Source organism: Thunnus thynnus, chromosome 8 (assembly GCF_963924715.1).
Source record: "Thunnus thynnus chromosome 8, fThuThy2.1, whole genome shotgun sequence".
Lineage (NCBI taxonomy): Eukaryota > Metazoa > Chordata > Actinopteri > Scombriformes > Scombridae > Thunnus > Thunnus thynnus.
Window position 1 is genome coordinate 7,435,554 of NC_089524.1, and position 288,358 is coordinate 7,723,911.

Below are 288,358 nucleotides of genomic sequence, written 5' to 3' on the forward strand. Positions count from 1 at the left end.
TTTAGTGTTTTATTTAACATAGTATTATTATGTCCATCTTGGCAATGTGTGGACAATAACTAGACAAATAAGGATAAGGAGGAAAACCAGGGTGTGAGTGGTGAGGATAAATACTGTTTGAAAGAGGGAATGAATGATGAAATGGGGAAAGGAGCAAAAATTGGTGAGTAGGAGGAGTTGGGGGGGGGGGGGGGGGACAGATGGGAGTGTGTTAAATAAGTTAAATAACTGATGTCATGAAGAAGTGAGTCAGAGGGCTGCTAGACCTCATCAGCTCTCTGTTCAGATCTGTAGTCACTTCCTCTGACGATGGTAGAGACACTGAAACAAGCAGAACTCTGCACCCTTCCCCTCAACACCTCCTGCATGTCAACGCCTGTTTCTACCAAAGCCACGCTCATCGAAACGCTGCTGTACTGCATCGCTCTGCTCACTGTGATACTCAACCTCTTAGTTGTAATCTCCATCTCTCATTTCAGGCACAGATACATTCCTTGAATTATTACAGCTGGTAGTGTGTAATAACAGGTAGCAGTGTTGGGGTAGTTTAACTGTTAGGTAAAAGAATTGAACATCAGTTTTCATAAAATTATGCTTTTTTAAATTCTATGCTATAAGACCAACTTTGGCCCTTAGTCCATCCTTGCATACAAGCTTTTTGAATGTGTTTCTAAAAAGCTAAAACAGGCTAAAAGTCTTAATACATTAACTTGTAAATGAAAATATCATTCTTAATGGGCTTCTCTGTATAAAGGTGTCACAATAGCAGTAGTCATGATAATCTCCATTTCTGCTAAACAGAAACTGTGAAGATTTATTTTGCATGTTGAGTTTGGTTTTCATATTGTGTCTATGAAAGTAAAATATTCTGTTTTCTCACAATATTTGCTTTGATCTCGTGTCATGGACTGAATATGATGAATATGAGGATACTACCACTAATCAGCATAATCATAATCTCTCACTCCAGGCAGCTTCACACCTCCACCAATGTCTTCCTCCTCTCCCTGGCTGTGTCTGACTTGTTTGTGGGCCTTGCAATGATGCCAGCTGCAATTGCCCTGCACTCCTGCTGGTTTCTGGATGAAATCACATGTGCTCTCTCATTCATGTTGACCTTTATCCTCACCTCCTCCTCTGTCGGAAGCATGGTGCTCATATCAGTTGACCGTTACGTGGCCATTTGTGCCCCTCTGCACTATTCTTCCATGATAACGCAAAGAAGAGCTAAAATCTGTGTGTCTTTGTGTTGGATCTGTTCTTTTATCTACAACTTCATAATACTAAAAGATCACTTTTCCCAAATAGATATGTTAAATCCCTGCCCCCAAGAATGTACACTTATCATAAGCTACATTTCAGGGTCAGTAGACTTTATTCTGACCTTTTTCAGCCCTGTTACTGTTATCATAGTTCTCTATATGAGAGTGTTTGTGGTGGCTGTGTCACAGGCACGTGTCATGCGGTCTCAAATTGTAGCTGTCAAATCAAGAACTCTGACTGTAGTTGCAAAGAAATCTGAGATGAGGGCTGCTAGAACTCTTGGCATTATCCTACTTGTGTTCATACTTTGTTTATGTCCGTTCTACTGTCCTTTTCTAGCAGGACAAGACACCACAGATAATGGTTCATCCGCTCAACTTTGGCTATTTTATTGTAACTCCACTTTAAATCCTCTGATCTATGCCTTTTTCTACCCCTGGTTTAGAAAATCAATTAAACTCATTGCCAGCCTTCAAATACTGCAGCCAGGTTCCTGTGAGGCCAAGATAATGTAGAAAATAGCCAAATACTGCATATAAACTGACTCATTTTATCAAGGTGAATTGAGTTTGATTGAAGTTGAAGTAAATTTGTTTTGTTTTGTCAACTGTACACATCAGTTCAGAATACTTTTTAAAGAACACAGTGAAACGATGGTGTTGTGACATCCAGTAAATATATTAACTTGGGAAAGACAGTAAAAAGATCATGTGTTGTGTCCAGAGTGTCGAGAATCCCTGATAAATGCAATGATCATGTAGAAAAGAATAAAACTGATAAGTATCCACATCTACATGAAAGCTTTTTCCATTCTTGTTTGCACAAACTAAAATACATTGTTGTGATATTGGTGTTGTGATATAAAAGGCCAAATTGATATTTTTATCAGGACACTGAACAGTAGAATACATATTCAAATACTAAATAATGAAGACAGTAAAAACTGACTAATTGCAAAACAAAACAAAAAATATAGTTTTTTGTGATGTATTCATAATTCTTAGTGTTTAGGAATTTTATTGTTTTTACAGTTAAGTAATATATTTGAATTTTGAATAATACAAGACACTACGGTGCATGATACAACCACAACTAGTGAAGTGAAATTGTCCAGACTGTTGAAAGCTCCTTATAGACCTTTTTTCACAGAAAACATTTGGACATGTTACAGTAAGAAGATGTAAATAATAAAATGAATGATGGCTGAATCCCATTTAGTTGCTTTGAGTTCAGGGTTGTCTGAACCTTTAAATACAATAGACTCTGTGTAATCATTATTATATAATCTGGCCTTTTATTACTCAAGAAAACGCAGAAATACGCAGAAATGATAGTTAATCTTTTTAGACACAGGAAGAGTCAGAATATTTTAGTGTTTCACAGAAGCTTTGTTGTTACTGAACACCGGCTGCTGTAGGTTGTAGTGCAGGTTTCCTATTAGAAAAGGGAAATCAGTAATAGACTTTCAGTCTCCATGGTCCTGTCCGTTTAATGGTCTGACTAAAAATCAAACTGCATGGAATAAAGTTGACATGTCCATAAAAATTAAACAATTTTTGTGCGGCATATTTAGTTTTGATGGACTGATGATATTATTGACACCCACAATGTTCTACACCTTGTAGAATGGACATTCTCAAAATAAGAAAATTAAAAGTTAACATGCCATGATTTCTTCAGTTACCAGTTTAACACTACTAAACATATAAACACACACTTAAGTTTTCAAGAAAAAGAAAATTGTCAACAATGATGTTTATACAGAGGGGTTTTTAATGTTTCACAGATTTTCTTCAGTTTCTGAGACTGTTAAAAAAGATCTGGCAAATGGTTCACAAAATGAGAAGTCATATAGTACATCAAAAAGAAAATATACTGCATGGTTTTAAAAAATATTGCTTGATAAATTATCACTTTATTTGTTTACACTACTTTCAGTTTAATAATCAACCAGATAATCTAATAACCTTCCTCAAAAATAGAACCATTTTTGATAAATATAATTTCATCAATACTTAGACAGATAAAATGCCACATGCTGCTATGATACCAGCCACAATTATGATAATGTATATAACTAATATTGCTATCAAAGATTTATAAGTATTCCAATCTAAAGTTCTCCTCATGTTTGATCTTAATTTATTTGTGACATGTAAGACGTACCCCAAACAGAAGACCTTTCTTAAAACTTTGTAGTTGTATTTACTTTCTTTTTACAATTTTCCCCCTAAAGGTTTAAAGATTGAACCGATAACAATTCTGTTAAGGATGCTACTGAGTGGAGACAATAAACATATAAGCCATATAATGGTATTTCTGCTTAGTCCAGTCCTTTCATTAGGAGGCACCAGTGGTTCTGCACTTTGGCCTGGAGTAGTTGCTTTGGCTGATGGCGTTTTTGGCTGCAAGCCTGACACAGTAGGTGGTCCGGGGCCTGAGGTCAGTCTCTATGTAAAAATCACCTTCCACGGTTCTCACTCTCGGCGGCTGATTGGCCCGCTGCTCTCTCTGTTCCTCCTCAATGACGAGCATATACTGAGACGCGTCCTTCACTGTCGTCCACTTCACATACAAGGAAACTCCACCTACTGTTACGGTCAACACCTCTGGAGTTTCAAGATCTGAGAGACAGACAGAGAGATGAGTGAGGCATTAGAAGTTGTTTTGTAATACAAGACCTTTGATGAATTTATATTCATGTTTGATCAACATGTATAACACTGTTTCTAAAGCCCAAAGTGCAACTTCAAATATTTTGTTTTGTCACAGAATACTAAAGACACCAGAAAATATTCACATTTTAAGAAGCTGGAACAAGAGAGTTTTTGCATTTTTTCTTAAAATATGACTCAAAACAATTAATCAATTGTCATCTCAGATCAATTCTCTGACGATTGACTAATCTTTGCAGCTTTAAGCGTTACACTCACCTCTGTCTAAATTGGCATAGACCTGAGTAGCCCGTAAATCTCTTCTTCTCCGAGTTCCTACTGGACCTGAGGAAGATGAAAATAACTCATTATATAGATTTCAGATTTCCAAAATGTCAATAAAGACAAATAAGTAATTAAATGACAAGTTGCATTTTTCAACAGGTGCAATATTGTTGTTTCAGTGTTCTTGCACTGTGCAAGCTGCAGTGTTACTCTGGCTTGCAATTGATGGTCTGTCATTGTTTACTTTTAGTTCTTGTTCAGTTCATGTTCACATATCGGTATCAGCATATATGTCAGCTGACACACAACAAAAAAATGTTCAGAAATGCCAAAGATATGTTTTGGCACAGTGTCACCATTTCATAGTTTGTCCGATAGAGAGTAGTGAATAAGTTATTTTTCAGCATCCTGCCGACCCCACATTTCCTAGTCACAAGTTACAAAAAAACTAATCTATGGGGACCTAATCAAAAATGTTTATTCATGTCATGGGCTGTGTAAAGAAAATAAATATCAGTCCTATATATCAGATTTTTCAAACTCAGTCTCGGTCCGGTTGTTTAGTCCACAGCAGAGTTTGATTGACAGCTTTCAAACAAACTCAAATGAACTGATCCATACACAGATCGTTTGAACTGAACCAAACAGATGTGAAAGCATCCTTATGAACTCGTACAATATTAGACATTGAGGAATTTTGCTAAGCAGAGCTATACAAAGTTAGATTTAATAAATAATTAGATGAAACAAAAAGCAATGTGGAATACAATCTTGCTGCTACAGCTCCAGTTGAATGACGTGGAGAGATTATTTTAGTGAGTCCTGTGTAGTGCTGGTGATTTTCTCGCCCTGCATCTAACCTGTAATATTGCTGGTAGGGTTGCTCTGTCCTACGGCGTTGCTGGCCGTCACTTCGATGGTGTGAGGATCAAAGTTGGTCAGCGAGCAGGAGAGCCCTGTGGTGTTGCAAACCTTGACACGGCCTGCACTCGACACATTGTAGACAATGTACCGTGTGGCAAACACCGACGCCTCCCAGGAAAGCACAGCAGACTGTCTGCTACCAGAGTATTTCACATTCTGTGGAGCACAGGGCACTGGGAAAGAAACAATGAAAATGCTGTTAACAGAAGGACTGGAATGTCTTATTATATATAAACCCATGCTATGTGAGGTGAAGATAACAAGACATATTCTGCTTAAACAAATTAAAATACAAAATATATGAACCTAAATGCAAAAAGGAACAGCTTTTGCTTCAAACAAAAGACATGATGTATGGGCTACATAATCCAACGTGAATTTACCTGTGACTCCAGTAAGGGCGTTGGAAGGATTGCTGATCCCGGCTGAGTTTCTGGAGCGTACAGTGATGTTATAAACTGTGCTGCAAGGCAATGGGAACTCAAAATATTTCCTGGGCGACCAATAAGAAGAGATCTCCATCAGGGCCTGTGGGTTGTTTTGGATTCGACCGGTTATCTCCACCAAGTACTCGACTTCGGAACAGTTGACGCTGTCCCATGATGTCATGGCCCAGTAAGTTTGGCTACTCTTCTGCATCCGGACATTCAGACCAGTGGGAGCACATGGAGCTGAGGAAGAAGGAGATAGCAATTCACCAGTGAAATGAGCCAAGTTTAAAAAGTTCTGCTCTCGTTTTTGTAACAATTTCAAAGGGTAAAAGATCATCCTCACTAGCCTTTTTGGTGGGATAATTAGATTTTTCTTGACTTACTATACTACATTGTCGGTATTAAACCAGTACAACCAACTGATTGAGTATGTGATAAATAAAACATTTATCACATCTTCTGAAGCCCTAAAAGTTTTCCAGTAAAAGAAATGTTATTCTATAACTAGTATCTAAAAATATTTATTTATATCTGCATATTCTATTCTATTCTTACATTTTTGCTAAATTACCTAAAGTAATCGCAGCATTGTAATAATTGCACTCTGCTGTAATTCACTTTTGAGCTCTGATATTTACCTGCTCCAGCCTGCAGAGGTGCACTGAACGAGCTGTTGCAAACGCCATTCGAGGCTTCAACGGAGAAATTGTACATGCCGCCACATTCCAGGCCTTCGATGGTGCAGGAGGTGTCGGTGCTATCACAGTAAAACGCGTCTCCACCCATATGTTGGGCACAGCCAAAATACTTCACAGCACCCTCACTGGCATTCCAAGAAAGGATGGCAGAGTTGGTCTTGCATTCGATATCCACTGCTAGACCGGAGGGCTCACAAGGCACTGAGAGGGAAGAGAGAAAAGAACAGAAAAAAATGAATGAATAAATAAAAAGGCCATATATAGTATTTATTAAGTCCAATAAATAGAGGTGACTACTAAGAAAAAATCCAACTTCAACTTGATGGTATTAGTACATTAACAGAACAACATGAACAGGAAGAAAAGCTACTCATTAAAAATCACAGAGAACTAATTTTGATTGTTAACAAAAAAAGTAATTTTAAAAAGTAATTTTTGCAGTATTTTGCATGATGATAGAAGATGTGACATTCTGAAAATGTGGCTTTACCGGTGCTGCAACTAAAAAGTATTTTCATGATCAATTTATCTGCTTAATACTTTGTCGATTAATCAGTTTTTTTGTCTTTAAAATGTCAGACGACAGCGGAAAATGCCTGTCTTCAAATTACTTGTTTTATGGGAACGACAGTCCAAAACACAATAGTTTTCTATCATATAAGCAGAAATCTTGATGTCTGAGAGGCTGCAATTTTTCCTAATCTATCAAGTCCTTTCCTTGACTTGACAGATTAGCCAATTAACAGAATTTTTACCAATGAATTTTCTATCAATTATTTGACTAACCATTTCAGCTCTAGACTTTATCATCTATATCATTTACAGACTACCATCCACTCTCTACCAATCGAAAGTGTTGCTTTAGTTAAATGATACATTTCAAACCTCAGAAAAGAAAAGAAAAGTCCGATCATCTCTCTACCTGTTCTGAAGGATGTGGTCCTGGGCGGGCTGGTGCAGTTGTCTCCACTGGCAGTGATGCTTAAGTTGTACGGCTGTCCACAGTGCAGATTAGCAAGGGTGCAGTTGTTCACTAAGGAGTTGCATTTCGTGACGTGTCCGTCCCTTCCTGTTGCTGTCAGCAGGTAGGATGTGGCCACAGGGGAGTCGGCCCACGTCACTGTGGCTCCATTCTCCTCACATGATGGTGCAACTGTCACGTTGTCCGGGACACAGGGCGCTAGAGAAGACAGAATAACCTTATATATTTCCTCAGGTGTTTGCGCTGTGGATCTACTGTACTTTACCCTTTCAAAACTTTAAGTGAGTTTTGATAACAGAAGTGAGTTTTTTCATCTGTCAGTTTCTGTAAAGCGATAAAGTGAATCAGCCTACATGGTGAGCAGAAAAAAATACCTGTTTTAATCTTCTTTGGTGGACTTCTGAGGCTGCTGCACTTATCAGAAGAAGCTGATACAATGATGCTGTAGTGCATGCCGCAGCGAATATCCTGGAGTACACATGAATTGGAGGTGCTGTTACATGAAATGAGGGTCTGGTCGTGGCCCTCGGCGGTCACCAGGTAGATGGGTGTGTCCTGATTCAGCTCCCATTCAACCAGGATTGTGTCACTGTTGCATCCTGTCACTGCACTGATGGACGTTAGAGCACAAGGACCTAGAGGACAGGACAGATACGATTATAAATGCTCCAGAAAACCGTTAACAGTTTGATATCAGCAGCAGAGATTCATGTTAAATACCTGTCTCGAGCTCAAAGGTGGTGCTGTTATCACTGCGGCAGTGTTCGTTGACAGCAGTGACATGGAAGGTGTAAAGCGTCCCACATTTCAGATCTGGCACATTACAGGGAGAGGAGGCGGAAGTACAGGTAGAGTTGTGACCTCCGACCCCCTGGGCCAGGACAGTATAGCTGAGGGCTCCTTCTGAGTCGTCCCAAGTCACCCAGGCAGAATTAGATACGCAGTCCAGGCGGCCTTTGGTGTTGCTGGGCACACATGGAGCTAAAGAGGGTAAAATGCAAAAGAATGACATTCAGACTATGTAGGAATTGTTTCAACAATTTTTGAGAGATTTACTGCGTCGAATGATTATGCAATTTAAATTTTGTGGGAGTGAAAGGGGGTTGTGTATTTGAAGATGCTCCCCTAATGAACCCAAGTGTCATGTGATCCTTCTTAGAGTCTAAACACCCTCTTAATATTAAGGAAATATATAATTTCATAAGGGGAAGGGCATACAGTGATTCATAAATAGCTTGTGCAGCTTTCTGTACACAAAAGGAAGAAGAAGGGGACATTAGGAAGGTTTTCAGCAACCTAGTTTAACAGCACCAGTGCTAAGACTTGTTTAAATGTTTCTGACATCAGTGCTCTCGGTACACTTATTCACTTTCTTTGCGGTTTGCATTGAGTTAGATGAGAAGATAATGTGTCACTCTATGACCACAAATTGTCATTTGTACATTTCTGTTTGTGTATGAGTTAAACAAACAAGATACATTATATTAATTAGAGAGGTTTAGAGGTGCTGGTAGACATATTTTTAAACGTTGGACAGAGCAAGGTTACCTGTCTCCCCCTGCTTCCAGTTACCATGCTGAGCTAGGCTAAATGCCTCCCGACTCAGCGTGGTATTGATCTTCTCATCTTACTCTCAGAAAGAAAGTGAATAATTATATTTCCCAAAATGTTGAACTATAATTTAAAATCTAAAACTCAAAACCTAGGATACACATGCAAATGCAAAGTCAAACTGCATCCCTAAAGAGGAAAACTGCACTGTAACACCGCCTGCATATGGTACTTTCCTCTCCTATAGGTGGTGCAGGTTGGCATGTTTAGACCTGATATGATGTGGAGAATCTGGAGACTGCTAAACGTGCCTTTCAGTGAATGAATTTCTGAGTTACAAAGCCAGTTCCAGTGCATCATGCCGCTGATACACTGAGATGTGGCTCACTGTTTGAAGTTTACCTGAAGAAGTCACTACAGTAGGGCTCGGCTTGCTCTCGCAGTCATCTCTTACAGACAACACAGTAACGTTGTAGCTCTGTCCGCATGGTAGATTTTCTATGGTGCAGACTGTGTCACTCGAGTTACAGTAGAGTCTCGCCCCTCTGTTGCTCACTGCTGCCACGTGGAAGTACTGTGCATCAGGGTTGGGTGACCAGGACACGGCCATAGCACCTTCATCACACTGGGCATCGACAGTCACATTCTGTGGTGCACAGGGGGCTGCGGGGGAGAGAGAGCAGAGAAAAAAAGGCAGGTTAATGAAGTATCGTTTAACAAAGAAGGGAATTTCTATGTTGCTGTTTTAGGGAACAAAACTTTACCACTTTACCATAACAAAAATAAGACTGTCATCACAATTTATAGAAAGTCACAACAAGCCTTTTACAATGAGTAGATAATTGGTCCTCCATGTTTACAGAGTACCTGTTCGCACGTAAGCCTTGTCGCTCTCCACGCTGGAGCAGGACTCATCCCGGCCGAACACGCTCACGTTGTAGGTCTGTCCACACTGCAGGCCGCTCAGGTCACAGTGGGTCATGGTGTTGTTGCACTCAATCCGGTGGCCTCCATCCTCTGTGACACCCACAGCGAGATAGGAGACCGCTCCACTGGCTGGCTCCCATGTCACTGCAGCTGAATTTGAGCGGCACAGTAGAGACGCCTTGACATTGGTGGGCCTGCAAGGCACTGGGAGAGAGAAGAGGAAAGATGGACAGTGAGATGATAGAGTTCTTCTGTCTTAATGATGTATGTAAGAGCTGGGGGAATTAATGGGTTATATGGGTTAGTTTAATGCCAGTTTATAGAGAGAAAAAGTTCATTCATAGCATACTAAATGAATACTGAACAGACTAAATGGAGAGCAACGTCCTGAGAAGAAACTTATGTACAAAGATGGAGAAATTCATCTCAAAGTTCTTAAAATTCATTATTGATTTGTCGTTGTTGTTCCAAGCTGCATACTATCTCAAGATGGAAGTGTCATACTGTTTGAATCATGCTGTCAGTGACCACCGGGCACAGCACAAATATGTTCCTCACCAATTTGGGACTAGTTTTGTTTCGAGATAAGTAGGGTTGAGTCTGAAGAATGTCCTACTTGTAACAGCAATGATATCCAGGTAACTTATTAGTCCATCAACTGTTCATGAATAGCGAAAAAGATGAAAAAATAAACCTGCTATAAACTGGCCCCTCACTGTTGACACAATGTCTACACAGCTTGCATCATGAAAGCAGCACGTTAGCAGAGCAGCTGTAGCAGCTTCAGTCCTGAGTCAGTTACTCAGGATGCACCGAGGCACAGTATTGAATGTAGGTTTTCACGTGTAAAACGGACATTGAGTCACTCATCAGGCCGTATGTCCCCTCTCATCTGCTCCAGTCTGCAAATGAACAAACGTCTGGTACAATAATACCATCACTGCCTGGTATGAAATCACAATAAAGACTCTTCTCATTTGTGGTTTCATGATGGTGGGATGAGCTACCCAGGTCTATACAGTCTGCTGTCTCCTTTGGTACATTCAAGAAATGCCTGAAAACTTGTTGCGGTGCTTCTTGTTGTTTATGGTATTCCTTATGCACATGTCTCCTTACAGTTGTTTCTTACTTCAATAATTATTACCCCAAAAACCCCAAAAAACATGTTGTCACTGTCCTTTAACACTTGATTGTTTTGCCTCACTTGTAAGTCACTTTGGATAAAAGCTTCTACCAAATGACAGAATGTAAATGTAAAATATGAGCCATTATTTGGCCTATTTAGACTTCTATATTGATTAAAATAGAAGCGTATCTGTTCCGTCAGATGCACGTGAGATGAACATGTGAAAAACACCTCCTGTGTTGACGGGCCTGTCCACACCAATACCATAGAATTTAACTTGTGGCAAAGACTTTATGGTTCCTATTTACCTGACTGCAAGTTGAGGTAAGCATGACTGTTGTCACACTGTCCATCCTGAGCTGTCAGTGTCAAGTTGTAGAGTTGGCCACATTGCATGTTGGGTAGTTCGCAAATGGTTTCAGCAGTGTTACACTGGATCCTGTGACCATTGGGTCCCGAAGCTCGCACCATGTAGGAGGACACACCCTCTCCTTCTTCCCATGACACCACACCTGTGTCATTGCCGCACACCATCTCTGCTGTTACCTTCTGTGGTACGCACGGCCCTACAGACAGACAGGTATAAGATCAGTATCAGTAAAATATTATATATAACATGCAATATGCCTTATAGCTACACTGAATGCTGCTGTTTGGGATAAATGTCTAATGAAGGTGCCACATGATAAATTTAATCTTGATTCTACCTTTGCTGATGACAACAGCAGAGCTTTCAGCACTGTCACAAGTCTCATCTAAGGCCTTAACAATGATGGAGTAGTTGAGGCCACACAGCAAGTCGTTGAACAGGCATGTTGTGTCGTTGCTGTTGCATGTTGACTCGTAGCCACCGTTGCCCTGGGCGACTGTGGTGTAGGATAATGCCCCTCTGCTGGGCTCCCATGAGACCGCCACGGCACCAGACTCACAAGCCACCCGAGCCTCCACCTGCTGCGGTGCACAAGGCACTGCACAGACAGAGAGAGAGAAATATTAATCTTCCATTATGTGAAGGTCGACGCCTTTGAATTATCAGGTTCTATCTGCAGTCCGAGTGGTTTTGAGTTGTTAAAGTTCAAATGATTTACGATATATACATGTTTTAAATTTAGACATAACTACACATTTGGTTTTCATTGACTGATTTTAACTAATAATACAGTTCATAAAGTTTTTCCAAGAACAAAATTCAAGACAATTAGAGAGAACCTTTGAAAATGTTTCTCCGTTCATTAGCTGACCTTTCCTTCTCCTCTCCTTCTTCTGCTTTGTTTTACTGTTTTTTGATGCTCTCTGTCTATTGCTCTATTGCTTTTTTTTTCTTTTTTTGACAGACTGGGGTCTCTGTCAGTGTCTGAGCTCTGAGTGTTTCACTGTCTGCTGCAGGACTCAAGTTATAACATTAAATACACACAAACCCAGTTAGCAGCAGGTAGAGTCAACATCAGCAGCGAGCAGCCTGAATGTATCTCATGTTCTTACATATTAACATTTTGCCTTTCATTGCTGTCATTTATTAAGTAGTCAGAGTAACTAAAAATAATAGTAATTATTGCTAGCAATTCTGCTTCCTATGTAATTAAATTCGGCAAGCTAGCTGACTGGCATGGTGGATAAAAGTCAAAAATCTGTTTCGTCACTGAGTTCAAACAAGATAAAAAACTGACTTTTAACTCAGTTGGTGTTTGTTTCTGTCTCATACATAATTATTTTGATAAAATAATTAATTTGGAGGCTTCAAAATTTAAGATTTAGCAACATTTCATGATTTTTTCTGCTCTTTTAACCACAGTCACAAAGCAGTGAGGTCACATGGTAAAGAGGATGGAACCTGATTGGTCCTTTTGTCTTCGTTCTGAGCACTGATTGATGAGTCTGAGATTGAATTTTGAGATGGAACCTTTTCTTTTCTCAAATTTTAGCCAATAATGCAGAAATTAAAAAAAATAAACCTACAAAAAATGTTAATAACTTGTCAAAGAATATTTTCATGTGAATAAATCAATTTTGACAAAAATGTCAGATAAAACCTTATAATTCTGAGGTCTCGAAGTGGGGAACCACATATTAATAACTGCAGGAGAAAACAGAATTATTTAGTTTAAATCTGTTTCATGAAAATACTTTCAAGTATGTGATGCAAAATCAAAAATTTACCAACCTCCAACCAAAAAAGCCATATTTTTTTCACTTTTTAAATTTCTTTTTCATGATAAGTATATATACACTTAATTTATGAATAATCCTCCCCCACCCTGACACAACAACAGAAATACCCAGATATTTCCAAACTACCACTAAAAAGAACAATCTATAACAAAGCTGTTATCATGCTGCCAGGCCCCAACATGTTCCTTATCTTTACCTGCTTGTAGCTGTTTCATGTCACTCTGCGACACATTGCACACGCTGTTGACGGCGATCACAGTGATGTTGTAGGTGAAGCCACACAAGAGATCAGAGAGGACGCAGGAATCTGAGTCTGTCTCGCAGCCAGATTCATGTTCCTCCACGCCGAAGGCTTGGACGATGTAGGAATCAGCTCCCTTGCTGGCCTGCCACTCCACGAGGGCCGTGTTAGTAGAGCAGTTCAGTGCAACCACAACATCCTCAGGAGGACAAGGCACTGGTGGAGGGAAGGGAAAAGGAGGAAGTTGACTTTTTGGAGTAAACACAAAATCCTCATAACACACTTGTATTGTTTGGCAAATTTTTATCAAGCCAGATGCTGACATTTCTGCCTGTCAAAACTTTAAAACATTTGAGCGGTCCAAAAAAAGGTCAATAGAGGTCATAGATTACTTTAAGTCCCTTGTAAACCTTCTGTTAAGACTTTAAATAGAAACTAATCACCAAACTGAAAATTATTTAAACTCTGACCACATCCAGCAAGTGTAAATCTGGGAATGTTTTGTATTTATTGATATTCATTAAATAAATACCAAGATTTTTTAAGTAGACGTGTTTAAACTGACTTTTACCTTGATTTTGTGTCCCCACACATCCACAAATTATTTTGTTTCAAAAATATATATTATACACTGTTGTTTGCAGTAAAAGATGTCTTCCTGCTAGTGTAAAATTTTTGAGAAAAAGTGTTGAAATGATATGAAATGAGCTGCTGATCATATGCCATTGTTCATAAATTGATAAAATAATTTTTCTCTCAGAATTAGAGAAGAAAAGATATTTGTTTTATTGTTGTTTTTTTTTTAATCCAATTTTCCTGAATTTAGGGAGTGGAATATATTAACATCTGTAATCACACCTAACACCTGATTGTGTGATTAAAGGTGCATCACTGCAGCCACTTCAGGACTTCAGCCACTAGAGGTCAGCAAAACAGGATTCTCAGTTAGTGTTAAAGGATGACTTTATTTTTTCTTACTCTCAGCAAATCCCATGAAGACTAAAACCAACGATAAGTTACTCCTACCAAAAAAAACACTATTTACTCCTATTTGAGTAACATTTGCTTAAAACATTAGTGCCTGGCTGCTTTAGGAAATTATTTAGCCTTTCTTATTAAACTTTGTATTCATGGGTTACCTGTTTTTTTAAAATTTAAAATGGGAGGAATGAGAGCCACAGAGAGGGTAGGGAAGTCAGAAAGTATTGAGAGATGGACTAACACATCGTTTTGGAACTTTGACCATGTTTAGCACAGATATCGTACATCACAACAGTATAAAAATAACAGAAAATCACCTTTAAGTTACTCTAAAATTGCCAAAATAAGCAGTTTATAAAATCCTTGACCCACATCTTTGACTTGGTTTTACTGCTTACCCGATTCCACCTGCAAACTGGAGCTGGGGGGGCTGTCACACTTCTCGTTTGAGGCCACAGTGATCACATTATAGGTCTGGCCGCACTGCAGGTTCTCCAGCTCACAGTTGGTGAAGTTGGAGTTGCAAGTGGAAACATGTCCACTGGAGGACCGGGCTGTTCCGGGCTGTTGCGGTGTAGTACAAGGCCCCCAAAGCAAAGTCCCAGTCCAACAGGGCCGAGTTCGTGAAGCAGTCCACAACCACTGAGCCAACTTTGGGTGTGCAGGGAACTGAGAGAGGGAGGGGAGACAAAAAGTCATACACCAAGCCTACCAAGTAAACATTCTGACATCCAAATTTCCATCTATATGTCCTACCTGATTTGAACTCGGCAGCTGGGCTGGGCAAACTGGAGCAGATGTCGTCCTGCGCCACCACCTGGACAGCATAAGACTGTCCGCAGGTCAAGTTGGTCAAGATGCACATCGGGTCTGTACTCTCACAGGAGGACACGGCTCCTTGTGTGCTCTGAGCTGTCACTTTGTAAGACAACGCCCCCCTGCTGGCACTCCAGGAAACGTGAGCCTGATTTTTTGAACAGTTCATCTTCACATTCACATCAGTAGGAACACAAGGAACTGGAAAGAAGCACAGGAAAAGATTTAATAAAAATGTAGTTACAGGAAGTTTTAGAGCATTTTTAAAAAAGTCACAGAAATATCAAGCCGTCATTTGAAGGGTGTCAGATTCAATATATTCAATGCATAGCAAACAATCAGTTTGCAGACAGTTAAATACATTTTCTTCCCCTAAAGATTCAAATTTTTATATGCATCTCTTTTCACCCATTTGTCATGTTCCTGTTAGACACGTTGCCTGTCACCAATACCAATAGAGTTTTACAGTATATGCACAAAAAACAACAAAAATATACAGTAACATGTAATATAGAGAGCAGAAGGAAAATAAGCCCCAAAAGTGCTTATTTGTCACCTCTGCTTAAAGAATATAACATAAAATGACTTATATCAAATAAATCTGTAGGATGGGCAAGAAAGAAACAAAATTTTAACCTGTTCTATAAGTTACGACTATTTTATTGAAAATTGACCTCTACTTGTAAGATTAGATATTTGTTTGCAGGATTTTAAAAAAATATGAAAGAAGGAAATTAATTAGGAAGTTGTGAGAATAAAATAATAATCAACTCTGACCTGACTGCAGTGTGTCGGCCTCACTGGGGTAAGAGTTGCACTTCTCGTTGGAGGCGACGACTGTCACCGTGTAGTTCTGTCCGCAGTGGACATTGGGCATGCCGCAGTGCTCGCTGTCAGACCAGCAGCTTTGTGATTGGCCGTCTTCCTGCGTCACTGTGGCGGTGTAAAACTGCGCGCCAGCCGAGCCGGTCCACGATATAACAGCAATGTTGGAGAGGCAGTTCATGAAGCTGGAGACGCCGGTGGGAGGGCAAGGCTCTGAGGGAAGGATGGAGAAAAGACTTGATCATGAAAGATGTTGAACTGATCCTGAAGTTTCATTAATACAAATAGTTAGAGGAATAGTTCAGCATTCTGTGGAATATGCTTATCTGCTGTCAAGAGTTACACACGGAGATCAATACCACTCTCATATCTATGCACTATTATGAAGCCACAGCTAGCAGCTGGTTAGCTTAGCTTAGCATAAAGACTGGAAATAGTGGAACAGCTAGTCTCTGCTGTTTTGAGTCTTTATGCTAAGCTAAGCTAACCATACCATACCATATTTACCTACAGATGTGAGAGTGGTATCCATCTTCTCATCTCTAACTCTCGGCATGAAAGCGAATGTTTATTTCCCCAAATGTTGAACTACTCTCTTAACCAATTGCTCTTAACTACAGTGCTTTTAAAGAAATCAATCAATGAATAAACTAGATTATTATCATTAATAAAATTATTGTTATAATTTATTATTATCAATGAAATAGTAAATAGTAACTGAATACAAACATAAAAACTGTCCTTGATTTTACAATTAATTTGTAAAATCAAGGAGTGTATTTCACATGTAAGTTTTCTTATTAGGTTAAAGCATTCAGAAAAAAAGGGTCACTTCAGAAACAGCTTCAAAACAGTGTTTTAGGGTATATGGAATAGGAATCTACCTGACTCCAGCTTTGACGGCACACTGGGACGACTTGTGCACACAGAGTCTACGGCCTGAACAGACAGGAAGTACTCCTGGCCGCACTGGAACTCAGAAATGTACGTCCAGGTGTCGTTGGTGCTGAGCTGCATTTTGTGGCCACTGTTTGTCTCTGCCGTCACAATGTAGAACGATGCGGTTTCACTTGCACTCCAGCTCAGCGAACCCACCTTAGAATAATAACAACAATATCATAATAATTTCAATTTCGATAAAAATAATTAGCCTAGAACCTTTCAAAACAACAGTTACAAAGTGCGTCACAGAGCGTAATTACAATAGATTGTTTATATTTCTTGAGGAAGATCCTTTAGAGAAAGAGCTTTCACAAAATGGTAAAATACAAACCTTCGTAGTGCAGTTAAGAGATGATTCTAGATTCTGCGGTATGCAGGGTGCTACAAAAAGAAGACAAATGATCAGTGGTGATGCTGGTGTTTTTCATGTGGTATCATTTAAGAGAATCACTGAGATTTATTTGTTTAATTCTTGGCAGATGTCATTTTCTATGGCATTCTGCAGTTTGTTCACATGAAACTGGCCTTAAATATTCTAGGGTAGTTTGATTTCTACAGTAGAAAATCTTCAGCTGTGTACCCATCCGTATTGAAGTCCTGTTGCTCGGCATGCTGCTGCACAGGTAGTCGTTGGCGATGACATGAACTGTGTACTGCTCGCCGCAGTGCAGGTCATCCCAGGTGCAACTGGTGGTGTTTGTGCTGCACATGTGGGTGTGGCCGTCCTGTCCCACTGCGATGGCCAGGTAGGAGTCCGCCCCGTCGCTCTCAGCCCAGCTGACTGAGCCCAGACTGTCCTCGCAGTGTGTGAAGCTCTGTACATGCTGGGGTACACAGGGTCCTGGAGAGACGGTGAACTGTTGCATTATCAGGATAATGATCGTCTTATACGTTACATTAGACAAAACTATAAGAAACTCATACCTGTCTTAAACTCTTTAGGCTGGCTCTCAGCACTGTCACATTGATCATCCTGAGCCTTCACAGTGAAAGTAAACAGCTGTCCACATGGCAGCTCAGCCTCTATTGTTGTGTCATTGGTTTGGAAAGACGTGACGTATCCCAGGTCTCCCGTGGCTGTCACCTCGTAGACTAATGCACCTTTAGCTGCCGACCAATCCAGTACCACCGTCTCATTGTAACACGACCCGTCGATTGTCAGGTCAGCTGGCTGGCAGGGTTCTGGAGGAGAAAAACACAAATGTCACACTCACAATAAGTGAAATTTTATTCAAGTTTATTCAAGTACCACAATCGATTGATCTGAAGATTGATTCATCAATTTATAGTTTGTACAATAAAATGTCAGAAAATCAGCATGTCATCACAATTTCCTAAAGCCCATGTTAACATTTTCGGACTGCCTATTTCGACCAATAAACAGTTTAAAACCCAAATTAACTCTAATTTTTAAGCATTTTTGATTTAAAAAATGAAAAATGATTAATCAATTATTAAAATGTTTGCAGATTAATTTTCTGTCAATCAACTAATCGATTAATTGACTCATTGTTTCAGCTCTACTGAAGTGATTATTCACTCCAACTCCAAATACTAATGCAGGACAAATGCATTATGTGGTAATTGCAGAGAGCAACTTCATAGACAAAATGACAAATATTTTAAAAAGATAAACAAATAATTATATATGATAAATACTATAATAAAAATATAATATCAATAACTAAAATATAGAAGTATGAAATTCTTTAATCTGTTTTTTCATAACTACTATAAGATTTGAAGATGAGAGAAACTTAATACAATACAGGTTATTGAATACAAAGTTTGAGAAATAAAACTTGCAAATTAGACAAACCATTTTAAAAAATCAATACAATTAAATTAAGAAATAATAATGCCAAAAGATGAAAGATTTTAAGACTATCACCTGTCCAAATTGTGAATAATGAGGGTGAATTCTATTTATATCTTTATATACAGTTAGCTAATGTAAAGTACAACTGTAGGTAAGAAAAGAAACCACTCGTTTAATAAATTTATAATGTTCAGATTTGATCTGTGAGTAATTTTTTTATCTGTCTATCTTGGCTGAGACACTCTTGAAAGAGAGTACAACAAAAAAACACACGAATAATCAGCCAACCAGTAAATAAATGAAATCAGTTAAATCAGTTACCTAACCAGTTAATCAGTTGATAATAATGCCCCCTACCTGTCTGAACCTCCGCAGTGCCGCTGATTTCGCTGTAGCACATGTTGCTGTACGCAGTTACAGAGAATTCATAGGTTTCTCCGCAGTCCAAGTTGGAGAACTGGCAGGTGGAGTTGGTGGAGTTGCATTTCAGAGTCATCCCCGTGCTGGAGGTGGCAGTAGCCATATAAAGCTCCACTCCCTCTGTTTCCTCCCAGTACATGTTGGCTGTGCTCGTCCCACACTGCAGGTCCGCTCCAACGCGCAAAGGTTTACATGGCCCTGGACAAGAAGTTTAGGCAGACTGAGTCTTTAGTTTCAAAAAGAAAACAATAGGTCCAAAGAGAATTTCATGATCCTAGTTTCGAAGTGTTTTGTTTTTTTGATAAACAAGATACACTATAGAATAAATTCAGGATCAGCAGTTCTCCAGCCACTCCAGCTGATCTGGGAGGACGCTGTTGGACTCACCTGTGTTAAAAGTGACATTACTGTTTGTCTCAGTCTGGCAGTGGTCGCTGATTGCCACAAGGCTGACGTTATACGTCTGACCACACTGTAGCTCTGTCAGATCACACTGGCCCTCGGCAGTCTCACATGAAGCCCAGGAGCCATCAGCTGATACAGCGGTCACCAGGTAAGAGCTGGCTCCGCTGGCCGAGCTCCAGGAGACCTCGGCTGTGTTGTTGTAGCAGTCCATGTTAACTGTCACGTTTCCTGCTGAACAGGGAGCTGGAGACCGAAGGGAAGACGGGCAGGGTGAGACATACAGGACATGGATACAACATCATTAGTGGTACTTTACTTTTACACTGTTTTAGAGTATTGAAGTAGCTAAAACCTGCTAGAGAGGCCACTAAATGCCACTAAATCACATGCATTAATGTGCATGTGCATAGTATCACTGCAGAATAACGTCCATATAAAATTTGTGTTGGAGGTAATAAGTCAGGTTGCAAACTTAAAATCATAGTAAATAGGGACACTTGTAAACATGAGTAATTCACACAATCAATCCAGCAAGAATGAGTACACATTCACTTAGCAGTACTGGCGATTCACCTCAAAGGAGAGTGGCTAATCTCTACCCAAAAAGTTGCTAGATTCATCAATAGACTCTATAGATCTATATAGATCTTAAAAAATTGACAAATCTAGGTCTATGCTGACAACACTGATCTCTTCTCTGTGAATTGCTTAATAATAAATACAATCAAAACGGACTGAAAAGGCAATTGACAACCTTTGTGGCTTCAGCTTTCTTAGTTTAGACGGACTTAGTTTGCAGCTGTTAAATAGATTGTGTTTTACTCTTAAGGATTTATTCTTAATTTTTGGGGGGGCGTAGACATACATCCATACCCATGAGTATCAGAATGAATAAAGTAATGGATTAATCTTTCATATTTATTTTATGCATACGACTATGCTGAGCCTGACTGGGCTTAAAAAAACACTGTAAATTCATATAACAGAACCAGAGAGCTGTGAATACATTTTAGAATTTAATTTTTAGAAAACAGGATTCAGTTGGTGAGGAATTTGGTACTTTAAAGCTTCAGTTTACCCAAATGACAAAAAACAATAGCTTCTCAGTTATTTCTAGTGTTAACGTCATGCAGATAATTTTGCTGTAATTTGCCAACATTTTGACCTGTACATCTTAGACATTTCTCCTACAGCCCAGTTCAATGGGAATGAATGGAACTTCATTTGTTGTGCTCACAGCAATGAAAAAATACTTTTTAAACAGCAGAATCACTTTACACAAATATTTTTATGGTTAATCCAACAAGCTTTCACTTTTCTCAGGTACTATTTCTTTGATAGAAAGTAGTTCCGGTAAAAATCATTTACAGTGAAATCTGTTTATTTTTAAATGGCATTTTCAATGCTACTGTACAGCAGCATCACAAATAAAATTATCTTCACCTCAATTGTGTTGGGGTTTGGGCAGAAATCTCACAGACACATTTCAAAACTTGGACCATTTGGACAAGTAAAACCAAGACTATTTGTATGGCTGAATACCGAAAAGGGTTTTTTTCTTTTTTGTTGTTGTAATTTTTAGATTTAAGCTAACAAAGCAGTTGTATTTTAACAGTTGTGAAAAAAGACATATTTTTCTCAAAGAACTCAACACAGAAGAGATGAAGGTATTGAGTCGAGCATCCTTTTTACCAACTTGATGTATTTTCATATAATCTAATACTTTCACTTTAATTACATCTTAAGTAGATTCACAGTGAAATTCTGAAGGTAAAACTTCAGGTGAAAAGTGTAAGAAAGGTAAATCAGTTTAGCGTTTGAGAGCATCATACCTGAGACCAGCAGGACGGTGGTGGAGATGCTGCTGTTGAGCGTCTCTCCGATGGCGATGACGTTGGTGTAGTAGACCACTCCACAGTGGAGGCCTTCTACGTTACAGAAAGTGTCCTCGGTGCGGCAGGACAGGGAGTGGCCGTCACGCCCTGCGAGACGGGCCTCGTAGCCCACGGCACCAAAACTGGCCTCCCATGTCATGACCCCTGTGTTGTTCTCACACCGCACGTCGGTCTGAACGTTGTTGGGCGGGCAAGGCTCTGAGGTTAAAATAAGAGGCGAGACGGGTTGAATGATGCACAGTGGATGCATGTAGTATCTTTCATCTATGCTGCACAATAATGAACACACACATACACAAACAAATTAAAGAAAAGATGAAAAGTTACAACACAGTGTTTTCTCACCGGTCTTAATCATAAGTGAATCTGTTGAGATGGACACATCTTGGCACACATGATTGTGTGCCGAGACGCTGATGTTGTACATCTGACCACACTTCATGTTGTACAAGGCGCAGTAGGTGTCGTTGGTGGTACAGGAGACCATGAGGCCCTGCTCTGTCACCCCTTCCACTGTGTAGTAATCAGCACCAGCGGTCCTGTCCCACAGCACTTGGCCGATCGTCAGGCTGTACTGGGTGCTGATGAGTTTAGGGATGCACGGCTCTGAGAGAGAGGAGAGAGGTAGTGATGGAGATTAAATAAGACAGAATACATGATGTGTGAGTTAATGGGAAGATAATGGAGAGTTGTGTTAATGAAATGGGGGGCCTTAAAGAGACAGGAGCTAAAATGGCCTGACCAGTATAAGATAAATAAAGCGGAGCCCCAGAATATAAATACAGACCTCGAAATGAATCAAGTGTCAAGTTAAGTTTTCTAAAATATACATTAAAGTTTGCAGATTGGTTCATCCTGTGTCACGTTGCTCACCGGTGACCAGCTTTCCTGTCATGTGAGCGATGCTGCCGCAGGTCGTTCCTACAGCTTCAACAGAGATGGAGTAGCTCTGTCCACAGGGCAGCTCTTCCAGATCACAGTGGGTGGTGTTTGTCTCACAGGTGACATTAAGGCCTGACGCGGTGGTGGCCAAGACCACGTACGAAGAAGCTCCATCACTCGGGTACCAGGTCACCATAGCCTTCTGTGTGTAGCAGTCCATGACTGCCTCGATGTGTCTCGGTTTACAGGGGACTGAGAAAGGGACAAACATATTAAAACAAATGAAGACAATGTAGTTTATGCTGTGTTGTCCATGGGATTAACATGGAAACATGGAAATAGTGCTTTAATATGTTTCACAGGTGACATAAGAAAAAATAATTAATGCACCAAGTAGGTATTTATCACCTTTTTTAACAGTTAACAGTAAAACATACACTATAAAAGATACTTTAAGCAAGATCATGTTCACAATACATTTTCACATAATGCAGTGGCTTTTTGAAAGAGTTTAATAATCATCATCAAGCATCAAAGAATCTCCTTGACCCCTAAAGAAACTACGGGATCCTTTATTTTAAGTATAAAATGAGAAAACAAAGATAAAACTAAGTTTCCTCATGTCAGCAGAGCATTTACAGTTTATACCCGTTGGATTAGTGCATCAGTGTCTTCATCTTTCTAGAAATGTGTTGTAGTCTGATTTTAGCCTTTGTCCTTAAGATACACGTCCGTCACTCGACTCTCGTTCTTACCTGAAGGTGTGTCAATCACATTGGTGGGCGGGCTGTCACAGTATCCATCAGAGGAGACTACAGACACGTGGTAGATCTGACCGCAGCCGAGTCCCGTCACGTTGCAGGAGCCCTCGGTCATGCCCTGGCAGGTTGTGGTCTGACCGTTGCTGTCCTGCACTGTGGCGAGGTACGAGTCGGCCCCCGAGCTCTCGGACCAGGACACAATCAGAGCACTGGTCTTACAGTCCACCACGGAGGAGACGTTTGCAGGAGTGCACGGCACTGGTGAGAAGAGGTTGAGAGAAGGTGTGGTGTAGGGCTTAATGGGTTTTTTTGTCACCTTAAAGAGTTTTTGATTACTGATTACTGGATTTATTATGAAATTGAAGTGATTTTCTGGAGATTATAGCTGTTGTTGAGAACTTTTTTACTAAGAGTTAAATGAGAAGATTGATGCTACTTGCATATTTTTAGGGTTAGGGGTTAGGTGGTTAGTTGTGGTCTTACAGGCATTAATGTCCTGGACTATTTCTCAACTGGGCACAGTGATTTCCTGGAGTCTCTGCTGGTTGCCTGCTAACCTCAGGGGGACAAAAGGACTCCAGGAAGTCACTGCATCTGGCCAAGAAATAGTCCTGTACATAAACCTCCATGAAACTACAACTTGTGGTTGTCACGCTATATAATTTTTGGGACAGATTAGATGAACAAGATATATGATGTTTTAGGGAGATTTAGAGGTACTGGTAAGTGGATTTTGATACCTTTGGAGAGAGACAGGGTAATTATTTCCTTCTGTTCCCAGTCTTTATGCTAAGCTATGATAAGAGGCTGTTAGCTGTAGCTTTATATTCAACCTACAGAGTGGTATCCATCTATTCATCTAACAACTCTCTGCAAGAAAGTGAACAACCGTGTTACCAAAAATGTCGAACTATTCCTTTAAAGCAAAAACTCATTTGATGTCACAAAATTTGTGCTAACTTTCACTGTATATTTGCCGGTTTTTTTTAGTCATTTCCTGAAAAAATTCTGCTTGTGCACAGAAAAAAAACAGCAACAACAGCAGTTTTGTTTAGACCTAGATAGTTAGCATGAGCTGTAACAGCAGCTGTAGATGAAGAGAAACAGAAATGAGAGCCACCTGTGGAAACCCCAAGCTTCATGAACAAAATAAGTTTCTAGTTTTTGATTTCTAGGGAAACTTTAAGACCATTAACATAGAAGTTTGGGAATAATTTGCAGCTCTGAATAACTTATGTTTCTTGTGAAAACTTTTAGTATTTTATAATTCTTGAACACACACATAAATCAACAGTGAAAATCTGTGCATACCAGTCTTGATTTGCACACTGTCGCTCGGTTTGCTCCTGCAGTCTCTGTCCTCTGCCATCACACTAGCTGTGTAGTACTGGCCGCAGCGCAGGCCTGTCAGATCACAGTGGTTCTCATGAGAGGTGCACTCATCCACGTGGCCATCGGTACTCACGGCCCTCACATGGTAAAGCTGTCCTCCTTTGCTGTAGTTCCATGACATGGAGGCCACGTTGTTGCTGCAGCTCAGTTTGGCTTCAAGGTTATCAGGAACACACGGCACTGATGGAGAGAGATCAATAGAGACACAAATATTATTTTCTCATCTCCATTGTGTTTATCTCACAAAACCCGCATGAGAAATCCTAACATGTGGCTTTAAGACTGTACCTGAAAATATTAGAAATGTTATACTTGTGTATGTGTAATATTCTCCACCTGTCTTGACTATGTCCCCTGAACTCTGGGAGCTGTTGCAGGTTCGTCCCTCAGCCGTGACGAGCAGGACGTAGAATTCTCCACACGGCAGGTCGGTGATGTCACAGCCGGTGTCCGACGTGGTGCAGCAGGTGCTGCCTCCGTTTGTGTTCTCCAGCGTGGCTGTGTATGTTACAGCACCAGGAATGGATTCCCAGGAGATGCTGACTGTGCGGTTGTCGCAACCCACCGACTTCTTCACGTCCTCGGGAGGACAGGGACCTGAGGAAGGAGAAGCACTGTGAGATATGATTTAAAACACAGCTTTCTGACCATCATCTGCCAGAAATAGGTACAAAAGTGAAAGAGGTTATCAGAGGATAGCTCTAAAAAGAGTGTAAAAAAAAAGACCACATTTAACTTGAAAACCCTCATGAGGGTTCAATGAAAATGGCTTCAGTGGTTTTTTTCAGAACAGAATAGCTGATATATTCTCCATTTCTACCACTAAGGCCACGATGTATATCTAGCATCTCTCAATTTATTCTAATGGCATTAGATTTTATAGTAGAAAAAATTGACAATGCTGATTAAAATTGGTGCAGTCAATCAGTACATTCAGTGTTCAGTGTCGCTAGGTCAGATATGGGGGAAGACTTTGTGAAATTCTACACACAGTGACTAACTTATATTTTACACAATATCTTGACAATATTTTGACAATATCAACACCTACAGCACAATATGTCTGTGGGATAATTGTTTAAAGTGACTTCCTGTTTTCTTGTTACTATGTATTTACGTTCACAGACCTGTCTCAGTCATGACAGCATTGCTGGGTGGACTGAGGCACTGCTGGTTTTGGGCTTTGAGGGTGAAGGTGAGGTTCTGGCTGCAAGTCAGAGGCGGCAGAGAACACGTCCCGTCTGAGGTGGAGTTACACTCGAATGTCTGGATGTCACCGTCACTGTTTGTTGTTAAGACGACATAGTCTTTAACGCCGTCAGCCTCCTCCCACATCACCCAGGCTGAGTTTGTCAGGCAGTCAATCTCCACATCAGACAGGTGAGGTGTGCAGGGAACTGAAAGTAACCAGGGAGAAATCAGTACTCAAAAAGATCACTCAAAAATCTGACAGTTTATCAAGTTTATTTATCTTGACTATTTTAAAATGGTCACCGCATCAAATAATAACTTGTATAAGTGCATTACTGCTCCAGAAATTCTTTGAACTTCAAATTTCTTTTTATTTTCAGACATTAAATTACTCAAGAAATAATTTAGCATATGTGTGTTTGGCTAATTTGCTGCATATTACAGTAATGACTATATACTATATACAAAAGGTGGTCCAGTAAATGCAGGGTGCAAGAACAGTTACTTCTACAGTCACTACTACACTTACTGTAATTTAAAAACATTTACTGTATCAAGTTTTAATCTCAGTCTAAAATAAAAAAAAATATTGATGCTTGCCTGTCATGATCGTTTTTGTGGGGCTGTCTCTGCCCACACATCCGTTCCTGGATGGCGTGATGGTAACGTTGTACTGCATCCCACACTCCAGAGTGCTGAGATCACAGTAGTTGGTTTCACTGCTACAGTTGTGTCGCCGACCTGTGGCGTCAATCGCCGACACCGTGTACACGACCCCCGCGACGCTGTCGGTCCAGGTTACAGATACAACGCCGGTGTCACAGTCCAGAGTGGGAATGTAGGACGTGACAGGACAGGGAGCTGAGAGGGAGATTGTGGAAGAAGAAGAGGATGGCTTGAAGTTAGAAGAAAAGAAAGTAAAACTAATGTCTTCCTGCACCAAGAGCTTTTTAATATAAGACATGGACAGAATAAAACATTTTAAAAAGTTTATAAAAGACAGACACATCCTGCGTACCTGTAATGACCTGCTTTGTGGGACTGTTGGAGCTATTGCAGGCCTTATCTTGGGCGACAACTGTAACGTCATAGGTCAGTCCGCACTCCATGTTGTGCACTACGCAGTGATGCTTATCCGTCTCGCAGATGCTGACATGACCGTTGCTGCTCATCACAGAGGCACGGAACTGAGGAGCGTAACCTGTAGACTGCCAGGTAACGTTGAGGACACCAGACAGACAGTCGAGGTTGTTCTGTATGTTCTGCGGCACGCATGGAGCTGGAAAGAGCAAAGAGAACGGTAAGAGAAATTGTCCTGTTTGGTCCCTCCGCCGGCACATGAGTCCTAGAGAGAGATACAGAACTGCCATTTGCTCACTTTTTGTAAGCTGCTTGGAAAAGAAAATAGCCTAACATGGATTTAAATACCCACCTGTATGAATCATTTCAATGTTGCTCTTGGCTCCAATACAGTTTTCATCAAGACCAGCGACGTAGACCTGATACTGCTGCCCACATGGCAGACTAGATATCTGGCAGGTGGTGGTGCTGGTGTTACAGGACCACTGGCGGCCCTGTGCATTCTCTGCTACGGCCATGTAGGTTACTGAGCCCTGCGAGGCCTGCCACGACACCGAGATGTTGTTTGATTCACAGGATGAGTCGACCCTCAGCTGGGTGGGAGGGCAGGGAGCTGCAGGAGAGACACAGGAGAGGGTCAGGCAGATTTATACAGGTATCAAATTTTACTTGTCAGTGCCCTCCGGTGGACAAACTATGTAATTGCGACACTGTTTCTATATTACTTCCAATATTTTTTCAATATATTTGCACAGCAATTTCTTGTTTCTTATGGACTGACATATCTCATCTTTTATTTCTATTGTCATCATTTCTTATCAGCATCAACTTAAACTAAAAAAAAAATATTCTCATTAAGTTATTCTAGATACCAGCCGAACTCTTTATATAGCTACTTTCAGTTACCTGTGTTGATTCGGTGCCAGTCTTGGGCAGGACTGGGGCAGTTCTGTCCTTGTCCACTGACGCTAATCTTGTAGCTCTCCCCGCAGCGCAGAGAACTGATGTTACAGGCGGAGCCGTTGGTGGAGCAAGTCATCTGGTGTGTGATGGCAAAGGCATCGGCCGAGGCGTTGTAGTACAGAATACCACTGCCGGGCGTCCAAGACACCACAGCTGTGTTGGTGTTACAGTCCAGTGTAGTCTTCAGACCACTGTGGGGGCAAGGTCCTGGACAGGGAGGGATGTAGAGAGAGAGAAAGTTAAATATATAGACAGAGGGGACATGCAGGTATGCATAGTGAAATTTAATATCTGTAAAATACAAAATAGATGTATTTTTTTTAGTTTGCTTAGAACATGTTATTATTATTATAATATTATTATTTAAAGTATTGTCACTTGAGTTTAGTTGCTTCTGGTGGTACCTGACACTGTTTAAAGTGTCTACCAGTAAAAAAAAAAGGCTCTTTAGTAACACCAAGTTGCAGCAATAAGAAACAACAAGCACAAATTTCACCACAACTTCAACACAAATTTCAGTTTTACTGTTGCCTACTATAGATTAGAACTTAAGAGATGGGACAGAGGCAGCATATATTTTTGTATTTTATTCCTGATAAATGGCTAGTAAGACATTATACCATACCAATTTACTGAGGTGAGCTGACATTTGCTATGTTGCATTACATATTACCTATATGGCTAATGTTAGCTACATCACTGACTGCTTCCCTGTCCACGAGATACTGTTTAATACCAACTAATACCAGTTTTTTAAGTCTGAGTCTCCTTCCACAGTTTTATAGAAACTACACCAACTGCTTAGCTTATGGTGAGTAGTTCAGGGTGGCTGGGAGTTTGCATCATTTCCACCAAAAACACAGAGCAGGTAAGGCAGAGCCTCTTCATAAAGCTTGAGTATGTACTGGGATGACAAAGTCATATTTGGAACTGATCAGCAACACTTCACCTCATATATTTCAGTTATTTTGTGCAAAGCACCTGTGAAATATTACTGACTGCATTGTTAAGATTAAGTAAAGCCTTTCAGTTTTGTATGGTGGCAATGTCTTTTAGCAGTGAAAGCTACATCACTGTTAATCAGCTGATCTAGTTGTGTTTTATTACCTGTGGTGGCGTTGATGGGCTCGCTGACCAAACTGACGCAGGAGTCATGGCGAGCCACCACGGTAATCGAGTAATCTTGCCCACACGCCAGGTTGGGGAAATGACAGTTGGTGTCAGTGCTGTTACATTCGGCGTTGTAGCCGAGACTGCCCCGAGCATAGACGGTGTAAGATCTGGCGCCACGTGCTGCGTCCCACGTCACCACGGTGATGCCGGTGTGACAGTCCACTCGTGCTGTGAGGTGAGTAGGAACACACGGAGCTGGTGGGGAGAGAGAGAGAGAGAAGCAAATACGTGTTCATTCATCTGTAACTGAACACAATTATTTCTTGCATCATTCAGGCTTATTGGGTACTAGTGGTGGAAAATAAATACTATAGTTGTGCACAATTTTGAGCTACTTGTACTTTACTTGAGTATCTACATTTATGCTACTTCATAGGCTACTTGTTCTCTACTACATTTCAGAGGCAAATACAGTCATTTATTGCTATAGTTACTAGTGCAGCTTAATATTAAAATCATGTAATTACAATATACAACATGAAAAAGTATGCGAACCACCTACAACATTACAAGAATGCTCATACATATCATATTATATATAATAGAATAACACTATGGACTCATTTGTATGACTTTTGATACTTAAATACATTGTGCTGATAACACTTAAATATTTTTACTACTACTTCTTGCACTTAAGTAAAGATTCTGAATTATTACTCCACTGGAAAGAAAAAACCCCAATAAAACACAGGTTAAAAATGTGTTTCTACAGTTGCAAACCAAAATTATTCTTTGATTTTAGAAAATCAAAATACGATCAAAAGGTTTTTGGTGAGTAACTGCGTAATTCTACTTTGTGATGCTGCACATCAAGCTGTACATTGTCTTGTTTTAATTATTAGTACCAGTGTTGAGCCTTTCTGCGAGAGCCGGTTCACTGCTGCATGTATCTGTGTGTCCGACCACACTGATAGCGTAGCTCTCTCCGCAATTCAGCTGGTCGAAGGTGCAGTTGGAGCTGCTGGAGTTACAGGTGGTGATCAATCCTCTGCTGTCCACCGCTGACACCATCTGGGTCTGATTTGGACCTGAGTTTCCCCAGGTCACTGACGCCACATTAGTGCTGCACTGCAGATTCACCAGCACACTGTTTGGTTTACAGGGGGCTGATTATGAAGACGTGGATAAAGAAGAAAGGTGGAGTGTAAGATTAATTTATAAGAAAGGATAAGGAAATGTGAGTTTTATGTAGATCAATAGTTTTAGAGAAAACTGACAAAAACAAAAGTTACAATGACAAATGTTTGCATTGTAGAACTCATCTTAAGTAATTTTGGTCTCTATCTGAGTCCTAGAAGTCCCTTAAACATGATGAAAAAAACCAACAACAACAAAAATCTGCAAATGCAGTAAGAATTTCAACCTGTTTTCAATTCATATCCGCTTTACAGAATCTTAAAGCCTATTTACACATCACAGCAGACACGCTGCAACAGTAGCATTCATTTGAAGTCGTGATTTATGTCAAATCTTCACTCTTTTTTTTAGCTCCGTTGTATGTATATCCAGCTCATTAGCTGCTAAATGCTCCACTATGTTCACCAGGTAGTCATTAAATTTGTCTGTCAGCTGTTTGGTGCTGGGGAACTATTGAATATATGGTTTATCAAAGCTTCTTTATTGAAAACAGGAGCCAGCTTTGCCTGGAAACAATGCTGATGAGACTGAACCAAAGCATTAAAGTCACGGACTGTAAAAACCAGAAAGGTCTTTAGTGCTGAGGGACTGCAGAGGATAATTTTCTGCAGCTTCACTACGAGCCTCACATTTCACAATACACATCGTAATTTAACCCATTGTTAATATAAACATATTGATTAATGCAGCTTTAAATCAATGGCTGCACTGTATAAATGCAATTGGCAGCACTACACATTTGTATTATACCACAGGGCCTGTACAACAATCCCACTAGTGGCCATATGCATGTGAAGCAGTAATTTCATGTCCCCTCAGTAACTTTTAAATGTAATATATCATAATTCAAGTAAAAAAGGCCCCATCTTGTCTTGAACTTTCAATACCTGACTGCATCATGTAGTCGGAGCCCGTGATGGTGCCACAGTCGACTGACGATGTAGTAACGACGAGACTGTAGGTGAGGCCACATTTTAGGTTCTTGATGGTGCAGTTTGTGTCAGTGGTGTAACAGGTTGCACGGGTGTTGTCACTGCCGATTGCCATGGCAGTGTAAGAGCCGACATCGCCAATGCTCCCCCTCCACTGCACCGCGAAGGAGTTCACCTGGCAGTCGAGCTCCGCTACCACCCTGTCAGGTAAGCAGGGAGCTGTGGCAGGGATGATAAATAGATTTATTTAGTCATGAATTTGAGGTTTAAAACCAAATGAAACAGTCGGTTCAGTTACTTAAAACAATAAATCACATTCATACCTGAGGCAAAAGTTAAGGTGTCTCCCTTGCTGCTGTTGCACGTCGCACTGGAAGCCACCACAAATGCTGAGTACTGATGTCCACAGTCCAGCTTTACTGAGCAGGTTGTTGAGTTGGAGGAACAGTAAACTACGTGTCCGTGGGTACCAGTCACTTTAGCTGTGTAGTAGATAGCGTGAGTACTCGGCGCCCAGGTCAGCGTTCCCAAGTTGGTGCCACATTCGGCCATGGCAGTCAGGTTGGTCGGAGGGCATGGAGCTGACAGGGAAGAGATTCAGGAGGAAATCATTCTGTGTTCCTTGGAGAAATACACTTAAGTATCTTTATACACAGCTGGGAGCCTGAAAACCTTTTTGTCAATGTAGATAAGAAGTTTATTTTCTTACTATTTAACTGGAAAAAGTATTCTAATGCATAATGCGATATGCATGCAATAATTCTGATTACACAGTTTACTTAATGCATTACTCATACTGTGAGGGGAGAAAATATTGGAGAAACAGTGTTCACATAGATCTACTACAAAAATATATCAGTATATCAGTAGATTTAACCACTTTCTATACACTATTTAATGATGAAGTTGGTGTTGAGTACAGCAACGTAGCACTGCAATCATTAGAGAAAATAATTCCAACCTTTTTATCATTATAACTATCTATCAAAATAAAGCATCTTTTTAAAATAAGAAAAAAATATGTCAATAAAATGCAAAAAAACATGAAAAACATAGAATTGGATGACCACTCATTGCTCACACTGTAAAAATTACTTTTCTCTCTGTGGAAGCTTCGCTTTATTGTAATTGAGCGACTGATTGTATAGATATTAACCTGTTTCAGTATATATAGGCTTGCTGGGAACGCTGGTGCACTGATTGTCCTTGGCTGCCACTGTCAGCGTATACAAATCGCCACATTGCAGCCCGGTGATCACATGTGACGTCTGGTCTGTAGAGTAGTTGACACTGGCACCACCGTCTTTCTGAGAGTGGACTAAGTAGGTAGCGCCACTCTCTGGACTCTGGTCCCAGCTTACTGTGATGTCATTGTTCTCGCAATTTGTCACTCCAGTCACAACGGGTGGTGGACAGATGACTGAAAACAAGAGAGGGACGAAGAGAGAGACATTTGAAAATGCTGTTAATAAGCAACTTAAAGCCAATATGATGAGAGTTAATATGACTGTAACACTTTTTTTATTACATTTGCAAAGAAAATATGATTCTTCAATATTAATCATTATTCTGATTCTCAATATATATGACAAATGAATTACATTAACAAATTAATAGGTTCTATATTGCATTTTTATTGATTGAAATCAGTGTATTTCTATTACCTGGTTAATATTTGGACAGATTGAACTCTTTCACAACAGTTTTACGCTCTTGTATATGTGGACAAGTGTTTAGTAAAACACAAATTAACATTATTTTGGCCATTTATCATTTGAAAAACATCATATAACACTTCTTAACACTTTAAGCAACACTTTGAGATTTGAGGAAAATACACTCCTTAATGACGGTTGGATGAAAACATTGATGTCACTCATGTCTCATGTCTCTCATATTGTTGCATTAAGTATGGAGCTGGAGCCAGGGGGCAATTAGTCTAGCTTAGCATAAAGAGTGGAGACAGATACCCTTTCTAAAGTTCAAAAATACACCTACCAGCCCCTCTAAAGCTCACTAATTAACACTTTTTATCTTGTTTTTTTTTAATCTGTTCACAAACCAAAACTTTAAAAATAAAAAGGACAGTTTGTGGTGATGGGGAGATGTGCTGTAACTACTTCTTGTTGAGTAACTGCCAGATTCTGGGTGGACAGATTCATTTATAAATAGTTACAGCACTTAACTCCTTCTAAAACTACAAAATGTATTGTTTTTATTCCTCTTTGTATACACATTAAACAAACGAGATACAATGTGTTAATAGGTGAGCTTTGGAGATGATGGTAGGCTGTTTTCCTGTGTTTCCAGTCTTGACGCTAAGCTAAGACTAACTGCCTCCTGGCTGCAGCTCCAAAGTTAAGGCACAGACATGACTTGACTCTCGGCAAGTAAGCAAATCAGAGTATTTCCCAGTTCTACAGTTCTTTTCTCTGACCTGAATGGAAAGTGAAAGGCAGGCTGGGTTTGCTCCGGCAGCCCCTCTCTACGGTGACCACCGTGACCACAGCTGTCTCGCCACAGTGGAGGTCCGTGAGAGAGCAGCTTGTTCCATTGGAGGTGCAGTTGTGGGCATGGTCGTCCAAATCAGAGGGTATCGCTGTGGCCACATAGAGATCTGCTTGCAGGGCGGCGTCCCACGTCACAAGGCCCATGTTACCGGCACACTGCAGGGACACGTGAACGTTGGTGGGCGGGCAGGGACCTGCGAGGAAGAGGAGGAAGGGAGAGCGATCAGAGGGAGCGTGATATAATTACTTCATACTTCAAGTCAAAATCACAACCAAGAGACAAGTTAGAAAAAATGAAATTACTGAGATCCAATAATCTAGAGTTTTCTTGAAGCATCTAGTGGCCGCTGGAGGAACTGCATCAACATTTGATGATTGTCCCAGCAACAGAAATGGCAACGATTAGTTAATAATCATAAGCCAATCGAAGCAAAATCAATCTATTTTGATAATTGATTAATCTTTTTCACTTCAAGCTAAAATGCCAAACATTCCCAAGTTTCAGCTACTCATTTGTGAGGATTTACTGCTTTTATCCATTTTCTGTGATGGTAAACTGAATATATTTGGATTTTGGACTGTAAGTCAGACAAAACTAGCAACGTGAAGATATTGCTTTGGGCTGCAGGAAATTGTTTTCCTATTTTCTGACATTTTATAGACCAAACAAATAATCCATTAATCATTCAATTGAAAGTTTGAATTAAAAAATCGACAGAATAATCGATAATGAAAATAAACATTAGTTGTCACCTTACCTTTTATTCTAGTATTAGGGTGCTTTGATACACAATGTGTTTCGTGCAGCTTTTAAGTGGCTGGAAAGTCTTTTTTTACTCTAATAGAATGACAATATTAAAAAATATATACACGGTCTTCCTTACCTGCGATGTAGGTGAGTGGGTCGCTGTCGGAGCCCTTGCAGTGATTGGAGAAAGGGGTGACAGTGATCACGTAAGTCTGGGCGCAGTGCATGTTGGGTAGCTGACAGTGTGTGCTGTTTGAGGTGCACTGTTTGATATCGCCGTCTTGGCCTCGTGCTGTCACTGTGTACGACACCGCACCGGGACTGTGTAGCCAGCTCACCGCCGCCGTGTTGTTGTCACAAACCAGAGAGGCACTGACATTCATGGGAGCACAGGGGGCTGATGGGAAAACAAAGAGAGAAACAAATTGAGCCTTGATTTGAAAGCTTTCATTTTCAAAAAAATTCCACATTTGCGGATTTTGCCTTACAACATTTTGTCCCAAGAGTATGTACACATGTAATAGACTCATTTCTATGGTCAGTTTATCTAATTTATCAAAACCCAGTCTTATCAACCTGCTGATGTTTCTTAATATATGAAATCCTGTGCATGTATACAGTTGCAAAACTGATGGTCCCATGATTATATTACATACCCTTCCTTGTCTAGCTTCAATCACACTATGCGTCTGTGACTTATTAATCATGTTTAGTGTCAGTTTTGCTGCTGTTGTCATTTATCATTAAGAGTGACAGAAGTAGTCCTTCTTTTTTATATAACTCCAAAACCAGAAAATTTGATAAAGTCTAGTTTTAGCCAATAGCTAATAAAGCAATGTTTTGCCACAGTACATATATGAGGAAAAGTGTTTGTCAGCATTAGTTAACAAGAAGCTTTATGGTACATTTAGCTGCAGCAACACACTAAAAAATGGCTTTTACCCTGTTAACAATTACAAGTATAAACCGTTGTAATGGATTTTTTTTGGACAATTAATCTGTATGCATATGCAATCACCATACTAGCCCATTACATTACACAGAATTACAGCTTTATGCAAACAATGCTGCAGTCGATTAGAAATTGAATCATTTACTGTTACAGACATCCATTGGCCATTCATGGAATATAGAAATGTGCTTAAATTGTGTAATCTATCACAGTGAACATCAAGTCTGAAGCTATTTTGCAAAGTAAGATTGTCATTATTAGGTAACACAGTTCAGACTTCGGACAAAATAATCTGCTATTTAACTGCATTACCATGCAATTCTATTGTAACACTGACAACTGTATGAAAAAATGCATTAAAAAATCAAAAATATTGCTTGCATTCAAATAATGTCAGCAAAACTGTAAAGCAAACATGATTTGCAGTTAAGAAGCTAAAACTTGCAAACATAATGGTTAACCTGTGATGTACCCCTCAGTACCCCATCCTCTCTCTCTTACCTGTCTGTATCTGCGTCACACCCGGCACGCTGCTGTTGCAGTGGTCAGCCACAGTGATCACTTTCACATCGTACATGCGGCCACAGAGCAGGGGGGGGAGGGAGCAGTCAGTCTGGGTGGTGCTGCAGGAGGCCATGTGGTCTTCAGAATAGACATGGGCATAGAAACTCTTCCTGCCCAAAGTCTCGTTCCAGCTCAGGGAGGCCATGCCCGTCTCGCAGGAGTATGTGTAGTCCACGTTTGCAGGGGTACAGGGGGCTGGGGGAGAGAGAAAGAGTACAGTCAGGTGCTGAATACCTAACCTATAATCCATTTATCCTGATCTCTATAGTAGCTGTTAAAGGAGGTGAGGAAAATGATCTCACTTCCTAAGATTATCCTCATTTCCTATAATTTTGAGGACATTTGGCCCTCATTAGAAAGACAATCAAAGCAAAAATATTCACCCTTTAGTAATGTAGCCCACATTTTTCACAACTTTAGCAATTAAGAGGCTGTAAAATTGTCAATTTTAGTCCAGCTTCAGAGATGTTTGGAGAGTTTTTACTGCTCTCAAATGTAAAAATGGGTCAAATTTGACACAGCACATCACTCCTAAAGAACTCCTACAATCCCGGCCACAGTGTGTGTACCTGACCCAAGACTGAGAAATGATAGTGTATTATAAGTTAAGAAAAGATTGTACCTTTATTGATCCCAGGAGGGAAATTTAGCATTACGGTAGTAAAAGAAGAAACCTGAGAGGTTATCATAACATGAGTACCTACCACATCCTCACCATCTTATATACAAACACAAAAGAAAACACTAACATCAAGTCCCAGATATAACAAAATCATTATGCTTCAGTAAAAAGAATACATCATTATTTTTGCAAAACATTCTGTCTTTTACAAGCAACAGCCTTAAAACAAAGTATTGATCATTTTAATGTACCTGTGACAATCTGAAAAGTAGAGCTGGGTTTGCTCAGACACTGAACTCCTCGTGCAACAGCTTGGACGGTGTAAGTGTCTCCACACCGCAAGTCATCCAGGACACAGCTGCTGTTGCTGGTGGAGCTGCAGGAAGTAGAGTGTCCCAGGTTGGAGGTCGCGTCGACCGTGACGCTCATGGCATCCTCATCGTCAACCCAGGAGACCAATGCGTGGTTGGAGACACAGTCCAGGGAGTGGTCCTGGATCACTGGAGCGCAGGGAGCTGGGCAGGAGATAGTCACACATATTTTATTTGTCATTTAGAGGAACCTTTTGGGTTGGTAATGGTGCACAAAAACCCTTCTCCTAAAGGCTCCCCAACACAATAGGTACATTCTTCAGCTGTCTCTGAATTTTATAGTTAAACACTAGATTGACTTTTTATTTTACTTGCAGGAGCATTTTATTTATTTCAGCTAATGTCCCAAATAATTAAACAAACATTTAGTTTAAGTCATCTTCTTTTGCTGTGAACTTATTGAATTCAATCACATGTGTGCTTGAAAGGGGGGATTCCAAGTAGAAAACGAGATTTCTGCACATTTACATTCAAGACAGTCATGGAAATCAGTGCATCAAAGTGTTTTATTCCTGTAAGCACTTTGTGAAAATGACAAAAATTCAAGTATTACACTATATATCTAATTCTTGGGACCCTGAGCTCATGTGCAGATTTGTCATACATGATGGGTGTTTTAAAAGCTGATTTCAGTATTTTTAGACTTAGTATGCTTAAATTGAACTACTTTTGGGCCAACATTTTAGCATTTTCCCCCCAGAATTTTATTCCTGGAAGTAAGAAGTGGACTTTGGAAAACAATTTGGACCTCTATTGTGGGAAACTACACTGAATATATAATTGTAATGAACATTTAAGTGAATAAATAAAACATGAAAAGCCAAAGTAATTAAAAACAACATTTTTGGTCAAATGTTGAGGCGAGATTTGTGAGTATTTCTGAAGTCCTGGTTATTTCCTCGCACATAAACATATCATTTGCACAGATGAATTCACTGATAGCTGTCATACTGAGAAGTCGTAAATGCTATTCATGATCTGAATGCAAACAGGATAAAAACTCTTATATCCAACAACGAAACAACATTCAATCATTATAATCTTAAAAATCAGCTAATCATTATATAAAAAAGCAATCTGTAGAAAATTCAAAATACACTTTCTTTCTTACCTGTTGTTATATTGGTCTTGGCGAGTACGGTGCTGTTGCAGGTCCCGTCCCCTGCCAGTACAATCACAGTGAACTCCTCCCCGCACTGCAACTGTGTCAGCTTACAGGAAGTGCCGGTGGAATTACAGGAGTCGACGTGTCCGTTGGCCTCAGCCAGAACTGTGTAGTAATGTGCTCCAGCGCTGGCACCCCAAGTCACCGTCGCCACACCGGAGAGGCAGTTCAGGGTAGCAGCCACGTTTGTAGGATCACATGGTGCTGAAGGAAGGACAGGAAGATGTCAGGATGCAAGATGAGTATTATGAATAGATTTACAGTTTGTTTTTACATATGCCCACAAATAAAAGGCTCAGATTTACTAAACATTTACCTGTTATCACTGGGATCTTGGCACTCTCTGAGCTGTTACACCTGTTGTTGAGGGCCACCACACTGAGCATGTACGTATGAGCACACTGCAGGCCAGGGAAGAGGCAACTTTGGTTAGCTGTAGGACAGGAAGCAGAGAAACCTCCCGCTCCCGTCAGTGTGGAGATGTAGGACACTGCGCCGGCAGCTGCATACCAGGACGCCTGCAACGTGTTAGAGGGACACTCCACAACGCCTTGGACGTTAATAGGAACACAAGGAACTGAGAGAGAAAGCAGAAAAGGGAAAAAGCAGAAGTGAGTTTATGTTCTGTAAGAGCAAAAAAAGTTTGTAGTTTTTTCTGTGTAATACTGAATCTTACCAGAATCAACAATCTCCGGGACACTGCTGGGACCTTCACATGTGCTGCTGACTGCTCTGACCGCCACGGTGTATCGCTGACCACACTGTAAATTAGTCATCGTGCAACTGGAAGCCTCTGTGATGCATTCGAGTGTCGTGCCATTTCCAGCCAGGGCGGTGGCACTGTAGTTTACTAGCATTGATCCGGGCACCCAGCTGATGGTCAGTGTGTTGGTGCTACAGTTCAGAGTGTTGACCACATCCTGAACAACACATGGGGCTGACAAAGGAGACAAAGAGTTAGACTCAACAGTAGTGTGATTACAAATGTAAGGAAAGAAAGGGTCTAAGGACAGATTGTGAAGTGACCTGAGGCAAATTTGTGATTTGTGGTATTGAGCTATACAAATAACTGTAGCAATGGCTGAATTATTAATTGATACATTAATTGATTTTGGGTTTTGGCCACTTGGTGACAGAAGAGCTCCACAACACACTTATAGATACGCATCCCTGATATATGATTTATTGAAAATTGGAAACTTGGGTGGATAAACAGAGTTTTTTGTACATCAACAGTTTAATAAATCATAACTAACGGGACCTTGTGGTGATACTGATTCCAATATTGAGAATGAACTCGAATGAATCTCAATCTTTAAGTCAAAATGGATGAGACATCCTTGAAATGTTCAAACAATGGACATTTTCACATCCTCAATTCCATAAAAACTGAGCAAAGATTCTGGTCAAAAGCTCCAGAGCATCTACTAAATGGATGATGATATTGCTTTGTCAAGTGATGTTTTTTGGATTTGGGTTTTTTTTTTATAGAAAGGAGGGAATAGAGGAGGAAAGGAGGCTTTTTTAGTCAAAGGACACATCTATGAAGAGGTGAAATGAGAAGAAAACAGAATAAGCGAGGAAGTTAGAGTTAGAGAAAAAATTACAGACACGTTGACGTGGTTTTGGAGGACAGTATTTTAGGAAGGGAGAAAGAGAAAATAGTCTCCCTCTCACCAGTTGTACGGATGACCGGCTCGCTGTCAATAGTTTGACAGTTGCCATCTGAGGCTGACACAGTGAAGGTGTACTTCTTGCCACACTGCAGACCCTTTAACTGGCAACCGAGGTTCGTTCCTGCATCACAGGTCACATTGTGTCCGTCTGTGCTCACTGCCTTGCCGGTGTAGGACACTGCGTTAGGGCTGCTGTTCCAGGTTAACATGGCAGAGTTATTGGCACAGTTCACTGAGGCATTCAGCTGAGAGGGAGGGCAGGGCCCTGCAGGGGGAAGAAACAGCACAGTTGAATGATATGAGGAGGACTGTGAAAACATATTTCAGAGTTATAAAACACCGATTGATTACCGCTCATCTTTACCTGTCCGTACTGTCACGGCAGAGCTCTCATTGCTGGTGCAGTTGTTGTCCGAGGCAGACACGCCAACACTGTAAACCTGGCTGCACATGAGGCCCTCCAGCCTGCATGATGTCTCATTGGAAGAGCACAGCAACTGACCGCCGACTTTATCTAATGCAGATACTTGGTAGTATAGGGCGCCACGGCTTGCGTTCCACGTTACATCCATAAAGCTCTGGCCACAGTTTCTGGTTGCCACCACATTAGATGGCACGCATGGCGCTGAGGGAGGGAAAACCTCAGATCAGATCAGCACAAATCCTATAATGCACCATAACTGTCTACACATCTCGGAATGGCAGTTTGTTCTCATTTTACAAATAAAGCAAATAATGAAAAGGGACAAACACATTACTATAGGTGATTATTAAAAAAGCAAAAAGTATAAAAACACAATTTCCATTATAGCCTTGCTTACATTTACTCTGTATTAACTCTCTAAACTAAGACACTTCCTGTATCATGTCAGACTGACCTGATACATCATTTAGATTTTATTGTGATTTATTTCATAGAGGACAAACACCTCATGTTTGTTAAAGAACTCCTTTGCTCTCTTACTTTGCCGGACAGGTATCACTGTGGGATGACTGACGCAGGTGTCGTTGACGGACATCACTTTCACTGTGTAATCCCGTCCACACTCCAGTGTTTTAACAGTCAACGAAGGCTTTGTGGTGTTGTAAGACATCTGCTTGGTGCCATCTGAGATCACAGTCATGTAGCCTTCCGCTTTACGTGACGCGTTCCAACCAATGGTCAGTACCTGTGACTGGCAGTCTAAGCGGGAGTCCACATGGGGCCCACATGGAACTGGATACAGAGAAATGAGAAAGGTGAGTGAGTTGGTTATTGTGGTTATATAAGAAAACACTCAATAAGTCTAGATGTTAATGTACAAGCTGTTAAGATGAGACCAAGATTCATCAGCCCGTAAGTCAAGATGATACTTGGTCTCATATTCTCTTTACCACATTTTGGGGTTTTGGGGAGCCCCCTCCATTTTTCAAAGGTTGACATGAATATAAATGCAAGTAATGAGCAGAATGTACTCTTACCAGACTCCATGTAGATGGCCTCAGAGGGCATGCTGGGGCAGATGCCATCGTGGTGGCAGACAGTTACAGTGTAGAGCTGCCCACATTTCAGGTTGGGTATCCTGCAGCTGGTTGTAGTGGAGCTGCAGCTGAGAAGCCCTTGATTTTCATCCACAATGGTGGCGGTGTAGGAGTTCAAGTTGGTTTGGCCACGCCAGGAAATCATCGCCTCATTGGCTGCGCAGTCCAGGGAGGCCGAGACGTGATCGGGAGGGCAAGCAGCTGGAATGAGACAAATGTTTGGAATGTGGTTAATTTATTCAAGTATATTGCAGAACATAGATATGAGTGTTTGATAGATATGACAGCTTCACAATAAAATAAGTCGGAAGTAGAAAAGCAGCGAGCAGCGTCACCGTACCTGTCTCTATGGTGACCGCCTCGCTCTCAGTGCTGTTGCACATGAAGTTGGAGGCGATGACGTACGCTGTGTAGTTGGTGCTGCACTTCAAGCCCTCGATCTTACAGGTCGAATCCATGGAGTTACAGCTGTGAATGACGCCGTTACTGTCCTTCGCCATGGCGACGTAGAAAAGCGCACTGCCGGACATGTTCCAGGTCATCGTGATGGCGTCGGCTCCACATTCCTTAACTGCTGCTGGGCTCTGAGGAGTACATGGGACTAGAGGAGAGAGAGCGAATCATAATAAGAATCACTTCCTACTTTCTGCCCATTTAAATCTGACTACTTTTTCTAATAAATGGGCAGTAACGTCATGGCTTTGCCTCACCTGTCTCAGCTACAGGCCCCAGTGTCTTTGGACTTGCACACTCATCATCAAAAGCTGTGATGTAGATTGTCAAGTAATCCCCGCACTGGATGCCCTCTATAGCGCAGCTGTTAGACAGTGAGGTGCAGTTGTAGCGGCTGTTATTTCCTCTGTTGCCAAAGGCCTCCACAGTGTAGCGCAGTGCCCCCTCAGCGAGGTCCCACTTGCTGAGCAGAACATTAGAGTTGCAGTTGGCTGAAGTTTGCACATTCTGGGGGATACAGGGTGCTGGAGGCAGGCAGATGAATGCAAGGATTAATTTATTTTACTTTATTTTATTTGCAATTTAGAGAATGCAAGCAAAACAGATCTGAACTAATATTGCAGTAAAAATATAGTTTCCATGGGCCCATATTTATCAATTACACTTATGTTCTAAAGAGCCAATTTAGGACTAAAAATGCTCTTAGCTGAAATTGAAGAATAAAACCTTTTAGAGCAAAGTTTTGGAGTAGTTACCACATGTAATCAGAGCAGGAACAGCTAATCATTTACCCTACATCTGCCATTGTTCAATCTTTTAAAAAATCCTTACATTTTACTTATTAATATATTTTTCTGCAAAAACATATACTTAAATGTTTAAGTATTAAATCCTTAATATCTTCACAACAATCTAATCTATTTATAAAATATAAATAGGGATTATTAATAGGGATTAACATAGAGATTAAAACTGGGGCAGGAAAGAAATTCTGCTGCTGGTAAAGGAGGCACGTCAGAGAAATCATGTAATAAGTGATTCCAAACAAAATGCTCTATTCTTGTTTAAACCCACAACAAATGATTTGAAAAAGGAAAAATGTTGAAATGAAGTGCAAATAATATTGTAAAACTACCCTATTCTTACCTATACATTTTGCTCCAGCTAATGTATTATATTCTATATTATATTATACTCTGTTTCTGCACTGCAACAATCTGAGATCTACTCTCAAATAATTTAAGAGACCTCTGGAGCATTTTTAAATTGTAGGAAATTTGATTTGACTCTTGCATTTGAGAATAAGAGTAAAAGTGAAGGATTTTTTTCTTTTATCTTTCACTTCAGTTTGGAATTTCATTTGTTGCAGTTTGATAAATATGGGCCTTGACATAAATAAAACAGTCTGATGAGATTTTACAAGAGAATCCACCAGAGGGCGCTCACATTTGAGTAGACAACTGTCCCAAAGTTAAACTCAGCTCCTCACAGAGCTATCAATAGTGTTTAAAATCGTTTTGCACATTCAAATTATTGAAATGGGATGATTAGATTAACCAAAGACATACATCTTCATACTGGACAACATGTGGTCATACCTGTGCGAATGTCAACAGTAGAGCTAATCTGGCTTCTGCACTGTCCTGTGATGGAGTAGACTGTGAAGTAATAGTGTCGTCCACACACTGTGTGTGTAAAATAACAGGAGTTGTCTTCAGTCAGACACTCCTGAACAACTCCCTGGGTACAGACAAAACACAAAATATTTACAGTCATATGCACACAAGAAATCTTACGTTCTTAACAGTTACATTTATTTTTAATAGCAAACTGATGATGCAAACATTTTTGAATCTAGAATATATAAATACCTGAGAGTCCACGGCCTTGGCCATGTAGTGATCTGTGTTGTTTGTGTGCTCCCAGGAAAAGATGATGACTTCGCTGGAACAGTCTCGCAACAACTCCAGCTTCTTGGGAGGACAGGGGACTTGAAGGGAAGAGACATTAATCAATTCATTTAGGCTGCGTAAGTCAGTTTTCTAAATTTCTTGTTCATCATCAATCAATCATTAGAAGATAGTCGAAGATAGATAGATAGATAGCATTCTAGAGAAAAAGATTGGTTGAAAAAAAAAAGAAGTAAATGAGATTAAATAGCAACATCAAAGGCGAACGTCTCAAATCCCTTTTCAGGCTAAAACGCCCTGATACTGAAGATTACGCTCCAGTGTTGCTTTTCACTGTATGAGGTTTCAGGTTTACACAAACACAGGCTCATTCTCAGCAGGCTGAACACAACACAATATGATATAGACAGCGGAGCTCAATAGGAGACCCAGTTTTTAAAGGAGACACTCAAACAAACGTGTGAACTTAAGATGCAAGAAAAAAAAACTAAAAAAAGAAAAGTTGTAAACAGCTTTTCCCAAATGACTTGTCTGATATGACCTCAGAAATCCTTATTCTGGGGTAAAAAAACCAAATATATTGAAGCTGTATTGTCTTAAAATGAAAATGTAATATTAGTGAAAGAGTTGTGATGTCTTAAACCTGACAAAAACATCTTTATCTTTAAATCCTTAACTTTGATATCCAGTCTCCAGTGTAATCTTGTATGTTTTTGTCAAATGTGTGTGATTCCAGTGTCATAGCTGAAACGTGGATCATGGTGGCAGGTTTTGTCAGTTAAATTGGTGTAAAATATCTTGTGCTATATTTCAAAATGTAACTGCAAAACCATCTAAAAATGACATTATTTCCTCTTGATGTTTTACAGAAAGTTTTATTTCACTGTGTTGACTTATTTAATGTGTATTTCCTCCTCAGGTATTGAATAACTGTTTACTTGACATGTAACAATTACTGGACATAAAATCGTATTCAGCGTCGTCCAATTCATGACAGCTTAGCACTTCACAATGTGGCCTCGGGGGTGGGGTTGCACAGAGAATCTCAACCAGGCCGTCTTCACAGAAAGGAGTGACATGTGAGATGAAAAGATTAACTGCTTGTACAAAATAGATCACAGGGTGGAGCGGTAAAAATGATTGACATCCAGATCTTTTTTTACAGGCACAGCGCCATTCAGTTGACTAGCGTTGATGGATCGGTTATCGGTCAGATTCTCCTCCGCTAAATCAGTGTAGAGTCCGGTTTTGTCGTCATATTGGCTTTTTGTGCATTTTATGGTGCTTTTTCTACCTTTTTTTTCTTTTACCTTTAAAGTTTGTTGGTGTAGCGGGAATCTGCTAATCTCTAATTTCTCTAGTATTTATTATACGTACCGTATTATCATCAATTTTGGAACATTAAAATTATAGTTTTGGATTGGTAGGCTGATAATCAAACTCAAGACATGTGAGCATCTACAGGATTCAGAGGTCTGAGGCAATCCTGAACAGTTAAAGCAATTTGGTGTACGTATTACACTTGATTAATCAGTTATGATAAGTAAGTTCTTCCTATTGAGAGACATTCTGTTTCAATTTGTACTCTACATTGCTCTGCAACTTGGTGAACAGAAATGTTTTCAAAACCTTCCACAATAGGTTGGATCGGTATCTTTCTCACACTTACTCCAAAGCAAGACTCTAAATTAAAATAGACAACGTTTGGATCCAAGTTGGATCTTCATCTGGTCACAATGTTTACTCTTTTTCCATCGGTGCTGTTTTTTAATAACCCTGCATCTACGTGATGAGCTTGATAACTGCATGTAGTGATAGCATGTATCTTCACCATCATTACTCAGGACAACTATCAGAGGTTGAAGCTTTGTAGATTACGAACCTCTAATTTAAGGCCTTAAATTTGTGACCTGTGTTACTGTTTTGTTTTTTCTTTCCTTGTCTTCCTTCTCTGCTACTCAGTTTTTTTCTTAGGTAAAATTCTTTAAGGGCTTTGACTCAATTCACCTTTAATTCAAAGAGGAAAAAGAAATACCTTAACTGCCTAAAACTAAAAAGAAACAGCAGTTAAAATGTTTATGATGGTGTTTTATTACAGTGATAACTATTGCAGCATCCTGTGGGTTCAAACTTTTCGATGTTTTACCTGTGAAGAATAGCCAGTTCCTGACTTGATTCAGGAAACGTTGAACAGGAATGGTGCCTCTATCGTGCATATACTTTTGACATGTCCAAAAGGTAAATATTAGTGAAATAATATCCTACAGGTTATGTTTTAAGTCCTAAACAAGCAGCTTCACTGTCTATCTTGGCCTCAATCTCTGAACTTCAGGACTCTGACTCCTCTTCCTTTGAAAGGAGATGGATCATTTTGGCTTTTACTACATTTAAACAGACACTACTAAGAAACTGGAAGAAATAAAGCATTGATCTTCTTATGAAGAATGGGCTACAACAGCTTAGCCGACTGGTTCACATACATGAAGAGGTCAATTTAGGGATCTTGGGTAACCAAGGGGCTGCTGTGCTAAGATGTCAGTCTCCTATTAAGTTAAGTGATTCTAGTTTCTCTCTTTGTCCCCTTGTTTAAACCTTTAATAAAATGTTTAGTATCTCACCGGTCTGAAACGTGGCCCAGGTGGTGTTCACCATGTTCTTGCACCCCTCTGATATGGGCGTCACATGCACCACGTAGTTTTGGCCACAGCTCAGGTTGGGGATCTGACAGCTGGTGCTCTGGCTGCTACACATCAGCCGTGTGCCGTTTTCAGTGATCGCCGTGGCCTTGTAAGAGTCGGCACCGAACACAGCCGACCAATACACCATGACAGAGTGAGTGGTGCAGGTGTAGACCACCGATACTGACGAAACTGGTGTCAACTCTGCAAATAACACAGCGCAATACAGTATTACTTTTACAGGTAATAGCAGACAAACACTTTATAAACTCAATCAGAAAATATCTAGTTGGGAAAGATGTCTTTTAGGCATTTTTCACGGGATAATTGTTAACTGTATCCCATCATTCATGCCCTGATTGTTGAGTCAAAGATTTTATTTGTTCTCTTGGAAAATATAACACCAAAATCCTGTATATCCCATATACGGTAAAAACAGCTATATAATCACCTTTGATTTCTGTTTTTCTCAGGTTTATGTTTACGTGACAGCCTCAACACCAAGTAGGTTGTCAGGGCATCCTTTCCCCTGAGGATCATATTCTGCACGTCTGAAAGGAACGCCTCAGAGAGAATAGCTGACCTAGATCCTAATCACCAAGTTATTGATATTGGTTTGGCTCTGCCGACTCACTGTTGGTGGTGTATGTGTAGTCTGCTGGCTCGCTCGGCACCAGGAACTTGCTGTATGAGGACACTGATATCAGGTAGGTGGAACATGGGAGGATGCCTTGAACGTCCAGCATGGTGTCTGTCACGTTGTAGGCGGACGGTCTGCTGTTGGGGTCCTCAGTGTCCCGAATGGTTACATAGTACATCAGGACGTCTGTCACCGGCTGCCATGTCACCCTCGCTGTGCCCCGGCCCGTCTGTGTTGCTGTGACGCCCGCCGGAGGTTGAACCACTACAGGCAGATATAGAGACTTATTTAGAGAGGAATGTTTTTTTGCTACACTAGTTTGAAACAAATTATTGTGGCCTCTTTGATCTCAGGTAGCCATTCGACTTATGAATTCAAGTCAAGCAGTATCACAAAAATACCGTGCATATAATCTAATTCACCCGTCGTCTCTTTATAGCCGTGCTGATAGTTTTCCTTTTATGTACAGAGGTTTTGAGCTGAATGGAGATAAAAGAATTGAAAAATGTAATATGGAAAAAGTCAATAATAACATATCTTTACAGAATCTTAGTTTCTGAAAATTCACACACCTCACTGTCAACAGTTTTTGTAGGAACTATTTCTTCAGTAGAAAGTAGTTCTGATAAAAAAAAACTGTCCGCATTGAGGTCTGGATTCCTGAGAGTAACCATAAATTTCTGTCTGGAAAAGTTGGAAACCTTAGATGCATCAGACATTGAGTTTTTTATATATTATTTTTCAGAGCTTTGATAATCACAAATAAAATTCCATTCAGCTCAGTAAACCTAAAACCATCTGCATTGTATGACTACATACTATGGTGCTCCAGATAAAATAGTAAATGCTGGTGATTTTCATTGAACTGCCCCTTTAATAACCACTCTTTTAGAAAAAGGAGAGTCAAGACATTTGTAATATATACTAATACATAATACATAATTGTAATACATAACATACTGTAATGTTTGACATCGTATTTAGGCTGATCCTGAAAATCAAGAGTGCGTTCACATGCGCACTAGTATCCCGGTTTTGAGTCTTATCCTGGTTTTGAGTATATTCGGGATATGGTGTTTACATGGGACATGAGAAACCTGATTATTCATATCTATATATACATGATTCCAACAGTATCCAGGTTTCTGATCATCTGCGTGCAGTTGTGTCATGATTTCTCACCATCTCAGCCTCAGGATGTTCAAACCTGGACAAGGTGTTTACATGCATCAGGTTTCTATTTGAGTATTCCAGCTAGTATATCCAGGTTTCTTATCTTATCGAGTAAGTCTTAGCCAGATTCCTGAAACCAGTTTACCTGTTTACATGTGGAACACATTACCAGAATACTAAAAAATACAGGATACTTGTGCCCATTAAACACACTCATTATTGTGGCACTTTAGGTGGTTCCTACCTGGTTTGTACTGTAGGTATTTAATACTTATTGTCATATGGATATGTGTTATTTAACAGTAGTTTCTGATAATAAAATGCACTAAATCATAAAACGTATAAACTTTCCTCATCTTGATCAAGTTACTTGACTACGTGTAGGTTTTTCAGTCAAAAGTGATTCAAGAAAGAACAAACTTATCAATCAACTCAATTATCTGAGAACTTTTTCTTTAAAAGTTTAGACCAACAACATCTCCTTAGTCGTCATTTATCCAAATACATTTTTTGTGTACAATTTTTTGAGATCCCGTTGTCACCTGCGTTTACACATACAGAGACTTCAGATCAATACACTACTTTTTTTAACATCCCCGCATCCTTTAAAGTTTTCTAAGCTCCAAAGAAAGTGAAACTGGTGACTCACAGGTCGTGATGGTCCTCACTTTGCTTTTGCCTCCCAGGCCGGCCTCGTTAACCGTGTAGACGTAAAAGTCGTAGTTGGTGGAGGGCTTCAATTTTCCCACCACGGCGGTAGAGTTGGTCATGGTCAGGTTGAACATTTCTCCGGTGTCTTGAGAGTGCACCTGTAGGTTGTAGTGATCAGCGGAGGGAACCTCAGTCCACTGAACCATGATTGAAGAACTCGTCAGCGCCCGGCCAGCTACTATCTGCGAAGTGTCGGGGACTGAGAGGAAAGAGCAGGGGAGAAAGCATCGTTTAGGATGCTACATAGCTGCGTTGTGTGCGTGCGTAATGGCGCGTAAAGGCGCGTAAAGGCACAGTTTTCAGCTCAGGTCATGAATAGTTTGTTATTCAGTTAACTCATATGGCAGCTCGTATTGTAAATGTCATTTTAAAGTTTGGTGTATATATTGGTATTTCGCTTTATGTGTATTTATAAATGCATGTGGCAATTTGATCTCTGTCCTTGTCATGGTGATGCCCCCAAACACAAATAACCCAAATAATCCAAATCATTACCACCTTTTTTTAACAGGTGTTACAGCGTTTTTAAGTAACTGTTGTGTTTACTGTCTTCTTCTTTACCTGTGGACGCCACAGCCGTATCCACACAATCCACAAAATAGAACTGGAAGACCTTGAGAGTCACACTATACTCGGTTCCTGGTCTCAGACCCTGGACATCCTTCTCTGTCACGGCTGCTGGCAGGGTCACCACAACCGGTGCAAAATCTGTGTTGTTTTTCACCCGAAGGTCTAAAAAATAGTTTGTCGCTCCAGGATGTTTTAGCCATTTTACCAGAATCGATGAAGGGCCTGAAGGCGTTACTGACAAGATTTTGCACCCTGAAAAGTGAACAAATAAACTTTGATACTGAAGGTTACTGAGCAGTAAACATTACAGATACACAGAAACAACATAAATATTTGTTATATAAACATCCATTCACTTTAAGTTACAGCAACACATATGAGGTCTGAAATATTTTAAACCAAATGTCCTCGTTTACTTACCTTCTGCACTATGAGGTATCTGTAAATAACAAAAGTAATTTAATCAATAACATGCTGCAAATATTTTAACAATAAATTAGACCCATATTGTTAATTGTTGCAGGTTTAACCATAAAAAACGACATTTACCTGAGTTAGAGATACCAATGCTAAAGAAAAGCCTATGGCTCCCAACAATCCCATCTTTGACAGTGAGTGCGGGATTACAATTAGTTTAGTATACAAGGGAGTCAAATACAAAAGGTGATCTGGATTCTTTTGAGCTATAGTCCAGCATGCGTGAGAACCAATCAGTATTCCCCAAATGGGGACAGGCTGTCCCACCAACAGCCTCAGGCAGTCACAGCTGCCCTGAGAACACAGCAGGAGGGAGGGATGGAGGGCGGGATGGAGGGATGAGAGTTTGGTGAATTTACCTGAAGTCACAGATGACAAGATGGTCTCTCTCTCTCTCTCTCTCTCTCTCTCTCTCTCACACACACACACACACACACACACACACAGGCTCTTATGCATCTACCAGTTTGTAGGCTATAACCTCAATCAAGGTAATTTCTTCTCATCATTGATCGGTCTGCCTGCTTATAGAGTTTCAGTGTGAAAAGCAGCTCCAAAGTTTCAATGTGTTCTGAAATCTGTAAACTTGAACAAGTCTTGTCTTTTCTTTTCCCCCCCAAAATATTAGTCTTAGACTGATTACTGATTCTTGTCTTGTCTTGAAACAAATTTTCAATATTAAATTTAAATCTAAATTTAAAAATCTAATGTCCAGAGGTCCTGGAGGGATCCTCTTTAACAGCTCAAAAACATGCTTATCATTTTTTCTTATCAGTTGTATGATTTTTCCTAATTCTATGACAACTGCTTATAAACTGTAGTCAATCGTCTATTTAATCAATATATCCATATTTAGTTTATATAACTGTGTGTGAAATATTTCCTTACTCACTCACTTTATGGTAATTTACATATTTGTCACCTTCATCAAATGTGCAAACCCAGTTTGTGGTGAAGGAAAGGGTTAATATTTCAATACATTTTCTATATATTGGATTTCAATATAGTCAGAAGAAAAGTGAATATATTTGATCCTGCAATTATTATCATTATTTTTACATCATTATTGTGGTTGGACACTCTGTAAACAGCCAGTACTGTAAGTGGACTGTGACTTTGTCAAATTTCCATTTATAAAATCAAGAAGGAACTTTTATACTAAACAAAAGTTTCCATTGTGGCAGCCAATGCTCTGCAAACATTTTGCTTCTAAAATGAGCACAACAAAATATGGATACAGTGTGAAACAATACCAGTAAATTTCCAAGGTTTTAACTGTAAATATTGTGACATTTTGGTTCAGATTTCAATAACAAAGGTCATGTTTTTTTTTGTTATTCTGTTTACTACTAATTGGACTGTGAGAAAGAATACGAACATGATAACTCAACATAACTTTAGATCTTCACTGAGAAAATGGAGAAAGCTCCTGTGGAAAAATGTTCAATATACAATATGACATATTTGTCCACATTCCAGTGCAGGCTTTACTGATCAATCAATGTAACACTAGTGGCAATAATGTCTTGGACACATGAACTCAAGGGAAAAGGTATCTGATGATCCACTTTAAACATCAGGGATTCAGTTCAAACTGATCACAGGTGCCTGACCAACATTGATCTTATCACAGGAATGTCATAATGTCTTTATTCAGAGGACACAGACTTTCCTGACCTACTAACACAACTCACCCCCCTTAAACATCAGTCATTGTGTCGACCCAAGCCTGACATGTGGTACAAAAACTGTCAAAACATTATATACGTCATCCATTTCTCTCTTTTCATGTCACTGTTGTAGTCAGAAGTCCTCACTTTGTTTTTCTCTCTCCATCCTTCCCCCCCCGTCCTTTTTAATGTAAATATCACAAATCTGAAGGCATGCTGCGACTTCGCACATGGCCATGTTTCTGCATTTGCTGTTTTTTTTTGTTTTTTTTTTCATTCCAGTAACAATGCATGAGAACACAGAGAATGACCTGAACCAAAGAGATAAAGGCTTGGGAGGGGCCACTCAAGCAAAGGAGACAAGTGCCACTGAAACCGAAGTCAAGAACGCAAACTTGGGAATTGGGACTCCATCTAAATGGGATGTATTGTACTTATAAAACACATCCTGCTTTGAACTGTTGCTAAGTTGAGTCTTTCTCAGAGTCTTAGCTTATGAAAGTTTGAATGTGTTTAGTAATCGATTTCGATGAAAACTGAATTTTATTTCCTCTTAGACTGACTAATCCCTGAGCTGACAGTATATAGGCTACATGCTGGGCTGAAAGGGATCTTTTATCACAGGAGAATAAAGGGCTATCACCTCCTTGGTCCTCATCGTGTATTAGAAAAAAGGAAGTCAGCATGAAAGTGGATATGGGATATGGGAACCTGCCAGGAAACTTAAGCCACCCCGCTTAAACAATAGAGCAATTTTGAAGTGCAGTGAATAAGGACAAGTGATGTGAACACCTTTATATTTCATTGTATTTTCACGCAGCTGCGATATTGTCCTGCCATAGACACTGTTACAGGTCACAGGTATTGAGCATCTTATGATGCAACAATGCACACATTTCTCGAGTCACTTAAGTCACATAGCTGTCTGCACCTGTTCTTAAAAGTGATATTACAAGACAACAGGGTTAAGTGGATTTTTTCTGCTGACCTTTCTGAGACGTCATTAGAAAACAAGTGGAACATTGTCTTCCAAACACTTGAAGATGTGCAGAAACCATGTTCCCAGTCAGTGTAAAAACCGTTGCTGCTGTCTGTAGCTGAATAATAGTAAGGTCGAAGTCAACACTGTAGAAGAAGGTACTCAGTAAGTTATTTAGGGATTCGCAGGTCAAAAGACTTTGGACGATTTTTAGATACCTAAGTCAATCATTGTTGACTTGCCTTGTTAGACCCTCATTTATTACAGTTTTCAGCTGTGAAATAACCGTGTTACAATGTGAAGTAGGTTGTAACTGCACATTGAAATACAGAGAGTCATTTAAATTCTGTTGAAACAACAGTAATAGTTATCCTAGATGGCTAAAATATTTCATTTTTAGCCTGCTTTTTTGTTTACCCTTGTGTTAAGTACATTTAGAGATATTTATGTACTGTATGTGCTTTATATTTACTTGTTGTTTGGCAGGAGATCGAGATGAACATCACTATCATTATACATCTCACTATATATCATCATATTGGTTTGTCAATGTTTTTACAACGGGAAAAACAGATTAATTAAAGATATTATAGGATAAGTCCAAATACTGTTAAATTTGAAAAATTATTCAATGCAAAAAATAAATTTGTTAAAATAACACTTATTACTTTTATGTGGCTATCGAATCTTTATTGTAGTGGAGTTGTTTGCTCATTTGTATATTTATTTACTTATCATTTTCTTTTTTATTAAAGTGTTTAAGAGAGTTTTAATGCAATCACTGGACAATAAGTGTCGCTGTCCACTTGCCATAAACAATCCTGTTTCTTTTGTATTCTCTCACTGTTTTCAGTACTGTTTGTTAATTAGCAGGATCTCTAAAAACATGTGAACAATAAAATATTAATAAAAAATGGTAGAAAGTTAGTTCCTCGATTGCTTTCTTGTTTAGAAGGACAAAAGCATGTAAAGTGTGGGGAGTTGACTTACCAGAATTTACTCCTGAGACTATGACGCTAAACTGAACAAATCAATGCAATGGGAGGTACCAGCTGACAAACCCATTATCATCCACCCTCCTTCATTCCTGCCTTAAGCAATCAAAATAATGAAATAATGAAATGTGAGATCAAAATATTTGAAATAAAGCTAAAAAAAAAAAAATGCAGTTCTCTCTAAAGTAATTTAGATTATATTTACAAGAAATACACCAGCGTTTTTTCAGCACTTGCACTTTAATGAGAAAACAAAAGTTAACATGTGAGAGGCATTGGCTTGGATTACTTATTATACTGTGACAAAGCATTTTTCACAGCTCACCATGATGGCATCAGATCAGGTCAGATACACTTGATAGACCCTCAAGAGACAGTCACTTGTCAAAAGCAGGTTAAAAAGAAGAAGAAGAAGAAATGGGGCACCAGGACGACTAAAAGAGGTTTTGGCCATTTGCTCTGAACTTTAGTTTGGTGTTAGTTGTATCGTTCCACTGTTTCCTGTCATTGTGTCATTGATGTGTTTTCTAGGAAATAAAAGATGGTACACAATAAAAAGATTTAAGTGAATACAGTTTGTCTGTTTCATAATGATATTATACAAACTTCAGTTGTTGCAAAACGTCTGCACTTTGTCATTATATAAACATTCTCACAATGGTAGTATTTCCAATGGCGGGACATTACGTAAACTGGTAAAAAAAAAAAAAAAAACCTCCAGATTTGGGTGAAGAGAACTCTCCAAGCTGTGCCTCTCAAATAAATGCCACCTCTTTGGTTGAGTCATGTTCCACATTTTTGCTGTGAATGGCCACTATTCCCCACAGAGATTCATCATAGTATCATAATTGACAACCTACACTGTTTACAGTACACGGGAGATAATACCGGGTCCATCCCTTTTGTGTTCAGAGGGATTTAAGCCAACTGAAACCTGTGTTGCGAAAAAGAGGCAGGGCAGCATGTTTCTGATCTGGGTACCCTGTGAAGCTGGTGGCTGGGTGTTTTATAAGGGTAAATATACTGAAACATTCAGAAATATCTTCGTCATTGAGTGTAATTGGCTCATTGTAAAGGGAAGTGAGGGTCATTCAAGTAGTTGACCTCCAGAGTAAAAAAAAAAAGAAAATGAATTATTCATTAATCTACCTGTTGTTAATTTTTCTGGTTCCTGTGATGAAGAAATACCGTGACATCAATAACCAGGAGCATTAAAATGTTAAACTGAGAGCTCCAATGTTGGAAACAGCAATCTGAACACCAAATTAGAGTTTTGTGAACTCATTGTTTCTGAGTCACTACTGGAAGGAGTATATTTCTCTTAATATCCAAAGAATATTGTGTGGAGTGAAATGTTTTAAACACTTTGACACAGTTTGGCTCAACATCAGAGATTGGAGATGTGCATATAAAGTTATATATTGAATCTTAACATCAAACAGAAGCTACAGCTACACAGAAAATGCATCTGGTATCTTTCTTTAAATTAAAAAAGGTGATATTTCAGTTACTTATCGCAAACATCCACCACAATGAGTTTTATTTTAAAATATTTCGATAAGGTCCTGATACCAAGAGATTCCTATTGACGTAACCTCCATATTTACAGCCAAACTATACTTGTACTACTACTTCTTTTAATAGTACATTTGACACAATGTTCACATATTCTGCTCAGAAAACTCCAATAGAAGGCTGATTTAAGTTTAACTGACTGACCTTTATGTTGTAAAGGTAATTTTCTCCTCTGGTTGTTTTAACATTAAACATGGTGTCCCACAAGGCTCTATACTTAGTCCTCTGATAATCAACATGTATAGTAATATACTAACTATAGGGTGAATTCAACAGGGGGCACAATATTAACTACCACCAATATGCTGATGAAATTCAACTGTACATCATCAGTTATTGTCACCAGATGAGTCAAATCCCATAACTTTCATTTGTGTTTTGACAATATAATAACAGTTCCATAACTTTCTGCTAGAGACAAAGGACAAAACTCGATCCTTGGTAATTGGACCTGAATTAAACATGAGGAAACTCTTTACCAACCTTCTTTCAGTGTTACTGTATGAAGAGGAGGCAGCAAGTAAAAAGTATTGGTGTTGAAGTCAGATTCATCATGCTTTCTATTATTACAGGAACATAAACAAACACAAGGCTTAAAGTCAATGGTACATTTTTGTTCCCCTATAGTAGTGGTAGCCTAAAACCTAAAACATCAGTCCATGTAAACGTCACCTCATGTGGTGAAACGATATTAAAAATGTACTCACTGCCACAGACTTAGTGTTAATGTGATGAAACTCTACAGTGTTTCTGTCCTCCAGATTACTATTTACACATGTATTATTATTATTTTTCAATTTTAGATTCATCACATCATTTGCTTTTGACTTATATCGAATAGAGAAAATCATTGATATTCTTCCTGTATGATACTATTTAATGTATGCTTTGCAGTATGTGTAATATGCTGTTTAGGGTTTGTTCATATTGTTTGGTCTTGCTGTGTTCTCTTGTTGATTCCAGTGTTGGTTATTTAGAAATGTATCTTTGTTAATCCAAACCATTGATTGGTAGAGTGTTTCCTCAAGGTATTTAGGGGTACACCAGGTATTATGGGGACGAGGACATGCCTCTCCACCCGAGCGTGCAAGCAGACAGACAAGTTATGAAAGATTAAAGCATACAGGCTGGTCTGTCTTTCCATCATAAGTGGGAGCTGTACTGTAAGTAAGTCTGGACAGGCCAAGATTGTGCACAATTATGTTTTAGTGAAAGAAAGAAAGAAAGAAAGAAAGAAAGAAAGAAAGAAAGAAAGAAAGAAAGAAAGAAAGAGACAAAACAAAGATGTGTAACCTGCCTCATCGATAGCAGGTTTATCAGAGAACCTTACAACAACCAAGACCTTAAACTTTTTATTTACTGATGCCATGATAACAATTTATTCAATAACATCTACTCATACAATAGATATTCCTTTAAGAATCTGTATCATAGTGGAATATTGTATATACTGCAATGTAAACAATGACCAGTTTCTCTTCTATTATTTAGTAAAGTTCATGTATATGTGCAGAAAAAAAAACACAAAACACAAATATGATGCTGGGAATTCTTTATTAACAGAAATCAGAATAATGCATCAGGTTTACACAACCAGACATATTCCAAACTGTTAAATTCATCCTGAGAATAAACAACAGCTCACTCTGTATATTGTAGACAACAGAATGACACATCATGAGCAGCACTCATCATTTATCCTCAGGAGGCTTCCTACTTGGGGCTGGAGCTACAAAATTTGTTTTAATTTAGTCTCAAAATTCAGGGGCAAAGTATTTTATAAATTGTTTAAATTGACCGCTGGGATACTGTTACTGTTACTGAATTTATTTCGCTAACTGAGGTTTTTGTCAGTTACAGTTAGATATATATTTGTAGTTTGTCTTTTACCCAATAGCTCAGTTATATGCTCTTTTGAAAATTCATTTTCAATTGCCCAAATTAGTCAGTACAACATAGAAATTTAGCTCTACTTGTTCGTGGATAAAAACTTTTTTTATATTTACCAAATCTATACCATGTTTTTGCCTCATGAGACATGTTTTGATTAGTACACACAGCATTTTCTCATGCTTGTCCTTTATTTTATCGTATTTAAGTACTTGATCATGATTGTTGAGAGATGTTTTGCTTTGACATCGTACACAAGCAACATTTAAAGGGAAGTTAACAAGACTAAACAATTTCTCAATCATGTTTTTATCATTGATCGCCATGTTATCATACTGTGTGTCGTTTGATAGACTATCATCTATGCATCATGGCCAAAAGACTGGCATGTTTATGTCAGGTTGTTCTTTTATTTACGGTATCTATCAGACTGACTTCATTCTGGAGGAGCAGGGGTGATTCAGGAGGAAGAGGATGATGAAGAACTTGTATTACTTGACAGAAGGCTGTGAAAACAAAACATCAAAGATTTAGTCAGATTCAGTCAAAATTTTTACATTTAGTGTGTTTTAATTTAAATTAATTTTTATTAATGTAATATCTGCAAACCCATGAATCAATTTTAGATTTTAATTCTTACGCGGAACATTTTTAAAAGAAATCTTTCTTTTTGGCCAGCAGAGGGAGACGCTGTGATGCAGTTAAGAAAACCAGACGCATGAGGGAGGATGTAGTCTGAGTTTCTGCCATAATTTAAACATCTTTAATCGAACAAACTAATGAAGGGCCAAGAAAAACTTTTTTGGGGGGACAAAGTTGTTACTGGCTTCCTCTTCTCAATCAACCACTGTGATTATAAATCATCAGTTGATTAATGTATTAATATATTTACTTACCATCTGCTAGTCCAGACTTCTCTTCCCTCTGTAAATCACTGGAGGAGAGAAGGTTGAAATGATATTAGAAAAATCATCCAACATCATGTATATATAACATCTATAAAGATAATACACAGGGCCTACATTACACCCTGCACATTGAAGAAAATTGATACATTATCCAAATTGTGTTGGCATGGTTGTAAAGTAGAAGGTACGCTGATGCACTTGTTGTGTTACTGTCCTCTTTTCAAGTAGTTTTGGTCGTACGTTACTGAAAAGTTGTCATGTTTTCTTAATATAGATATCAAACCTTGTCCAGTAACTTGTATACTAAGTGTGAAAATGGCCATTGTGCAACCAGAAATTGTACATAGTATTATAACACTGACCTTCCTATCAGCCAAGCGGATCATTTTAATGAACTGGAAATGTAAATCGAACTGGTTCAATATGGAGAACTGGCGTAAGGACTTTATGGACTTGCTATCAATGGAAGAGGCTGCTCTAATTCTCCAAGACGATGACAGGCCTGATGGACTTCATGGTCCCTGGAATTTTATTAGATCTTGTCTTGTGAAAGTTTAAACAGATTCTGTATTATTGAATCTCTGTTTTTATATTCTGTATCCACCCCCCTTTCATTTTTTAGAGGGTTTTGTATTTTTCTTTTTTTTTGTATTATTGTCACTGTCACTGTCACTTTTTGTTATTAAAAATTATTAATTAAAAAAGAATATTTTGCTAAAGCATTTGCCATTAGGTATTAGAGACAGTTGGGTGACTTTTTTAAACTTTAAATAGCTTTACAAACATTTATGCAGAAATTGAAAGTTGAGGATTTTAACATACTCACCTGTGCCAACGTTGCTTCCTGAACAAGTGACTGAAAAAGCAGAAACAAAGGACATTTAACCAAATTTCAAAATATTTCATCCATAGTCAGAATTCAAATAATTCATAAATCAAACAGTTCGGAAATTTCCTTATTGCTTTGCAACAATACTATGCTTTATTCCCAATCAAGGTGAATTCAAATCCTTCATAGAGGCAGATAAAATGACTCACACAGCTGCTTCATGTGTCTCCAACTATGTTAAAACTGAACACAAGTATCATAAAACATTATGAAAATATGTTGGAGCAGTATGATCTGAGGGTTAGCTATTGTAAATACACACATATACTCCACTGTCATACCTGAGTACAGTCTCTGAGGGCAGAACAGGACTTTGCTGCCCTCTGATGTCAGCGGGGCCACCACTACATGATACACATCCCCACACTGGACGCTGCCAATATCACAGCTGCTCTCCCCGGGAGATGCATCGCACGTGTAGTTGTTGCTGCTTCCCACCATCTCTGCAATGTAGCTGTGGCTGCTGCCGGCGCTGCGCCAGTACACCCGCAGAGAGTTACTGGCCGTCCTGTACAGCCTGACACCTGACGGACAGCAGGCACCTGTGAGAGAGACAGAGACTCTGATGAAGTTATGTGTGTCTTTCTTATCTGAATTCATATTTGCTTTGTGCAACAGAGACATGATTGATGAGTTTGTGTGTGACAACTTTGAAGACAGTGGTTTTCTTTTGGCTTTTTGGCCTTACAACCATCTCTAATGTCATGAGACATCACTGCTGCATGCATACTCAAATAGCACAGGTTGTGCTGAAAAGAAGGATGCTAATTTATTGCCTGTGCCTTACAGTTATTCATTTATACATATATATACATACATAACATTTAGAGATCCATATTACCAGCATTAGGGAAAACATGGCTAAAAACTTCAGAGCGTTTTAAGGGCATGTTGGTGGATATTTAATTTATAAAACTTAACTCAATAAACAAAAAATGATGTCTATTCCAATGAAGGTAAGTCTGAATCCTTGAATAAAATATCATTTTGATATATATTACATTTGTGGTACATATTTCAGGGATCTGTTCATTATGAGTGACAATAGATGAGAAAGGCAATTTTATTTTATAAAGAGGTATGCCTTTTATTTCTATACTGCAAGTATCATACCAATTTTAATGCATAAAAGTGGCCACTTAGTAGATTTTTATAATTCTCAAGAGTCATGTTAGTTTTTGAAGTCTCACTTATAAGAGAAGCTCTTAAACTGCTTCCATATTTCAAGGAGCATACTTGAAATGAAAGACAGAATAGTGCTGAAATATTAGAGTAATGTAAATCCTTTGATTGTGTGTACAGGGGCCTCTGAAACTGCATTTATACCCTGCAACATTAATTACACTCTCCATTCAAACCAATGTAGCTCTTGAAGGATGTTAAAGATTTATAACAAAAAAACCTGCCGTCTTCTCATTGGTGGAAACCATCATTACTCACTGGACGAGAAACCCTGATAGGTGCAGTTGGAACTGCGCCCGCTGTGGCTGAACGCCTCCATTGTGATGGTGTAGTTTGTGCCACAGGTGATGCATCCCATGAGGCAGTGGGAGTCCTGGGTGTGGCAGCGGGCGTGACCGCGCGGTGATGTCAGAGAGGTGATGAACGTATGTGCACCTTTGGCGTGAGACCACGAGACGTTGGTCATTGCCTGAGTGACCTGAGCCACTGTTAGGCTCACCGGACAACAGGGTTCTGTAAAAGAAGATGATATATTGTGTGGTTTAGTGTTCAGATTATAATTAATATAGCTGCTGTAAAGTTGGAATGGAAATAAACATGGGGGAAGTATTAAAGGGTTTAATTAAAGGGGCACTCCACAGATTTTACGTGAAGTTCAGTTTACTCGTCATGAGGAAAGCAAAACAGTTGTGTCTTCTGTGGCCTGGAGGCCAAGCTGGAGGCATATGTTGTCATAGTGGTCATTTAGGATGCAGGAAGGGTCTAATGGAACATACACTATCCAGTTGCATTATGGGATATGTAGGATTCAGTGTTTTTTCACAACAGCCATATCTATACACCCATACAAGGGGCTAAAAATCCAGTTGTCTTGGTCTCTTCTGCTTTGGTTGTTGTTCCTCACCTTTATGAAAGTGCAATACTAAATTGCTGTAGTACTTTGTAGATTTTTTTTGATTAATTGCAATTAATTATTTGTCATTTACAAATTAATTGCTATGCCAAGAATGCATTTTATATATATATATATATATATATATATATATATATATATATATATATATATATATATAGTGAAATCATCATTTTTGAAATAAGTACTCTGTGTTCAAAATCATTAACGTGTTAAACTAGATTTCAGCAGTCACATAATGTTAATTTTTAGAATTTAAATTTATTTAACTCTGATTATTTTAATATTTTTGCCACTTAGTAAAATATTGCATTTTTCTGAGTTACTCATGTTGTTCGAGTTCAATATCAGATTTTATGGCAGCCAATAAATTGCTGTCAAATTCTGTCCTTCCTGTAGATAATTACATGCAGACAGGTGACAAATACATACAGGGTACAAGGAGTATGACTGAATGGTTTGAGGAGTATGACAGTGATGAGAATCATTTACTATGTCCTTCACAGTTACCAGATCTTGATGTATTTGAATATCTATGGGATAGTAGATGTAGTGCACCTCAGACTTGCAACTGTTGCACAACATCACTAAGACACTTCATGTCAACATGTTAATTGAATGGGTCAACCCAAACCTTTGACAGCTCACCTGTTTCCAGAGAGTCAGAGTAGCTGGGTAAGCTCTGGCCAGCGGCGCTGGTTGCTATGACGCTGACTTCATAGGTGGAGCCACAGGGAAGCTCAGTGATGTCACAGCTGCTTCCACCGGTGGTACAGGTGTGTGTGCCGTCATCTCCCGACGCGCTCACAGTGTAAGTGGCGGCGCGGTTGTTTGCTGTCCAGCTGACACTGACGCAGGAGGAGTTTTTCGGATTCAGTGACAGCATCGTGGGCATGCAGGGAGCTGGCAGCGAGGAGGGAAGAGAGGAAATACCTTATAGAGTGTCCTTACATGGTTGTTTACCTACTGTTTAAATGTTTGAAGAATTACTGGTGAAATGATGATGAAATGATTGGGCTATAAAGGTAAAGATGGAAATCATTCTCATATACCTATTGTAGTTTCATTAAATATACAAAACAATCACCCAAAACCATAACGGATAGTTAATTAAATTAATTAATTAAATTGAATCAATAAAACTACTAATTGCTACATCAAAAAGCTCATCAAAACCTTTGTAGTTATTTATCGAAATGAAGAAAAATCAAAGGCAACTTTGTGCTTTAGTAGTGAAATTTGAATAATTCTCTGTATATACAGTATGGATATACAATAAGAATCTGTATTTTCATCATGTAATGTTTCATTTCAATAGGATTCAAGTTTTTTTTTCCTATTCACTGCTGGGGTTTTTTAAGATTATGAACATTTTGAAATAGGAGGTCGGTTGGGTGTATTTGTTGCATACATACACATGTGCATTGAACTATTTGTCTAAAGGACACTGCCCAACTTGAATATTATTTTTTTTAATCTGCAACCTGTCTGGAAAATCGTCTTTGTGTGTGTTTTCTACCTGTTTCTTTGGTGTGAGCTTTGCATGCACGGTTGCATCCACTGATATCATTACAGGGTGTCACCACCACGCTGTAGGGACTGTCACAGCTGAGGTCAGAGAGGGCGCACACAGGTGCCGTGTCGTTACACAGGATGACCTCTGAACCGTCTGCCGCCCGAGTCTCATAGAGCTCTGCCCCCCGCGAGGCTGTCCACATGATCTCCAGAGTGTCAGTGCTCACCAGGGAGACGGACACACCCTCTGGACAACAGGGCACTGAGGGATACAGAGGATAAACAGGTAAACACACATAACCACAAAGAGAAATCTTAAAACATGTCACCTCTGCTGCTACTTACAGGTGGTATAGTTGAGAATCTCTCCTTGAGGACTGCTGCCGGCCTGGTTGAAGGCGAACACAGACATCAGGTATGTGTAGCCACACTGGCAGTGGTAGGTGCAGCTGTTGCTGGTGGTGTTGCATGTCTCCTCACCGCCGTCACCTCTCTTGATGTAGGCCACGTAGGAGTCAGCATAAGGCACCGTGTTCCACGTCAGTGTGCAGTTTCCTTCTGCCGGCTCCTCGAGAGCCAAAGACTCTGGTGGGCAGGGGACTGACAGTACAGGACAGCAGGGAGATTACTCACAATCACAAACTGACAGTGTTCTCAGTGTTGCCCAGTGTTGTCACAGAACTACCACTGCTGTTCTAGTGCAGTATCGGGTTGTTTTTGTCTTTTTAACACAAAAAAACAATACAACCAAAGATATCAAAGTAATACTCACCTTGGTAGAAACATAGAAAAATCTTTACTGGTTAACAAATTTCTATCATGTCATGGTATATACTCTATCTCTATGTTGCACAAGCATATTTGGTACCACCTACTGTACATCTGTGTAGTGTTACATCAATGCCAGGAAAAAAATAAAACATTAGTTGATAAAACTGTTCTCCTACTCACAGGTGATGAACACCTCGGGGCTGGACGGGTAGCTGCACCCAGCCTCGTTTGAAGCAGTCACCTGGATAGTGTGTATCTGCCCACAGCCCACTGGAGACAAGGTGCAGGATTTGGAAGTGGAGTTGCATGTGAGGTTCTGGTCACTCATCACATGGTACTGAATGGATCCATAAACATCCTGCTCCAGTTCCCAGGACACAGACAGTCCAGCCAGGCTATTATTCATCACCACAGAGACATTGACAGAAGCTGGTGTTGGAGGTCCTGTTAACAGACAGAGACAAAACATAGTGGCACATCGCATAATGCAATCAGTTTACATATATTCTTTGAGACAGTACGTTTCTGCACTGCATTTCAGTGGAGCATATTGTGCTCTTTATTCCATGTATTTATTAGATGACTGTAGTTAATAATTGTTCTTTTAGATTAAAAAGTTACAGACATTAACCTATAAAAATATGACATATAGCTAGAGATTAAACTACCCAAAACAGAAACCCACTATAGCAGCATTAAAATACTGCTTACATGTCGAAGAATAATTTATGTAATTGTGTGAAAGGGAACATTATTCTCTATGAGCATGTAGCATCAATACTGATGTGATTATCTTTGAAATGATTTTGACGGCATTTGTGTTTGTAGAAAAACCTTTAAACTGCAGCGTGAAACTTTACATATAAGTGAACATCTGTTACATTCAAGCCCTTTGCCAAACGAGTTCACACAATCATGATTAAGCCTATCACTGCTAGATAAATCTCTCTGTATTTCACAATTTACAGAGTTTTAAAATCTGGTGTTGGTGGCGACATTCCTGCACTGGCCGGATGAATGCATACTGCGCATGCTCTATTGGCAGAACATGCATGAGAGACTTCCACCGGCCAAGCGGCTAACTTCCGGTTAGCCCTCTGCTAACTTGAATAGGGATCAAGTGCGACTCTTCTAGACCTTCCAAATGTTATTGGACCGGGTGGATCAAATTCTAATAGTAAAATTAGTCATTTTGCAGGGATTGAATGATGCTCAAAACAATTTATCCACTGTTTTATAAAATGCAACAGTAGCGATGCAGTTGGCTACAGCGAAGCCTATGATGTAAGCACGTGTGGACAGTGTTTTTGTAATTACTCTCACTGCCGGAAGGGGGAGACAAACTCCAGCTTTAAAGGATAGTGACGTAAGCACAACACATACACATTACTGCACCTCACAGGGTATAAAAACTGTCTCAGTGCTTTCTTACGTGTTGTCTGGTTGATGTACAAACTGCCCTCTCCCTGTCGGCCCTCGGGATCCCAGGCAAAACCCCTGATCATGTAGAGTGAGCCGGCATCCAGGCCAGAGATGGTCAAATTGGTGTTGGAGGTGTTCTGCTTCATGTTGGTGCTTGAGCCAAACTTGTATATGGACAGGGTGTACTGGACGGCGTTGGCAACAGGGGCCCAGGATACAACAATGCTGTCGTTGCTGGGAGAGGAGGTGGAGAGCTGAGGAGGAGGCAAAACTGTGGAGGAGAGCAAAGTTTGACAAGTTTTACATGAATGAGGTACTTTGAGAGATCAAGACTGTACTAGCCCACTTTTTACAGGCAAGGAAGAAGTACTCCATGGTCACAAAGGAGGCTCTGTGCAATAGATAAATGTTATAGTAATTTCATGATACGTGGATAACAAATAACTGGGTTGTAATTAAAATCCCCAAATGTTTCATCTAAGATTATCTACATGTCTGGAAATTTTCCCAGTGAGGTACAAATGAACACAGATAAAGTCACTTTAGGGGTTAGAGTTCATGCATTAAGTCTTTTGGTTTTTGGCAAGTCCAAGTCAAGCCTCCAGGTTGAAATTGTCACTATATTATTTGTTGCAGCCTTCAAGCACTCATATGATGGAATAATACTACCTTTCCCTGTGGGTAAAACTAAAAGGTATAAACTAAGCTAAAAGAATTTAAGTCTTGAAACTAGATTTCGACACAGGGTGAGGGACCTGACCTATCTCAAGTGTGGGAATGTAAATTAAAAAGTGAAAAACTTCTTTCTCCTTATACCTTTTTTATGTTTTTGGTTTCCAACATGTGACTGAAAAGCATGTCTTTATATTTTGAACATGTAAAGATACAAATAAATGCATGTATGATTCTAAAATACAATCTAACATACAGTATATAGCCTATGTTCCTGAAATAAGATGAAATCCTGAATATAGCAAATAATAAACAAAAAATGGTGAAACTGATTACTGTTTGTTTTTTTGGCTCATGTGGATCAGATTTGCCCCCCCGGGGTGGGGGTGGGGGTAAGAGGTGAGGGCTATGTACTCATGTTGAGGTCAACTCTTTGTGTTTTACATAGAAGGGTCAGGTATAGTTACCACTGACACAGGAGAGGCCCTGAGGGGTGCTGATGCATTTCTTGTATAAGAAAAACCCTGGATTTGCACAAATACTGAACCTGGGTTTGACTGGAGACATATATAGTGTATAACTGTGTATAGTTCCTCTGCTGTGAGACAATGAGGCAGATCAAGTGACCTCTGCAGGGCATGGGAAGTGATGAGAAAAGTACTCAATGTTTCTTTATGAATGTGTGACTCATTTCTACACAGAAGCAGGCTATTGGGTGTTATTTTTGAATTTTTGGACTGAATTAATCATGAGGTTTTGTTTCGTAGCTGTGAAAGTGGACTTTTTTTAATATAAAATCTAACATTCTGCACACAAACATACTGTGACAAACAACAGTACCTGTCTTTTCAGTCACAGGAAGTGACGGCTGGCTGCGACCTCCACTGTTCACAGCTATGACGCTGAGCGAGTACTCAGTGTACGGTGTGAGGAACCCGATCTCAGCGGGGGAGGAGTACACTGTGTCTTCTCTGTAGAAGCCATTGGCACTCTGGACTCGTATGATGTAATGAGTCGCCCCGGTCTTCAAGCTGAACCCCACCATCAAGGTCTGGCTATCCTTCGGCTTCACTGTCTGGATGGGATCCATCATCTCGGGAGCTGAAATAGTCACAGTCAGTTCAGATCAGAGATGGTATCTAAGAAGACGACACGCACTGTAAAATTTTACCTCAAATAAGAACATTTGATTGATGATAGATGACTGTGGGTCCCAATGTTACCTACAAACCATGATTGTAACCATGACTGTAACTACAAAAAATTCTCCTTTTAAGATATTTTCATTTCATTTAAGGGGTCAAATATTTATTTTATCTTGTAAACCAAATTTAAGTCAAAGACAGTGACTCCTATGTGGTCCTCTGCTCAGTGTACATTGGCAAATTATCCATCATCAGCCTCCAATTTTATGATATTTATCTGTTTAAGTTATTCCAATAATAGTTTTTATACTGGATCCACTATAGCTTTTTCCAGTGAAATGGTGTGTCTGAATATACCAGTTTAAACTGTACAATACCGGACAAATTTTAAAAAGTCAAAAAGGCAAAATCAGTAATACTGAAAACAAGAATTTATAGCAGCAAACACTGGTTTGTTTTTTGAAATATGAAAATAAAACGACAATTAATCACTAAATAGAATATTCTGCCTTTCAGTTCTTAACAGTACAGGTTTAGACTGAAGTGTATCTCACCTGTTGATGACTCAATATGTGCACTGCTCAGTACTCCTTGAGAATTATCCAAAGCTTCGACTGTGAAGGCATACACGATGTTCGGGGACAGAGAGTTGACAGAGCCCATCACTGTGTTGGGACCAAACTGGGCAAAAGCAATGGGGGTGTTCTGTGAGCTTTTGGGGGCGACGGTGATCTTGTATGAGCTGGCTCCAGAGTACCTGGTCCATCTGAGAATCGCAGTCTTGGATGTTACCGAGAATACGGATACTGTGATAGCTGATGAGGGAGATGAAAGAAGTTGAGGTTATTATAGCATTGTGGATTTGATTACACATAAATGTAGGATAACTATCAAGGTTTGTACCCCTTCACCCTCATATACTGCAGTGATACAAACAACTACAGTGAATATATATGGTAAAAGTAAACATACACTACCTGATTGAGCTGCAGCCTGCAAATTTGAGAAAATGAGAAAAAATGATCAACAACAATTTAATGTAGTTTTATAAAAATACAAATGTTATACTGTGTTTATTCCAGACTGTTAATGCTATGTTAACAACATATTATGTACATTTTGCTCTTCTCTTTTATCAGCAAAATTCTTGTGCCTGAATTTGAAATAATCTATATCTTATTACAATTTTTCCATTACTTTACCTGTGAACATATGCCCAGCAAGCTAAAAATCACCAGCCACTGCATTGCGCCCATTCTTCACGTCTGTCTCTTGAAACACTCCTCTCACAATTACTCACACTTGACAGTTAATATTTGATGTTTTAAAATGCTTCACTCTTTACCGTTTTACCTTTTCTTTAACATATCTGGCGTCTGTGTTGGTTGAAATACCTGTATCTGGACCCTCCCAGTGGAGGCAAATGTCCAATCATGCCGAAGCAGAGACATGCACCTTGGGGCAGGTGCAGGGTAGCATGAGAGGGAAAAAGACACCCTTTCTAGCTATGGGCTAGATATTCTATATTCAAGGCACCACAAAATGTGGAATGTATAGGGGTCTGGCAAAGGAACTGGACTTCCCCTAGAAGCCTTAAATTACACCTGAATGTGAAAGTAGTCTAAATTTATGATTATTTTTCATAATTATAGATGCTTATTTCCACCAGGAAATGGAAAAAAATGTTAGAAATAAAAGTGTAAGTCAAAATTGAAATAGCAAGTCAAAAATGTTTGACATAGTCTTCAAAGTAAAATTATGAGTTAAATTATAACTACATTATGAGATAGTAGGTCAAACTTAAAATAATATAAATGAGATATCATAATTCATAATTATGACTTCATATTTCATAATCCTGGCTTTTAAAGTGAATATTTTGATTACCTCATAATTATGACTTATATCTCATAATTTTGGCATATTTCAAGATTATGATTTAGAAAGTAAACATTTTTACTCAGTATCTCATCCTTTTATTTATTTATTTATTTTCAATTTCACTAACCTTTCATTTGTTTTGCCTCTCTTCCTGGGGAAAATTGGCTCCCATGTTCATTCATATTCATATTCCATCTAAATTATAAACAAAAATGCCAGAAAAACTAGATAGATAGAGATGTTTTCAGTTTTGGGACTTTTTCTGTAATCCTTGATTTTTGGTGAAATATTGGATCATTTGAACATTTATTGAAATGAAACCATGTGAGAAGTTTAGAGGGAAAAATCACTATTTGGTGGAGCTGTTAACAACTCATAGACATCTGAAATATGACCCTGATTACACGCTGCTTTTTGTAAGACGTCAAAAGCCTTTAACATCTTTAATAATCATCTTTAACAATGTGTTGTATTTTAAAATCTTGTTATATTATCCATTGTGTTAAATCTTCAGCTGAAAAGTAACTAAAGCTGTCAAATAAATGTAGTGGAATGGAAAATACAATATTTCCCTCTGAAATGTAGTGGAGTGGAAGGATAAAGTAGAATAAAATGGAAAAATTCAAGTAAAGTACAAGTACCTCGAAATTGTACTTTAGTTAACTTGAGTTAATGTATTTACTTACTTTCCTCAACTGAGGACAGGAAGTACAGACACACCACATAAACCACACTACATTACACACCCACACACACACAAACCGCAAACACACACACACACACACACACACACACACACAAACACACACACACACACACACACACACCAAACCAAAAGCAGAAAAGTGGATGGGGATTTAGGAAATTTGGGTTCGTGGATAAAAAAAAAAACAACAAAAAACTACAGCGCCCGGTCGCACACTTGTTGACGTTGATGACGTCAGAGAGCGAGGACACACGGGACAGGAAGAGGCGCAGAGGAAAAAAAAGAAACAAGATGGCAACTGGCTCGGATCACGGGCTGAAAAGAATAGTTTGGAAAAGTAAGTGAATTCCACCGGAGGAATGTTTTTGTCGTACGTGTAAAACAGCGTAACAAGTCGCAGTCATAACGTAGAGACTTTTAACTCCACGTTTTATGTTTTAAAAGAACTGTTGCTTCCTTTGTGACTTTGCATCTGAGAATGACAGTTAACGTTAGCAACTTTCATTCTAATATTTTCTGCAACGGAAGTTTACAAAACTTGAACTGAGGGGCTCGACAGGGGAAAGATAGCAGACTAAACATACACTTGGACTACATCTTGACGCTGTTGTGTATCGTAGCTTTACTGACATCCACTTTTGGGAAAAGTAGTCCCGAGTGTGAGGTCACTTTCTTTCGCCTGGAGCCCCACCTCATATCTGCTGGCTAACAGTCACCACAACACTGTCTTTTTTGAATTAGGTCGTCTTAACTGACACAAACCTAATGTCAACAAACCGACACATTTTAAACATGCTTTGTGTCGAAGTCTGTTTCTCCTTCGACTAACATCAGTGTTAGGTGGTGTTTTGGTTGTTTAGCCGTTGTAGAGATGACCGGCTGGGGTTAAAGGAAAGGTTTATTTTTCAAGCGTGTCTTAAAACAACACTCAGGTGCTCATAGGAACACTGAAAGAGGGTTTTCCTCGCTGTAATCATTTCTCTTGTTCATACTGGCTATTTAAAGATTCCCTTCATAAGTGCTTTCAGTGTAAGTGATGGGGGCCAAAATCCACAGTGTGCCTACACAGTCATTTTGTGCAAAAATGCTTTTAAAAGTTTATCTGACGCTTATATGAGGCTTCAGCAGTCTGTGAGTTAGTAATGAAAAGGGGATGTCTGGCACGTTAACAGTCTGTTTAGCATAAATTCCCTCTTTGTGTTTCCTCAGACAGCGTTTCCCTGTTGAGCTGTGGTGGAAGTATAGTAACAAAAAGAGGGACTTTGGCACTAGAAACACTGTAACGTTGAAAGATGTCTACTTGATTTGACTAATTTGGACGGCTGTAGCTTCATATAATTTTCAGATAAACCTTAAAATACATTTTTTCACAGGAGGACTGTGGATTTTAGCCCCCATCACTCAGATTGTAAGTGCATTATGAAGGGATCCTCTAGTGGCCGGTATGAACAGGAGAAATTATTATGGCTTGAAAAACCTGTTTCAATGTTCATTTGTGCTCCTGACTATTGTTTTAAGACAGACTTGGAAAAATTGTGAACCTGTCCTTTAAGGGCTTTGAATAGTTTAAATAGGAGGACACTCAGTTTCTATTTTATTAGGTACTTAAAACTAATGTCATCTTAGAGCTACAACAACCTTCATGAAGGTTATAATATTCAGTTTCAGCCTCCAAAAAATGACCATAAAGTTGATTCAACACCTCTCTACTAAAAGTGAGCATTATAACCTTCATGAAGGTAGGATCTATTAGAGAGCTGTTGTATTAGACTGCTTTAGTCTTAGCTAGGTACGTAATAAACTGGCAACTGAGTGTAAATAGATGAAGAAACAGCCAGCTTGATTTATACACTCTTATCATACCTATACTGAACCAAAGTGGAAAAGTATCTTGTCAAACAACACAGACACACATATCTGTTTATGTGGTTGGGCATATATAATGTTACTACAGATATAGGGATGCAAAATTAACTTTTTTGTCCACTGGCCAAATGTCTGGTGAATGTTCAAATTTAACAGCCACTCCATAGATTATCATTGATTTTTTGACTGGTGAGTGAAGCAAATCTATCAACCATGTGCATATTTTACCAGCATTTAGCTGGTGCTAGTTTTGTGCTGTAACTGATTCATCATTCTTTCCAGTCACTATTAGGTCTGCAATTTCACAATGTTGTCCAGACTTTGCTGAAATACACTAACCACTGTCCAGTATTTGAGCAACAACTAGCCTGTAACCTATAAATATGTTGTGTTTTTACTTGATCATCACATTGTTTTCTGACTGTCACAAGCTTTTTAGCACTAAAATGAAGCTTCAGCTCAAAAAATGTAGCCCAGCTTGATTCACGTTGTTTGTGATATGTTCTATGTCTCTTACAGGAATAAGAGATACAATTATTGCAGACTGCAGAAAATCAGAAGTATGGAAGGTAGGACAACGCTACGTGTACTCAATAAAGAGTCCTAAGACTATATATACTACTATATATATGGACAGCCTCCACATCCCAGCTCTGCTTTTTATGGGATTTATGGGAAATATATAGTGCTACTACTTTTCATGTGGGGCTACGTAACCTGAAAACATATCACACTGTGGTACATCATCGGACTGACAACTACCCTGTTATCTTCTTTACAGATATTAATTCTGGACCCTTTCACCACCAAGATCCTCTCATCATGCTGCAAAATGTCCGATCTGATGTCAGAGAAAATAACAAGTAGGCTTTGTTTTGCATCACAGAAAAAAAACATAATTTTGGTCATAGAAATCCATATACTCAGGTATGTGGATTTCTGTAGCTACTCTCTTAAACTTTATATCTTGTTTCTTTAGTTGTGGAGGATCTGTACAAAAGCAGAGAACCTGTTCCAGAAATGAAGGCCATCTACTTCATTACACCCACAGCTAAGGTTTGTCATGACAGCTCTGTGATGACCCTATTGTATTTGCATTGCATTGCATTGGTAAGTCAAACTCAGCTGCGATTTCTCAACTTTTTTTTTCTTTAGTGTGTGGATGCCTTTATTGCTGACTTCAAGTCCAAACCCAAGTATAAAGCAGCATATGTTTATTTCACTGACTGTAAGTAACTTATAAATCATTGCAATAGCAAAATAACTGACAAAAACATTTTTAACTAGCATATTCAAGATGTTTTTTTGATGATTTTTACACAATCTAAAAGTGTTTTTTGTCCGTCAGACTGCCCTGATGATCTGTTCAACAATATGAAGCTGTACTGTGCAAAGTACATACGAGTCTGTAAGGAAATAAACATATCCTTCATGCCACAAGAGGCACAAGTAAGTGTTTGCAGAGTGTGATCTTTTCTGTTCTTTTGTAATGTTCCATTTCCTCTTTTTATCCGCGCCGTGTGGTTACTTGCTTACTGAAGAAAAATTCCCTTGTTTTAGTGTTATGTTTTAAGTTATGTTTCTACTCTGAGGAAGAGATCTGCAGTGTTCTGACATAATCACCATTGGGCGTTAGTCACTTGCTTTCTGTATTTTGAAAAAACAAAAAGGTCTTAGGATTCTCTATTATTTTGAAATTTTATAAAGGAAATTAGAGTATTTTTTATTTCTGTTGCTTTGATATTGAGCTCTAGAGTGGGAAAAATTATTAAAAACACATGCTGCTTTATTATATAATTACGCACAGCCTCATCCATAAGTTAAATATCAAAATGAAACACAAAATTTCACTGAAATTTCACATTTTTTTGACTTTTGATGCTTTTCAGGTGTTCACATGTGATAATCCCGGAGCCTTCCAGAGCATCTACAGCCCCAACAGTCAGGACAAAAAGAAGACACTGGAGACGCTCGCAGACCAGCTCGTCACACTCTGTGCCACGTTGGACGAGTACCCAGGAGTCAGATACAAGAAGTAAGTCAGAGAAGATTTGGTTACTCAGCTTATAACACATCTCAGCCCCCAAGCAGAGTGAGACCTTTTTATGAGAAACGTTTGAGCTGAAACCATAGGATATGTTACCTAACCGTGGCAGAAAGTGAGACTTCAGTGCTTCACTTTGCTCACGCTTACAGTAGCTTAAAAGATGGCAGATTAAATTTAAAGCAAAGCTTAAAATGGCTTTAAAGTAAAGCCAAGAAAAAGCATTGTGTCGTGTTTATGAATCTACATAAAACATGATTTTGTTGATTTTCTTACCAAATAACTGGTGAAAGATTTGTCAGTCTGACGTTTAATCTGTTACAACTGCTGGATTAACTAATATTAGTATCAGTGTATTCTTGATATGTTTTAACTTGACTGTGATAACTCACTGTTAACAATTTATATCATAACTAGAGACAGCAACATGGAGAACGCCAAGAGCCTTGCAGAGCTGGTGGACAACAAGCTGGCCAGACACTATGAGCTGGATGACAGTGGCAAGAAAAAGGTGAGACACAAAGAAGATGTCAACAAAGAATGTTTAAAGAATAAACAAGGGCTTAGCACTGGGAGTAAAGGGGAACCTGAAAATACTGAATGGCTTAACACAGGTTACACACTATATTATGTAAAAGAAGAAAAAAAAATCCCACTGTCCTGTGGACTTTTTTATATAATACAGTTTCATATTTTGTATTCCCCTCTCCCAACAGGGTAAGACCCAGGCCCAGCTGCTGATAGTGGAAAGAGGCTTTGACCCCGTCAGCCCCATCCTGCATGAGCTGACCTACCAGGCCATGTCCTACGACCTCATCGATATCCAAAATGACACATACAAGTAATGGAAGCTTTTCATACTGTATCTCGTTGTATTTAGTCTTTCACATAACAAGCTATTTTACGAATTCAATGTTTTCATGGCCAGGTACAAGTCTAAAGACGGCTCGGAGAAGCAGGCCCTGCTGAATGAGGACGACATGCTCTGGATTAAGCTGAGGCACAAGCACATCGCTGAGGTGTCAGAGTAAGTGCGAGAGATCGGAGGGAGAGCGTTGGGATAGACTGAAGGTCGTTAGACGCTTCCTGTTTCCTCACCGTTTGTTTTACCTAAATTTTTCTCGCACTAGACTAATCCCCAAGATGGTGAAGGAAATATCTGCTAGCAAGAAACAACCAGATGGAAAGGTACAGTGCTGCGGTTTCTTCTTATATGCTCTCCTGAGCTTTTGAACTGTGCATTTCATACCTGTGTAAACATTACAATCATTTTTTTCCAGATCTCAATCAGCAATTTGGCCCAACTAATGAAGAAGATGCCATCATTCCGTAAACAGCTCACTGAGGTATGCAGTACCAATTAAATTGGTCTCGGTTTGGTATCTCAACCAAGACGGGATTTGCAACTTTGCACTAAGCTCTAATAATAGAGCTAAGTGATCATTTTGTCATGGTTGGGTGTGGCCTCCAAAGCCTGTTATTATGTGAATTGGACTTTGTCACGTCTTTAGAAGCAAGGCAGAATAGATAGTCATTCTTTCTGGCCACTATAACAATTAACTTTATGCTTCCTACAATGCTAGCATAGCAACTATAACAACACAATGTTGTCATCATTGTTAAATGCTCTCTCTATCTTAATTCTAGAAAGCTGTTCATCTGCAGTTGGCTGAGGACTGCATGAAGCAATTCTCAAACCATGTGGAGAAACTCTGCAAAGCTGAACAGGTCTGTCTGAGCTTTGTCATCTGTTTTTATGGAACAAGTGCCAAATTTTTTTATTATCACTTTTCTTTGTTTGAAAAGTGGGTGGGCGGCTGTTTAGGAAGTTAGAAGGCCTTATGACCACACCTGCCCTGATGAAGTGTCACTGACTGCTACCAGCTCCAGAGTACTATTTCTGTAGCCGAGCCTGACCTCTGATATCCTCCAGAGGAGACACTCAGTAGATGTTAATTAGACTGGTCAGGTAATAGATGTGAAATATGTGGAGTTTTATGAATTATTATTGTAAAGTGCAAACATTCTCAGTATTCACAATATATACTCAAAGGCTAAAAATGGTTCGTTGATGTGTAGGACCTTGCAATGGGGTCGGACGTGGAAGGGGTGAAGGTGAAGGATCCCATGAGGACCCTGCTGCCTGTGCTGCTCCACCCGTACAGCACCCATGACAAGATCAGAGCTGTGCTGCTCTACATCTTCAGCCTCAATGGTACGACAGTGATCTTTTTTAGCAGACTCGTCTTTTACTGTCTGTTCCTTGGCACTCTGTAAAGAAGACTCTTTCCTTTTCCCATTTATTTTTTAAGACAGTAAGAGCTACCAAGAGAATTTTTATGAACACCGAGGTGACCTATTAATCTACTTTTTTGTTCCCCAAGTTGACTGAGCCCCTCAACCCCAACCAATTTACTAAGAGGGGGCAGCCCAAACAAGTCATACTCAGATTTTCTCTCTCCGGTTGTGTGTTTGGTGTGTGTGTAAACAGGAACAACAGATGAGAATTTAAACAAACTCATCCAACATGTAAAGATCGAGGACGAACGAGAGTTTATCCTGAACTGGAAAGAATTGGGAGTCCCCATCATCACATCGGTATGTGGCGAAGCATAAAGGTTGATCGATTTTAATGATTGCAGAAAAGAACGCACCTTTAGATTAAAACTACTAACGATTGAAGCTAATGGCTTGAATTTCGACAGGGTTATTTTTTTTAGTTCTCTGTGTTCTCGACTTGTTTATTCTATTCAGTTCTGTGATCAGTCCCCACTGAGTCCTGGTCATTGTACTTTTGTTTCCAGCCCAGTTTCTTCTCACGCAAACCATCCAGACGGGATCGTTCCCAGGAACAGACGTACAACCTCTCCAGGTGGACTCCTGGCATAAAAGATGTGATGGAGGTCAGTAAAACGAGATTAATATCAAAAATACACACTGGCTGGATTTGCATTTTTTTTGCTGTCCTTAACAGGAAGCTCTGGGAACTATGTGTATTTTAATAGGTTAAGTAGCGTAACTCAGAAGAAAGGACTTGGGTGCAGTTAGGAAGCAGCAGTTTAAAGTGAGAGGGATATAGATCGGATGTAGGATAGGAAATGAAAAAGAAAAGAAGTTCTGGCATTAACATCTGTCTAATCTAAACATGTAGCTTGATGTAGGTCACTGTGCTACCCAAGACCCCCTCTGAATGGCATTCGTGAGAAAAATGATGAACAAAACTGTGAAAGTACCACAAAAGGAGGTTATCAGATTCAGGTCATCTGATAGGCAGTGTCATATATATGTTTGTGTTGTTCTGTAGCGCTTTATCCATGTGAAAAACATCACAACATCTTAGCATCTATAAGACACAATAATGCAGCACTTATGTGTTGATCCCTGGGGCTGATCCTTTAACTTTGTTATGAGGCTTTGGATGTGCTGTTTCACCAGCATCTCTCTGTACTGACCCTCAAATGCTTTCTTTGTATGTTAAATGCATTCAATATAAAAGGTTATTATAGAAGGGTGAGATTATATTTTGTGATAAAACACAGATGGGATGTCATAGTCACCTGCTTTCTTGTTTTTTTGAACTGTAAAAAGTAAACTCTCATTTACATTTTTCATTCTGTCTTGTGATTAAGTTTGCTTGTGGCTGTTTCTTTTGAGGCCGGTAAGTTATATGAACCATAAAACAGAGGAAATAAAATATCAGTTCTGAGGTTGTTTCATTTAAAACTCTGCTGTTGAGTCCAATTCTCAGAAGTTGATGGGGAACTGACAGACAGAGGTACACCAGTGTCCTTTAGTCATAAGATCTAAACTCATCAATTTACCTAATCTCAGTTCTGTAATTCAACAGAATTGAAATTCCCCAAGTTGGTAATATTCTGGAGAGTATCGGATGAAGCTTGATAAACAGGAAAGAGGCCCTTGAGCACAAAGAAAGAAAGTTGAGATTGTTTTTTTACAAGGAAGGATCTTAAGGTTGAAATAATTATTTCAGTTGGTAGGGTTTATTGTTGTAATTTGTAGCAAATTGAATATTTATGTAATTTTAATGGTAAAATACATAAATCACAAGTCATAATAAGATAAATGTTAGTTTCAGAAAGAAGGAAATAACTGGCTGAACTGTAACGTTATCACGAGTTTTTTTTATGTCTCCTTACTGTTACTTTCTTTTCCGTTTTTACGTGAAACATTTTCTGAGCTTTCATCACCACCCTAGCACCTGATCCGCTGTAGAGTTGCGGCGAACAGTTTCCTGCAGCAGGAAACAGATACGTTTTTGAGATGTGGGAGCATAACATCAGATTGAAATCCGTTTAAACCAATTTGTTCCTTTTTTAAAAAAAAAAAAAATCTGTGTACTTTTCAGTACCAAAAAGGATGAACCTTATCTGTTGAGAAACCATTCTCAAATTTAAAGTCTGAGACAGAAACCGACAACTTGACAGCAGATTTTTTTCCCTGTCTTAAACTATTTTTGACATCCCCTTATGCATTTTGTAGTTAGCAGAAATTGTTGTGTAGTTATTTGCTTTCTCCATAGTTAAAAGATTGCACCTACAGTTCTTGTACCTGCTGAGAAGAGTGGCACCAAAATCATATTTGTTTCTCTTCTAAATTTTTCACTGTAAACACCACAGATTATACTTGAAGTCTGGTGGTTGGAGGGGTCCTCTACTATTTTAAGTATTTCTACAGAATGTGCATCAGACAAAACTGTCTGAACTTTGAGATCATTTTGGTGCCGATCCTCTCAAAACATTGGGTGATGTGATCTTAACCTCTAGAAATGAACCTCTAAATGACAAATCTATTACTTTCAGGATGCTGTGGAGAACAAACTGGACACCAAAGAATGGCCGCACCAGTCTGAATGTCCGGCAGCCTGGAATGGCTCTGGAGCTGTGAGGTGGGTTTTTTGAATAATCATTAGAACACGGTCAATAGTGTAATAGTGAAATAAATATTGATGTTCTGCAAGAAATGCTCTCATCAGACTTGTGTTTGCCTGATCCCAGTTAAGAGTGTTATGTCTGTCGTTTTCAAAATCTAATGGATGGTGGTTTAGGCTGAGTGCATGTGAGAGAGACCCGTAGATGAGGCAGGAATCAAAAATGCAGAGCTGTTTTATTTTATTTTCATTTCTTTGTAGGCTTTGTGGTTTAAACTCTGCAAAGAGAACAGAAAGTATTATTACATAAAACAGGCAAGCACTGATAACAGAACCAAAAACATTAATGAGAATTATGTGAGAAACGGATTAAATCAAATAATGAATAAATCTCACTCACGTGACACACACAACACATGGCTGTCGTCACAAAGGACAAACAAAGGGACAAAGGCAAACATAGGTGCGTTTTCTCCTCCGCCTGGGAAGTGGTCAGGTGACTCCTTGGTGGGGACAATGTCATTAGAATGAGTTGACCTGATATGGATCATTTTTCTGTACATTTCCTTGTACTAGTACAGACACTATGACAAGTTGTCTCCCTCTAGTGATGACTTTGAACTGCTACATTCAGTTGAGTGTTAGCTCTGAGTGACTAACACAAGGAGAGTCCCACAGCCCCTCCTTTTTTCCACCCTTTTCATGTTTTGCTTCCACTTTTTCCAATAAATTTTGTTTATTTCCGTTGTCTATCCTCTGCCTCACAGTGCCCGTCAGAAGCACAAAGCCAGTGCTCAGGACGAACGCCGGTCCGGCTCACGCCTCATCATCTTTGTCATAGGAGGAATCAGTTACTCTGAGATGCGCAGCGCCTACGAGGTCACGCAGGCAGTCAAATCCTGTCAGGTCATCATAGGTGGGCATTTATACAAGATTACAGTTCGACTTCCCTCAGTATCTCCTAACGAGCTTCTACTCAGTCACTGAACATTTCTGTTCTTATTAAATCTAGTTGACAAAAAAGATGATTTAGTGACTCAGTGAGTTGTTGCTATTCAAATTAACTAAAGGAAACTCTGAGACAGTATTGTAAGCTTGCATTAAATTGGTGTTTTTACCCAGAAAAGAGCCTCTGAATTGTCAACAGACAGCAACTGCTTGTTCTGATTTCCTGCTGCTTTACACCCCCTGCTGGAGCCAATAAGAACAGTGAAAGGTTTTTATTTTATAATTTGGGATCTAATTATTTTTTACTTTGATTTCAGGGTCTTCCCACATTTTGACCCCCACCAGTCTCCTGGATGACATCAAGGCCCTGAGCAAACGCCCCATGGAGACCTTTACAATAGAGGAGAAAGGCAACGCCTATGAAGCCTAACTAACAATGTCCCCAAACCCCCCGACCCCCCGCCTCTTTACATCTCACATCAGTCAGCACAACTTCCTCAATGGAAAACTGAAGGGAATTTACCGTATACTCATCTTTATGTTTTCATACTATTTTCAGATCTGTTGCACATTTACATTTAGGTTTGAGGACACATTCACTTTTAACCTCTGATGTTCTTCTTGGAGAGAGTTTGTCACAAGAAGTAAGCCTCCTCATGGCTTTTGTAGTTTGATATTGACATATTAAAAGTGAATTAGCCTCACCCTACTAGGATCATTTTAGTAAAAAAAAAAAGTCTAACCTGCCTTTCTGTGTTTGCCTTTGTCTTAAAGATAGTACAGTTACATGTTGAAAAACCTCTGAAGCTCTCAGAGGCAGAATGGAGGGGGAAAGTAGCGCTAAGCTAATGTATATACTGTATGTAAGCACTGAATCCCTGCTCTGCCATTCTGACTTATTTTGTCACTACTGTTTATAAACACTTAATGTAATTTGAAGAGTGTTTTTAACATAGAGTATTTACTTTTTTCTTTAATTGAACAACTGACTAATAAATGGATGAAGTGGTTCAAATGATGTTTATGTTAATGTTTGTTACTTACAATTCATTAATGGTCATGTTGCATTGTTTCTGGATGGAGTTAAAAATATCAAGTTTTTGTTTGACAGATACAAAATCGCTTCTGTTCCTTCACTTGTTTTTATGCTGTTGTGTAAATGCAGTAAACAAAACAACGTTGGGACATTATTTCATTACCTGAAATAGCTGGTTGAAGTACCATAATTAAAACCTAATTCCATTTGTTCAGCTTGCTCCGACTCTGATCTGATATACATTTAAGAATTTGGGTGCAATGTGTGTGTTTGCAGAGGGTGAACAACATTTTGTGGAAAGAATCGTGGTTAAAGCACTTAATCACCCTGGCCCATTGGAACAGCAGTAACGTAATATCCATCACCTGAAAAAAACTCATCTGGGCCCTTCATAAACAGACGGCCATGTGCTCAATAGAAAAGTCAGCAGGAACCGCTGGTGTCCAATGAACATGCTGCACTCAAACCTGCTGAACAGACAATAGGGGAACCAAAGATACGAAGCTCCTGTGATGTCATAGATCAAATCTGACCTCCTTCTCCTACATGCATTATGCTTTAGTTACATGACATTTAGATTGAAACTACATATTCATGTACACAATACAGAAATGTATACATATTTCCTGTGTGTTTTTTCAAAAGGGCAAACATGAGAGGGGTGTTGTATCCTGTATGTATGTAGGCTTTGTACTGTAAGTAACTGGGACACACCATACAGTGTATTGAATCAATAGGAAATGAACGGTTGGATGGATTTACTCCAAATTGTAGCTTAACCGGATAGTAATAACAGAAAGGTGAGGAGTGAAGGAAAGGCTTTGTTTCACTAGGCTTCAAAAGGCTTAAATTGCTATCTAGTTGGGTAAAATTTAAATATATGTGAATACAAGGTGTTATATTTTACTCTTTTCCAGCTTTTGCTTTTCCCACACTGGCAGCATTTTCACTCCATCTCAAATCTTTCATCTTCATGAAGGCATACAACTAAGATTTGCTTGAATATTCTAATGGGGCATTTCATGAGAAGCCAAAAGAAAAAAAAAATATGCATGATAAAATCATCTGTTTATAACTGGGTTCATAGAACAGATGTATTGAATAATTAAAAATGGTGCGATTGTGTCTACAGTTAGACACATTTGGAATTTAGTGGCACTTAAATCAGCAAAACAAAACCGATTTGTTGTTTTGTGGGCATTTATGATAGAGACAGACAACAGGACACTGATTATGATCTGATTTCCTGTGATTCTTCAAAACACATCCCTCATACCCTCATGTGTGGGAGTTGGAGCAGACAGGCTGGCTCTTTTACAGTCAGCTTAAACTCAGAATCACATTAAATTCATTTTTGTTAGTAAGTAAATAGAAATATAAAATATTTTGAAGCAATAAGAGTGTGTTTCAGGATTAAGTTGTTCAGTTTTTGGATGCTATTGAAACATATACTATACATAACGTTATATTACAACACTACACAAAACTGATTATCTATTGATTTATTAATACTTGTGGAAAACCTGACACTTTCAGCTTCTCCCTGGCCTTATCATTAGGACTCTTGAAACATGTAGGCCTAATAGAAATAATTTTCTACACAGCTCTGATGACACTGCGATGATAACTGTGTCATCCACCACCACATAACATCCAATACTTCCACTGCAGCAGTGTCAGTCACAGCTAAAGTGTCAGGTGTCATATGAACACACACATACTCACAGGGTGGTCCTGCTTCATTAAGCCTACATAGAGGGGCACTTAAACCCTACAAGGATGATCCTGCTCTGTGACAATGACCTACTCTCATTTTCCACTCTTATTTATATTTCATTAGGCCACAGCCTGCAGGGAGGTTCTTATGGACCCTTACGGACATTCAAAACTCCTAATTTCACAGGGGGGAAAAAGACTGAAAATAAATGAACTTTTCTTTCATAAGTATACTCTATATTTTATATTCAATGCCTCCATGAATAAACCCATGAATAAATTCCTAATAATTCCGTTATATCCTATGTGTCTCTATGGCATTTCTGATAAATGATGAGTCTTAATTAAATTGATAAATTAGTTCAATACAAGAGATAAAATTGAGTGGTCTTATTTGAAGTGAATACTGCCGAGCTGTTGTTACTTTGTCGGTCAATAAAAGTAACTTTAACCTGGGAGATCATCTTTGAAAAATCGGAATAAAACTCTTCTTAAACTTTGTCTGCGCATGCGCTCCTCACGGATTCTACTGTCGTCATGACAACCAGCGCTTACAGGAAAGTCAAAACTCAAATCTGACCTCTGACAAGTTTTCTCCTCCAGGGTAAATACATTAGTCGTTTTTATAACTAACCTAGTTATAAGAAGTCGTACTCAAATGGATTCAGGTGGGTTATTTTGAGGAAGGCTACGGCCCCGGTTGAAATGCTGTCGACCTGCAAAGGTGTTGCGGCAGCTCCGGGGCGAGGTGCGGAGCCAGGGGCCGGGAGTCAAAGCAACGGCCACAGAGGAGCTCGACTCGGGGAAGAGAGACGAGAAGGACTCGGCGTTCAGGAGTGGCCCGACGGATCCAAATATGAGGGAGAGTTTGTTAACGGCTACAAACACGGCAAAGGAAGGTACAGCTGGAGAAATGGAGAGGTAACGTGAACTTAAAATGATAAAGACTCAGAGAAAACGTGATGTGCGAGTCTTCTTTTTCCATTTGAGGGTTAGCTAGCTGAGTTCACTTTAATTTATATTTCTCCAAACAGAGACTATAGCTACTAGTAGTAGGTTGTTCAACTATGGTGTGTAGCCGGTGTATGACAGGCAAAAAGCTTCTTCAACATAAAAATAATTACTATGTTGTTGTTAGTCCGTGAATGATGTCACTATCTGTCTCTCCTCTCTGTTTATCCTTTGTGTAGTACTATGAGGGCTCTTTCTACAAAGACTACAGACATGGTGATGGAGTGTACTGTTGGCCCACAGGCCACAAGTTCATTGGCAAGTTCTACCTCAACAGAAAGGAAGGATATGGACAACAGCTGTTCCCTGATGGAGCCACATTTCAGGTAAACTGGAGGGACAGATTGTTTGTTTTAGTTTATAGATAATAGAGAATATCAACAAGCCTCTCCTCTCCTCTCCAGGGTTTGTACCATGCTGACCAGAGGTTTGGTCCAGGTGTAGTTAGTTATCTGGACCAGCGTCAGGATGTGGGTCTGTGGCTTGGGAAGCGACTGCTAAAGCTCTGTACCTCTATAGAGGAAGGTTTCAGCCTGAAGAACTTTCCTGAATATGCTGCCTATATGGACCCAGTCGTCAACACAGATTCTCTAAGTCAGGTAAAATAATGATCCTACAACAGGCTAAAACAAGTTCATTTTCATACTTGTATTTGGTTTTTAAAAAAAACATGTTTTATTATAGTTAAAACACTGTTGAGATCTCCTTGTCACACTATCCAAAACCATGTTTAAAACAACTTTGAGACACAGGATTGTTGTATTTTGAGTGTGTTTTAATCACCACTCATTTATTTTTATCACTGGTAAATCTTCCAATCCTCCTTACTGGACAGTATAAACATGTGTAAACATGTGGTGCTTACACAAAAAATGTGTTAAATATATCTATATGTTTACATTTCCTCTTTTCTGTCTCCTCTTATCAGCCTCCCATTCTTTCTAGCGGTCTGCAGACAAAAGCCAGGACAGACTCTGAGGTAACATATTTTTATAATGAACTACTATATTGGTTTTTGACTTTACTCAAAACAAAGCAAAGCAATCTATTAAAACTAATTTAATTTTTCCCCATTCCTTTGTGGAAAAGACGTATTTTGTTGGAGCACAAATAACCACTTTCACTTGATTAGATTCACATTTAGTATGGAGGACAAAAGTTGTTACTTTTCATGAGTCTTCTGTAGTCACTACACTTCCACACTCTCCATCCTCCTCAGGTAGACACAGACAGACGTCTGCTGTCAGATGAGAATTTTATTCTTCCCCCTGGCCTGGAGAGTTACTCGACGGATGGTGACCACCTGCCGCTGCCCCCTGGCCGTAGAAGAGAGCTGGATCAACACTTCTATGGCGAGCTGTGGGAGCCAGACACTCACCCGTACCAAGGCTATGAGCGAGACCCGCTCTCCACTCTGCCCTTACAAGCCCGCATGCTGGCTCACATACACAAACACAGGTCAGATATACCTTAAAAAGTACTGTTTGAGTATAGCAAAACTGTGTGTATTGAGAAAAAGAAAAATACCTACACATCATTTCAAGGTATGACTGCATACTGTATTAAAAGTGAGATTAAATTATAAGTTTGCTAATGTATTTGTGTGTGTTTCTCTCAGACTACAGGCAGAAAATGTGGACTGGGATGTTGCAGCAGTTCTCTCTCTAAACAGGGACAGTTTTGGCCCAAAAGGCCCTTTGGAAGTCAGTTCAGAGATGTTGATTCAGCAGGCGTCCAGAGGGGAACTACAGGAGGTTTCACAAATTCTTCAGACGGGCTTTGTCCACCCCGATGTAGCAGATTCACAGGGACACACTGCACTGATCGCTGCCACAGTAACACATTCAATTTATTTCATTTTCATTTGTTTGTTAATTTCATTTGTTCACTGATTTGATCTTTGATTATTATCCTTTAACAAGAAAATCCTTTGGAAACCCACACTGGAGTCAACAATTCAATTATTACTGTTAACAATTATGTGAAAATTCAAAAAAAAAAATTTTAAATTTATTTTTGTCTTAATCTTTGATTTTAGTCTCATTCCTTTGATGAGTATTTATTGTCTCTATTGTGTCTTTCTGAAACAAGTTTGTCTCTCTGTTTCTTTCTTTTGTTTTGTCTTATTATCTGTCAGGTAAACTGCCATAATGATGTGATCCAGCTGTTGTTGGATATGGGTGCTGATATCGACAAGTTGAATTGTGAGGGCATGTCTGCCCTGGCTGTATGTCATGTCCTCTACTACCCTTTTCAGTCTCTGCAGACCACGTCATCTGAACCAGCAGACAAAACACAAGTAAAATTCTATTTTATGTGGCTCGTCTCTGTGTTGCCTCATCACTTCTAGTAGTGTAATTCATATGCATTTAAATGAAGCGAGCTCACATATACTGTATGTTTATACTGACATTTTTGCACTGTGATGTGTCATCAGGTTTTAAGGTCTCAGTCACCATGTGGGAACAGTCCTCAGATCAGCCCACTGGACTTCACTACAGACACACCCAGCCCTAATAGCAGACCTCAGACCACTAACACAACTCTGAGCAACCAGACCAATCAGAGTCACATCTCTGACCAGTAAGGATACAACTAGAGTAATATCACCTCTGTTACATGCTATTAGTGTTCTGCAGAAAATGTATATTCTATCTTGGGACGGATGTCTCATGTGTAAGAATCAATATAATTAAAAAATATAATAACATAATCAATGATACTTTTAATCTGGTAAAATATTGTCATTTTTAATATATATTAAAATCTGGCACTTGCCGCAATTACCACCTGTTTGACCACTTATGGAGTGTGTATATAAAACCTGTGCATTCTTTCTTTTTTCAGGGTAACAGAAGATCTAACTGAGCACATCTCACATCACAGCCGTAAAGTGTCCAATGACAGTGAACTTACCGCTTACCGCTGCACTAGCCCGAATGAACCTGAGACCCCTGCAGACACTGAACACCTTCAGGACAAGGAAAGAGGAGAGATAGTGGGAGAAGGAGGGGAGAGAGACAGCAGTGAGGCAGAAAGGGAGGAAAATGTTAGAGAGAAAGAAGTAAGGAGGGGAAGGGAGGATGAGGAAGAGAGCAAAGGGGAGGGAAGAGAGAAAGAGGGAGAATGTGATCAAATGTGGGAAAGTGAGGAGGTTGAGGTTGAGGAAGGTTTAGAGAAGTTAACGAGGGATTTTAATGAAGACGATGAAGAGGAGAGAGAAGAGAGAGGAAGCCAAGGGGTGCCTGGTGTGGAGCGCTCCATTCAGGTGATGGATGGTCACATTGCACTGGGCAGCGTGCAGTGGAGGGAACGTCAAGCTAAAGCAGGAGGAAGACTTCAGGTAAAGAGCACAGACGTCCCGTCCTGTAACTGATTTGACAACTTTGTAGCTCTTCTAACTCACTGTTGTCTACTCGTCTGTCTGCAGCAGGGCAAAGACAAAGGACTGACCTCGAAAGAAACCTTTGACTCCGCCCGCTCCATCCACAGCTACGACATCCACGTCACAGAGGAAGTGATGCAGCGCTCAGCAGAAGCTCTGAGTCACGCAGGGATTCCTCAGCACTCACAGGACACACAGGAGACTGTACGCAGAATGGCTGCCATGAAAACTGAGTTAGTTAATCCCGCTCCTCCCTGTCGTCTCTTTTCCTGTGCTGTTTGTCTTGTTCTGATGTTCTGTTGTTTGTATATACTGCGTACGTCCACTTATATGTGCGCAAATTCTATTTGTGCGCTCGTCTCATCAGGCACCGTGTTCGTTTGAGCACGCTGAAGCTGTTATTGGAACGGGGAGCTGACCCCAACGTATCCAGGGTCCCCATGCCTGTCCTCTTTTTGGCCATTATGGCGGCTGACACTGAGGCTGTCAGGAGACTTCTGCTGTGTGGAGCTCGCACTGACATTTCCCTTCCACCTGAGGTAGCAGCTCACTTTTTACTTCCTTTTCTTTATATCAAATGTCATCAAAGGTCAGTTAATTGAAAACTGGGGCCAGCAGTTCTTTTTCTGTACTGAATAGGTTTTAAGTATACTCAAGTTTTATAGTTCACAGTTTTTACACTCTAATGCACAATGCTGAATTATCCAACTAAACATTTGAACGTTTTTTGACAGAGGAAAGGCCTGTATCCCCTGCATGTAGCTGCATCACTGCAAGGTCCAGCAGGTCCCAGAATCACAGAGCTGCTGCTTCACACTGCTATTGACCCAGACGCACAGGCATGTGACCAGTATGAGATCTATGAACAGGATAAGGTGTGTATGTTCTTTAACCTTTATCAGAGTCCTTAGTGGTAATTGTTATGAGGATAGTTGAACTGGTAAGAAAAAGAGTTGCAGTCTGAGTCTTTTACATATTTCCATGAAGGCCCAGAAACCACAGAGCAACAATGAGAGCCCATGTCCCAGAGAGGGAGGACGAACGGCTCTGCACGTGGCTTGCCAGAGAGACAGCGATTACCGGGTGAGTACATTACCGTATATGCACACGACGGTCAGATTATTCAAAAGGGCGCCTGTGGCTCAGGAGGTAGACCAGGTCATCCACTAATAATAGAGGTTGGTTGTTCGATCTCCGGCTGCTCCTGTCCACGTCATCTCGGGCAAGACTCGAAACCCCAGATTGCTCCTGATGGTTCCGCCAGCACTTTGCATCAGTGTGTGAGTGTGTGTGTGTGTGTGAATGGGTGAATGTGGATGGCAAAATGAAAAGAGCTTTGGAAAAAATGCAATATGAAGTCCATTTATACACATCATCGCTCGTGAAACACAATGCAAAATGTTCAAATCAGTAGTTGCACATATGATAACTGCTATCATGTTACACACCCACAAATCCATGCAGAGCCCATTCATTTTGTCGGAATTGTTATTTTGAGTTTACTGTACTTTGGACAGCGTCTCTGTCATTTATTTGATTCTGAAGAAAATGCAAAGTTATCATCTGGCTAAGACTATATTTCATATTTAATATCCTTGCTACTAAATCAAAACTTAACGTGGCTATTACTTCTCCAAAAAGTTACTAAGAATTGCAGGAGGTTTAGTGAAAGTGAATCACAAAAGTAGTGATTTTCTCTATTTGAACAACTTGTGTGCTTGTTTTTTTTGTTTGTTTGTTTTTTTTTGCAGAATGCCAGCAAGGTGGTAGCCCTCCTGCTCTCCCACAGAGCGAGCACAAACCTCCTCTGGAGTGGACACTCACCTCTCTCCCTGGCAATAGCAAGTGGCAATGACCTGGTAGCCCCCCCCACCCCCCCACACACACACACAGACACTCCACAGACTCACACTTATATACATGCCCACTAAAACTCACTCTGTCCTGGACCTGTTCCTTTTTTCTTGCTCAGGCAGTGGAGGAGCTTTTGAAAGGTGGTGCAGATCCCAACATCCCCTTGGGCTGCAGAGTGGGCAGCGCCCTCTGTGTCCTCGCCAACATCAACTACCACTTGGGTGGCAACAGAGCTAAGCTGGTACACACCAATACACACATTTACACAGACTATTAATCATATATGAGAAATGTTTGTTACATGTGTTTGTCTAACATCCCAAAGAATAATCCCAAACACTGTTTAGAAGAACTAGTTTCCATTAAACACACTTTCAGAAGTGAAATACAAAAAAAAAAGCTCCTGCATGCTTGCCATACAAAATCTATTATTATGCAGCTAACATTTTTGCACAGTATTTGTGAGGCATTTTGAAATATATGTGTCTCTAAATAGTAAGCAAAAATGTATTATCTGGGTCTTCGGTGTGTGTCTTTGATGTAGTTGGACATGTTAGCAAAAGCTGGTGCAGACATCTTGATGCCAGTTAGGGTGGGCGATGTTGTGGGAACTGCAGTCGACTACGCATACCATTCCTTCAACCAGGTAACACTCCTGTACTGTACTGCATTTCAACTGAATTCAAAAAACTTAATTTTATTCTTAACAGGCAATAAAAATGTACGCTTAGCAGAGCATAGACATGTCCACATGCAAATATAATGCAATAAACCCTGACTTTGTGAGAATTATGACCTTTAGTTTTTGTTGAGACCTATCGAGTGTCAATTTTGTGGTACTTTTTGAAGCCATAGTTACATGTAGTGGTGTTGTTGTATTTGATTGGATTACATAGTGAGGCGTTTCAAATATTTTGTCCCCCTCATATATTTAAATGGTGGTAGACACAGGCATTTCTGAAACATTATAAACAAAAGTGTAAACAAAAAGTATGAACAGAAAATGAATATATTGTATAGATGTATTCATACACAGTCAGAGGAACGCTTTGGATTTGATTTATTGTTTTTAACTTAATGTGTCAGTATAGTTGTCTGTAATGTTTTATGTTACTGTGTAGGACTCGCGTATTGCCAACACTCCCTTCCATGCTCTGAACATGCGAGAGAGGGAAATATTCAAAGAACGGCGCCAGCTGCTGAGCTTGATGGGAGATCTGCTGAGACAGACTGTTGGCCAGAGGGAGAGAGAGCAGCTAGAGAGAGAACACACACACACGTTCATGTACTGCACCTGCACACTGTCTATTTCTTGTGACCTTGTGCTTAATCCAACATGGAGTTAAATTTAAGACCAAAATTTAAAAAGCAAACTAAGAAAGCAAAACATTTTTCAAAAGCCCATTTCCAACTCTGTGCATTTGAATCTTTTCCCAGGAAGCCGTCGTTTAAGTTCTGCTACCACTGCGGTCGCTCAGTGACCGTTAAGCTGACCGCTTGTAGCCGCTGCCACAAGGTCTTTTACTGCTCCAGGACCTGTAAACTGAAAGCATGGGATGAGAGACACAAGGATGAATGTATCCGGGCGTCAGGTGGGAATTAGGACCTCTCCTTCCAACAGTAACAAACAACACCTGCCCCCAACCCCTACCCCAGGACACAGAAGTTCAATCCATAAATATCACTTAATAAGCTTATAATAAAATTATAATGTGTAACTTTGTCATAGTGTTTTGAATCTGTGATATCTAAAGGATAAAGTTGTGCTTTGGATGAACATTCTGATGTACAGTATCTGTAAAATACTAATTTGGTTTTATCTTTTGGAGCATGTCAACACTTTGTCTATCTGTCTCTCTCAATCCAGCATCAGCTGATGGCCTCCAGAAGAGTGTTGTGTTAAAAACCCAAAGAGGCCCCAGGCCCTTGAGTGTCATGTTGAAATCAAAAACAGTCCCCAGGCCCTTGAGTGTCAAGTTGAAATCCCAAAGAGTCCCCAAACCCTTGAGCATGGCTGAGAAGGTCTTGGAGAGCCAAGTCAACCTGAAGGAAAACTACAGCTTCAACTGACGGATACGAACATTTAACATGCTTATTACTGCTAAATGAGATTATCTACCTAATATAGTAATGCACTTCTGTTACATAATTTCTTTCTCTTGCTCTTGAGTTTTGACTTTATATATTTGGCTTAATGGTGACAATATTACAACAATATTTAGTGCCATAATCACCTCTCTTTGGCATGTATTGTTGCTGTAGTATTAGCGTATTAATAGTGGAATAATGTCTTTTCTTCTCTGTGCTATTGTCAGGGAAATGCCTATTTAAAAAATGATTCTAGTAGGAACCAGTGCTGGATTTTGGCATATGACTTCTTTTATACAGGAAATGTATCTAAACTTTATCACTTATGCTATTATTGTTGTTGATCTAATATATTGTCCTAGCTGATTTGTTGATGACTAAGTTCAAAGTTTCAAAAGATGTGCTTTTGTAAAAAAAAAAATGTAAGAAATGTGATACACACATTAAGCTAGTTTTTATTGTGATAAAATGTGACTTGTTGCTTTTTTTTTTTGCACTGCCAGCAGTGAGACTGGTTTCAGCTGATTGGTCACTCAGCCAGTCTGTCCAGAGCAAGATTCCTTTGACAACTTTCAACCAGATTATAATGACATTTGTTTAGAATATTTACAGTATGCAAAGGTTGATGGGAAAGTAATGTTTTTATTGACCCTGTGACCTGTCCATTACCACTATTAGGCCAAGTTTTGCACTTGGACACACAAATATCAAAATCCAGTCTACTGACTTCATTCATTCCCCATAGAATTAATAATTTTAATTTTTGTCACTCTATTAGCTCTCCCCTAGCGCCACACTCAGGCAAATAAATGTCAACTTTGCACACTCACAGAATGACATGGTAACACTTTATGTTAAAATGAAATGTAATGTAATGAAAAATGTGGCTGTGTTTGGGGGGGGGGGGGGATTAGACTTCTGGTTATGTTTTCTTCAAGTTGTGGCCCACCAACTGAATAATACGCAAATGAGTTTATGTTTGAAGAGGTCAAAACTGCAGCAACACTTGAATTATTTCTCAATTATTATGAGACCAATGCATTTGTCTTATAATGAGGTTGTTCCTTGTATCTAGGCTACTACAAGTGTCTGAGCTTTGACCACCTCAGACTCCGTGGACCTTGGAAGTAGGTCAAGTTGTGCAAGAGATCCTTAATGAGCTTCTGTTTGCCTGAATTAAGATGTGGGTTTAGATTTATTTTATAGCACTCACTGATTTTGTACTAATGGCCAGCGGTCAATGAAGTATTCAGATCTTTTATGTAAGTAAAAGTACCAATGCAGCTCCAAAGAGTCACCAGATGAATCAGAGGGGTCATTAAATGATTAATAGGAGAGAAAAGATGCGTTCTGAATCACAGATCTGTTTTCAGTTTTTGAAATTCTTCTCTAATCCTTGATTTTTGGTGAAATATTGGATAATTTGAACATTTATTGAAATTAAACCATGTGACAAGTTTAAAGGGAAAAATCACTATTTGGTGGAGTTGTAAACAACTCATACACATCTGAAATGTGACCCCGACTACACACTGCTTTTTGTAAGACGTCAAAAGCCCAAAAGTTTAGAAACCACTGGTTTCATCTTTAACAGTGTGTTGTATTTTAAAACCTTGTTATATTATCCATTGTGTCAAATCTTCACTTGAAAAGTAACTAAAGCTGTCAAATAAATGTAGTGGAGTAGAAAGTACAATATTTCGCTCTGAAATGTAGTGGAGTGGAAGGATAAAGCGGCAGAAAATAGAAATACTCAGGTAAAGTGCAAATATTAACTCGAATGTCTCATTTTTGTTTGACTGTTTCACCCACCTCTTGTGTCCTTCAGCCTCACAGGCCTGTTGGTGGTGCACAGGTAAACTGTACCTGAATGCACCGGTCAAACAACTTAATGTTGTTTGTGACCTGTTGCCATGACAGCAGTACTGTAGGCTGTGGTTGCTGCTGTAAATTGTGTCTTGCATCACACACAGATGAGTCAACAGTGGGACGGGCAGTTCTGGTATAATAACCGCAGTCACGCTGAACAGCGAGGCACTGGTTTTACAGTATACCATCGTTTAAAGGCACAAAAGCAACTTAAGCAACTGCACTGCACACTAAAGGAGGCATTTTATTTAGAAATTAGAAAGTAAAGTTTGTTTGCAATTTATTTAAGAATTGAGGTATGAATGCGGACTTGGAGGAGCAGGAAGATGAACTGCTGGCTCTGTGTAGCATCTTGGGTTCGGAGGAGTTCGTTCGGGATGAGCCCAAGTCTGGCGGAGAAATCCGAGTGTCTGTCGAGCTGCCAGCGGCTTTCATGGTGGCTCTGAGGGAGGGTAAATATGTCAGTTTGACAAAGAAAAAAAAAAAAAATGCATGTGTTATTGACATGTTCCAGGCTATATAAATGTGTTGGGTGGATGTTTTGATATAAAGTTAGCTGTTGCTTTGCTTTGGAAACTAAATCAATCTCCATAGATTTTGGAGTAATCCCATCAATAAAATCTGGAATAGGAAAATAAGTTATTCGCTACAAGAATCATTAGAAATCAAGACTTTTCTAGAAGATTTTGCTAATTGGAAAAGCCAAATAGGCCTATATAACATTTCAAAACCAGCAGTATTTTATATAAATGTTTATTTTAAAGAAGCTTTTTATAATTAAAATCCATTTTTCTGCTGTTACATACACCCAAATTATTGGGTATAAAAAGACAAATAAATGAAAAGACTTTCAAGCCACAATTCACAATCTTGATAACTAATGTTTATTTATGTGTGAGGTGATGTACTTTGGTCATGTTGTACCTATAGGCCTACTTGGGTTTTTTCTTTTCTTTACCTAAGGTGAAACGCTGAGGCAGTATGAGATATCATTCCTCCCACCTCTGCTTCTGACCTTTGAACTCCCCGAGAACTATCCTTCCTCCTCCCCTCCCTCCTTCACTCTCACCTGCAGCTGGCTGACACACACGCAGGTAACCTGCAGAAGCCATTTGAGTCATTTAAAAACTGTGGATGTGAAAGAGCGTAACGGACTATATAACAACCGATTGCAGATGTTCTTGTCTCCCTCCAGCTCTCTGCTCTGTCTGCTCTTCTCATTGATCTCTACCAGACGTCTGGAAACGCTGTGGTGCTCTTCTCCTGGGTACAGTTTCTAAGAGAGGATGCTCTCAGATTCCTGGGTATTGATTATCTACTGGAGCTCCCCTCTGATGAACACAACACCCTGCACTGTAGCCAGGACACGCAAAATGCTACACTCTTAGAGGCAAAAAGCAATCAAGACACACTAACATCAGGATCCAGAGATGACCAAAGTTGTAATGTTTCAGAAACACAAAAAACTGAACTCTCCGCCCCATCATCCGAAGCAGACATTGCTGACTCTCAGGTAGCTGTGGCGTTAAACTCCTGCATGGATGGCCAAAATAATTTCACCTCTAGCCACAGCAAAGTCAGCCAGAATGACGTAAACTCAGGGCCAAACAGGGATTATCAAAAGGCTCTTCCTTTACAGACCAAAGTCCAAAACACTTCTAATGATTTTAACCAAACTGCACAAACCTCAGATGTTTGCAAGCCTGAACGTATCTTCCAAACCTCTGAGTTTAAGGCTGACCACCACAATGACCTGTCCTCAGAGGCAGACAAATCTGAGTTTCTTCCATTTGCTCAGTCCAATCAAACTGGCCAGAAATATTATGAGATGGACTCTTCAGCTTCCTCTTGGCTTCCCTCAAGCTCCTCAGTCCCACTTGGTGGAGAAGCTCACCCCAAAAAATCCCCTCCAAACGAAGACCAATCCCTCTCTGGTCTCTCCCTAACCCCAGCACAAGCTCTCCTGTCTCAGCTCTTGACCTACGATGCGGCCCAGAAGCAGAAAGTGTTTGCCAACACAGTTTTTGACTGTGGCGTGTGTTTTACGGGCTGGCTCGGTTCACAGTGTGTGCAGATACTGGAGTGCGGTCACGTCTTCTGCCAGGCTTGTCTTGCCAATTTCTGTAAGCTCCAGATAACAGAGGGGAACGTCCGGGGTGTCACCTGTCCTCAAGCAGACTGCACAGCCACCCCCACACCTGCACAGGTACAGCACACAACCGTCTGTCACCTCTTGCTGCTACAGATTACAGTTTAACTACAGATTCTTTCTAGATGTCTGTGTTTTTGATGCTTTGGGACACTGGGCTGAATTATCCAGGAACATTTTGATTTTCTATATAAAAAAAACGACTATTTATTGCCAAAACAAACATCTGCATCTGGATTTAGTGATTAACTTCTCTAACACATTTGCTGTCTATTTCTGTCCTTTTCTATTCTCTAATTTTTCCCTGTTTGGCAGGTGAAAAGTCTCGTAGGAGAGGAGCTGTTCAGCCGCTATGACCGTCTCCTGCTCCAGTCCACTCTGGACTGTATGCCTGGTGTGTTTCCCTAATATTCTTTCAAACCATTTGCACCTCAAAATGACCAGAGATATGGTAATGCTAGAGAGTGAAGTTATTTCCCTCAGGAAGTCAATTACTTTAATGCAATTTTATACTTGTCACTTCATAATAGTGTATTAAAATTAGTTTCTTGTTTCATTTCATGCATTTCCTTTTGGTTTTCCGCTGCTATCTTTGAGCCAACTGTGAAAATAAGGCAAAATGAGCAAACTAGAAACAAAAAGAAAACATCTTTAGCTCTTCCTTATAAACAGAAAGACTTTTTTTCTCCCCTCCTCTCAGATGTGGTGTACTGTCCACGGCGCTCCTGTGGATCTGCCGTCATTCAGGAGAAGGCCAGCAATGCGGCGATGTGCTCTGTATGTGGCTTCGCCTTCTGTGTTACCTGCAAAAAGACCTACCATGGAACAGATGACTGTCAGGCAAAGAAGCTGCCGAAAAAACAGGCAGAAAAAGATTCACAGCAAACTTTTGCAGACCTCCCGCAGTCACAAGGTACACAAGGATGCATGTGTGTGTGTGTGTGTGTGTGTGTGTGTGTGGTGTGTGTGTGTGTGTGTGGATAAATCTCTGCATGATGGAAATGACAGAGTAGGAAAATCAGCATGTATAATATTGAAATGATTCACTTAATCACTGTCCAATTTCTGGATTGATTGTTTAGTTTGTGTGTCTCCATGAAACAGTGTTGTGTTGCTGTGTGTGTGTCTCAGGGGGTTTGAGGGCTCTGTGGGACGATTACACCAGTGGCAGTAAGCAGAGGCAGCGCCTACTGGAGAGCAGGTACGGCCGTAACAGCCTGCAGGTCACTGTGGAGGGATGTCTGAGTGAAGACTGGATTGCTTTCAACAGCAAGAACTGTCCCTACTGCTTCTGCAAGATACAGGTATATATTTACATTTATTACAGTATATTTATTTACAATTTCACAAACACATTTGTGTGTTTACAGACAAATTTGTATTACTTATGAAAGTGTCAAAGTCAATTCAAGAGGTCTTTCAAATGTTGCATGCTTGTTTTTCTGACTGTTGTAGTTTAAATGTGCCTGATTTGCTAATACATACGGTATGTTGCTGTTTTGTGTTGCAGAAAAACGGAGGATGTAACGAGATGACGTGCTCTCAGTGTAGAGGGATATTCTGCTGGTCCTGCCTGGCCAGACTGCGATCATTTCATTGCAGCCAACACTTTCAGGACGGTCCCTGCTCTGCCTACGAATACTCCCCGAACTAGTCCCTCAGCGACTTTTATTACCAGCCACTGGCCACCAGCCATAGAGGAAATACAGTCAACGAATTTTAGACAGCCACTTGGTGCATTTGATGAGAGCATCCACATTTGAAGCTGCCAAGATTATATTTTCAATTCATCCTCACATGTAGGTTTAAGATGTGGATAATGTGGTCACAAGTTTTAAAAAAACAACAACAACAATATACCTCAAATGCTGCATTAGTTTCACTTGAAAATTCATCTAGAAACCCCTATTTTAAAACTATTAACTTCCACTGAAGCCTTAGTCATTCACAAAATCAACCTGTCAAACTGTGTAATGACCACTAGATGGAGCTAAATAATAATAATGCTGAGACAGCCTGAGCTCTGGCTCCATCAACTTCACTAAAGATCAATTTTGTCTACATCAAGAAACACATTAATCTGTGTTAAACAATCAATCAAAATACCTTACTCAAAACAGTTATGTGGTATGGTATAGATATTTACAGCTCTGAATGCAAAGATAAATGATCTGTAAAAGAAAATGTCCCTGTGTGCATGTTTGAACCAAATCAAAGCGTTCATACCACAGTCACGCGTACTTCCACCCCACGTACGATTAGGATATCCAGGGAATTGCTTTTTAAATTGTTTCAAATTTGTTTTTTTGAAGTGTTAGAAATGTTTCAAAGCTTCAAGTAAAATTGTAAAAGCGAAACATTTTCATTAAACTCCAAAGTGGGACAGTAACCACAGTGGTTCTGTTCCTATTTCTATTGGCTGCTCGTATTCTTGGTCATTTTTCAGCCCCTATTCTTCACAAATGCACAGTACTGCAGTATATATATGTATATTTACATTTACATTCCCTTCAAATGGCACCCTGCAGGTAGTTTTTTTCCATTTTGCATTTACTCACTGATTGACTTCCTGTTTTTGAAACGTCTCCCTCCCTTCCTGCACTCGTCTGTCATAACAGTGGAACAAAGACCACTGTTGCACGTCCCCAGGCTGTCCGAGACATGATCGGAAATCTACAGCTGTCTCTCATATGAAGCCAAGAAATACTGGCCCTCTCTCTCTTTGCCGTCTGTGTGTGTTTGTGTGTGTGTATCTTCCAGGAAAAATCCAGTTTCCACACAGGGGTCATCACTTCCTCGTAAATGTCTAAACAACTGTTTTCCGTGACCCTCAATCCTCTTTCAGGGCCTGGAGGACTGGATCTGAGGGACGGGGCATGTGTTTGTGGTTGTCAAGCTTCTTCTGGAGCTGCATGTGAGATATGAAATACAAATGAAAGATTAATATTAAGGAATAACACAGTAGTTATAAAATGCCTACAAAATACAACGGTCCATAAAGCCAAATTTTTAAAAATGCCAAAGTTCAAATGGGGTTAAGAACAGATGTATGATAAGTACATACTACAGAGATCCTTCTGCTTTCCATGAATGTCTCATTAATGGCCAGTAAGTTTTAAATTCACATTGTATTGGGGAGCTTTAGTATAATTGTCACTGAATGTACCAAAAGCTTTTAACGTTGCACCAAAGACAGACTGGCAATAATACTCAGTGCCATGTAAGGACTGCCAAAACTATCCGGCTTGAACTTGAAAAGTCTTTTATGTTAAACCACAATGAACCACATGGGGCAGTCCAATCTATTATCTGTCAAAGACAAAACACCTGCAGTGAGATCACTGATTGGAGCGTGGCCAAAGGTGCAACATGAATGGACCCACAGAAGGCAGTGTGGCGGTAGTGGTTGTGTTTATATGTGGCGTGATCGTGAAAACATTAATCAGCCTCACAGATCTAGACGACATCTTGCAAGTGTCATTGCAAGATTTGACTCTGGTTAACACCGACAGAGCATCAACTGAGCCTGACCACGTAGGTGACCGACCAACAGCTCGTTTTTTGGCATTGTAGGAAACATACAAGTGTAGCTAATAACAGTAATAACTGCTTTTAATTTAGGTGAGTTGGGTTCATGGTTGTGGAACACCTTTTCACGGAAGATATTTTGTCACATTAGGAAAAGCACAGGTGAAAATATTCCAATCAACGATGGCTGAAATGCAATTATCTGCTTTCAGGGTCCAGGTATTGTGCATGTTGTTACAAGGCCTATCAGTAAGCGTCTCAATGGTGATGTCACTCAATGTCTCTTCAAAACAATTACATAAACTAGATGTTATAAAAAAAATTAAGCATGTTTGACAAACTGCATAACAGATTTCTGGCCTCAAATGTGCTGAGATACTGATTTTATTTGAAAATATTATTGGAAACATTTGTGTCCAGAGCAACTGTTCAACAAAAAGCTGAGCCAAAGACCAATGATAGCCCAAGGCGATGTGTTTTCAGTCAGCTCTATAGGAAGGGATTGTGTTGATGTCTCAATGAAGGAGAGAACTGTCAATCATCTACTTGAATTGTCTGTTTGAAGCAAATGCTTTCTGAGTCTTGCTGGATCACAATGATGAGAACATTTTGAGCTGGTGTTATAAACACGGTACAGTGAATTGTGATGGAGTCTCTAACTTGAGGGCACAAAATACTTATTTGTAATATGAAATACTGATCATGTGCGTGAATTATCGAGTGATTTACCCTTGATAACAGACAAGTAAGGACAGAGGATCTTAGGGAGCAGAAATCTAAGCTCTCATCTAGCAGTATTTCAACTGAGCTAAACCACATGCTGTACCTTACACAACAGCTGCACATTTTTGCCTCCTCTGGTTGTTTGTTTCAATAGATGACTAACAATAATTGCAAAATTAGTGCCTACATTTATTAGAAAGTGGCAGTGAATAATAAGTAACAGTACTGAAGAAACTGAATGTGCCAGGACCCCATACCAGTGAGTATTGGCCCAATTCAAGCAGCTGGTTTCATTGTAGTGGATAAAAAAAAATAAAAAAAACCATTTAATGGTGGAAATCCAAGTAAAATTTAATAAGTTAGACCTGAGGCCATTACGCCACATTTCAGGCAATCTGTTCATAAGGTTTGTGAGATATCCTGCTGACAGACAAGCAAACAAACTACCAGGGGCGAAAATAGCAGCACTCTTGGCAGAAGTAATATCAGGAATAATGAGTAAAGCCTGGGTATCAGTGCAGTGGAAACTAGGCTATGGAGAGTGTCTTCTCCCTGTGAGCCAATTACAGCATCAGCTAACAGAATGGTTATTTCCCCCGGAGCGGTGAGAGCTGAATTGTGGAAGAGAACACATGAGACACACATTCGTTGTAATAATCATCAACTCGGCTCGGTTATTAATATCATCTGCACGTTTATTCATCTGTCAGAAAACACACACACGGCCTCAGAAATCAGTATATCAGTCATCCATTCAGTCAGTCAGTCAGTGGTACATTGGCAACATTGTTCAGAGGCACTGAAAGTGTGCTGAGGTCTTCACAGAGTGTACAGGAGTACATACTGTCCTGCAGGGGCGCTGCTAGGAGGTTTGGGGCCCCTGGCAGTCGATGAAGGTGGGGGGGGGGGGTCCTGAATTTTGTCAGCATACAAGACTGACTCTGTCTGTAGACCAGGATACATGGGCTTTTATGTGAGGCAAGCAGAACCTATTGTATATATTGTTATTGAGTAAGAACATTAGAAACCAACATAGCCACAGCTGATGGGTACGTACAGTATGTTTGACATTTTGAGGCTTATTTGCTTTCTTGTAAAGAGTTAGATAAGACGATCAATACTACTCTGATGTTTGTGCAATAAATATGGAGTTAGAGCCAGGAGGTGATAATCTTAGCGTAAGGGAAACAGCTAGCCTGGTTCTTCCTGAAGTTCAAAAATACACTTCCCAGCAAAAGAAAATAAAAATGACAATTGATGGTTTTACAAGGAGTCTCCACAAACAAACGTACAAGATGTGCTAGTGGGTGTAGTCTTGAACTTTTGTACAAAGCTACAATAGGTTAACTGTTTCCCTCCGGATGCCTTCTTGCCAAATGTTAGAGCATTTGGCAAGAAGGCATCCATCCATCCATCCATCCATCCATCCATTTTCCGCTGCTTATACCGGGACAGGGTTGCGGTGACAGCAGACTGAGTAATGTCTGCAAGAAAGCATAATTCTCCAAATGTCAGACTAGCGTATTTACCAAAATTCCTTTATGCTACTCTGCAAATCCTGCCATAAAACAAAAACATTTTGTCCCTGATAATGGACTGGACCTGATTGAAGACATTTCACCTCTCATCCAAAAGCCTTCTTCAGTTCTAAGTGTTGAGATCATGACTGAGATCAAGGACTCCTTGTCTTATTTTGGGTGGTCCTGCCCTACTGGTGGGCACGGTCGCCTCACAGGGATAAATAAATACAGGCCAAACTGTCACATAGATACTCCTTTCCCTACAGTTAGTGTTTCCCCTAACATTGCCTTCCACTATTGGGGTTAGGACTTAGGTAAGGTTAGTCATTGTAGAAAAACTAGTTGGAGTAAGGGTAAGATTGGGTGGAGGTTTTAAGCCTCGCAGAAGATGTTTGCCTCAGGTTAATGTAACAGGAAACACAACAGTCAGGCTTAAGACATCTCTTGCCCTCAACCAGAACTTCGAATGGTTTGGATTCAACTTCTTCCAGACATCTGAAGGTTGATGTTGGCACCCAACTTCTAGTTACTATTAGTCCATTCGCTTTATGTGAAAGAACTCTGTGTTTTCGATGCAAAGTTTGTACCAATCACATATTTAGTAGAAATTAATTGAGTCCTTTGACAATCATCTTAGCAGCAGCTGAAAATCTTGTGACTGACCTCTAGTGGTTGAACTACTCACCCTGCTGCAGTGATGTACAAGTGTACTCAGGGGTTGAGTCAGTGTAGCGTGACATCACTGTAGCTGTAGGTGTGGTTACAGGTGCAACAAAACACACTTCTGACTACACTAATCAGAGGTGAAAAGCTTTCAACCACAGAGGGTAGTGAAACTTTACAGCCTGGTGTAAGGTTAGAGCCCTATCACTGCAATGATTTTTAAAAACATGAGTTCCTTTTAGTTCAGCCAAAATGAGACCAGTAGTGTCTGATTTCATTGCAGTGATTCTGTGTCAAACCTATTTGCACAAGTTCTACAGTTTTTTCTTTTTTCCTACTTGACCTCACATTGTTGCCCATCTACCCTGGTCTGATTAGTCCAACAGTGCAACACATGGACAAACACAGTTACAAATATGATACACATCCATAACAGCTTCAGCTTCTCACCTTGTAAACATTAGGATAAACATTATTATTATCGAGGCAAATAATGACAATGGTAGCAAAGTCTTCACTTAAACTAAACATCGTATGGTAGCATAATTGTCATTATAAACACCAGTGTCTTTTTTTATACTCAGTGCAAAATAATGATTCTTTCCAATGCCCCTTTGTAGATACAGCACGGCAAATTATAGTCATTTCCAACCTAATAAAAAACATTCTTGAACAGCATCCTCACTGTCATATTTTCTCTCTATAGTAGAAACATTTCAACAGTTATTAAGTATGACATGCACAAAATAAACCAGGTACAATTTATACGGTGCAATATGCAAAACATCTCTGTCATTTACAACAAAGCACTGAAGCAAGTTCAACTTATAACTTATGGTGCTGAAACACATCAGCATTCAGTTAACAGCGTTGGTTAAAAACAGTGAAAGCAATAATTATCAGTATCCTATAGCTATCAACTGTTATAGTCTCTAACAAATAAACACAGTTAGAACAAAAACAGAAACAATAGCCCAGGTATTTGAACATGTTACCAGACTAAACAACAACTAAACAACCCTTTTATCAGCGATCAAATCCATTTTAGTGAACACAAAGAAAAAGTGCCCATTGATGGAGCATTAAGCCTGTTAATGACTATAAGGTCATGATGAAGATGCCTTTATTTACCACAGTGTCTCATGATTTTGTTGGCTTTCAGCTGCTTTAAACATTAGTGTAACCACTGAAGATCCTCAGATGCAGAGTTGTGTTCCACTGCAACAAAGTCGATCCAAAAATAGACAACTACTTAACAAGCATTTTACCAGAGGTTTGGTATGTTTTAGTTCATTAACTACAAATTGTGTTACATCATTACAGACAATCCTATTTAATTCAAATTAGGAAAAACTGCAATAGAAACAATTAAATAAAAACTCGTCTCCACTTGGCAAGAGTAACATTTCTTGCAGTGTTCCCTTTCAAGCTCATTCAAAGGAGAAAAGAGTCTTTGGTTCAACTTTACAATACATGTTTAAAATCCATGTATATTTCATCTTGTTTAAGTCATCTTGTGGCCTCCTGCAGTGTTCAGACTCACATGGTGACAACCAGTGTTCCCAAAAACAAAACCGATCTACAACCACGGCTGTCATAGTCGTGATATCGTCACAAAAAAGAAAAAAGAAAGATCCTTTTTTTTTTAGATGCTGCTACATTGGGTTAGAGCAGTGCTTTCCAACCTAGAGATCAGAACAACATTATTTAAGGGCGAAGAAAAAAAAATGTTTGTTTCACAGAATAATGTTTATTTTTTGGCAGTTTTTCTCTAATTTTTTGCTTTTTTTTCTTCTGAAATCCTGGATACTTTCACCTTTTCTGAGCCTCTAATTAACCTATTAGGCTTCCTATTAAGTATTATTAAGTCCATCAGACAACATCAGACTATACATGGCAGCTCAATATTTGCCCAAAGTCAACCAGTAGTGTATTATGTAGGAATATGCAACATTTGAGTGCAATATAAACTACAAAAATGAAGGTCTTACAACTAGGTTTTGCCATAGGGTACCTTTACGAGACAGGGCCACAAGTTGAGCTAATAATGCAAAACTTGCCTTTGATGTTTGACTTTTGTTGTACAATTTTTCAATTAATCAGATTTCTAAATCCAATTGGCATGTAGTGAACCTGGGACTTTGGGGGTTCCTGGGCAGTCTTGCTCAAATTAAACAATCTGACAAGGAAAAAATAATCTTTTGTTGAACTGCTCATGACTAATGTCCATAAAAAGGCCTGTGATGAGGGGTCTCAAATTGATATTGCCTCATTTTAAGGGATCACAAGCCAGAAAAGTTGGTAACCACTAGTTTAGAGGGTCCAAATATGACTGAACAGTAACAAAAAGGTTTCCAGACTTTTTAGATGATGCCTGTTAGTTTCCTCGAATCTACTCATTTCCTCAGTTTCTTTGCTGTTTATAATTTCATTTGATGAAGGTGTTTATGCAGTAGCTGCATCTGAGCGTGACTCTAATTTTGAATCCAGGAGCCTGTAAACAAAATAAAAGGTTATGCTACCTATGCTTTCATGTAAGACAAAGCATGTTAATTCAAGGAGGGGGAGGAGTGCTGATAACAGACTGCAGTGCCATTTAAAGTGAATAATTCGTAAACTAGCTGTGTCGCACCCACAGCTCTACTTTCATCAGCTTTTCTTTGTCCTTTTTTTTTGATTAAACTGTACAACACAGTGGGCTAATAAAGCACACTCACATTTTATTTACTCTCTGTTTGTCTCTCTCTCTCCCTTGTGTTCAAATCTCTAAACGCCACACAGTACTTTGTCTTCACAGTGCTATTCTCCTGAGTGTCCTCATGTGTGCGATCAGGTGAGTGTTTGTGCTCTAGAGACAAGTGTAAGACGTGAACAGCTGCCTCTCCCCACAGCTAGCCAAACTAGAGAGAAGGCCAGGATATTGCTTTCATTTCACTTTACAACACATCCAATTACGTGACCTGATCAGGCCTTTGACTGATTGAATTATGTGGGAGAGTGTGTGCATCTGTGTGTACACTGATGTTAGGCTGGCAAAGCTGGAGAAGGAAATTTAAAGTGGAATAGAAATGGACACTGGCCAGTAAACAAAAGAAGAACCATTCATACTATAACAAATAAGTGCAAATTAGTGTATTGAGATAGTATGTAGCAAAGTAAAAGTAAATCCTCTTTCAACTACAGATCAACTAAACTCTTGTAAATTGTAGGTGGAAAATGTTAGGATCTCTAAATCTATCTGCAAAACCATTTTTACTGCTACATGTGGAAAAGAACCAAAGAAGTGTCAATCTGTAAATGTGTAAAAGTGTTTGAGAAACAAGATTTTTGAGTTTCAAACAATAAATATGTTGATTTTTTTTTACCCTCTTAACGTCTTCTCTCCCGCAACAGTGATCACAGCCAACATTAAAGGCACGATACACTCTTTTGGTCATTTAAAGTCTAACTGTAGAGCTCCAAATGCCTTGTGATTGCACTGTGTTCAGCTCAGCACCAAGACACCCGGGCACAGGAACAGAAAATCACATAAACAGAAAATCTAATTTGATGCCAATTACATAACTGATCTTTTCAGGATGGGCTAAACACTGAAAAACAGCTGGACCTGGGTCATCTGGGGTAAAAACAAAAGAAAAAAAAAAAAAAAAAATCTAATCTGTCTGCAAATCCAGACAAGTCACTCCTCTGCAGCCGTTTCACGCTGCAGTAAAACCTGGTTACGTCCGCTTTGGGAATCAAGATTGATTGGGAGAATTGAATGATATGTCTTATAACCAGAAACATCCACAAGCTCTGCGCACTTTCATTTGCAATTTGTTATCTAATTAGAAGTTTGGAGTTAAATGCTTCCTGCTGCACACATCACAATGAATTTCTGACGTGTTTGCACATTTCTTCCTCACAATGCCTTCTTGGCTGGCTGTCAGGACAGAGATTTCAGTCTGCCTCAAAAAAGAAGTTTACTTCAGAGACAGCCAGCCCTGGCATGTGGTCCTTCTGAACAGTCAAAATGATGAGACTAGCAGCTTTTAACTACACACTGTTACTTTACCAATGAACAAACAAACCACCCACAGTGGTATGGAGGGCCTATACAGTAAAATCCACACACAAACATACAGTGCTGATAGACATTCAGTCAGTGCACACTTTGTACAAGATTCCTGATGATTATTAAATAGATTATGAGTATTTACACTATATGGTAGCCTAACATTAACCAAAGAATCAATAGTATTTGTGTATATTATTCTATATTTACATTTATAATGTAATTAGAGGATATTTACATAACATTTGTGTGGATTTAATACAGGAAGAGAGATGACACAGAATATAGAAAACCCCAATCATTAGATTGGTTTCCACTACGTTGCCAAAATGGCTAGCCAAAGCTTACTCTTTAGCCTAATTCCCACTAAAGGCACAAACAAGGCTAGCCAGGGTGTAGCCTTTAGCCTGATACAACAGATTCATGTAACACTGTTTCTACCAGATGGTGGTGGTTGTGCTTTGTCTTCAAATCAGCAAATAGTGCTTTTGATTTTATTATCTGTATTAAGTTATAAAGATGTTGAATTCACTGTTTTGTGTCCTGCGTGGCTCTGTAAATGGCCCTGAAGTCCCTAATGCAGGACCTGAAAAAATACATGTATGGCTGTTTCACAGACAAGAATCGAAAAAGTCCTAAACTAAAACTTTGTCCTCAGTGACGAATATTTTTGCCAAGGATGAGACTTGTACTGACCTAAAAGTATTTGGCTCTACGTCTCTGTTCCTTTCACTTCAACCACCAATTTTTCTCAACTTTGTGTTCAAACCTTCCGCATGTTGTTCTACTTTTGTGTTCTTGTGCCTCCTCTCTTGTCCTGTTGGCTCTCTGTACACCAGTCTAATGCTCTCTCTTTAGCCTGAAGAAGATTTTCTTGCAATTCATTTGTATTTACCTGTATCCTGAGTCAGAATGTGATCCACTAAAAGACTTGGAGGATAGTTGATCAAAAACAGTATTACAAAAAGGCGGTGGGTCAAAAAATCGTATTCAATACCTTTAAAAACAGACTTAAAGGTTTTATTTTTGCTGTTTGCTGCTTTGGACTTTGGAAAAATTAAAAGTTGCATGTCAATATCCACCATTCACTCAACAGCACAGGTCCTGTTCTTTGCACACGTTACATCCTGCTTTGCTTTTACAGACTGAATTTCAAAAAAACGGGTAATACCCAGATCAAATAAATTCATCAAATATAGCTTCATATGATAGAGCGTTATGTCAAATATGAGGATTTAAGTGTTTGATCCATATATCAAATGGATTGCAACAAGATCTTGAGGCTATTTTTACTAATCTCCTCACTAAAAATGCCCCTAAAAAGTATTTGCTTTCCTGCACTTTGGTCTTGTGCTGTCTCTCCACCCCTTCTCTGTCCCACTTCCTAGTCTGCTAGTCTTCATCTCCTCTCTTCCAGCCCCTCCCCTCTGGTGTCTCTTAGCTGTATCCCAGGTTCTCCATCTCGTTGCGGTATCTTAACTCTGATACTTTAGCTTTGTGCTGCTTGCTCTCCAGATGCTGTCTGAAGTCCGTTTCTTGTTCGGCTCCGCAGTTGCACATGGAGCAGTAGAACTGTCCGCTGGGGGTCACGCACATGGCTAAGTCCCTGGGGATGCGCTGCCTCGGTCTGGGGTTGTAGTAGGGCCCTGAGGGGAGAAAGAGAGGGGAGATGAGGACATGAGAAAAGAAGTTAGGAGAGGCTACACATAAAAAGGCTGATACCAGACTTATCAATCATAACAGCTGGTAGAATACTATAATATAGTTCTAAGCAGATGTAAAATGACATTTTTAGGTGTTTTATAATGTAAATTATTTGTCAACAATTATAACTTTTCCCATGAAGACATATTTTATATTATTACAACTGTGTTTTACTATATTGTTATTCATTATCTGTTTATATACCACCTACGGGTGCCCACAGGAGGAGTTATAGTTGTTGACAAATGAATTAATAAACACTTATATCTGCTTAAAACTACATTATAGTGTATTATAAACCTTTTATTAACTATTTATATATGGCTTATAAATGCTAAATAGGGGGACTTACAATAAAGTGTTACCAAAGGCTGTAACAAATAGTTTTTTTTATTATCAATTATTTAAGATATTCTGATTACAATCATATAAAACCAGCAAATGTAGTATTTTTTTATTTTTTCTATTTAATGATTTTAATGCTTTGCACATCAAATCTCTGGCATACGCAAAATCACATTTGAAAACTGATTTAAATATAGACCAGTATCACACGCTTGATTATATACCTGATGTATCACTGACAGGTACACACAGACAGAAAACCACTCAGTCGTCTGGGGTTACATTTAGGTGGATCATTGGGGAAAAAAGAGTATTGCTTGTTTGTGCGAGTGTGTGTTAACACAGCAGAAAAATGAGAAGCAGATAAGGGAGAGAGATAAAAAGACAGTGAGAAGGCAACTGCATAAGAGAGTGCAGCTATTTTGGGGTTTGTCCATCAAGAAAACTGATTAAATCAGCAGAATGTTGTGGTGTGTGTGTGTGTGTGAGAAAGAGAAAGAGAGTATGTGAGGGATAAAAGAAGGGAATTGGCTCTACTGTATGATTTATGTCTTTATCTTAAGCTGAGATGCCAGTGTTTCTGTCTGTTGAGTGAAAGACGACAAGAAAGAGATGGTTCTTTGACGTCAGCAGGATGTCTGACGTTACTCTTCTGTGTATCTGTTTTCACAAGCCCACAAAGCCGAGTGCAGACAGTCACACCAGCACAGTTGATAAGTCTGCGTTTAGAGATAGAAACTACATCAAACGGCTGCATTTTGGGTGCAAAATTTGAATACAATACAGTATGCTCGAACGAACTAATAAAATGACAGATTAAAATGTTATTATACTAATTTTCCATATTTCATAGTTTAGTTTTAGGGAATAAAATGTTCAGTGTAGTGTGTTCACTGCATCTTTTTTTGCCAGCTGCATCAGTTTATTTGTACTAATGTATTCTGACATCAGTGGATGGAAGAACCGCTTTTGATTTTTTTTTTTTTCCTCTATTTGCCCCCAGGGAGTCCACTGCAGCTCAGTCAGCTATCAGAGTTGAGAACTGCATTCTGGACAGCCAAGTTAACTTCCCAGTATATATAGGACATTATGGATTATATCACACAGTATGAGACATACTAGATGTGCACTCGGTTGTTCACCATCCTGCACTGAGTTTCACAGATGCAAAGGAAGCACTGGAGCGTGTGATAATAGAAGATTTACATTTTTTGTATATGGCTGAATATGTAATATTTGCTGTGGTTGTGATTTCTAAAAGTGTCTAGTGTAGCTGCTAACTGTCACAAATGTAGCTACTGTTGGGCTACTGTGCTGTACTGAAACATAAGAATCCTATTTGTACATTTGCAGCAGTTCAAAACCTTGTAGAAATTTGCAGTAAGGTCCATGTCAGTGAGTTTTTCCAGGAGGTTTGTCTCTAAAGATGATGGGATGTTCAAAGAGGAGACAGAGTACAGGTCGTTGCTTATCTGATATCAACGTTTCCGCTATTGTAACATCACAGAACACAATACAGCAACACACAGCTCCTAATATCCTGAGTATATCCAGTTATAAGGTTGAAAGGAACACAAACGTCTCCACAATTTGTTATACTTTTGTTTGACAAATTATATCTGTTGGTTATGTCTTTGTGTTTTTATTAGCAAGAACAGCTGAAACATATTACTGTGTGATGACTGAATGCTACAAGCAGCTGTTGTGATTTATAACTCAAAATCATACTGGTATTGCCTTTTAATTTAATAATTTTTTAATGTTTTACCTGGCATGGAGGCAGGTAGCTGTGGGCTACGACGATTTTTCACCAGTCTGTACTCGCTGCCATCTTTCCTATTTCTTCTTGGGGTTGCTTCACTACTGCCTTCCCTGAAACATAAAATCAAAATGCATGTCAGTTTGGTCCAAAAAGTGGTCAAAACACAAAAAAGTATTTTACTTGTGTCTCCAACACTAAACTGAAAAAGTGTTTTGCTGTCCTCTCAGGATGAAAGTTTCAAATCTGTTTTACTTCCACACCATCATTACTGGGTGTGGTTAGAAATGTGCTTTATTGCACCTACAAACAGTGATGCCATGGGGTCCTAGAGTACACCTGTACACCATTGCAGCAAGGTGTGAGGTTAAACCACTAAAGCCCTACATGTTGTTGGTGTTCTGCTGAGCCTCAGCGAGCCGTAGTTTCTTGGCGTGGTTCTTGCCCTGGTAGTGGGCCTGTGCAACTGCTGGTGAGCTGAAGGAGGCATCACACAGCTTACAATAGTCGTTCTCTGTGGCCAAAATGACCCGTGTAGCCCCCTTATACAGCGCCTGCAGACACAGGACAAAGCAGTACAGTGTTTGTTGTGAGACGAGTTAGGGAGTAAACAGTGAGAACGGGAAGAAAGAAATGTTTAGGTCTGGTGGGAGGAGGAAAGGAATGCCGAGCACAACTAAACTAGAGAATATACACAAATTATCTGTTTAACAAAGGCTGTAAAAACATGTGACACTTGAGCACAGCACTGCAGGTCATGTTCAAATTATTTTACTCTTGGGGCTTATTAGGTAAGGTCATGTAGAGAAAGGGAAATTGCATTGTGGACAACTCTGTGGTAAACACTTTACATATATACATTTTGCAATATTCTTATTTGTTAATATGTTTACTTGATGCTTTTCTTAAAAATGAATAACAATGAGAAGAACATTAGCATTGTAATAACGCTTCAACGACAAATCTAGCAGTAATAATTCGACATCCTATCTCTCAATATTCATCTCGTCCATTTTTAATATTTCTTCTGGACTTTCATAGATAGCACTGGCAAAAGTACACGGACAAAAGAAATTGCAAGTCAGTGCGGAGAGGTTTTTTTTTCTCTTTTTTAAGTGGTATTCTGGTAGTAAGGACAGAAAATTGTTCAAAAGAGTGAAAATAAGCAGTTCCCTACCACCTGCTCAGAGGGATATAACCTCTACCAGCAGATTCTCCACTTCAGCAGTACTACCACCCCCTCAGCTAACACTGTATTTCTCAGTTATTTGGTGCTGAGATGTTGGAGTTTGTGCCTGACCTGCTTCCCGGTGTCGCTGTCGGTGGATCCTGAGCTGAGGGCCGTCTGGCCGTCCGCCTCGAGGACTTCTGGGATCCTGATTGCAGGCGGCTGTTGACTGCCGGCGTAGAAATTTCTCAGCTTTTTACTGTGGTTCTTCCCCTAGAGGGAGAGATAGGAATATTTGTGTATGTATGCATGTATCTTAATGTTTTACATGCATGTGTGTATGCTTAATGCAACTAACCTGGTAGTGAGCCTGCGCCTGCTGAGCAGAGTTGAGGGTAACGTTGCAGAGTTTACAGTACAGCGGTTTACACAGTTCTTCCAGTCCCATAGAGTCCTCCTGCTCCTCCATGCCCAGCGGAGAGCCCTCGTCCTGGGGCTGCTCGCTGGCTGGGGCTGCCTGACCTGGGAGAGGACCGGGTATGAGACCGGACACCGGGGCTGGGATGAGAACCGGTCCTGGGGGCCTTGGGTGTAGCTGTGAGTGATCTGGGCCTGGAGCAAGAGGGCAGGACAGGGGGCTGGGAGGGAGTGGGAATCTGCCAGCTCCGGGCGCTACTACAGGTGGGGGCATCAGTGCATGTGCAGGATTCAGAGGTGGAGGCCCCAAGGGTTGTGTGAGGTCCATGGCTGAAGGCACCATTGCTTGTGAGTGGTCTACCGGTGGGGGCCCCAAGGTGTGTGCCATTGGTGGAGGCCCCAGTGGCTGCGGGGGAGCCATTGGAGGAGGGCCTAAGCTGTGTGCAGGGGTAATGGGAGGAGGCCTTAAGGTGTGAGTAGCAGTGATTGGAGGGGGCCCAAGGGTCTGGGTGGGAGCCATAGTTGGGGGTCCAATTGCTTGAGCAGGGGCGATTGGCGGCGGGCCAAGAGGCTGCGTAGGCGCCATTGGTGGAGGTCCCAGCTGGTGCAGAGAGTCCATATGTTGGAAGGGCTGCTGGGGATGGCTGAAGAGACTGAGAGGAGGCTTCAACATGGTCTCTGGGCCTGGAGAGAGAAGACACAATACAGTACACATTACTTCTCAACATTTTTCTTTAAGAAAATTTAGTAACCTTGATGGCAGTGAAGTCAGTGAACAATATATTAAATTGTCATTCATAGCATTTACACATTTTTTTGTGTAGCATGACATTTTTTTTTTTTTTTGCTTTAAGGCTTGATGGCCATAATAGCTTGTAACACTGGTATGAGCATTAGTATTACTATATTTAAGGAAACTAGAAAGCAGTCATGAGGTTCATACAAAAATAGAACCTATTTACTATTGAACCATCAATTGAACCTATTTTTTTTTATTGTGCATCTGGATCTAGGTCTGCATCAAAGTACACACAATGACAGATAATCACAACAGAAATCTTGAGAATATAAGGGCTTAGTACACAGATGAATTCTGCAGGTTTTTAAGTATGTCATTTTTTCAGACTCAGTATTATTGTCTATAAACAGATTTTGACATTCAGAAGGAACTTCAATGAACAATATCGAGTAACACTAAGAGAAAGCATGTACTTCTCGGAGCCTTGAGGCAAGAGACGTGTAAAGCGATGGGCGAATGGAAACACATTCACGGACAGAGGAGCTTCACACTCCAGTGGGCATCAGAAAGATTAAGCTGAGCCTGCAGCGCCTGCAGTCATGCATACGGGACGTTACATACACATGCACAAGCACACACACAAACAGACAATAAATCCTCAAGCTTCTCTGATCAGAGCAGATCGGAGCCTGAAGTGTGACTGCTCAAATAGGCTGATATAGTGTGTTTGTGTGTCTGTGTGTGTGTGTGTCTGTGTGCATGGTAAGAAAAACAGAAAGATATGAAGAATGGCACTGCGCTGATTAGCATTTGTGTTTATTTGTGCTGCTTTAATGCTCTATTTCAATGACAAACAGTGTGTGTCACTGTGTGAGTGTGAGTGTGTTTAAGCACATACATTGCTGGGTCAGTAATAGGCCAACAGCTGTGTCAAAACTCACTGTGCTGGAAGCTTTCATCTGGAATTCAATCGGACGCCCAATGACTGTGATTCATGGACCCAAAATAACACACCGGGGTGTTTGTGTTTCCGATTGCTGCTTGATGACAGCGTGTCTGTCCACTCTGTGTAGCTGCCTGTCTGTCACCTGGCCTGGCTGACCTCAGGAGAAAGGTATGCTGGGTGAGGCACTGACCTTACTATAGTCCTCTCAACTGCAAGATGAGACTGTGACAGATTGTGTTGCCTATATGCATTTTCATTCCACTTATCTGCATTAAACATCCTGCTCATTTGCTGCTGTTGGGAGATCTTTCTTAGAAAATATTCTCTGGCGTCCTTAGGGGGAAGCGGCATTGATTTAATTATAATAAACAGAGAGACTGGATTAGCATTAAGTGGACAAACTAAGAAAGGCAGCTCTAACAGGACTTCAAGCTACATCAACAGCGAATTCAAAACAGTTCAGGACACAACTTGATTGACAAGAGATCGCTGGGAAAAGCAGTGCAGAAACACCACAACAATGACCACTTATAGGATCAAAAATGAAGACAAAATATTAAAAAACATGGGTTTAATGTTTCAATAAGCAAAATGTGTAACAAAATGCAATTTTTTCAGAAGTTCATGTTTCATAAGATTATCTTTTTCTCAAACCAACCAGGCATGTCAAGGTGTTAGACACCTACTCAGCTCTAAACAAACAACACTTAGACCATCTGGTAGCAGATTCACTACATTACTTTACACATGTATCATCAATCTCATGAGCCGCAGCCTCATGGGAACCTTCAGACCCCTGAGACAGCCTGCACAGCAGTTCAGAAATCTTACTGTAAAATCACTTGTAGGCAGAAAGAACAGCTGACCCCTTCAGCTTCAAATGGTCCATTAAGCAGTTCAGAGGACACGATGTGCCTCCACACAGCTGATATGAGTATGTACCAGCATAAGGTAAGCTGGAGGTTGTTGCTGTCAAATGTTTTCCTGACACAATCATGGTAAATGGTAAATGGACTGTATTTATATAGCGCCTTTCTAGTCTTATCGAGCACTCAAAGCGCTTTGCAACACAAGCCAACATTCACACATACATTCATACGCTGATGGCAGAGGCTGCCGTGTAAGGTGCCAATCTGCTCATCAGGAGCCATACAGCGCTTCCTATCCAAAGCGCCCCACAATGTTTCTAACAATCATATTGTTATAGCTGAAATACCTCCTTAAGGGTCCATTTACATCCACTTATTAATGTCAAACTTGTTGTTTCTTTAGACATGTTAAGCATAACCTCAGGTCTTACTTTCTCTACATTTCAGATCATCTGTTAGTCAGAAGGACCTCCAAGACCTCTTTCCCTGTAGCGCTGGCTCCATCGCTAATTTAAACTTTTAACTTATAGTCATATAGATACAATACATACAATAATTTTGTTTTTATGTTTTTTTTGCCAGTGACTCCTTGAGCCTGCTGGTATTTTCAGTAGAGATAATCAGTCCCTCTGTGGAAACACTACAGAGATGACAGAGCAAATGAGCAACAATTGCTGCATTGTATTCACTAACACTACACTGCCTATCCTTACTTAATCATGATAATATTTTAAAAATGTGTACATAGCAGTGATGACTGTTGGTATGTTTTTATTTGTATTTTTTATTATGTATTATATGTATTAAGCAGAGACCGATCTGCTTTTATTTGCATTATGAGCAATACCTCTTCAAGAGATTTGCTCAGAGGGAGATTAGGCTTAATTATGATGCTCTTTTGGTCAAATTCGTCGCTTTTTCCAGCAGGAGTGAAAATCATGCAGTGATGGCCCATAATTGCCAAAGAGCTGCGTGACAGAGCAAAACATGCCTTTCATATCCAAGAGAAAGCCAAGACGCTGCCACCATTTCTAAGACCATTCATGTCTAAGACTTTGTGTATTACAATTAGTTACAAATAGCTCTATGTACACAGTGTGGTAGGGGAAACTATCAATAAATATTCCCCCCTATGATACATCGCAGCTGAGCAAACACTGTAGCTTTAATTATACCACTGCACATGTAATAAAGGAATGATTGGTGCTTGACAGAATCCGTTCCTTTGGCACTACTAAGGCAGAGGTGTAGGGCTGCAACCAACAATTATTTTCATTACTGATTAATCTGTCAGTCATCTTCTCGATTAATCGATTAATTGTTTGGTCTATAAACTGTCAGAAAATGTTTTGTCCCCGACCAACAGTCCACAACCCAAACACTTTCAGTTTATTATCATAGACTACTAACCAGAAAATATACAAATTTAAGAAGTTGGAACTAAAGAAATGAAATTTTCTGTCTGTCGATCGACTAAATCGTTGCAGCTCTACGGAGGTGTCGAAAACCAAAATGACTTCACCTTTTTTTTCTGGCTGTGACTCTGCTCTAGTTTTAATCTACTGAAAGCGTGCACGGAATGTAGATAGGCCAAGGTCAGTTTTGTCCTCGTCTTCCTCAGATACCCAGATCCAGGCTTATAAGGTCCTGGCTACAGAGATGAAGCACATGTACATGCACCGTGCTGCAAAGTCAGAAAACCTTTGTTGTTTTTTTTGCATTCTAGGTTTTTGGAGAGGACACAATCGGCTTTGCAAGTCAAAATCAAGCTCATGTAACGTTGCTCTGAAGCAGAAGGCAGCTAGTGATCAGTAAATTTACAACACAGTCCTGTTCATCACATAATCTCAGAAATATTTTTCTAACACGTCTCTAAAGAATAGAAATGAGTGCCTGCACTTCTTTTTTTTTTTTAACTTGAAACTACCTCAGAAGTTACTTCATCACTTGTCAGATTTTCCAGCATCGACTCAAGAGTTCTTGGTTTGCTGTTCTAAAAATCAAGACACACACACACACACGTAAAAAAAAAAAAAAGTCCTGTCCTGCAGCCTGATAATCTCATGGCGTCCACTGAGAATCTCTAAATAGGCCAAGTGTTCGTTTTCTCCAGAGCTTCCCTTGCTGTACTGTGTTGTGTCACATCAATTATGGAGCGATGAGAAGCGCATGTCTCCTGCACTTATTCCATCAGCTTTACTGGGCGGCGGATGAGCGCAGAAATATGTTAAACTGTACTTTGCACTTCACTTACTGTATTATCACAGTTAAATCTAGGATCTACATTTATATCTCAATGTCACCAAAGGTTTGAATTGTGTTCATCCAGCTGCTCTGCTGCAGATCTTATTAACGGGACTGTCCTTCATCATGGGATTACCTTGACTTATTAACATACAATGAGCGGTACTCCACTTCAAGGACTGAGCGCTAGTGGTCTATACATTAAGCTGCTATTACTCCATTGATTAGTGACTATTCATTCCTCCTGATGATCCCAGCAGGTCCCATCTCATGTTCATCATTCTGAGCAAATAGATGTCTCACAAGGAAAGCACAGGTTTTTTCCCCCCATTGTTGCTTGAATTATTGATTTTTAAAGAATAAATTTAATCAATAATTTACTTCATAAGAAGTCATAAATACTAGTAGCCGATCATGAGTTACCAGTCCAAACTGTGTCTTAAAATTGTTGATTTTAGCTGACATATTAGCAGCTTAATTCAACAAATGTTTGCTATTTTTTACAACTACTTGAACAATTAATCGATATATTTTCTATTGATTCACTAACTGATTAATTGACTTTTCCAGCACTACATGCATTTACATTTTTTTTACAGTAACTTTCATCCAATTTTAAATGAAGACTTCATTCAGTCTACACTATTTTATCATGACAGAGGCTGAAATCTGAGGGAAGATGACAGAGATATTATGAGGTGATCAGGCTCATGCTGTAAATCTGGATCATCTTGCCACATAACATACTGGCCTCAAGACCCCTAAAACCAGCAGAAGAAGACAGTTTTTTGGCAGCGACTTTGCAGGTGCAATCAAGAAACACTTGCTGTAGATTTGCCACATGTCACTATCAGCTGTGCAGATTGACCAGAGAGCAAAAAAAAAAAAAAAAGGCAAAGCAAAGAGAACAAAATGAACAGACCACTTGATTGACTGCCATACTCAAGAGATGAAAGAGAACATTGCATTGAGACTGCACACTGCTTCAAATTACAGTCAGACATCAGCTCAACCCTGAAGTCTCCCTGGAACATGAGCTATATAGAGCTCCTCTACAGCACAAGATACCATTAGGGGTATCTCGACAACCTCAGCTTTTTGCATCGCAGCATCCTTGCTTTATAAACGGTACAGAATGGTGGCTGGTGCAGCCCTCTACATGACATTATGATGAGGATGAGGATGATAATGGGGATGATGATGATGATGATGACAGCAGCACCAGGGCAACCGGTTTCAACATCCACCTTCCTCTGTTCTATCTGTATATATCTCTGGTTAGATTTTCATCCATCCCTGCACATTAGCGCACAAAACTGCAGACAGTCACTTAGAGGGGGGGAGATCCTGTATGGAAAGCCTCTCCTTACCTGGCAAACGGGGGAGATAATGGCTGCTGTCACCGTAGCTGACAGGCGGCGAAGTGTAATTTCTGCAGTATTCTGCACTCTGGTAGTACGCTGCATCCCCGTGCTTCAGCTGTAGCGCCATCATTGCAGTCACATCCCTTTGCCAACTTCTTCTCCCTAATAAACCGGGCGGCCAGGCAGGATGACAGTCCCAAGCACACGCTCAGGCACCGCGGCGTTCACAGGAGGGGGCGGGGGGGGGGGATCTCCAGAGGACGGAGAAAATTAGAGAGTAATAAACAGCGACTAAACACACTCTTCCTCGACTATTAAATACACTGTCTTCCTGTTTGGACATTTAATATCGACAAAATTCTTATCAGCGGAGATTTTAGATTTTTTTTTAAAAGATAGAAACGCTGCTGAGGTTTCTCCGGCGTCCCTGCCCTCCTAGTTGGTACAGTCCATTTCCGATGCCACCGCTGCTGATTTGCATGGGTGGCAATCATGACACATTGTATAAATATGTTACACCTCACTCTAGTGCTGGCTATTTATGAGTCTCAAATCTGTTGGGAAAACAGCCGGTCTGGCGCTGTGGTGCAAATGTTGATAAATATATGAACAAACAAGATAACAAGCTACGTAATTTAAGATTAGGCATGGGGAGTGATTACATTTACAAAATGTTATATCATTTATTTAGGTATAATAATCATAATCATCATTATTATTATTATTATTATTATTATTATTATTATTATTATTATTATTAGTTTTAGTATTACTAGTAGTGGTAGTAGTAGTAATAGAAGTAGGCTAGTAGTTGTAGCTTAGTACTAGTACTTGTAACATATTTCATAACATATTTTATTGGATTACATTTACTGTATTTTATTTTACATAGTCTCCTACATCACAATATTGGTTTTAATTCTATTTTATAGGCTACATGTATGTATAGCATGTGAATGTATACATACATACATACATACAACCATTATAGCTCCCTGTTTCTGCTGTTCATCAGTGACTTTTAACAAGTTACTGTTCAACCCTCAATAAGGATTTAAGAGTTGCAGTGACTGCACTCATTTTTGCACATATGTCTTGCCTATATTAGCACAAATACACATTTTCACAAATCATTTATATTCTTTGATGAAGTATAATGTATTGTGATGTATTATACATCTTTTTTTAATATCCCCTCCAGACATGTAAACTCTGCTTGGAGCAATAACGTGTCCTTAAGATGACATCAGCTCTTTCTCCCTCATTAAAAATCACAGAATCTATTAATATGCAAATATTTTTCATTTCAGAAGTTTAACTGCTGGACACAGGATGTGTCCTACTTTCCCCCACTGGATGGGGAAATAAAATCAATAAATCAATAAATACAAACAAAAAGTGTTGTGCTCTCAACTGTGGGTCATCCAGATTCTGATGATCCCACCATCACCCCCTGTCAGTCTCTGAAAAGATCCTTGACAGGGCCATTTTAGAGATGGAAAACACATTTTCAAAGAAGAATGACGGTCTAATGCGAGCCACATCCAGTCTTGTGCCCAAATCTAATGCATTTCTAGATTCCACCTTGTTGCGCCCTCTGCATGTGCTTGCTGGCACTGCAGCAGACAATGTAGATATGAAAAATGAAATTCTTGTTGCAAAACCAATGCTGGTCAAGAAATATTCAAATAACACAGACTTGACCACTGTGTGTAAACACCTGCAGGAGTATAAGGAAGTTTTTTTTGTATAAATTGTATGTAACAACCCTGGTAATTGGTGGGTCTTCAGCATGATGTGAGAGTTCCTTCTCCATACTGTAATGATTTATTCTTCTGTTTTTGTATATATTGGCGAGAGAAGTCTCATTGTAATGGTGAGAAATCTCACTGGATTAGGTTTTAATTTTATTTGAGAACTAAACTCATCCAGTGAAAAGAAATGTTATGGAGTTGATTATGTTAAAATATGGATTAAGGATTTTTTATTATTATTTTAGGGTAAATCAATCTGCCCTGCACTGACTCAAAACACAGGGCAGCAGAAAACCGCTGCTTCACTACCTCCCAATTTCTAAGCTTCAAATTGTTCTTTATAAATTTGAATAGAATAAAGCAGAATACCACTTTATTAATCCCCATGGAGAAATTAATCTTAACCCATCCAAACACACAGCCACACCACACCAGCCCGCCCTAATATAGCAGGCTAAAACCAGCCCTGAGAGGCACACACATCCTATCAGACATAAGAGGAGCTTAATTCAACAAATGTTTGATATTTTTTACTTTACTTTCTCAGCACTGCATGCATTTACAACTGATTACAGTGACTTTTTCATTTATTCATCTGAAATCTGAAGCTGAAATCTGAGGGAAGATGACAATGGCAGGGTTATTATGAGGTAAATCTAGATAATCTTGCTCAGTTACATACTGGCCTACATATACACGTCTGTATCTGTTTCCTGTTTCCTTATCTTGACTTTTTGGTGGCTAACGTGAAAATTTTGAACTCTGTGGGGACCAATTGGCTTTATCAAATCGTGGGCTACTTTACAAAAACAAGTAGGCGTCACACCCACAAACATTGAAAGATTTTTTTTAATATCTCTGGATGAATTATTTGTAGGCTGTACTGTGGTCATAGTTTATTACATGTGGTCACATTTCAATATGACAAAATGTGGTTTGGTGCATAATTGAGTCATGTTACCAATATATCACACCATTAAAACACACACCCAACCGCCCATTTTCACTCTCTCTGATGTGTGTGTGTGTGTGTGTGTGTGTGTGTGTGTGTGTGTGTGTGTGTGTGTGCGTGTGTGTGTGTGTGTGTGTGTGTGTGCGTGCGTGTGTTTTGAGGAAGGAGGGAGGGCCCCAGCCAGACAGACAGCGTGGCTGCATTGTCGCAGCAGCAAGACAACTTGTCCAGTCGACCAGTAGCTCAGCTGCTCATAACATCCTCAGTTTGAGCCCTTTGCCGACTGGACATGCGGGTCTGTCTTCATTTTCAGCAGCAGTACAACTCAAAACTCAAAGAACAAGAGGGATTTATCACCGATGTGGAATAACGGCTGCTGTCACGGATAGCTGGCACACAGACTGACAGGCGACGGATACCAGCCTGCTCTCGCCCGGCGTCGGGAGCCACCAACCGGCCGCAGGGACCTGGAGGGGTCGGCTGCCTGGAAGGCTAGCTTACTGGCATAAGCCGGGGAGAGCTTTTTCATAACATTTTTCTGTGTTGACACCAACTCAAAAAGGTCAGCTATTAGCTAAATTAGCCACCTTTTTAAGTAGATAAATGGCTCGTCTTGAGTGTTTGGAATATATTTTCCACCAAGGGGATGACAGGCTCAGAATTAGCCGCTAGCTAACATTAATACAAGAAAGCTATCTATTGTTAACTGTTAAACACCCCCAAACTGAAAGGTGTTTGTGATAAGACTGAACAGAAGTGGTTGTTAATTATAGTGGTCATACCAGTGTTATGTAGCATTAGCAGTGTTTTTTAGTCATCATCTCTGAGCTGTCATCCTACAACCACCTCACGTTAGCTAGCTAACGTAGCTTGCTGCTAGCAAGTGTGAGTCAGTCCAACTGCTAACTGTTACAGATGCAAACTCTGTGCGATGTTGTTTGTGTTTTTGTTTTTTTTTTAAAAAAAAATTCCTCTCCTCCCAACACATATTTCAGTGACACCGTGAAGATGGATTGAAACATGAAGGGTGGAACTGTCCCATCATCAAAATAGGAGGGCTGCTCTCTTGAGGTATGCTTCATAAATTCCTCTCCCTCCATCCGAATCACGCATCCTCTTGTTTATTTCACATCCTCTTTGTTGTAACTTGAAGCTCATTTCATGGACGGAATGAAATTTGAAAAAAAATCTATAGTGGTTTCACTTGTGTTTTTCTTGAGACCACATTGTTGTGTAATGTGATGCAACTGGCCAAACCTTCTGTTAACCACAAATATATTAATAGAGGCTGAGCATATGTTTGATCTTGTCATCCTGCCATTGCTGGCCCACACAACTAGCTGTTAGTTGTGTAGTTTTGCTTCAGTATTCAAAGCAAGCTTGTGTGTAGGCCAGTGTTTCCCCACTCCCCACATCCTGTGTTGTGAGGAAGCTTCCTTTTTTGTCCTAAAGTGCTTAGCTGCATCCTGATCAGGGTCACAGATCGCAGAACTGCTCAGTAGGTGTTATGTGTTGTAAGTTACCTTGTTTTGTTTTGTTTTTTTGTATATATTCAATACTGCCATTCACTATAAGGAAAGGTTGTTTTCTCTTTCTCTATTAACTTTTCAGTTCCTTGCATTTTTGTCTAGTCACATCTTTAAACTATAACTGGGTTTTTGAAGTGAGAATTTCAGAGGGGTTGCAATACTCTCTTCATTTAGCTTGATTTAGCCATTCATTAATTAACCCACTGGGTGTTTATCCTAGTCAGGGTTGTGGTGGCAACAAGCATAGTAGCTCAGATGTTGTCCTTTTCCATATCAGCATCCTCCACCTAGAGGACTCCTTCTGCAGCTGCTCTGAACCTGATGATGAGATTGATATTCCAGTTCATTCTGGGGCAGTTGTCCTCAAAGAAATAGGACAATTTAAGAGTTGTCATATCTTTTAAAATTGACTTCCTACAACCTGGATGACTTTGTCAGTCTCGTTCGTGCTTGTTGTTTTATTTGTGGCCATTTTTCTGTCGCCTTTTCTCTGGCTCTGACACAGGAAGGTTCTTATTCCCGCCTGCAAAGCTCAATTGGCTCGTTGGTTTTTTCCAACTGGGGAAACAGCCATCACTGAGCACAACACTAGACCCATTTGAATTGCTGAAAAAGTCTGAAATGTGGGCAGCAATTCAGACGTGTGGAACCTGGCTGAAGTGCTCCAAAGCCAGCAAGGAGATTTAAACCCACCAGTCAAACCCTCTAACAGGATGTAAAATTAACTTTTTTGTCCACCGGCCAGATGGCTAGTGAATGTTCAAATTTTACCGACCACTCAATAGACTAACATTGTTTTTTTGGCTGGTGAGTGAAGCAAATTTACCAGCCATTTGCATATTTTACCAGCATTTTGGCTGGTAGCTGGTGCTAATTTTGTGCCCTGCCTTCAAAGCATGTGTAAAACATGTCTGGTGCAGGGAGGGCATCTTGCTTGGTGCCTTAACCACCCAAAGTGACCTGGAACTTTGGCAGCAATGTTGTTGGGAGTCTGGGTGGCTGGTAGCTAAAGCCCGGAGATATGAAAGTAATGTTGACATTGTAATATGAGACGATATATCATGTGGGATTTCTATTACTGTGTTGATAAATCCTAAGTGGTGTTCTTTCTTCATCTGAAAGGGTGCATTACAGTTAAGCAACACAATGATGTGAACTTCCTTGAGTGTTGTAGCTAAGTGAAATGAACCGTGAATGACTTCCTTAACTTTTAACCTTTCTCTTTCACCAGAGACATAATCCGCCGCCTCTAGTTAAACAGATTAGATTAATTTTATTGTTATACTGCACTTTAGACGTTTATCTAATAGATTCTAGACCTCATTATAATCTGGGCAAAGACACTGTAGTGCACACAATTGCAAGCATTACAGTAAAGTAGATGAAGTGTAACCGAACATTCCTTGTAATGAATGGAAGATTGATAAGGATAATAATCATTCTCGATTTTCTTCTCATCCTGACTGCATTTCTGAGAATTGTTTACGGCCATGTGTTTATGGACGTTTAAATTAAGCTGTAATGTTGTAAGTTTCCAGCAACCCACACGAACAGATACTTTCCCATCACAGTGTCACAATCTGCAGTTGAGTCACTGTTTTGTTTTTGTGCGTATGTGTTTGACCTGAGCAATCTGTCTAAAATAGTTGTGTCACTGAAGTCCCTCAAGACGCCATTATTTCTCTGTACTCCATGACAGAAGGTTGAATGAGCTAATGTTGGCTGGCAAAAATACAGCTCACTTTTCTTGGCTAATTTTCCTTCGTGGGAAAAAAGTACTGTATCGTTAAAAAAATCACTGGAGGTTTAGTCAGTGAAGTACTGACAGTATTTGGACAATTTTATAATTTTGACAATTCCAAAACCCATTTTTTGTGGTGCGTCCAATGGGAATAGTGGTTAGGATGAATACCGCGTTAACTGCAACGTTCATGGTTTGATTCCAACTTCGGATTATTGTTGTATGTCATAATCTTCTCTCTCTCTCTCTCCATGTTTCCCTGAAGCTTTACTACTGTAAACTATCTAGTGGAAGGCGAAATGAAAAGAGAGGTTCTTAAAAATATATTTTTTTGTTTTGTTAAGAGTGTTTCACTTAATATAAATATCAAATTATTGTTAGAATAAAAGTTTCTTATTTCAATGAACATAATTGCTATAAGGTAGACGTATCATATTTGAACCTGATTTGGACCTGATTTGTACAAAAACTCTTTAGAATCAATGTTCAGGTCACCAGATTTGTCGGTTGTTAAATCCGCAAAACAAAGATTGTTTCAAGTGTTCCCAAATGTTTCATTAGATTTTTTTGTTGCCTAATGGAGTTAGAAAGATCACAAGGCACATAGACAGTTGTTCAGTTGCAAACACCAAAGTCATTTGTCACATATGTGCCTTTGAATAATGTGTGTCAGTTGGTCAGTAGAGGACATTTGCTCTCCTCGGCTGCACCACATCCATAATCTGGCAAAGTACTAAATCCCTCTTTTGACTAAAGTACCACACAAACTACATTCATAGTCAGATGAGAAGCACAATCTGCGCCTGAGGTTTTTTTTTTTGAACATTTTCATGGAGTTACACAGAGAGGTTAGCTTGTGCTTTACACTGTGAGGGTCAGAACTTGCTTGAAAGTGTTGTTTTCTTTCAGGTTGTGCTCTGCAGCTAATCTGTGTGACTGAGCTGGGGGACAGAGAGGAAGATGCCTCCCAGGCCGTCCTCAGGGGAGCTATGGGGCATCCACTTGATGCCTCCCAGGTATGACACGCTAAATTCAAGATATGAATACATTTTGTATTAATGTGTGTACACATGCGCTTGATTAGGGCAGTTAATAAGCCTAAAAACTATGTATGTATTTATTATATTATTTAATCATTATTTTTCTTCTTTATTTCATATATTTCTTATTTAATGTAAACAAATTCTCGACAGTGAAAAATGCTCAGAGAAGCCTCAGTAAATGAAAAATAAACAATCAAGTTTGTCATCAACATTGTATAAGTATACTGAGTGTATCTGCAGGATCCTGGTGGACTGCCTGCTGCCCAACGGGATGATTCTGACCCTGGAGTGTCTCCGTGAGGCCACGCTCATCACCATCAAACACGAACTGTTCAAGGAGGCCAGAAAATATCCTCTCCATCACCTCCTACAGGAGGAGACTTCCTACATCTTCGTCAGTGTTACGCAGGTAGGAGCGCTCAAATCTGCATTTGAATATCTGGTACGCAGGTGAGTAAACATAACTGTTATCGAAAGATTCGTGGAGTGATCCCAGACCAGCTGTTTATGTAAGGAGAACAAAAATTTATCTGGAACTGTCATGGTTACCGTAGCTGCTAATAAAAAGAAATAAGATTGGAGGGGTCACAAAGATAAGCAATCCGTATCTTGCTTGTCCTTTACAAAGCTTAACACGCCTCAGCTTTAGAGAGTGCACACTTTTTCCAAAAACATCCATTCTACACCTGCGTGAAGATTATCAGCTCTCACAACCATTCACCGATGGCTTTCATGGAAAAAACAAAAGTGTTGTAGTATTAACACAGACTATGTTTTTTCCTGCCTGCAGGAAGCAGAGCGGGAGGAGTTCTATGATGAGACCCGGAGGCTGTGTGACCTCAGACTTTTCCAGCCTTTCCTCAAGGTCATTGAACCAGTTGGCAACAGAGAGGAAAAGATCCTTAACAGAGAGATTGGTGAGAGATCGGTTCTGTTGTGGACACTCCTGGTTACTCCGTCCTTCCTCGTTTTGACATTATCTCATTTGTTCATTCATAAAGAACGTCAGTTTGCTTACAGTTTGGAACATGTGATAAATTCAAAAGAGATTTTCCTGCTCAGTTAAAAAGTAATGATTTGGCGTCAGAATAGCAAATGAGTCAGTAATTTGGTAAGAAGTGGAGAATTGTCTAAGTTTCTAAATACTTACATATTTATAGTTATAGTAAATAGTGTCTGTTTTTCATAAAATGGAAAAGATAAATGAAAAGTTACTATAGTAGAGGGTTAAACTTAATAACACTGCATCTCTTAACTGACTAATCCACCTAAAATTGCCTTTAATAACAAAAAAAATCCCCCATTAACTTTGCTTTCTATTGTGTCAGGTTTTGCCATTGGTATGCCAGTGTGTGAGTTTGACCTGGTGAAGGACCCGGAGGTTCAGGATTTCAGGAGAAACATCCTGAATGTTTGTAAAGACTCTGTGGAGCTGAGAGACGCCAGCGGGCCCCACAGCAGAGCCCTGTATGTTTACCCACCCAATGTTGAATCCACACAGGAACTACCCAAACACATCTACAGCAAACTGGACAAAGGTAGGCAACGGCTTTTGTCGAATCCTTTTTCAGTGTTGCATCTAACCAGTATCACAATGTGTTTCTTGGGACCTCTTTAGAAAAAAAACAACTGTTTTTTAAATAAAAATGCATCTTTTTGTTTTTTGGTTGTCTGACCAAGCCTGTGATTACTATTTTTGAAAGAATAAAACACAAATAAAGCACTTAAAGACAACAGTAGGACAACAGGGAGAAAGCAGTGAACATTTTAGCCTTTCATCAATACCAACCTTTGCAATGGATAAATAACACACTAATGAATCCGGTAATCAATGAATTGATTGATGTGCTAATAAAACAATACATGAAAAAAGAAGCAGAATACTCAATAACCTCAGAAGAATTAAAGGTGGACTATTGTTTCTGGGTTGCTGCTTTAATAAAATTTGATTTATTGACTCTTTTTTTTTCTTCCGTGTCAATCTCTTTGTCTGTCTTTCTATTTTTACAGGCCAGATTATCGTTGTGATTTGGGTGATTGTCTCTCCGAACAACGACAAGCAAAAGTACACACTGAAGATCAACCACGACTGTGTGCCTGAACAGGTGGGGGAATATCTACCAAAATAAAAAAACACAATGAATCATTCAGGAGAGCCTCCCTGTACACTACCTCAATGCGTTCATTCAAGCTGAGGAAATTGAAGGGATCCCTTAAGTTCTATAAACTAAAAGCATATCCACTGAGTGAACAAAAAATAGAAGCTCCTGTAGTGCAGTCCAGTAATAAACACTGCCTTGCCAACCTCTAATGTAGACGTTGGTAAGGCGGTATTTAATGTCTGTCCTCTAATGTCTGCTTGTATCTTTGTCCTAAAGGTGATCGCAGAGGCCATTCGTAAGAAGACACGCAGCATGCTGCTGTCCCCCGAGCAGCTAAAGATGTGTGTTCAGGAATACCAGGGTAAATACATCCTCAAAGTTTGTGGCTGTGATGAGTACCTGCTGGAAAAGTACCCCATCAGCCAGTATAAGGTAAGCAACATACAGACATACATCTATATAGGGCATCTCCAGTTCATGGAAACAATATAAGAAAAATTTAGAGATTAAGTGGCATACCATACATTTTAGCAATGTTGCTGAATAGATATGTTTTGAACTTTTTAATAAATTCCTAACAGTCTATAGCTGAAGCCTGATCCCTTTCAGATCCTTTATTTATTGTAACCTTTGTGGATACGGAAAAGAGTAATGTCCTCTCTTTTCCATTGTTGCTGTCTCCTAATAGCCCTGCACCTAACTGATGTGCGTGTAATTACACCCTTTTCCTATGTGAACCTTTGTGGATACGTCAGAACAACATTGCTTTTCATTAAAAACACTGGAGCCATTTGCTCATCCACAGCGTTTAGGGTTTGGAGAAATTCCCTCCGAACCAGATCAAAGCAGGAGATGCACGGTGTCACTCTTTCCTCTGCAATGACTCGTCGGCTGCTGGAAAATAACCAATTGACATCATTGGTTACACTTACGCACAGTGTAATTCTATCATTCCTGTGTAGACTTTCGTTCTAACTGTTCTCTGTCTCTGTGTCTCTCTCCCTCTAGTATATCCGTAGTTGCATCATGCTGGGCAGGATGCCTAACCTGATGCTAATGGCTAAGGACAGCCTGTACACCCAGTTGCCTACAGATAACTTTGTCATGCCGTCATACTCCCGCCGCATCTCCACGGCAGCGTCCTATATGAACGGCGAGGCAGCTGCCAAGTCGCTGTGGACCATCAATGGAACTCTGCGAATACGAATCCTCTGTGCCACCTATGTTAACGTCAATATACGAGACATAGACAAGGTGGGGGATGCTGAGTCTAATATACCAACAGATCCTTGACTCCAATACAGTATGCTCACACTTAGGTCAACACTATGCTGAATGGTAGGAAAAGACTAGTAAAAGAACCTTTTTTTAGTAAAACACCATGAATGGTATTTATTGTATTCTCTGGAGATTCATGAATACAGAAACACTTATTAAATCAATATACCAGAAGTAATTATGATTATTTTTGGAGCTGTTTCCGATGACTGTGTTTTTTTTTTTAGTCGTGCACAGAGTCCCATCAACTAACTCCCTCACTTCCTCTGGAAACAAACAGTCATTGTCTATGTCTCATGTGAATAGAGACCTTTACCAAGGGAAAGTAGTTCTGGTAGCTCGTTTAGTTTTGCAGTCTTGAATCTTTTGTGTGAATACAACTAATGTTTTAGAAAACTGCCAGACGACATGAGACATTGACCATTTAACATGACAGCTGTTGCATTTCTTAGTAAAGTTGTCCAAAAAGCCATTTTTTCTAAAAAATGTATAATTTTGTTTTATTATTGGTGTTATTGTTTTATTGCTTGTTACATGTTTCCTCTCTTGTATGTATGTAGATTTATGTGAGAACAGGTATTTACCATGGAGGAGAACAGATGTGTGACAATGTCAACACACAGAGAGTACCCTGCTCCAACCCCAGGTAACTGACCACCCTTCAGTACAGTTCATTAAATACAGAACATTTTAATTAGTTATGATACCTGATAATAAAAAAATAACTACTACCTTTACCCACTTTCATTTTATTTCCTTTAAATAGTGCGGTAGACAGTCTGAGCCTCTAATTTACTTTAATCAGTCTAAGGCAGGCGGCTAAGTTAACAGTTTAGCGCTGTCTAGTAACACTAAACTGCTGTATTACGTTACTGTTTAAAGTCTCGGTCCACTCTTATACCTCTGGAGAGGTTAAAGAAATACTGTCTATCAAAAGGATTTCAGCATTGAGGTTTCTTTTTTTCTAAATGTCCCTCTGAAAATGTAGTTTCTGAAAGTACAGGCTCAATTGTGTAATAGCAGTGTAAGGTTTCTGAGCACTCCGTTGTCTATCAAGAGGCATTGGAAGCACTTCGGTGTGCCTCAGAGAATTCATCTTTTTAGATCCTCTTTTTGGTGACAGTAGCTCGACCTGTAGGCTTATACTTCATATGAGATTGTCTCCATGTTTTTTTGTTAAGGCTCCTATCTCGTAAATCACCTCTCCTACGTTCTTAACGTTCAGGTGGAACGAGTGGCTGACCTATGACATGTACATCCCAGACATCCCCCGAGCCGCCAGACTTTGCCTCTCCATCTGCTCAGTGAAGGGCAGGAAGGGAGCAAAGGAGGTAAGATAGAAAACAGCGTAGGACTCCTCAGATCAACTTAAGTTCATAACTACATTTTCAAACAGGTTATAGTTTGACAGGAACTGGGTATGCAAAAACAGGAAGTGTCTCGCTGAGCTATTTTGAAGCCATTGTTCCATTTTTTTAAAGTTTGGAGAAAAAAAATGAAAAACTAAAATAACTTCACTTATAGTTTCAATGTTTACTAATGAAAATGTAATAACATATATGTATGAATATGGCATTTTGTGATTTTAAAAAGAAAATCTATTCACAGAAAAGTCTGTAAGAGCACAACAAACCAAATATGAATATATATGGTAGCCAAGGGACACTAATGATTGATTATATAAATAACAATGCAGGTATTTAGATGTGCTGTACCACAGATAGGCAGACAATACTACAGTTGTCACAGTCTAAAGATAGCTGACAGCAGATGACCTTCATGAGTCTAAATGCTAGCATGCTAACCCATCCTGGAGAAATGAATGTGTATAGGTGCTGTGTGTGTGTGTGTGTGTGTTTGTATGTGCCGGTGTTGGTACATGAGCCCTTCTCTATGTGTCTGAGTTTATGTGTCCAAGGTGAATGGGAGCTGTGGTATCATCTGTGGTTCTGTTTAATTACTAATCAGTCTTGGGCACCGTGGTGGCAGAAAACATCAACAGAAACACAATCAGCAGAGGAGACTTTTCCATTAATGCAAGACAGGACCGAGTATGTCTCTCATTGATAACATGCTGTGGAAAAGGGTTCATTGTTCTTTCTCAAACTCATATGAAAATATATGAACTTAAGAATTTCACAAAAGAATAATTTAATGCTCTGATCATGTGAAATCATTCGGGCTGTTTTATTAATTGTTAACACATCAAAACATACAATTTAATATAAAAAGTAACACTTTTTAAAAACCATATCTTTTGTACAGTATACCAAGCAATACTAACACAAATTCAAGTTTCTTACATCAGATTTATAGTTAAAAGAATGGCTTATTCTATATTTAGAAACCTTGTTGTGTAAAACCGATGGAGTGTGTCTGTGTTTGTGTGTACCGGGTCTGATACTCGTCAAAGATACCCTTGCTGATTGATTTCTCTTCCATTTCTCACTGATGGAAAAGCTGGAAGGGTAAGAGGTGTGTGTGTGTGTGTGTGTGAGTGAGAGCAGAGTATGTGTGTGTGTGTAGTGTATCAATGAATGTCAGACATGGATATTGTAACAGACACCTGGGGTGAGTCCTGTCCCCCCCGCCGCGCCATGCCAGGTTGAGGTTAGGTTAGCGGATGCTCTTTCATGCCCCACCTGAATTAAAGATAAACACTTCTCTACAGCAGCCTTTTGTTCCAGCACTTAACTATAAATAGTTGTATTTTGACTGGCTGTCTGCATGTAACTCTGTCCGCCTCACCATGTGGCCCTTTGTCACCTGGTTCCATCACTTGCCCCTTAGTGAAGACTCACCCTGAGGATCAAGATGTTATCTTAAACATTTTTGTAGCCATTGTGAAGGCTTACTCGGTAGCTTTTTTGCATTTGAAAGGCTGTTTGATAAGCTTTATATCTAAAGATGAGACTGTAGTACATATTCACAAGGCAAATGTATTCAAAATTAGGAATAGGAAAACAGGAACATCAAACAGTACACAATATATATAATTTTACTAATGATGTAAGGCAAACACTCAAAAGTCTAAAGAAAGTCAAATGATATGGCATTCAAATGAGAACAACAGCAAACATCATGTTGCGATATCATACATATCTACATCACCATAAGATAGGCAGTCACATTCAGACTGCCTGAACAGGATGAGTGAGTTTGGGGATGACATTGTAGTTATAAAGTGCACAACCTTAAACTTTGTTAAAGGCCTTTAAAACCAATTTAAATTAAATAGAACTTGTTAAAAGTAATTGAAACTATTACAACCCAATAAAACATTTTAATATCCTTTTAAAATCTTCTAAATCCCAGTGAAACTCATTTCTCATTTCATTAGGATTTTAACATTTTGCAAACCAACCACTGAAGGAAAATTTAACAACATCCATCAAGGAGGTCTGAGCTGGTACTTTTAATGGTAAAAGCGTCCTTGATTCACAGTAATTAACCATATCTGTGTGTGTTCCTGTTTTGTTTTCCATGAGATTTTTACATTATGTTAAAACTAGTGACAGTTGCAATCGCAGGGTGTCTCTGTCTCTCTGTCTCACTCTTTTCCTGCCCCTCTCTCCGTTTAGGAGCATTGTCCCTTGGCCTGGGGTAATGTCAACTTGTTTGACTACACCCACACTCTGGTGGCTAACAAGATGGCTCTGAACCTCTGGCCTGTTCCTCATGGCCTTGAAGACCTCCTCAACCCCATAGGAGTCACAGGCTCCAACCCCAATAAGGTATTCAAATCCAGAATCATGCTTTCAAAGGTTTCAAACTCCTTTTTTTCCTAAATTGTATCACGTACTGAGCTGTTTCACATCAGGATGTATCTCAAACGGGCACAGGAAACATACACAGGTTTCCATATTTGACTCTTGACAGATAATGCTGATGTACACATTGTGACTGGATCCTGTGAATGTCTGTTGTACAGGAAACGCCATGTCTGGAGCTGGAATTTGACCACTTCAGTAGTCCAGTCAAATACCCAGATATGAATGCTGTAGAGGATCACGCAAACTGGACCATCTCAAGAGAACTGGGGTTCAACTACAACCTCTCTGGACAGGTAACTGCTACTAACCAGTGGGCTGATCAGGTGCAACAACACAGTGGGGTCATGATTTATATATGTTAATTTGTGTGAGAGGGAAAGCCACCTGTTTACATGAGTCATGCAGAGGACGAGGAAGAGCACACAGGTGTGGGAGGGGTGTGCGATTTTGGAGGTTCATATTAAAATAAGAATATTTTATTGTCCTGGTGACATAGATTTGAGTTTGACCTGATGCTATGAAGGCAGATATATATCAGGAAACACTCAATGAGGAAAAAAAAGATCAATCAAGCAAGTAACACTGAGAGAGAAGATGAGGTAAGTTATTAATGAGGGTGTTTGACATTTATTTATGAGGCCCCAATGTGAGGTGTGGTCACCATTACATGTAATGAGACTATCTGCTTTATTAGTTTGGTATTTGTAAGTAATGTCAACAGATCTCTGGGTGTAATATAAGACACTATGTTTAATTACAGTTAGTTACATGTTATTTGATCTTTTGGGGATATATTACATGACAGTGTTCAAAGTATGTCCATGTAAAAACATAGTTACCTTTAATTTAAGAATGGTTGTGGTGTTAAAACAGGATTTGACATTTGACAGTTGACACAGCAGTGGTATATGGGATCGACTGACTTTCCTTACTTATTTCAGATCAGTAAAGTTTTCAGCTCACTATATCCTTTTTAAGATCCTGAAGCCTCCAACAAAACAAATTACATTTACCTGAAAATACAGCTTCTGGACAGAAATCCAACATCAACCTCAAAAATGAGGAAATATAATATCTCATGCAACTTGAGATAGGTTAATTTACAAAATGTTATTTTAAAGGTGGCTGATTTAACAAATTCTGTTTGCAATAGCAGAGGAGATAATCAAGCATGAAATTTGCCACCATTAATAACTTGTAGACTTAATAGCTGTCTTGCCGTTATTTGATAATATTCCCTATCTATCATGTATCTGCTTTATTACGGTGTGACCAGTTAAAGATAGTGGATTTTGGACTTGACTGTGGGCTCGTTGGTTGGCTAAATATGCGGGTAGATGTAAATTTTGTAGCCATTCTCAGTTTTTATTCCAAGGATTGTGATGTCACTAAATTTAGGTCAGTAAGTGATTTAATTAACGCGGTTATTTGGTCTACTTTTCATGTCATCCGGTAGTGTCAATATAAGTTACTGTGTTCAGTTATTAATGACGGTGATGCTGTTATCAGATCTCTAGAAGATGTGAGGCATGAGAACCACGACTTCTGATGTGATAATGTGACATGTGGTCGGAGTCACTGCGCCATGTGAGAGGATGCGAACGGTGTGAGCCGATGTGTTAAGTTATTCATGATGAGCGCCTCGAATGTGACAAGTGCCCAACTCATTATGTAGTGTGATGATAATTTCATCTGGCTTAAGCCCGATGAGAAAAAAGGCCGCCCTTAAGTACGCTAAATATCTAAATTAACATTACAGGCATATAGTTACATTACAGTATGTTTTGTTAAGGAGGATGATTGCGCTACGGACAAAGTACATTTTCTACATATTATGGTGGCTTAGCAAGTGATAGCTTGTGAGGAAAAGCTCAGATTAAAGATAGAGGGTTGTTAAAAGCCATGTCAACATTTCTGGTGAGTTTGATTATTACCATGGTTTCTGGGCCATGCAGATAAAAACATTAATGAGCTCTACTTGGATTATATAAATTCTCTCTTGACCAGCTTGATTGAATCTAATAGTTTTCTACTTCCTGTTTGTCCTGTTAATATACTGTACATGTCACAAACACTATTTTTACAGGTTGGATATGGAAATAATGGAGGTGTAAGGATGTCTTGACATATCTGTTATAATGTGTCACAGAAAATACTTTTGTCTTATTAATTTAATATATTATATTTGAATAAATATAATCCTGTATATCACATTATAACATAATGTGACATAGACATAGATGTGTTTTAATGTGGTATGTTTTTACAGGTCCATTACAAGTGCTAGACCGCACAGTATTGATTTATTTATGAAGGTTAGCGTAATGTGGTGTACTAAGTAATTCCTTTATCTGTAACTGAAGTTGTTTGAGAAGCCTCCCTAACAGTAATGAGTCTTAAAGGTAAAGTCAGCGGTTCTAATCCAATATACTTTTTTGTCAAATTCAGTGAATATCTCCTCATAGTTCATTAGCTGTCTGTTCCGTGTGTGTGTGCTGAAAAAAAATCCGGTGTTCATACACATCACTGGCTCTGTAAACGGGCACGTAAACACAGTGGCTCCAAGCCGCACAACACTGAGCCGGCCAATCAGCAGCAGGAGGCGTTCATGCTCGTGCACAGGATGGGAGAAGTCATCAGTGCAGCTGTCAGTGTGAGGACATGACAGTCTCTCGTCTCCAGCACCCGTTGAATGGTGGGGGAGGGCCGGCGAACTGGAGAGAAAGAGGCTGAAGTGTTTTCTCACAGACAAGATACGCTTCCATTTTATTAAATGTATCAATTCACACTGAATCTGAGACAGTCTCACCGAGACCTTCTGCGTTTTTTTTAAACTCTGAGTCTGTTTCTGTCGCGTTTAATGAAGTGAAACCTGAGCAGATAGCTGTTTAAAGCACACAAATATCCTGCTGTATATGCTTTAAAAATATAAACCGTATTAGTGAATTAATGAATACAAACACTCTTGATTTCTTCCCACGGAGCCGACATGTAAACTGTTTTGGTTCAGTAAATTTCTGTGGATGACCTGTTCACATGAGACAATTTTTTTTTCCCACTCATGATAAAGTGTGAGAGGAACCGAAGTGACTTTACAGGATTCCACCATATTTCTTTTTTTTGGTCTTTGCCTTTGCAATGCGCATCCATCAATTTGGGGGGGGCGGAGCTTCTGAAGGAGCACAGAGGGAGGGGGTGTATTTGTTTGGATGTTTAGTTCAAGTATCAAAAAAATCTTTCTCCAGAATGACTGACTCTACCTTTAATGGATCACTACTATTGTGAATGTTCCAAGCTACATTTGTTGTTCAAAATGGCTTCATGGCTGAATGACCATGTAGACTTCCAGTATAACGACACTGTAATGCAGAAGTGTTACTCTTAACAGCGACGAACCTAAATTGTTTGCAAATCTATATTTGTGTATCCTTACATGCCCCTACAAGATGGGAATACTTGGAACAGTTAATTCACTTGTCACAGCAGTTGAAAAACAGTGGAAATAAACTGCTTCTCTTTCACTGTGCAGATTTATTAAAACTTCTAAATGATGGACATCACATCTAGGCTAAAACATATGGTGATATTTCAGAAGTTTCTTGTTGCACACCCATCAAGTAACATACTGTTTAATCAAAGAGTAAATTACTATAGAAGTTATATTTAGTATGACTTTAGGCTTGTTAATGCTTCAATTTATTTTCTGTTTTATTAACCATAAATTGTAACACAGTGAGTAAATAGAAGTGCATAATGTCAGTAACATTGTGTGTATTTCACCCCAGTAAATGTTGGTCCCGGCATAGTAATTTGAGATAATGTGATGCTGACTGAGATGTTTAGTTATGTAATCATGCAGAGTTTTAAAGTATTTTCTTTCCGTTGTGTTCCAGAGCAATCGTGTGGCCAGAGATCACGCCCTGACAGAGAGCGACATCGAGCAGCTGAGACAGCTCAGTAACAGAGACCCTCTTTCAGAAATCACTGAGCAGGAGAAAGACTTCCTCTGGAGACACAGGTAACCTCAATTACTACTTTATGTAGAGGTTTAACAGGTCAGACTTGACTGCAGATGTAAGTATGTATGACTGTATGATTAGCCTCCATCCAGATTTGATACGAGCTTATTCTAATTGGTGAATGGTGGAGAAAAACCTTGTGTGAACCCACATTCATAGCCGTAACAAAATTTAGCATGCTTAATACATTACATGAAAATGCAGTAATGTGGCTTTGTTTCAGCCTTGTATGCAGGAATATGTATAAAAACACAGTAGTCATCCTCTCTCTCTTCTTCTACCAGGCACTACTGCATGAACATCCCTGAGATCCTTCCCAAGATCCTTCTCGCTGTCAAATGGAACTCCAGAGATGAAGTAGCACAGGTAACCAGCTGCAAAAATAAGATGTAGTGTAAGATGTAACACATTTTTTTTGTTTTTCTGGCTTATAAGAACCGAATGCTGAGTCTGCTGAAGGTCTACCTGTCATCTTCTATTCACAAATATTTATTTCATGTATTCTATCTTGATCACTCATGTTGAGGAAAGGCCTCCTTTTTGTGTTTTTAGATTTGGATGTATACTTTTTTTTTCTGAAACTCCGTACCTGTTGTACATACACTGCATTTTGAAATGATTTAGCTACTTGAAACAAGACTGTACAGACTAGGAATTTGTTTATTTTGGGTTTTCTTTTTGCATATTTGTCATACTGTTAATGACAGTACACATTATTGTGTTAACTCACATTTCTTGGTTTGTGTGTTTCCCAGATGTATTGCCTTTTAAAGGAATGGCCGTCCATTCGTCCTGAGCAGGCCATGGAACTGTTGGATTGTAATTATCCAGACCCCATGGTCAGACACTTTGCTGTACGATGCCTTGACAAATACCTGACAGATGACAAACTGTCACAGTACCTCATCCAGCTTGTACAGGTGGGTCTAACTGTAGTTCAGGACTATTGAGTCCAAGGAAACATCGGCAAAAGAAAAGAATAAAAGGAGAGAAATTCAAGAACTACAAGTACAACTCTTAGTAAAATAGACTGCGGAGTATCTTTCTCAAGCCTGAGTGTTCTTGGGATTCAGACTTATTTCTGATGGAAAGAAGCTCTTGATAAATTGGTTCCTGTGTATCGAAGATTTAGGTTGTCTGTGGTGTTCTGTGTACACAGACTCTTTGGTGGATAGACCTCGAAACCGCTAACCTGAACCTCTTCTCTGCAATTCCTCTTAATCTTTCCTTCTTGTTTTTAATCTTCTCTTCCCATCTCTCCTCCTGTTTTAGGTGTTAAAATACGAGCAGTACCTTGATAGTCCCCTGGCCCGTTTCCTCCTTAAAAAGGCCCTGACCAATCAAAAGATAGGACATTTCTTCTTCTGGCATCTCAAGTGAGTCACTGTTCATATGTGCCTTCAAGTAAATCCTCCATATGCTGCTGTGATTGTTAAAAAAAAAACCTTTCTACTTCCTATTTTCTCTCTAACACCTCTCTCTTGTCTCTCTTGTCTTCCTCACAGGTCAGAAATGCACAACAAAACAGTGAGCCAGAGGTTTGGGTTGCTGTTAGAGGCTTACTGCAGGGCTTGTGGCATGTACCTCAAACACTTGAGCAGGCAGGTAGAGGCCATGGAGAAGCTCATTAACCTCACTGACATCCTCAAACAGGAGAAGAAGGATGAGACGCAGAAGGTAAGGAAGTCTTTTAGATCTTAACACCACTGTATATAATGTGTGGGACAAATTGTGTGGATGTTGACATGTATCTTGATCGTACAAAGAAGTGGCGTAATATCACGACATCATCGTCATTGAAAATGTAGTACGTAAATGATTAGCATCTAAAATCACAATCTGTGTACTATCAGTGGTTGTGACAGATAAGACAAAGCTCCATCACATTTATATTTTTTTGTTCAAATAGGTTGGGAATTCCTTTAGATTTTATAGCTGCTCAACTAGCTGTGTTACTGTTGCTTATAGTATTGATTTGATGTACAATACAAAATAAAAAGTAAGTGATCGAGCACAAAATATGCATCCAAACAAAATAGGTTGATTTTCTTTGTTTGGTTTTTATTTTCATGAAATACATGTCCTTTATTTGGTGTTAATTAATCACTACTGTGGCTTCTCCACTAAATCGACTCTGTCACAAAGGTCAATTTATCCCCAACTGACGCTAAACACACACAATTTAATTATCAGGTATTATTATTATCCTAAAACTGGCCTGTTAAACATCCAAATTTTATGTGGGACCAGTGATGCAATACTAAAAAACATGCCTGTCCATTTTGATTAATACTCATTCATGTGCTAGTGGCTTTGTTTAAAGCATAATTTACCCTTATAGTATGTTAAAATCACAAAAATTCAGTCGGTTTTAGAAGATTTCTTTGTGGGTGTGTCGTGTCTGTGGAGGTCCAGATGCGGTTTCTCGTGGACCAGATGAAAAGACCGGACTACATGGATGCTCTGCAGAACTTCACCTCTCCTCTCAACCCTGCACACCAACTGGGAAACCTGAGGTTAGGAGCATGTGTGTGTGTGTGTGAAGTGGTGTGTGTGTGTGTGAGTGTGTAAGTGAGGTGTGAGGGGGAAAAAAAAGAGATTCATTTGAAATAATTTGTGCACAGGTTAGATGAATGTAGGATCATGTCATCAGCGAAGAGGCCGCTGTGGCTGAACTGGGAGAATCCTGACATCATGTCTGAGCTGCTCTTTCAGAACAATGAGATCATCTTCAAAAATGGAGACGGTAAAATACACACACACACACACACACACACACAAAATACACACAGCCAGCCACTCCTGCACTCACTGCACACTGCTCTGAAACCTGAACAGACCCGCTAGAAACTTGTCTTTAATGTCAAGTCTGAAACAATATGTGTTAAAATTGATGTGGAATAGCATTTAACATGACTTGTCAAATAAATTATGATAATTTTGTCCTGAACACTAAAGAACTAAGAACAGCACGCTCATTCTGACTCGTGTTATTAAGCAATACAACACATTTCCCAACAATGTTAAATGGTGAAACAAAATATAATTATTATTTACTGCAATCATACTAACTCTTCCTCATGTTGTTTCTGTGTATAATCTTTGAATACTGAAGGATGCTATTAGCTGTGAATGTCTTCTTTGTTTGTTTCTGTGTTGTAGACTTGCGGCAGGATATGCTGACTCTGCAGATTATTAAAATCATGGAGAACATTTGGCAGAATCAGGGACTGGACCTACGGTACTAAACTCTCCTTCTGTCCCGTTGCCTCTATCTATATTTCTCTCTCTCACTCTTCCTACGACAGTGTGCGGTGGCTAAGTTTTGTGTGTGTGTGTGTGTGTGTCTCTCTCTCCAGGATGCTGCCCTATGGCTGTCTGTCATTAGGAGACTGCGTGGGTCTCATCGAGGTGGTTCGCAGCTCTCACACCATCATGCAGATTCAGTGTAAAGGCGGCTTGAAGGGAGCCCTGCAGTTCAACTCCAACGCTCTGCATCAGTGGCTCAAGGACAAGAATAAGGGCGAGATGTAAGTTCTTTTTTTCCCCTGACGTTATTTTTTTACAGCTTCTCCGCATCATTAGATTGTATAGAGCACTGTCCATTAGAGGACTGTATCTGCAGGGCTCAAAAAGAAATGTTTCAAAGGAGAATGTGGTCATTTAAGAGTTCTAGCCCATTTAGTTCAGCCTGTAATTAGTTTATACTTTTCATATGTGTGGATTATGTAATCTGGAACATTTACTTGTTTTTCAATTTTTTTGTGTGTTGTGTGTTTGTGCAGGTATGATCTGGCTGTGGATCTGTTTACGAGGTCGTGCGCTGGCTACTGTGTAGCTACATTTATTCTTGGGATAGGAGACAGGCACAACAGCAACATTATGGTCAAAGATGATGGACAGGTAACCACACAGTATACATACAAATACATACACAGCACGCAACATCACGGTTAAGGATGGACAGGTGGAAAATCACACACATACACATATCATTTCTGGATATAATGAACATTTAACAACATACGTGCTTTCACTCATCCACACCTTTTGTGTTATTAAGCTGTTCCATGTGAATGTTTTTTTGAATTTTAAGTAATTTGACAAACATGCATTCTCTCCTTGTTTTCCTCGTATTATCTGTTTCTTTGTTAGCACTTATTTTTATTAGTGCAGCACGCTACTCACACCGCAAATGCTGATCCAGCTCTCGATACTTAACTGCTGGGAGGAGAAATGTTGATGGTGTTGCAGTTCACAGTGTCAGCTGTGATATGTGTTTATGAGTGTAGAGGAGAAGCAGAGCAGCACGAAACAAAAAATAAAAACCAGAATTCATGTAAAATGTAAAATCACCAAGTATAAAACGTATTCTCTTAAGACTTTTGGGGGAAAAAAACATCCACTTAAACCTTTATACTTTTTCATTTGATAATTTGTAATGTAAAACGTTATTAGGGATTTGTTATTGGCAAGTGCATAATTTGATAAAGTAGAAGTTTTAGCCAATACTATGCACTCATCTCTGTAATAAGATTGGTGTTGATGCTTTGTACTTTCATGAGGGGAAACAGTATATAGATTTGACTTGAAAGGATATTTACTCATAAGAGAGAGAGTTACTGAACTTTGTTCTCTCTCCTCCAGTTGTTTCATATAGATTTTGGCCATTTCCTGGATCATAAGAAGAAGAAATTTGGCTACAAGAGAGAGCGAGTGCCCTTTGTTCTGACGCAAGACTTCCTCATCGTCATCAGCAAAGGTTCCCAGGAGTGTGCAAAGACCAAAGAGTTTGAAAGGTACTGTAGCATCTTACCTCTCCTTTACTCTCATCTGCTGACTGAGATACTGCCACGACAAAGGTTTGTCATAGGGATGCTTGTCTTTAACTAGGTTTTAAAGTATGACACATTGAACTGGAGAGCACACACTGAAGGCACAATTGCTACACTGGCACTGAACCTTGATGAGCTCTGTGCGCACTGCTACCTTATTACATTAAAAAACACAATTGACCAACATCCTTCCTGTCTAGCAAGTAGGTCTGGGAGGTGTTTTAGCAAATTTGCATCATGCAAACTGCATTTTGCAATACATGAGCCTGTGAGAACCCTGTAGGACTCATCGGTAAAACAGGTCACTGTACCATCACAGCCCTTCAACTGTCTTCAGATGGCGTCAGAAACAAGTGAAACAGAGACGCTCATCTGGCTGTGGGAGGGTGTTGTTGCCGTTTCTGTGACTTCCTGTGTTGCAGCCACTAAAGGAAATGGTACAAAAAACACTCCCTTTTTTGTTTGTCTTTCTCACATTTTCTTTTCCATCTCCCTCCAGGTTTCAGGAGATGTGTTATAAAGCCTACCTGGCCATCCGGCAGCATGCTAACCTGTTCATCAACCTGTTCTCCATGATGCTGGGCTCCGGCATGCCTGAGCTGCAGTCATTTGATGACATCGCCTACATTAGGAAGACGCTGGCCCTGGAGAAAACTGAACAGGTATATAAGATTTCCTCTGTGCTCACATCTGTTTCTTTTCAATCTTACTTTGTGGTCTTTAAATAGTCATGTTATTGCATCTACTCTCTACTCTGAATCTGCCGTGCGGTACCGTATGAATCTCTTTTATGTCGTTCTGCCTCACACAGGAGGCGCTGGACTACTTTATGAAACAGATGAACGATGCTCACCATGGAGGATGGACCACCAAGATGGACTGGATTTTCCACACAATCAGACAGCATGCACTAAACTGATCTGCACACGAACAAAAAAAAACCCACCAGTCCCGCCATGGAGTATTTACTTCTGTCAGCCAGCATTAGTCCATCACAGAATTTTCAGTTTTCCATAGCAGACGCCAGGAACTGCTCACTGATGATGGAAGTTTGGAGCTTGATATTTTTTTAATCACACCAGTACAATTTCTTTTTTTCTTTTTTTTTTTTTTTTTTTTTTAATAACGAGGTTCCTGTTTCACCTTCCTTTTCGTGTGGTCTTGACGGCGCCCCCGCACTACCCTCTGCTTGTTCTGGGGTCTACAAGAGAGTGTCCTCCTCATGTCCTTGAAGATGTGCGCTACTTGGCTGATGTTTGTAGTACTGACTACTACGCTTCCTCTGTTATGTTATGTTCTTTTCATACGTTAAAAAAAAAAAAAAAGGAAATTTTACCCCTATATACTCCACAAATTGGACAAACGGTGTCAAGAAAATTTATCTGCCAAGCTATAAATGTAGCCACTGAGTCCGACTTGCTGCTGTATTAGTGCTGCACTGTGGCTCCGTCCCAGAAAGGAGGTGCTTGGGAAACTTTTATTTATTTATTTTTTTTAAAAATCTTATCTCATGAGAAAACAGAGGGCACAAAAGAACTGTCTAAATGATCTTGTTGTACAGTGCAGGATGGGGGCAGTTACCACGGCTACCACCGCACAGTCTTCCGCCATCTTTGTGGTGAAGTCGTCCCTTGTGACCTGATTTGGTTGTCAGCCCTCCCACCTTTTAATCCTTTGTGAGGAAATGTCAAACTTAAAAAAAAAACAAACTTCAGAAGAGTATCTGGGTTATTTTTGCGCCGCTCTACAGTCTCCATCAGCCTCAATAAAACAGCACTCCACCCTCGGGAACTTTTGTCGGTGGTGCAACTTTAGACTCTTGAACAAACTTCAGGGTGATGATGCCTTTCCATCAAAAAAACAGCACTTAGAAAAAAAAAAACAGAGTAATATACAAATTTATTATGACTTTTTAAATTTATTTATGTATCTTGTTTCATTCAGTTTCTACAGTGGCAAAACCCTGACTCAACTCTTCAGAAACACACCGTTGTTTGTGTAAATATATTTGGAATTTTTTTTTTTTGTATTTGCGTTTACCTGTTTGCAGCTTCTTCCGACTCCCATGAGTGCAACTGCTTTTCCCCGGTATCACAATTATAGAGCTTTGCTCATATTTGCAAGTTAGGACTGCTGATGCCTTTTTTTTTTTTTTGCCTCAGTCACTTTTAAGTTAAAACATTCATTGGACTTTACCAGTAGCTCCATTTTTTTGTTTTATTGTGGCTAGTCTACAGCCCCACCTGGAATTTACAAGTTCATATTGTTTATGAATGCAAAAACGGCAAGAGTGAAAGTGCCAGTCTCACTTCTTATGAATAATGGGACCTATTTTGAGCCTGGGGGCTGTCTGTTTTGTCAGCGAGCAGAGGCCCAGGGGAATGTCACGTCTTCCTGTTGATAAAATGCCTTTGTGTCACAGCACAACACTCCACAACACTGCACACTGCTAAACCCTACAAACTTTGCTTGGTCAAGTTGTAGAAAGCCGTGACAGCACTATTACCATGAAAAGCATGGCTTTTTCTTTTTTTTTTTTTTTTTTTTTTTTAGAAAAAGCTGGATTTGACCCTAGTGATGTATTATTTCTATTTCTAACCATGTTAGGTTGATGGTTTTTGGCATGTCTGTCATGAGAATGTCTTGTATGCATCACACATTTTGGCATTTTTTAAATTTTTTTTATCCAGAACACACGTTTTCACTAGGCCTGTAACTTCGGCAGTATTTAAGCCCTGCTTTATGTTTCCAGGCACTGTGAAAGCCATGATCTCCACATTTCTGTCAGAAGCCTGGAACATTTAAGCAAGTCGCTTTTTCCAACCGTTAAAAGTCACAGTATGCGGGTGCGGTATAGTTATAAGAAGGATTTACATCCAATCACTCAGAAAAGTGATCCAATAGTTAGATCAGGAGGAGAATAAGGAACGAATTAGACCTCAAGCAAATTCTTTGGAAATGAAACAAAGTTTTGTCAACTGACATCCAAACGCTGACCCTTGAACTCTCGGTCAAGTGCAGTTTTATATGATGGGTTGAGGTTAGCTAGTCGACCTAAATCACATTTGATTGGATACATTTATGTAACAGGCCCCAAAGTTCAGGAAGACTCATCAAAAAATGTTTTTCTGGAAGAGAGAGGAGAGGGATTTTGATATGAAAACACCCCGAAATATTTTTTTTTTAACATATTTAGCATACAAGAAAAGATAATTAAACAGTTCATTTTTTTATTTTACAGTGTCTTTGAAGCAGATCATAATTGTCTCGTCATTTCAAGTCATTTCGGAAATTTCTAAAAAAGTTTTTTAACGCTTAACAAAGCACCTTGAGTGGCAGTCTGCTTTACGGCTTTTGTCAGTTCACTGAGGAGAGAATGTAGTATTTTATTTTACAAGAAAAGGTTCCTCAGAGCAGCCTCATGAACCTCCCCCCCCCTCCCTCCTGCAGTATGACATTTGGATGTGCGTAGAGCTATGTTATCATCTACAATATGAAACTAGATTTGTCAGCGGAAGAAAAAAAAACCCACTTTCCCTCTTCAACAGTTGATTGTATTGAAAAGCCAAAGTCGTGGTCTTGTTCTGATGTGGCGCACGTGTGTGTGATGTCATATTATTGCAACATTAATGGCTAGAATGTATTTAATTTCTAATACGGACCTTATGTGCACTCATCTTTTTTTTTTTTTTTATGTTTTTGCATCAGTCAAGTTTTCTTTCTAAGGTCAGATGCAGTGCTACTAAACATGTTGTCAGCTCCTTCTTTTTTCTAAACGTGCCAAGTCAGGACTGTGAAAGCTAATGCTGGATCATGCAGTCGGTCAAATCAGTTACAGACTTTTAAAAAAAAAAAAAAAAAAAGGAGAAAGGTTGGGGTATGCACTTAGAAGTTCTTGTTCTCAATGCCTTTCCGTCCAAAAAGTACACTGTAGGAAGAAAGTTAGCCTAGTATGCATGTTTCTCAAGCAGCATAACCAGTTTGTGTGTACAGTTACAGTCTAACCTCTTTTTCTACGGTAGGCTTCATGTGTAACGAACCTGTAGCGTCGTTAGCCTTTATTTATCCTTTCTCATGTATCCTCCAAAATTGTGTGTGTGTGTGAGTGTGTTTGCATATGCATTAATAGTTTCTGCACAGGTTGCAGAGCATTCATTGGCAGGCCCCAATGAAAATCCACATTATGTATGTATGTATGTATGTATGTATGTATATGTCCATGTGTCTGCGTGTGATGACACCTCAACTGTTGCAGCGACGGTGTCTCTAAATGTTTTGTAAGCCTTTTTTTCCCCTCTGGCTGGTCTGTGCCAGAGAAGAAGAAGAAGACAAAAAAAAAAAATAATGCTGAAGTTTTTGCATCGTTTGTAAGGAAACAACAAGGGGAAACGGAAAAACTTTTTTCATACATCAGTTGTAAATGTTTTACTTGAAATGAAATCGGAACCACAGTTGTATTTAAAGTTCAAACGCGGAGTGCGGTGTCTTGTTTAGTACCGAGGGTGAAAGCGTGCATACGTTGTACTGTAAGTAAGCACTGAAGGATGAAGCATTATATGTACAGGCTGTTTGTTCCATACTGGTTGTGAATGTTATTGATGCCACCGTCCCGACATTTCAGAATGAAGACTACTTCTTGAACTAACAAAGGACTGAAGTCGGTATTGAGGCCAACTATGACAAAGTAGTTTCTGTTATTTGATAAGATTTACTAATCTTACATTTTTATTACGTCAGCCTCAAAAATGATAATGAAGACGTCCAGCTGTGATGGTTCTCCAGTCCTCCTCAGAGCATGTTTATTTGTTTAAAATTTCTCATGGCCCTCAACCTCGGTGCTGGATTGATCGCACTATGTTTTCCTCCCTCGCGTGAAGGCTCTGATGGCTTTATCCAACTGAACTAAACAAGAAACTCAACAGTGAAAACAAAGGCTCACATTTACGAGTCTGCTCATCACAGGATCAGTTTGACTGTTTTGTGTAGTTTTTAAAGCAAAGCCAGCTCGTCTTGACTGTATGAATAAACAATCTGCAGGAGATTTAATCTCACATAATGATACATAATCATTATACCTGCTATTTGACAACAGTATGCGAACTTGGAAATGGTTGATTCTCCTTTAAGCCCTTCATGTGTGCAGAGAAATGCTGATAGTGAAGTGTAACAGAGAAAGGAGGGAAATCCTGTTTTCATTCATCCTCTAATCAGTTAATGCAATCATATGATCTGAGCTATGGTTAAAGGACAGAGTGGACACAATAACATGAACATCCAAAAAAAAAAAAAAAAAAAATGCAATCCAATGCATTAAATGCTGTCATTGTTAGCTAATGTTCAGTTTCTGATGACTGTGAAATTTTTTATTTTTATTTTGAAATGATACTGTGTTCTTGTTATTGTGTCCACCGCCTGTATGGACCCAGATTTTCACCTGTAAGCAGTTAAAGGTGTTTTTTTTTTTAAAAACTTTAATTTAGGGAGTGTCATTGTTTTAAGACACAGTGTTTTGTTTTGTTTTTTTATAAAGCCCTTAAAAAGGCTTTAAACAGATGAATGTTGAGGGTTTTGAACTCTTACACTCGCAGGAAAAAAAGCAACCTCTGATCACCAATCATTCAGATTATTGATCATAAATTTTCCCTTGGAAGAAAAATATTGATGTAATGTCAGACAAAACAGTCTGTGGTTTCATGTTATTTTTTTGTATGCAGCACTATAAACTACATTGCAGCATCTCACTAATGTATTTCCATAACATGCCATGCTGTCAAAACCTTAACCTATACTATGAATGTACAACGGGCCATGTTGTTGTTTGTTTTTTCACAGCCTACCTGCATGAGATTGGGTGAAGATGAATATTATCCTTCTTGCTACCTTGTTTTGTGTTTGTTTTTTTTTATTAGTCTGCTAAGCAGCCATACAAATATTTATAAATTAATGCCTTAAGTTTGCTCCCTGTAGGAACAGTTCATCCTCACAATAACCTGCGTTACTTTTAATTTATAAATGTATATTGTGTTTCATTTTGGCTCCTTGGTCACAGAGTAAAGGTTTGTACCCTGACTGACTGACTGACTGACTGGTCATCTGATTGTTCTGTGAAGATGTACAAATAAATTTGTTAAACATTCACCCGGCTGTGTTTGCTCTTGCACCGTCCCCCGCACTAACGGACTGCAGTTTGACAGTACAACAGGTCTCTTAAATATTTTATTGGAAGAGTGAAATGCATTATGCAAGTATTCAGTGAGTTTTTGTCTAGTACATCCAACTGTAATGAGTTAAATTCTTAAGTTTTATTCTCAAGGTTACCACTTTTTGTTAAAGTTTTGATTACTGAAGGGGGTAATACAAGGAATTAATTCATTTTCCATTCATTTTTCTTGCACTAGATTGATTTCAAGCTAACAGAAAAGTGAATTTGAATGTTTATTCCTTTTAAAATACGATATTAACAGACCGGAAAGATAATTTGAGACAATTGAAAAGTGCTGTGAGTTTGTAACGGCTAGTCACGGGATACTGTGTTAGGAGAAAAACACGGTGTGAACTTTGTATCCTCTGATCAAACAGCTGAATACTGTCTGTCCATGTGGAAGTAAGTAATTACACCACATTTTCTACTGTAAAAAAAAAAGCATTCATTTATATTCACACATTAAAATCAGCACAGATCAACTTTTTATTTTATTTTCCCTTTGAGAAGTTTTCCAATGTAAACCCAGTGCTTGTCATCTCTCATTGCCTTAATTTATTCAAAAGAATTATCAAACTGGCAATACTTCTTCCTGCTAAACTTGCAAAAAAATTAATAAAATTAATACAATAACAATATAGCAGTTAATATTCAGCTCTGGCTTCATTTAGTCCTTTTTCCATAGTGTTTTCTGAGGAGTTTACAGGGCCTCAAAATGGTTTGCCTACTTTCTTTCCCCCCTTTGAAAACTGCTAATTTCATTACCAAAACCCTTCTGCTTTCGTAGCTTTAATTCTGCACAATATCCCTGCAGATGTGCCCGCAGAAAAATCCCTGCAATGGGAGACTAGTCTACAAAACAACAGCAAGGAAAACTGTTGGGACAGCGTGACGAGTGAGATTATTTTTTGAATATAACTGTTGTTTTTTATTTTTGTCCCACCAGGTCTGTATCACTGAGGGCCCCTTCTACTGAGGGCTTGGGGGAAGCCAACTCTGCGGTAGCCTTCGTGGGAGCTGCACCAGTGTGGACTGGGTTGAAGGGTTTCCAGGGCTTGGATGGGCAATGGAAGGGGTCGTCATTCACAGCTTTTGAAGCTTTGGAGGCTGACGTGTCTTCCTCAGATGATTCCTCCTTGGTTGAGACCTTGACGGGGGGTGGTAAGGGTTGAGATGGACCAGTAGCGGGATGGTCGAAAATAACGTTCCTGAGCGGAGACCAGCCGGGAGGACGGCGCCTGGTTAATATCTGAAGAAAAGAATACAATATGTGGATGAATAGGTGGATTTATACCTTCATCACTGCCATAGACTTCTTCTGAATTGCTCACATGGAACATTTTCTAACTGAATAATCATTTTAGGGTGAAAGTTTGGCAAAGCCTTTAGCACTGTCACTATTACTGTCTAATTCATAAGCTCTCAAAATAGTTCAAAATGCAGTGAAAAAGTTAAAGTTTATGTAATTCAAAATAGATTTATTTCAAATTGAACCAAGACACAAAACTTAATGACAGGCTGGTGAATTTGACGCAAGAACTGAATATTCTTCTGAACAGTTGGTGGAGAAGAAAATTAAAATTAAAGTGAAAGGCTTAAATTTGTCAAGAACACAACTCCAAATTAATTCTAATGTTGGTTTGTGTCTAGTGGTTGTGTGGATAGGGAATTATTTGCTAATAAATTTGTTTTAAAGCAATCCTATATCAGAGCTGTGGGTTTGTCATCAGGTTGTTGAACTTTTCTGACCCCAAGTGGCCAAAAAAAAACAATGAATTCCTCCAGTAAGTTCATATAAAAGTGGCTAAATTCTTACCGTAGACAGTGCACCTTGTTCACACTGTAACTCGGCATCTGGGGCCTCAAGTCTCCATGGTGCTACATCCACTGTAGAGTTACAGTTAAAGAACTCCTGCACACACATAAATACATAGAGGGAGATACGTCAGGTCAAATAAGCCTGGAAGACATCACATCATATCAGTGATGATGCAGGTTCGGTATCCATGTTTACCGCATTCTCTTCATCAGGGACACACAGCTCGTTGAGGTCTTTGTGTTCAGACTTGGCGCAGGTGGTCTTCTTCACATCAAATCTCAGCTTGAATCTGAAACCTGCAACCACCTGCACGGATACACACACACACACAGTATGGTAGGAAAAATAGTACACATTATCTTCACCTGACATTCTTCCCACGTCATTGCCCACCATTGCACCCAGTCTCTACCTGTCTGGTGGCTTGGCCGATACTGTGCAGGGTGAACAGGTGTGTAGACTCAGAGATGGAGTTATACTTGGAGATGGAGGCGGAAAGAGGAACCTTAATGTCCTCTGAGTTCGTATCAATATCCTCGGGGCAGCCCAAACAGGAAGCTTTCTCCGGGAAGATGTAATCATCTGGAGGAGGAAATATATCGTGAAAAGGAAAGAATGAAGTAGAGATTAACTATTAACTTTGTAGCTGGAATACTGATTAGCTTAAATTAATAAAGCTTCCCATATAAATGTTTGATAATATGAATAAATGGGGAAGTGAGCAGAGGATCGCCAGTTCAATCACCCGGACGGGCAGGATAAATCTGGGTGGGGAAGAAGAAACAGCGCCTGCCCCTCCCTCATTACCACCACTGAGATGCCCTTGAGCAAGGCCCTTAACCCCAACTGAGCTCCAATTGAGCTGTCCAGTGGATGGCAGATCAGACTGTGGTTGTACTGGGCAGCTTCCAGGTGTGAATGTGTAACTGTGTGAATTTGATCAGGGTGTTCCTGATAAAGAGAGCATTGCTCTAAGAGAAACTCCCCTGAATAAATACAGGTTAAAAAAAAAAAAGAGGTCAAAGCTACGGCAGCATAATGCTGCATCCATCACGAAAAATATTCATAGTAGTTATATCACAAAACGCTCTCATTATTTCACAAACTGAATGTATCTCATTAAAACAAATGTTATAACATCAAGTTATAATACAAGTTATAGTATATTTTTCTCATTGTCAACAAATCACATAAAAAGCTAACGATGTGTTTGTTCATCTCTCTGTCTTTAGCTCCCAGCCCCCCCGAGCGCATTAGTTCCTTCTGAAGATATAAATCTTTGAAAAACAGCTTATGAATAGATTGTTTCATATTTTTTTAAAACAGCTGGGCACTGTAGTTTTTAGCAAATGGTAGTCAAATAGGAGTAAATAGTCTATTAGCTGGGGACTATTTTCAGCTGCAAATTAAAATGCATGTATGGAATTGACTCAAAATAAACTACATATTGTAGCTGTTTTTAATAGTTTTTGCATAATAATGGAGCTCTATGGCACAGAGGAATACAATATGTTTTCTCTGCACTGGTCAAACATTTCAGTTACATTAATTCATTGTTGGTTTTGTTCTTTTTAGGTGATTTGGGTCAGGAAAGTATTGTCCAAAATTACCTACGTGAAAACCAAATCTTTTTTAACACCCATTCACACATTGACTCATGTGACTCTGATGACTCTCACATGACACCTGGGTTAACTAACGAGATGTAAAGACCCCACACAGGTACACACGCAGGTAACTGCCTCGGACTCCTGATCAGTCAGAACTATAGAAAAATTTTGGATCAGAGGCGAGACGTCTTCAAGAATCTAATGCAAGTCCAGCTGCCCTCGACTTAATGTAGGTAAAAGAAGCTGTCACTACACCTTCATTTAGCTTTGGAGAGCTTATCTAATAATTAATTTACAGACAAACAGGTTGAGTTGAAAGTGTCAAGGTCAGCAGCCACGACTGAAATGTAATGTTAGGTATCATCTGCGTAGATGTGATAATTGATGTTATTGCATGTTGTAATAGTTATAGTCTGTAGCTACATAAAATATTCATCAATCAAAAGATTTAAGACTGATTTAAGACCAGATTCATGTCATATTTTTAAAGTAGGTGCTGATGATGTATCCAGCTTGTTTACATAATCTATTTTAATATTCCTTAAAGGTAATTTGTTCAAGGCCAGACCTCACTGAAGCACACAGATATTACTTTATTATGAAGAGGACTATTTCAACCTGAGTCATGAAAAGCTGCAAAATATTTTGGGGAATATTTTGGAGGTCAACTGTGGGCTGATTAGGTAAACAGAGTAAAGTCTAGACTAAGTCGCTGCCTTTTATGGCGAGATAAGTTAATATTATGCTTTCTTTATCTACAGATAGTGTTGATATATTACCCAATCAGCCCTCTTTGTATCCTCTGTGCTGACCAGCACACATTTTCCTCTATGACTCACTGTTTTCTTAATGAGAAATTCTGTATTTTTTCCCGTGATTAACATCTGCCGTGGTGGACTATATCAATTGGACGATCTGGAAATCTTTGTCTATGTCTTGCTCGGTGAAGTTTTTTTTTATTTTACTGGCAGAGACGGGACTGGAAATGTCCTGGTGATGAGCCACTGGTACTGTAATTAACGACTCAAATGAGGTCCTGGAAAAGTTAAAAAAATCTTGTTTATTGAGACCATTTTGAAAAAAATACCTCACTTTAAATTTCTGGCAAAATAAAACCACTTCTCCTTTGAGTGTCCCAGATTATTCCACACTACAAAAAAATGAGGCGATGTGAATTGATCACACATTGTATATTTAAGTAAAAATGTCTCACTGCACTGGAAGCTTATTCTGCTGGTTTTTACTTTGTGTCATAACTGTGAAATCAATAATGTTATGCAAAAGTTTAATCTCCCGGATCCATGTGAGATCATTTATTTACTCACCTAGCAGGCAATCCACCTGTTCAGTGTCTGTTTCTGTGTCTGTCATGTAGACTGTGGCATTGCATGAAAGGGGCTTCTGCAAGAACAACAGGATAGATGATATGATTATGATTGGTGCTAATAACAGTCAATATGATTGTATAATCCAAATATTTACATTATTTACTGATTCCAACTGCAAACAATACTCTCTGCTCCGATTGCTCCAAATAATCAGGTGTCACATTGAATCTGCAGCTTAGTACAGTTTATTTTAATTTAACCTCCACAGAAATAAATGGAGGACTGTTTTTTTCACTTCTAAATTGAGATTTGTCAAGAACAAGAATATCAGCAACTCTTTCTCATCTCATTGTCATTACCTTGCGTCCTATAGGCAGATAGTCGCAGTCTGTCCAGGGTTTCTTGCTGCTTACTTGACAATCACTCCTCCTGCTGGTGAACTTCAGTGAGTACACAGAACCTGAGCTGTTCTCTGACTGGAGAGGGACACAAAACACACACACACACACACACACACACACACACACACACACATACACACACACATAATCAGTATGTACCAGGGGTCAAAGTGTTTCAGCATAATTTCCTAGAATTTCTTGCTAATCGTCCCACAGCTTCAATTCCCTTTTGTTTCATCATCACTCTCCGGTTTCAGCACTGTGTGGATTTTGTCCATTAGATCAGTTCACATCAGAATATTTTCCACAACACTGCAAAAATGTTGTTTTTAATTCTATAAACTAAGATCGATTTGCACATGTAAAAATAACTTTGAAGTATGGCTACTTTACATCAATTTCATGTTTTTTTTTTTTTTTACTACATTCCATTTATTTTATAAACATTTATCTGACAGGAGGCTACAAATATTGCTCAGATTAACATGCAAAACATGCAATAAGCTCATAAAATGTTATGCATTCCTGTAGTTAAAAACAACAAGACAGAAATAATTAGTAAGAAAAGGATTTTTCTGCAAAATTTGTAGTGACAGTTTGAGTGACAGATAATAGTTCCTCATATACTGTATCCTCACTAAGTTTGTCTGTGCTTTTACTATATATTACATTCCCATTTTTATATGTATGACAGTGGCTTTATATGGAGTCGTTTGACAGCTACAGCAATGAAATACAGGTAAAACAATAATGCAACACTGTAGAAGCAACCGTTCACCAATAAAAACTACAATAGTTTAAAGAAAATCTTGCAGCCAACAGCCATTCTCTGCAATTTTATAATCTATACTGCTGGAATATTAGCAATACTTTGTAATGTTTTCCCTTTAACACCTTCTCAGATAATAACGGAAATTACATGTCATAAAATTCTGGGCACAAAGCCACATCCTTTTTGCAGCCGCCGTACCTTGCTGGCTGATAGTATCTGATAGAAGGCCAGCTTGTGTCCGGTAGTGAGCCTCTCATTGAACTTGTGCACAGCGCTGGTCACAGCCTTCTGCACAGCTGGGTCATCACAGAAGATGAGGATGCCCGGCCGGACCTCCACTGTCTCCTGGAAAAGGAGAATAATGACGAAATCATTACAACTTCCAAGAACTAATAAAGCAGCTCCTAATCTTTGGACCTACTGAAGTAGTCACAAGATAAATCTGAAGTGGAATCTGAAGAAGAACACAAAATTAGGTTTGACTTTTCTCCAGTCTTTGCTTTTTTCTGGTGAAATACTGATAGTCTTACCTTTTCTTTTAATTAGACACACTCACACTTAGTCATACTGCTAACAGCTCATACAAACTGTTACAAGCAGCGGTGGAACGTAACCATGTAGATTTACTCAAGGGCTGTATGTTTGTACAGTTTTGTGGTACTCTCCTTGTTTATTTCCATTTTCTGCAATTTAATACTATAATATATGCACTGCACGGTATATCTACTACACTAAATTTCATCTGAAAATATTGTAGTTTTTACACCACTACATGTACTTGACAGCCATAGCTTTTTACATATGAAATTTTACACACAAAATATGATTATCTTATGAAATATGATGCACTGACACAGATTAAACTGTTGAAAAGTTACATCAACATGCCTCTTACATGTTAATAAAAACTCAATAATGTGAGAGTTGCATAACAAGAACTTATACTTTCAATACTTGTAATGTCTTTTTTTCTTTCTTGCATGCAGGACTTTTATTTATAATATAGTATTTTTATTGTACAGTATAGCTACTTTTACTTCTTTTACCACTGGTGAGGTAAAACAGAACCAAAGAACGCTGCACTTTGATTGAATAGAAGTCAGTTCCAGAGTCAGTTTTTATTTTATAAAGTGACATTTAATTACTCAAATCTGTAGCTGTCAGATAAATCATGTTTATAATCCAGAGATGAAAAGTAACTTGTTACATTTACTCAAGTCTTACACTTAAGTACAAGTATTTCCATTTTGTGCTACTTCGTACTTCTACTGCACTTACATTTCAGAAAACTGGACTTTTTTTATCAGCTAGAGTATAACAAACAAAACAAAATCAATATTTTCCTTGGAATAATATTGGACTTTTTAGTAGCAGTTAAGCAGTTAGCTCCACTCCAAGAAACTGCACCTTTAAAATGCTATTTACATAATACTGAATCAATAATAATATCCAATTACGTAATGTATTTAATTATGTAATACATTCAAATCTGCAGATTGAGTAATTTTACTTTGTACTTTTAGTTTTTGCTATAAATTTAATAAAGATTTGCATGCAGGACTTAAATTTGTTCTGCAGTATTGAATATTTCTTCTACTGCTGTCATCTCTTTGCAGCCTAATAGTTCATCTGGTCTTGCAGTGTAATCAAGGTTTAATACCAGAAAAGCAACTAAAAATTGTAATTACAGATTCTTTTCTCCTTACCTGCCCCAAAACTGAGCTGTAGAGGCACAGCAAGCCCAGCACATATAAGCCGACTCCACTCCTCATCGTCTGATCCTGATGGATGTTCGGCTCCGCTCTGCTACGAGACATGAAGGAGTGATATTTAAGAAATGTTAGTGCATGTCATGTACAGATGGAAACCTCCTAAGCCTGGCAGTAAATCAATGTTGCAAACATCTTATTTGAAGCTCTCCAAAAAATAGGAAAAAAGTATATAAAAAAAAAAAAAGAGCAAGTGGTGCTTACAGTTTCTGAATATGGAGGCCTTCTGTCGATCCTGCTGGGCTTGAAGAGGGAAAACTTGACTCCTCTCCGCAAAGGGATAGACGACAGAATGAATTTCTCCTGAAACTGTGGGCGGGAATCCTGCGAATAATGATGACACACTGATAGACACATACACAGAGGACAGGAGGGCAGAGAGGACACACACACACACACACACACACACAGTTATGATCAGTGGGTGAAAGAAAAGTAAATGTTTGCTCATTTGTTTGCCCTCCTACCTGTTGGGTCAATACAGCAGTCAGAGAGAGAGAGCATGTAAAGAAATGTGCTAACTTCCAGTATTAATGATTTTGGAGGAGCCAACATACCTGAACATGGAAAAAACACTACTTTAAATTCAACCACAGTAGACTGGATTGATGTGACTTTATAGCAACAAAAAATTGTCATTATTTAAGGGGCCGTTTTGTGTGTGTGTGCGTGTGTGTGTACTCGGTGGTGTGTTTTGTGTATTTTAACTGGTACTTTGTCCCTGTCGACCTTTATACCACTTTGATTTCTCCACTGCTCCTCTGTGAAATGTGCTCGGATGTTAGACTTCACATACTGTTGATGTATCATACAGATTGTGTGTTTGCTTTGCATTTGTGCAAATTACAAGAGTTTACCAAGTGCATTTAACCTGTCAACTGATGTAAACCAACCAAAATCTTCCACGTGTCCCTCATAGATAATTGGCTCTGTTACACTTGAGGAACTATTTTGGTGTCATCATGTATAGGTCTGTATGATCAATACAGTACGTTGGTCCTTACAGTGGCATATTTTGTGGAGACTATGAATAAAAATTGTGATTGTGTAAAAATCTAGACATTAGCAGGTTTTTAAAACCATAATTCTGCCCTCTTGTGGTTATTTATACGTAATGAAACAATGTGCTGATCGACATCACAGCTACAAATATAAATCCCCTGCAGAGCTGCAATGATTAATCGATTAGTCTGCAACTATTTTGATATTCAATTAGTCATTTAAGTCAATTTTCAAGCAAAAAATTCCAAACATCCCCTGGTTCCAGCTTCTCAAATGTGAGATTACATTATAGGAAACTGAATATCTTTGGTTTTTGGACTGTTGATCAGACTAAACAACACAATTAGTGACATCATATTTGGCTCTAGTAAAACTCTGATGGCCATTTTTCACTGTTTCCTGATGTTTTATTGACTAAACCATTAATCGAAAAAATAACTGGCTTTAAATCACATCAACCACTGGTTCCCAACCTGGGATTGACACCCACCAGGGGTCGCAAGTGAAAAAAAAAACAAGCTGGCAAATAAAAAAGATGACTTATTTTTAAAAACTTTCCTCTCACCTTCGCTTTTTATCTTGTGAATTACTGTATAATTTCACTTCCTCAGGACTCTAACCAATATTTAAAATGTAACATGTACAAGTTATTACTCTTGTTAAACTGGTAACAAACATATAAATGCAACTGATGATAAAAGGTCACAAGTCGTGTAGACACATCTCCATTTTAAGGCTTTACAAGCCAAGAAGTTCAGAACCACCACCACTTTGTAAACCACATGAACTATTACACTTGTACTCCCACAGAGCTCAAAATAGATGACTCATATGGAAGGAAATTAGAGTCATATGTGAGATCATTTTAAGCTGAAATTCAAACCGTTTTTATAAAGAAGGATCAGTCATGTGGTCAGGAATGAGCTGGTGCTTGTCACTGAGTTTTTTATAGTATTTTTTATTTCATCATTGTTTTGTGTGTATTTGATTGATGAATTTTGTGTATTTTAAAGGCCCATCTAGATACTGGCAGCAGGAGACATCTTGTGTCCAGCAGTTAAACTTTGGAAATGAAAAATATTTATTCTTATTGTTTATTTCTGATTTTTCAATAAGAGAGGAATATGAGGCAAATTAACTTTTTTTGTGTGGAAAAACCATGCTAGATACAGATTATCATTAAAAGCAGAGTATTTTTTATATCTTGAAACATATATGGAGGGCATTTTTAGGTTAATTGGAGTTTCAGAACATTTACATCATTTCAACTTTACTTTTCTTGTGATCGACAAGTTATTTAACACCAGTGGAGTTGTCCTGAAAGTCACACATCTCCAGCTCTAAGAGGGTTAAAACAAACCATCAACCCGTCCCCGATCTGAAAGAAACCACCCACTTTATGTGGTTTTTGACTTTGGTGGGTTTTCCTGTTAATCTTTTTTTATTTGGCACTGCTATCTGATTCCTTCCTGTAAGAAAACCTTACACAATATTTAATATATTATGGATTTTTGCTTGCATTAGTACTTTAACTTTACCATAAAATGAACATATGAACCTGTTTTTCTTTGCTGTTATTACTTTTGATTCAGCAAACTTTACCCACTGTACCCACTCATTAAGCACACTGAGTTCCAGCAACTGTTTTCACAGCTGACACATCATAGTTTCGGGTTGTATGACTGACATCAGTTCACCATCAGAGGTGTCAGCGGTCTCTGTCCCACCTCCTCCTCTGACACTTCACTTCCTCTGCACAAGTCATTTAAGTGTTTAGTACATCAACACAGTTTCACATTTACATGTCAGACCACAGCTGCAGCATCTCCACTGTGTTTCTAATCTAGTGGCATTGTTTTATCATATTGTGTGATTTGATTCTTTTCTAACCATAATGATGAGGGGTTACGCAGGTGGATGGTGTCTTTTCTTCCTGGCCGCCATGTTTCCAGGTAAGTTTGATAAGATTCAAATCTAATTTCACCCTCAGATGTTGGACTCTCATGACAGGCTGCCCCTTATGGAGTAATGGAAGGAGGCTTTCACACTCTTACCCACCAGTTTTATTGCATTTTTATCCCAAAAATGAATCACAATGTGGTAACATAAGACAGCTTTTCAAATGAAGCTCATGAAAATGTTAAAAATGGTGAACCGTACATATGATATGACATATAATGACACATATGTTGAGTTTTTGTCAGTTCAATAGTGGTCAGAGGGACATTTCTGATGATTTATTTGTTTTTAAATGTGTGAAATTAAATGATAGTGTTCATATTGCCGTTATATTGATTTACCGTCTCTTTAAAGAGTCATATTTCCCTTAAGTAGCTGTCTGCGTGTCTGAGCTGTTAAATTAGGTTTGCTGTCGGTGGTTTCCTCTCCTACATGAAGATCGTTGGTTTACTGACACCTTTGGTGGTCCCACACTCTCTTCCTTTCGTGCTCTGTGGTTTAAGTAAACAGAGGACGTGTGAAGATGATTTTAAAATGACCAAAACTCTTTTGCAAGATAAATGTCAATGCAATGTCTTTACTTTTGTTTACCTACATCCATTTATTTTCAAATATCTTGGAAACAGGGGTCATTAAAGAGAAGACATTTGTGTTAAAAGGTGTGAAGGCTTCAACAGAACACTGTCAATGTTTAATATTGTGTGTATTATTCTAAACAAATACTGTGGTTGGTTCTGGGTGTTACTTTTGCTTTTGTCTTACTAAATATAATGTTTCACTTGTGTTTTGTTGCAAAAATGAAAGAATTTCATTAGTTGATGTGTTTCTTTTTTGGGGACAAAGAAGAGGACAAAATGTTGGATTTGTTTTTTCTATCTGCTTTACACTTTTAGCATCATTTGCCATCACAAGATCATCTCAAAGCTTTGGTTGTATATGTGTCGGATGAACAGAAGCCTTTTCCTGCTTTGTTTCCCACCAAATCCAGTCTGGTGGTTCATGTGAAACACTCTCTAGATCCAGCCTAAGAACTGCCAAAGCATCGCCAGTTGGAATGTTTTATGGATCTTGAAGTTTTTATATAACAATTTGTAACAGATAATAAATAGACAATAAGAGTGATAGGTTTCTTCCTCCATCAGGTGACGGCTCCGCCCAGGCTGCTTCCCGCTCTGAGCTCCACTCTGAGGCTCAGATCTACCAGCCGCCAGTCCTGCGGCCCTCTGAAACCACTCCTCCCACAGGTATAAAAGATCCCCTTCATGTCTTACAAACTTATATAATGAAGCCATCTGTTGTAGAAAGGATGTTTGCTGGAGTAGTGGTGGAATCAGGACAAGCTGCACTAAAGTTTTATTCAAGAGATGAAATAGATAAACATAAATATGAAGAAAATGCTTCTGGTTGCTGTCAGCCGTCATGCTGATTGGACTGATTTTTTTTTTAGCACTTTGGAGATAGTTGGCTGTGTCAGCATATCAAAACTTTTGGGAACGTTTGATCAGCACATAATGAGTCTGTGAGATTTGAAATAAGTCAAACTGTGTAGTTTAATGTCTGAGATGCAATCGGAGTGAATTGGACTCTCAGGAACTTACATGAAGTTTATATCTCATATAAAAGGCATCATTATGGTAAGAGTTTAAGTATATAAACTTAAACTGTATTCAATCAGTTATGGTAAGAATAGATTAAGAGTGGCAGGGATCCTTTTAATGTTGTTATAAATCAAACTATATGGATCTATATGTTTGGACAATCTTGTCATAAGATTGTATACAGATGATCAGTGTACATTACTGATAATTTCAAAATTTGTGTTTCTACTGTAAATATGAGCTGAGATATTAATACAATGACCATCTATGTAATTGTTGTCATTATTAAGCTTAACTTTAATTAATAATGAATGTCATATCACCTATCATCTACAAACAATTATACAGTTTGACATATGAATTATCTCAGCAGTACAACAACTGTAAAATATCAACCATCAAATATTTAGATCTGCGTATATTTACTGTAACTCGAGAGAACATCAGTGAGGCAGCGACCACTTGCAGTAACAGTATAATATATTCTAGCACATTTGGTTTACTTGCATTTCAAGGTGCATTCGACACAGTTTACAGTTGTGTTTTTAGACGTAAACAGTGAGAAAGGAAGCAATTAGTTGGCTGCGAAAACAAGATCTTAACTTTGCCACAATACTCAAAGGGAATAATAGCAGCTTATAAAGGATCGAAGGAGCAAAAATATACATATATCTAGAGGAGACAATGTGTAGAATGTAAAACTTACATTACATTTGATATTTGAGTGGGATGTGTGTGTCTGTGTATGTCTGTGTGTGTGTATCTTTTGTTTGCAGGGACCTACATGATAAAAGACAATAAAGGGAACCCCTGCATCAAAGCCACCATGGGAGCAGAATACATTGTCCTCGAGAAGAAGGTTAGAGGCTGTGACTGGCTCAGCACTGTGTGTGTGTGTGTGTGTGTGTGTGTGTGTGTGTGCGCGCGCATCTGTCGGGGTACATTTTTGAATATTGTTGTGCATGTTTGCCTCAGTGTGGTTTTGTTTCACTGTTCAAACTGTAAAAATCAGCTTTTTAAAAGCACTTGTCTGTCACATTTTTGCAAAAATTAAAAAACCTATTGAGAAGAAACATTTATAAGTGACACTGTCTAGTGATATAAAGTAATATTTCTCTCTTGTGTGTATTCAGAAGACCTGGTATTTCAACCTGGAGCCCTCCAGGGTCATATCTAGTGGTAAATGTGACAAAGACACTGCTGTTCTGTCTCTCACGCTGCCGGGTAACGCTTCCAGTCTGCAGTTCACCTTCAGAAAGGTACAACAACACATTAAACAACGTACTTCATATGCATATTCAGAGTTAAGCCAGTTTTTCTCTTTATTTACATCTAATCTAATTTTGAGGATGCAAAACAAAAAATGTGGAAGCAAATGTTTAGTAGAAAAACGACACTGTAGTTACAGTTTAGTGCAGAGAACAAAAAATTGTTGTCATAAACCAAAACGTCCAGATGTGCAAAAGTGCCACATGGACAGTTTGAGGCCCAGAAATGTGCTAAATTTCAGTCATTATGAAAACAATAGAGATGAGACGTTGCTCTTCCAACGCTAGTAGGAAATTAACTTTAAAATGTGTCTGCAAAACTGCCAAGAAAAGCATTTTAACTGTTCAGATCAGCACATAAAGAGATTTTCATCCATGTCGAGAGAAAATGTGACATTTCTCTTTTGCTCTTTATGGAAACCAAACAAATATTCAAGACATATAGTTTCCATATTAATTTCACCCAAGAACATAATACATTTGCACAGAGCATCAGTGAGTCCATGAGGTACATATCGAGATCAAAATATCCACAACAAATGATGACATGTTTGTTCACTTGTTTAAAAATGTGCAGATTTCTGACACTACTTCATTTTTCTATATTTTTGTCCTCAGGAAAAGAGTCTCGTCTACGTCAGCAAGCTGACTGCTTACGTGTCTCCTCTGCCTGTCTGCCAGGGCTGCGCCAGTAAGACCAGACAGAGAGAGGACAGAAAACATACAGCTTCTATTTCTGATTTGAAACAATAACATGTTTGTCCTTGTCTTTTTATTTTCTTCCTCCCAGATAAGACTTACTCAGGTTTAATGGCAAATGTCAAGTTGTTTGGAGCAGCTGATGGTAAGAGCTTCAAGTGCAAATCTGAGAGTCTACTTATGACCTCGTCTGCCCTGAAGATCAGGCTGGTCCCTCTGCAAATGCAAGCCTTCGGTGTGCCCAAAGAACAGTATGGAAAAGGTGACTAAGCTGATCATTTGTTGCAGGGGTAAATAACACGGCAGCTTAAGTCTGATGATCTGTAGAAGCTGCTGAAACTCATTAATAAATATGTTTCTGGAGGAGGTCTTATAGGTAAATCAGTTCTCGCAGACAAATTGAAGTTGCCTGAATCCTGCTAGGTCAGAGAATTCAAAACAAATGTGATTCTCTGATCCCTTCACAGCTCAGCATAATAATCTTGTATGTGCTTCCTCTCTGGAGTTAAAAAAACACCAGTTACATGAATATGAATGCCAGTTTAACAAGGTTTTCCATGCATAGAAATACATATATTTTCACATACAGTATATGAACCTCTGTGGGTTTTGAGCTTGTTTTCTATAGCAGGATCACTTTTTGATCTTGCTTTTTAAAAGACACATTAAAAGGCTGTTTCCCATCCTTTGCAGTTGTGCATAGAACAACCTTATTGGTAGCTTTAGTTTGTGAAATCCTTACCACTCTCTGCTATTAGCTTCTCGTGTATTTTTAAGGCAATACAAAAGGGGCCTTCAAAAACTATGCATGATGAATCTCCATGTCTAGAACAGGCTGGCTGCAAGCTGTGCTTTCTATCAGGTTTTATTGTCTTTATTTCTATCAGACATCTGTGCCAGAAACAGGAAGATAAAATAAATAAAACGGAGAGGCTGGTTTGTGACTCTTTTTATTGATTAATGAGACAGGCCTGTCTAGATACACTATGAGCTGCCCATTTTTGATTTTTGAGAAGGCGACATGGTTTTGAAGGTGTAATAATTTTCCCCATTGGACTGTGTTTAATACCAGTGTGATTCTGCTGCAGAATGGTACATTTAATCTAAATCTGTTGGTGTAGTTCTGCACAAACATGAATGATGTCACACAAAATTGAGTTGACAAGCAGTAAACCTACCTGTCCATCCACCGCAGCTTCCTTGGAACAGTCCACCTGGAGTGTTTATGAGGTTTACATGCTTGGTGTGAATGTGCACAAATTGCTACAAATACAGACTTATAACGCCACAAAAGTGATTCAGATTCTGAGTGAATTAATGACATCTTTTCCTCCACCAACTCCTTGTCTTTGTACTCAAACCCCTGGTCTTTACTTATGTTTAATCCTCTTCGCTTATTTTCCAGAGGTGGAGTGTTGGGCTGATTTTGACAAGAGGGTCATTCCCATCATGATCGGGGCCACAGTGGTGACCATCTGCCTGATCGCTGTGCTGACCTACTTGTTCATCAGAGACCGCCCCAGACAAGGCTACAACAGGTTCTGAACCCGATGTAAACCTGGATGCAGATACGTCATACTCAGTTCCTGTTACAAAAAGTTCTCAGATTTCCTCTACTTAACTTGTATTTGACTTTTTTTACTCCAGTGCTGCGTCTGATATCTAATACAAGCCTAATGTCTAATATTCAGCCTGTAAATGCAAACAGTAGGCCTATTGTTGAACTTATTTATCTGACTATTCTTTCTTTAACTTTTTATTTTTTTTAAATTTTACATTCTCTTTGTAACTACTTACTACCTGAATTTCATTTGTCTTTCATTCTGCTTTCAGTGATACTTTTTGTCATCTGCTGTTTGTTGTAATATCCTGATTTGTTCCATATTCAACAGTTATTTAATAAAAAGAGAAGTGGGCTGAAAACTAGACATGTAGAATAGAATGTGATTTATTATAATATAAAGCCTCAGAGATATGAATTGAAATCAGAATCGGAAATAGGTTTTTTATTAAGTACACATACTTGGTGTTGTGTCGCATAACCATCAAAAAATCCTCTTTGTGCTATTTTCTTGTGATTGCACTCTTGCAGTATAACACCACACATGTCTTTGGTAACTCATAACCTAATATCGCTTGCAACTCTACCCATACATCATCCCAGTATTGTCTCAGAAAACATCCTCCAGCATGTCTGTTGTGTAGATGAAATTTTACTTTTAGTCTCGACAGTAATGAACTATATTTTTCCAACAGAATTCTTTCCACATCCTGGAGCTTTATTGTATCTTGCATATATTGTACCAGTCTTCTTATAATAATAAATAATTGTATTTTGAGTTATATTTCCCCATTCATGTTTAATATACGAAGTAAAGATTAAGATAAAATGGGATAAGACTTTATTGATCCTTTAGAGGGGAAATTTGCATGTTACAGCATTGCAGGAAACAATAAAACAGATAAGAAATACACACAACAAAATAATATAATATATGCATACATATATATATGCATACATATACATATGCATACATATATATATGCATACATATATATACATAATCATATGTATGTATATGTGAGGAGATTCCTCTACTCATTACCAAATATCTGTACTTTTTTAATTGCAAAGTTAAAACATAATTCAAAAATATTATATAATGAAGCCGGTATAGTTGTTTAGTGTATATTTTTCAGTCTCATTTCTGTAATTCACCAGCTGTTTAACAGAGAAACACTTCCCTCTGCTGGTCATGCGCAGTAACTGCAGCTTCCTCCCCCACCTCCATATCGCCTTCTCTTATTGGTTGTCGACCCTACGAGTCCTTGTAAAGGTCAAAACTAGCACACCGAGATTTTATACATATATATATCTATTAGTGTGTGGTAGAGTTTATGAGTGCGAATGTGTTTTTTTTAGGTGCCTAAATATCTCGTTTTTGTACGTTTAGTTGTTTGCTTCAGTTGACGAAGAAATAAAGTTTATATGAGCTGTTTAGAAAATTACCACTTCGCTTTTTTTTCCTCCTCAGCAGGTCAGTCAATCAGTTAGCAGTCAGCTAGCTGCAGCAGCTGGTAGCTATGGCTGCTGTTATCCTGAGTTTCCCAACTCTGCAGGGTTTGAGGATATTTACACAGTGAGTACATGAAAGTGTTACATGACTGCATTGATCATGTATGACACACGCTGCCCCCCCCGCCGACCTTATCTTTCACCACTTCGCTACTTAGCGTCCGTTAGCTTAACCAGCTATCAAGTTTGCAAGCCGACCAATGTTAACGTTATTTTAAGTCTGAGCGAAGATTGTAAATGATCTGCCGGTGCTCGTGATTGCTGACTTGAACAAAGTCACGTTATTTTTCCACTCAACATCAACGTGTAGATGAAATGTTTTATCTTTTTTTTTTCGAGCGGCTGGATCAGATAATAACTGAGCAAGGTTAAATAAAGGTAGCAGACTGACAGCTAACGTGGCTAATGTTTTATACACACCTGTGCTAACCAGTTTTCATTTGGTAAAATTAATTAATTCAGTCACTTAGGCTGGCTATTCCGTCATAGTGTCTGTAAACATGGTTTCAGAAATTAAAGGATAGGTTCACAGTTTTTCAAGTCAGTCTTAAAACAGCAGTCAGGAGCTCAAATGAATATTGAAACAGGGTTTTTTTCTTGCTGTAATCATTTTTCCTGTCCATACTAACCATTAGAAGATCCCTTCATAATGCACTTGCATTCATAATGCTCCTTCTGTGCAAAAATGTGTTTAAAAGTTTATCTGGAGACAGTGGCGGACTCAGACTGTCTGAGGCAAGGGGCAGAAAAAATATGAAGGGCACCTGATACATTCAGTGGGCAGAGAACAGCGATGCATGTTAGCATACATGCTACATCCCTAATTAAGATTAACATTTCATAGGGTGATTCAGAATATACTCTTCACTTCATTGTGTTTTTCCTATAGGACACTGTTTTTTGTTCATTAAAAGGGCACTCGTCATGGCATCATGTTTTCTCACACTTGGGGGCACCCTAGAGGCACTTAATTGTTTGTTTTTGTTTTTTTTCCATTGAAAAGGCACCCAATTCTGCACTTCAGTATGATAGACTTCAGGGCACCCTAAATGGCACTTTTTCCTTTTTTTTAAATTTTATTTTTCTCTTACTAGAAGGGCACCCATACAGAACCTCTCCACAATACAAGGACAACTTATAGGGCACATCATGTGTTCTCGCTTGTGGGGGTTCATTACAGGGCACTATCACACTTTTCTCCACTGACAGGGCACCCATGAGGGCACTTCATTCCAGATTGTCACATACAGAGGCACTCTATAGGGCCGTATCCTGATTTACTCATTGCTAAGGCAGATGTTTTTTCCTCTGTGCTGGCACCTTAGAAGGCATTTTATCATGTTTGCTTTACTGTGGGGGCAACTTAGAGGGCCTTTTTGCTGTATTTTTTTGTCCTCGGGTGAACCGGGGAATGTGGTTGCCAGTGACTGAAGCTAATATGAATATCAGCTGTCCAAATGAGTCAAATCAAGTAGAAGTCTTTCAACGTTAGTCTTTTTAGTGCCAAAGTCCCTCTTTTTGTTGCTATACTTCCACTGCAGCTCAACGGGGAAACACAAAGAGGGAGTTTGATGCTAAAAAGACTGTAAAGGTGTCAGATATCCACTTGATATGATTAACTCAGACTGCTGAAGCCTCATATAAACTTCAGATAAACTTTTAAATCCATTTTTTGCACAAAATAACTGTGTGGACACACTGTGGATTTTGGCCTCCATCACTTACACTGAAAGCACATTTGAAGGGGATCTTTTAATAACCAGTATGAACAGGAGGAAGATTACAGCGAGGAAAACCTCCTTCAGCATTTATATGGACACCTGACTGTTGTTTTAAGACAGACTTTCCAATTGTGAACTTTTCCTTTAACCCTGCCGCCGATACAGTCGGTTCATCAGCATCTGCTCTGCCCTTCACATGTAGAAATGAATTGTCTGCAAGTTGTTAACATTTCTCTCCTCTCCTCAGAAAACTGTCATGGACCAAAAAAAGCGTGAGGCTTATTTCGGGAGGTGAGTTATGAAATTGCTTCTCGCCATATTATCATAACACAAATTTCTCCGTTATATGCAAAACTCTAAATGAAATGAAACAGTTTGGCTTAGGGTTTGGGTAATAATTCAATATTATTATCATCTATGAGACTTGCAGCAGAATTGTATTATGCAAAAGTTTTAAGCTCTAAAAGTAAAGTGAGGACACTTTCAAAAATGATGCCATTAATAGTTTTTATTTATCAATTAACTTCATACAAAGTTCAGTACAACAGCACCAGTAATCCTCTGCACACCTGCACACGGGACTCCTTGTTCTGCTTGTAGCTGACGACAATTCTTTATGACTCTGGCTGTATGTTTGGGGTCGTTGTCATGCAGCAGAATAAATTTTGGACCAATCAGACGCCTCTGTGAAGGTGTTGCGTGATGGATAAGAATCTAAACATCTAAAGTGCCTAAAACATTTGCGCAGTACTTTACATCATGTTATCGTTTACTCAGTGTATGTTTAACAACTGAATTATGAGTAAACTGTAATTTAAATGAGTTACTAAAGTTTCTGTTACATGTGAAAAATATGGACTCATGTAAGACATAATAGTGGAACAACACTGTCAATGCTTTAAATAACAGCTTCATTATAGACTGCGGGTGACTTAAATATGATCTTTCTTTAAATATCTGTCTTTATTTATGTTCAGTATGCTTCTTTTGCATATAAGGAAGTACAACTTAATTTGGGAGAGTGATGCTTGAAAAATGTCGATGGTAATACTGTATGTAGCTACAATTTACTACAACATAGTACCAGACTTAATCTTAAGTTTTCATTTAAAGAACATTAAAATAAAAGACATTGTGTCTGCTGTTTCCTGTTCCAGGGGTGGGGAGGATAGAGAAGGTGCTGATAGCCAATCGAGGAGAGATCGCCTGTCGTGTGATGCGCTCCGCCAAGAAGATGGGCGTCCGCTCTGTGGCTGTGTACAGTGACGCAGACAGACACTCCATGCATGTGGCCATGGTGAGATGCTGTGTATTTTCTTCTACTCTCTGTGCAACTGCTTTAGTGAACACAATGAGACATTTTTCTAAAACTAGCCATTGATAGTTTATTGAACTTTGCTTTATCTACAGTTGCTGTACGTTCAGTTGTAAATGTTCTGTTTCGCTTTGGTTGTTTTGTAGGCAGATGAAGCCTACCACATCGGGCCTCCACCCTCCCAGCAGAGTTACCTCTCCATGGAGAAAGTTTTGGAGGTGGCCAAGAAGTCTGGATCACATGTAAGTAATCATGTACTTGATGTTGAAAGCTTTTAGGAAAGAAGTTATGTTGTCATCTGCTATTAATCCTGCTAAAAGGAGAATTCTTTAAGTCATGTTTCGTTATCATCAACGTCATGTCGAGCCATCCTTCCTAGACAGTGTTGACAGGAGATTTTGACATTGTTACACCTGATGTTTTAGTAATTTTGTGTGTGTGTGTGTGTGTGTGTGTGTGTGTAGGCGGTCCACCCTGGATATGGATTCCTGTCAGAAAACACAGAGTTTGCAGAGGCGTGTAAACAGGAAGGCATCATCTTCGTTGGACCACCTTCCTCTGCCATCCGAGACATGGGCATTAAGAGGTAACACACACACACACACACACACACACACACACACACATATATATTTAAGTTGATATGAAAATCATGAAATCAGCTTCATCCACTGTGAAAAATATCATATTTGGCAATTGATTTATTGTTTTGCCTTCTTTTCCAGCACTTCCAAACACATCATGTCAGCTGCCGGGGTGCCAATCATTGGTGGTTACCATGGAGAGGACCAATCAGACGAGAGGCTGCAAGCAGAGGCTGCCAAGATCGGCTACCCTGTGATGATCAAGGCGGTCCGCGGAGGAGGAGGGAAGGTGAGACGACGTGGAAAAACCTAAATAACTTTAACAAAGTAACTTCAGCAAATACAAAATAACATAACGTAATGTAATAACGTGTGTGTGTGTGTGTGTGTGTGTGTGTGTGTGCGCGCGCACGCTCAGGGGATGCGTATTGCACGGTCAGACTCAGACTTCATAGAGCAGTTGGAGTCGGCGAGACGAGAGGCCAGAAAATCCTTCAACGATGACGTCATGCTGGTTGAGAAGTTTGTAGAGGATCCCAGGTAACACTCGTTCACTCAGATATTACCAATCAGTCCGCCAACTCGTTATCTTTGTGACATAAAAAAGATAACTTTGTTCTTTTATTTCTCTCTCTGTCTCCACGCCGCTGCAGACACGTGGAGGTTCAGGTGTTCGGGGACTCTCACGGTAACGCTGTCTATCTGTTTGAGAGAGACTGCAGCGTCCAAAGGAGACATCAGAAGATCATAGAGGAAGCACCAGGGGTGAGTGTGTCCATGTGTATGTCTGAAAGAATTTCATTAGAGTTTGTATCTTTGTGACAGAGTTGGCCATTTGCCATCATGAAAAATACTCACAGTTGAAACAACTAGCTAAATGGTGCCTGATGTCATGTGTAAACTCAGGATCACGTACTCTCAGCAGTGCAGTTAATGCTGTATAGTAGAAAGTATTGTGTATATTTCTGTGCTGCTTTGTGTCTTTGTGGTCCAAACACTAGTAGTAGAATCTTTGTACATCATAAGCGCTGCAGGACGGTGCTGTCTAGTTCTGTGTGATGTTTATTAATGATGTACGCCAGGTGTGGACTGTGTCTCGGACCGCCTGCTGATTGTTTTTTCTTCTTATTGTGTATGTTTTTATTGTGTATATTAAGTTTTGTGCCCACACTGCAAACCGGTTTCCCTCTAGGATAATAATAAAGTTAATTTAACATTTTCAACAATAGAAAGTTAGAAAACGATGTCTTAAAAAGATTTGCCGCCTTTTTTATCAAACATGTCTCCCAGTGTGAGTGAGTCCAAACAGGCAGCTGGGAAAACTAATATTTGCATCTTAAGTGCTTCTCTCAAACCCCAAAATGTTCATTTAGAAAAAAAAAGCTCTTAGTAAGTAGACACAAGAAAGTAAGAAATCTTCTCTGTCTACCGTTTAGCACTACAATATAAATGTTACATAAGAATGTGGATGCACACTGTGAAACTGGACTATTAGGGCTCTAATCACTTGAATGTGTTTGTTTTTCATTGTTTTCACTGTGTCTCTTAATGTTTGTGTTTTTCAGCCTGGCATTAGTCCTGAAGTTCGGAGGAAACTTGGAGAAGCAGCAGTCAGAGCAGCTAAAGCTGTTAACTATGTCGGGGCAGGTGAGGCATAAACACACACCTACATACCTGACCCCAGTGCCCCACATCCTAAAAAAACAGTATTTTCTTTCTTGATTTTTTTTCTGTAGGTACGGTAGAGTTTATAATGGACGCCCAGCATAACTTCTACTTCATGGAGATGAACACCAGGCTGCAGGTGGAGCATCCCGTCTCTGAGATGATCACTGGAACAGACCTGGTGGAGTGGCAGCTCAGGGTGAGGGACGGAGAAAAAGCAGAAGAGTAAAGGTGTTCTTAGTTATTACCGTTCAAGCCAAGCGCAAGAGGTAGTGGTATGGAGGCATACAGAGAGAAAGACAGTGAACAGTAGTTATCTTTTTGCCAGCAGCGAGTTTGGATTTTAGTTAAGTTAAAATCTCTTCTCGGCCTGCTCTCCTCCAGGTGGCAGCAGGGGAGCGCCTGCCTCTGCTCCAGGATGACATCATCTTGAACGGACATTCGTTCGAAGCTCGTATCTATGCCGAGGATCCAAATAATGACTTCCTGCCAGGGGCGGGGCCTCTGCTGCATCTCTCCACCCCTCCACCGGACCAACACACACGCATAGAGACCGGAGTCAGAGAAGGTAGGATGTCCAGATCCAACTCACAGAGATGAAATAAACAAAACACAAGACAGACTTCAAGTAAAACCACATGAAATCAATGACTGATGGATAAGAGATCAGGGAGCAGAAACAACAGGAAGAGTGCTTCTACAACACTGACTGGTCTCCTCTCATTTGCTTCTCTCTCTGTTGTCCTTGAGATCCGATTTGTTTGTACAATTAAGACATCACAGTAAAATAAAATACAGTAATAAAACTACATGAATGGGCACGTCAAAGGTGCCCACGCAAGTCCTCTCCAATCCAAAAAAAACCATTAATATACACAAGACATTAATATAAAGATTATCCAATCACAAGAAATAACTAGCAAATAAACTTGATCTGATTTATTGGGAGAGAGTTTGAACTATAAAGGATGGATAAATAGAAGGTGAATCACTGGGAACACTGTGGCTGCCAGTATGTTTGTACATCTGTGTGTATTTTAAGGCTCCAAATAACAATAATTTTCATTAAAGATTCATCGTTTAGTCTATGAAACGCCAGAAAGTCACGAAAAACACTCGTCCCAGTTTCTCTGAATCAAAGGTAACTCGTTTAAATGTCTTGTTTTGTCCGACCAACAGTCAAAAACACAAAGACATTAACATTTACAATAATATAAAACAGAGAAAAGCAGCAAATCCTCACATCTGAGAAACCAACAAATGTTTGGTACTTCTGCTTGAAAAATGAAATGATGAATAGTTGCAGATTGTTTTCTTTTTTTTTTTTTTAAATCAACTAATCGATGAACAATTATTGAACCTCTACTGTATTTTATATTGTTTCTTTGTTTTCAGGGGACGAGGTGTCTGCTCATTATGATCCGATGATCGCTAAGCTTGTGGTGTGGGGAGAAGACCGATCCGCTGCCTTAAAGAAGCTGCGCTACTGTTTACGGCAGTACAACGTAAGACACGCTCAAATGATGCTTTACATGTCATACTTGCAAAATAATTAACTTGTTAATATTAATTATTAGTTAATTGTCACTTGAATCCCCAGAAGTCATGTTTCTTTGTGTTCACTTTTCTTTGCATCCTCTCCGTCCTCTCTGCTGCTGCTGCTGCTCTCAGATCGTGGGTCTGAACACTAACATAGACTTTCTGCTGAGTCTCTCGGGTCACCCGGAGTTCGAGGCAGGAAACGTGACCACCAGCTTCATCCCTCAGCACTACGCCGACCTCTTCCCCGCACCCAGGGCTCCCTCTGGGACAACGATCTGCCAGGCAGCCCTGGGCCTGCTGCTGCAGGAGAGGAGACACACACAGGACTTCACACAGATCTCCACCGGTGAGGAGAGAAGACGGTCATCTCCGGTGTGATGATGACACATGATTTATAGCGCACATTTGAGCTGAAAAAAGAAATACTCTTAAGTGTATGTGTGTGTGTGTGTGATTTCCAGATCCCTTTTCCCCGTTTGGCTCCAGCAGCGGCTGGAGAAACAACATACAGTTTAACAGAAACATGAAGCTGCAGCTGGGAGACAAGAGTAAGTATAACATGCTGTTCTGTCTTTGCTGCCCTCTGGTGTACAGCACTGCAGGGAGGAGGAAGAAAAGTCAAATCACAAGTGCTGGAACAGCTGAGAAACTTTTTTTGTCAATAAGTACCAATAGTTAAAGTTGACAGACCGACACTGTCAGCCTCTAACCAGAGCCTTTAGATCATATGTCAGATTGAGCTCGTTTATTCAGAAAATGTGAAAAAGGAGAGAAAAATGTCCATTAGTTTCCCAGAGCCTCAGGTGACATCTTCAAATTGCTTGTTTTGTCCAACTAACAGTCCAAAACCTAAATAATTAAAAAAAATAAAAGTAGCAAATCTTCAAATTTAAGAAGCTGAAACCAATGAATGTTTCGCTTTAACGAAATAGTTTAGGATTCATCTTCTGTCGAGCCAGTTTGAATCAGTCTGTTCTTTTAGAGCCGTCAGTTTTGGCAGGTAAACAGGATCATGTGAGATTTTAATATTCTCCAAACATGGAGTCATGTCTTTAGAGGAAGACGTAACGACAGCTCCATCGTGTGTTAAATCAGTTGAAGAAGTGATATATTGTGTTAGTTTGAAACAGCAGCAGGTCAGAACAGCGGATCTGATTCATTTAATGACTGTTTGAATAATTAAATTTAAGGCCGGTCTGCTTTGTGACAGTCCGTTAATGAACTCCTATTCATTATTCAATGTTCTTATTAAAATTGTCACTGCAAGGCCAAAAATAAGTCCTGCTGCTGCTGCTGCTGCGGCGTCAGTCTGATGATCACGATAACGCTCAGCTGAAACATCAGCGTCAAGTTTCTTCCTGGTTTCCTCTCGTTTGCTTCCTTTCTACCTCGTTTATGAATCACAAACCTGTTTTAAAACATTTCTTTGTCTTTTAGAAGTCGACGTGGTCGTCACATACAACAAAGATGGAAGCTACACTATGCAGGTGAGCTAGAAAAAAAAGTTTACACAATATTATTGATAAGGCACTAAATTGATTTTGAAGAACCCAAATCAGTTTTTATATATCAGCTTATGAGATTTTTGTATAATAATAATATAATAATAATAAATGTAGTTGTACAGCACCTTTCATACATACAATGCAGCTCAAAGTGCAAAATAATTTACATAAAATTTTGGTTTTGAATATGAAACAAAATAGAAATAATAAAAACATCTAAATAAAAATGATCCCTTATGATTGATGATGCATTTATTACACATGGATTCAAAGACAAGCTCTCCAACAGTATGTGGAGTTCTAGACATACAGTAATAGTATTAACAGTAGTAATAGTCACAGTATGAATATTGATCATATTTCAGTAATAATCTCATTGATAAGAGTAACAACAGGAGGTGAAACTGTAGTTCAGATCCGTTTTCTTCACACTAACCGTAACCGTTTTTGTTCTCTCAGGTCGGTGAGGAGGCGTACCATGTGACCGGGGAGGTGGAGACGGAGGGCGGAGCTTCGTTCCTGCACTGCTCCGTTAACGGAGTGAAGTCTCGTCCCAAACTGGTGATCCTGGACAACACGGTGCACCTGTTCTCCACGGTACGTCCTCGCTGCACCGCCACTGTCAACAACAAAGACGCTGCATGCACGGGTGACCTAAATGTAAATTAGATGCAGATATGACGGAGGCCTCGCATCTGTTTTCCCTACATCTCATCTACATCCACTCAGCCAAGGACATCATCACACAGGGGTTTTAATACTTATGTGCAGTTTAAAGTCACAAGAAGGAGAAATTAGTGATTTATTATTATTTTGTTGGCGTGTGATTGAAATGATAAACACTTCATAGTGTTGTAAAAGCTTGTCATGTAGATTTATTATTATTCTCGTAGGTTTATTGTCTTGTATTTATTGTTTACAGCCAAAGTATTGCAGGTTAATTTGGCAAAATAAAGGATTTAGTACAAAGCTGTAAATCCACACAGTTGATTTAAAGATAACTACACTTCACCTGTCGCCGCGGAAACCGTCTGTATCTCCAGTCTTTAGCATCCATCATCTGCTAAAACCGGTGATAAACACTCAACGTCTGACATCAGGGGAAATTAAAGCCCGTTTGAACCCTTTTACCTCAGCTCTCAATTAAGTGTCGGCTCCGTTTTTGACATCTTTACGTCTTCTCTGCAGGAGGGGAGCTCCGAGGTGTCTGTTCCGGTGCCAAAGTATCTGGCCGGTGTGAGTGGCTCCGGGGCTCAGGGTGGAGCGGTGGCCCCCATGACTGGAACCATAGAGAAGGTGAGTTCGGTTTCACCACGTTATGAATTCAAGTTGGCAGTGACATGAATTGATTTTTTTTTTTTTTTTTTTTTTAATGCCAAACTAGTCGTCACACATTTTTCTGGAGGAAATGTCTTAAGTTGAGAGAAATTAAATCACCATTTGAAATATCCTGGTTTAAACAGGAATTCAAGATACAACATTAGAGGGCTGTTGACTCAACATTTACAGAAAAATAAATTATTTTCAGATGTCAGATACTGACATTGTTGCAAGTAAGAGTCGACAGAGTAAATTACAAAGTGCTGCACAGAAGGTAGAATAAAAAAAGTTGCTGAGCTAAAAGAGTTTCAACTTCAAAACTGACGACAGATGATTAGAGACACTGTGAAGTACAGTCAGGCTTCATTTATATACTGTATGTTGGGGCTCAGCAAGACAACACTATGAACCATAACACAAAGCAGGATTACTGTGTTTATACCATGACTAATGAAAGTTCTGCTGCAGTTAGTTTTATTACCTGCAAGGTTAAAATTTTCTTTAAACAAAAGTCAGGTGCTCATATGAGCCTTGAAAGAGGTTTCGCTCGCTGTAATCTGTTCATACCGACCAGATCTGTTCTTAACATGCTTCCAATATAAGTGATGGGGGACAATATCCACAATCATCTTCTGTGTAGAAATGTATAAACTAATATGAGGCCTCAGCAGTCTGATTTAGACAAATCATGTATCTTCCAAACTTAGAAAGTCTCTTTAGCGTAAATTTCTTCTTTGTGTAACATTCACTCCACACGTCACCACGGAAACACAGGTTTTTACTAAAAATTTTGTACTGAAACGTTGAAAAATATCTAGTTGATTTGACAACTCTGACTGCTGAAGCCTCGCACTAACCTGAGATAACTTTTAACTACATTTTTACACAGAACAAAACTGTATTTCATCCCCCATCACTTCCATTGAAAGCTCATTAGAAGGGATCTTATAGTCAGTATGAACAGCAAGTTAAACCTGTTTCAGTTTTCATATGAGCATCTAATGTGAACCCGTCCTTCAAACTACACATACCTGATGCTTTTACTTCCCTCTATATATCCAGTTAACTTCCTTTCCCCTTCTTTAAAAATGATTTGAGCACAGCTTAACCTTTCAGTGACAGTTAAGTGTCGACGCTATAAACACGAAAGAATCGACCCCGTTAAAAGAAACGCCGCCGTGCTTCACATCGTCTCTACCTTGTCTCTCATTTTATTCTACGAGGACACCTCCTGACTGTATTATTGTTTATCTAAAACATCCTGGCAGCCAGCGTAATGAGACTGAAACAGTAGTGATAAGAGCAGACCGGCTGCCAGGCTTTTGAACGAGCCGCAGAGAATTTTTACAGCAGTCTAATAAAGAAACAATAACGCCGTGATTAAGCTAAGCTCGTTATCCTTGAGTGACGTTATGAGCGATGATATTTATTCCTGAGAAGCACAAAGACTGAAACAACTCTAGATCATCAAGTCTGTTGTGTTTGTGGTGTGTTCAGGTGCTGGTGAAAGCAGGAGACAAAGTCAGTGTCGGAGACCCGCTGATGGTCATGATCGCCATGAAGATGGAGGTGAGGCGCTCCTGCACACACACACACATATCGCGACCTTTTAACCACCAGTCCGTCTCTAACGTAGTTACACTCTCTGAGCGTCTGAGGTTGATCCATCGCTTGTTTTTGTCGTCTACGCAGCACACGATCCGGGCGCCAAAGTCAGGCGTGATCAAGAAGGTTTTCTTCAGCGAGGGCTCTCAGGCCAACCGCCACGCTCCTCTGGTGGAACTGGAAGAAGAAGAAGGGGAGGCTAACGGGGACGGCGGCCAGTAATCCCAATCTAACACACAATCAAACCCACAAATCACAGCGGCAGGTACGAGAGAGAGCCAGAACGAGTTACTGTGACTGAATAGGTGGTGTCGGCATCCAGCGCCTGATTCATATTTCTCAAAATGTGAGTCAGGACCAGAATCAGCTGTTGAGTCTGGCTCAGTCTGGAAGGGATGAGACGGATACTTTCATCCTGGGGACCCCAAAACGCATTTTAAGAAGGTCCGAAACAGCTAGAGTGACCTGAAATGTTACTGGGTTGGAAAAGCTCTCGTAGAAACGGTCATAAAAAAGTGTTTCCTCCACTAAGATCTCTAACGTTGCCTTTCACACAACAGACAACTGCCTTTTATGTTGATTCAACTATTATCTGTTTCTGCTTTTCTTTATTGTGTGTTTGTTTTTGCAGTTATCATTGAATCTGTTTCCCTTCTCTGTGTTGGTTTATGTCAGGGGTGTTGGGTACCTTATCTCTTCTGTTTAGTATCATGCATTTCAGTCCTTATGGATACACTGTGAAATACTCTTTTTTTTACACAGTGAAGTTTGTCAGCAAATTTGAGGCAGAAGATGCTTAGTAGGTGGGATGATAAGTGATAAACAAGACATAGTTCTTGCTGAATTATGCCATAGAGGGTTATAGGAATAGTTACTGATAAATCAAGGAGGGAAAAACCCTCTCATTCAGTATTTATGTGAGAATTCTCAGCCCCACGTATTGCATTACTGGTTTGTTTATTGCTCCGTCTGGGGGGGAAAAAAAAACTGCAGGAATTTATCGTGACTGTCCAGTAAAACACAGGCGCCTTCAAGCTCGGTGATTTTTTACATTTTCAGTGAAGTTAAGCTCTCCCTCCACTTGTATATATCAGGAAACCTTCTAGTATTTGAACTGTTTTTGCTAATTGATTAAAAACTGAAAACAGTCCACACCTTCTGTCCTTCCAGACTGACCCCAAACTCTTCCATCCTCTCTTCCCCCCATGACATGTTCTTGCACTTATTAAAGCAGCGGTTCTAGTTTAACCCTGTGTTAATCATGACGTGTCTGTAGCTAAATGCAGCGCTGAGAAAAAAAAGAGGCCTTTTGAATCACGGAGGTAGAAAAAAACACTCCAGAACGACCTTTAGATCAGATTATTCTTATACAAAGTTAAAGTCCCTATTTTCAGTGTTTTTGTGCCCTGATTTCAAACGACCCTTCAAGAATTAAACGTCAGTCACGAAGGGCTTTTAACAGATGGTTTGCTTCTGTGTAAATCCACCGTCAGTCCGAGTGATTTATTCACACGGTCTCGACACATGACCTGTTTCTGCTGATCACTGTCCTCTTACTAACCGTGTGCTACGAGGCCTTGTAGACTAAAACTGATCATTTAAACACTTGTTCATCTCCAGGCTTATTTTGTAGATGTAAAACCAGATGATTTTTTAAAAAAAATAAGAAGATATTGGAGTGGTCAGATACTGTAATAAACTTTTGTCAAAGTATAAACAGCTTTATGTCTTATTTGATGAACTTGAAAGTGTTTGGAGGCAGGTTGTGTTTTTAAATTTCACTTTTTAAAGAGAGATTAAACTTTTTAGTTACTTCTGTTGGCCAATGGGACCTGTTTTCGTGTGTGTGTGTGTGTGTGTGTACAGGCTGAGCTTTATTGACATCTCCCCCCCACCCTCCTACTTTTGTTTTGTTGCAGCTGTTCGGACAGGAAAGCTTTGTCATGTAATAGCACAGCTCTGACCCGCTTCACCTTGGAGGTGTAATCAGCCAGAATAACTGAAAACACCTGTGAGGCTGCGCAGCACCTTTTTAATGTGGTGTGTGTGAAAACTCCCAGTGCACAACTAAAAGTAAATGGAAATGAAATAAGGAGAGCTGTTACTAACTGAAGATCTAATCAAGCTCCGCAGCTCAGCAGGTAAATCTTTGTCTTTGCAGCCTCACGGGACCCGAAGAGGCAGCTGAATGAGTTTAAAAAGGAGCTGCAACAAACCGGCCGGCTAGTTTATAATCAGGACTGCAACCATTTTTTTATTATAAATGAATCTGTTGATTGATAAATTAACCAAATAAGCAGTTTGTCAATAAAATGTCATAAAATAGTTGAAAAATCACAATTTCCAGGTATGCACACCCAAAGTGTTTTTTATTATTTATTAAATAAACAAGGCATTATGAAATAAATGAATACAGGCTAAGCAAGTATACAAGTATAATCATGAGATTGTGAAATATTCCAATAAATAATTAAAACTCAGCATCTATTTAATGCAGATTTACTGCGTGTATTATCTTTAGTCCTCTATGACAGTAAACTGAATATTGTCGGGTTGTGGACTGTTGGTCGGGATAAAAGAAGACAGTCCTGCTGTATTTATTCAGAATATCCCAGAGCTCAAGATGACGACTTCTTATTGCAGGTTTTTGTCTTACAAACAGTCCAAAAGCCAAAGATATACAATTTTTTTTTACAAAACAGAGAAAAACAGTAAATCCTCACATTTGAGAAGCTGGAACAAGAGAATGTTTGACAGTTTTACTTGACAAGTGACTTGAATTGATCATCAAAATTGTTGTTAATTAAAATGAATCATTTTAAGAGTTGAAATAGTAAAAAAAACAAAAAAAACCTGCCGTCAGGCCTCGAGTCAACCTTTAAACTTTAATTGAACTCTTTATATAATGTAATCCTCAGACAGTCATGTAAGACTGAGAGACACTGAGTTGATCTACTGTATTAATTGCTGCTATCTGCCTGCTATTAGGTCATAATTGCCTATTTTCTCCCTCATTAACTCCACCGGAGATTTCTCCTGAGTTGTTTTTCAGTCGCTGTTGTTTTTGTTTAGTTCTGGTCAGTTACTGTCTGCTTCCCAGAAATTGCATTTAAAGAGCAGTGACGTGAAAGAACTCTCACTTTTTTAAAAAAAACCCAGTTTCTTAAAAATTGTCTTTTATTTCGTAAATAGAACTGCATTTTCATAAACAGCTATAAGACAGATTTACAGACAGGAGGAGGGAGGACAGACAGACACAGCAACAGATATCAGTCAACAGAAGAGTGATGGCGGTGTGTTATTTATCGTCTAGTGAGGTGATTTACTCGACGAGAGGAAAATAATTTCAACAAACCGACATGATCCCGCAGCAGCCTCGTGTCTGGGCCGGCCGATGCTGAGTCACAGGACATTCTGCTGCGGAAACTGATTGGTTGACATTTTAATTTAGAGTTCTGTTTTTAGCTGATTTGATCAAGGAAACCTTAATTTGATTCGAGCGTGCACACCGAGGCTCGGCTTTCCAAGAGCATCTCTGCAATGACTTCATCTGTCACCGTCTCTACACGTTTTTTTCTTTTTGAGGAAAGTTAAGTTTATTTATAATTGATGTTAAATAATGATGATCAATTTCTTTAATTGAGCAGTTCAGGATCACAACTTAGGTCAAATATCATTTTTACACACTTAAATTTTGACCAGTATTTCCAGATGCAGGTGATCTTTTTAAAGAATCCATTAAATTTGGATAGTGCCTCAGGTGGACGACGTGATGATCAAGTCATTCTTTTTTAACTACTTGGCTGAGTAATCTCCTGCTTCTAGAAATACCCCTCGTATCCAAACCCCCCCCCCACGGCTCACTCGTAACGGAGTTCAGGTGACGTCAGTGCTGCGATGCTTTTGGAGAACCAGGTCCTGGTTATTTACATCACATCTGATCTTAAAAGGAAAAAAAAAAAAAAAACACAAAAAAACAACATAGCATCTGTTTTCTGCATATACTGTATAACAGCAGTAAAAAGATAACTCTCGTGCCACTTGGGCCTCAATTACATTTGATACTGAAAAATATATATCTGCACCTGGATAGACAGTCTGGATAAAGTGCAATTACAGAACTGCATTTACATGTGTATATTATATATGTTGTTTTTATTGTCTGCTTTGAATTGAAACTGACTGGATGGTACTTTTTAGTTTTCACTATCAGCACAGACCCGAAATGTTCAAAATGATCCGATATACGATCGTGAAATTGTGAATCGATCCTTTAACGTTTTTAAACTTTGCTCATCAGAGTTTATTGCAGCTAAACTTTCATTCCAAAGGTTTAAAAAAAAAAGTCTTTTCATCACCGAGTCTTACAACAGACTTCGGAAAAAGGACATTTTGAAACAAAAATTGCTAAAATGTGAAGGTTTTCATCGATATCTTTGTCCTCCGTTATGATTTATTTGTTTTTTTTCTAGGTATTTTGTTGTATTTTTAACTCGGTGAATGATTTTTTTAGCACATCATTAGTACTCGTCTCATATTTGTGTTATCTTTATAAACAGGCTGGGTCTTTACATTTTGTTAGTATCTATTCGTAGGCTTTACTTATGTCACAATAAACATTTTGGGTCTGTGAGCACAAGCGAAGAAGTAAAATACTTACAATCAGTTTGAACTATTTGTTTCCATTTCATAAAATGTATCAATATCCCATAAATATCAAGTTATTCATTTTATAGCTGTATAATGTAATTTGAGGCTCTGGAGGAGATTTGAAACAATAACCTTAGTGATGTCATCAGGGTCATAATCAGCTTGGGCTCCAGTATTAAAATGATTAACAGGAAGTACTGTGGAGTTACGAGGCATGGATGGTCTTATGAAAGACAGCGCTGAACTGCATTATGGGAATTGTAGGATTCAGTGTTTTTGACCCATATTAAGGACTTAAAGTCAGTCTGTTTCGGCTTCTGCTGTATCAAGTTTGACAATTTCTTCAAGGAATTAAAGAGGTACTCCTGGATTTAGTATTGCACTTCCATAAAGTTGGGGGACTTCAAAATTAAAGCAGCAGGTGCCCTGATATCCCAACTTACAGTCCCTGGCATGACTCAAGCTCCAACAATGCTGATCCTACAGTTCCCATAATGCAACTCAACAGCATCTTTTCTAAGACCTTCACTGCCTCAATGCCCTTATCTTTCAAAGTCCATGAACTAAATTAATAATAAAAGTTTAATGTCAAAGTGACATCTGTCACATCACCAGGGTTACTTTCTCAAACTTTATTATAAAGCTTTAAACTGACCTTTAAACTTTAAACCTTATATAAAACTGATGGAGTTTTCTTAATTCAAGTACATATCACAGGTGTATCCGAGTAGGAAGTTTAATAGTAGATATGAGGTCAAATGGTTACAAATTCCTGTGTGACTGCGGTGTAAGGAGCTTACGAGCAACTGATGATTTGGGTTTCCAACAACGGTGTGATGATATGATCGTTATCTGCTGGGTTGTTGTAACATAATGACATCCTGTTTGTTTCAGGCCTTCTTTCAGCTCAAACAAACAAACAAAAAAATAGCTAAATGGATATCAAACCTCATGGCTGCATTCAGGCCATTTACAGGACACACTGAGATATTGATATGTAAGAAATGTATAACATATTATAGCAGGGGGGGAAAAAAAAAAGTACCGCAGTAATAGACAATGTCATCATCAGTTGCACCTGTGAGAACAGAGAGGATATAACAGGCCCAGGTTTGCATCAAACAGCTGTACCATTTTGAAAATAAACATCAAGAATAATCAACACATGACAGGAATATTACTGACTGATTTCAAGCTGCTGAGGGACACCGATTAGATCTTCAAACTGTAACCGTAGAAACAGAAACATCCTATGACTCTTTGTGTTCCCCGTGTGAGCTGAGGCATGTACCGGTGGAGTGGTGGTTGATGTCAAGTTTAAAACGGTTGTCTTAAAGGGTTTCTACCTAAACTTCTGTCAGCTGTCAGTCACCTTCTGGAGTCTCCTAAATGCCCCACAACTCAAAAAAATAAGAACCGTAACAAATCTTCCTCAGATCAACTCTGTTGACTTTTTTTTTGGAAGAAGAAGGAGCGTACCAAGTATTTAAAGAGAAAACTGACCTGCGGGCAACAGAAACTCACAACGAAACTACGTACTGTCTGTACCGCCATTATTAACCGACGTGGCTGCCATACAGAGAAACACACCAACACACACACACACACACTTCATCAACAGGTGGATAGAAACACACATGGCAAGAACAACGTAACAGCAAAAACATGGTTCACATGGTTTCGATGGTGACAATGATTTGAGAAACAAAACAAAAAAAAAAGTGATTTTTTTTGATATGTGACTTGTGCAAACTCTCTGCTTTTCTTTTTGTCTTTTTGAAGCTGAACCGTATTTGTCTGATAATATTTATCTCTAAAGATAGAAACATTCTGCTGTCTGGGTCGACATGCATCAGCCGTGATTCACAGAAAGCATCTAGCCATTAAAAGCCATTTTTGTCTCACTGAAATAAAATAATTGTACCATTATCTGATTAGATAGACAGGAAATATTTTTAGGCAACTGAGATGGATGATTCTACCTCGGTTTTCTGTTCACATTGATGTTATTAAACCTGATTAGGTCCAATTTTTCAGCTTTCATTACCTCAAAATATTCCCTGAGCATCACGGCCTTTAACGCTGAGATGCTTTTAGTGACTCGGCTGAGTGAAAAAAAGGCATTCAAGGGGTACACAAAGTAACAACGGGCTCAAACAGCTTCTATTTACAGTACCTTCAATAATCTATCAATAATATAACTTCTTGAAAATGTATGGCTTTATAAACAGACCCTGTCCGGCCTCCTTTCAGAGCGACACACCAGGGGAGACAGAGGCCTGAACAGTCAGACGAGAAAGCAGCGCGAACAATGATAATTAGTCTAAACAACAATATAAGCTTCTGTACAATCAGGCACAAAAATACATCTTTTAATCTCCAGTCTGAATCCTTTGGTCTTTGGTACCACGGTAGAGATGAAGCTCCACATACAGTATCTCGGGGAGTACTGTAGGTCTGAAGGAGGAAAAAAAAACAAAACATTTGCAGAGCTGTGCTGGATCAGCAGCAGGGTTCTGGATGCTACAGGACTGTGGGTGGTCGAGCTTTTTTTCCCTTTCCGTCTTGAATGAGAAATGAAGGTGCAGCGGGGCTGACAGCTCAGAGATATGCAGGGTTGGAGGAGGTCTGTAGCAGAAAAGATTGTATTTTATGGAAGCGACGTGATGGAAGGCCTCAGCTGCGAGCCTCTGAGATGTAAGTCTTAATGTCGCTGAGCTTCTGTCTCGGTGCTACATTGAAAGTCTTGGTAGCTGGTGTCTACAAACAACCTCAGTCCTGTGTTCAGGTGTTGGAACCAGCTCGGTTAGGTGGCAGTCCTCGGGCTGCGATGCTTCGAGCGGGACCGACTCCTGACGTTAGCTACAGCAAAAAGACCAGACAGTCAGGAATCTGCGTTCAGATTCGGTGTCTACGGATATGAAAGACCTACAGTCGGTTTAACATCAGTTGCAAGAAAAAATAAGTTTGGCAGCTGTACTGAAAATGAAAAATAGCTGCAAGTTCATGTACCAGGGCTGATCTCAGAGCACAGTGTGTGTCTCATGTCTTCTTTAAAGACGCTTGTAAAAGGTACTGAACTTGAATAAGATGTTCTTAGATAACTGCAGCAGACGTCTGATCATTTGATGCTGAAAGATCCGGATCTCTCTACAGTAGTAGCGGCTCCACAGATGTCTGCTTCATGCTGCGCTAACTGGCTCCGCACTACGCGTTTCATTTCTCCTCATGTCGCAGCTCTCATTACATGTCCTCCACTTTTCTGACAAGAATTTATTCACTCTGGGACACGAATTGCTGAAGGATAAAGCGACCCGCAGCACTGAGCCTGAGTCCTTTGGTTTCATATGATGCGACAGCTGTTTAAGTCAGCTTTGCATCCAGCTGAGAATGCATTGAGTTTTAAGTAAAGAAGGTTTATAAAATGGTGGCGGGGGGGGGGTTGTGATTATGACTCATAGCGGAAGTAGCAGCTTTCCCCGGCTCTGTGCGTGTTACAGTCAGTTGCCCTGGGATTCAGCAGTGGGTGGCCTCGATGGGCGACAGCGTCAGGATGCTACGATCGTTGGAGTAGAAGTTCTCTGTGTCGCTCCAAGACCTGAAAACAGGTAGCAGTGACTGAGGGTTAGGAGGCTGAGGGGGGGTGTTTCTGTGATAAAGTGTCTGTGGTTGAGGGGAGGGAGGGGGGGGGATAGTGGGGCTAGACAATCACAAGCTAACACACTGCCGTCCAAAGTTTTGTGATTACAACCTTCACAACCAGGCTGGAAGAAGCAGAGAAAAATGAAGAATGGAGAAGTGAAGCGTTGATAATAAATGTGATGGTGGTTGAGTATCAAAAGTCTCTCCTCCTTAACTCACATTTACATCCTGGTCTTTCAGGCTAGTTTCAGAAATTTAAAGGCCCTAAAATTGTATTTTCTCAATCAGCTTCTTGCTAAGAACAATGAAGTTCTAAAAGATCACACTTATCTGCCAAAGTCGGAAAACTTTTGGTTGTTTTGCACAAGAGATTTCTGTTTCTGTCTTTACTTTTCTCACTGATTGAAGAGGGCGGGGCTCTGTGGGGGAAAAAAGTGATGTCACTTATTCCCTACACCAATCAGAGTTAAACATTTGCAGATAAGGTGAGTTTTGGGTGTAAAACCCTTTAAAAATAAATAAGGATAGTAAGATAGAACACTGTACTACCAAAGTTGTTCACTATTTAACTTTAAGAGAAAAATAGTGAAACAGCTTCTTGAAACATGTAACTATTAAAAAATGTGAAATACCTGCATCTGTCTCTGGATTGTTCTTAGAAGAGAGAGAGGAGGTGAGATTAGATTTGAGCTACTCAATCCCATGGATGAAAATCAACACAATAATCATAAAGAGAAATAAATCATGATAAACAAACATCCGCAACATTCTTGCCTCATTTATATATATATTCGCTCTCAAGATGACCTGGGGCCAGATGCATAAATGATGCATACACACAAAAACCCATACATACGTCATTCCCTGCACATAAACTGGTATCTATGAACACTGGATGTGTGGTGAGAACGTGAACACCTCCAGACGTACACACGTTTCTCTACAGCGATCTGAGGCTGATGTGATGAAGAGGAAATGAAATATCAGCTGACAGATGGAATCTTTTAATAAAACATTATTTGTTTTGGTTGACAACCAGCTGCACTGATTCTGTGATTCTTTTGTTTACACAGATTTGTAAAATGCCGATCCGACGCACATTTACAAACGTTATACTGATCAATCATTTCTATGTGATTTATTTTATCATTTTTTTATTTACATAGAAATCAGCATTTTATTTTTCTGATATTCTTTATTCTCCTTAGTTGTGACACAGCTTATAGAGTTTGTTTAGGTATGAGAGCTACAAACTAATCATTGATATGACTGCTGATGAGGGCTTACAGGTCCATGTGATGAATGAATGATATGGACTATAAATAGCTACACAGCCCTGCGTAATGACACTTCTCGCTGGTGCAACACAATCTGTGAAACGGCACTTCTTCTTTACGGTTTGTTTCATTAACAGGTGTACAGACTGGTGGAGCAGGTGGCGAATTGATACAGCTGAAAACAGCTGGTTCAGAGTGTATCTTCATCCATTAATGGCTAGTGAAAATGAGGCTCGTGCACGTGCACCCACTTCCACAATGACTGAGATTTATAAAATAGAAACATGTGTACGCACAGCTTTATAAATCTGATGATAATAACGCGTATGCATATTTCTGGCTTTATGTGTGCACACAGTTTTATGCATCTGGCCCGTGGGTTCGTATGTGATTTCCTGCAGGTAAAATATACACGCTAAAGTTCCCTTCATGGCTATTTAAACATACTCTCCTCTTCTTTTTTACTATCTTTACTACAAAAATAGGTATCACAGTATTTTTCACAGTATTAAACATATGCACTATGCATATAGTATAAAATATATGATATATATTTCTATGTATAGACATTACAGAGCCTTTGGAAAATAAGGACTCACCTAAAATTCAGTTCTTTTCTGTAATTAGCTCAGCAAGCTGGATCTCCTTTGGAATAGTCTTACTAGGACAGATCAAGTACACGACTCAATCCATTTTTAAACCACTCAAAATGTTTAAATGGCTGATAAGAAACACTACATGGAAATATCATGGTAGGTCACAACACACCAACCTCTACCACACCGACTCACATCAAAGTATTGCTACACCTGATCTTCATATGACCGCCTGATGCATGTGCAGTTTTTACATCTCTCAATCACCAATCCATCACCCATAATCACATATATTTGGACTTCTAAATGTCAGCTGCTCTACTACTGAATAATTCTCATGACCTTTTAGTTTAACGCTGCGCTCTGAGATGAAGACAACCGTTTTAAGACCTGGTAAACAGGAGAACAGGGCCACCCAGGGACTTTAAATAGGCTGATGACTCAAATGGTGTTTTGACTGGAGGCGCTATCATGTGCTACATCACTAGCTCGGCTGTCTACCCGAGCCGGGGTGAACTGAAACATCTTATTGCTAAAATCCATCTTTGCTCCGCGGGTTACGACGGAACAAAAGAGGACGTTAGCACCGAAACACTTTAGGGATAAACCGGTGGGAACACGGACCCAAGAAAAGAACAGAGCAGGCAGATTTTTTGACAAGACGCAGCTTACGGGGGACGTTAACAGCACATGAATAATTCATCTGGAAGGTCGAACAACATTATGCAGATTTCAGACACAGGAAGACAAGGACACAGAGCAAGAGGACAGAAAAAGACAAGTGCAAGAGGAGGAGTGTATGAGAGGGCACAAATACATACATGTTTACATACATCGTATACAAAATACCAAAGGCAACAGCAGCCCCCATGCAACAAGACAGAGTCATGGGCATTCTTGCTCTGTAGCCTGTAGTGGACGAGACGGGTGGAGTTATAGACTTTAATTTAAACATGCGGATAAGGACTAACGTGGGACAGGTGAACTCCACCCGCCTGGAACACCCCAGGTTATAAAACAAGCATGCCCCCGAAGTTTGGCCTCTTCTTAGAAGCACATATAAGGCTTCAGGATCCAATAGAAAAAAGACTAATAGATACAGGAAGTAGCAAAAAAGACCCTCTGAGACTACACTTCCCAGCAGGCTCTCTGATTTAGGGTGTGGTCCCCTTGTTCTGGACTGGAGGAAGAGAAGGAGGAGCAAAGGGATGTCAAGACAGTGGCTGAGTTTCCATCCAAAGTTTTTCACAGGTTTTAATGCAAACCGTGTAATGAGATAATGATGGTTCAGTTTTGAATATGTGCAACTTCTTCCACACTTATATTTTAGTTGTGGATGTACGATACAAATTCTTTACGTCTCTCCCGATCTGCATTTTCTTATTTAACATTTCAAAGGTCAGAGAACAAATTGCTTGACATTTGAATGGAGACGCAGCTACTGAGGTGTGACAACTACACACGGGCGTATCTATTTCCTTTATTATGGAAAACATCTGACTCTTGACATCCATGTCAGTTCTTGCTTTGTTGCTCTTAGCCATGACTCAGCTGTGGCCAGCATTCAAGTCAAGCAGCCAGCTACAGTTGGGCTTCCAATATATGACAGATAAAAATACTTGATGTGTTATATAAGTTGTAAATATGCTTGCTATACGTACCCTCCAGTCATTAGACATGCTATATTGAACCTTCTGTATGGCAGTATCCTAGCATTAAGGCCAAATGTGGGCTGAGTCTCACTACTCTTTCATTCATTGTGTAGTTTTCTGCCTACTGAGAAGGTAAAGGAGAGGAAGAGGAGGGAGACGGGGAGGAAAAAGGAGAGGAGGGATAAAAACTAAACCTACAGATTCAGCTCTAATTCTGTTAGTTGATTGTTTGTGTGTGTTCTTTGTGTATTTACAGTATATAGCGCACATTAAGTGCAGCGTTTTACCTATGTTCATCATTGTTTATGTTTATCCTCCTGAGAGTACAAATTGGCTGCTGTTTGCTCAGTTGGAAGAATCCAATTGGTTGCTTGGTGCCAATGTCAGAAAAACAAATCGATCATTCCCACAGGAAGAAAATCCATCTAAATTGAATCATGCATTTAGTGGTAATTTGACCAACAAGCGATCCGAACAGTCTCCTTCATTTGACCCTGACAAAAAATTTAAACAGATTATTTCATGGTACATATCCCACCCGCTATTGTCTGAGGGATAATTAAAAATGTGAATATTAAAACGTAGGACTCGTTTTATGCTCCCAACTGGCTGAATCAAAGTTTAAAATGATCGGAGGATGCCTATGACGTTGATTATTTGCACGCAGGCCTGTATTAGTCACAAAGACATGTCGTCACAATCTTACATCTCTACGATGAGATTACTCATAAGACTCCGATATGTTCGTTAGGGCCTGACTGGCGGTGACGACACAGTCCTCTAGTTGACCACAGAGAGTCTGCAGGTTGCTGTCCAGAGGGGCTGGAGGAGGGGGTGGGGGTTGTGGGGGTGTTAGCAACAGCGCATCCCTTATTTGACCTGCATGCCGTCATTACCTTCACAAACCCACACACACACAATGAACAAACATGCGTGCCCACACCACACGACTCTGTGCAAGGTCCACTGCGAAAGACTCACATACAAACAACAAGAATGCTACATCTTCATCATTAATCTAATCAATACCGAGTGTCCCAGGACGTTTTGGGAGTATTGATTGCTCAGCAGAAAGGGCTGATCAGGTCAATTAATCAATTCAGGTAAAAAGACACAATACCACTGAAACCGCAGACTGGGCAGACCAGCAAACTGTGAACTCAGCTTACTCGTCCTTAAAGCTGCACTCTGCACAATATTTCATGAATAAATCCGGTTGTTTCTGTTTTATCCTTTTTAAGTGGAGCTGCAGCAGAGGAAGGAAGTCTTATCTGCACTAACTGAGAGCTCGCTTCATGCAGTAAACTGACATCATGTTTTATTATTTCTGGGCACTGAAATCCTTAAATGTCAGCTACCTCTCGCTGCCATTTAGGGCCACCAATATGCTCCGTGCAGCTTGAAAGCTAATTTGTCACAACCTCGCACCACTGAAGCGCTTTCACGGCTCTTCAAGTCAAATACAAGAGGAGTGAACGTCCACATTTGGTGTATCGTTTACAATCTGACCAGCTAACCATTATCTAGCCTCATCTCTAGTGGAGAAGCCCCTACGATGAACAAGAGGAGTTATTGTACAATATAGGAACCAACCCAAAGCTAACAAGTCAACATAACAGACATATACTTGACATTGGAGTCATCTGTTAAAGTGCAATACAGATTCGACAGTTTTCCTAGAAAACTGGCTAATCAGGCTAACTCCCATCTGGACAATAATCTCTGATTTTAGGGAGTACTGAACAGAAATAGAGGAGACAGACAGAACAAGAGATCATAGCATAGATGATTAAGATGTAGACACAAGCGGTATTACAGACCCGCCCTAATGTACGGGCTACAAGACAGGTTACATCGTGTAATATTGAGACCTGTTGGGTGCCTGCAGATCACAGCAGGTCTCCTTTCTAAGGGCCTAAATAAAAAAATACTGGAATCCAAATCCTCCCTGGCGGAGCTGCCAGCATGCTATGTGGAGGTCATGGCCATCACAATCTATTCAGTCATTGGTCTCTATAATTTTGGTTACAAGGTGTACTGTTATATTTCTGATAGTACACTAGTGTGGACGTGAGGTGAAGCACACTTCTCTGTTTGGCTAAATCCAGATGTCCAGACTCGTGACTCTCTCCCCACATGGACTTTGATGGAAATAATAAACTCATAATAGTGCAGTCCATGATGGCTTGATCAACACATCTTCTGCCTCTAACTCCTCCTTTGGCTGTTGTCCCAAAGGCTTGTTAAACCGCACCCTAAAACCGCACCCTATGACCGCTTGAAACCCCATTCTCACACAGCTGCTATAGATCTGAACAAGAAAAACTTACAGTAGAGTAGTAGCCACATTATGAGCTGAAACCTTCAGGCATGCAGCCCAAATTTTTGCAACCAAGAGGTGGAGAGGGTTCATCGGGATTCAAAATCATTTGTTGTTGTCGTCCTCCCCACCTGTTGCTCGACGCATGGCAATGGTTGGCGCTGGCCCGGCACTGCCCGGTCATTTGCTCCAGGAGGTGGGCCAAGCGGGAACAGCCGCTCTGCCCATGTTGGTAGCAGCACAGGGACTCCATACAGCTGAGGGTCTGCGTCTGGGTGGCTGATAGAGACTGGAGGAAGAGGCGAAGGAAAAGTGCAGGAGAGAGAGGTGGAGTAAAGAGTGATGAGTAGGACAAAAAAAGTAGAAGAGGATGAAAGAGGAAGTAGAGAAAAAAGGCAAAAGAAGAAATTATTACCAACACAATACAGGTTTGCTGTCACATTCTGACAGGATGATAAGGGTGACCGTAGGATGACATATTGCATGCTGTCACAGAAAGAATGATGTACAGGGAAAACATTCAAAACATGCTATTGAAGGGACTGAAATGTTTCAAATAAATATATAAATTATAAAACCAGTAAAAAAAGAACTCCATGAGAAAACAGATATACAAGCTCAATATATTTTAGGGTGGTTGTAAATCTGTCTTTTGCCTTGTTTGGTAATCAAGGTTTGGTTCAAGGTTTCCAACACTTACAGGAAACTATACTAAGCTGTCTTTTGCCTTGAGTGCCTAAGAAGACTTTAGGATATTTTTCCTCCAGCGGCTCTAAAGCACAAGACTACTGACAATAATGTACTTTCCCCCTCTATCCTCATCAAACGTTATAAACCCTTGGATCAAGTAGTCATTTCGCTGCAGTGGGCCAGGATGAACATGCATAGTATTATAATGTGCTTTCAGAGTGCTCTTTCAAAGCAAGATGAAGGAAGGGATGCCGCTAAAGCTCCGCTCAGTCAGGCCAGACTGTCATATTTGTGCTTGATCACTCAGCATCCAAGCAGTTGACATCCCAAAGCATAAACTAACCATGAACCAAGGCCAGCTCTGCAGAATCATCGGTTATAATACAAACCAACCTATTTTTCCCTTTTCTTGCGTATTTTACTAGTTATGTGCCTCCGCCAACCAGTCAAGTTGCAGTTTACGTCCATGTCTGTCCAGACACATATAAGATTTGTTGTGAAGACTTTGAAGGAATTTAATAAAAAGGTATTAAGTATCTTGTATCTCGTGTTTTGTGAGGTCAAAGTGACCTTGACCTTTGACCACCAAATTCTAATCTGTTCATTAGTTCATGAGTCCAAGTAGACGTTTGTGCCAAATGTAATGAAATCCCCACTAAGTGAGGTATTGCGTTGACGAAAATGGGACGGACGTATGGACAATCTGAAAACATAATACCTCCCGCCACGGCTGTTGTCAGCGTGGAGGCGTAAAATGCAGTATTCTCTAGTTTCAGGAAATCCAATCAAAGATCTGGGATATGCAACTTCTGTTCTAACATTACTGAATAAATATTTCAATGTGCATACATACAAAGCAAGACAACATGAAGCAAATTAATATACTATAAGACGAAGTTAAATTTTGTCCGTATTAATGTAGAAATTGACAAGTAGTGCAAAAAAAAAAAAAAACTGTCTAAATAACAAATCTAAAAATATATTTTATGACGAATCAGAATTTGACACATAGCACAGCAATGCCTTGGTGGAAAAAAGTTGAATGAAACTGCTGCCTAGAAACCAGTGGGATCAGGTGGCTCAGTGGATCTGAGTCAGCACCCGAGAGAGAGAGAGAGAGAGAGAGCGAGGGAGAGAGAGAGAGAGAGGAAAAGGAGAAAGTGAAGAGAGACAAAAAGAAAGCAGAGACAGAGTGTGAGGTTACACTCATCTAGTTTGTATCTTGTACCCTCCTTCTCTACAGCATTACAGCAACATAATTAAAACAAACTGAAACAACATTGAGGTTAGGATAGACCCAACTCATTCTTATAAGTCTACATCAGCATCAGTTTGTGTTTGTGGAGGTGTGTCTCAATATCAAACATTTAACTGTGGTCTACTGCAACATATCCCCCTTTGACTATGTAGAGTTTTAAAAAACTCCCTTTTAGGATATAAAGAGCCAAATAAACACTAGGACGCTTGTTTACGGCCTGGAATCAACAAGCCAAAGTATTCTGAAAATATGCTGTTGTAGGAAACAAGTTCTAAACTTCCATATTTTATAATTTGATGTTTGGTCCTCTGATGTGGCTGACTGCGTGACGGATATATATTCCAGTGCTTTGACTTGTGATGTCGCCTTTGTTACATTTCTCTGCAGCAGAAATTGGAGACACCCTTGGCATGAAACCAAACTTCTCCTTCTTGGCTGGCAACAGCAAACCATAGTCAAGACAAAATTGAATGTGAATTATTCTGTCAGAGTAAGGTGTCCCTAGGTAACAAATGCATGGTTTTGTGCTACCTCTATCAGAACATATGGCTTTTTTCCTTTTGAAGACAGGCATAAAAATTTGTTCTTGTTACTATAACACAACTCGAACCTCTTCATAGCTGAGGGCAAAGTTGAGGTTGGAGAATGTGACTGTTCCAAACACACACAAATGCATCAAACCACTGTTAAAAACAGCCAAGCCACAGCTGTAGCCATGGACGGTAATGTCAAGTGTCCTTAGTGTATCTATGTCCATATGGGTGATAAATACGGTCAGCTTTCCATTAACAGTAAGATGATGAGCTTACTCTAATCAGTGAGCCATCATATCAATCTGTGAAGCAGCAATCAGTCATTAAGTGTGGATGAATCAGTCACACGGCTTGTAAATCAGAAGCAATGGTGGACAGAGTTGGAGATACTTTGGATTTCAGTGACAGTTATGTTTGTTCTCCAAAGCTGCTCATTGGAAAGATGATTTAGTATCAAATGAATTGGCCATAAGTATAATCATTTTTGAGCCATTACTGTTTTAGTTCTAGAGAAGCAACAGCAACGTGATACCGAGACTAAAACCAGGCCAAATCGTGTGATTAACAGTTCTGTTGTACACTGCAGTTTTCTGAGAAACGGATACCAGTATTGAAGATTTTGTCATAAATTGACCAAGGCCTCAGTGACAGCAATGTAAGTCACATCATCTCCTAGTAGATTTACCAGAGGAGCTAAAGAGTTCAGCTAAAGTTCATGTGTGCTGTCCTTCTATCTAGTACACTCTTTGTCTTTGGCAAAGTCTTTTTGGTGTCTGTCTGCATGAGAGTATTATTATAATCCGAGGTTTATAATATATATATGGCACTCAATGCTCTGTATGTAGAGCAGAAACCAAAAGCAAACACTTTGCATAATTTGGTATGACAAAAAATAAATAAACATACTTAAAACACAAAAGTATGAGGCATCAAATACTTACAAGCAGACAATAATATATCATCCATGGCTTCAATATGGAGTAACATTACCAGTATGGTGGGAGCATACAGTTGAACGAAAAAAACACGACGAAGACAATGAACTCGGCATGCCAACAGCATTCTCTCTTTCTCTCAACCCTGAACACAGATCTGCTCAATAATAGTGAGGGGTGAACTGAGACCAGGTTGGGAGAGACAGTAGTGTCGACCGTGGTTGGGTAGAGGAGGACGGGGTCGGTAGGCAAGGATGAGATTATTCATGGAGGGAAGGGAGGGAAGGGAGGGAAGGGGTCGAGCATGACTGGGTGAGAGGATGAGTCATTCGTGTTGGACAGACAGACAGACAGACATACAGACATACAGGGAGCATAGTACACATGAAATAAAAGGAAAGTGTAGGGGCAGCTGTAACAGACAGCCATGGGAGCATGACTGAAGATGCAGGTTATTTAAACCAAATATAATGGCGTGTGCTGTCGACTGCAGCTGTTAGGGGGTGCGTAGGGTTGGTTGGTCCTCAGGTAAAGCCATAATGCTGGGGGGCAGTGACAGTACAGGGGGGACAATGGGAGTGAAGAATGGTAGGCTACTACCTAGGGGAGCAGGGGTCTGGGCCGGGGGCAGCGGGGGGAGGATAAGCAGCTAGCAGGTGCCAATTGTCCTCCCCTGGGCTTCGCTGGGCTTTAACAGGGTCATATTCTGGGCCGACTGAACCCTCACCCTCTTCCATCTGAAGGACACAAGATGCTTACAGTGAGCCCTGCTGGCTAGTCAAACAGCTCATCAGTCAGCTGTGTAGACTGTTGGTAGGTCAGACACCCAAATAGCAACGGAACAAGTGAAGCCAGCTAACTAACCGGTGACATTGCAAAAATAGCCATCTGAGCCATTTAGTCTCATATTCAACCTTTAAATCTTTGTTAAAACAAGCCAATGATTCTGATGATGGGATGAGACCATTACTTGTGTTTACTCGTTTTAGGAATTTTCTCAATACTAGTGCTTCTGTTGAAGAGAGGCTTTATTTCAAGAAAGGACATTTGAAGTACCCTTACTTTGAGTAAATTTTAATTTAATAAAGATTTGAAATCATCTAATATTGGTATTATTTTACATTTGATTTAGGAAATCTATGATATTAAGACTCAATACGAGACTAAACAACTAAAAATTAAGGTGGATATGTTTTTTCAGTGTTGCTTATTTACCAACCAGTGAATTAATTAGTTAGTTAGTAAGCAAGTGGTCAGTCAGTGAGTCAGTCCAGGCTGCACTGTAGGGGGCAGTCAATTAAATGTCTGACCCTCAGTCTACAGTGTGCTCTAATACACTTATACATACAGTATATTGAGACCAAATCAACATTGGTCCCATATTTAAAGTCCTTCACAAGTGACCTCAACAGCTATCTTTGAAAAAAAGCAACAGAGCTGAGTGAATTTTGGCTTACGATGCAAATAAGAACGGTTGCTTCCTGCTTTTTGTAACAAGATACCGATGTGCATCTCTGGCCTTATTCCTCTGCTGCAGATCTAAACCTCGTTTTAATTGGGACTGTGAGATAATAAATCACTTCATGAGAAGAGGTCTTTTGAGAAAATCTGAGTGGGGTGATGAGGTCACTGGGTGAGGGCTTTAATTTCTCACAAAAGCAGAGACAATTGAACATTAGCAAGAAGCTCAGAAATAGCTGTAAAACTGGATGACGAATGAGCAGAAAGAAGCTGCAGGCATGAAAAAATTATGTCTCAAGGGAAAATGATCCTTCTAGCACAGATAAAAGCAAATCTATTAGTATCCAAACCAATTAACCTGCTGCTGAATCTATCAGAGCGACAGAGTAGGCAAACAACGGGAAACCCAGGAGAGCCCTCTGGGTTCTTTTGTGATTACCTCCCTCTAATCTAATTACCAAAAAAAAGGCACTGAAAGATACTGGAATTTTTTTAACACAACTGAATAAATTGCATTATTCAGCACATGAATATGAATACATCCTTCCATTTTGAACCTGGTAAGAGCATCTTTGTGTAGTTCCACCGTTTTCAAAAAACAAATTACTCCAACTGAGGAAATATAATCTCTCTTGCATAATCCTTGCTCCCTCTCTTATCGTAATGCACAAGACACTGACGATCAGTAAGTCTACAGTTTGCTTCTGCTCATCAAGTTTGTGGGATGGGACCTGTTCTGTCCATATTATTGGAAACTTGGAATATACACTCAGTTGCCAGTTTATTATGTAGTTAGTTAAAACTAATGCAAAAGCTCTGCAACAAATCCTACCATCAAAATCCAAAAAAGTTTTTAAAACCTCAAAGGTTTTTTGTTGAAACTTTTTCAGACAGGTGTTCAACTTTATTGTCATCTAGAAGCTGTACTTTGTTGAGGGTAGACTAGAAACCCCTCTCAGTATAACGCCATTTAATACAACCGCATCACAAACTACAGCCTCCATAACGACCATTAAGTTGAATCAACACCTCTAAAACAGTTTCAGCAAAAACTAAGCATTAAAATCTTTGGTACAGTGAGATTTATCGGAGGGCTGTTGTATTAGATTGCATTAGTTTCAGCTATGTGTACACACTGGCAACTAAGTGTAATGTAAATCACTATAAACATAAAACACAGACTATTATTTTTTATATTATAATGGTAACATTTCCCAGCAAGTGCTTAAGAACTATCAGAATTAGTATGCATTATATGTAGCAGTAACGATAAAGGTATGAATGCAGAAAACATTATCCTTGTAAAGAAATTAACCTAACACAAATAACAAGAAAATATACAGTATATGTTATTCACATGATCTTGGACAGTTACATATAAGCAAAATATGTCTTCGACAAAGCTGTCCAAGTCAAGGTGTTTTTCTTTTGGCTTTGATGTGTTCTGAACTGAAGAGAGCTCATGCTAAGGTTAGCATTTCCCTTGCAGCATGTTTATATTGATATTCGCTAAGACAGCACAAGATCTTCAACTCATTAGTCTGAAATAGCTGTGATAATAACACAGCTGTCTTGCCATGCTTCTAAAAGGACAGCGCCATGCTGCTGTACAAGGCAGCCCGGACCAGTCTAAGAGTCTGTCATGCAGCTGTAGTGGGGTATCAGTCATGTTCTCTCCATGCAAGTGGACGACTTGCACGTGAGGAAGGTGTTCTCAAGTGGTGAAACCAGTTTGACGGTATTCGGTTGGGTATACGTCAAGAGGATGGACCATGCTAGAGATAAAGAGGGTGGTTTGATGGGCTGCACCATGCGACTATCTGATGTGTCACTTCATGGGTGTGGCATGCCAGACTGTGGTTGTATGACAAGACCGCTAGCTGATGGTGAGCAGGCAGGTCTGGCCAGTTGTTCTGATTTTCAGCACTGATGCAGATGCAGAACATCACAGTCAGAACGGTGCTTTTTAAATTACGACTCAGGACCGCAAGGGAATCAAAATTAAGTAAAAAGGGACTCCGAGGTGTTTTGACATTCATTCATCCACTCATTCATTCATCAGTTTGTTCATGCAGTGGGAGAGTAATGACTGTATCATGCTGTAACACGCAGGAGTGGTGGAGGTCTCAGAACACATTCTTTACACCAGCCGCTCACTAAAGTGCGAGACATGCAAGTGGGTGAAATGCTTGATGTCACATTCTTCTGCATTTCTATTTTTTCCCCTATCCCAATCACGGAGAATGCTGATTGGCTTGTCTAAGCATGCAGTTACAGAAATCAAACAAAAAGCCCTGCTCCAACACTAACAGCACATCTCTGCAGTCAGCATACTGCCAGTGTTGGAAACGGGCCTCAGTAGGGCTAAATCAAGTCCAGACCTGGGAAACAACATTTCAGCATTGATTAAATATTAATAAACAGGAGCGCTTGTTACATAAAGCAATGTTTCTACTTTTTAGAGGCTGTCCAGAGTATTTAATCCAGATTGGAAAAAGCCTCAATAATCTACTGGTTTCAGCAAATTTTAAACTTTTTATCTAACAATAAACATTTCAAAGCATTAGTATTTTTGACCCAACATAGTAAATGATAGGTCTGAAATTCCCATAAGAAAAGTGCACCAATTAATTGTCGAGGGACATCATGTACGGTTGTACTTTTTTTTTTTTACAAACCAGTTGTGGTAATTAAAATCCTTTTTTCATATTCTCTGCTATTTTTAGCATGAATAAAGTCCTCTAATGACTGCACTGAACCACTTACTTTGTTATGAATTCCTGAAAAGGGTGAAATATCATAAAGATATAAAAACAGGCATTGTGGTGGTTTGCCTGCGTGCTAAAACATGCTAAATAGATATTTCAAAACTAATGGAAGTGAAATTGAATTTAGAGAGAGCAGCATCAATGCAGGTGAACTGGACAAGCCTGTATTGACGTCTCATTATTCACAATAATATACAGATGCATGACAAAAACTACTGGTATAGAAATATTGCTTTTCAATGAAGCACTCCTGGGAGACTTGTGTTATTTGAATTGATTTTCAGTTGTATTTTTAAGCCCAGGGCTGAATCAGTTTTTATCTCCTCTACCTAATTTTGCCCAGCTGGCTCTTGGCTCTGGACAGAGGCTGCAGAGCGATGAAGTCATCACCTATTGCCACACGGTTGGAATACATCTACACCGGGAGAATACAGACAAAGGATAGGAGGAAGAGCACACACACACAGACAGGTTAGAAATCAAGCACACTGAACCCTCTCTTCACACACACAGACACACACACGCAAAGACAAAACAGGATAAAGGTTAGAGCAGAAACAACAAACACCACAATGGACTGAAGGCTGTTAACTTTTAAAAAGGAGGAAGTTTACACATAAACAGTCTCCGGCCGGACAAATCGGTAAACTAACAGCGTGGGTCTGTTGAGAGGTGATCATGCTCGTTGAGTGTGACTATGTGCGTATATGTCTATGTGTTGGATCAAAAGAAAGTCATGCTGTGTGTGTGTGTGTGTGAGTGAACACCATGCTGTTCCTGTGAAGAAGTGGGTTACTCATGACCTTAAACAATCTGAAATCCCAGACCGTTTCTTCTCCCTGCCTAGAATTTGAGTTACCTTGACATTTTACTTTTTTTTTTTCCTCCCCTCCAGCCTCTTGTAACATTACTGGACACATCATTTCCACATTTTTGTGATACATGTAGGGAATAAATATTAAATCTATCACTGCACACAGAAGACAGTTTAAGTACCGGAGTGTGCTCGGCCTTCAAGGTGACAACACATTAGTTTGAATGAGTTTTACTTTTGAGACTTGCAGACCTTACAGAAAATAGCGAAACCTATGATGGGAAATACTTTTACTTGGGCATCAGCCAATCACAGAGTACCTAATGTGGAGAGTATGTCCAGGCTGAGAGCACAATAGTACAAAGAGGTTCTCAACTAAACAGTGATTTAAGAACTGCTGTGACCAAGAGTTAGTACGCTGCACCTCGGAGTCAGACAGTGTGTGAAAAGCAGGAAAACCTCTGGAAGTTAGACAGATAGATGCTGGAAAAACTGCTTTAAATCCTATCCTATTTGGATTACAACCAGGTATAATTTACCATAGAAAAGCTAATCCTCCTCCACTGTAGAGTGACAACTGGGCCAGGATTCTTTACAGATGTTCCCAGTTAACCTGTTAAAGTGTTTTTTCTTACCACACTCTCACTTCCCACTTGTTTTTAACTCCTCGTCTCCCTCCGCCCCATCCTACCTGACTCTTCTGTGTGCTGGTGGGCTGCAGATGTCGGTAGAAGACCTTCTTCACCATGTCGGGAAACAGGCAAGTTATGACGATGATGATGATGGCGAACCAGGCCGAGCCGCTTGACAACAGCTGCACGAAGACGAAGTACATGTCCTGGGTGTGGAGGAACGGCCTGGGAGAAGGGAAGCAATTATTTGATACTGAATGGGAAAGATAATTTTGTATGCTTCTTTTCATTGGTGGAAAAAGTTGATTTGTCTGTAAGTAACAGTAACATTTTGGTTAAATCAGTGCATGTGTGAGGACTGACTGTAGGAGGCTTTAGGATGGGGGCGCAGCTGAAGCCTTTCAAAATATTTATGGAGGTGGGTGGCTCACTTTGCCCTCTTAACTGTAAATTCAGATCTCACTGGCTTCACTTTTTGGAATTATTGCGCTGCCTCCAGACACTACAGAACTTAAGGACCTGCGCAGATGTCAGACCACAAATATTAAATATGGTCCAATATTATCAGAATGGCTCCTACCAGTCTGTGAGTTGTCTGGACTGGGTTAAGTGGTTAAGATTGATCTGATCAATCCAACACGCTTCCAGATAATCACTGCTGACTGCTGACTGCCAACGAAGCCTTAGGGATTTCTCTGCCAAGCGACAATGTCGGTAAATCTGGTGTAAATCCGCCTAATAACGCTCAATTGAAAGTACGTGTAAGAACGTGTGTTTGTTTAATTTTTCAAGCAGCTGATCTTAAATGAGACTTTACTAAAAATGTAATTAACTTGAGAAAAATATTTTAATACAGTGAGCAACAAATCCTTCTATCACAGTATGTTAAAATGAGGTTGTCAGAGAGTCAGACAAAACAGTGTGTGTCTAATGGTCCTATTATCCTTAGATGCAGAGATTTGTTTGTTGTCTTCTTCTTTAGGCATTTCATATGCAACTCCATGCTGACAAATATTAGCTCAGAAAAGCTTATGGCAGACCAAAGTCCCATTATATACAGTCTATTTACTATTATTTTCCATATTTATATATTAACTATCAAAGTAGTAACTGATTACTAGCATAGTTGTATATTGAACAATGTGCATGTTTTATTCAAAACTTTTAATGCAAGTGTGTTATTCAAGACAACTACTTCCTTCATGCTGTTCATTCTACATGTAATCCTGCTCCATGGCTATTCAGAGTATGTTTTTACAAATGTAAAGAACTCGGGGACCGCAGTATACCACGGCAAAGCTTTTTCTTTCAGTTTAAAAGCTGCATTTTTGTACGATAAAAAGAAAGAAAAGAGAAGGAAACTGAACTGAGACACTGTTCTTACCAGATGATGCCTCCATAGAAGAGAGAGAAGATGAAGTAGAAAGCGATCGAGCCCCACGTCACAAAATGGTTCATCCATGTCCAGAAATGAGTCTCTAACGCAAGCTGCCATTACACACACACACAGTAACACACACACATACACACAGACACACACACACACATACACACACACATAGTGGAGGGGGAGGGAAAAAAGCTAGGTGTAAAACATTGATACAGGGACAGGGTAGCCATCAATAAACTACAGCTATCTACCTTAGTGCTGTAAAAAAGACCATGACCCCAACCTGTGACAAGTAATCTCCAGTTAATGGCCACTGACATCATCCTAATACTTCACAACGCACTGTATTTCATATTACAACAGTAGCGATGCTAGTGTGTCCCTGTGAACCAAAACGTGTTACCCAGCTTTCTGCTGGTGCACACAGTAACCGTCATCTTAAAGCAGCTTAAAGCTTTCGACTTCAAATGGGCAGAAATACTAAAAACCTAACTTGCAAAAACAGAATGCTGACATATGGTCAGTTTATCAAAGGATTATAGTTTAGAAGTTTGAAAACAACTGCCTACTTTCAGCAAAGACAGAGCGACATGAGCATCCTATCGAAATGTGTTTCTGGCCATCTGAAGTCCAATATTCGTTCATCCTTAACCTTTTATTTGGTTGACTTCTGACATAAATAGCTGGTTTTCAGTTTGCTAGATGCTCGATGCAGCGACATGTTTACTTTGGCTGATGTGGATCTCAGCTCAGTGTTTCCTCTAGGTTGAGTGGTTTGGCTCTGCTCACGTTCACCGTCACTTTTCTGACGGTCGCTCTCTCGCTTACGTACTATTTCTAGCTAGCTACACAACCTGCTGTTTCTCTGGCAACAACACAGACGTTGACTCGCATTTCAAAACAGCCCTGCTCAGAGGCTCCCAAACGCTATTGATTTCCGATTTAATGGATATTTGGCGTTATTTTTGGCATTTAAAAAAGTTTTTTTTTGGCCTGGTGGGGGTTTTTGTTGGCCAGGCAGCCCGCCAGGCCTGCACTATTATAGGGGAAACACTGCAGCTGTTTTGTGGTGAGCAGGTATCATAAATTCAATTTGCCATAAATTACTGCTATTATAGAAAAACTACATACGCTAATATTACAATGACAGTATATAAGTATTTAATATATAGGTGTAATTTACCTTTAATGTGACAGTGATGACCATGACAGTAAAGACCAGCGTTCCAAAGGTCCAGTTCCCAAACATCTATAAAACAGATATACAAGTGTTAGTAAAACGGTCAACAGTATTACACTGGGGCAACAAAACAGTGAAATAGTGTCTATTTATACATGCAGGGACTCACTCAATAGCAATATAATGGTATGGTAAGATCATTGTGTAGTTGACCTGTTTAGATAACTTGCAATTTCCTCTTCCTGTTGTCAAGAATAAACTGATAATCATGATGTTACCCCTGCCTCTTTGACTCAGCACTATTAGGTTACTAACAGGTTGCAAATCATTCAAATAGAAATCTAAGACACTTTGTTGGCAATTCACTACAATGAATAGTGGATATCAAAAGTGCCAGCCAAAGTTGCTGTCTTTGATACTATAAATTATCTTGCTTGGATAATATATTATCATTAATCAAGTCAAACCACAGATATGGATAAAAGTTGGAAGTTATGCTGGAGTTTACAGATGTAGGAGTGGAGAGAAAACCTCCAGCAGGCATCGGCCTCAGTTAACAAGTTGTGCGGTATTATGGCGGCGTCTATAATGAGACCTTGCCCTCCGACTGCGAGCCTACTTCTGGTAGCTGAACCGCTCGCTATGAGAATCGCTCCACTTATAGGTTGAGAGCTGTGGGGGGCATTGTTTTCATGCCAGCCAATTTAGGACCCTGCTGGAGGCTGAGCACTGAAAACTAACAGCGAGCGGAGTATAAGATGTACTTGAGACACTAAAGGAAATAGACGATAATTCTGGGTCTGTTAAAGGAACAATATTGAAGTTCTAGTTTATTTTTATCACAAATCAACATTGTGCCAAAGTGCTTTACAAACTCTGCCTCGTATTAATAATTATTATTTGTATTTTATGATTTATGAGCTGACCCGTGTTAATCTAACAAGGTCACAGGAAGGTCCAAAATCATATCCTCTTAGCATTTAAAAATGGCATATGAGACAAATCTATTATATACTGTATGTCTATCTACTTTTTCTGAGGTCTGTTGTGTGTGCTTGACAAAGTAAATTAATACAGAATTTCTTAACATTTTCAACAGAAGATTAATAATACTGCATTGGAGGAGACATGGAAGTGAGAACTGAACACTAAATTAACATCGAGAGAAAATGATGGAATCAAAAATGATAGTTATCATCGGGGATCAATGAGCCACTGAATGTTTTATAACTGCCGACACACAACTCGTTTCAGTGTTTGGAAAGAGGAAAACAAAAGCTGTGTGGCATTTTGTGATTCAGCATCATAAAAGATTGTATTATACTACAGAATTGTTGCCAATAGAAAAACATGTAGAGGAATCATGATAGTCCTCTCATTAACCCCCTACGGAGACATGTGTTCGACTGTAGAGCAGACTCTTACCAGCTGCCTGTTAGCTCGCAAGATCTGAAGACATGCACAGCATGAAGGCAGAAGGAAAAAGAGTGATCAACAAAAGATAGAAGAAAAAGATGAGAAAGAGAGAGAAAGAGAGAGAAAGAGAGAGAGAGAAAGAGAGCAAAGTTCTTTCTGAAATACCAAATCTCAGACAAAGCGAAAGACAGTGAAAGATATGCAGGAGAGGAAACAGAAGGAAACAGATTTCATGGAGGATCAGAGACACAAAGTTTTAAGAAGAAAAGGCAAAATTATTAGAACTTACTTGTTAACAAGTGAATGACATTCATGCTAGTAATTAGTAATAGAGACAAACGGATTTTTATAAAAGGTTGGCAAACAAAAAAAGAGAATGAAGGTGAGACAAAAAGAGAGTTAAAGGGAAGGAGTGAATGCAGAAACACGAGCAGGCAACCGACCCCATCAATAACAGTTACTCATAATAACACACACACACACACGGCTGCCCTGCATTTGTTTCTACATAACACTCAACACTGGAAAATCCTTTCAGCATTTCTAGGGATTCTACAATAGAGAAAACATAAACATACAGTAAATCGCACTAACACACACCTGCCCGTTGCCCATAAGCGTGGTGTCTTCTCCCATCAGTATGTAGGATCCGAAGAAGAAGACGAAGGCGTGACAGAAGCCCAACAGAGTCCAGTACAGGAACGTCCAGAAAGACAGCAGAGAGTTCTTGCTGATGTCTCTGTGAGATATAAACATGTTGATTTTTTGTTTTTCACCTTCATGTTTCACTGTAGCTCAATAGTTGGTAATTTACAGAGTTAGTTCGAAAAAAATGTTTTAATGAATTATGGATCAAATATTATGCATATATCAACAAACTCAAACTTTGTTTTTCTGCTTGATCTTATTTCAAATGTTACATAAATATCTTATTAGCCATTTGCTGTAAAGCAGCAGGTCAAAATTGTGCATGTAGATATAGCATATAACCAAATTAAATGGCATTTCTGTTTGTTTTTTTGTTGTTTATTATTGGCAGTTAGACATACAAATGATTTAAATATCCTATAATCAGTCAACATGAATCCATGTATCTTACCTGTACAGGCCTGGTTTATTCTGCAGAACGTGTGGATGGACCAGCTGTTCAAAGAGACTGTACACCAGGATGGGCAGCGAGGTGAAGCAGATGTTGTACAGCGTCAGATAAACACTGTCATACAGAGTCTAGGAAGGACGGAGACAGAGTTTCACTCAGCACCTACTTATTGGCTGACCTCAGTTAAACAAAACGGGCAGAGATCAAGTATATAAATATGCAGGGTAAAAAAGAGTAACAGCAACCACTATTTCACATAAATATATGATGAGTTAAAATGCAAAGTAGAGGATTCAACATTTGAATATTAAAGCAACTCTAAACAACTCCTACCATTAAGTACAAGTCATGACTGAATCAAAATAAAATTCTTGCTTCTCGAGCCTTTTAATTAAAATCAAACTGGCTCATCCCAGGATTACTTTAGGAAAGAAACATGTATTTTTAAGAATACAGTTCATGAAGCAACTTCAAAATGGCCAAACAGTGAGACACTGTGCAACATTAAAACCACAAACAGAGCTACGATGACATATGAGACAGTAGGGGTGGGGGAAAAAAATCGATTCTTAGACGCAACGCAGACGTAGACGATGCTGCATCAATTCACAAATGTCAAAAACAGATTTTCTAAATGTTAGTTAATAACGTGATGTGACGGGATGAAAAAGGCGGAAGTCAACTGCGAGGGCAGTGCAGCACCTGGACAGTCTACAGCGATCAAACGCTAGTTGTCTTGTAATTCATCTTAACAAAAGGCAGCGGTTGTAAACATGTTTTAATTTGATGATTGATGATTAAATAATTACCTTTAAGAGACGAATACTGTGAATACTTTCTATGCCGTCACTCAGAGACTAACGTTAGCATTAGCGTTAGCGGAGCAGCGAACTCCAGCAGTAACAAACGAGACCAGCTGACCAACACACACTGTAGCACTTAAACAACATTAACCAACTCTGAGGTGAAGAAAATAACTCTGCGCTCAGTCTGTTTCACCTCAAACACCCTGAGCCCGCTCAGCGTCTTGGACGGCGATGTCTTCCCCGGAGCTAACGGTGCAACAGAGAGGCTGCTCTCTACTGCTGGAGACATGACGTTAATAACAACACAGCGGAGCACCCTGCCTCCCTCTCAGTTTGTTATTCTCATACAGGCAGGAGACTGTAAGATGCTTTCAAATGAATTAATTCACTAATTATTGCAGTTAACTTTTTAAAATAAAAAGGCTGCGGACCATTTATCTTAACTGACAGTTATGTTTCATATTACACTGAATGGTGCAGCACACAGTAAACCGCAGCAAGAGACTGAAAATTGTGCCCCTTTTCTATTTATTCAATTGAGAATCAATTCTGAATTGAATCGGACACCAAAGATTCCCACCCCTATGAGACAGTGGAAGAGACGAAGAGTGAAACTTACTTGTTGTGAAAACAGACAGAAGAACTGGTATAAAAACTGGGGCGTGATAAAACACACATTCTACAAAAAACAAAGAGTGAAGGAAAGAAACATTAAAAACATTGCAGTGAAACAAGACTATTGAAACTTAGGGTGTAAAGCATGTCTACACAATCTTGTTAACAGCTGATGCAAAAACCCATTTCTGTAATTGAGAATGTATTACATGAATGAATATGTGACAAGGTGATTCCAAAACCCAAAAGCTGAAAATAGTATATCACTGAAAAGCTGCTGAGCTGTGAGCTCCTAATAAATCATTCTGTCCTAAGAATGCATTTAAATTCCTAAAAAAGAAATTAAGATGAGTGGGTCCCGTATTTTCAAATAATGCTATATGAATACAAATTATTATAGCTATCATTATTAAAGCTTGTGCAGATAAAGTATAAGAACATGTTGTACCCATAGCAAAGTCTTACCTTGTAGAAAAAGTACTGTACAAGCGTAGATATTCGAATGTAGTAGAAGTGACCGTGGACCAGCAGTAGTTTAGCCAGGAACTTAAATCTGGCAATTGCATAGTCACTGTTCCTCACGGCCTGACGACCCTCCTTCCCCATGATACCTGGAGACATATGTACACACACATGTTGGAGAAAAAAACACTGCAGGAATAGAGTCTGAGACCATATTGTGTGGTTGTGTGGAGAGTGTTTACCTATGCCCACGTGGGCTTCTTGTATCATACTGACATCGTTGGCTCCATCCCCGATAGCTAAGGTGATGGGTTTCTCTGGAGATGTTTTTAAAAGACGCACCACCTGGAAAGAACACAGTTTTCTGACGTTCCATCACATCAACGCAACATGAGTGGCAACAGAGATATAAGATTTTTGAGTTAATGACTCAGAAATTCAGTAAATACTTTAAATAATATTATAAGCACCGTTTTCTCAACACATGTTCTCAGGTTCTTCAGCAAGGAAAGACAAATATCCTCAAAGAAATAATTCTACATGTCTTTAGTGATGGCAGTACTGTCCAAAAAGTCTAACATGAATTAAAAACATTAGTTCGGGGGGTGGGTGGTGTGTGTGTTGCAGAGGTCGGTACCTTCGCTTTCTGCAGTGGGGCCATGCGGCAGCACAGCACAGCTGAACAGTTTTTACACACTTCCATAAAAAGCTTCTCATGTTCCCTCAACGCCAAAGACAAACTGGCCCCATCCACGACCAACCCATGCTGTATGACATGGTCCTCCTTTATCCTAGGAACAGAGAGATGAAAAGAACAGGAAAAGGAGAAGAGAAGGGTAAAAAGAGTAATGAAGACAACTATTATAAATTACTGTCTACTACCATCTTTATAAGTAGATTTTTTTGTTTATTATTATTTGACACAGATACTTTAAAACAGACTCTTCATATTTTATAGATTCATCAATATAGAGCATGTTAAAAATTCTGACAGGCTCTTTCTCAGGTTCCTCAGTTAATGCAAAGTTTGTGGTGGGAAAACCACAAAACCACCAAAACACCATCCCACAAAGTAACATAAACATACTTTTTGTCATTATAGCAATGGCTTGTCAATGGCCTTTATGAGAGTAATCTACATTCAGCATATAACCAATAAAGTCTCCTTTGCTGAATCCTGCAAAACTTTGCCCCCAGTGCTTAAAAGCATGTTAAAAGCAGGAGCTTATGTGACAAACTCTTTTCACAATAAGTCAGCCATTCTTGATTTTCATGCTTCCAGCTTATTAAACTACAGGTTTGACTAAGTTTTTCTACAGAAACATACACTACTGCTCTCTTGAAATACAGTATATTTACTTTTCCCCCCAATTATATGCAAGTTTAAGTCCAGACTGTCAACAAAAACGTTGAAGTAAACATATAGACACAGTCAGAAGCAAAATCACACTGGTTCTAACACACACTCACCTCCTGGCCAGTCTGCGGAGTTGCTCGGCACACTCGTTGTCAGAACGCTGCTGCAGGAGCTCCAGGATGTTCATGGTTCTGTGGAAGTGACCGCAGGAAAGGCTGACGCTGACCGCCGTCTCATGTTTGTCCCCCGTCAGCACCCATACTTTAATTCCCGCCAGCCGCAGAGCTTCAATGGTCTCCTGGACTTTGTCTTGGAGTCTGAGGAGACAAGGATGAGAGACAGACAGAATAAATATACGACCCTTTCTGCTCAAGGTGTTCAGTGTTTCTTATGTACAGTCAAACTGCATTTAGGTTTATTATGGGTGCAACCAATCGGCATTCAAACTTTTTTTTATTGCTGTAGGCTTAATGTTGTCAAACCCTAAAAGATTATTAGTGAATGACAGCGTCCATTAATCAAAGCACCAACTCAGTACATTATACTGGCGATATCTCAATACTCAGGTGTTTAAACTGCATCTTATATGATAGTGAGAAACTGCTCCTGTATGGAACTTGCAAAACTAATGTAACTAGTTTGTGTTTCATTTTCTTTTCACCCACAAACCTTGTAAAAAAAAAAAGAGCCTCATGGTTAGATATTCAGTAAAGGCAGAGTTTAAATGAACTTTGTTTGAACTTTGAGTCAGAGTTTCTTTGCCTCCTAAGGGTGCCCATCCTATTTCCATTTGCTGAGAAGAAGAGGGTAAAAAAAATGGCAGAAAAACACTGATTTTATGAGAATACAGTAATTATCCAATTTCTGTCTGACCACAGTTAATATTCCTATAAAAAGGTTAATAGACACTGAATATAATTAATATTATCACGGCTATCGGATTTAGGTTATTAGACTAAAGCAAAAAGAAGAAATGGTTTAGTCTTCTCTTCTGTAATAGAGATCATCTGATTGTGACCATGTGTGCCTGAGGAGGAATTCATTCCAGATACAGAAACAGAGCAGAGAGGAAGAGGAGGAGAGAGAGAGAGAGAGAGAGAGAGAGAGAGAAGGAGAGCACAGAGAGATAAATGAAGTGGGAGAAGCGAGAGGCTTATGTGAGGAGCAGATGGTGAGCGGATGCAAACACATATCAACATTCATTTCCAGCGAGGCTCTGTGAGGTGACGTCTCCATCTCCCTACTGACTATCCATTTGCTGAAGATCCCCCCCCCCATCCCGATTTATCCGTTTTTGGCCATGTGTTTCCTTGTGCTCTGTAATGCCCCAGTTTTTCTTTTATGTCAAACTATTTTTAATTCACAGAGTTTTAACACTTTTACAACATTTAATATATTAGTTCAGTTTTCTTTGCTTTACTGTACTTCTGTATCTCTAAGCAGCTGTTTTTATTGAGTATATGATTTAAAAAAGCCAATTTCTATATTTTCTATTAACGGAATACAAAAAAATGCAAAGGAACCATAAAAAACAAATCGTCAACCTAGTATAAAATTACATAAATTGTTGTTGAAGCTAACCATGTGAAGGGTACAGATTGTTAAACCCCATGGGCTCGGGCATAATATAAATAGAATTTGACTTGACTTGACTATCCCAAGAGTAACTATATGTTATTTACTCATTGCCAGTGGCAACACAGTAAAAAAAAAAATTAAAAAAATCAACATACATAATTTTACATCATACTGTATGTTGAACGGCATTGTGATTGGACAGTTGAAGCAGCCTACAGATGATCATTCACCTCTAACTTTACTTTAATGGAATAATTCACAATAGTCTTTCTTGATGAGAGTTAGATGAGAAGATCAATCTCACTCTCTTGCCTGTATGCTGAATATGAAGCTAGGGCGAGCAGACGTAAGCTCAGCGTAACAGAAAATATGCCTACGAGCACATGTAACGCACGCTAAATAACACGTTACATCATAAGTTACATGCTAGGTGGATCTTTTTTACTTTTGGACAGAGCCAGGCTAACAGTTTCTCCCTGTTTCCAGTGTTTATGCTACGCTAAGCTAATCACCTGCTGGATTTACGTTCATATTTAGCATACAGACAAAAGCATTCTAACTCTGGGCAAGAAAGCGAATAAGCGTGTTTCGAAAGCGTATTTCAGGATCCACCTGTTCATATATATATGCATCAATTTACATACATCATACATGCAGTACTCAGCTGTATTAGGGGCTAGCACAGAGGTTAAAAAGACAAATCTGTTTGGAAATTATGGACTAATGCATCAGTGATGAGGTATGAATGTGATGAGAACTGGTTTTCGGGAAGGACAACAACAGTATACTCCGATTTATTTTTAAGTGTCCATACTTGTCCTCCACCCCCGTTGCTCCCAAAAGCTGCAGGTCTCTCTCTATGTAGCTGAAGGCCTCCTGCAGTTTCTCCTCTCTCTGCTGCAGCGCGGTGCGGGCACTGTTCAGACGCCTGTCCACATCAATGTACTCCTCTGGGCTGAAGTGGCGACATGCTACCACCAGGGTCCGCAAACCTTTCTGCAGCAGGGAATGAGGAGGGTGGGTGATGGGTAGAGAAAAACAGGAAAAAACGAGTGAGAATATAATAGAAATTAAATGAAGAACACAAGAGGAGGAAAAAGAAGTTTTCGTGATAAGGTGAGGTAGATGTCAAGAAGATGGTTGGTTAGGGAAGATGTAGGTTGAACGAGAGGAGGAGGAAGAGGGAGACGAACAGAAGCAGAGAGAGAAAGAACAGAAAAACAAATTATGAAAGCATGGCTTTAAATCACAGAACCAGCCTGAGGGGCAGACGACCACAAATCAACCCAGTCCAGAGCACCGACTCCTGGGTACTGACGTCCAATAACATGATGTGGGAGCCGGATGTGTGTGTGTGTGTATGTATGTGTGTGTATGTGTACGTGGCTGTTTTGGTGAAGAATTTACAGTCTAATGCAAACAGAGAGTGACAGAGCCAAAAGTAATCACTACAATGCTGCCAAATGCCAGGCCTACGCACGCTGAAACACACAATTATCAACATATGGACCAAAAGGCATTTCAGAGACAGATATTTGAAGGTTTCACTATAAAGTTTAAGTGGAATTTTTATGTGAATAAATTATCTGAAGTTGCAAGTGTGGCATTATGAGTTTCTGTGTCTCTTAATGAAATAAAACATGTGCAACATACACATTTCAAACAGCTTTGTAAAAACAACAAAAAAAAACGTTCTCACCAAGGCGAACTCGTCTACGTGCAGTCTCGTCTTTTCAATCTCACCGCTGGTAGTGAAAGGCAAGATGGCTGACTCCGCTCCCTTGGTGAACAGCACTTTGCCCCCTTGAAGGTCGAGACAAAAATGCAAAAAGAAAGCGTAGTATGTTAACATATACAAAAATATTAAATATACCTTGTGAAAAATGCTACAGGTAAAATGAAATACATGCAAAATCTGATTCAAACCACCTTTACTGTGTTTTAATTGCTATTATTTCTTATTAAATTACTTTTTATGAGTTGCTTTTCATGTTTTTTTGTTTGACCATAATGATTACTTGGTCAGTAAAGCTAAAAAATACAGTTCAAAGTAGTACTACCTGAGGGATTCTGTAGTATGACGCTCATCCTCCTGCGATCAGCATCAAACTCTAACACATGGAGCAGTTTGTACCTGAGAGAGTGCAGAGAGACAAATGTTAATGCTAAATGGAACTGTGCAACTAATAAATACAAGTTGACGGTTGGTTATTACATTTCTACGATCCTTCATGAGTAACTTTATAAAGCGGTCAAAAAAAGTTGTGTGAATGGAGAGATACACAGAATGAGACATACTTCTCTGACTTGCCGAATGTTTTGATTTCCATGGTATCTCCGCTGCAGCATGTGAAGGCCACTCCAATTCTGAGAGGAAAAAAAAAACAGTTGTTACAGTTAGATTTTAGAGAATGAAAAATTTTGACCTTTAAAATACCGGGTGAAAATCCAATTTGAAGTTTAAAAGTTTCTGAAGGTAACAGAGTCTTTAAAAGATAAAAAAAAAAGTTTTAACTTTTAGCTACGGTGCTCTCTAAGGCCATTCAATCATTCATTTATTTCACACAGTTACTCATCTTCCTAATCCCTACTACATGTTTATGTCATCAGACCAGAGGTGTCTGATATGCTACTTTATTCTACTCACTGTACAATGATGGTTGAAGTTTTACGTTGACGCTTGAACATTAACTTTGTGTTTTATTTAACAGCCATTACTGAAGTTAGAGTTCCAACTGTCTGTCCTTTCAGTTTATATCAACAGTTACACTATCTGTGGCTCAATGGAGCATGGAGGCACTGGGTCATGAGTGCAAACCTTTGGAGCTTGACGAAATTAAATTTGATGGTTTGAAAACTACATGGTGCATGAAGCCAGGATCTCTTCATGCGCCACGGATCCTTAAAGTTTTCAAATGCTATCTGACATTTTAGAGGTGTGCTCCTGAGCGATCTATTGAAAACTCAGACACCCGCATCTCTTCATAATTTTCTTCACAGCCTTGTGGATCTTTTATTCTCCGATGTTTTTTTGTTCGACTGGACAGCTTTTCAGAATCAGATTCTTTAGCTACCTCTGTTCAAACTGGAGGAGAGTCTGGCAACAACTTTACCCCTTTAGAGACATATTCTGCACAGCGATGCCACTGCCTCCAGGATCCTAGCTTTTTTTTGTTTCTCAGACTGAGTTTCAGACCGGAGATGCGAGACAACGCTGCCAGAGATCACGTGACTCGCATTCTCGCGACTGTGTGGGCAAATCTCTGAAAAGCAGGTGTTGTAAACTCAGCTCTGAAAGAACAGCCTGCAATACCAGCGCGAACGTACATCCCTAAAAGTTTCAAAATAAAGATTCGCCCTTTCAAAACTCAAGTTTCAATGTTTCCAAACCTTTTTCCCCAACATATGCACACCAGTTTTAAGATCACCATTTACGAGGTTTCAAACTATTACACCGGGAGTACACCGACAAATACGAAACTCTGAATATGTGCTGCAGTTGTGAAGAATGAAAACTCACTTTTTCAGCCTATCAAAACATTATACTAGCCTTCAAAACTTAGTTTCACTCTTGCAAAACCTTTTTTATTAGATTTCAAGCTTTCAAACATTAAGTTTCTACCTCTTGAAGCCTTTTTTTTTCAGTTCTTAAATATGACCTGATATTCATTCCTTAAACCTTACCTCTTTGCTGCCTCTACCAAAGCTTTCTCATCCGGTGAAGAGGCGTAGTATTCCATGTGGTTGGAAGAGAAACCGTTAGCGTGGGAGAACGGGTCTCCTCCTCCGACCAGGCAGTCTGGCTGATCGTAGCTGATCTGAACCGTGTGACACAATGATACCGCCTTGAGAAATAACAATTCCTCACCAGTCTGGATGGAGAAGAGACAAGAGGGAAGAATGAGAGGTGAAAAAGGTAACAAGTACAAATATTTTTTCATAATTTTTACATTTAGATATCTATTTTATATGCCAGTTACCAGGTGAGGTGTGGAACCATCAGGTGAATTGTCGGTCGGTCCCTCTGGTACAAGTTTACCGTTAACTTCACGGTACTTGATTCCGTTGATTGAACACTCGCGGAACTGCATCTCGTTTTCCGTCAGCGTACCCGTCTTATCAGTAAACACATACTCCACCTAGGAGAGAGGAGCACACACAGGCTCACATACATTGTGTATTACTAGTAGTAATACTATGATAACATTTTATGTGTTGAATATGTACGCTGCACTTCTATTCCATACCTGCCCCAGCTCCTCATTAAGGTCAGAAGTGTTGACCTGAGCTTTCTGGTCACTCTCTTCGTGGTAAAGGTCCAAATCCCAGCCAATGAAAAAGGAGCCCAGGAACTTCTGCATCTCCACGGTGACATAGAGCGAGATGGGGATGATGAAGTTATAGAGGACCATAAATGCCAAGAAGTCTGAGATGAACTTCAAGATCTGTAGGAGGTAGATCAGAGCGAATTTCATTAGAATGAAGGACAAGAGGAAGGTAATACGATGAGGACAAACCAATTTGAACTTCTTCAGGGTAACGAATGCGAACAGTGCAAAAGCTGGAGGGAGAACAAAAAGACAGATGGAGAGTGAGGGAAAGAGAAAAACAACTGGGGAGATGATGATGGGTACAAGGCAAGAAAAGTAAGTCTGCACAGAAGTAGAAATGCCTGAATATATGTAAAAGTAGAAATATTTCATAATTTCATGAATTACATGAATTAAGGCCAGTTTTCATCAGAATGGGTTCTGAAAATCTTTATTTTTGTTATTTAGTGTCTGTCCATTTCTGAAATTTAAAAAGGCACTTAGCAATGTGAAGATAAAACAACAATTGTATGCGCCTGAATTTGAAGAAATGGCATGTCCAATGTTTGTAAAATGACATTTTTTGTTTGAAAAAGTGTTTTTATTTTCCATCTTTTCATCAGTTTTTTCACTAATGACAATATTTTGGTCACACTGTATAGTTTAGAAAAAAAAAAATAGGAAAAAAGACTGACAAGGTTGCCTGTCAAGACATTTGCCTAATACAAATCGAAGCCACGCACCAAATACTGATGCTTCAAGCACACATTGTTTTAAATCCGAGTAGACAGGGTAATTCATTCCCATTAAGCAGTTAATTAGTTTCTGTGACAGGAAAGGAGAGGGAGAGAGGACCACAGACTGAGACGCAGCTTTTACAAGGGCCAAATTTACGACCATTTTGACCTAGAATTGAGCTTTGCTAAATTGAATAAACACAATCAAGAAATAAAGCTAGTGACATTAGCATATACAACACAACAAACCTATAACAAAAGACCTGTTATGATAGGTACGAATTTAAAGTGGGTATCTTTTTTGGACTTTTAGGCCTTAAATTTAGAACGTTTTCAGACTATTAAAGGGATGATAGATGACCAGGACACAGGAGGGAGCGTGACATGAGCTGGGATGTGGAGACATGCAATCATTGGTCGAAGTAACACACTGTAGCGATGCCAGGGGTTTTTTTTTCTGGAGCACCTGTTATTCTAAATCGAAAAATAAACCCATTCATCTGTTGCAGGTATTCCTCTCTCTGTCTCGAGGGAGAAGAGCAGCTAGTGTACAATTCCAATTTTTCTTCCTCTCTGTCTCAATACATGGAGGGTGCTGTTCTCTCTGACTGATTAGTGTTGGCAGGTAGGTTGATAGGCCGGCAGACTGGCCCAATAAAAGGCACTTCCTCTCTTATGCCTTGTCACAAAAGAGACGCTAAAAGCGCCCTACCTGTACCCTTCTAGGACTATGTGTGTAGATATGGATTCAAGCATGACCTCATCTTTACATCTTCATTAACTCTCTCCATTAATTTATATCCCAAGTAGAGAGGAAAAAGGCCATTATTCTTCGGAGAGGATATGAAAGTGGAAGGAAGTTCATGTTGCATAAAGGTAAAAAAGAAAGACAGAAGTGGAATGTTGGCTAAAATCTCGCCTCGTCTTATCTGCAGGACTGACAGCCTGCATTACGTACAAAAGCAAACCAGTAAGAATGCATTCTTTTGAGGCTAGACATGAAGCGGACTAACCGGACTGCTGTTTCTCTCTTGTTCAGTCTTTTGGTTGTAGAAAGGTTCGTCCCATTTTTCCTCAGCCTGCCAGGCATACTTCAGGATGGTGCTGAGGATGGCCTCGAACAGCAAGATGACCAGGTAGATGATTAGGAAGGTGTTCATGGACCTTTAGAAGAGAATGTATATTAAAAGCGTATCTTAAAAGCAACATATTTTGCATATTTTCACTGGCAACAGAAAATGCTCACTTCTCTACTGCAGAGCGTTTCTGGGACTTGCACTTATAGTTGAGGGCCATCTTGGACTCCATCCCTGTGTAAACCGCCACACCTGCAACAGCACAACTGGTTTAAGTATTACACGAGGCTTGTGGAGGATTAGCACATTACCTTACTGGTAAACTTATGCATGAAGTCATAAGAATTTAGACAACAAATCCATCCATGTGTCCATGGTAGATCTACACGCCAACCACTTACACCAGTCTATACATGAATCAAACATCAGGACATTTCCTGTAAGCTATAAAACCTGCAGATGAAATTCAATCTTTGCTCAATCTTTGGTTTTCAGACCTCAGCGATGTGATGATGAGTAGCTTGTACAGCCCATAACATCCATTGAACTCGGCTTGTTTGTGTCACAGGTGCAATGTGACTCTTTTTAGCAGCTATCTTTCATCTTTCTTTCTCTAAGCAATCATTTACCCCCTGGATGCTTCCCCTCTCTTGTGGATGTTTGGTTTGCAGGACTATTTCTTTTGAGTCTGACTGTATTGACTCACCGAAAATCTCTTTGGTATTTTTCAACCTGGCTCCTCTCAGAAGCAAGTTTTCTGGACCCAGCGGTCTGACATAAAAGCAAACACACACAACATAAATACATAGTAAAGATGGATGTTGCTGCAAGGTTCGATCCAAACTAAAACAGTCAAAAACAACTTATTCTCTTCAGAATCAGTGTTTGGTGATTTAAAAATAGTTTTTTAAAATGTTTTAAAATAGGGATAAAACACTTGATGCTCTGCTAAAAACTTGCAAAGTGCATGAACAACTAAATTCACATATGACATGCTTTCATGTTCAACGCTTTACAATTAGCCATTACGGCTGGGTAAAGCTGGTCTCACCTGACTATCTCCTCTCCTTGCTGAGTCACTGTAATCCGACCCACAAACCTGTAAAACATCAGAGGCATTGGAGTGATAGAGACAGTCAACAAGGTTTATGCATTCATGCAGAAAACCGGGCTACTGGAAGACATAAGGCAAAGGCAGGAAATCCGAGAAAGCCCTTTACACGCACTTCAATAACCCGGCTGCTGCAGCTGGTGTGACAGACTCTCTGTTGTTGGCAGTGACTAGAAACACTGAGAGTAGCCAGGAAGTATACTAAGCCTAGTGTAGTGGGTGCACACTTAATATTTCACATACAGCAACATCCTGAGCTATATATTATAATTTTTTGTTCCCGTTAGCAAATAAAAGTCACAAACATTTAAGTTGGAGAAATTGATTTATTTTCTTGAATTATTTTCTGTACTTTTATTAGTGCAATATATTAAAAGCACTATTTATGTGCCACAGTGAGGCAACCAAGTGAGAGGAAGTTCTAATTAAGAGTTTTCTGAAATGTTTATGGTATTTTCTTTAATTAATGCTTAACATGGCATAAATGTGTTGAATATGTGTGAATATTTTTATTATGTGTGCTGGATAACAGTGGTTACAGTGTTAACTGTTTAAGTTAGCTGGTATGATCCAATGGGAGGAGACAACCCTGTATATAAAAGGACTCCAGGCAGAGTTGGGGGGATTTCTGTGTTGAAGTGGTGCTGAGAAGACTGCTGGTAAAAGTAGGTGCAGTTTTCTGATGTCTTGTAAATATTGTAAATAATCTTTTAACAAGTGTTAAAACACTGTTTTTTTGTTTTTTTTTTAGTGTGACACTGGCCAGTATCAGAATTCTCCCAGATCCCCTGACATATTTTTAACCAAGGGTGGCATATTTTAAGTGTTTTATATTTTTATACATCTGCCTGAGGAGAGCATTCAGACAACTAGAGTACTAAGAGAACAGACTCTGTAGTAAGATAACAGATACAAATAAGTCTACTTTTCAGCAATGGAAACTGACTTCATGCACATGCACACATGTAATAACCTCATTAGAAAGTTGAGTGTATATAATCAGGTTTCTTCAGTAGGAATCTAACCAGATTAATCTTCATTCTAAGTTTAAACCAGGTTTCTTGTTTTCGTGATGTTTAAAAAAATTCTAATTACTGTAGAAAGCACATTCACGTACATGAGCGGCGTGATTTACTTCCTCCCGTCAGATTCACACTGTTACTGTTCTAATTTAGACTCAAGATAGTAAACATGGATGCTGAGTAACAATTACTATAATCGTAACTTGTGTTTGATTATGGGGAGAGTCCTTTAAAGTGCATGTAAATACAGTACGTTTATGAGCACTTACGTAACAAGGGTTACTCAGGTAATAAGAGAACGTGTTCACATGCGCTGTAGTAATCACCTGGTTACTGTAAAGTCATGTACACATACAGCAGACTAATAATAACATTTCTCCCCTACCCTCAAACTTTTTTGGAAACCAACTTGTTTAAAATTCCAGAAGCTACTTTGTGTTAGTTTCCATTTTTATCAGACTGTGTATGAAGTTATCTCAAGGATGAATCACTATGTGAAATAATCTTTCCTTTCATCCAGCTGCCCCGCTGTCTGAAGCCTTTGTCACACACATGCATAAAGCCAATCAGAAACCTGGTTACCCATATGCATGGCCAAGAAATCGCCGTTCTCCAGGACAAATCTACCTGTAATCAGGTTTCCCAAAGCCCCTACCCCGATTACGGAAACAAGGTTCCGCATTTACATTTAAGAAATAAGCTTCCTGAAGAAAGCCCACTGTAACCCTGTTACTTAAGTGCATGTAAACGCACTGAGTGGTGTAAACAGAAAGAGACAGAAAATGAGAGTGGGGGGATGGGAGGAAAACTGCCATTGAAACAAACTGCCTGATCTAAAAATACACTGATCGATCTTGAAGTAGCCAGCTGGGACCAACCAGAGGAGGAAGGGTTGTTGAAGAGGTGATCTAGTCCATCACCCATTTAAGAAGACATCTCTAGCAGAATATTTCTAGCTTGTATAAGTCACAGGGGTTTTTTAAAGTGAGGTCCAAAGAGTTCCAGGGGTTCTTCAGGGGTATTGACAATTATACTATTAAAAATAACAACCAAAAATAAAAGTAAAACACAACAAAATTCCTATATGAGGGCAGAATAATGGTGTTTAGGTGGGAGTATCCTTGTTATGCTGCATGTTAACCACTTTTTGTGCTCTCACTCTGTGGGTGTATATACACACACACACACATACACAGGCGCAGATTACCTGTACAAGTCAGCTTCCGGTTGTTGACACTCCACCACAGCCTGCAGGGCCTCCAGTCGGGACACTGACTGACACACTGATGTCTCCGCCACAGAGTAGTGGGTCTACAAACATACATTCACAAAACACAAATACAGTTAAAAGATAAAAAGGGAGGCGTTGTTTACGATGGGAGACACCTCTTAGTTTAGAAATGAGATATTTCCATACAAAAAGACAGGGTTCTCCCTAAACAAATCTATAGTAAACAGATCTACAGTTAGAACAAAAGGCTCTCTATTTATAATACAACTGGTTCAGCCAGCTGCCATTTCTCTGCCAGGCAGGAGGTTGCATGTCATCCGTTAACCAGGCTATAGGAAGGAAGGAGAACGTCAGGCAGGGAAATTACTGAAAGTTCTTCTGTGTAAGACATAGATGAGCAAACAGTGCAAAATCTGCATCACTATGAAAAGAACCACAATGCAGCGGTGAGACGCATCAAGATATCATCAGCTGTCTTGACTGGGTATCATCGTTGCCTTCACTACTATCAAGGGAAACATCTTTGAATGCATGCCAGAGTTGACTCTGTTTACGACCATTGTTACCTTTCTAATCTTCTGACCTTTTTTTTTTTTTTAAAAAAAAAACACACAGCAATGATAGTGCAGCTACAATATTTTTGGCAGTCTGGATTTGGCACTCCTACAGAAAAATGTACACAGTAACAATATCTAAAGCTCAAATGTCTACTGCAGTACTACAGTATATAAACAGCTGCAGATGACACCGATTTATTAAGACATCAGGTGCAGAGACTGTACGTACACATTTCTAGGCCAATAGTAAAAACCCACCGTGCTGTATAAATAAACTGTAATAGAAGCAGCAGCATGTCGTTAGCAAGACAATTAAGCAACTTAGCTTCTGGCAAAACAGGAAGGGAGGGGGGGAGGAGTGTGGAGGAGAGGAGAGGAGCTGGCGTTAGTAATGTGACAGACACACAGAGCTCTGTCTGAATAGTCTATTTTCTGACCGATTTATGACTCATTCTCTATATACGCAAACTATTTCCACTTAACAGCTAATAAATGAGTCTCAATGAGGCTTTTTTACATAGATAAGTTTTATTAGTCTTATGTTCCAGGAGTAGCAGCGTGTCTTCTAGTCTCTTTCTCTGTCAAACACCTTCTAACATTCATGAGTTCAGCGGCAAATCTACTGTTTGTAAAAACAGGGGAAAATCTATTCTTTTGAAAAAGTGATGAAAAGTGTGAGATACATAATGTACATAATCACAATCAATCAAATTAAATAATAACATTTAACGTTAATGCACTAACTGGAAAATTCATTCATTATTGTGTTTGCTTGCAACTATTTATTTGCTACAATCACTTTAGTTTAATCAGTTTAAGAAGCTGCTTATTGGAAACACACTAGTTAGTAATTGCTATTAAATAATTGACTGAAGTGGAAAAATAAATTAGCATTTATCAAACACATCTCCACTTGTTGCAGCGCCTCATAGCACACACGTTTTTTCATACCACTACTACCTACTACTCATACTCAGCACACTCACACACACACACACACGCACGCACACACACACACACGCACGCACGCAGACCGACCTTCAGGTTAGTCTCCCCATCGAGGCTGGCTGTGGTGATGTGACAGGTGCCATCTGCACGGTCTGACGACAGCAACACCAGGTCGACCGGGAACGTCTCATCTTTAGCCACACGTACAATGTCCCCCACCTGGACAGACATGCGAGGAAAACACACACATGCAGGTTAATACTGTTTTTACACCGACATCACGCTACCTGTGCAGCCCAGGAGCAGCTCGTTTTTAAAGGATTTTTTTATTCTACATACAGCTCCCTGGTGTTTTTTTATATTCCTTTCGTGTGCTTTATATTGTATTATTTATTTGTTTGTATGTTATTGTGTTGAATATATAACGAGTTGCTCCAAACAAACTGCCCCTAGTGGGATTAATTAAGTGGTTTGCATTGTATTGTATTTTACACCAAGATGTGATTGTTTTCAGTTCCCAATAAAAACTTTTTGGCATTTTTGTTTTTTTGTAATGTTCCTTTAGTACAGAGACAAACTGGAAAGAAAGTTTGTCTGGATTGTCAACTTCATGTTTAGGAAATGACCTTATTCATACTTACACTGTGCAGTTTGATTGGGTTGGAAGATAAAGGCTGCATATCAACAAGCTATTAGACATTTCATATATTCAGCATTTTTCCTTGTTCTCACAAATGTTCTCACAAGTAAGATTTGATATATGCTTTACCTGTAAATGCATTGAACAGACATTTAAATGCATATAACAGTACCCCAGCTAGACAATATGCCTGCCTACAAGAAAATCCTTTTGACATTTGTATTTCAGCTCTTCACGCACTCTAAAGCACTCTATTTGACTAATAACACAGCATCAGTGCTTTCTTATCACCGACACTTCCTAGGAGGGGTGGGTGACAAGCTTGCTATTTCAACACTGTGACTTGCTCTACCAGTATTCACCTCTTAAAAGTCCGCTGATGCTGAGCATTTGTAATTTGAGCAATGTGTCTTTACATTGAATAAAATAGTTCACTCTTGTTGACGACGTGTCTCGTGGCTGTTACTGGGTAAATGATATCAAGCATGCTTGACGAGCCTGAGAGGTTTGTTAACTGTTTGACTAAATATTTGAAGACACAGGAAATTTAAGTGGCGCTGAATAAGACACCTTATTAATACGAGGAGAGAGAACAGCGAGACTGGACTAACAGGGCTGAAGGATGCAAACAGCTCAAAAACTGGTCACTTCTGTACAAGAGGGGGATTCAGAAGAACGTTCTTTAAACCTGGGCTACAATAAAAGTTTTCAGTATCAAATCATTTGTGTATTATTTGTTTTATTAATCAAGTAATCACTTTTTCAAAAATTGTGAAATTGCTTGTTTTATCAGATCATTCTAAATCCCCCAGATATTGAATTTACTATAATATAAAAGAAAGGAAAAGAGCAAATCCTCATATTTGAGAAGCAAATGTTTGTCATTTTTGCTTGATTAATGAACAATACACTGACAAATCTGTTATTCAATTTTTTGTTAATTCAGTTAACTTCAAATTTTAAACAGGGGCAGGCTGCAGCAACAAACATGCAGGTTTTAATGCTATCTGATAAAACCTATCAGACAAACCTATGAGGCTGTATTGAGACCAAATCAGGTGTTGTGGCGCACCACCACGGGGTTGAGTGGAAGTGTGTGGGGGCTGTTTGTGCTCTAGAACATAACCGCTGTGAAACAATCCGAACATAATGTTTTATTGATTTGAATCACCCTCTTTCTCGCTACCAGCACTTCCTCTCTTCCTTCACTCTTTAACTCACTCGACCACAGCTGCTCTCTCTCTCTCTCTCTCTCACTCTTTTCTCTCATTTTTTTTTAAATGAGTTGGGAAGCTGTCAGCAAACTCGAACTTTACTTTTAACGTTATCAAACAAAGAGAAATGTCCTCCCCTTCTCCTAGTAATGTCTTTGTTGTCCCTCATGGCAGAGTTTCACAGCTCTGATCAGTTTAATCTCCGATTGGCCATTGCAGCCTTCAGTGACAGTGACAACACGTTGCCTTTCTCCAAAAGTTGACTCTGGATCAACTTTCCCGCCGCAGGCCAAAACCCCCACAGCCCAAACACACTACCCCCATTCACATGAATGGGAGGACTGGCGTTATCACCTGATTTGGTCTGAATACGGCCTAATTATCACAAAACTGCCACAACGGGACAACTACATAAGCAATAAAGTCTGTGAAACAACTGCAGCACCAATCAACAAATCAAAGAATTTGAACATTACATAACATCTATATTATTGCATCAGTGTTGAACACTATGAATGTCTCAGTTTCTTGCAATTTATAAATATGAAATGTTGCTTTTATATGTTATCTTACAGTATCATTCTGTACATTCCAGTTCTACAGAAACCAGCAGCAGTAAGAATTTAACAGCCAGGCTATAGCTAGTTGTGGCTGGTGGCTATGAGCTGTGAAAAGCTATTTTTAGATATTATGGGGTAAAGGTTCATAACGCTTCTTCACTGAAATGAGATATTATCCTGCTCTTGATGGGACAGAAAACCTTTGAGCTGGACTAACAGGTATCATGAAATGTCTTTAGGCTGTTGCCGTCTTACCCTGATGTTCTTGGATCTTGTCTGAACCAGACTTCCACTGCGGACCACAAACACTGGAGCCCCGTTCACCTCGTTGTCAGCCTTGTGTCTCAGCCAATCCTCGTAGCCCTGCGAGACAATTCCATTAATAACCAATCAAACAAAACATCTGACAGCTGGTTAACTTTAATGAAATATACCATTATTGATCGGCACTAATTGCTGATGAACTGCAGGCATAACCGACAGCTGATCAGCTGAAGTGATTGACAGATTCTCAAGTGATTCCAGACACACATTTATGTAAATGCAAAGTCATGTCAATGTCACTAACTGGAGAATAAATCATGATGAATATATGATTGATTTTCATATGTTCAACCTTAAGACTGATTGTTGAAATTTACAGGAATGGTTCCAGTTTTTTTTACCCAGCGATGAATTCAACTAAATAAACCAGAACAATGAGGAAACAAGCTGGATATTGCAAGTTAGTTGACAACAATTCATCTATCCAGGTCACACTGTATGTATCTTAGTTCCCCATTTCATTTTTGTGCCCATGAGGAGGAAGTTATGTGCTTGTGTTCTCACCTGTTTTATGGCAGTTACTGTGATCACAAAGAAGAGAGGAAGACCGCTGGTGACGGGGGATGTCGGGGTGTCTATCATTAACTGGAAAGACAAATACAGAGGAGGGGAAGCACGGATGTCAGCAAAACTTAAGTGCAGAGAAAAAAAAATGGGGGCATTTAAGAGCAACTTGGTTAGAACGGGTGTGTTTCTGTGTAAGATCACACACACACACACACACACACACCAGAGAGACAACAAAGAGAAGTAGTGGCTGATGTGTCAAACAGGAAACACCTATAACTTCCCTTGAACTAACTTCAGTTCACAACTTTGCACACGCACACACACACACATGCACGATGCAAATGGATGTTAAAATCTTCAAACAGCATTTATTGATCCAGACATGTCTCAGCTTTTCCCCCTCATTCAAAAACTCTCAGTTTCACTTTCAATTTAAGAACTATTCTACTCTTGAATCATTCATTTGTATGGAAACTTTTTGGAGGAACATTTGAATCTTTATTGGAGAGGTGATAGTATAGATCTACAGGTGGTGTTAATTTGCAAAATGCAGCAAAGGCAAAGGAAGAATATACCTCCTAGCCAGTAAACATGTTGTTTAAATTGACTTTGCAAATATTTTACACTTCATCTGAACTGAAACTTTGTGTACCGTTAAACCAGACACACTAAAGATATATTTGTACATTTTGACAAACAGTAACAACAAACATTAAACTCTTGCGTAAGAATTCGAGCCTCACTCCACCCTTATCGTCTTGTTTCTGCGGTGGCGTTGACTCTCGGTCACTGTATCAGTTTACTGCATCAATTAAGACAGCGTGTTTTTTTTTTTTTTTAAAAAAAAAAAAAACAACTTCAATCTCTTGATATAAACAGCGGTTGGGTAATGCTTTCCTGTAGCTTTCATCACATAGATAAAAAATAAAGAAGTACTTGTAAAAACTCATTGGTGACAGGCTGTTGTCAGAAATTCATTTAGCTCAATACCTGCTGTAGAATTTGCATCATTTGTATCATTAACGACAATGATGGTAATAATAATTCCAGTGAGGTTTACTGTTGAAGTTGCCGTTAAGAGTTTCGTTTTTCATTTGCATGATGTCCTGCTCAGTACATATCTTGGTAAAACCTCTGAATGTATTTGTTAATTTATGTGTTTCTGTTAAAAAAACGAATAGCAGCCAATGTATCATTATCACATTTTTTCAAAGCCTCATGTATCAAAATCCGCATTAGCCTTAAAAACCCTGTATCCACCAGGCTCAGATAAGAATTTACATAAACTATAACAAGACTGAGAAATGTCTTTACTTGATTGGATGGGGGGAACAGCTGTTCACCGCAGGTATCTCAGAATCCATCTTTTAAAAATGGTCAAATTGGCCTTTTAGGAAAACATCATGTCCGCAATGTCGAGATGAAAAGAGACCCCTCTCTCAGTGATTTGAGACTAAGCTGACTTCAGCTTCACTGACAAGATGAGTGGGTGAAAACATAGCCTTTTTAGACAGAGTCAAGTCGATTGCTTTGGCTTCACTTCACAAGCCCAAATAAATCAGGAGACGCCAGAAAATTTGAAAGCCAAATTCTACTTCGGTACGGGGCTGACTGATGCGTAGTGAAGGCCTGACGCTTAGGGCTGGCTGTAAAGACACACGTATTTCTTAATGTGTGGGTGTAATGTTTTAATACTCAGGCAGACCTGTCGCTCTACTAGTCTCTAGAAGTTGATGAGTCACTCACTCCTGCACAAACAGAAACACACATATTTGTGTCTAGAGCAGGAGGAACTGAGGTCATGCTTGACGCGTCCCCATCTGACTGAGGAGGGCATGTACCTGTGATGTGTGTATCCTGTGTGTGTGTGTGTGTGTGTGTGTGTGTGTGTGTGTGTGTTTTATTACCTGTACAAGGAAGATAATGAGAAAATAGAAGTTGGCTATTCTCCTGAACTGCTCGAACAGATTCTTAGGGACGAAATTCCAAATTGTGTACTGAAAGAGAAACCGACAAAGTTAAATGAATCAAATATAATACATATAAAATATAAGAATATAAAACTTATCATTGCATGGCAGAAGAAAATAAGGCACAAATAAATACTCTAAGCTGTTTTTGCAAACATCAAACAATGATAACTTGAGATTAAACAACTGCATGTAGCTCGGCATCAGTAAATTGTGATTGAAACATAAAAGTCTTCTGATAAATGGTGAAAATGTTCACCCTGCAGTGGTGAGTACAGCGTTCTCTTGACAAACTGCTTATTCGCTGTTGTTTACTAGTGTTTTTTTCTTTCACTCTAAAATTTCAATTCATCACTTCCTGTGCAGGGTGATCTAGACAGAAAAGCTGATGGAAATAAAAAAAATGTGGCTGCACTGATGCAGTTTTCTGGAGCTAAAACAATCTGCTTTTACCTCATTAAAGGTAAAAGTCATCAAATTAGCGCACAGCTCCGTCAAGAAAAACCTTGTTTTTATATGAGCGGTTCTGTCTCTAACACCAGCATGACTTGAAATCAATCTAATACTAAGCCAGGTGATTCAACCCGACTGTCATTTCATCAACAACTGCCTAATTATTGACAGTCGTCTCAGTCAGTGGCAGACAGCAGCCTCTTGAGATTACATCATCCTTTTGTGCAGTCAATCTACCAACCAGCCTACTAATCCACTCACCAAGGTAAATGATTTTCGACTGAGGTGATCTTGTTATCAACAGACCGTGCATCACCTTCCGTATATCTTTCCCGCTGCAACACAGCTCCAGACTAACTTTGTAGAATTAGTCACACTGGTGCCAGTAATCAGTTAATGAGTTTCTATACACTTTTTTTCAGCCATGGTTGCAATGTTAAGACACAAGGACATAACTTTTATCTCATCTTATATAGTTGGCACCTCTCCATAACTGATATATTTATATCAAGTATAGTAAATTGTGATATCTGGATGACTCACATCAAATCTTGCAGTTAAAACACCATGAGGAAAAGATATCAGGGGATACAATTCCAGTAGTGGCTTAAACAACATTTGGTACCTTGGATGAGATGATTCTGTTGTCAGCAAAGCGTGGTGGTACGTAGTGGCCATGCTGGGGGAAACGGTTTGCTACATAAATCGTCCTGGTCTCGCTCTGATGTGGGGGGTCAAAGCCCTGTAGAAAGGGAGGATATATGAGAAACAGGGAGGATGTGAAGTGATGGAGAAAGTGGGGCAGAAAAATGGGGACAAAAGGCAAAAGTGGGGGAAAAGAAGGGAAAGAAAGGAAAAGAGAGACAGCAGGTTACTTACATAACAACTCTTAGAACATCCCTTATAGCTCGCAGACATCACACTTTTTTTTTTCTGTGCAAGTTAATTCATCTAAATTATTTCAATAAGTGGGGCAGCGCTACTGCACAGTAATGTGCAGTAGTGTTGATAAAGGTTAACTGGCTGAAAGATTTTGACTTCCTTTAATGTACAGCGGTGTGACGGAAAAATGCACAACATAGTGAAGTTATAAAGACAACTATCACAGTTATTCAGTCATAGTAATAGCAGAAATATTCATATCCTAATTATCATAAATAACACATAACACAGACACACCTGGTCACTGTCAGAAGACAAAACAAACTATTCAAAATATATGGAGTTCAATTTAGTTAAAAACACAAGATTACTCACATTTGAAATAACCATATATTAAGCTCTCAGAGTAAATCAGAATTATAGGCAATCAAATGAAATGAAGAGTTGGCTACTGAGGGGATGTAACATTACCACAATATTCTGAAGCCAAATCATTTTATGTAGTTGGCGTCGGAGAGAAGTTCGACTAACTCCCTGACACTCTACACCACGCTAAAATCCACCTGGGGAAACATTCTGTGCTCCTATTCAATATGGTTTCAGTTATAGTATAGTTGGGGGTGTAAAGTCATTTCTCTATGGGTCATTATTTTGTTGAGTGTAGAGGCTAGTTTGGGACTCGAGGGGTCCAACAGTGACAAACAGAAAGAGAAATAATACAGGACACTACACCAGTATTACATCATGAAAACACAGATGAAGGCATATAGTTACAGTGCATGTGGGAGAACATAGTAAACAGTTCTTACTCTACTACTACGATTACTACCATTACTGTATGTTCCTGCATGTTTCCACTCAAAGGCAAATTTCTGAGTAACCTGCCAGGATTTGATATGTAGCTGGTTAAAGCATGTTTGCAGCAGCATGATAAATAAAGCAAGATATAGGCTAAGAATACAGAAGCCCTACTCCAAAACATGCAAGACGTCTACAATAAAAAAAAAAGGGGTCAAAGTATGACAAATAATCTACACTTAAGTATAGATCAGAATATCTGGCACACATCAACATCATGTTCATCACAGTTTAGTCACCAGCCTTGTCATACTCTCTTGCCCTTAACCACGTAAATCATGTGACATTTAGAGGAACCATGACAGCTGTGAATTTTATGCAAACACTTGACATGTGTTGTAAATTGAAATGGCAGTCAGGTGGTGTTATATCGGCACGGTTAAACCACATTTCTAAATGTAATAAGCATTGCTTAATATTAGCCATATTGTAAATAGTATCAGCTAAAGTTAGTCATTTTCATACATTCATCTGGAGACCAAAACAAAGAGAAGCACTTTTCATGAGTTAAAATACATTTCTTTCATATAAATCTCTATGATTTCTTTCATAGTTCTAACATTTTTTTCCTGGAAGTGTTCTCTGTGTCACACCCCACCCAACTGCTCTACTAGGAAGGTTAAAACGAATGCTTACAGTCACTTGCAAACGTTATATGACGTAGGTCTGACACACACACACACACACACACACACACACACACACACACACACGCCCATACACAAACACAGAGGAATGCATCCTGGCCACGTCACTCACTCTCCACACAGATTCAACTCTGTGTAGGACACATGGGAGCAATTACTGTCTTTCTGTTACACCGCCTCATGCTCTCCGCCTAAATACACCGCACCTACACTTAGACTGAATAATGACATTTTTTTAACCTATTGCAATTTTTACAAACTGATACAACTTTGTCACCATGTATACTTTTTTTTTTAACCCAAGTCAAACTTTGCTCAAACTGCACCCTTTTGGTGATTATCTGGCATAAAATCAGACAATGATTCACTTTTATGAATGAAAATATAAAGTTCAGGATTTTCCATTACAGCTGATCCTTTGTCTTTCACTTTGCTTCACTTTTTAGAGACTGTCCATGTGACATTTTTCGTTTGTCTCTTTGCATTAGATTCATTTTAGTGACTATTTCTAGACCAACTTCTAACCTCTAACATTCTCACTGTAAATTCATGATATGCAACTATCTATATTTGGTATTTGGTGCAGCCTAAAAAAAACAATTATGTCTTTACCCAAACAGTATCAGTGTAGATAACATACTTAAAGGTATACTATGCAGGATTTTCCTAAAAAAAACAAAACAATGTATAGACTCATACAAAAGTAATACCCCTCAATCATCACTTATGACCCATTAGAAGTGTGTGGTGGCGTACTTATATACAGAGACTCTGCCCTCTGCCTGTATGTTCTTATTTTCCTATTATCTTGCTGTGTTCGGGATGCTTCTGGGCGTCAACCTGTGGGCAGCAGGTGTGTAGCCCACAGCCAATAACAGAACACAGGGTGTGAGGGCGGGACTCGTAGCGTAGCGACCATGTTACATCGCTTTCTCCGTCTCTCTCCTCTGCTCCGCTCTGCTCCGCTCTGCTCCGCTCTGCTCTCTGTCTCTGTGTCATGGATGTATAAAGAGCTGCAGGTCTGCGTGTGTCTGCTTGACTGAGGGTGTGGCTGAGTTACACACACACAGAGCGGACAAGATGAAGCTCTGCCTTCGCACACAATCTGGCAATGTGGCACCTTCCCACAGGGCTGTGCGGGGATGTGGGCGTGTTTATTTGTGCTTTAGAGGGTAACTGCCGTGAAACGATGAGAAAATAATGTTTTATTTATCTGATTCACAGCTTTGTTTTCGCCAGCGCCGCTCGGTCTCTTCATTCGCTCTCTAGCTCGCTAAACCACCGCTGCTGTGTCTCTTGCACATGCTCGTTGACCTGGGGAGGAGGGGCCAACTTTGAATGCTGTGTGTTCACAAACACCAACTGACAAATCCTCCATAGTTTACCTTTAACGCCTAAATGCGCTGATTCTATGTATTCAGAACAAATAAAAGCTGTCTTGCAGTCCTACCATCATACATGCAATGGTGTTTCTTTTAAAGCAATTTCTTGCATCACAATCACACACTTGCACATACAGCACTGTGCTGTATTTATACCTTAGTGTTGCTCTATACAACCAGCTCTAGGAAACAGGAACCTGCACAATGCTACCACTGTTTTAAAACACTGGCTTCTGAGCTGGTCCCATGAGGCAGTTACAGACATTAAGCAATTCAGGCTTTTAAATTAACCAATATGAACCAGCAACTGTAGACACTGACCGGACAAGAAGTGAATTTGTAAGCCAGAAAAACCCCCCTATCCAGCGAAGTAATTGTTGAGACACTGGCATTGACCAATGAGCTATTACATCTCTGCAGATAGATTATGGTAATTTTGTACTTAAGGACTGTAAACATCTTACTTAATGCACTTTTATGTGATTACTCCCAACAAACCTTGATGGTGGTTGCTGAAGAAGAACATTTCTCCGCCTAGTTTTTCAGACAGTCGGAAGGATTTAGAGATTCTAGCTCTCACTACATCAATCAGCAACAGCTACCAGTTAAATTGCTTAATCATTGATATCTTTGCACACAGTAGACTAAGCTTGCTTAAATGCTGAGTGAATACATACAAAAACGGCTTAGTGTTATTGTGACAAAGCTGTGAAAGCCTTGTGAAATTAATGGAGGAACCTCACCCAATGCTTCTGTAAAAGTCTGTGATAGTCATTGTTGCAGTTCTAATCCGTGGTTATGTTTGTATAGAGACACTTGCTCACACTGTGAAGACCGAACCGTTTACTGGTCCATCTTGTTGAGCCAACAAGAAAACTACTAATGAAGGATAAAACTAGTATATCCAGTAGAACAGTGACTCTCAACAATCAGTTACCAACCAGCTAACAGTCCGTGGATACCAGGCGGCAAAGATGTTATCTGACAAGAACAGTGAACAGTAAATAAACATGTGCATTTAGTTTGCATCATTTTTGTTGAGCATAAAAGCTGTCAGTGCTTCTGACACATTTAATACACGTGTAGAGCCTCTAAAACACTGAGCTAACCAAGAATTAGCATCATTTTGCACTAGAATTAAATCAATAAACTTTTTTATGTATTTATTTTGAAACCTCATCTTGAATATATTTGTTTAGACAGTCTGGTCACCGATGACCCTGACTCCTAGTGCTGTACGACTGCCACAGGCCGGCAAATACTCTAATGGGATAAGATTAAGGTAAATGTCACGCAGTGTCCTGTTGTTCAATCAAGAGTGCTTTGAATAGTTACACACACTTAACAATCCAGAAACACTATATACAACACTATGTACAACTGACATCAATCTTTCTGTCACAAAAACACCAATAATCAAATTCCATGAAAGACATTAAATAATCATAGAACTGTGCAGCATTATCTGAAGTGTTAAATGTCACTTTCCATTAAGGTGAGTAATGCCATGGTTCTTTATTTATCTATTTATTTTTAAAACAGATAAAAAGTAAGGACCATTTATTGTCTCTGTGCTATGGTCCGTATAGTATCAACTGGCACTGTTTGTGGTCCTCTTCAGGCAGCATATAACTTCTTATACCGAGACAAATACAAAACGACTCGTAAAACTATTTTGTTACTGGTGAAGGGGGTAAAGGATGGAGAGAAAAAAAGTTTTAAAAAAACGAAATAAATAACTTTAAAAATTGTGAAAAAACAAAAACCCACATACCAACAGGCAATGGATTGAGATTCCCAACGCTTGCATCTTATCACTAAACCTTACACAAGACTGATAAATACATCACTCATTATACTGTACTTACAGGAGACCAGGAGTCAGTCCCTTGAGCCAGATCTCCTACTGTGTACATATCTGCAGCAACCAACACGTCCAAATATTAAAACAACTTTTGATTACAATCTCAAAAGTAAAGCATGCTGTGACTTTAATGTTTGCTTGGTAGGTAACACACACGTAGCGTTCATGTGATAGGCGTGATTTATGACTTTTTTAACATTCAGATATTCTTGAACAGCTTATTATGTTCAAGGACCAGCGGTGATAAAGAGCCAAGGACCTAACCTGATTCAATTATTTGAGACCACCTGTTGGATATAAAAGATTGAACAGAAAAGTCTGAAAACTGCATATCGCTGATGTCATACTTGGCTGACAAGCAGGAAAGAGAGGCACACATTAAGGCCACTTAACCTTCGACTAGAAGCCATTTTTCATTTTTGATTTCTCTTATTATATTTATACCAATCACAAAAGAGGAAATGGCTATAAAGAGCGGAAGATGGAACATTAAGATTGTGCAAAGAGGCTGATAGTGAATATCAGGAAATGTTACGAATTTTTAATGTAGAGTTGGAGTGTCCACGTCGTCCATAACCTGAAAGAAAATAACAGGCCATATTTCTTCTCATGTATAGCAATGGAAATAAAAATAAATAATACTGACAATTAGGGCTGAACAATTTTGAAAAAATATCTAACTGTGATTACTTTGACTAATATTTCAACTGCGATATGATTAGCAGTATTAGAGGGAATGATCATTTTTACGTCATTGTTCTCATTTTCATCGAAAAACATTTTAAAATGATTATGGTGTGATTTTTACAGTGATCTTTACCAAACAAAGATGTTTTCTTAAAGTTGCAATACACAATATTCTGTCACTAGATGTCGCACTATAACACCAACATCTCAGACCAAAACAAACGTGCGTGTTCTTTACTCAGTAAAGTTGGGGGCAGTGCTGATCAAATATGGATTGAAATTCTGTTACTGCATTGCCTATTCCTTGCCTCAAATGTTTTCAGAAACATATTTCAGTGTACTGTTTGGCTGTAATTTGAGAAAGTTTGTGACGTGGCCGCCATCTTGGACCCGGAGGGACTCGCATGCACTAACATGCACGCGCCGCGATTTGAAAACTGCAGGACGTCATATTGTGATTTTGATAAAAATTTCAATGAATTGTTCAGCCCTACTGACAATGTGGCTTTCTTGTAAACACTCGGCACCACTGAAATCAGACTTTTCATTTTGTCCCCACACTCTCTTAGCACATCAATCTGTAGGCCGACAGGTAATTACTCCCTGCAAAAAGCCTACAAGTCCCACAGTACCTTGGGGGAATCATTGCCTTCAACAATGGCTTGGCAATAGACTAATGCATCACAACCAAGGTAACCCACTGAGTCGCATTACAGACTGAGAGGCATTTAATAAAATGGGATGAACTAATCAGAGATGGAAGGAATGGAGGAGCAGCATAAAGAGTAAGCAGTAAAGACAGAAAGACTGCAACACAAAGAGAGGGAGAGAGAGAGAGCAATAAACTATTCTCTAGTCAGATGCTGAGGGTGCTGTTTTTGGCAGTACAACTGATGACAACAGCAATACTAACATGACCACAGGCGTGTCAAATACATATCTGACAACATGTGTCATAAAATGAATATCCGGTAGCAGAGCTACAGGTGACTATTTTATTAAGGGTGGGATAGGCTGGTTATTTACATTTTACTACTTTATTGTAGTGGATTAGTAGGGTTGCTGCAGCAATGTCTGACAGCGATTCTGAATGAGACTGTAAAAGTGTAAGACATGGTGTTGGTTGAGCAGGCGAGATGTGTACCATTTATACCGTTATTAATAACAGACACCATTCATTCACAGAACACTCTTTATCTCCCCCTTCTTTCATCATGAACACATAATGCCTTTAAGTACTACAGCAGCGGTAATTCATTAACAACATCTTCTCTACCTAAGAGTACCAGAGGATTTTGTACTGATTTGCTTTCCTCCAGGCAGCTGTGGGTTTCTGGTCAGCTTGCAGAGACTGAATCCTACTTGAGATACAAGTAATGCATCAAAGTAAGCATTTAATAACCTCTATTTTTAAATTACATATTCATTATCATTGCTTGGTTATACAGTTGCAGGCAATGACTATGAAAACTCTTCTCTCTTAGTGCATTCAAGCAATTTCCAAAAACCCCACATCACCCATATCAATTTTTTACTGCAGATAAGTTTTACATTTGCTATGTATGCCTTCGGGAAATTAAACTCAAAACACAGACAATAATAATAATGACAATAATACCATGAACGTTATGAAAAGGGCAGCGTGAACTTGGTATTTTCTTGCATTAAAACAGCTGCTATTCAGCAACCACATCTCAAGTCCCAGATGTCCTGAACATGCAAGCTGACTTTCATACCATATGGACGAGGGCCAATGGCTGCATGGAAGGCAGAAAATCAATATAAAAACATATGATATACTTTGGAGTTGTCAGCAAGAATGTATACACTGCAGTCTGTGATTCCCAATAGAAATACTGGAGCATACATAAAATGTCCATGTCGTACTTGCAGGACAAGATGTAAAAGGGTTTTCCTAGTTGGTACTGCAGCATGTCCTGTGATTAGTCTTTTGTGATGTAAATGCACATGACTAGCATGATATCAGTACTGGTGATGGAAGAGGACTGACATTAAAAGCCTGTCACACTGCACCTGTCCATCCCTATTAATTTTAACATGCCAGTTGAGGCTCCCCCACCTTACCCTCCTCCTTTCTCTTTCTTAAAGTGGACCAATGTCACCAGAAGTGAACTGATAAGCAGTATGCGAGTGAATAAGCGGCACTGTGTTACCTGCCAGTTGATACCAAGGTCACACAAATGCCCCCAACAAACTTTTTCATTAGGCCATTTGAATTAAGAGGCACTTTAATCACACTTTTAATTAGCCAGGCAGGTCAGCTATATGGGATGGATCTAATTAAGAAAGCTATCTCAAATTAGGAGCTACCGTTTTATTGACACAAACTATGATGCCCTTTGAAAAAGTGAGGTCCAAAATGAATCTCTGGAAGCAAAGAAAATACTATTTTGTATAAACTGGCGAATATGAAGCTGAGCAAGAGGCTAAGTCTAACCCAACCCATGGGTGTTCAGAAACACCATACAATTCATAAACTCCCAGGCTGTGGTGACATCAACGACTTAACCGATGTCTGACTTATCTCATAGCATGAATTAGTTCATTCATATGGGCAGGCCCTGCACACATGCTCTCACACACCCTCTCTTTCATTTTACTGTATGTCAGAGCAGGTTCTTATCCAAACTGTGAACTCTACTTTGACAATAAAAAAATAACGACAAAATGCCTTTACCGTTGTGTCATTGCTGAACATGACTGAAACAAAGAAATCACGCTTCAATTCAGCAATCACATGGATAGTTAAAAACTCAATGCTTCTGCTGTGCACCGTTGACTCACTCTCTGCACTTGGCAACACTAGTTAAAATCAGACTCTTCTGCAAGGGATAACTGAGATACACTGGACGATTATTGCCATTTTAACCTTTCTGTACTGATGCCTCTGTCTATCAGTGCGTCATCACACAGCCATGTTTGTAGACAAACAACAGGTGATGACGGCAAATACAGGATGCTCTCTAAAGCATATTTAATCAACCGAAAACAGTTAACGCAAAACTTCAGCCAAAACATACATATTTTCAATAAGACGTGAATCAAAACAATCCTGAGCCAATGCAAAGGCAGCGTGAAAGTTATATGCTGCAGAGTTGAGACAACTCTTGACATAAATGAGTCTGTATATAAAAAAAAAACAAAAACAACTGTGTAAAGTATGGTGGTTAGGATGTAGCCGTTAGGTCAGGTGAAGTGGAGTTCGCACAGCTCAACTGCAGTTTAACTTTGCCAAGTTTAACTAACGTTACGATGTTAGCCAGTAAGCTAACGTTAGTTAAGACACAGTTATATTTCTGCAGTTAAAAAACGATTCAGCTGTGATTAAAATGCTAACAAACTTCATCTCAACTTACAAATCATTTTTAAACTCAACCCCCGGGTTGTTGTTGATTTATCAACTTACTTAATGTCGTTAATTAACGATAAGTTAGCTGGGAAGGTAGCTAACGCGTTAACCTCCACCTGGCTGTCATCACAGTAACACACACACAACAATGTTTTGGACACATCGGCAACAGCTAACTAATTGTCAACGTTAGCTAGCGGAATGTTATCCCGTTAAAGTTCGTACACCTTTCTGTGGGCTAGCGAAAGCCTTTTCTTATGTGGCTGCTGTTGTGAGATAATGTGGGCTAGCGTTATGAGAAAGGTAGTTCGAGAAATTTTACCAGCTGCTGTCGTATCCACCGTAGCATCCTTGCAAAATGCGATCCAAGTAGCCAGAACAGTCGCTAGCCAGCGCTAGCAACTAGCTACTCTAACAAAACCGTCCCGAACCATAAATATTTCCCCCCGAAGGCAGCTCTTCTCGGTCGCATTACGCGACACATTCATGCAATGTAGTTGTGCAAAAAAATAAATCCAGCTGTTCCCATTCCGCGGTAATGTCAGAGAAATGATCCACGGTAAAAGTGACAGACGGCTGGCCAAGAAGTCCCAGCGAGCTACACTACATCTCTGCTCTGCCACGATCGGTTTTCCCCTGCCAGCACACAGCTCAGTACGGACATGGGCTGCTCTCTAGCGGCCTGTCAACGCCCCCTGCCTGCCTGTCTGTGGTCATTAGATAGATAGATAGATAGATAGATAGATAGATAGATAGATAGATAGATAGATAGATAGATAGAAAGATAGATAGATAGATAGATAGATAGATAGATAGATAGTGTTAGACTATTTATTATTAAAGGCTGAGTTCACAAGTTCATCTTAAAGTAACGGTCCAAATGAACATTGAAACATGCTTTTCTTGCTGTAATCATTCCTCCTGTTCATACTGACCATTAGAAGATCCCTTGCGCTTACAATGTAAGTGATTTGGGCCAAAATCCACAGTTCTCCTCTTGTGCAAAAATTTAAATGCGTAAAAGTTAATCTGAAGCTAATATAGGGCTTCAGTTGTCCAAATTAGTCAAATCAAGTAGATATCTTTCACCATTACAGTCCTTTTTAATTGAAGTTGAACTCTTTTTAATGCCAAAGTCCCTCTTTTTGTCAAGCTACTATACTTCCACTGCAGCTCAACAGGGAAACATTGTCCAAGGAGTTACAAAGGCAGGATTTTATGCTAAAAAGACTGCAAATATGGCAGATTTTCACTTGATATGACTAACTTAGACTGCTGAAGTCTCATATAAGCTTCAGATAAACTTTTAAATACATTTTTTGCACAAAATGACTATGCGGACACACTGTGGACTTTGGTCCCAATCATTTACACTTATGTTCATATAGGCATCTGACTGTTGTTTTAAGACAGACTTGAAAAACTGTGAACCTGTCCTTTAACTGAAATGACAAATACACATAACTAAGAATCATAGACTGAATGAACTTACTTTTCATACTTTAAAAGTACAATATCCTTTCAGGCTAAGTCTGTACTTCAGTAAACATTTAGAATGCAAGACTTGTACTTATAATAAAGTAGTCATACAGAATGGTATTGCTATCACAACACTTCTTCCACCACTGCATATTCCTAATAGAGGCCCAGCAGCTCATATCTATCCTGCAAAGGGCCTCTTGGCAAGTTAATCCGGGCATGTCTAAGTATATCTGCAGAGTCAGTGACCATTAAAACTTACAATATGTAACAATATTTAAATATGTATATTTTTCTTCCTCATAGTGTGCTGAATAGCCATGAATTTACACAATATAATATATTGCAGTGGTGCTATTAAATCGCAGAGTTGACTGCATTGCTAACTTAGGCCTATAATACAGCATACACCAAATAGTGATAATGCAGGGCCCTGAGTTATATCTAGACTGCATACAAGGCACTTTTTAAACTAGTGAATACTCTTTGACATGGAGCCAACAGAGTGGAGACTTAAAGTAGATTTGCTTACTCCAAGTATATTTTAGACATCTTAAGCCAGAGAGAATTTGTTTGTGCTCCCCTGGGGCAAGTCCTAACTGGACATGAGCTGGAAAAACTAGTCCTTTTTCATATTTATTCATGACCCTTGCTTATAAGTCCTCTCATTTCCCTTGATTGATTGTGTGGTTCCTTTTTGAATGTATCATTACAAACATAGCCACATAGAACAAGACATGCATAGCAGTTGCACAAAAGAAAATCTTTTAGGTGGATACACCATATGTTTGGCTTTTATCCTGCCCTCTAATTCTCTCAGTCCCCTTTTTGTTCCAGGATTTCTCTTGTAAGGCATCTCACATAAAGTGAGGTCATCCTAGTATTAGCGGCTCTGTCCCAGTGATGAATCCATTCCTGTCCCCTCCTTGGAGACTCGGCTGCAGTATAGCAGTCAGTCAATAACGTATAGACAATGCAAGATACCACACAGTGAAATGAGAAATGCTTAGACTTTTGAAAATGTTAGTATTGGGAACATTTGGTGGTATTGTGTGCTAAATTAATTCAATATGCTGTATAGGATTGCAAATACTGAAGAGTTGCTCCGATCAATGGCAAGAAGCAAATGGAAAATCATAATGATCCGATGTAATCAATGTATTCCAGTAGCTATATTTGGAGCTGCATAACTGCAGCTGACCAGCAGTGAAGTGTTTTCTCTCTCTCTCTTCTTGCCCTCCTAAATCAAAAAAATGAAACATATGAATGTATTTGCATGTTTATGCATTTTGCCCAATACTCTCATGTTTGCTCCTTAAGGTGCTTATGTGTCTCAACTTTCTTTTGCAACAACCCTCCTACTGGTCTCTCCATCATGAAAGCCTTTTTTTAAAAAAAAAACAACAACAACAACAAAAAAACAGGGGAAAAATACAGTGAAGCTTAGCCAAAAGCCACCAACATGCATTTATCTCCAGGATTAAGTGAGCTTTAGGCCACTCTGTGAGTCAGCAGAGTAAAGGAACTGACTGTGCCAAAGTACTTGCAACATCTTGGGTTCAAGTCCCACTCATATATCACATACAATGGTCAGTGTCACATGACTTTTTTCGGTTTTTCTTTTCTGTATATCCAGTAAAAGCAGAAATGTCAGAAACTCATCTTAAAAAGACAGCTTTACTCTGCAAATCCTGTGGGTAATCCGCTATCTGTCTGTGTTTGTATGTGAGCCCTGAGCCCAGCGGTTCCACCCATGTGACCGTCAGGGTAATCTCTAGGTTACACTGACTTACATAACGTCAACGCAGCAGCAACATCTGGGAGATCCCACCCAACAGCTGGATAGGATACAGTATGTAAGCCTTTCATGTGAAAGTCAGCAAGGTGATGCAAGTTGTCGGTGTTAAATGTAAACTTTTTTAGGCACTGAGGAGAAAATCCTTCTGGCTAATTACCTTGGAAATCAAGAAGGTTTGCATAGGGAAGAAGTGATGTTTTGTTTAAAGCAGAAGTCATTTCATTTCATTAGTTTAGGCTCCATGAAGCAAAAATCTAATCACGTTCTGTAGCCGTGCACAATTGAAATGCTGTATGCTTAATGCACATCTTTGTGCTTCAGACAGGAGAGAGCTGGCCAGTGATCCATAATGCCCTTGATGTCTGTCATGGAAATGGATGGCAAGGTACCAGATAATGTCTGGCTGCCTTCCCTGCTTTTTATTGAATTTAATTTCAGTTACACTGTGAGCTTACAATTGCTTGTCATATTAAGTGCTGCAAGCTAACGGAATGAATGTATAAATCATTCATACTACATGTGTGCTACACATGAGACGACACATAATTTTGTATGTGTCATGTAAAATATAAGATTTTGCACCATTTCGACTTTGGCTTTATGATATTGATTCATATTTTTTACAGCTAAAGGTAGAGGCCTTCATTGATAATTTCATTTATCAAGTCAAACAAGCTCAGAAAATGGTGTCATTTAACTGTAATTCAACCTTTCAGACCAGGAAAAACTATTTATGCTACACATATATTAAGATTATCACACCCAATATCTAGACTCATACTGTATTATATTATAGTAGCATATGGATGTGTTGCAAAGCACTTATTTTGACCTACTTTTCATTAACAAAATGATTATTATGCATCAACTTACTTTTCAAACCTGTATTCGTTCTGGGACAAGAGGAGCAACAACTGACAAAACATCTTTACCTCTGAATCATTTTGCTGAATCTTACACAGGTGCAACCACCACAGGAACTGTGGTCCTTTGATGTGACTTTGAAATTATGCATGTCAATTTTAATCAATTTAATTAGTTCTGCTTTCAATATAATATAATCCACATGCTTCTTCTACTAGCTCACATGTGAGGCAAGCGTTGGTTCTTGACACACTAAAAAATTATGTCCATCAGTTTGCTTTTTTCAATATAGATGATGGCATGCAATTAGAGGAAAGTAGAGGCTGTCCTGGAGGAAAAATATAAAGTATAACTCTCATCTCCTCTCCTCTCTTCTCCTCTACTCTCCTCTCCTGGTCAGTGTGTATGCGTCAGTATTGGACTGAGTTAATCCATCAGGCCTGTTTAACTATGCCGTGGCTGATCCTCTTGGTAAATACACCAGTGCTAAGTGGCTTTCAATCATTACCACCAAGTATCCCTAATAGTACTAATAGGCTTAGGACAAGTTCTCTGCCTCTCTGCCTAGACTCCCTCTGTCTGTGTAACGGTTGCTTGCTCAGGCTTCAGCTACTACTTTGTATGTGTGTACATTAGTGCCTGTCTTGTTGCATTAGCGTGATTATCTATCTCTCTCTGTGAGGACCAGAGCAGAGCTGTCGTCCTGCCTCTTACTGAAATAGAACATAAATGGATTGGCTTTTAATTTGGATGATGGAATCGATAGCAAGTGGCCATTAGTCTCTGCAATAAATAAATAAGTAAATGAATACTTCCTTCAAATTCAGGAGGAAGTGGTTGTACTTTTTATATGTTAAACTATAAACTTTTAAAATGGGTGCTAACTGCCTTCAAGAAAAAGTTCGTTCTTGATATTGTATCACAGCAATATCAATCATTGTAAAATCATTGGTGTGTTTTCAAATAGGTGTTGGAGATCTGATGTGTGGTGTGAGTCTCCCTCTTGAGGACAAACTGAGGTGTTACAACTATGAGAGGCAATTTACAGTGATGAAATTTGTAAAATGCAACATATAAGGCATTAAAAGCATGACATCGCATTTGAAAACTAAAATGCATCTGAGACATGTGTGCCAATATGTGTGCCAAAGTGTGTATATGTGTGTGTGTGTGTGTGTGTGTGTGTGTATGTGTGTGTGTGACTCTAGCTTCTAATCGGCTACTTAAGATTCCTGAAGGCAGTTGGTCACAACCGGGTGAATCACTACAGCTCAACTATTTTGTGTGCATGTTTTCTAGGTATATGTGTGTGTGTGTGTGTGTATGAAAGTGCATGTGTGTGTGTGTGTGTGTGTATGTGTGTAGCCAGGTGGGTGGTATTGGGTTTCCAAGGGAGCTACTAATTCTTCACCTAACACCCTGACCTCCTTAGTCTGTGACCCGGAGAGACAGTGGAAAGGCAGCTCTTCATCCACTTCACTGGACCTGGTCATGGATGACAAATTGTGCGTCTACGTGTGTGTGTGTGTGTGTGTGTGTGTGTGTGTGTGTGTGTTTGAACCTGAATCTTTATAAATAATTCACATACAGTGCAGAAGGTTCTTCCTTTCACTAAGAGGTAGCGACAGAAGAAAGGCAGCACAGTATTTTCTCTGAAACTAAAATACTGTAAGGAAAGTATGGTGTCTTTCCTTAAATTTATCTGTTCAACCATGAGAAACCAGAGAAGGCTAATAAGTGGGGAAGAGAGACAGAGAAGTGAATTAGAGGGAAAGAGTTTTCCTTTCAACTCAACAACTAAAGTACACTTTACAAAATTGATAGCACTGGCGGGGTATTGCCTTAAAAAGGAAATGGGAAGGTTGTGTCTCAATTTAGTTAAAAGGCACCCAGAGATTTATTAGCCAATGACCTTCTGGTTTGCTAAGTCTGTTGGTTCATGTTGCAATTAAAGCTGCATTGTGAAGCTTATTTGAGATACCTATTCTTACTTCTTTCAGTGTTGCTATACCTAGAAGACATGTGGCGTTAGATGACTAAACTGCACACTTGTCTATTTTCTTCCTGAGGTGCGTTGGGTTGGAGTTGGTGATGAGCTTCAGCCATCATTGGTGAGTCCAGCTTTCTCTACATGCTGGCAAGTGTTTGAAAAAGCAAGAAATTGTTTGGGTGAACCTGTAGAATCTTAATGGTGCATTTTTTTTGTTGCAAACAACCCATGTTAGTGGTTCATATCTGATAAGATGTTGGTAATTTTACAGCAGTTTAATCATCACCTTTGCTTCTTCAATCACAGCTCTCATTCTCAAGTTCTTAAGATTGTCAGTGATACAATTTATTGTTAATCAAATAGATACTGAATACAAGAAATGACTCATTGGAATTACGGTCTGTAGATACACCGCCATGCGGCAGCTGCTGCAGTTCAGCCACCCACGGAGCACCTAAACTGCTCTGTATCTCACGTCAGGTTTCCTCTTGAGTAAGATGGTGAAGGTATGTCTGTGTGGGAAGGGGCTGTCTGTGATTTTCTGCCTTTCCGATTTGCTTCATTTCAACCGGGACAAGCAGCTGCTTGAAAATGCAAACTCTTGCCCCTTCATCATTCTGACACACACAAACATACACGTTTTTTTTTTGAGAGGTTTGGTTAAGGAGGGTATGGATGAAATCTTGCCTATGGAGTTAGTTCATTCCTTTATCTCACAGATACAGATAGAATAGTTGTAATGAGAAAAACTGAGAGTTTAATTAATTCATATGTTTATATTGGACACATTCAGAAGTTAAGAGCTTGATGTGATTTAATTTGTACATGTTAAAAAAAACAACAACTTGCTTTTAACTGTCCTATAACTGCATGTATTAATATTTAAAATCAGTATTATGTTCAGTGTGTTGCTTAAAAAGAAAACTTTGATTTCTTGGCTTGAGAGCACATATTCTACCTTTGGGTTTTTCAGAGGAACAGTTTTCCAGTGACAAAGGGAAGGGCATTTATGTTGCTGGGCTGTTTTTTGAATGACATTTGCTCCGGTCGTTTCTATGGTCTAAGGTGAGAAAACTGTACTGTGTACTTTTTGCCCTGTGGTGTTTTGGTCACTGAACTCTCAACTCATCATCTTTTTTTTTAGATATGCCAGTAAAAGCATTGTTTTTTCCCATTCAAAAAGGCATGGGGTTTGATGGGTTTAGAAGGAACCTACATACATAAAAGTGTCTATAATTAACTGTGACAAAGCCAAATGTTTAAAGACCATATTCACCCTCTTATTGATGAGTTGTGTGTTTGTATGAAGTAACTGCAGTAACCCTGTGGTTAACAACATGCGTCTGCCTGTGTGAATGCGTGTGCGTGTGTGTTTGACGTTGCCATAGTAATGCTGGCCCCTGCTGACCTTGGCCTTTCAGGCCCCTATCCTCTCTTTCTCTCTTTCTCTCTTCCTCTCGGCTCATGACTGACTGAACGGCAGCTGGTTTGGACTGGTGTGTCTCTATGAGTTCAGACATGTTCAGTGACAACTGGTTTGTTTTAGCAGATGGCTAGCTTAGCACTAAGTTATTTTTTGCTTAGCAGGTGGTGGAAGAACTTTTCAGAACTTTTACTGAAACAAAAGCAGCAAGAACACACTGTAAAAATACTCCATCACAAGCTAAAACACCTTACATTTAGAATATTACCAAATATTACAAAAACTACAGAAGTATTATAAGCAAAATGCAGCAGTTTTCCTATAGCACTGTGATGATCTTTTTAATGTTTCCCAGTATGAGGAGAGCTGCAGATGTACTCTCTGACTGCAGAAACTGCTGGAACAACTTTGGTACACTTTTGTCCTTGTTACGAGTGTCAACTAAGAGTAAAACCTGTGTGTGCATGATAGAATGGCCAGCCAGGTCACAGGTGTGCATGCACAACTGTACATATTTATGTGAATGTTATCAGGAAAACCTCTGGTTGAACTCACGGTGGATTGCGCAGATCCTAACTGAGACAGCAGGTGGGTATATGAGTGCATGTGTTTGTGTAAAGGACTTAGCCAACATCAGTCATCATCAATCATGCCTGTTGAGCGAGACTTGCAGCATTTTCTGTCTCTATCTTTATCACAGTATGGCTTTTATGATTAAATAGCGATTGAAAAAATGAAGAAAATACATACTTTGTCATGGTGTAGCCTAAAATCAATGCTACAGTATTCCTCATGAAGACTCATACTGCATATCAAACACCCCCTCTACCTTGAAGCCTCCATGCCTGAGGCAGTAAACCTGTCTGTCCATCAGCGATTATAAGCCTTCTAATAGTTCACTCTGTTTAAATGACAGGCCTTTCATCTGTCTGTCTGCCCTCTCCTGCTACATGACTTTAATGGCCCTGACATCATGTAAGCCGCAGCAGCTGGCTGTTTGTGTGCGTGTGTGTGTGTGTGTGTGTGTGTGTGGCTGTAGATGAACAGGGAGTTGTTGGTACCTGCATGGTGGTGTGGCTCTAATCCATGTTTGTTCTGCTCCAGCACCAGGAGAGAATGTCCCACACACACACATACAGCACACCTGCAAGCCTCACACACACACACACACACACACACACACACACTGAACTCGACAGGGTTGTTCCTCTATATTCACGGTGCGTAGAAAAGTAGTTAATACATCCTGTCTGTGCAGAAGTACTTATTTTATCATCAGAAGCATTGATTGTGATCTTCAAGCGAGATCCTTGTGTGTGGGGGGGTCTGTACCCTCACACTGTACTGTGTAATAATGCAGTACTACTATATAAAGAAGTATATTTGTAATACACTGCAATATATATATATAAGTAGTATGCTAATTTGTATGACACTGAAACTATTTTGTTGCAAAAGTTGTACTTAAGATGTGTGTAAAGATGTGTAAATTACACTTTTTATGTACTTTTGGAGTCTTTGGGCCACTGAAATTGTACACTTTTTTAAGAATCAAAGGTATGTTTTTATTGTCATGTATACTTACTAAAATATTTATTTACATAGCTTGTGGAAACATGAAAAAAATAAATTTATCTTTTTTTTGTTTCAGTGTAACTTTTCACTGTATGGAATTTCAGCCACAACAAAACAGATTATTTTTCTGTGTACCTCTTTCACCTCTGATTATATCACATATGTGTTTGTGTGTGTATGTGTGTGTGTGTGTAACTGTCATGGAAGCAGATGTTTTTGACCAACATCAACAAAAAAATACAGCTGATGGTCACTGTTGAGAAAACATTAAAAAAATATATGATTTGGCCAAAAACTGTTGCCCTTGTGTTATTGCAATTCATTCTGTTCTTTCGGCCTGATACAGAGACTCTCAGTGCTGTTAAAGTCTGACTCTAGTGTCTGGGAATTGAGACATACATACCAGTCAGTCAGTAGGCTAATCTAAGAAAGAGGGAGACAAGAGGGGGAGAGACCACCAACATAGTACCAAGTCTATCTAAAACTTTGTGTGTGTGTGCGAGAGAGACGTTATCGCTCCACAGCTTTGATATGAGACTGAGTTTGAGCTGAAGTGGAAAGATTTACACAGTTCGTTTCACAACTTCTCTTATCTGCGCTGACTGAAGTAATGCCTGATACCACCATTACTACTGCTACTGTGTGTGTGCGTCTGTGTGTGTGTGTGTGTGTGTTTGTGTGTGCACAAAAAGGGAGCAAAACATTGTGTGCATGCATGATATTTATAGAGAGAATGCATAGGATTAAAGGAGAACATATCGTGATATTGCTGTTCTATATTATATAGAACTTCATTCATCGCAATGATTTTATGAACATAAAACAAGATCTCAAGTTTGCAAGTGCAGAATTTTTGCACCCAGATTTTTAGGAAGGGAAACAACTGTGGACACGTAGCTGAAACAGATGCACCCAAATCCAGTTGTTGGTGTCAGAAGTATTTCAAAGTAACATTGGGAAGTAACCTGGCCATATTTGGATGGCAAGGTCAAACTTATTGACACTTTAAGGTCAAATCCAGTTGTTGAGTTTGCATGCAAGGCCTACAAAACCTCAGCAAGGATAGAGAGCTAAAGAAGACCAGCTGTTTACTCAAATCTAAGGACATGATTTCTCCTGATGTCCTGAAAACATATTTTATGATCACAATTATGTCTTTCATTTACAAATATGTCCCTGCACACTAAGTGCTTGGCTTAAACTTTAGACAATATTATTAACATGAATGACCTTGCAAGATATTTAGATGAAAGGTGGAAGTGAAGGAAATATAAAACTGTCAATTGCCCGCTCTTGTCTCTCTGTTACAAACGGAGTCAGGTGTGTGTTTGGAGGCAGACAGACCAGCATGTTTATCTGAAGCCTCTATCAGGCACAGACCAAACATTTGTCTTACCTGCTTTTCCCTCTGTCCATCTTTTTTCTCTCTGTGTTTCTCTCTCTACCCCTATATCTTTTTCTCTGAAGAGGCAGCATGCCGCTTAACACCCACAGTTGTCAAAGACAAAGCAGCAAAGCGAGTAGAACAGAAAAGGGGCTTTTGAGAAGTGTCTGTTTATACATGAGTGTGTGTGAGGCCTGCTTCAGAGAGGTCTTTCAGTGGTCTCATTTCTTTATGTAAATACCATATTATCTTCAAGCTGTTGACACTGATGACTTCGATGTATGTGTGTCTTGTTGAAAGGATATGTTGACTGGAATATTGCTGATGAAGAGATGTTAGAATGAATCTTGACATGCACACAGAGCTATAAATACATTTTATAATCATTTTAAAGTGACATTTGAAGTCTCAACATCAGATTATATTGGATTACACTGCTCTATGTCCACCTTAAAATGCTTGTTATTTATCTCTTGAGGGTATATTTATGTCAAGTAGTAACCATTAGTGTGCTATTGCCATCAAAAGGCATATTGTGCTTGTGTCAGTGTTGTTCTCTGTGCAACATTTTTGCTACATCTTTACTACTGTTTAGTGCCTTTCTAAATTCAGTATATAAGTTATATACTGTTTTTTTTCATAAGGGGCTCAACTCAGGTTATTTTTTGTGACATTAATGTTGTGTTATTGTTCATATTTAGCTAAAACCTTCTGTAGTTTCTCAATTACAAATTCATGATAGAGGCATTTCAGGGATTCTCCACATCTTTCATATTTAGGAATATCAAATTGGAAACAAGTATTTTTTTTTTTTTTATCAAATGATAAGTTACACTTCTTACATAATTCAATAATATTTGATGTATGCACATTATCTGTGTAACGTGGTGTACCTGTAACAACAATTATTGCATTGTCATTTATCGCATTATCAGGTGTGTAATATATCTCTGAATTGAATAAAAATTCTAATTTTTACAAAATAACCGAAGTATAAAAAGTAAAAACATTAGTTTTGCATATTAGAAAGTCATCATTTAGTTTGTTCTTTTTCTTTTTTCATTTTTTCCTCCATTAAGAGTTAGATTTTTATGAAGAGCTATGCAATTTGTAAACAGTTATGACATTATGACAATATTGTTGTTTAAAATGACTGTGTACTCCAAACATAGCATAATGAGCGCTGCATTTGGCTTTGATTGATGCTGTGGATTCAGGCTGCTCAGCTGAATTTCTCAAAAACCCTGCAAAAGCCTCTAATTTCATGTGATTTTCCTTAATGCATTGATTGTAATCAATGCATTCTCTTTCATAAAGTTATTTTCGGTTCAGAGCTAACTGTAATTTTCTATGTCTCTGGTAGTTATCCTTCTAACCACTAGATGGTGATACATATTCAGCAATTAGCAGTGAGCAGGGCAGATTCATGACAAAAACTGCATTGGTATTTGTCTCACTGTTTGGTTCATCATGAATCCTAAACCTTCTGACTGTCACATGTAGGTGATATCATCTTTAAAAATGCAAGGATCTGATGGAGTTTCAACACTTTAAGAAGGTCAACATGACTACAAATGTACTACAAGTTTTGACTTTATAACAAATGACACTGCACAAAATGACACTATATATATTGTGTCTTTAGGGAACTTATTACATTGCCCGAAACAAACATAGTATTGGTTCTGTTGGCACTGCTACTGTCAAAAACAATCAAGAGCTTCTTCCTGACACTCACATTTACCTTGTGTTTGTCCTTGTACTGCTACAATAAGTCTTTATGTCTATGTACATGGACTGTGAGGGAAATTATTGTCAGAATATGTATAAATGTTTACGTGAACTTGTGAAAGGTTAAAATGCTTAGTGATAGTCATAGAAATCATGTTTTTGTGTCTGAATAGCATGTAACTATGTGAGAGACAAACAAAGAACATCTGTTTATTCTGAAACAGATCCTGCCATGTGTGTTTTGGATGTCCATGTATAGAGCAGTCACAACAACTCTTAGAGGTTGGTGTGGAACAGATAAAGAAGTATTCACCCACTGTTTGGGGCTCATTCTTCTACAGCAGCTTGTATGTCTGTATTGAGTGTGAGTGTGCCATGCTCTGAGCATTAAAGAAAGTGTGACAATACTATATCGAGAGTTGTCTCTTTCCTCATTGAAGTGAAGTGCAAGAGGTAAATTGCCATGACAACTTGGGGGCTCATCCGGGATGCCAGTCTCATTCACTCCTTTGACCATTCTAACAAAAAGGTCAAATCTGCGCAGCTGAGACCCTTAGTCACCTAAGACCCAGGAAGTCAAATTCTCGTGAGGAAGGCTTGTAAATGACTCCCAGGGTGAGAAGAGACTGGCTGTGATGATTATAGACAACGGTTTGAACTACATAGCATCTGAAATTAAATGAGGATACAGTACTAGAGACCACGAAAAACATCTGAAAGGACATTTCATTAGGGGCGATGACCCATTGACAAAGGAATGAATGAATAATGTCAATTGAATATCTGATTCAGTGATTAAGAACCAAAACTGAAATAAAAAGGTGACATTGCTTTGGTAGTGCACGATAAAATGGGTTAAGGTCAAAGTAAAGAAGTTCGTAAATTCTCAGGAGGTGCAAAAATAATGAGTGATAAACATAGACCAGAGACTTGTAGGCAGTTACAGTTGTGGATTAAACACTGTGGATTCTCTGAAACGGCAGTTTTGGTTTGAGTCAAACAGGGAAATTACAGAAAGGACTTGAAGAATGTGAATGGGAAAAAGGGAAAAAGAAAGCAAGGGTGGATTGGAATGCATATTTGCTGTAGAAAAATGAAGCAGAACATAGAGACAGACAATGAAAATAAGAAAGACAGCCTCAAACACAAAAATCAGGGGAAAAGTTGGGGGGGGTTACTGATCAATGTCCCCAGTTCTCTTTCTAGAAAGACTTAGTCCTCCTCTCAATGCCAGCTATCAGTCAATGCCAACATCCAGGTCCGCTTCCAGACCAGTCACCACCACAACTAGAGGCAAGCTAACCAGACAGACATGCGGGCCCGTATGATGGGAGTGAGCTGAACCAGATATTGATGGGAGAGTCTTCAGCTAGTTTGCCCTCATCACCACCTCCTTCATATTCTACAGACTCAGCCCCAGAAACTGTATCAGAGCAAGAGAAAGTGGGCACAATCACAATCTAAAGCCCCCCCTCCAAACACACCAGGAGGAGTGAGAGGGGAGAAATCCTTAAATGCCCATGATAGGTCCCCAACCCCAGAGAAGACAGTGGAGAAATAATGTATGTCTACCGCCCTTGGACATATGAAGAAATGGCCTCTATGGCAAGTGAACTCCCTGACATATGCAATCAAGAGGGCCAGGAATATGTAATTGTCCTGTGGCAAATCATTGAACAATATAATCCCACCCTGCATGCACTCGAGATCTATGACCCTGTTCACACCTGGCATTAACATGCATCTTGGGTGATCTGATCACAAGTTCTAAGTACGTCAGTTCCCACCTGGCAATAGAATGTGTCTCCACATGCATCTTGAGTGACCAATTGTGATTGGACCTCACTTCCCCGCTCTATATGCAAATAAACATGTACATCATTTCCGTTTGCAAAGACCAAATGTGTTGTTGTTTTTAAAATGCAGAGGGTAGCAATGCACTTCCCATGCCCAGTCTGCCAGAAATTAAAAGGACAAGTTTGCAAAGACCTTGGCACATGGGCAAAATCAAAACTCTTCAGCCCAAATGGGAATCAGACAGCATGTTTCATGTGTACTCCATCCACGAGAATCCATTTTGCCTGTTGTTGTGGCTTTTACTTATTGTTTTGTGCTTTAGTATGACGCTGTTGGTCTACTTCCGCGTAAGCAGAGGACGTCAGCTGAGAAGGCGGTCCTTCAGTGTGGCCCAGGACACATTTGTGTACACACTGCTAAAAGAATGTGGCCATATGTAGCCCAGACCACCTCCGAATGCGGTTTTAGTGATCAGACCTCATTGCATCCTCAATGCGTCTTATGTGCATTCACACCAGTTCTTGCTGTACACTTGTGATTGGATCACCCAAGATGCATTTAAATGTGAACAGGGCCTATGTTATGGCAGAACTTGAAACTGAAATGGGAGGCTTCTCCGATGAGGATCATCGTTATGACATGAGTCTCGGTGCCAAATACAGAACAGTTGTTAATAGATTATGAGAGAGACTATGAAACACTTTCCAAACGACCTTGCGCTGGGATGCTATGAAGGCATGCAAACAACAACAATCAGAGTCTGTTGCTGATTATTAACTGACTAAGGTTTTCACAGACAACAGTGGCATGCAGAAATCAGATAACCCACAACAGGATACAACCTGGAAACAACAACTGAAGACTTGTTTCCTAGATGGCATGAATGAGGTAATCAGCCATCAAGTATGGAAATACTGCATTGCATGGGAGAGTGGTTGCTTAAACACAATACAAGACCATGCTATCCATGCTGAAAAAAATCCAGACATCAGCAACAGCAAGAGTCTGTTGGAGCAAAGAAAGATTAACTGAGAGACTCCAAATGGCCCAGTTAGAGGTCATCCACCCAACACAACAGGGACGGGGCAGAGGGTGAGGATGAAGCAGATCTTCCAGGGGCCATGCACCGTCTAGAGGGCCTCATGGCAGAAACAAGGAAGTTTGTGGAAACCTAGATCATTGGTTCAGAGACTGAGGCGGACAACCTCCCCAACAGGACGGGTGGCAGAGGCAGAGGAGGCCAACACTTCTGGTGAACGCACCCCCAACATCAGCCTACGCAACCAACAATTGGTGGTGTTATGCTAACTTCACTGCCAAATTGTATCATCCAAACACCTCATGCCGTGTCTGCACACACGTTACATGCTGTAGGAACTTCCTTGAGCAGAGTAAGAAAATTAACAGTTATCAAAACCAATTGCCTAGCAGGGCTCACAACACACCCTGGATTAGAAGTAGAGTAGTTCAGTCTAAGGCAAATTTCATCATTCCTATGAACTTGCTCACCCATAATCCACTCAAACTGCTCTTATTTAAGGAATTGTTAGCCTGGCCACAAGTATTCATGAAATTCCCAATGCCAGTGATAGTACCTCACTCACTGACTTTCCCAATCTGTTTCCTAGGTAGTTAGGATTTTTAGACAAAGTACAGTGCCAACAAATCTATGGTTATTGCCCCTACAGGAATGAGACATGGTGTGTCCTATGTTTACAGAGTAGCTCATGTGCACCCAACTGCAGCCGACGACTGGATGCATGTGCAAAGAATGCAACATGATGTATTCCATATCCAAACTCCCTGTCTACAGGTAAACCTTCCACTGCAAATTGTTCGGGCATCACCCCACCGGTAAGTAAAGGCTCTAGAGTATTGGCAGACACATATTGGTTATGTAGACATGACATTTATCCTACTATCCAATATCCTTCTAGCCAATATACAAGCATTGGATAATAAACTGGATGATCTCTTTGCCCGCATCAGTTTCCAATGGGATATCAGGAACTATAATGTCCTTTGTTTCACTGAAACTTGGCTAGATCTTGGAATACCGGACAGTGCCATTCAACCAGGTGACTCTTTTTCTGTATACCGCTCTGGCAGATCAGAGGACTCCTGCTCACCTGATCTGGGGTTATTGTTAATCAAATGCAGACTGGACTTTCTACCAAGGGAATTTACATTGGTCATTATCACAGCGGTCTATATCTCACCACAGGTGAATACAAAGGCTGCCCTGCTGGATCTTTGCAAAGACTTGAACTGCTCACAGGCCAGTAATCCTGATGCTGCACTCAGTGTAGCTGGAGACGTCAATCAAGCTAAACTTAAGAAGGTTATGCTTGACTTCCGTCAATATATTGACTGCACAACAAGGGGAATAAACACCCTGGATCACTGCTACATGGCATTCATAAATGGCTACCGAGTGGAATTGCTATCCGCATTCGGGAAGAGCAACCATGCGGCCATCTTGCTGATGTCAAAGTATGTAAACAAATTACGATGCATGCCCCCAGTAACGTGAGAGATCAGGAAATGGTCAGACCTATCAGAAAGTCTGAAAGTCTGCACTACATGACGCGACACAGTCTGGAGCACGTTCCAGGACACCACTGTTGATGTCACAGATGATATCAATGGATGTCACCGATGATATCAATGGATTCATTGAGTCTGTGGTGGATTTAATTTGTGAAACAACGGAACCAACTGTACCCAATCTACAATTAAATCATTCCACAACCAGAAACCATGGATTACCAGAGCCATCCAGGATGCCATGAACACACACACTGCAACCTGCAACTTAGGGCTGCAGTCTGGAAACATGGTGAATTATAAAGTATCATACCCATCACACTGGACCCACTACAGTTTGCCTACCATCCCAACCAATCAACATATCATCAAGTTTGCTGACAACACAGCTTGGTGGGCTTGATCACAGATAACAATGAAAAGGCCTACCTGAAGGAAGTAGAGGACCTGACCTGCTGGTGTCACGACAACAACCTACTCATGAACATCAGCAAGCAAAAGGAGCTGATAGTGCACTTTGGGAAGAAGCAGGGAAGGAACTATGCCCCCTTAATATCAATAGGTTGTCGTGGAGAGGGTGGACAGCTTCAAGCACCGTGGTGTCCACAATACCGAGGGCCTGTCCTGGTCACTGCATACTGACTCAGTAGTGAGAAAAAGGCAGGCAGAGACTATTTCACCTCAGATGCTTGAGTTATCCCCTCAAATACTTGGGAATTTTTACTCTTGCACCATCAAGAGTGTCCTGATTGGGAACATCACTACCTGGTAGGGAAACAGTACAGAACAGGACTACAAGGCCTTGCAAAGAGTGGTTTGCTCGGCTGAACATACAATAGGCGGTGCTTTATCCTGCCAAAGGATATTTACACCAGGTGCTGCAAGAATAAGGTTAAGAGAATCACTAAGGATCCCAACCACCCAAACCCAAACCACACGCCTTTTCTTCCTGCTGCAGCTGTGAAAAAGGTACTGGACACACCAGGCTAGCACTGAAAAGCTCAGGAAGAGCTTCTACCCTTAGGTCACTAGAATCCTAAATAAGGTCACTACCTAAGACCCAATCATCCACATATGTTTATTACTATTCCTATTCTGTTTAAACTCTTTTTAATGCATGAATTGAAGGACCTGGCGGGATTCACAAAAACTCCTAGAGGTTGGTGTGAAACAAAGCATTCGCCCCACTGTTCAGGGCTCACTCCTCTACAGCAGCTCGTATGTCTGTATCAATTGTGAGTGTGACATGCTCTGAGCATTAAAGAGAGTGTGACAATACTATATCAAGAGTTGTCTCTTTCCTCATTGAAGTCAAGTGCAAGAGGTAAATTGCCATGACAGGACTCACATGGATGTTGGTGTGTATGCATGCATGTTACCCCAGGGGTTACATCACTCCTAAACCTGCCAATTGTTACTGTACACCTGAAGGTAGCTGTTCTCTTTACATTGGCCTGACATACACACACACACATGCACATACACTGGAAATTATCTCTGTATTCTGTTTGTCTGAAGCAGCTGCTGTCTATAATGACGTTAATCCCAACCTAAAATGGAAACATACACACACACACACACACACACACACACACACACACACATACACACACACACACACACAGTTCTGCACCTGAATCAATGAGACCTTCCTGCCTCACCTTTTTCGTATTGAGTAAATATTAGCTTAAACATGCTTCAAAGTTTGCTGCATATTTTGTTTCATCTATTGTTACTTGTGCTGAGGAACATGTTTACTCTCATGTTTTCAGAGACAAAGAGTGAGGAGCTGTCAGAGGGTGGTCATTGTCCTGTTTTAGACATTTTGATGAACTAGTGCAGTGCCCATTCAAAACGTGCCTGTTCGGAATGGGCCAATTGCTTGGCCTCCAGCTGCTGCTTCAAAGCATAGAGCAATTAATACTGTTGATCTGAGGTATGAATGAGTACATACACCAACCACATGAAAGAAACTAACATTTGATTATACATGGATGTTATATATAGTAAGTACTCTAATAGTAAATGTTCTTTTCTCATTTCAAGTAAAATAAGGGCTGCATTTAAAAATAAAATACATAACGGACAGCTTTTGATAAAATGTGCATCTTAAAGTGGATTGATCATATTGGGCTCTTTGATTGTTTATTTGCTGTGACTAGTTCAGATTCGAGTGGGTATGTCTGCTCAAAAGATTTATGATTTGTCTTGTAGTGGCGCTTCACAATCGCCACGGTCTTGGAACATATGAGACATACTGGTTTTTAACTGCCCATGGGAAGAATGAACATGTAAGAGTTTGTCCATTCTTGATTAAAAGCTCTGTTTTCACTGTCTACTTTTCTCTTTTTAGAGCATGCTATGTGAAATTACTTCTCTGACTCACTTATTTCTCTGACTGTAATCTCTTGTCTCATCTCTCCCCTGTCTGTGTTTATCTTACTCACGGACTTGAGTTGCAATGTTTATCAGAATGCACAGATTTGATTGATTGGCTGAGTAGCTGAGAGCTTCCTGGACCAGTAAACCAGTACAAGGCTAGAAAAGCTGTGCTGCTTAAAACAGAAACACTCGCACACTGTGACCTCCAGCAGGCACTGGGATGGTTTGCAGCCAAATGTGAAGCAGCCGGGATGAGAGTCAGCACCTCCAAATCTGAGGCCATGGTGCTCTGCTGGAAGAAGGTGCACTGCTCCCTCTGGGTTGGGAGTGAGTCTCTACCCCAAGTGAAGGAGTTCAAGTATCTCAGGATCTTATTCATTAGTGAGGGTAAGATGGAGCGTAAGGTTGACAGGTGGATTGGTGCAGCATCAGCAGTAATGCGGGCGTTGTGCTGGACTGCTGTGGGATAGAAAGAGCTGAGCCAGAAGGCAAAGCTCTCAATTTAGTAGTCAGTCTATGTTCCAACCCTCACCTATGGGGTAATGACTGAAAAACTGAGATTGCGGATACAAGCGACCAAAATGAGTTCCTCCGGAGAGTGTCTTGGTCAGCCTTAGAGATAGAATGAGAAGCTTGGATATCTGGGGGGAGCTCGGAGTAGAGCCGCTGCTACTTTGCATCGAAAGGAGCCAGCTGAGGTGGTTTGGGCACCTGGTTAGGATGCCTCCTGGATGCCTCCCTCTGGAGGTAGACCCACAACACGCTCGAGGGACTACATATCTCTTCTGGCCTGGGAATGCCTTGGGAGCTGGAGGGTGTTGCTGGGGAGAATGTGTCAGCATTTCCTTACTCAGTCTAATGCCACCATGACCCAGTCCTGGATAAGCGGCAGAAAATGGATGGATGGATGGATGGATGGATGGATGGATGGACGGATTTACACCCGGAAAGTGTGAAGTCAATTGGATGAACGGTTGTCAAGAAAATCAAATATTGGCTGCTGGCTGAAGTAGAGAGGTAGACAATGCAGAGAGAGAAAGAGAGCATAGCTGGGACAGCAAGACAGCTGAAGCAATGATGTTTTTAACAGGGATGAAATGAAGTATTATGACATATAAAACATTAACTAAGAGTATTATAACATGTAAAACATTATGATGTTGCTGTTTCTGTATAGATACAGAAACAACACCTGATTGGCTGCTGTATGTTGCAGCTATGCGTCTGCACGGCAGCCATATTGGAGAGGTCAAGATCTATTAGTAAACAAATGCAGTGCCAGTATTTACGCCAGTATTTGCAGCTGCCATATTGGAGAGGGCAAGAGCTGCTAAATGTTTTTTTTTCAATGATATCTTTGATCATCAAAAATCTTTTGCACACCTGTGTAGTCTTTGTGACAGGTGCATTGGTGGGTGGAGTAGCCACATACTAAAAAGAGGAAAGGACACCTGCACACTGTCTTCACTTGCTAAATAAAGGTATTTTAATATATGTACAACGTTTCTGTCAATGACCTTGTTCAGATATATGATATATACCTGAATGATATCTTTAACATTGCTCATCCAAACAACTTAACACTCGACACTGCACTTCTTTGAGTCGTCAGCAATAATGGTTGCTGAGAAAAGTGAAGGATAGACAGACAGACAGACAGACAGACAGAGACTCTTTTATAGTTAGATGTAGAGATTTTACTTTAACACCATTTTTGCCATTGAATTCCACCTAGGTTTGTATGTGCATGTGTCCATCTCTTTGGTTGACTCAGAGCTTAAAGGAATTCACAGATCTTTCTTTTTTGGGTTGGGTGGTTGGGGGTTTTGGTCAGTATTATCCATCCTGTTACTTCATTCCCTCAAGTATCAGTTTCATCAGTGCCTCATAGATATTTAGACGTTGACAGCAGAGTGATCAGACTTCCTTCACAGTGGAGAAGTTCCACCGCTTTGTGAGTTTGTTTTATTGGGACCAGTGTGTTTGTTTGGAGCCAACAGCCAAGCAGCAGGGTAACAAATTCTGAAAACATACGTGCAGAATTGCAATCTACTGTACCTGAACATTAGCAGGAGCGGTAGGTAAATTTGGATTGTCTACAGCTGAATTTTAAAATGGCATCTTTCTTATAGGACACAGAATAGTCCTGTGATCCTGGTGAGATTATGTCACTGAACTTTTCCAGAGAAACTCAACTTACTGCTTTAAAAATGTCCATAACTATCTGGTAAAGTGATCTTCCTTGTTTCGTGGTTATTTTATGGAAATTGCAAACACAAGTGGAACTACATTGGACACAACTGGAATTCTTTCACTTCACTGACAAAAACTGGCAAAACTTGTTACATGTGAAATTTTTCTGTTCCTCTAAACTCTGGTTGGTTCTTTGCATAAAGAGGAAATAACTATTATATGTGTCACATCTCCATGTCGCTTGGGTAAATAGTCACAAGAGGGATCAATCAAAGGCCTTTGATATCTTTTAATATATACAGACCAAGTGAAATTCAGATGGTACAGGAGTGCAAATAGAATAATTGTGTGTAAGTTGTTTATTGTTTGCAAATAAATACATGAGTTTACATTGATTTCACAATTGCAATAATTTTGATAAGTATATAAAACCTGTATTAATGTATTTTTTAGCCACTTTGGGGCAGCGTAACAAGCTGTAAACAAAACAACAACACTGTCAGCAAACATTTGCCTATTGAGCAACATTAGCATTTAGCATGTTGCTCTCCACCGACTCCAGAGGGATATATGTGGTTCTTTAGCTGCTAAATACTCCCCTTTCTTCACCATCTAATTGACAACTTTGTCTGGTAGCTGTTTGCTGCTGGGCAGTTTCGCCTGTTGCATCTTGAAAGAAAGCAACGATGAGACTGAACCAAAATGATCTATGAATGAACCATGAACCATGAACCATGAATGACGGGCATTTTTAGCTAAAACAATTAGCTAAAAGACAGAAGATAGAAGATATAGAGAGTCTATTCAAATATGACCTTGTTTATTTACATTGATTTCATAACTGTTAATCACACTAAGTATTCTACTGCCACACAGTTAATGTTGATTTACTGGGTTAAATCATGATATCTTGTGGGACCTTCACACACTCACATGAACTGCACTATTTCCTCTAAAGTGCTGTACCAATATCAGCCTGCTGAGTGGTTTAGTTCATCAAAACTTCATTTCATTTTCCAAAATGCTAATAGCGTGGATGGCGAGTCAGAGCTGGAGCCTGTGACAGCCAACAGGAGTAGAAATTAGAAGTGGTGATTAAAGATGATGGTTGTTAAGGGGAGAGAAATGTCTCCGTCCCTCTCTCTCTCTCTGCCTGTCTCTCTCTCTCCCTCTCTCCCTGTCTTACTCCTGTCCTGCTCTGGCTCTACTATCAATGGGAGCTTTCACTTTGCTTTGCATGATAAATATGATGGTTGTGTGTGTGTGTGTGTGTGTGTCTGAAAGAGTCCAACAGTCCACTCCAATGCATGAGTGGCTTGGAGCTTTGCCAGCATGTAAAACCTAGCAACAAGATTTGACTTGGCCCGCTGAGAGAGAGAGAGGGAGAGAGAGAGCTGGCATATGCACAGCATGGGCATATGGATCTTTGTTTGCCCGTTTTGGACCATTTAGTCATTCTGTCACTCCAACTGGACTACTTAGCGAATTGGTGCTACTTCTGGTTCTGAATCACACACACACACACACCAACACACACACACATTCGCACAGACACATGAGTGAGCCAAGACTTGACTCTGCTGCTTTACAGTATGTTACTGTTCACATGGCCTGAATGAAATGAAGAACCTTTTCCAATTAATCCTTTTAACCAACATGTGTGATCCCTGGCTCATGCTGATGTGGCCTTCAAGCTAACCGGGTCCACGCCAAGTCAAGTCAGATCATACCCTCTGGGGCTTTTCCTGACCATCACTGAATCAGCTATGAAGGGAGGCAGCTCCAGCACTTATTTCTTTACTCTTCTGAATAGAAGTGATAGAAAATAGAAAGAAATTGAAAATATTGGGATATAAATGTGAGGTTGAGACTGGTCTGTTTGTCTTTTGTCTCTTGTGTTATTCTGTTCTTAACTTGACAACAGCTCTGGCAGGTTTTTCAAGTATATTTCATTTATTAGGCCTTTTTGTTGCTGATAGGTTTGACAAGAGTCTTTTAGTATATTACACTATAAATGACATAAAGTCTAAATGCCCAGTCACACCAGCATTTACGATGGCAAAATCAATTTATTTCAATGGATTTGCTCTTGGAGGACGAAGTGTTAGTTCAATGTGAAGTTCAAAATGTGAAACACAAATCTGTAGCATTAACCAATAGCAAGCTGTCTTGATAATGCTGATCTTTGAGATCCAAAAAAGAGGAAGCTATTGTAGCTTATCAGCTGTGTTGCACTATCCACCTTTATTTAACCCCCCTCAGTATAGAGGGGGGTTATTTGTATAAAATGCTCTGCAAAAGATGAATGGTTTCAGACAATTATGTGACAGGAGTTGATGATACAAATGCCTTTTGAATAAACTGTGTAAATTTATTATCCTGTTAGCGACTGAGTGAATGAGCTTGCTAACTGTTGTTTTTTTTCATCTCTTTGAGAACTCTTTAAATTAACTCTATTTACTCCTTAAATTGTTGTCTATCTTGGCAAAAAAAAGGCTTGAGCTGCAACTACTCACACAAAAATGTTGCTTTTGGGCACCTGTTGAAATGATTGATTAGTTTTTCTGGAGAAAGTGAAAGATTAGAACTTAAGAGAGAAATGCAGTTTGTCACCTACATCACAATAGCAGAGCACATCAACTCAACAAACATTGGCTAATCTAACTCTGTTGTCCTTCAGTATGAGCATCACAGACAGATCGGGATCACAACAAACAATGTGTTGCATGCATGTGAGTCTCGCGTGAGTTCCAGGTTTGTTCCAGTAAAGTTATTCTCATGATTCAGTGTCGTTCCAGTCATAGGTTGTCAGACTGCACAATCTGTCAAACCCATCTGAAAACCCTTGCTGATTTCATGCTTCCTAAAAGCCTATAACAATCATCACCATTCATGCTTCCCCTACAGCACACTTGCTCACAGCAGCGTTGTCAGTTGGTTTCCATCACCAGAAACAAACCTTTTAAATATCAAGCTGTGTCTACAATGACCTGTCTGTCCTGCCCGCCCCTCCTGGACTGAACCACACTTAAAAGAAGTTGGGAGAACTCCTTGTGTCATTTAGTCAACATGGTAGCATGTCAAACAATCCCCCAGGGTTCCTACCAGCTTCAAACCTCTGCAAGAATTAAACCATTTTTTAAATTAGCCCCGTTTAGAAATACTCTAAATCTGTCATGCTCTAACGTGGTGTCACATTCCCTCAGATTACCATCATTACAGTAATTAATGCTTTAATTTCTGGGTATGTTTTGAAATGAAACCCAAAGTGCTGTGATTTTAATGGAATATGGGACTAATATGGTGTGGAACATTTGGTAATCTGGCTCCCACATGCCTTGGATCTGCCGAATGGGTTTTATCTGCTGTAATACGGTTCAAACACTGAGCTACAGGCGGTTAGGAGGAAAATAGACTGTACAAATTGACTCTGTGTAAAAAGTACTGAAACATTTTTAAGGGGTATTTTTACAGCATGTCTGTTATTCTTGAACTTTACAGGGCAGAACGAGAGGAAAATTGGAAGGGAGAAACTTACATGACACATGGCAAAACTAACACGATTATTATAAGAAATGCAGATTTTGCAACACATGGAAGGTAACTAATTTGAAGCTTTATTTCAGTGCTTCAACAAGCATTTATTATATGTCCAGTTTAAGACTAATTTCACATCACAAAAGGAACATGGAGGAGAAGTAATAGGGAAAAAAAGAATATGCAGATTTCATAACCTGGGATTTCTTTTTTTTTCCCTAAATGAACTGACCGACCTTTGAGTGAATAAAATGAATAGGCTTTTTTCTTGTCACCAATGGATGAATTGCTAACTGGGTTACAGTTTCACATAAATGACTTAATGGGCTGCACTTCCTGTGAGCTCCACCTGGCCTTTTTTTGCCCTCACACAAAATGTCTAATATATTCAGTTCATTCAGACACTGTTAGCAATAATGAATATTGCCAGTCGTGAGGCTACTATTGAAATATACTATTAATAACCAGAACAGATGAATAACCTTCTGTCTCATTCCCCAGTGTAAATGTAATCTTTTGTCTGAGGTAGTTTGTATCTTGTTGTTCAGCACTGATCTGTTCCTCTCCCTGTTGTTCTGTATATAAACCAATTTGCACTTCTCCCATTGGCTCCAAGTCTGTCTTAATTCTCCTCTGATTGGTTTATGACTGCCCTACCTTAACCTAAAAACACATCCGTGGTGAGTTAAAACCATGTAAAACTATCATCCAAATCTCTGATTAAAGCAAGCTGCACATTATCAAAACAAAACTACAATTTATTATACAAATATGTATGTGTAAGTATGTTGCTTTTAATGGATGTACAGACAAACATTAGATTAAATACAATATAGTAGAAACTCAGAATCAAACATAAATATGTGATTATGCTTATTATTTAAATATATGTCATAAATTCAGTTCATTTGTTAAACCAATTAATGCATACCGATGCATAAATAAATAGACCTCTGTAATGTGTCAGATTGGATGTAATTAAACAAGGAATCCAGGAAAAACCCTAATCAACTTAAATCTGTGTCAAACGTATCCATTCAGACACTGCACATAACAAAGCTGTACTGTGTAATGCACAGTATCTCATAATAGATGCCACTATTAAATATTGAGAAACACACTAACAACACAAACAAACACACACACACACACACACTAAAACTGTGTATATAAATGTGTGTGGGGTCACATTAGTCCCATATAGCAGGGCTGTGAAGTAATAACCAAAGCTGCTAACGAGGTGACAGCACACACACACACACACACACACACACACAGAGCAGTAACTGTCTGTGAAGTATCCTTTATAGCGTGCATGTGTGCTAATCTAATAAAAAAACTGTTTACACCCATCAGGAATTTCCTCTACTTTACAAGAGAGGTTTGGTCAGGGGTCATCAAACACAGTGTGTGTGTGTGTATGTGTTTGTGTGTGTGCATGCGTCCATCTGTGTGTGTTCGTGTGTGTGTTGTCTAAGCGGTGGTGGTGGTGGTGGTGGTGGTGGGTTCCTGTCTAGTAATTTTGTACTTGTAAACAGCAACCTTTGTATTAATAGTAATAATTGTAATAATCTACAGAGTCCCTCTCAATCTTTAAGAAAAAACTAAAGACCTTCCTTTGCGAACACCTCTGCACTTGATGGACTGAAGGAAGAGAGAAATAAAAGCTTTTATGCACTCTATACATTGTCTCGGTGCACCGCCTGTTGGCATCTACGTCCTATCGGACTCATACTTAGCTTTATGGCACTTACTCGTGTTGTTCTCTCCTGACTAGATCCCTGCATGTGTTGTATCAGCTCTCAGATGTATGTCGCTTTGGATAAAAGCATCTGCTAAATGAAATTGTAAATTGTAAATTGTAATAGCAGCTTGCAGCCAAACAATGCCAGCAGCCTTTGTTCTTTATCTTTGTGGTTGTTTGTGAAAGTGTATGAAATTTTTTCTCACATCTTATTGTGCAAATGATATGCATATAAAAATCTGGAAACATTGAGTGAAAGAGAGAGAAGTATGTTTATTCTCATTCAAGAGTGCATGTTTCAGGATTTATTAGATTTAATATGTTCTTGGAGAGTATCTTTCTCAATGTTTTTTTTACTTTTTTATTTTTGCACTTTCCATAGAGGCATATTTTGTCCCCTATTTGTATAAAGATGTATAAAGTATAAGTGTCAGACAGTGTAATCCAGCTCTGCTCTCTGATTGGTATTAGATTGACTCTCATTCATGCAGATCACAACCACCTGGTGGTTTATATTGTATATACTGCTTGTTCTGGTTTGTGAGGATTATTTGACAATTCCTGAAAAATGCCCCAGTTAGATATTTTGCTCCATTCAATTAAATTTGTTGGGAGTCCCAACAAATTACGGCTGCTGCCATAATTAATGACAAGTGTTTATTATTCCGCAGCTGAAAATATTTGCCAATAAATGCACTAAAAATGCAGTAAAATGCCCAGCTTTGCCTTCTAAAATATTAAACTATATATCTGTGACCTGTTATTAAAGATCTACAGTACATTTCACCAATAGGTTTGGGCTGAGTGGCTCAGACAGGTTAGGGAAGTCATAAGTATTGAGAGACAGACTAACACATCGTTGGTTTTGGTCTATTTATGTGATTTCTTGACAATAAGGAAAATATAGAACATCTCCAACTTTAGTCTATAACCTCTTTGTAGCACCATTGGTGGCACTGGACATTTTATTCATTATCAGTTTGTGTCTTGCATTTGTGTCCAAAAAAAAAAAAAAAGCATCTTAACACATTTTCATTCATTTTGTCATAGTTGTGAAGGTTTGCATGGATAATGGCTTTTTGATATTATTTCATTTTCAGCTGCAAGATTGCAAGAAGTTTCATAATGGTTTGATCTGTCTGATCATCACATTAACTCTTACATACTGTTAATATACTGACCCTTTTATCAAACTTCTAAAACCACAAATCTATTTTTTATTCATAAATAACTCATCAATTATTATTAAAAGGATGATTAATCCTTTCGGAGAGCAGAGAGAGTGTATACTTTAGGTTTTATGCTATTAGTTTAGGTAGAAAAAAACACAGTCTCACTATGTAAAGGTCCTATGTTACATGTTACCTAAAACACAAGAACATAACAGTCATCATAATTTGAATGAATTTAACTGAAATTTAACCTGAAACACCCTCTGTGTACAAAGATTTGCATCAGCTGTAGAAAAGTTTAAAAAAAAAAGTTTAAATATTTCCTTATATTCTGGGTCACTAGATACATATTTAGGGTGTTTTTACAGCTCTCAAAAGCTCCCAAATGTAAAAATGGGTCAAATTTGACCCAAATGGTATGTAGGGGTAAATACTGAGTTCACCCAAATCTACTGATTTCACAATTTGTCAGTGTTTCTCACATTAAGCTAACTTTTTCAATGAGGACATATTGCCACTATAATGATTTTATGGAGTACAGGGAAAACAATTAACAGTGGGCGTTAAACGACTGTACTGTTTTTTAAGGATGCACTTGTCACTTCTGTAAAGGAAGTGGAGAGAACAGTTTAATAAACATCATAATCAGCATCATCAGTAGTGTGTTAAATGCAGCCAAACAGCAGTCATCTCTGAGGTGATTCTCATATTATTTCTCTGCTTCACTAAATTCCAATTAGATGATTCAGGCGAGCTTTTTGTTGTTCTGCTCAGTGTTTTTTTTTTTTTTTTAATTTTTTATTGTTTTGGTCTGAGTGTGTGGGGTGAGGGAGGGCTGCCTCTGCTAACACTGGAGGAATGTGCTGGATACAGTGGGAGGTGTGTGTGTGCTCATTTTAAACCATCCCCCTCCTGAGTGCCCTCGGATGACACAGCTCACTGATGCATCTCGCTCATTATCATCACACACACACAAACTAACACACACACACACACACACACACACACTAACGGCCACTGTGTGTTAATCTGTCTGTCATGAGAAATGCTCAGGAAAGGGGTTCTGTGTGTTGCAGTGTAACCTCTTCAACCCCACTGACAAGCTAGTGGGTCAGTCACTAGAAACTGCTCAAATCCAAAAACCCTATATTTTAAATTGTATTGTGGATCCCACAGTTTCTAAAGATAATAATATGAATAATAATTAGGCTGAATTAAAGGAAATTGTATTAAAAATATGCACAAATAATCAAATACATCATAAATTGCTTAAATGATGTACTGGAACAAGGATGCTTGCAATTTTCCACTTACCACTACTTAGAATAGGTGTGGTTAACTTTTTTAATATTTTGGGTATTAGAAATTTGTTTGAGTTCATGAAAATTTGTATAAAAAGTCAGAAAAGCAATTGCTCTAAAATAACAAAATATAACATAAAGGATTTTCTACTTTCCTTCAAAATACAAAACTTTTTTGGCATGAAAAATAACTTTAAGGAAAAGGTTATAATATCTCTACTATACTAATGCCAAAATACCTTTTTCTTAAACATTTTTAAATAAAAAAAATAAAAAAGCTTTCTTACTGAAAGTTAGTTAATTAGATTAAGTGCTAAAATCTCATTACTTTTGATAGTGTCTCCCTAAAACTGAATATTGGAGCACTGAACACTTCTTTAAAAAGTGTCCAGATATACTGTTTGTCACTATAAAGTTGATAGACACCTGCCAGCCAATCAGAATCCAGAAATCTCAGTCACCACTCTGTAATGTATGAGGCCCTTTTGGATATATACAGGAAATGGAAAATGTCTCCAATGGTGTCTTCCTTTTATTTTAGACTATGCTGTAAATTTTTTGAAATGCTGTAAATGTGCTAATTTTGACATTCACAACTTTGGCTAGGCTTGGCTAGGTATTAACTTTAAGTTGGAGAAACAGTACAAGTAGAAAATAATACAAAAAAAGTAGATAAGGAAATGTTTTTATCTGTATGATAATGATGATTTGAAACTATCAAGAAATCACTTTCTGTCTTTCAATACCTCTTTTTTTCTCTTCTGTCTAGTTCTCACATGCTCACATGCATAAAAACACACCTGCGCACACGTACACACACACACACACATACACACACACACACACACACACACACACACACAGGCCTGATTAATGGTACCTAATTAGCAATGGTAATGACCAGGTGTCTGAGAACCAGCCAGCTTCTTCCAGCGCGAGGGGCCGAGGGGGGATGTGCGTGTGTGTGTGTGTGTGTGTGTGTGTGTGTGTGTGTGTGTGTGTGTGTGTGTTAAATGTAGTGTGGTGTTCATGGGGGCTCCCAGTTCCCAGAAATCTATTCCCAGTGACTGTCACTCCCTCTCTCCCTGTCTCACTTTCCCTCTGTCCAGAAAGGACACATACACACACACACACACACCAAAGGCCAAGATCAATTAAGGTCTTGGGCAAGTAGGATGGGAACAGGGTTGGACGGTGGTGATGTTGGTGGTGGGGGGTGACTGAAAGCTGTTGTTGGTGTTGGTGTGTGTGTGTGTGTGTGTGTGTGTGTGTGTGTGGTAGGAGCATAAACCACGGAAGGAAGTTGATGGTGGGAGGAGGGTGGGGGTGGTATTCAATGTTACCCTGAAGGAAAGGTTGGGGTTATTTCAATGGATTGTCTGTCAGCCCACCACATTTGTCCGGACTAATATATCTCATCGAGTACTGGATGGATTACCATCAGATTTTCTATAAATATTCATGGTCCCCAGAGGACTTCCTCTAGTACCACCAACAAGTCAAATTTTTCACTTATCCAGTGAAATGTCTAAACATCTGCTGCATGCACAATTTTGTTCTGATGTTCATGGTTCCAGATGCTGAATCATACTGACTTTGGTGATCATATGACTTTTCCTCTTTTGAGTGAAATTCACAAAAACTATAAAAATAGATTGCCATGAAATTTGGTCAAGACATTCATGCTCCCCTCAGGATAAATTGTGATAACTCTGGTGATCCCTTAACTTTTCATTCAGTTCGTCCAATACTTTGGTTTATGACCAAATATCTGCAAAACGAACATTATTGGCATCTGCATTTGTGTTTTAGTTCTAATTAGAAAATATTTGCATCATAACACAAAATAAGATGGTTAACATGGTAAAAATGACACCAGCTAAACATCAGAATGTTAATGTTCTCACAGTGAGCATGTTAGCATGCTGATGTTAGCATTTAGCTCAAGTTTTCTGAATTATAAGCAAAGGACTACAGTCTCACAGTGTTGTTAGCTTGGATGTAGCATCTTAGTCATGTTTAAAATAGTGATAAGTAAGTATGTACGTTAATTTAATGTGTAAAATCACAGAAGTCTCAGTGTGCTTTACAATCAGGTAGTACATGTTACAGATAAATAGATTGTAACATATGAAAACACAGTACAACAAAGTACATAAAATAAAAATGAAAATTCAAGACAGAACAGAAACCGGTAATAAGGAAATTATTTCACTTAATTATTCAACTTAACTTTCCCTACTTACCCTACTTTTAATTTGTACCCTAAAGAAACTTCACTATAACAGCTGGAGGACAAAATCCACAGTTCTCATTGCACTCTAGCTGAAGCTCATATCAGGCACTCTTAAAAGATTTGCTGTTTGATTTAATTCATTCTGTCATAAAACAACATAAACATGACAACTCCATTGGATACAAATGTGATAAATTTTTTAAGAAACTGTATCAGGTAGGATATAACTCTGTTCTGCTCCTCTAATGGTGAAATACAGTAGCAGGGTTGCATTAATGTGTATTTGGTTGATTTTTTTTAGTTGAACCCTGATTCACATTATTTCTCTTTCTTGGTTGTGAAACTCTCCTTCTCAATCTCTCACTTCCTTTCTGTTCACTCAGGTTATTCAAACACTCAGATGTACCAATGAACACATACACACACAGAAAGACACACAAACCCTCCATAAGCAGACACACAAACTCGCAGACAGACAGATACACACACACACACACACACACACACACTAACACACAGACCTCCTGCTGTGTAGGATTTGGTGATAACCAGTGTTGGGTTGGCAGGTGAGAGGGTCATATGGCAGCAGTGGGAAAAGCTGTTATCAACCTACCCTGTTCCCACACACGCATGCACACACACACACATACACACACACACATACAGGTTTATCACCCTCTCCCGTTCCCACACACTCACCTTACATCATTACCTGGCTGCAAGAGCCAATCAGCCAATCATACCCTTAGGCCGTAGTCATGTGACCCGATCAGGAAACCCTAGCAGGGAGATGAGGTTACACATACCCCTGCTCTGATAACAGCTCTCTGTCTATCCCTCTCGCCCTCTCTCTCTCTCTCCCTTTCCTTTTCCCTGCTCTGCAATTTACAGATTCAGTTTCACCTTTGCTTTCATGCTAAGCTGTTGGATCCCAAAGCCTGATGAATCTGTGTGTGTGTGTGTGTGTGTGTGTGTGCACTGAAACAACAGCTGGAACAGTTTGCTGTTCTCAGGTTAAACACTTTGACATGTTGGAACCACCAACAACAGATGTTTGTCCCTTGTTTTCCTGAACATGTCGAATGAAAATACTGACAAGTCCACTTATAACAGCGTATTTCTGTGTGCTGATACACGATATGCTGCAACAGTGTTTATCTCCCACATTGCAATGTAAAAATAAAGCTGCTCACAGTCAGTGTCGTCTTCACCTTCCTTAACTTTTCAAGAAACACTTAACATCTGATTCATCCTCCTTGCCAACTGGTAAAAAAAAGTATTTAATAAATCTGTTGCTTGGGCACTGTGGGTCCAACTGCTTTATTCATATAGGGGTATGCTCTAAGAATTTAGGCTGGTTGAACTGGTGAAGTCATAAACTGGGTAGCAGCATCCAGAGTGACATGTTAGAAATCTTAAAGTGTTGAAGTAAAGTGTAAAAGTTGGCATTAAAAAAGTGTGGTCTGACTTGTTTTGTGAAGTTGGTGTGAGAATAAAGGTTTTAAACTATCAGGGGCCGGTTAGCACTAGAGGGAGACAGAGAATGAGATTAAGAACAGAGACGCTTCAAAGCTTGTAAACTAGCTGCAGATATTAATCTGATTATATCATTAATATTATATGGAGATTAAGAGAGAGTGGATGTGGGACAATGTCTATTTGAAAAAAAAATCACAAAGGAAAAAAATATGAGCAGATAACAAATAATAACAACATAAAATGATATGATGTGACAGACATGACATGACATACCATTCTGTATCATGATGACATGACATGATATACATCATGACCTAGTGCACCCCATTATAACAACATAACATAACCAGACATGATTTACCATCACACAAGACAAGACATGACATGGCATAAAATGATGATGAGTCATTATGTATCCCATAAAAACAATATATGATGACAAGACAGGGTGTAATTAAACATAAAACAACACATGACATGACATAATGTCATAATGTAAGAAAATACATAAGATATATGGCAACTAATGTTAACTTCATCAATAGCTTTGTTTAAGTAGTTGTAAAAATTCTTTGCAGAAACTCAACCACTGACTCAACCAAGAAAATTAAATTGAATTTAAGTTTGATTTAAAGTTTCTGTCATCATCCACAGGTTAGTAACCTAATATTGATCCACATGCATGTTTCCTGGCCTGACTCTGCTCCTTGGAGGTGCAGGATGCAGTGCTGAGAGATTTGTCAAGAGAGGCGAAGGTTATGGTTCAGTGCTGTGATCTGTTGACAGTGAATGACAAGACCCTTCTCCTGTCTTCTTATGTGTAACATGACCCCTGTACCTGAGCCCAGCCCTGACCCTGTAACCTCTGACCCCACCTGCCAGGTCATTCTCATGCCACCCTGACCTGCCATGAAACCAGAGAGCACCATGGGGGAGAGGAAGCATGCCAGCATCAGACTTTTTTTTTTCAGTTTCAGAACTGAAATTGGATATAAAATCAAAGTGGTGAGATCATTCAAATATACAAGCCTTCTAGCTAAAATAAAAAGGGATCCCAACAGAAACATGACTGCAACCTGTTTTAGGAAATACTGGTCACAATTATGTCATCCTGGAGTTCAAGTTGTAAGCAGCTATCATAAGAAAAACAGGTATATTTGATGTGATTTGTCTGTGTATTAGTTATAGATCAAATTTTCCAAACATAATATTACATTACACAACATTTTTCATTTAGCAGACGCTTTTATCCAAAGTGACGTACAACTGAGACTGAGGGATCTAGTCAGGAGACAACAACACGAGTAAGTGCCATAAAGCTAAGTTTGAGTCTGATAGAACATAGATGCCAACAGGCAGTGCACCAAGGAAATGGTTCTTCTCTACCTACAGTCCATCAAGTGTGGAGGTGTTCGTGAAAGAGTCGGGTCTTTAGTCTTTTCTTAAAGATTGTGAGGGACTCTGCAGATCGAACAGAGTTTGGTAACTTGTTCCACCACCGGGGAACTACAGAGGAGAAGAGTCTAGCAAGCGATTTAGGGCCCTGTTGTGGTGGTGGTACCAAGTGCCTTTCATGGGCAGAGCATAGTGAGGGAGGGAGGGAGTGTAGACCTGATTGAGGGAGTTCAGGTAGGCAGGAGCCGTTTTAGTTGCTGTTTTGCAAGCAAGTGTCAAGGTTTTGAATTTGATTTAAAGTTTCTGTCGTCATCTACAGGTTAGTAACCCAATATTGATCCACATGCATGTTTCCACTGGATGAGAGAATGGATGCCATATATAAATTAATAAGTTTATCAATCAATCAAACTTACTTATATAGAAATTTTTCATACAGGTTAGTGCAATTCTAAGTGCTCCACAGATGACCAGGAAGCCAGTAATAAGACAGAACAAAAAACTAATGCACACAAGAAATAAAAATCACAAGTCAGGGAGCAGCTTGTCAAATATAAATAAAATAGTTTCCCTTTATGTCCTTTTGCATGTTATTTCCACTGATGATCAGCATGGAGCCTATCCCAGCATGCACTGGGTTAAAGACAGGGACACGTCACTAGTCCCAAACTCAAACTATTTTAGAGTTTTAAATTCACCCTCACAAACGTCCAAAACTCCACACATAATGAACATCTCTAAATATAACATCATCTTAATATCTCAAAACTGACCAATCCAGGAAAGAGTCCAGGTTTAGCCAGAGGACCAGATGTGCACTATACACTCCTCCAGTACATCCGTATGCTGATGAGGACTGTCTAGTGCCGAGCCAGGACGAGTTGAGGACAAACAGATGCACACTTGTAATAATTTTCCTTTTGCTTATAAGTCAGAACACTTCCCTAAATTGGCTAAACACTACTTCTAATTTAGCCTCAATCGCTGAGATAGAGAAACATTCCAGTGATCAAGGTCCCCCGGTGTTTATCAAAGCAGCAGGATGGCACTGAATGTACCTGTCACGTCTATGCTCACTGAAGCCGCAGAGCGAGATGGAAGATCTGCATCTTTGAAGCACCGGGGGCCCAAGGTTAGCTGTTAGAGCTGTTGGATCTGTCCTTGTGTAAGAGAGAGAGAGAGAGCTAGAGAGAGTAACAGTCAATCAAGGCTTTTGTCTGCTACTCAGATTCTTGTTGGAAAGCATCCCTGCAGCTTAGATGACAGAGTTTGAATACTTGCACAGGATGGTTTCACACAGTTTTTTGTCATTTGGGAGGATGTTGTATTGAATTTTTCACTCTTCGGAGGGTTATTCTTACAGCCAAATGCCTAAACCAACACTAATTCTAACCAAAATCTCTAAAAAAGTCTCAATCCTAGACTAAATGGTTAACTTTGGGGAGACCAGGGTTTTGTCCACAGGTGGGAGGCACATGTCACAACATGATTGGTACAAGTAAATACACACACTGTCCAGTAATCTGATTTGGTCCCATCAGGGTAGCAAAGTGGGACAGGAACAAGACTAGACTATCATTGATACTGAACTCTTATCAAAAACATTTTTGTTATTTCACCTCTTCTTTCTTCTTGTTTATTCCTGTGTCCCTCCACTGGTCAGCCCTGTTCCCATTTCACTCCCCTGGGGTTGGGTGGAGGAACTCTCCTCTCTCCTCTCCTCTCCTCTCCTCTCCTCTCCTCTCCCCTCTCCTCTCCTCTCCTCTCCTCTCCTCCAATAATAAATATATATTAAAGGATCATTCTTACAAAATATAGGTTCTGTGCAATAAGGGATGGTTGCAGAGTGTAAGGATTTCTGGCAAACTTTTACCTACTTCCAAGATGCATGGAGAAGGAAAATAGTCTGAAGAGGTCAAAACTCTACCAACACCAGTATAAAGACCAACTTTATTGTAAAACCAGTGAGGTCCCAGTGAGGGATTGTTGTTGACATTTTGTGTGTGCTCACTTTCGGTTTTACTGCCAAATAAAGTGGTTTAGATTATATAGGTAATTAAATAGTTGGCTGGTTTAAAACCTATCTGATGCTTGTGTTATTTGCCTCTTTTAATTTCTTTGGAGATCCCAGCTATTCACTTGAATACAATGTTATTATGACTACGACTACAAAAATAAGACCAATGTTGTAATAAACCAGAATAACCTTTTAAGTATCATCCGAATGTAAATCTTCATCTTTCTTAAGTATCTCATTCCTCTGGTTTGTGTGTTTTTGAGACGTTACAGCAGCTGTACCTGTGACAAGAGCTTCCTTTCAGGTGACATGTTCATTGTGTGTGTGAGTGTGCCACAAGGGGCTCCTGCCCCACTGACCTCAATGGTAAAAAAAACTTGATATTAACACGACTGCTTCCGCATTCTCTCTCTCTGGCTCTCCTTCTCTCAGTCTTTCTCTCTCTTCCTCCCTCTCTCTATCATTCTCTCTGTACCTGGTTTCCGCTGGTTCGATCCTACTTTTGTCTCTCTGTAACTAATATGACACATAAAAGGCTGCTGACAATAGGAAAGGTGCTAACTCCAAAATCGGGTTTCACCTGATACCAAGGCTTTACCCATGAGCCTCAGGGTGTGTGTGTGTGTGTATGGAGAGCGTGGGTGGAGGGAGGAATGAGGATGAGGAGGAGGAGGAGGAGGAGGAGGCAATCACGGTTTATTTATCTTTTTCATGTGGTTTTCTCTCCTTTTTAAAAAGCTATCAGGCTCCCTCTACAGTAGCTGTGTGATTATTATTCTACAGGAAGATCTTTTGTGCGTCAGGAGGAGTTTAAGTTAAATACTCAGACCCCTGGGGTTAATAATAAGTTTGACCTCACAGATAAGCCTGTGTGTGCGTTTGTGTCAGTGTCTTACTGTGTATATCTGTGTGCACAGACTCCCCTCCTCTTTTAGTTGATAGTCTGTGTAATAAGTTGTTTTATAGATAATACCAATTGTCTTTGACTGTAGCAGTGCTGCGATAAGCTGCCAAACACTCTCCGGCTGCTTGACTCTAATTGTTCTGCTTGACTCGTCTTGGTACACATTAATATTATCATTAAGGTTGGATATTGTTAAGTGGGCACCCCTGCAGGCACGGGGTAAAACAGATAGTACTTTTTGTTTGTAAAATAAGTGGCTACAATAATCCTCATGTTCCAGATAACAGTTAACAGATTGGTGCTGTATGAAAACATTGGCCTGTCATATCAAAAGGGAAAAGGTGTGTGGGAGGGTAAGAGGGGAAAAACTAAAATCACAGGAAGACTTGCAGTATTAAAAGGAAATGTTTTTTCTTTGCTGTGGCAGAGGAAACCTATGAAGGAATGAAAATTGAAATTTGAACACATGAATGCATCTTGTCGGATGAAGGATGATTTTGCAAAAACGGTGCAGATCTGGTGTTGCGTGTACTGTATTCAACACAACATGAACAGGAGATTTCTGAAATAATGAGACTTCATTAGTCAAAGTCAAAGTGAATTTTATTGTCATTCAAGACCGTACCAGGAGTGCACAGCAGAACAAAATTGCAATTTTGATGGCTAAATGTGTAGAACAGTTGATATAAATGAGATGTACTAGGATGTAACTGCAAAGAAAAATGAAGCTACAAACCTGCAAAAAAGTTTATGCACCTTTATTGCCAACACAATGCATCATATATGGATCTCTGTGCAAGTCCAAAAAGCATGCAGCTCATCAGTCTGATCATTTTATCAACCAAAACAACAGACATAAATCTGGCTTATTTCATTTTAATTCCAAGATAACACAACAGCAGGCAAAACTCTCATTTAGCCACTTTTATTTGCATTATTATGGTTTCCTGTACTGCAGTAAACAACCTGATTACACTACCTACATGCCCGGCAGGAAATGGCAATGAACCAAAGAAGAGAGAGTATTGAACTTACATTCATCACAGACAAAAACACAACTCTAGTGTTACGCTCCTGTTGCTCTTAGTCTGCTGGATGTGTGTAGGCAGTTATTTGCTATTGTTTGTTATTAAAGCTCATCTTTTTATTCCCCCCAAAAACAAATGTTTTTACTGCTTCCTGATGCAAGAGGATATTATTCAGCACAATTCAAATAAACTTATGATGACATCTCAGAATATAATTCCAGTAAGATAAAAAAGAGAAGAGAAAAACTCAACATAATTAGTCCATATTGTTAATTCAGTTGAGTGCAGAAACACAGCAGATGATCACAAACTACACTCTTGTCTGTGTTGAGAGGCAGGCTTGTTTTGGAGGTAGAAGGATCAGAACTCAGTCATGGTTCCAGAAATATTTTGAGCATTAATTTTCCAAAGCTGATGCAATCCTAGTGCTTATGCACTGACACACACAGACATGTCTGACAAGAAACCAAATAAAGTTTGTTGGTGTTTTTGACTTAAACTTCCAGTGAAACCTTAATGAGGTGCCAAGAAATAAGTCATGGCATTTCAAGTGTGTGTGTGTGTGTGTGTGTGTGTTTGTGTATGTGCGCGTGCTTGTGTGTTAAGTTGACACTGAGGTGGAGCGCTGTATCCTGTCCAACAGTGATAAGGCTTTTGATGACAGGGCTGCATTAACCTACCTGACACACACACACGCACACAAACACAGACGCAGCTTGGTTAGGGAGGGACAGGGGTGTGTGAGAACACGCTTTAAGAAGCCTTGGCTCTCTGTGTGTGACACTAAATCCTATTCATGGCAACAAACACACTGACAGAGCGGCAGGAGCGAGATGGAGGCGCAGAGAGGAGGTTTATTACACACCAACATGACAGACTGTACATACGGGTGGAGGAGGGAGGAGACTGTGAATCTACCATAACATGTATTTGGCTGTCACCGTCTTACCAGAAGAAGAAGAGGAAGAGGAAGAAGGCCTGTAGCAAATGTTACTGTGATAACTTCTGGATAATAAATATCCTTCAAAATCTGTCAAACACGTTATTAGATTTACTTTGCTTTATTTCACTTAATTAACCTGTGTTGTTATAGATGTAATATAGTAGGGAGACTGTGCTCCATTTGAATTATACTTCTAATATTAACATTTATTTAATGACTCCCTAAAACTTTGTTTGTACTGCTGATTCCACTTGATAATTAACACCAAGGTCTGCAAGCTTTTAACTCATATTATTTTATTATTTTGGGTAGCCACAGTGTTTGTATGGCTACTATGCCTTGATTTATTTTGTGGTGGTAAACAACTGAAGCTACATAAAATATTCCTTTCGAATTTTAACAAAAATAATTAGCTTTTTTTTTTTTTTTGGTTGAAATGACACCCCCAGGAACAAGAAAAATGGTACAACCCAATGAGTTATGGATGCTAGAGGCTAGTTCAAAGAGGTATTTCTGCCTGTTGATACAACTTGTATAAAATATGATAAATTATAGTCCGAACTGAGTCATCAGGGACTTTTCTTGTTTCAGTAGACGGTGAAAGTGTGAGGCAATAGGAAACTATTCATGGTTTTAATCACTGCTCACCGGATAAATAGGTGCTCAAGCTATTGTTCTTAGAAGTACTTAATATACAGAGTATACAGTATAATTAATGATAATTAACGACCAATAAGGCACCTACATGAGTGAAACGTCAGTCTGTAGCACCAGAGCCAATAATCTGCTGAATGTCTTAGTGAGGAAGATGAGACTTTCTCCCCAAAGTGGTACTTTACTGATAATATAAAAATAATATTGACGATGGGTGTAAGGGCTTTTATTACACTTAGAAAAATAACAAATACAGTTAAATTTGATGTTTCTAGTTGATTAATACATAAAATTAAATAAAGTTATTCTATTGTTTATATTTTAATGCATTATTAGAAGTCTCAAAACTACAGACTTAGAGATACCAATAGGTCATGTTGTCAAGATGTCTGTAAAAAAACAGAGCTGAAGAAAGGACTGACGAGGGATTAGAGGTAAAAAAACAAAAAAAAGAGGAAGAAGGGTGGAGTAGGAAGAGATCACGAGATACACCTCAGTTCTGACTTTAACCATCATTCTCCATATGGTGTAGTAATCACAACCCTCCAGCCCCCCCCCCCCGCCTACACCAGTCCTGCTGTGCTCCGCTAGCCAACGTGCCTCAGGGTGTCTGCCGCTGTATATGTGTGTGTGTGTGTGTGTTGATGTGGATGACCTGTTACCTGTCTCATTTATCTGCTCACAGCTTGCAAGTGTGACATAGCTGAAGGCCAAAAACAACAACAGACACGTTTGTTTGTGTGAAATTTTAAATTAAATGATATACTAAAAGAAAAAAACTACAGAGGTTATGATACTAATAAGTATAGTATTACTAATAATAAGAAAAGCAAGATAATAAGTTAGTTAACATGATCAAAAATAACAAAAAATTGCTCTGAAAACAGCAACTTTTTGCAACTTTTTTTACAACATTTAGTACAAAATCTGTTCAAACATGTGGTTTACTTAATGTACACAGTCTGAGATAATGGTGACCTCCATAAAAATAGTGTGATCATGATTCTCATAAAAAATGAGGCTTTTTTTCTGATAGCAGTAACATGAAGTTTTTCTTTTTCTGTGTAATAACTTCATTCAGCCTCTCCCACTAATATCAATTGTAAATGAATGTATTGTGTAAAGATCTTTTCATTTTTTAAAGATCTATTTAAATGAAATGTGAGGTCACTGCTGGCAGAAATGACTTAAAATTTGTTCTGATTTTACTAAAGGCAAGCAAAACATTTTGTTTTAATATTGTCGTCATACTGTTACTATTGCATTTTTGTTGTCTTCTCATAGTTTATGCAGGTGTTTAGTGTTACGCATGACTGTCTCTATCTATATGATCAGAGACAGCCAGGCAGACAGACAGACAGACAGCTGCAAGAGGCGACAGTTGTCAGGCCAGCACCAGAGAACTCCCTTCTACATAATTCAGCTGTAACGGTCTGTCCTGTCATCAGGAACATCAACATCCAGGTATCACGTCATTAGTCAGCTATAGCTGTCTGTAATATTATCACAGTGATGCTCTTTGATCATGTATTACATGGCCATCTGCCACGAACACACATTCTGTATGTTCAAATTCATAAAATATGTGTTAAAGTTTATGACGCTCTTGTGTAGAAGACAATTAAACGGGTTTGATCTGAAATACAGCAGGTTTCTGGCAGGTAGATTTGGACAACTTGCCAGTTAAAAAGAAGAAAAAGCAACTTAGGCTGAAACTATTTAAACACAATTAAACCTTTCAGTAAAATACTACAACAACTGATTTCTTTTCAAGGCAAAACTTCAGCCTCTCAGCTAGCAGCAATATGTAAAGGTTGTAATTCAATGAAAAGAAATACCTTGAAGTTAAACTTTTCAAACTGACTGAATCGGTTTTCCAATCACAATTTGATGCATGTCGATGCAGTGATGTTTTATTTATGCCTGATGATGTTGGCGTTATAGGCTACGATGACCGACAGGCCAATCTCACCAAAAAAACTAGAAATAATACTATATGTAGGGTCAGACAGAGCAATCTGAAGCTATTGTGATGCCAAATAGGAATCTGTCACGACAGAGAGTAGCTCTCAAAGTAACAATCCAAAGGGAGAAGAAACAGATTCTTCTTACCTAAAGTAACAGAAGAGGGAACATGAAGGATTTCATAAAAATGAGTTTTCTTTTAGCTCATGATTTCTGATATCTGTGTGTTTTGTCCAAGTGGAGAAATGAAGAACCTGCACTTTTTCTTTTTTTTTTTAAAGGGCCAGTCCAAAGAGGCGGCAAAATATTCATCAACGTTTCAATCATGTTTATATACTTTCTTTAATGTAAAAATAATTTATGATTCGTTTCTCTTAATGAAAAAAAAAGATTTTCACTATTTTTACAGTGTAAAGTTTTACAGGTATCTTTTAAATAATGGTTTGTATCGTGAATTTAATGATAATACAGTAGAAAGAGGCTTTATGTTTATGAGTAATTAATGCAAATAACTGCATTTTCAACTGTGTAGTAAAATCATGGTACATGTGACTATAGTGAAGACTACTGGCAAGAGAAGAGGAGAAGGTTGAGAAAAAGGGAAGGAGAGAGGCCATCCTTCATGTATCAGACAGAGTTCTCCCCTGAGATTTAATACCAGACACACACACACACACACACACACACACACACACACACATATAAGTAGGGTACCATGGGCTATAGGCTGAGGGTTTGCTTGTCTACCTGCCTGGCACACAGATACCTGAAACTGCTTCAAAGCTGAGGTGAACCTTCGCTCTCAGGCCCCCCCACTCCAACCTCACCACACACACACACATACACACACACACAAATACACACAGAGGCCTTAGGCTAGTACTACTGTTCGCTCAGTGACAAAGTGCGACTGTCACTCAGTGTCAAAAGAATTAGGAGGAGAAACCGGTGTTATTTCATATAAGAAACCCGGTTAAAAGCTTTTTCATACTTGTCTTGTCATTAAACATGATGCTTTATATTTCTCATTCATTTAATCATAAACACAAGTAAACACATGCTTATATGAACCTCAGGTGAGGTTGCACTCGTCATTATATCATGTCTCCAGGAAAATATGAGATAACATTTAATACACTTTAATACATTTAGCTTTGATATGTTTTAGTTTAGTTCATTCGGCACAGTGAGAGAGAGAGGATCTGGGTCACACATATGAAAAAAATGCCAATGATAATAAAGTTCAAGACTTAATTTCCAGTGTGGTCCATGATGTAAAGACAGCACTGATGCCGGAGACCAGGTGCATAAGCGACATCGTACTACAGTACCATTGCATGTATTTGCTAAATTTAACTGTGGGCAGGCCACCACACACTCCAGTCTAGAAGGTGTTAGTAATGCACCTAAAGCTGTCATCCTCCACCAAATAAAACAAAAGAAGAAGAAGACTAAATTGTCTTGATGACTTGTGCTTCAAACTGTTTAGCTAGACAGCAAAAAAATCATCCAACAGCTAATACTGTTCAAACACCTGGAGGACTTGAACTGACTACGAGCACTGCTAACCATACGAGCACTCGTTCACTCTGCTATCACACATACAGATATTTCAGTGGTTGCACTTCACATGACACATTACACCTTCTACATGAACGCAAGTACTAAAGCAGCTCATTAATATTATACATAATTTCAGTGTCAATATTGCACGCTATATCACAGGATTATGATCTTTAAATGTCTACTCTACATAACTTACTGATATACTGTTGTTGGAAGGAGTAGAGCTTACGTCTGCTGCTCTGGATGCATGTTTCTTTTTTTAACCACTGGCCAGAATTTGCAAAAGCTGACTCCCAAAGTTTTTTTCATCTGCGTCTAAAGCTTCTTTTTGCATTTACGTAGGGTTTTTCTGATATTCAATACCGATCTGTATCTGCCCAAAACCCATCAAGTGGCCAAGTGTAAATGGATTATAAACGATAAGAAACCCATTCTTTTCATATCAGTAATTATAGTAATCTGAGACTTTTTCAAATGAATACATTTTTTGTTAATCATATGTTTTTCTGATGTTGTTATATCATGAAAGCTTGTTAAATCTTACATTTGCATTTTTTAAACACTCAGCCACTGGCAGCTCCTTTCATGTGCTCACATTAAATCATAAATTTTATGTGTCCTTTTTGTTTTATGTGCCCAGCTCCAACAAAATATCCAAGATAAAAGGACATAGTACCGAACACAATGTGTGACTGACAATAGATCTCTTGGAAGTGCAGTAGTACAGAAACATAACCACATCATGTTTGTGCCAACAACATCAAAAACACAGAAGTCATAGATTAACATTATAATTTATTGCTCTGCCACTTTGTTTGATCATCTGTCAATTACAGGAAATATTTCTCTCCCACTTTAGTTGTTCTTCCTCTCGCTCTGTTCATGCCAATTCTTTGATGTTAATTTTACAAGTAGGATTACACCGAAATGTACTTCCCACCGCTCCTCTTAATGAAACAGCCTTCTTAAAGAGGAATCTATATTTGGTGTTTAAAAGGCCTATGTGGTATGTTAGTGCCACTTATTATATAGGACGAGAGACAGTGACAGAGAGAGAGAGAGAGAGAATAAGTGGTGACAGTGTCCTTTAATAATAGTTAGTGGTAATTGAGTTAATCCAACCGGAGCTATGGCTGTTATGATTTAGCCCGGATTAAAAGACATGCCAGGCTAATTGATCCCTGGTATCCATAGCAACGCAGTCCTATAGGGACCTGAGAGAGGAAACAGCTGCTACATAACCAAACGCACACACTCTACATGGCCAAAAGTATGTGGACACCTGAAAGAAGTATGTAGACACCGGAACATGACACCCAGGTATGATGTTGAATATCTCATTTCAAAATCATTGGCATTCATACATATATGCTCCAGGCTCCAGCCCTCTGGAAAGGCTTTTTATTGCCCTACAGAACGACACATACAAGGGTTTTCCGACATGGTGACATCTTTTGTCAGGTGCTTTAACAAACTGTTACAAATCAGCATTGGAAAAATAAAACGTTGTCACACATTGATGATGTATAGATACAAAAATGACCAATTGTTGGGAACTGTTTAACCAGTACTGACTTTTGGTATAAAGCAGGAGGTGAACAGCTATCTCCAGTGTCACTTGAATTTACATCTGTCATTTCTGGTAATTTTTTGGTCATTTTGCGTACAGGGACATTGTCACGTTGCAACAGGAAATGGCTTTCCCTAAACTTTTGTCACAAAGTTGGAAGCACACTATTGTCAAAGGTGTCATTGTATGCTGCAGCATGAGGATTTTTCTCAGTTAAAACAAAGACACCTACTGTTGCCAAAACCCTGGAAAAAGTGCCTCAGATCAACCAGTTCTGGGTCAAGGTGTAAACAGTGTGTTAAGCATGAAATAGTTAACTCTACCCAGATCGCTCTCTCTCTCTCTCTACCTGCTGTGATCTATGTCTCTCTGCCTCAGGGGATACAAAATCATCAGTCAGTGGATCCACCCATCCGTCCCTCCATCGTGCCCAGGGGCCCCTCGGCCACTCCTAATCCCAGAACACTGCACCCTCCCTGGGACGAAACCTGGCCGCGCGCCCCCTCTCTCCCCTCCCTGGAGCCTCCACGGAGCCGCTGGCTTCGACTCGTCTTACAGGGCGTCGATTCAGCCTGAAATCAAACCCTGGTGAGAGAGCACAGGCCTCGACGGACAGACAGATAGATGGATCGACAGACAGTGAGGTGGATACATAGGGAGCAGATGAACGGACGCATCCAGGCCAGTTTGAGATAACAAGAAGAAGTCCACAGGGACAAGTGGAGATGAATAGAAGCTGGAAGTGTGTCATTTTTCTGTGCGGGGGTAGAGGTAATTTTGCTGCTCTCCCAAATGTGACCAAATCTGATGCCCCATCTAGTTTTTGACCAAAAAACATGAAATCTGTTATGAAACAGAGCTGTGGGAAGGGGAGAGTGGAACAGGAGCTTCCTGTACTTACCAGCTGTTGTTTCAGACACACACACACACACACACACACACACTTACACACACAAACATGAGCACTTCCATGGAAAAACCAAGCCTACTGTAAACTTCTCCAAAACAGCACATATGGGAGATGGGGAAGGATCGTCACACATACACACACACACACACACACACACACACACACACACAACTAAAATGTGAGCCCATGCTGCGTTTAAAAAAAAACAGGTGCATGCTTACAAATTTTGTCCATGTAATAAGTTTATATATTTATTACATATTAGTTAAGAACAACAGAACGTTAGGGCTTGAATGAGGAAATGCAGCCTGTGTTGTGTGTGTGTGTGTGTATGTGTGTGTGTGTACTGTAATATCATCTTATGTCCTAGATTTTGGTGAGTTACTGACACAAAATGTCGTCATCACAGGGATCTGTTACTACAGTCGGAGCACAGCTTGAAAGTCACTACTAGTCTTTTACACTAACAGGTGTGCTGAAAGCATCAAAACCTTCATAAAAACAAAAAAGTGAGGATTTCTCCTGAGCCTGACAGTGTTCGATATATATCACTAATATATCACACAATACAATGCACTTTTTATTTTTTTATTAAACAGACACAACAACCGTAAAAAGTGCATATTATCAATGCAGGACAAATTATTTTAGATGCACAGACCCACATCTACATGCAGCTGTACAATATCCTGCATCATTGCATCATTATTGCTGCCTTACAATGATGAAGACACACATTCATGTTCAGTATGTAGAGCATCACAGCAGGTTCAATACGTGATCATAGATGAGTTCACTTCAGATCAGCCTATCTGATCTCACACCAAAAAAAACACAATAATTAAGCACAAGAGAACAGATCCCACTATATTACAAAATGCATGCACCCTGCAACCAATATATTATTGGAATAATATATTTAATATATCTGCAAGATATTTAAACACACATCTGAATCAAATACATGCATTATACTTTACTTTAACCATCGCGGAAAGCTTTACTTGACATACTGGCATCGGTTGTAGATGGAGATTCAGTTGTGTTAACATCTATTTCTAATTGTCGTGCGATCTGATGAAAAATGTGCTCATCTGACTAAATCAGAAAGAAAGAGATGCTCACCAAAGAAATTCAAATCATGCCTTTTGTATGTCTTATAAAGTGCAGTGACTTCTGTGTCTTGTTGCATAGGTGGTTTGATTGCATTTATCTTTTACACTAGACATTGAACCCATTCTTATGACCCACTGACATATTATTATTAATTTAAAAAATAAATAAATTAATTCACCTTTTGGAGCCTCAACCAAACTTGAACTAATATTGTATTAAGGTCTCTCGTTGAGAAACTTCACATCTACTGATGTCTCGTTGCAGGTTTTGAATACCATAACCCACATGCACCTCTCTGTTTTTTTTACTTCTCCGTGCCATGTCCTTCTCTCCTCTCCTCTCCTCCCTCTATTTCAAGCATCCATCCAGAAGTTAACATGGAGGGAAATAAACTTTGAAGCTCTGCAACCTCCAGGCACGAAGGAAAATGAGAGAGAGGGGGAAAGACAGCAAGAAATGCAGGGTAGATGAGGAGGGGGGTGAGAAAGAGACAGACTTGTTACCGAATGTTTCCATCCAACTATCAAGTGAATTTTACGCAAACTTTTGAAAAGTCCCAGAAAGTAAAATGGGAATTAGGTACGCTTCCATCAGCTGAAGTTGAAGTTGATGAGAATAAATCGGTTAGATAGAAGATAGAAAAAAGAAACAGAGAAAGATTTGTATAGGAGAGAATTTATTTATTTTCTTTTTTTTAGTGAAACTTGTCTGTCTGTCCATCTGTCTGCGTAGCTTTAGCTGAAATCTTCCAGCTCTGGCTGCAGTATTGGGTTTCCTGACATTAGAGGCCCCCGTGGCGGCTCGGAGGCTGCTGCTCTTTGAAGCTTCAGCAGTGCTGCTCCGGCTCATTTGGTAACAGGTTGGGAATGGGCCGCTGGCGAAAAATGAGACCCCAGTCACCTTGGAAACAGGTCCCCCACCCACCTCCTCAACATGGTTTGGAGGGAGCATACAGTGACATTTAGCTGGTTTCTCACCGCAATGACACATGGAGGGTTAACAGGTAAACAGAGAGTAAACAAGATTCAACAGAGAGAGTAGGATGTGTCAGAGCGGTAATAATGTCAGCCTGGATATTGGACCCCAGAAGTGTGTCTACGTATTTTTGTGTGTGTATTCGTGCGAGCATTTGGATGTAAATGCCACAGCAAAAAGTGTTTTACTCTCCTGGTTTAGATTTAAACGCAAATTGACACAATAAGTAAATTCAAAGTAAAACAAAATGTTTTACTACACAGATAGCAAGATGGAAAAAACAGTTTCCTAGCCTTAAGTTGTAAGGTCATCAAAGTATTCTGTTACTCTGTTCACAAGGGAATCAGGCCAGAATCAGGCCCCGGGCCCCGTTTTGGATCCTGACCCGCGGTTTTAAGAAACCTGGCTTTGGACAATTGGTTTCGGTGTAATGACTTTGTCTTCACGGTGATACCTGGTCATTACTGTGTCATTGCAGGGAAGTAAAAGGGGCTAAATGTTACACAGTGTTTAACTTAACAGGCTTCTGCTAACTGACCAGCCAGAAGCAGGTATCAGTTTACTGCAGCTGTGAAGCTAAAGACATGTCAGCATCTCTGGAAGTGTAGTAAACACCTTTTTCTGTAAACTACACAAGGCAATTAAAATTCATTAATCTTATTTGCCTAAATAAGAAAGTACTGTTAAAAGGTTAAGCTGTCTATTTACCCAATTTCCTCAAACTGTGTTGTTGACTCTAAATTAAAACTCAAGAATGAAAAACAGAATATCTCCTACATAACTCAGAAAACACACCTCTTCACCACCTTCACTCCCCTGCCAACCATGTCAAATTACATTTAATTACTACTGATCTGCAACAGCAAATATGTTTTGACATAAACATAATGCATGGATTAGGTTTTTTATTTACATGGTGAGGAAATGTTAATTACAATGCAAATAATAAGAGTAACTTGGAGCTTTTACTTTAGTGACATGTAACCTGAAACTACAATCTTTTCTTTAACTAGCATAAAAGGATTTTGTTAAGGACTTTGGTCTCAAATAAAAGGACTGAAAAGTGTCACGCCCTGTTGTCACACCCACCACCAACCCTGACTACCTTTTTCTGAGCTGGGCTCATAAAGGGCCCTAGTTTACGGTAAACTTCCTCAGCAGGAAACACAACTAATTTTGGGCGTGTAGTATAGACAAATCAATGTGAAAATCAGATATTTTTCAGGGGACATTGGTACAGCATTGGATAGATTCTCATACACACACTGAAGCATTGTTTGACAAACACAAACATGATTGTCTCTTTATGCTGGTTGGTTCACAGTACTTAGTTCTTAGAGTTACAGAATGTCGATATTGGACGATTCTGCAAAACTAATGCTGATGTTTTGAAAATGCATTTTCTGTGATATCTGCACATGGTAACTACAGTATGGTTAAGGTAGGAGAAAAGATTATGGCTTTTATGGTAAATAAACAATGGTTAAATTATGGTTATGCACCAACAACACTTGGTTAAAGTTAATAAAAACCAAGCGTTAATTGCAGAGTTTATGGGACACAAACTCCAGTCTGCTATATCTAATTAAAAGTTCCAATGATGCATCCACCACCCCTCAACCTCCACACCCTCACTGTGTGCCTTGCTACATAAAGGGCACGCCACTTCCTGCATTGGCTCTGCACATTTGCATTGAACATAAATCATGAGGTGTGGAATCGTCCAATATATTCCTGGGAATACTGGGCTCCTTCAGTACCCGGTGCCAATTTAGCTGCAACATTATTTCGTTGTACATTTTTCATGCTACTGTACTTGGCAGCTGATACTGTAGCAGTGGAACACTTTGTACAGTATAGTACACAGTGTTTGGTGCTCCAGGACTTTGTCCTTCAAGTACTTTTGGTGAAATTAAGTTATTCTGCAGTTTAAGCAGTTAATTATAGCCATAACTAATTATCAGCTGGCTGTGTCATTCAGATGGGTAAAATTATAAGCATGTCGTGGGCATAATCAGAAACAGTTTTTTTTTTTATTTTTTTATTGCAAACAGCTTTTCCCAGCAGTAATCAAGCTGAGAGCAACCTGGTGCATTTAAAGTAGTTTACATTTCAGCATATGCTCTCCCTACCTCTCTCTTTATGCATCTCTCTTTATCATCCCTAGTCCTACTCTCTTTCTCTCTTTTTCACTTGTTTTACCTCATCCCTGTACATCTTCAAAGTCTCTCCCTCTCTCTCCGTCTCTCTCTCTCACTGTGCCGCTGATTAAGAACACAACCTGTTGTTGTCGCCACTCTTTCTTGATTACCTACTGCTATTTTTTTTTTTATCCCTTCATCTTCCTCCTCCTCATCTCCATCTCTTTTTGGCCTAGCTGCTCACTCACCCACATAGTGCATGTATGTGTGTGTGTGTTTGTGTGTGTGTGTGTGTGTGTGTGTGTGTGTGTGTTTGTGTGTGTGTGTGTGTGGTGGTGCGTGGCAGCCTAACGAGTTTGATAGCTGTCACCTGATCTCGGTGATGAGGGTTGCTGTAGTAGCGAGAGTAGCGGGAGCGAGAGGAGAGTTAGGTTTCTCCGCTGTAATTAGTTTTCCCAGCCTCTAATTATACCAGACGGAATTACAAGCCTGATTGACTGTCATTTAAGCATTTTAATTCATGGAATTACCCTTTTTCTCTTTAAAAAAGAGGGAGAGTTGTTGTTTTGACAGGCGGGCGTGTTGGGATGGAATTGGCAGAGTGTGGACCATACCCATACATACTGGCAGTTTTGACAGAGGTAAACACACTTTGTCAGAGTAAAGCAAAGAGACACACTGTATTACAACGAGTTAAAATGAATATCCGAAATAAAAACTGGTTAACACAGAGAGTCACCGAGAGTGAGGATTTATGACAGTCTAGGGCCTAATTTATGATAGATTTTCTTTTACAAACACTTGAAAAAGACACATATAATAAACAAAAAATCAACAACTACTAGATCTTCCTCTCCTCTCCTCTCCTCTCCTCTCCTCTCCTCTCCTCTTAACCCTGGAAGCTGTGTTGTTTTAACCCTCATCTTTAATTCATCCCGACCAAGCAGCCTGCACTCAGAGCAGATTAGAGAAGCCGAGAGGCGACACAGAGAGTCATTTGGTTTCTCTTCTGTTTATAATCTTGTTTTTCCTCTTTCCTCATCCAACATGAGAGGTTTCAATAAGCCTCCGGACACTTTACACGGCTCTTACCGTTTATTGTTTTACAACTTCTGTCTTCTGAACTTTTTAGAATCATCATACAATAATTAAAATCATTATGTCACCTACTGTATGTTTAAATTTACATTTAGATACCCCATCAACGTGTTATCAAAGGGAACATTTGCTGGCTGGCTTTGAGCATTAATATGTCAGTTACAGTAATATTGCTGCCCTTTTAACTGCGGTAAACAAATGCAAGTGCAAAATTTGTGTCCAAGTTTTTCTTCTTGCTGTAAAGAATTAACACTGTGTCTTTCACTTCTTTAATGATCACTGATAGTTGCAAAACAACTGAATGGATTTTCTACAGAATCAATTCCGGAGGTGATAAACAACGGTGGGTGGGGGCTGCCAGTCTTCTCAGCAATGGTCTCTATAGTTTAGGCTAATTATACAAATGTCACAAAATGAATATGGTCATTATTAAGAAATGCAACATAAAGAAGCTTTAAAATGATCCATTTTAAGTTTGTGGAGGTAGTATATTTCCACAGAAAAGTATTTATTTTAGGCTCGTTTCTTCTGTCTGTTTGTAACTTTCTTTGGGCAAATCTGGTCACACCCTTCATCAAAGGTCAGAGGTCGCCATGCGTCACCTGATGTGACCATACAATCCTACATCACTGCTTCTGCTCTATGAAGCTAGATGGCGAATACCGGCTAATGGACTTTGCTCTTATACTGTACATCTGATATCCAAGCAAAACAAACACACACACACACACACACACACACACACACACACACACGTACGTCTGTAACATGATCCTGTTCCTCATATCAAGTGTGATTCTCGTTAACACACTGAAGTGATAAATGAGTCAGCACTCTACCTGTTTCCATACTGAACGTTCAGATCCAGCGACGACAAAGTAAACTGCTCTTGCACAGAATTGACGTCATAGTTTAATATCAATAAATAAGGAGTGTGTTGGAGCTTTGATAACTACATTTCACTTTTGAAAAAAGAATAAATAATTGGCTCTTTCAGTTCCTCAGTTTTGCATTTCTTTAAGTACTTTCTTGGGGCGAAGCCACAGGTGCATCCCAGTCTTGCATCTTCTCTGATTTTTGTTTTTTATCTACTGCAGAAATTGCTTTTTGTTGATGGTCACACTACATCATAAGGTAAAGGAAAAGGCTAATATAATCTAGCCTTGTCTCACTATTGATCAATATGTTACTTACTGTCCTTCCTTGTCTCTCAATCCTCACCTTTTTCTTCATAAAACTATGCTCAAACTCAACCTACATCTGGAAGACTAAGACATTTAGTGAGTGTGTGTGTGCCGCTGCGTTACTGCTCATGTTGCTGTAGTGACATGAGAACTTGCTGATCTCATTAATAATCCGGCTGACTGAACTGAGCGCGCTCCATAGAGCCCCACTCCTTTCCTTTACCCTTATCGTCTTTTGTTTCCGCCTTTTCCTCTTCTGTTCCCGTTTCTTCTGCTCTATGTCTTCCTCACCATCCTGTCTTTCTCTCTCTCTGCCTCTCCTGCTTTTTTTCTTGCTGTCTCGCTTTCACTTTCTGTCTGTCCCCTCTCTTTCTCAGTCTGTCTCTCATTCGTGCTCCCTGCAGACTTCTGCCTCTGATAGAGCAGCAGCCCCTCAACCGATTAACTCTGCAATCCCTTAATAACAATCTCATTCCCTCTATCCCTCCCTCCCTCCCTCTGTCTCTCTCTGAAGCCCTCCCAGTTCATTTGACCACTTTATTTCAACCTCCCATTCATGGGGCTCAGATCACACAAGGGGCTGTAATGACAGCACATTTATTAATTAATTGCATGTGTAATTGCTAAAATTAAGTTTTGGAAACTTGGTAATGATGTGAGGAATTACAGGGATGGAAGGAGGGGACGAGCTTTGAAGACAAGCGCTTCCCCCCCCTCCCGAGTTCTTTTGGGGATGGAAGATGGGGGAGGCGTGGATGGATGGATAGAAAGGGAGAGATAGAAAAAGAAAGGAGGAGAGGGAGGGGTGGGAGAGGAGTAATCCAGGAGGAGAGGCGCACTGTAGGGCTGATCAGAGCTGAGAGTTTTGTCTCTGGGCTAATCTTCTCTTCTGAAGTGGTGTCATGGCCGTCACTCCGCTCTTCCCTGTCAGTCCGTTGGTCTGTCCGTCGCGCGGCAGCAAATTCCCCCATTGATTCAGACTGGGCCACTTTAATTAACTTCCTCCCTGAGATAATGGCTAGCTCAGAGGAATCTGCTTGCCGCGAAAAAACTCTGAGAAAAACTTTTCCCTACGTCTCCAGAATGGCTAAGGCCCCTTCAGCAGCGGCGTAATTTATTTCTTTTTATTGTCAAGACTTTGTCCGAAAAATGAGATTTGGACATGAGGAGTGAATTGTTTATTGTCTGGGGTATTCGGGAGCAGATGTGGGTTCTGGGTCTCTCTGTGCTGAGACGATAGGAACAGACTCCATTATGTGTTGAGTGCGTAATTTCACTGGATGGACGCTCGGATGGGAAAAACGTCCTTGGAGGGATAAATGGTTTATCAGACACGTGAACTGTCGAGAGAGAGAGAGAGAGAGAGCGAAAGAGAAAAAAAAGGGAAAGAGTGAGAAAAGAGGTGTCAATAGAGCAGTTTCTATCCAGACATATATTCATACCTCTGAAAGTCCATATGTTCTTTACGATCCTGGCCTTTCATACAGCTTATTTGGCCACAAAGCTTTACCTTGTCATTTATTTAATGGCAATGCAATTCACACATTCATGGAAAGACAGAACGCAGCAAACCATTCACTTGTTGCATGAAGTGAGTTCAAGCTTGTAGAGCTTGTTAATGTTAACAAAGGCATGTGATTGTTGTATCTCCTCACCTGTTCTGTCCTTTTCTTTGGGCAAATTGTCAGTGGCAGGCACAGAAAAACATTTACCTGTACCGAGGGTACAGTATATGAATGTCGATGTGTGTGTGTGTGTGTGTTTAGACATTTCTGTGCATTTTTGAAATAGTACTGAAATAAATAATCTAATCTAATAAATAATCTAATAGTGGTCCAGAATAATCAAACAGTGTACAGTATGTGTTGTTTTTTTTAAGTTTTATTTATTTAGGAAATCACATCGAGGTAAAGATCTCTTTTGCAACATAGACCTCACAATCACAATAAGATGGTTCATTCCAATCACAATCACCAAACAATCATCATGCACACTCACAGACACACTGATTAAAACAATGACACACATTATGAAAAAAGTCCTTCAGAGGAATGAATGTCTCTAACTCAAAGCCTTCAAGCTCATTCCAGTAGTACGGTGTCAATGCTGATACATAATTAAAGCACTCCACTGTCAAAGAGTCACATTTTATTTTAAATTTCTTAAAATGTTGACTTTATATTGCACTGTGAGTAAAATCTCCATCTTGATCTCACCTCTCATACTATTCTCATACTCTCTACTCTCATGGTGCTACATTGTATCAAATGATGACAACAGTGGCAGTTTTAGCAAACCAGTGCCAATAAAGTAGCATTTTCCTGAGGTATCTCAGGTTTGGAAAAGTTTGGCTTTCTAACTTTTCATAGGCCACACTGGGATGAGAACTTGCTTTTCAGCAGCATTTTCAGTGTTAAGATTGAACTTGTTTTGCTCTGCCCACTGTCTTTCTATGACCACAACCAACCAGTAGTTATTGCAGCGACAAGGACATGATCCCTCACTGGCTTCCCTCCCTCAAACTCTGCTACTTGTCAAAAAAGACAATTGGTTGCATTCAATTGTGACTTGAATGCACTTTGTGCTCTGTGCCTAGATTCATGTAATTAGCGTTCATTATCATGCAAATAACGTCTAAAGATTATTAGATGCACATTTGTTTTCAACCGGTGTGATGTTTCTCTCTCTGACCGACAGAGGAGAAATCATGTTTCTTTCTTTTATTGCACAGATGTGTCTAAAGTGCAGCATTTCTATTAGCTACCTGCTAAATAAACAACCATTTCCAAAGTTGCAGATATGACAGCAGCCTGGCTGTGAAGTCCCGAAACTGCTGACCTGCAGTGAACAACATGACATGAAATGAAAGCAGGTCACCATTATCTAAAAATGTCACAAAGAAAGAGTTTAGTCATTTTCAAGCAACCGTCTCCAAGAAATTATATTCATAAAAACAGCAAATATGTTTTCCTAAAAACAACAAAAAAAATGTGGCTAGTAAACATATGAGTGAAATGATCGGGGACAACGTGGTAGTTTTTCCGCCAAAATATCTGATCTTGAAGCACAATATCTGCTAGGGGAAACTACAGCATCATTAAACTTTTTATGATTACATTTAGGCGCTGGTAAGACTTGCTTAAGGTCTTGGTTTAATACATGCTCATGATGTGAGTCCCATAGGATCGAGTTCTATGTTTACCAACACAAAGTAATGGAGAAAACTATTTAATTTATATGAATTACATTTAATCTTGATATTGTAATTTGGTTGATTTTTGTGTGTAATCAGGTGTTACTGAGTATTTCTAAGATAAGTATGTTTACTTTCACTTGACAAAGAGTTTGTAGTAATAGATGCCTTGTAGAGT

At 39.4% G+C, this 288,358-nt stretch overlaps 12 protein-coding genes across 15 annotated transcripts; 7 read left to right on the forward strand and 5 right to left on the reverse strand.

The window, feature by feature from the left end:
- Positions 1-920: 920 nt before the first annotated feature.
- On the forward strand, positions 921-1,778 carry LOC137188424 (trace amine-associated receptor 1-like). Its single transcript, XM_067598094.1, has one exon. It carries the CDS (start codon positions 924-926, stop codon positions 1,776-1,778), a length of 855 nt encoding a protein of 284 aa, XP_067454195.1. The 5' UTR covers positions 921-923.
- Positions 1,779-14,636: 12,858 nt separating this feature from the next.
- Positions 14,637-49,735, reverse strand: LOC137188510 (serine-rich adhesin for platelets). Its single transcript, XM_067598162.1, has 47 exons — positions 49,682-49,735; positions 49,553-49,571; positions 49,124-49,240; positions 48,501-48,761; positions 46,673-46,942; positions 46,524-46,589; positions 45,979-46,242; positions 43,322-43,440; positions 43,049-43,190; positions 41,708-41,974; positions 41,338-41,598; positions 40,938-41,198; positions 40,441-40,692; positions 39,841-40,101; positions 39,478-39,741; positions 38,477-38,737; positions 38,117-38,377; positions 37,747-38,004; positions 36,516-36,764; positions 35,580-35,837; positions 34,263-34,523; positions 33,306-33,572; positions 32,025-32,288; positions 31,192-31,449; positions 30,824-31,087; positions 29,645-29,905; positions 28,731-28,991; positions 27,567-27,830; positions 27,013-27,273; positions 26,599-26,859; positions 26,181-26,441; positions 25,517-25,786; positions 24,726-24,986; positions 24,309-24,569; positions 22,992-23,255; positions 22,228-22,488; positions 21,700-21,960; positions 21,292-21,552; positions 19,442-19,702; positions 18,992-19,252; positions 17,740-17,997; positions 17,396-17,656; positions 17,147-17,196; positions 16,758-16,968; positions 15,826-16,086; positions 14,989-15,249; positions 14,637-14,901 (listed from the first exon to the last, which is right to left on the reverse strand). Exons 1-47 carry the CDS (start codon positions 49,733-49,735, stop codon positions 14,732-14,734), a joined length of 10,881 nt encoding a protein of 3,626 aa, XP_067454263.1. The 3' UTR covers positions 14,637-14,731.
- A 6,628-nt stretch (positions 49,736-56,363) lies between these two features.
- LOC137187431 (fibronectin type III domain-containing protein 7-like) lies at positions 56,364-68,841 on the reverse strand. Its single transcript, XM_067596300.1, has 14 exons — positions 67,338-68,841; positions 67,113-67,128; positions 66,690-66,950; positions 65,831-66,091; positions 64,329-64,589; positions 63,077-63,340; positions 62,471-62,725; positions 62,130-62,387; positions 61,259-61,513; positions 59,956-60,210; positions 58,797-59,057; positions 58,453-58,482; positions 57,615-57,652; positions 56,364-57,224 (listed from the first exon to the last, which is right to left on the reverse strand). The coding sequence occupies exons 1-13, from the start codon at positions 67,389-67,391 to the stop codon at positions 57,621-57,623; spliced, it is 2,463 nt and encodes an 820-aa protein (XP_067452401.1). The 5' UTR covers positions 67,392-68,841; the 3' UTR covers positions 56,364-57,224; positions 57,615-57,620.
- Positions 68,842-68,933: 92 nt separating this feature from the next.
- Positions 68,934-79,722, forward strand: stxbp3 (syntaxin binding protein 3). The gene is made up of 19 exons (XM_067596299.1): positions 68,934-69,059; positions 71,108-71,157; positions 71,370-71,451; positions 71,568-71,644; positions 71,744-71,816; positions 71,937-72,037; positions 72,478-72,623; positions 73,050-73,143; positions 73,349-73,473; positions 73,561-73,659; positions 73,763-73,820; positions 73,913-73,978; positions 74,280-74,360; positions 74,712-74,847; positions 75,124-75,230; positions 75,437-75,535; positions 77,453-77,538; positions 78,288-78,436; positions 78,786-79,722. Exons 1-19 carry the CDS (start codon positions 68,951-68,953, stop codon positions 78,896-78,898), a joined length of 1,851 nt encoding a protein of 616 aa, XP_067452400.1. The 5' UTR covers positions 68,934-68,950; the 3' UTR covers positions 78,899-79,722.
- Positions 79,723-81,744: 2,022 nt separating this feature from the next.
- On the forward strand, positions 81,745-91,004 carry ankmy1 (ankyrin repeat and MYND domain containing 1). Of its 2 annotated transcripts, none has more exons than XM_067596302.1 (19): positions 81,745-82,141; positions 82,411-82,557; positions 82,636-82,830; positions 83,160-83,210; positions 83,451-83,689; positions 83,850-84,066; positions 84,369-84,530; positions 84,669-84,814; positions 85,079-85,574; positions 85,665-85,849; positions 85,984-86,155; positions 86,351-86,491; positions 86,604-86,699; positions 87,368-87,475; positions 87,589-87,711; positions 88,015-88,116; positions 88,592-88,755; positions 88,908-89,062; positions 89,338-91,004. In XM_067596302.1, the coding sequence occupies exons 1-19, from the start codon at positions 81,926-81,928 to the stop codon at positions 89,538-89,540; spliced, it is 3,318 nt and encodes a 1,105-aa protein (XP_067452403.1). In that variant the 5' UTR covers positions 81,745-81,925; the 3' UTR covers positions 89,541-91,004. The 2 variants fall into 2 exon arrangements, with proteins under 2 accessions (XP_067452403.1, XP_067452402.1); XM_067596301.1 differs by having other exon boundaries at positions 85,662-85,849; positions 89,338-91,001.
- Positions 91,005-91,556: 552 nt separating this feature from the next.
- LOC137188425 (E3 ubiquitin-protein ligase RNF14-like) lies at positions 91,557-96,795 on the forward strand. Its single transcript, XM_067598095.1, has 7 exons — positions 91,557-91,879; positions 92,391-92,521; positions 92,623-93,633; positions 93,892-93,970; positions 94,277-94,489; positions 94,708-94,880; positions 95,087-96,795. The coding sequence occupies exons 1-7, from the start codon at positions 91,726-91,728 to the stop codon at positions 95,228-95,230; spliced, it is 1,905 nt and encodes a 634-aa protein (XP_067454196.1). The 5' UTR covers positions 91,557-91,725; the 3' UTR covers positions 95,231-96,795.
- Positions 96,796-98,501: 1,706 nt separating this feature from the next.
- Positions 98,502-115,847, reverse strand: zmat3 (zinc finger, matrin-type 3). Its single transcript, XM_067596303.1, has 6 exons — positions 115,626-115,847; positions 109,399-110,141; positions 109,173-109,313; positions 108,260-108,426; positions 107,882-107,985; positions 98,502-105,710 (listed from the first exon to the last, which is right to left on the reverse strand). Exons 1-6 carry the CDS (start codon positions 115,747-115,749, stop codon positions 105,502-105,504), a joined length of 1,488 nt encoding a protein of 495 aa, XP_067452404.1. The 5' UTR covers positions 115,750-115,847; the 3' UTR covers positions 98,502-105,501.
- Positions 115,848-118,498: 2,651 nt separating this feature from the next.
- pik3ca (phosphatidylinositol-4,5-bisphosphate 3-kinase, catalytic subunit alpha) lies at positions 118,499-144,783 on the forward strand. The gene is made up of 26 exons (XM_067596307.1): positions 118,499-118,887; positions 119,321-119,396; positions 122,505-122,611; positions 122,879-123,047; positions 123,429-123,555; positions 123,967-124,176; positions 124,649-124,743; positions 125,017-125,172; positions 125,749-125,994; positions 126,579-126,664; positions 127,244-127,349; positions 129,600-129,752; positions 129,950-130,084; positions 133,685-133,809; positions 134,095-134,176; positions 134,566-134,730; positions 135,083-135,186; positions 135,316-135,487; positions 136,220-136,326; positions 136,435-136,556; positions 136,973-137,051; positions 137,170-137,340; positions 137,596-137,713; positions 138,458-138,609; positions 139,145-139,307; positions 139,457-144,783. Exons 3-26 carry the CDS (start codon positions 122,556-122,558, stop codon positions 139,562-139,564), a joined length of 3,207 nt encoding a protein of 1,068 aa, XP_067452408.1. The 5' UTR covers positions 118,499-118,887; positions 119,321-119,396; positions 122,505-122,555; the 3' UTR covers positions 139,565-144,783.
- A 65-nt stretch (positions 144,784-144,848) lies between these two features.
- kng1 (kininogen 1) lies at positions 144,849-152,925 on the reverse strand. Of its 2 annotated transcripts, none has more exons than XM_067596308.1 (9): positions 152,751-152,925; positions 152,484-152,583; positions 150,976-151,122; positions 149,964-150,080; positions 149,602-149,677; positions 147,079-147,248; positions 146,862-146,972; positions 146,664-146,759; positions 144,849-146,096 (listed from the first exon to the last, which is right to left on the reverse strand). In XM_067596308.1, exons 2-9 carry the CDS (start codon positions 152,547-152,549, stop codon positions 145,776-145,778), a joined length of 1,104 nt encoding a protein of 367 aa, XP_067452409.1. In that variant the 5' UTR covers positions 152,550-152,583; positions 152,751-152,925; the 3' UTR covers positions 144,849-145,775. The 2 variants fall into 2 exon arrangements, with proteins under 2 accessions (XP_067452409.1, XP_067452410.1); XM_067596309.1 differs by having other exon boundaries at positions 152,484-152,580; positions 152,751-152,857.
- A 2,399-nt stretch (positions 152,926-155,324) lies between these two features.
- On the forward strand, positions 155,325-160,830 carry lamp3 (lysosomal associated membrane protein 3). Its single transcript, XM_067596304.1, has 7 exons — positions 155,325-155,500; positions 156,650-156,751; positions 157,882-157,964; positions 158,239-158,364; positions 158,992-159,064; positions 159,164-159,334; positions 160,478-160,830. The coding sequence occupies exons 1-7, from the start codon at positions 155,443-155,445 to the stop codon at positions 160,615-160,617; spliced, it is 753 nt and encodes a 250-aa protein (XP_067452405.1). The 5' UTR covers positions 155,325-155,442; the 3' UTR covers positions 160,618-160,830.
- A 1,107-nt stretch (positions 160,831-161,937) lies between these two features.
- Positions 161,938-175,221, forward strand: mccc1 (methylcrotonyl-CoA carboxylase subunit). Its single transcript, XM_067596306.1, has 19 exons — positions 161,938-162,212; positions 164,117-164,160; positions 165,027-165,166; positions 165,331-165,426; positions 165,649-165,770; positions 165,910-166,057; positions 166,187-166,308; positions 166,422-166,533; positions 167,334-167,415; positions 167,505-167,632; positions 167,818-168,001; positions 168,829-168,938; positions 169,105-169,321; positions 169,437-169,523; positions 170,413-170,462; positions 170,940-171,077; positions 171,669-171,776; positions 173,298-173,369; positions 173,493-175,221. The coding sequence occupies exons 1-19, from the start codon at positions 162,157-162,159 to the stop codon at positions 173,625-173,627; spliced, it is 2,151 nt and encodes a 716-aa protein (XP_067452407.1). The 5' UTR covers positions 161,938-162,156; the 3' UTR covers positions 173,628-175,221.
- A 1,343-nt stretch (positions 175,222-176,564) lies between these two features.
- On the reverse strand, positions 176,565-233,538 carry atp11b (ATPase phospholipid transporting 11B). 2 transcript variants are annotated; one of them, XR_010929208.1, is made up of 30 exons: positions 233,212-233,538; positions 223,825-223,941; positions 222,684-222,773; positions 220,771-220,851; positions 220,198-220,305; positions 217,619-217,747; positions 216,000-216,103; positions 213,711-213,758; positions 213,366-213,430; positions 212,830-212,911; positions 212,597-212,747; positions 210,784-210,981; positions 210,517-210,675; positions 210,221-210,408; positions 208,835-208,903; positions 208,597-208,670; positions 208,236-208,339; positions 207,351-207,532; positions 205,072-205,275; positions 204,239-204,392; positions 203,844-203,946; positions 203,605-203,750; positions 203,144-203,203; positions 201,719-201,846; positions 201,220-201,358; positions 199,207-199,272; positions 198,018-198,121; positions 196,693-196,858; positions 183,574-187,831; positions 176,565-181,653 (listed from the first exon to the last, which is right to left on the reverse strand). XR_010929208.1 is itself a non-coding variant. In XM_067596305.1 (30 exons), the coding sequence occupies exons 1-30, from the start codon at positions 233,236-233,238 to the stop codon at positions 181,572-181,574; spliced, it is 3,486 nt and encodes a 1,161-aa protein (XP_067452406.1). In that variant the 5' UTR covers positions 233,239-233,538; the 3' UTR covers positions 176,565-181,571. The 2 variants fall into 2 exon arrangements, 1 of the variants encoding a protein (XP_067452406.1); XM_067596305.1 differs by having other exon boundaries at positions 187,674-187,831.
- Between the last annotated feature and the right edge of the window lie 54,820 nt (positions 233,539-288,358).

Bases quoted from the DNA above. Each gene is read 5' to 3' on its own strand.
- LOC137188424 (XM_067598094.1), top strand. From the start codon at position 924: ATGAGGATACTACCACTAATCAGCATAATCATAATCTCTCACTCCAGG.
- mccc1 (XM_067596306.1), top strand. From the start codon at position 162,157: ATGGCTGCTGTTATCCTGAGTTTCCCAACTCTGCAGGGTTTGAGGATA. The intron at 167,416-167,504 runs GTGAGGCATAAA...TTTTTTCTGTAG, and splicing joins TGTTAACTATGTCGGGGCAG to GTACGGTAGAGTTTATAATG. The intron at 168,002-168,828 runs GTAGGATGTCCA...CTTTGTTTTCAG, and splicing joins AGAGACCGGAGTCAGAGAAG to GGGACGAGGTGTCTGCTCAT.
- stxbp3 (XM_067596299.1), top strand. From the start codon at position 68,951: ATGACGTCAGAGAGCGAGGACACACGGGACAGGAAGAGGCGCAGAGGA. The intron at 71,645-71,743 runs GTTTGTCATGAC...TTTTTTCTTTAG, and splicing joins TCATTACACCCACAGCTAAG to TGTGTGGATGCCTTTATTGC. The intron at 72,038-72,477 runs GTAAGTGTTTGC...GATGCTTTTCAG, and splicing joins TCATGCCACAAGAGGCACAA to GTGTTCACATGTGATAATCC.
- lamp3 (XM_067596304.1), top strand. From the start codon at position 155,443: ATGATGAGGGGTTACGCAGGTGGATGGTGTCTTTTCTTCCTGGCCGCC. The intron at 159,065-159,163 runs GTAAGACCAGAC...TCTTCCTCCCAG, and splicing joins TGTCTGCCAGGGCTGCGCCA to ATAAGACTTACTCAGGTTTA. The intron at 159,335-160,477 runs GTGACTAAGCTG...CTTATTTTCCAG, and splicing joins CAAAGAACAGTATGGAAAAG to AGGTGGAGTGTTGGGCTGAT.
- LOC137187431 (XM_067596300.1), bottom strand. From the start codon at position 67,391: ATGGGCGCAATGCAGTGGCTGGTGATTTTTAGCTTGCTGGGCATATGT. The intron at 64,590-65,830 runs GTACTGTTGTTT...TCTCCTCCACAG, and splicing joins TCCTGTGACTGAAAAGACAG to TTTTGCCTCCTCCTCAGCTC. The intron at 62,726-63,076 runs GTGAGTAGGAGA...CTGTACTGTCAG, and splicing joins CCCCGAGGTGTTCATCACCT to TCCCCTGCCCACCAGAGTCT.
- kng1 (XM_067596308.1), bottom strand. From the start codon at position 152,549: ATGAGGAGTGGAGTCGGCTTATATGTGCTGGGCTTGCTGTGCCTCTAC. The intron at 149,678-149,963 runs GTAATGACAATG...TTGTTCTTGCAG, and splicing joins ATCTGCCTATAGGACGCAAG to AAGCCCCTTTCATGCAATGC. The intron at 146,973-147,078 runs GTAGAGACTGGG...GTATCCGTGCAG, and splicing joins TCGGCCAAGCCACCAGACAG to GTGGTTGCAGGTTTCAGATT.
- pik3ca (XM_067596307.1), top strand. From the start codon at position 122,556: ATGCCTCCCAGGCCGTCCTCAGGGGAGCTATGGGGCATCCACTTGATG. The intron at 122,612-122,878 runs GTATGACACGCT...GTGTATCTGCAG, and splicing joins ATCCACTTGATGCCTCCCAG to GATCCTGGTGGACTGCCTGC. The intron at 126,665-127,243 runs GTAACTGACCAC...CTTAACGTTCAG, and splicing joins GTACCCTGCTCCAACCCCAG to GTGGAACGAGTGGCTGACCT.
- ankmy1 (XM_067596301.1), top strand. From the start codon at position 81,926: ATGCTGTCGACCTGCAAAGGTGTTGCGGCAGCTCCGGGGCGAGGTGCG. The intron at 84,067-84,368 runs GTAACACATTCA...ATTATCTGTCAG, and splicing joins CTGCACTGATCGCTGCCACA to GTAAACTGCCATAATGATGT. The intron at 87,476-87,588 runs GTAGCCCCCCCC...TTTCTTGCTCAG, and splicing joins TAGCAAGTGGCAATGACCTG to GCAGTGGAGGAGCTTTTGAA.
- LOC137188425 (XM_067598095.1), top strand. From the start codon at position 91,726: ATGAATGCGGACTTGGAGGAGCAGGAAGATGAACTGCTGGCTCTGTGT. The intron at 92,522-92,622 runs GTAACCTGCAGA...GTCTCCCTCCAG, and splicing joins GCTGGCTGACACACACGCAG to CTCTCTGCTCTGTCTGCTCT. The intron at 93,634-93,891 runs GTACAGCACACA...CCTGTTTGGCAG, and splicing joins CCACCCCCACACCTGCACAG to GTGAAAAGTCTCGTAGGAGA.
- LOC137188510 (XM_067598162.1), bottom strand. From the start codon at position 49,735: ATGGGATTGTTGGGAGCCATAGGCTTTTCTTTAGCATTGGTATCTCTA. The intron at 38,738-39,477 runs GTGAGAGGGAGA...CTCCTTTGTCAG, and splicing joins GCCGGTCATCCGTACAACTG to CCCCATGTGTTGTTCAGGAT. The intron at 16,087-16,757 runs GTAGATTCCTAT...TCCTTCCCTCAG, and splicing joins GCCGTCAAAGCTGGAGTCAG to AGCCTTGCCCTCCCACCGGC.
- zmat3 (XM_067596303.1), bottom strand. From the start codon at position 115,749: ATGATGGCGCTACAGCTGAAGCACGGGGATGCAGCGTACTACCAGAGT. The intron at 108,427-109,172 runs GTCAGGCACAAA...CTGTGTCTGCAG, and splicing joins ACAGCGACACCGGGAAGCAG to GCGCTGTATAAGGGGGCTAC. The intron at 107,986-108,259 runs GTAGGGCTTTAG...TTTATGTTTCAG, and splicing joins CAGCAGAACACCAACAACAT to GGAAGGCAGTAGTGAAGCAA.
- atp11b (XM_067596305.1), bottom strand. From the start codon at position 233,238: ATGCTACGGTGGATACGACAGCAGCTG. The intron at 205,276-207,350 runs GTATGGACACTT...TTGTCTCCTCAG, and splicing joins GCAACGGGGGTGGAGGACAA to ACTCCAAGACAAAGTCCAGG. The intron at 203,751-203,843 runs GTAAACACTCTC...ATATGTCTCCAG, and splicing joins AGAAGCCCACGTGGGCATAG to GTATCATGGGGAAGGAGGGT.